Source organism: Hemiscyllium ocellatum, chromosome 10, assembly GCF_020745735.1.
Source record: "Hemiscyllium ocellatum isolate sHemOce1 chromosome 10, sHemOce1.pat.X.cur, whole genome shotgun sequence".
NCBI classification, from domain to species: domain Eukaryota; kingdom Metazoa; phylum Chordata; class Chondrichthyes; order Orectolobiformes; family Hemiscylliidae; genus Hemiscyllium; species Hemiscyllium ocellatum.
Window position 1 is genome coordinate 2,822,560 of NC_083410.1, and position 288,358 is coordinate 3,110,917.

At 46.7% G+C, this 288,358-nt stretch overlaps 3 protein-coding genes and 1 long non-coding RNA gene across 7 annotated transcripts; 2 read left to right on the forward strand and 2 right to left on the reverse strand.

Moving 5' to 3' along the window:
- Nucleotides 1-4,632: 4,632 nt before the first annotated feature.
- LOC132819301 (uncharacterized) lies at nucleotides 4,633-6,819 on the reverse strand. Its single transcript, XR_009645065.1, has 3 exons — nucleotides 6,777-6,819; nucleotides 6,636-6,678; nucleotides 4,633-4,681 (listed from the first exon to the last, which is right to left on the reverse strand). It is a non-coding gene; the product is annotated as an uncharacterized LOC132819301 (long non-coding RNA).
- A 20,933-nt stretch (nucleotides 6,820-27,752) lies between these two features.
- Nucleotides 27,753-184,306, reverse strand: ptk2ba (protein tyrosine kinase 2 beta, a). Of its 2 annotated transcripts, XM_060831189.1 has the most exons (31): nucleotides 184,117-184,305; nucleotides 121,760-121,989; nucleotides 118,718-118,896; nucleotides 115,333-115,420; nucleotides 105,528-105,607; nucleotides 104,009-104,071; nucleotides 103,582-103,636; nucleotides 101,144-101,284; nucleotides 93,280-93,351; nucleotides 90,675-90,779; nucleotides 85,326-85,443; nucleotides 84,025-84,052; nucleotides 82,164-82,225; nucleotides 77,758-77,802; nucleotides 76,509-76,606; nucleotides 75,179-75,263; nucleotides 70,301-70,401; nucleotides 68,608-68,723; nucleotides 65,477-65,577; nucleotides 64,239-64,328; nucleotides 60,720-60,924; nucleotides 59,657-59,771; nucleotides 54,566-54,637; nucleotides 51,613-51,729; nucleotides 48,811-48,960; nucleotides 48,271-48,297; nucleotides 41,529-41,553; nucleotides 40,492-40,538; nucleotides 39,071-39,214; nucleotides 32,871-32,951; nucleotides 27,753-31,281 (listed from the first exon to the last, which is right to left on the reverse strand). In XM_060831189.1, the coding sequence occupies exons 2-31, from the start codon at nucleotides 121,946-121,948 to the stop codon at nucleotides 31,066-31,068; spliced, it is 3,015 nt and encodes a 1,004-aa protein (XP_060687172.1). In that variant the 5' UTR covers nucleotides 121,949-121,989; nucleotides 184,117-184,305; the 3' UTR covers nucleotides 27,753-31,065. The 2 variants fall into 2 exon arrangements, with proteins under 2 accessions (XP_060687172.1, XP_060687173.1); XM_060831190.1 differs by lacking the exon at nucleotides 51,613-51,729 and having other exon boundaries at nucleotides 40,492-40,540; nucleotides 41,528-41,553; nucleotides 184,117-184,306.
- Nucleotides 184,307-224,563: 40,257 nt separating this feature from the next.
- On the forward strand, nucleotides 224,564-240,913 carry LOC132819613 (zinc-binding protein A33-like). The gene is made up of 6 exons (XM_060831191.1): nucleotides 224,564-224,995; nucleotides 230,280-230,375; nucleotides 234,308-234,541; nucleotides 235,973-235,995; nucleotides 237,499-237,614; nucleotides 239,805-240,913. Exons 1-6 carry the CDS (start codon nucleotides 224,582-224,584, stop codon nucleotides 240,350-240,352), a joined length of 1,431 nt encoding a protein of 476 aa, XP_060687174.1. The 5' UTR covers nucleotides 224,564-224,581; the 3' UTR covers nucleotides 240,353-240,913.
- Nucleotides 240,914-259,280: 18,367 nt separating this feature from the next.
- LOC132819302 (stathmin-4-like) lies at nucleotides 259,281-277,087 on the forward strand. 3 transcript variants are annotated; one of them, XM_060830745.1, is made up of 6 exons: nucleotides 259,281-259,341; nucleotides 269,206-269,289; nucleotides 270,881-270,976; nucleotides 273,012-273,217; nucleotides 273,831-274,022; nucleotides 276,640-277,087. In XM_060830745.1, the coding sequence occupies exons 2-6, from the start codon at nucleotides 269,277-269,279 to the stop codon at nucleotides 276,742-276,744; spliced, it is 612 nt and encodes a 203-aa protein (XP_060686728.1). In that variant the 5' UTR covers nucleotides 259,281-259,341; nucleotides 269,206-269,276; the 3' UTR covers nucleotides 276,745-277,087. The 3 variants fall into 3 exon arrangements, with proteins under 3 accessions (XP_060686728.1, XP_060686729.1, XP_060686727.1); XM_060830746.1 differs by lacking the exon at nucleotides 259,281-259,341 and adding an exon at nucleotides 259,357-259,429 and having other exon boundaries at nucleotides 276,635-277,087; XM_060830744.1 differs by lacking the exon at nucleotides 259,281-259,341 and adding an exon at nucleotides 259,357-259,429.
- Nucleotides 277,088-288,358: the final 11,271 nt, after the last annotated feature.

Genomic DNA, 288,358 nt, shown 5'->3' on the forward strand with positions numbered 1-288,358 from the left:
ACTCACCCAAATCACCCACTCACCCAAATCACCCACTCACCCACTCACCCCAAATCACCCACTCACCCCAAATCACCCACTCTCCCAAATCACCCACTCACCCAAATCACCAACTCACCCCAAATTACCCGCACACCCCACATCACCCGCACACCCCAAATCACCCACTCACCCACTCACCCCAAATCACCCACTCACCCAAATCACCCACTCACCCACTCACCCCAAATCACCCACTCACCCAAATCACCCACTCACCCAAATCACCCACTCACCAACTCACCCAAATCACCCACTCACCCCAAATCACCCACTCCCCCAAATCACCCCAAATCACCCACTCACCCAAATCACCCACTTACCCCAAATCACCCACTCCCCCAAATCACCCCAAATCACCCACTCACCCCAAATCACCCACTCACCCCAAATTACCCGCACACCCCACATCACCCGCACACCCCAAATCACCCACTCACCCACTCACCCCAAATCACCCACTCACCCAAATCACCCACTCACCCACTCACCCCAAATCACCCACTCACCCAAATCACCCACTCACCCCAAATCACCCACTCACCCCAAATTACCCGCACACCCCACGTCACCCGCACACCCCAAATCACCCACTCACCCCAAATCACCCACTCACCCAAATCACCCACTCACCCACTCACCCCAAATCACCCACTCATCCAAATCACCCACTCACCAACTCACCCAAATCACCCACTCACCCCAAATCACCCACTCCCCCAAATCACCCACTCCCCCAAATCACCCCAAATCACCCACTCACCCAAATCACCCACTTACCCCAAATCACCCACTCCCCCAAATCACCCCAAATCACCCACTCACCCCAAATCACCCACTCACCCAAATCACCCACTCACCAACTCACCCAAATCACACACTCCCCCAAACCACCCACTCCCCCAAATCACTCCAAACCACCCACTCCCCCAAATCACTCCAAATCACCCACTCACCCAAATCACCTACTCACCCCAAATCACCCACTTACCCCAAATCACCCACTCCCCCAATTCATCCCAAATCACCCACTCACCCCAAATCACCCACTCACCCAAATCACCCACTCACCAACTCACCCAAATCACCCACTCCCCCAAACCACCCACTCCCCCAAATCACTCCAAACCACCCACTCCCCCAAATCACTCCAAATCACCCACTCACCCAAATCACCCACTCACCCCAAATCACCCACTCACCCAAATCACCCACTCACCCCAAATCACCCACTCACCAACTCACCCAAATCACCAACTCACCCAAATCACCCACGCACCAACTCACCCAAATCACCCACTCACCCCAAATCACCCACTCACCCCAAATTACCCACTCACCCAAATCACCCACGCACCAACTCACCCAAATCACCCACTCACCCCAAATCACCCACTCAACTCAAATCACCCACTCACCCAAATCACCAACTCACCCAAATCACCCACTCACCCAAATCACCCACTCACCCAAATCACCCACGCACCAACTCACCCAAATCATCCACTCACCCCAAATCACCCACGCACCAACTCACCCAAATCACCCACTCACCCCAAATCACCCACTAACCCAAATCACCCACGCACCAACTCACCAAATCACCCACTCACCCCAAATCACCCACTCACCCACTCCCCCAACTCACCCAAATCACCCACTCACCCCAAATCACCCACTCACCAACTCACCCACTCACCCATTCCCCCAAATCACCCAAATCACCCACACACCCCAAATCACCCACTCACCCCAATCACCCATTCACCCCAAATCACCCACTCAACCCAAATCACCCACTCACCCAAATCACCCCAAATCACCCACTCACCCAAATCACCCACTCACCCCAAATCACTCACTCACCCCAAATCACCCACTCACCCAAATCACCCACTCACCCACTCACCCCAAATCACCCACTCACCCAAATCACTCACTCACCCCAAATCACCCACTCACCCAAATCACCCGCTCACCCAAATCACCCACTCACCCACTCACCCCAAATCACCCACTCACCCAAATCACCCACTCACCCAGATCACCCACTCACCCCAAATCACCCACTCACCAACTCACCCACTCACCCATTCCCCCAAATCACCTAAATCACCCACTCACCCAAATCACCCACTCACCCCAAATCACCCACTCACCCAAATCACCCACACACCCCAAATCACCCATTCACCCCAATCACCCATTCACCCCAAATCACCCACTCAACCCAAATCACCCACTCACCCAAATCACCCCAAATCACCCACTCACCCAAATCACCCACTCACCCCAAATCACCCACTCACCCAAATCACCCACTCACCCACTCACCCCAAATCACCCACTCACCCCAAATCACCCACTCACCCAAATCACCCACTCACCCCAAATCACCCACTCACCCAAATCACCCACTCACCCAAATCACCCGCTCACCAAATCACCCACTCACCCCAAATCACCCACTCACCCCAATCACCCGCACAACTCAAATCACCCACTCACCCACTCACCCAAATCACCCACTCACCCAAATCACCCACTCACCCAAAATCACCCACTGCCCCAAATCACCCACTCACTCAAATCACCCACGCACCAACTCACCCAAATCACCCACTCACCCCAAATCACCCACGCACCAACTCACCCCAAATCACCCACTCACCCAAATCACCCACTCACCCCAAATCACCCACTAACCCAAATCACCCACGCACCAACTCACCCAAATCACCCACTCACCCCAAATCACCCACTCAACAACTCACCCACTCCCCCACTCCCCCAAATTACCTAAATCACCCACTCACCCAAATCACCCACTCACCCCAAATCACCCACTCACCCCAATCACCCACTCACCCAAATCACCCACTCACCCCAAATCACCCACTCACCCAAATCACCCCAAATCACCCACTCACCCAAATCACCCACTCACCCCAAATCACCAACTCACCCAAATCACCCACTCACCCCAAATCACCCACGCACCAACTCACCCCAAATCACCCACTCACCCAAATCACCCACTCACCCCAAATCACCCACTAACCCAAATCACCCACGCACCAACTCACCCAAATCACCCACTCACCCCAAATCACCCACTCAACAACTCACCCACTCCCCCACTCCCCCAAATTACCTAAATCACCCACTCACCCAAATCACCCACTCACCCCAAATCACCCACTCACCCCAATCACCCACTCACCCAAATCACCCACTCACCCCAAATCACCCACTCACCCAAATCACCCCAAATCACCCACTCACCCAAATCACCCACTCACCCCAAATCACCCACTCACCCCAATCACCCGCACACCCCAAATCACCCGCACACCCCAAATCACCCACTCACCCCAAATCACCCACTCAACTCCAATCACCCACTCACCCAAATCACCCACTCACCCAAATCACCCACTCACCCCAAATCACCCACTCACCCAAATCACCCACTCACCCACTCATCCAAATCACCCACTCACCCACTCATCCAAATCACCCACTCACCCAAATCACCTACTCACCCGAAATCATCCACTCTCCCAATCACCCACTCCCCCAAATCACCCACTCACCCCTAATCACCCACTCACCCACTCACCCAAATCACCCACTCACCCAAATCACCCACTCACCCCAAATCACCCACTCTCCCAATCACCCACTCCCCCAAATCAACCACTTCCCCAAATTACCCACTCACCCCAAATCACCCACTCACCCCAATCACCCACTCCCCCAAATCATCCACTCACCCCAAATCACCCACTCACCCAAATCACCCCAAATCACCCACTCACCCAAATCACTCAACTCCAATCACCCACTCACCCAAACCACCCACTCACCCAAATCACCCAATCACCCACTCACCCCAAATCATCCACTCACCCCAAATCACCCACTTCCCCAATCACCCACTCTCCCAATCACCCACTCCCCCAAATCACTCACTCCCCCAAATCACCCACTCTCCCAATCACCCACTCACCCCAAATCACCCACTCACCAAATCACCCACTCAACTCCAATCACCCACTCAACTCCAATCACCCACTCATCCCAAATCACCCACTCACCCAAATCACCCACTCACCCCAAATCATCCACTCACCCCAAATCACCCACTCACCCCAAATCACCCACTCAACTCCAATCACCCACTCACCCCAAATCACCCACTCAACCATTTCAACACATGGGAATACAGATCCGATTTACAGAACCTATCCTCATAATTTAACCCTTGTCATGCTGTTGTTACTCTGGTGAATCTTCAGACCCACCCCACACCCACTCCAGGGCACTTCTAGAGGGTATAATGCCCAGAAATGATTGTGACTCTCACTGGGCTCTCAGCATTGATCTGTATGTTTGAAGGATTTGTTCCTCAGTCTGGAGAAGTCCTTTAGGATCATCACAGACATCAGGTTAGGGTTAGATTCACAGAAATGTGGGAAGGGAGTGTTTGATCCAATCTGTCCACCAATTACAGATAAACCTTAGTCCTGGTGAGGTACAGGCTGCTGCTGAGGAGCAGGGCAATGACCAAGGAGATCCGTCTCTTGGTTGGAGAATTGCTGTTCAGGCTTGGTGCAGTATTGAAGCTCATGGTCATTGTCTGTTCAACACAAACAGGAACAGGTTAAGGGCCGGTGACCTGCATGGATATTCATTTCAAAAACAAGTTAACTTCCATTTATATAGCCCCCTTTAACATGGCAAAACATTCACCGGGACAGGTGTAAAAAGGTGAAGAGAGAGGGCGACGAGGTAACGGAGAGATAGAAATGTGGAAGCATAGAAACGAGGAGGAGGAGTAGGCCATTCGGCCCATCGAGCTTGTCCCACCAATCAATCTGGTCATGGCCAATTCTCTCGCTCAAGGCTGTATTTCTGCTTTCTCCCCTTGTGACCTTTACAATCTCAAAGTGTGGCCTTTCTTGTGTAAGGAGACCAACACTGCATGCAAACTGAAGAGCTGGAGACATGGAGAGGTAAAGGAGGGGGGGGGGGGCAAAGCAGAGGTGGAGAGGTACGGATGGGGGAAGATGGAGGGAAGAGGGGGAGGGGGTGGGGGAGAGAGTAGGAGTTATGGTGAGAGGTGTGAGTGAGAGAGGAGGGAGAAATGGAGAGGTGCAGAGGGGAGGGGGTGAAGAGCGGTTTCTAGGAATAGTTGAGAACAAAGCGTGGAGCAGGAATCAGTAACCGCGGTTGACCTCAGGTTCCTCTGTTCCTTCTCCCCCCACCCATGCCTCCCCCACTTTAAAGTTCTGCTATTTATCCACATCTCCACTTCACACCACAACCCCCTGTCTTAAATTCTATCTGCTATGTGCCTCCCCAGGTCACCAGTAAACCTACACCCTGCTCAGCCGCGTTACCATCTCCCCACTGTTTACCATGTTGCTGAAACACTGGGTCATCTGTAAATCCGGGATAAGGTGCATTTACTCTCTTTCAGTGCCCCATCCCCATCAACATCACCCCAGCTCTGGTTCCAACATCACCCCCACACCATTCCCTGTCATGTTTCTCACCAATGTAGCCCAGGAATGAAATGGCTCTCCTTCAATAACAAGTGAGTAGCTACTGAGTCAGTGTACAGTGCTGCGGTACAGACTGTGCCTTTTGGGTCTAACACAAGCAATCAGCAAGGGTAGCCTGTTCTTTCCCCTCAGTGTTAAGATGCATTCCCAGTGAGTCACCATGTTATTGTGGCATTAACCATTCTGGTGCTGTACAGAAATTACGCCCAGCCAGTTCCAACTAACCTGGATCAGTTTATCTTTCACATCAGCTGTTTTCAAAACCCACCAACTTTCCTTTATTCCATATCCCCCCTCCCCCCTCTATTTCCTGTTTTACCATGGTGTTGATGTCAGACTGTTCACATCTCATCATCACCAGTAGTTTACACACTACATCAGCACTCATGTATCACAGAGATTTTCCTTCACTGTACAGACACATCCCCAGGGTTTCAAACATTGTAAAACCCGCAGATTATTAGTACTCTGGTCTCCAGACTTGGCGTGACAAATAGCAACAGGAATCACCACCATCAAAATGCAGCACCATAGGAGCAGGAGTAGGCCATTCAGCTCCTTGAGCCTGTCCCACCATTCAGTGTCCCACCGATCTGTGGCCTAACTCCATTTACCTGTCTTTGGTCCATAGCTCTTAATTTTAAATCTGAGACAGATAAATTAACAACTGATCCAGCATCCACTGCTGTTTGTGGAAGAGAATTCCAAACCTCTCCCGCCCTTTATGTGTGGGAATGCTTCCTGACATCTCTCCTGAACGGTCTGGCCCTAATCCACCTAATTCCAGAATCCCCAACTAGTGGAAACATTTTATCTTTATCTACCCTGTCCTTTCCTGTTACTATCTGGAAGACTTTGATCAGATCATCCTTCAACCTTGTAAATTCTGAAGAAAACAGGCCTCATTTGTATGATCTCTCTTCATAATCTAACCCCTGCAGCCCAGGTATCATTGTTATAAATTGAATGTCAAAGATATTCCCTTAGCACACACATGAATGCAGCCCGGAATTAACAGGAACTTACCTGGTCAGCCATCAGGAAGGAGTTTAACAATGTGAGGCATGTTCTTATTAACAGAAAGGAGAGAAAACAAGAATATAAATTAATTTTTTGACAGAGCTGTTGCTTGGAATGATGGAACTGAATAGTGTTTTGGTTCCTTACCACGTAGATCTGGTTGGGCTCAACCTGGAGATCATCCGATTTCTGTGACCAAATGGAATGAAATAGTATGATATAAATTACTGAAGGATGGAAACTCCAAAGGGGCAGTAAGATTGTAAAACGAGAAAACACAACAGCTGGTCATGACCCTGCAGCTTACACACTGCCACGTGTACAGCCCCCTTCACTGATATGCCGTGATCGTTAACATCTTGTTAGTCTTTCACAGGAACTACAACCTTGTCTGATTTTTCACCTAGTTGAAGATTTGGAGGATTGTGACTAAGTCTTTCAAGAAAAGGGTATTGAAGGACTTGACACAAAAAATGTTAACCAGATATAAATATTACCACTAATAGATCCAACGAAGATAAAAACAAAATACTGAGGATGCTCCAAATCTAAAATAACAAAGAAATTACTGGAGAAACTCAGCAAGTCTGGTAGCTCCTGTGGAGAGAGAAACAGTTAACAGTTTGAGTCCAGTCTGATTCCTGTTTGGAGCTGGAATATAGTTATGTATCCCCAGTGGTGAAAGTACAAACAACATATTCGTTCATTTCATTTCATTTGTGATTTGGAGGAGCCAGTGTTGGACTGGGATGGACAAAGTTAAAAATCACACAACACCAGGTTATAGCCCACCAGGTTTATTTGGAAGTATAATCCTTTGGAGCACTGCTCCTTTGTCAGGTAGCTAGTGGGGCAGAATCATAGGACACAGAACTTATCATGAAAGGTCCAAATCAGATGGTCTCCAGGTTGATACCAAACAGATCTATATTCATACGACTGATGCGATGTATTGAACAAACTTGGGTGGCTGTTATGTCTTTACTCACTTGGAACGGGGATGCAGGTTTTGATTCATTAATATGTAAATCCCAGAATTCCTTTCAAGTCACAGTCCGGAGACAACTTAAGGTTTTAAAAAAAAAGTGATGTCTTCTCAGACAGTCCATTAAAGGAGTGAGGTTAGAGTCTGTCTGTATCCCATCCTGGAGCCAGACTGGTTCTATTTCCAAAGTAGGAATTTATAAAATATCACATGGACTCACAGCCGACAGATTGTGCTTTTTGAACAAAATAGAATGTATCTGCAAATACAAATCTGCAAATGTAAATTCACCTTTTCTATGCTATTGACCTTTTATTATAAATTCTGTGTTCTATGATCCTGCCCCACAAACCACCTGATGAAGGAGCAGCGCTCTGAAAGCTAGTGCTTCCAAATAAACCTGTTGGACTATAACCTGGTGTTGTGTGAGTTTTAACTTTACCCATTTCATTTGCCATATCGTGACCTACTATTGACCAACATTCTCATTCTGTCTCAAAGACTAACATCCATTTTGTTTACACTTTTTATGTTTGTACCTCCATTTTTACATTTCCAGCTAGCTTTCTCCCATGGTCTAATTTCTTCCTTCTCATTAACCTTTTAGTCATTCTCTGACATTATATTCTGGTTAATTGTCTAACCTGTCACTCACCTGAGTATAGTTAGATGCTTTGTCCTTCAGTTTGAAGTTTTCCTTAACTTGTGTAGTTAACTTGTATGTTGGCCCTTTATGGTAGGAATATAATTATTCTGGGTACACTAAAATAGCCCCTTAAGCATCTGCCACGTTGTGTTTATTGATCTATCACCTAACCAGGTGGTGGAGGGAGTGGATGGTTGAGGATGTGATGCCAATCAAGCAGGTTGCTTCTTGTGTTGTTGGAGCTGCCCCCATCCAGGCAAGAGGGGGATATTCCAGCACACTCCTGACTTGTATCTTGTAAAGAAAAAGGGTAGGACCATTAAATCCTGTGAAGTTGGACATCGAGGGATATGCAGCACTGGGTTAACAGAAAAAGGGTGGATTATGGCAGACGCTGAGAGCTCAAAACAGCTGAATCCCTAGAGGGAACTTGAAAAAGAGATTAACAGAGCTAAGAGGGATATGGAAAGAGTAGGAGAGAGTGAGGACTGCAGATGTTGGAGATCAGAGTCAAAAGTGTGGTGCTGGAAAAGCACAGCCGGTCAGGCAGCATCCGAGGAGCAGGAGAGTCACCTTTTCGAGGGTAAGACCTTCATCAGGAATGTAAGAGGGAGCCCGGGGGGGGGGGGGGGGGGGCTGAGTGATAAATGGGAGGGGTGGGGCTGGAGGGAAGGTAGCTGGGAATGCAATAGGTAGATGAAGGTGGGGGTGATAGGTCAGGGAGGAGGTCAAACGGATAGGTCGGAAAGAAGATGGACAGGTCAAGAGGGCGGTGCTGAGTTGGAAGGTTGGATCTGGGATAAGGTGGGGGGGAGGGGAAATGAGTAAACTGGTGAAATCCACATTGATACCGTGTGGTTGGAGGGTCCAAGGAGGAAGATGAGGGAAAGAGTAGGGGCCATTAAGTGCCACATGGTAATTTGTGCATGGAGCCGGATTAGATTTGATTAGATTACTTACAGTGTAGAAACAGGCCCTTTGGCCCAACAAGTCCACACCGACCCGCCAAAGCGCAACCCACCCATACCCCTACATTTACCCCTTACCTAACACTACGGGCAATTTAGCATGGCCAATTCACCTGACCCGCACATCTTTGGACTGTGGGAGGAAACCGGAGCACCCGGAGGAAACCCACGCAGACACGGGGAGAACGTGCAAACTCCACACAGTCAGTCGCCTGAGTCGGGAACTGAACCCGGGTCTCAGGCGCTGTGAGGCAGCAGTGCTAACCACTGTGCCACCGTGCCGCCCACTGTACGGTGTAGATGATGTAGGTCAGGTTTGAACTGAATATTGTGTGTAACTAGTGAGAGGAACAGTGGGGTACAGTAATCAGGGAGAAGGACAGTGGCACTATTAAAGAAATTAACGCAGACCGAGAGGAGGTTCTGAGTGGTCTGGCAGATTTAAAAGTCAATAAATCTCCGAGCTGGAAGAAATGGGTCCCAGGCTGTTGAGTGAGACAATGGGGGACAATAGTCAGGACCCTGGCAATTCCTGCCTGGCTACAGGAGAAGTGCCAGAGGACTGAAGGAGAGCTAATGTGGTTCCAATATTCAAGGAAGGAGAAAGGGATAAATCAGGAAACTACAGGCTTGTCAATCTAGCCTCAGAGATGGGGAACCGATTGGGAGCAATTCTGAGAGATCGAATGAGCCTGTACTTGGTGAGGCAGGGATCAATCAAGCACAGACATCATGGTTTTATTAAGGGGAGGCTGTGCCTGATCAGCGAGATTGAAGAAGGGACCAGGTATGGGGATGGGACAGTGCTTTTGATGTAGTCTGCTTGGACTCCAGCAAGACCTTTGATCAGGTCCCAGATGGAGACTATTGTGAAGGTTAGTGCCCATGGGGATCCAAGGATATTTGGCAGATTCGATCCATAACTGATGGAGTGGCAGGAAGCAGAGGGTGATTGTTGAGGGGTAACTTTGGAACTGGAACCCTGGAGTCACACAGGGAATAGGGTTGGGGCCCTTGCTGTTTGTGGTTTATAGAAATGACTGAGACTTAAATGTAGGAGGGTTGGTCAGTAAGATGCAGTAGGAGGGATGTGATAGCACTGGAGAGGGTGCAGAGAGAGATTTACCAGGATGTTGCCTGGGTTGGAGAGTTTCAGTTTTGAAGAGAGGTTGGAGAGACTGGGTTTGTTTTCCTTTGAGCAGGGCAGCCTGACTGAGATGTATAACATTATGACAGGGGTAGATAGGGTAGACAGGAAGGAGCTTTTCCTGTTGATGGAGTAATTAATGACCGGGTTATAGATTTAAAGTAAGGGACAGGAGGTTTTGAGGAGATTTTGTTTCTTTATTCATTTGTGGGACTTGGGCATTGCTGGCTGGAGCAGCATTGATAGGCCGTCCCTAGTTGCCCCTTGAGAAGGTGGGGGTGAGCTGCCTTCTTGAATTGCTGCAGTCCATGTGCTGTGGGTTGACCCACAATGGCCTTAGGGAGAGAATTCCAGGATTTTGGCCCAATGACTGTGAAGGAACAGGGATATATTTCCAAGCAATTGATACAACTGAGCACCTTGCTAGGCCATTCCAGAGGACAGGTGAGAGTCCACCACAATACTGGTCTGGAGTCACATGTAGGCCTGACCAGATAAGGATGGCAGTTTCCTTTTCTAAAGGACATTAGCGAGCCAGATGGATTTTTCCAACAATTGACAATGGTTTCATGGTCATCATGAGACTCTTAATTCCAGATTTCAAATTCCACCATCTGCCATGGCTGGGTTTGAACTGAGGCCCCCAGAACATTATTCACAGTTTCCGGTTGAAGAGTCGAGTGATAATACCAGTAGGCCATCACCTCCCCAGATGTGAGAAAACCTTTTTCACGCGAGAGATTGGTAGGGATCAGGAACTTGCTGTCTGTGGGGATGGGGATGGCAGAAACCCCCATCACATTGGAGAGGTATTTAGAAGTGCACTTGTGATACAGAGACACACCAGGCTACAGGCCAAGAGCTGGACAATGGGATTAGAATGGTGAGGTGGTTGTTTTTGGCTAGTGTGGAAATGATGGATTGAATGGCCTGCCTTTGTGCTGTCAATGTATATGACTTTATATGGACAGGCGTTGGGGAGATGGGAGGGGAGTTACTCACAGGAGTATTCCAAGCCTCTGACCTGCTCTTGTAGCCAGAGTATTGAGACAGTGTGTCCTATTGAGTCTTTGGCCAGTGGTAAATGGCAGGATGTTGACAGGGGTTTGAAACCCCAGCACAGCCCTGACATTACTGAGGGAAGACTGGACACACTGATGCAGAGACTCACAGCTGACATTCACACCCCAGGAGCGAGGTATCACCCAGGTGATGCCAAAGGTCAATAAAATGTTCATCTTACATCTTTAACACTGAAGCAGCAGCAATAAAAAAGCTGGAAACTGACACCTGCTTTCACTTACCCTTGTGTTTCTAAAAGCAGAAATGTTTTCATATTCCAGCATCAGGCTGTGTTCTCCAGCACCATGGGAGGAAGCTACAAAAGACAGCATTGAGGGCAGTGTTAATGAAATGATTCTGAATTATTTTCCAATGATGCACAGACAGACTGGAGGACAGCAATAAACATTTTAAATTGTATCTGATTCTGTGTTTACTATCATTTAACTTCAATACATTGTTCCATTCATTCAAACCGGAGTATTCCTTGTTAATATTGTTTCAGCGAAAGACTGATTTCCACCTACAGGCTGACAGTTTCCGAGTGTGTCTGATACAGAAGCAAATAGCAGCTCCAGCGATGGGAATCATTCCCAGAGCAGCTCCCACAGTGATCCAGACAATCCACAGCTCTCTGTTCATTCTCACTGCAGGAATTGCAAACAGAGAGAGAGAGTGATGTGAGCCAGTACAGCTTCACAATAACTTAGTTCAAATATTGGATATTTTCCAACTGTCTCTGACAATGTGAGGCCTAATGCAGATTGTGTAAACAGGCCTTACCTGTTACAGTCAGCTGGGTTCCACTCCCACTGATGTCTCCCCACACTTTACAGTAATAGACCCCAGTGTCACTGGACAGCACATTCGTGATGGTCAGAATGAAGCTGTTATTGGAGGGGTCTCTGGAAGACTGGAATCGCTCAGTAAATCCTGGACTCCATTGCGTGTTGTTCTTCAAGTCATGTGTTAAAACCCACTCTGTGTTATTCCCTGGTTGTTCCCGGTACCAGTGAACATCAGTGTGTGTCACAGTAGCATTCCTCATGGTGCACTGTAACTGAGCAGTGTGACCCTCAGTGACACGTTCCAGGCTCGGAGACTGGAGAAGGACTGGGGCGTTTGCACCTTTTAGGAGGGAAAAAAGCCATCACTGAAGTTAGAATCTGGTCTGAAGGTCAGTATTGTCAGTTTTCAAAGGGTCAGTGTCAACAAGGCCAGCTGCTGAACATTGAGGGCCGAAGGGCCTGTACTGCGCTGTATTTTTCTATGTTCTATGTTCTATTGAGAGAAGTCTGATCTAGCTGTGTTGGTTTGTTACTGAGTCAGATCAACAACAACTTCTTTGTGTATAGCACCATTTATAATACCAAATGTCCAAAGGAACACCACTGGAACTTTATAAAACAAGGTTTGGACCAGCTGCCAATGGAAAGAAGTGACAATTGGGGATGCTTAAGGATCCAGAGTTAAGAGAATGTGGATATTAATTTATCCATATGGATAGTGGAGATCAGAGATGGGGAGGAGTGAAGTCAGGATGGGATTGAAAACAGTAATGAGTTTTGAAATTAAGGTTTATCTTTCAATGGATTCCAGGAATTAGGGTGTCTCTGGCTGAGCCCAGTATTTATTGCCTGTCCCTAGTTGCCCCTTGAGAAGGTGGGGGTGAGCTGCCTTCTTGAACCGCTGCAGTCCATGTGCTGTGGGTTGACCCACAATGTCCTTAGGGAGAGAATTCCCAGATTCTGACCCAGCGATACTGAAGGAACAGTAATATATTTCCAAGGCAGGTTGGGGAGTGGTCCAGAGGGGAATTTGCAGAGGGTGGTATTCCAATGTATCAGCTGTCCTTGACCTTCTAGATGGAAGTGATTTATGGGTTTGGAAGGTGCTGTCTGAGGATCTTTGGTGAATCTCTGCAGTGCATCTTGTAGATAGTACCCACTGCAGCTACTGAGCATCTGTGGTGGAGGGAGTGGATGTTTGTGGATGAGGTGCCAATCAAGCGGCTGCTTTGTCCTGGATGGTATGGGTGAGTGTTGTTGGAACTGCCCCCATCCAGGCAAGTGGGGAGTAATCATTCCTGATGAAGGGCTTAATGCCCAAAACTCAGAGTCTATTCTCCTGCTTCTCGGAAGCTGGCTGACCTGCTGCGCTTTTCCAGTACCACACTCTCGACTCTGATCTCCAGCATCTGCAGTCCTCACTTTCTCCAAGTGGGGAGTATTCCATCACACTCCTGACTTGTGCTTTGTAGGTGGTGGACAGGCTTTGGGGAGTCAGGAGGGGAGTTACTCAATACAATATTCCCAACTTCTGCCACTGTTAATGTGGTGAGTCCAGTTGAGTTTCTGGTCAATCTTGACCCCCAGGATGTTGATAGTGGGGGATTCAATGACAGTAACACCATTGAATATCAAGGGGTGGTGGTTAGATTGTCTGTTATTGATGATAGTCACAACCTGGCATTTATGTGTCACGAATGTTACTTGCAACTTGTCAGCCCAAGCCTGGATATTGTCCAGGGATTGTTGGATTGGGACATTGAATGATGTATTCTTGTCACCTGCACTGAAATACAGTGAAAAGTATTATTGTGTGTGCTCCACAGATAGATCATATCTTACTAAGTACCTCAGGGTAGTAGAACAGAGTGCAGAATACAGTGTTACACCTGCAGAGAAGTTGCAGAGACAGACATCACATTAACACTTGAAAGGTTTGTTCATAAATTTGATAACAAGGGGGAAGAAACTGTTCTTCAATCTCTCATGACCACAGACACGGACTGCTTCAGTATCTGAGGGGTTGCGAATGGTGCTGAACATTGTGCAAACATCCCCACTTCTGACCTTCTGATGGAGGGAAGGTCTTTGATGAAGCAGCTGAAGATGGACCTAGAACACTCCCTGAGGAACTCCTGCAGAGATGTCCTGGAGCAGAAATGACTGACCCTCCACAACCACAACCCTCTTCCTATGTGCCAGGTATGACTCTAACCAGCAGAGAGTTTGCCCTCCTGTTCCCCGGTTTGTACTGAAATCTATACCATTCTGTAATTTACTGCTCAGATTTCCAAAAGCCAGGCGCCTGTGAGCCACCATTGCAAAGAATTAATTATGTGATGACATTATTTGAGAGAAAATTTACATAATGTTATAAGTACTTACTGGTCACATTCAGCCGGGTCCCTTTCCCAAAGACTTTCCCCCAAATCCCACAGATGTAGGTATTGGTGTCATTGAGCTGCAGCTCTCTGATGGTCAGAATGTAGCTGTTACTGGACACATTTCTGGAAAGCTGAAACCGTTCAGAGAATCCTCTCGATCGGTAAGTAACTCCATTAACATAATGAGTCAATAAGGTACGTGTCTTGTTTCCAGGGTGGTACCAGTGGACAGTGTAATTTTCCACTGTGTTATTTCTGAAGCTTCTCTCCAAACGGCACTGAATCTGCACAGTTCCACCCTCTGGTATCTTCACATCTTTCGGGAACTGAGCGAGAATGGGACGTGCCTCAGGACCTGCGCACAGGAAATAAACATTAGACCAGAAAAGCTGAGAAGTCCCAGGAGGATAATCGTACCATTGCTGGGACCCCACACAGTGAACCTGGATGCAGCTGCCCAGCACACTCTGGATTCAGGAGATTGACATCCCACCAGCTCTGACAGACAAAGCTTGGGTTCGTTTCTGGTGGGTTCCTCCAGGTCTCTGAGCTCAAATCAGGGCAAGCCCACTCTACTCTGAGTGAGACAAACACAAGCCACATCCCCAGACTCTGACCCCAAGATGGACAACATCATAAAGTAATTTCACCTGGAGCTCGGCAAGGTTGTTCAGAGGATCAAAGATTCCAATCATTTCTGTGTCAGTTACATTTTAAATTGTGAAATTAATTTGTTCACCACCTCCTTCCCAACCCCCACCCAACCTTACACCTCGTGTGTTTGTCAGAATGAATCCATTGATCCCTGTAGCTGTGACATTCTGGGATTGTCATTGAAAGGACTTTGAAGATCAAATGATCTTGAATTCTGAAGAAAGTGTCAAACCAGCCTGGAACCATTAACTCTTTCTTTCCCCCGTCCCAGAAGCTGCCAGACCTGGTGAGTTTCTCCAGCTCTTACTGCTCTGTTTGAAGAGTTCATCCTGCCCTGGTTCCCAGTGAATGCCATTCTCTGTCCAGCTCATTGCTGAGTACCGACTCCACTCTGACAGGACAGTAACAGGACCTGAATGTGCAGGATCTCAGCTACATTTTCCCATGCAGGGTGTCGGCATCATGGACAAAGCCAATACTTAATGCCCCTCTGGGCCATGTGAGAGGGCAGTTAGAGTCAAACACATAGCTGTGGGTCTGGAGTCACATGTAGGCCAGACCAGGTAAGGATGGCAGATTCCTTCCCTAAACGACATGAGTGACCAAGGATTCAGGAGGGTTTCTACAGCATTGTCACGTTCACCATCATTGAATCTTTTACAGATTTTTAAATTGCCCCAGCCGCCACAGTGAGATTTTATCCCTGATTTTGGGAGGACTAGCTCAGGGCTCCAGATTAATAGTTTTACCCAATCCGTGTTGGATTGGAGGAGGAGACAAGGATGTTTAACATCTCTGACAATCAGTGATGGCCAGTTTATAGCTTCCAGAATACCCCATCATTCATCCATTCCCCAACCAGCTAACGCCATCACTGATCCAATCACCAACAGCATACCCCATCATTCATCCATTCCCCAACCAGCTAACCTCATCAGTCTTCCAATCAGTGTACCTTATCATTCATTGATACCCCAACAAGAGTACCCCATCACTCATCCAATCACCAACAGCATACCCCATCATTCATCCATTCCCCAACCAGCTAACCCCATCACTCATCCAATCACCAACAGCATACCCCATCATTCATCCATTCCCCAACCAGATAACCTCATCAGTCATCCAATCACCAACAGCATACTCCATCATTCATCCATTCCCCAACCAGCTAACCTCATCAGTCTTCCAATCAGTGTACCTCATCATTCATTGATTCCCCAACAAGAGTACCCCATCACTCATCCAATCACCAACCAGCAGATGCCATCATTCATTCATTCTCCAACCAGCTAACGTCATCACTAGTCTAATCACCAATCAGCAAACCCCATCATTCATCCATTCCCCAACCGGCATACCCGCCCTCCCGCTCACATCCCCTGCTCACACCCTGTGTTCACACTGACAGCTCACACCCTGTGTTCACACCTCCTTCTCACACTGATATGAGTGTGTGTGTTTTGGAGGAGAGCGTTTGGGTGATGGTGCCATACAGCTGCGTGTAACTTGTCGTTGAGTAGATACCTACTGCACACCAGGGCTGGCCTCACTGACTCTCCTGGCTCAGTGTGATACCTGATGCTGCGTTCTTCCTTGAGGTCAAAGCAATCTTAATCCTTTAAACACAATGATCAGACACCTCGATAAGTGGGGATGTAATACGTAGAAAAGTGGGGCGCTGGACATTGCTTATGCCTGAAATGCTGACTCACCCACTCCTCGGATGCTGCCTGGCCTGCTGTGCTTTTCCAGCAATACACTTTTTGACTCTGACTCTCCAGCATCTGCAATCCTCACTTTCTGCTTGTGAGTTGAAATAAGCAAAGCTGAGCCCAGTTTGAGGATTGTGTAGTGAAGGTGTACTTACCCATTGAAGAATAGAGGACCAGAACTAGACCTGCAAGCCATGGGTGAAACATTCCAAACATGTTTACTTTACTTTTCCAAAATTCACTTTGTGCTCTTCCGCACAATGTGTGCTGTCTCTCGCTGTCCTTTTCCAACACACAGGAAGAAGATTAGAAAAATGGGCAGTCCACTTATGAAAAGATTAGCTAAAAATAGAGATTCACACATTGTAGATAAACGGCCAAGTCTTTGGCTCTCTGCATTTCTTTATATCCTACAAAGGAATGGGGGATCAGTTTTACCCACCCCTCACTGGGCCTCCACGCGACATTTTGCTTAGCTGTGTTCCAAGGGCAGTTCAGGGTCAACCACATCGCTGTGGGTCAGGAGTCACTGGTAGGCCATACTGGGTAAGGATGGCAGATTTTGGGAGGGTTTAAATTAGTTTGGCAGGGGGATAGAACCAGAGCCGTGGATCAGATGATGGAATAGGAAGTGAACAGGTAGATACAGTCTGTGAGGAAGGATAGACAGTTGATGGGGCAAAGGTGCAGTCAGTGTGATAGGTTGTAGTGTGTCTATTTTAATGCAAGAAGTAACAGGAATAAGGGAAATGAACTTAAAGCATGGGTCAGTACTTGGAACGATGATGATGTGGCCATGACAGACACTTGGATATCACAGGGGCAGGAATGGTTGTTGGATGTTTCAGGGTTTAGATGTTTCAAAAAGAATGACGAGAGAGGAATAAAAAAGATGGGAGTGGCATTGCTAATCAGGGATAGTATCCCAGCTGCAGAAAGGGAGGTCGTCGAGGAAGGTTTGTCTACAGAGTCGGTGTGGGTGGAAGGCAGAAACAGGAAAGGAGCAGGCACTTTATCGGGAGGTTTCTACAGCTCCCCACCCCCGCCCAACAACAACAGAGACACGGAGGAGCAGATTGGGAGGCCGATTTTGGAAAGGTGCAGGAGTAACAGGGTTGTTGTCATGGGTGACTTCAACTTCTCTAATATTGATCGGAACCTGCTTAGTTCAAATAGTTTGGATGGAGCAGACTTTGTCAGGTGTGTCCAGGAAGGATTCCTGACTCAACCTGTAGATAGGCCGACTAGAGGGAAGGTCAGATTGGATTTGGTGGTTGGCAATGAACGAGGCCAGGTGTCAGATCTCTCGGTGAGAGCATTTCAGTTTTAGTGATCACAACTCCCTGACCTTTACAATCAGCATGGAGAGAGATAGGAGCAGGCAGTATGGGAAAGTATTTAATTCTTTTGTTGGCGGGGGGAGTGGGGAGTGGTGGAATTACAATACTATTAGGCAGGAACTGTGCAGTGTAAATTGGGAGCAGATATTCTCGGGGAAGTGCAGGACAGAAATGTGGAGGCTGTTTATGGAGCACTTATTGATAGTGCTGGGTTTGTCCCACTGAGGCAAGGAAGGGATGGTAGGGTGAAGGAACCTTGGGTAACAAGGGATGTGGAACATCTCGTCAAGAAGAAGAAGGATGTTTACTTAAGGTTGAGGAGGCAAGGATCAGACAGGGCGAGAGGGTTACAAGGTAGCCAGGAAGGAACTGAAGAATGGTCTGCAGACAGCTAGGTGGGACAGGAAAAGCCTTAGAACATAGAACAATACAGCGCAGAACAGGCCCTTCGGCCCGCAATGTTATGCTGACCTGTGAACAATTCTCAGCTTATCCCCCTACACTATCCCATCATCATCCATGTGCTTATCTAAGGATTGTTTAAATCTCCCTAATGTGGCTGAGTTGACTACATTAGCAGGTAGGGCATTCCATGCCCTTCCCACTCTCTGAGTAAAGAACCTGCTTCTGACATCGTCTTAAATCTATCACCCCTCAATTTGTAGTTATGCCCCCCTCGTACACACTGACATCATCATCCTAGGAAAAAGTCTTTCACTGTTTACCCTATCTAATCCTCTGATCATCTTGTATGTCTCTATCAAATCCCCTCTTAGCCGCCTTCTTTCCAATGAGAACAGACTCAAGTCTCTCAGCCTTTCCTCATAAGACCTTCCCTCCAGACCAGGCAATATCCTGGTAAATCTCCTCTGCACCTTTTACAATGCTTCCACATCCTTCCCGAAATATAGCGACCAGAACTGTACACAATACTCCAAGTGTAGCCGCATTAGCGTTTTATTTAGTTGCAGCATGATGTTGTGGTTCCGGAACTCAATCCCTTTACAAATGAAACTTAACACACTGTATGCCTTCTTAACAGCACTATCCACCTGGGTGGCAACTTTCAGGGATCTATGCACATGGACTCCAAGATCCCTCTGCACATTAGATTACTTACAGTGTGGAAACAGGCCCTTCAGCCCAACAAGTCCACACCGACCCGCCGAAGCGCAACCCATCCATACCCCTACATATACCCCTTACCTAACACTACGGGCAATTTAGCATGGCCAATTCACCTGACCTGCACATCTTTGGACTGTGGGAGGAAACCGGAGCACCCGGAGGAAACCCACGCAGACACGGGGAGAACGTGCAAACTCCACACAGTCAGTCGCCTGAGGCGGGAATCGAACCCAGGTCCCTGGCGCTGTGAGGCAGCAGTGCTAACCACTGTGCCACCGTGCCGCATCTACACTATCAGGAATCTTTCCATTGACCCAGTACTCTGCCTTCCTGTTATTCTTCCCAAAGTGCATCTCCTCACATTTAGCTGCATTGAACTCCATTTGCCACCTCTCAGCTCAATTCTGCAGTTTATCCAAGTCGCCCTGTAACCTGTAACATCCTTCCAAAACTGTCCACTACTCCACTGACTTTAGTGTCGTCTGCAAATTTACTAATCCATCCACCTATGCCTGAGTCTAAATCATTTATAAAAATGACAAACAGCAGTGGTCCCAAAACAGATCCTTGTGGCACACCACTGGACTCCAGGCTGAATATTTTCCATCAACCACCACTCGCTGCCTTCTTACAGAAAGCCAGTTTCTAATCCACACTGCTAAATCACCCTCAATTCCATGCCTCTGTATTTTCTCCAACAGCCTACCATGTTGAACCTTATCAAAGGCTTTACTGATGTCCAAGTATACCACATCAACTGCCCTACCCTCGTCCACATGCTTGGTCACCTTCTCAAAAAACTCAATGAGATTTGTGAGACACGACCTGCCCTTGACGAAACCATGTTGACTATCTGAAATCAAATTGTTGCTTGCTAGATGAGGGAGTAGATTGAGGGGGGGGGACCTGATTGAGGTTTACAAAATCATGAAGGGTATAGACAGGGTGGATAGAGACAAGCTTTTTCCCAGAGTGAAGGATTCAATAACGAGAGGTCATGCTTTCAAGGTGAGAGGTGGAAAGTTTAAGGGGGATACACGTGGCATGTACTTCACACAGAGGGTGGTGGGTGTTTGGAACGCGTTGCCAGCAGAGGTGGTAGAGGCAGGCACGGTAGATTCATTTAAGATGTGTCTGGACAGATGCATAAGTAGGTGGGGAGCAGAGGGATACAGATACTTAGGAATTGACCGACAGATTTAGATAGTAGATTTGGATTGGCTCAGGCTTGGAGGGCTGAAGGGCCTGTTCCTGGGCTGTAAATTTTCTTTGTTCTATAAATCTTATCTCTTATAATTCTTTCCAAAACCTTTCCTACAACAGAACCTTGGTGGGTGGGATTAAGGAAAACCCTAAGGTATTCTACACTTACATGAGGAACAAGAGGGCAGCCAGAGTGAGGGTGGGACTGATCAGGGAGAGTGGAAGGAACTTATATCTGGAGTCGGAGGAGGTAGGGGAGGTCCTTCATGCATACTTTGTTTCAGTATTCACTACTGAGAGGAACCTTGTCATTTCTGAGGACGATGTGAAACAGACTGATAAACTTGAACAGCTTGATGTTAAGAAGGAGAATGTGCTGAAAATTTTGAAAAACATGAGGATAGATAAGTCCCCTGGGCCAGACGGGATATACCCGAGGTTACTACAGGAAGCGAGGGAAGAGATTGCTGCACCTTTGGCGATGGACTTTGCATCCTCACAATTACAGACCAGAAAGTCTTACATCGGTGAGGGGCAAACAATTAGGGAGGATTCTGACAGACAGGATTTATGATTAGAGATAGTCTGCATAGCTTTGTGAAGGGCAGATCATGCCTCACAAACCTTATTGAATTCTTTGAGGATATGACAAAACACATTGATGAAGGTAGAGCAGTGGCTACGGTGTACATGGATTTTAGCAAGGTGTTTGGTAAGGTTCCCCACGGTAGGCTCATTCAGAACGTAAGAAGGCATGGGATACAGGGTACAGAACTGGCTGGCCTATGGAAGACAGAGGGTGGTCATAGATGGAAAGAATTCAGCCTGGAGCTCGGTAACCAGTGGTGTTCCACAGGGATCGGTTCTGGGAGCTCTGCTGTTTGTGTTTTTACGACTGACTTGGATGAGGAAGTGGAAGGGTGAGTTAGTAAGTTTGCCAATGACACGATGGTTGGTGGAGTTGTGGATAGTGTGGAGGGCTGTTGTAGGTTGCAATGGGACATTGACAGGATGCAGAGCTGGACTGAGAAGTGGCAGATGGAGTTCAACCTGAAAAAGTGTGGAGTGATTTATTTTGAAAGGTTAAATTTGAATGCAGAATACAGGGTTAAAGGCAGGATTCTTGGCATTATGGAGGAACAGAGGGATCTTGGAATCCATGTCCATAGATCCCTCAAAGTTGACACCCAAGTTGATAGAGTTGTTAAGAAGGCGGACGGTGTGTTGGCTTTCATTATCGGGGGATTGAGTTTAAGTGCTGCGAGGTTATGCTGCAGCTCTATGGAGTGCTGGTTAGACCACACTTGGAATATTGTGTTCCGTTCTGGTTGTCTCATTGTAGGAAGGATGTGGAAGTTTTAGAGAGGGTGCAGAGGAGGTTTACCAGGATGCTGCCTGGACTGGAGGGCACGTCTTATGAAGAGGAGTTGAGGGAGCTAGGGCTTTTCTCATTGGAGTGAAGGAGGATGAGAGGTGACTTGATAGAGGTGTACAAGATGTTGAGAGGCAGAGATAGAGTGGATAGCCAGAGACTTTTTCCCAGGGCAGAAATGGCTATCACAAAGGGGTGTCATTTTAATGTGTTTGTTGGAAAGTTTAAGGGAGATGTCAGAGGGAGGTTCTTTACACAGAGAGTGGTGGGTGTGTGGAATGCACTGCCAGCAGTGGTAGTAGAGTCAGAGACATTAGGGACATTTAAGTGACTCTTGGATAGGCACATGGATGATAGTACAATGAAGGCCATGTAGGTTAGTTTGATCTTAGAGCAGGATGAAAGGTCAGCACAGCATCAAGGGCCGAAGTTGTTGAAATACGGCAGTGAGTGAACAGAGTTCCAACTGCAGGCCACACACGCAAAGCAACCAGGCAGAACCGTTTTAAATCTCATTGACCTGACCACTGCTCTGCAACAGGATTTTCTGAGTGAGATCTAGCAGCATCTGGAGAGCAAGGAAAATTAATGTTTCAGAACTGAAACTGAAATTAACATTTTGTTCAGAACCTAGGATATCCGAAACGTTAACTCTGATTTCTCTCCACAGATGCTGCCAGACCTGCTGAGCTTTTCCGGCAGCTTTTCCTTTTATGTTTCTAATTTACAGCATCTGTTGTTCCTTCAGTTTTTTTCTCTGGACGAATAGTCTTGTGATAATACCACTGGCCATCACTGGCCGAAACTGAGTGAGATTGAGATTTCCTGAATCGAAGGCAAACATTGCCACTCAGCCTGGAGTCAATGTCCCCTGAAATAGCCTGGCTTCCACTGCATTGGTTAGGGCTCCACTGGTTTTTCTAAAGTAGTAAATGCTACCTTGTACTTCCTCCCCTGTGTGAGGGTAGTTAGGAGACATGGGTTGGTCAGACCAGGTAAGGACAGTGATTTCCTTCCCCAAAGGGCATTAAAGAAACAAATTAGTTTTTAAAAGCAATTAGTTTTTAAAAGCATATACCATCGGAGGAAATTTCCATTCCAGATCTCATTCAATTCAAATTTCACCATCCAGCACGGAAACAGACCCTTCGGTCCAACCAGCCGATGCTGTACATAATCCCAAACTAAACTGTTCCCAGCTGCCTGCTCCTGGCCCATAGCCCTCCAAACGTTTCCTGTTCATGGACTCATCCAAATGTCCATGAATTGTAACTGTCCCCACATCCATCACTTCGTCAGGAAGGTCATTCCACACACAAACCACTGTCTGTGCATAAAAAAATTACCCCTAGTGTTCTTTAAAAATCTTTCTCTTCTCATCTTGAAACTACTCCCCCCCCGCCCCATAACTGCCCCCACCCCCCCCGAGACTTGAAATTCCCCACCCTAGGGAAAAGATACTGAACTTACCTATACCCCTCATGGTTTTATAAACCTCTACAAGGTCAGCTCTCAGCCTCCCACGCTAAGGTGCGAGGATTCCCAGCCTATCCAGCTAACGCATTGGCACGGGGTTTCTGGATTACCCATCAAGTGACATTACCAGCCGAGTGAGGGGCACAGGGAGAGGCAGGTTCTGTCATGATACTGCAGCACCTCCTGGCTGCACCCTCAGGTTACTGAAGATGACCAAAGTCAGTGGATGGTGCTGATTAAGAGGGAGTGAATGATGAAACAGGAAATTCTGGTTCCTTTTCGAGCTCATTGAAATGAGTTTGCAAGAAGGATAAGTATGAGAGAGCCACCTGCCTCACCCCATGGTCTGAACAGAGCGACTTGGCGATAACAAGCTCTGCAGATGCTGGAGAGTCAGAGTCGATAAAGTGTGGGGCTGGAAAAGCACAGCAGGTCAGGCAGCATCCAAGGAGCAGGAGACCCAATGTCTCAGGCAGGACCCTTCATCAGGACTCCAGTTTCCTGCTCCTCTGATGCTGCCTGACCTGCTGTGCTTTTCCAGCCCCACACTTTATCGACTCTGAGCAAATAGACAGCAAAGTGGGGCTGAAGCACGTGTGGGATCATTCTCTGTAAATGTATCTGTTCCGAGAGGCACTAAGACCAGGGGGCAATTCAACAAACAGCACCAGCAATCCTTCCCCAACTCAACTCTGATGGTGGGGGAATCAGTGATACAGGGATGAAATGGAGGGACAGGGAGTGTAAAGGGGAATTGTGCACAGGATGGGGAAGGGGATAGGAGGGGACAAGGAGTTGGAAGGAGAAAGGGGTCAGAGCAGTGACCACAAAAGCAGCTATTTCAGTTTCAGTGATCGGAACCCTGCCCATTTGCTCTCCTATTACTGACATTCTTTGTTTAAAACTGAAAATTTCTGCAATTTTCTTTCCAACGTTCGAAATCTCTATTTTCCGTCTCTCCTGCTAATGCCAAGCTGGAGGGGAAATGTCACTCTGGGGCAGCGCTGGAGTTACACAAGTTAAAGGCTTTAAATGAAGGGAAAAAAAACTGCAAAAGTTTTCAGTTTTACGCAAAGTGCATGTTAATTTTGGGAGGAAATGGGCAGGGTTCCTGTCACTGCAACTGAAATAGCTGCTTCTGTGGTCACTTCTCTGCTACTGTTCCCCAGAACAAACTGCTGAGTTTACACTCACTCAGGGTTGAACTGTGAACAAAAGTGCACAGTTCCACCCAACGCTGAATAATGTTAACACTGCTCAGGGAGGGGGTCATCACGGTCTGACCTCACACCACAAACACACACCAAGGAACCTGACTCCCACGCACTGGCTCCAACTTTACCACCATCGACTGTCAAGGACAACAGCGACATCTTAATGTGGCAGTGACCCCTCCTCTCACCCACCTCCTAACTGCAACACTATGAGAAAGGAGGCCAATTCAATTGCTGCCCTGCTCAGTTAAGACAATCCCATGGCCATCATAAAACACTCGATTGGAGATACACAGAACCCTGAAGGCGCTCACGCTTTATGGGCGTCCAACATCAGATCACGTTCCATTCACAGAGCAATGGGCAATGCAGCATGAAAGGAGGGCTTCACTGTCAGAGGGTCAGTGCTGAGGGTGTGCTGCACTGTCGGAGGGTCAGTGCTGAGGGAGTGCAGCACTGAGGGAGTGCTGTACTGTCGGAGGGTCAGTGCTGAGGGAGTGCAGCACTGTTAGAGGGTCAGTGCTGAGGGAGTGCCGTACTGTCGGAGGGTCAGTGCTGAGGGAGTGCAGCACTGTCGGAGGGTCAGTGCTGAGGGAGTGCAGAATTGTCGGAGGGTCAGTGCTGAAGGAGTGCCACAATGTCAGAGGGTCAGTGTTGACAAACAGCTGCACTGTCAGAGGTTTCGGGCTGAGGGAGCGGCGCATTGTCAGAGGGTCAGTGCTGAGGGAGTGCCGCACTGTCGAAGGGTCAGTACTGATGGTGCCCCACACTGTCAGAGAGTCAGTGCTAAGGGAGTGCTCCCCTGTCAAAGGGTCGGCACTAAGGGAGTGCTGCACTATCAGAGGGTCAGTACTAAGGGTATGCCGCACAGTCGGAGGGTCAGTGCTGAGGGAGTGTCGTACTGTCGGAGGGTCAGTGCTGAAGGAGTGCCACAATGTCAGAGGGTCAGTGTTGACGAACAGCCGCACTGTCAGAGGTTTCGGGCTGAGGGAGCAGCGCATTGTCAGACGGTCAGTACTGAGGGAGTGCCGCAATGTCGGATTAGATTAGATTAGATTACTTACAGTGTGGAAACAGGCCCTTCGGCCCAACAAGTCCACACTGACCCGCCGAAGCGCAACCACCCATACCTCTACATTTACCCCTTACCTAACACTACGGGCAATTTAGCATGGCCAATTCACCTGACCCGCACATCTTTGGATTGTGGGAGGAAACCGGAGCACCCGGAGGAAACCCACACAGACACGGGGAGAATGTGCAAACTCCACACAGTCAGTCGCCTGAGTCAGGAATTGAACCCGGTTCTCAGGCGCTGTGAGACAGCAGTGCTAACCACTGTGCCACCGTGCCGCCCATTGTCGGAGGGTCAGTACTGAGGGAGTGCCATACCATCAGAGGGTCAGTGCTGAAGTAGGGCCGCACTGTCGGAGGGTCAGTGCTGAGGGAGTGCCACATTATCAGAGGGTCAGTGCTGAGAGAGTGCCGTACTGTCAGAGGGTCAGTGCTGAGGAAGTGCTTCACTGTCGGAGGGTCAGTGCTGAGGGTGGGCCGCACTGTCGGAGAGTCAGTGCTGAGGGAGTGCCGCAATGTCGGAGGGTCAGTGCTGAGGGAGTGCTTCACTGTCGGAGGGTCAGTACAGAAGGAGTGCCACGCTGTCAGAGGTTCAGTGCTGAGGGAACACCGCGCTGTCGGAGGGTCACTGCTGAGGGAGTGCCGCACTGTCATAGGGTCAGTGCTGAGGGAGTGCCGCACTGTCGGAGGATCAGTACTGATGGTGCCCCACACTGTCAGAGAGTCAGTTCCGAAGGAGTGCTACATTGTCGAAGGGTCAGTGCTGCACTATCAGAGGGTCAGTGCTGAGGTAGGGCCGCACTGTCAGAGGGTCAGTACTGAGGGAGTGCCGCACTGTCGGAGGGTTGGTGCTGAAGGAGTACCGCAATGTTGGAGGGTCAGTGCTGAGGGAGTGCTTCACTGTTGGAGAGTCAGTGCTGAGGGTGGGCTGCACAGTACTGAGGGAGCGCTGCACTGTCAGAGGGTCAGTGCTGAGGGAACACCTCGCTGTCGGAGGGTCACTGCTGAGTGAGCGCCGCACTGTCATAGGGTCAGTGCTGAGGGAGTGGGCACTGTTGGAGGGTCAGTACTGAGGGAGTGCCGCACTGTCGGAGGGTCAGTGTTGAGTGAGTGCCGCACTGTCGGAGGGTCAGTACTGAGGGAGTGGGCACTGTCGGAGGGTCAGTGCTGAGTGAGCGCCGCACTGTCGGAGGGTCAGTACTGAGGGAGTGGGCACTGTCGGAGGGTCAGTGCTGAGTGAGCGCCGCACTGTCATAAGGTCAGTGCTGAGGGAGTGGGCACTGTCGAAGGGTCAGTACTGAGGGAGCGCTGCACTGTCATAGGGTCAGTGCTGAGGGAACACCGTGCTGTCGGAGGGTCACTGCTGAGTGAGCGCCGCACTGTCATAGGTTCACTGCTGAGGGAGTGGGCACTGTCAGAGGGTTAGTGCTGAGGGAGTGCCGCACTGTTGGAGGGTCAGTACTGAGGGAGTGCTGCACTGTCAGAGGGTCAGTGCTGAGGGAGTGCTGCACTGTCGGAGAGTCAGTGCTGAGGGAGTGCTGCACTGTTGGATGGTCAGTGCTGAGGGAGTGCTGCACTGTCGGAGGGTCAGTACTGAGGGAGTGCTGCACTGTCGGAGGGTCAGTACTGAGGGAGTGCTGCACTGTCGGAGGGTCAGTACTGAGGGAGTGCTGCACTGTTGGATGGTCAGTGCTAATGGAGTGCTGGCACTCCAAGTTAGCATATTATTCAAGTTGATGCACCAAAGTCTGGTGAGGTTTAGTTGAAACGATGATTGGCGGGGGATGGTGGAGCAGGCTGAGGGAACCGTTCCTTACCCAATTACAGCTCAGCTGGGCAAGGCTGGCAGCAGGACGTTGCCTGGAGGCCACTCAGTTTATTCCATGTGCTCCCTCTCCCACAACTTTCAAATCCAAAGGGGGTAAAACCTCTCACCCAACATCATCAATAACAAATAAATGAGACGCTTTTAGAAAAAAAACATATTTATTTTAGTGAGAATCCAAACAGCATCGCCACATCTCAAATCAGGCGAATGTTCAATTAGCTTCCAGTTCTGACATGTACATTCATTCAGGTGACAGCGATAACATGTGGAAAACCCGGGGGTGCTGAGTGAGAGTCGAGCAGACACACACATTACTGCCTGGGAGCCTGACATCTTTGGCTGGTTTATGGTTTCTGGTGCGGAAATCCTCTGACAGAATAAACTGCTCAGCTCATTCTCCTGTTCCTGGAATTCCTTTACTGCGAGATCAGAGTGAAGCCAGACAGATCTTTGGAAAGCCTGGCTGGAAGGGCTTCCCCATCTTGTGTTCTTCAGAACTCGACTGGTCATTTCTTTGGGGTCTATGCAGCTTCAGCGTTTTACTGACTGATGGCATCAGACAGTCCTTACCTCTTTTGCCCCAACCCCCTCCCATTCCCAATCCTAGCTAGCTGGGCTCATATCTCAAAGCTTATTGGTACATAGTGAGTGCTGTGTCCTTGGGTTCTGGTTGGACTAATGGAATTCGGAATCCAACAAAGTAACCACCCTGTCCTTCCCTCAGCCAGGCTGCTGCAGCTCCCTCAGGTGTGGTCAGCTCCTCTTTCTAACTCCCACAAACCAGTCGGGTCCCACTTGGCCCTGACACATAGCACTCCACCGGCACTTTGAGAGATCCAGGAACTCACTGACACAAAGCATCGAGTGCGCAGCTGCATTTCAAGAAGCGCACACACTGCCAAAAACAGCAGGCAGCATGCAGGCTTTAGTGATCCTCAGGAGTTACCCCAGGTCACTGTAGGAGGCTAAATCTCAGCTTTCCTACACTCTCTTACCTTTACAACACAACGGGACTTTCAAAACACAAGTTATTGTGCTTAAGATAAAAAGAGACAACTGTTAAAGAATGCGTGAAAGGGAGGTTTTCACGATAAAACATACCATAGACTGAGAGCACCTCCCAAACACACAGCCACTTCCATTTAGAAAGACAAGGGAAGCAGATACATGGGAACACCACCCCCTGCAAGTTCCCCTCCAAGCCGCTCACCACCCTGACTTGGGAATACATCACCGTTCCTTCAGTGTCACTGGGTCAGAATCCTGGCATTCCCTCCCTCAGGGCATTGTGGGTCAACTCTTAGCAGGTGGACTGCAGCAGTTCAAGAAGGTAGATCACCCCCACCTTCTCAAGGATTAACTAGGGACGGGCAATAAATGCTGGGCCCAGCCAGTGAAGCCCAGGTCCCACAAATGAATTAAAAGTCAATACTATATTGGAACATGAATTCCCTCTGCACTCTGTCCAATAGGGACCTATGGGATGTTGCAATGGTCTGAGTTAATTGTGTCTCAGATGTTAACCTGATAATTGCACCAGTTCCCCATAAAGTCCCCCTCTATTCCTGGGAGCTATTAACTGGGACGAGTTGACGTTTTCATTCTCTGCATTAGCCAGTGTGACAGCATGTTCCCAGAAACAGTGTTCCAATTCCAGACCCTTCAGCAGCTCCTGCAGTGACACAACAAGGACATTCTGTTCCAGGTAAGAAGACAAAAACAATTATGGTGATTGGAATTTCACATTGGATTGGACAGCAGGAGTTAGGACTGTTCCTAGGCCCTACTCGCTTCCCCCAGCCCAGGTGGGAGGGGGAAACAGTCGAGCATTGGGATTTTACTTGGTCTCTCCTCCTCCCCTGCTTGGGACTGATATTGGCAGTGTACAGGCCATTGTAGGGGTTGGACTAACCCAAGGGCTTTCAGTTTAGGAAGAGCAGCACAGGGCAGGTCACTGACAGGCAGCTTTGGTGGGTACATGGGTGAAAATGTGTTGCTGGTTAAAGCACAGCAGGTTAGGCAGCATCCAAGGAACAGGAAATTCGACGTTTCGGGCATAAGCCCTTCATCAGGAAATTGATGAGTACATGCCCAACCACATACTTGCCCAGAAATGTCATTGAAAAATACCCTCGGTCTTCACCCTCACCTGAGGCCCAACAATTGTGCTCCCACGTCCCAGACAGGACGGGAATGTGAGACCAAACTGAAGGATCTGCAACCACACAAGTGCAGTGTGAGGACAGCTGAGCTGAGAGGCTGGACAACGCTGTCAATGCACAGTCTGACTGCTGTCAGAGGGGCTGGTCAGAGGGCATCACCCAACACAACTGCAATGGGGCGAGAGAGGGGTGAATGAGGGGGTCGATCCCCATTCACCTGGATGGTTTGTGAGCTACAGTTGGAGATGGTGTAAAAATCAGACTGAGCATTGTTCCAGAAGAGGAACATACCCAGTTATTGCTGCAGAGTCAGACAGCGGAGTGGACTCGATGGACTGAATGGCCTTACTTCCGCTCCTATGTCTTATAGTGGAGTTACACAATGGCCTGCTTCCACCAGATGGATATATCACAGTGAACAAGGTGAAAAGACACAACTTTCTACATTTTCTCAAGTTGGAATAATCCAATCTGAAGCTCAGAAACATAGGGTAGAAAGCCTCATACTTTGATCCAGGATTTTCCATTCCAAAATCGCTAACCTTCCTCAAGCCCACATCACCATCACTTATTTTCTCAGTTATTCAGAGTCACTCATTTACAAGCCTGGGTCCAATCACAGCTGCCTCTGTTTTCCTTGTATCTTAGAAACAGGTTCTCCTGGAGAATGTGGTGTGTAAGGATTCCTCATAAACCACCAATCACCTGACCATTGGCAAGAGAAGCACAAGCTGCTGATCATTCTCTGATCGCAACAGGAGCAGACAGCAGCAACATTCAGTCATGCTTCCTGGTGCTATCAGCTAGCTATCAATCTCAGTATTTACAGAGAAGAATACTTGGCAATGAGCTAAACTACACAGGAAGACAAACTTTCACCAAATCTTACCATCTCCAGATCTCTTTAGTCACTCCCAAATTAAGCATTTCAAACACGACGTGCATTCTTGGGTTGAGTTTGGTTAAAACTCCAGCACCACCACTAACTACCATCTGCCACAGATTATTGTGATTATTAACAACTTGGGCATCACTGTTCCCATATGTACACGGAATCGCTTGGATTAAAGTCATCGGTAGCCCCTCCACCCCTCCACAAAAGCACCTTTCTCCCCTGGAAAATGGTTACCAGCTTTACTTAATTAATGCCCTCATCAGTGCCCCAGCCTCCCCCAGCCTCAATAACTTGCTGTCCCGTGTTGGATTTTAATGAATCAGTTTCTTGCTTGTTTTAGTGGTGGACTTTGTTCCTGTCTGGTGCATCTGCTGTCTGAATCAATGGAGTTGTCATCAGTTTGGGACTGGTTTGGCTTGTCCTGTCCGAACCCTGGCCTGGTCCACAGCATCTAGAAGGTTCTTGGAGTCTACGGCCAGAGTGTGGGCAGCTGTTAACATCTGCTTCTTACACTCCTCACTCAGCGAGGTCACCACATTCTGCTGGGCCAGTTTCATCTTGTTTATCAGCTCAGCTAGGTCTTTGTTCAGGAGCCTCTGTGTCCCCTCGATCTGAACAGAAACAAAATGAAGAAACCCTGGTTACAGCCCACCTGCAGCACTGTCAGCAGATCTGGGAGGGAGCACATCAGCTGACAGGAACAATGCCTGGACTCCGGGGGTTAGATTACGAGCAGCGATCAGATACGTCAGGCCTGCTTTAGGTCTCTCATTCAAGAGGACATTGGAGAGTTAGCTGGATGGAAATGATGTGTGAGGGGTTGGGGGAAAGGCCGGAGATTGGCTGGGGAATGATGCTTAATGGAAGAGTTGCAGCAAGTTCAATGGGCTGAATGGCCTCCTTCTGAGTTACAAGGGATTCAGAGCTCTGAGCAGCCAGCGATTACATGGACTTCAGTGTCAGTACATAGGAATGGTGAAGTGTATTATAATCGTTATTCCATTTTAATTCAGCATTTCTACTAACATCCCATCCACCACTTCCCTGTTCTTGCTGAATTGCTTGCTTCTGTTATTTTATGTGGTTTTTGTATTTCTTACCCTGATTGATTCATTCATTTATGATTTTCTCTGTAAAGTACACTGTAACTCAACCTTCAGACAGGGAGAGTCTTCAACCAAATAACATGGTGATTTCAATTCGTGTGTTATTTTAGCAACACGTGATTACATTCAGTAATGTAGGAGGAAAGGCTTCTGATCATTCATAGGAAATGATCCAATCTTGCTGAGGGTGCAGATGGGATTTACTGGACTGGTCATGGAGCCAGAATCAGACCCTTCGGTCCAACCAGTCCATGCCGAACATAATCCCAAACTAAATTAGCCCCACCTGCCCATATCCCTCCAACTCTTTCCTACCCATATACTTATCCAAATCTCTTTTAAATGTTGTAACTGTGCCCTCATCTACCACGTCCTCAGGGAGTTCATTCCACATGTGAACCACCTTTTGTGTAAAACAAAATTGCCCCTCACGTCCTTTTAAAATCTTTCTCCTCTCACCTTAAAAATATACCCCCAGTTTTGAAATCCCCCACGCTGGGGAAATGATACCTGCCATTCAATTTATCTATGCCCCTCATGATTTTATAAACCTCCATAAAGTCACCCCCCTAGTCCCCTACATTCCAGTGAGAGTCCTCCCAACCTATCCAGCCTTGCCTCATAACTCTAACCCTCCAGTTTCAACAACATCCCGGTGAATGTTTTCTGAACCTCAGTCTAAAGGAGCAGGGATTTGGAGAAGTGGGAGGCTGGGAGGGCTCTCCTTCCAGCTGAGGGGCAATCTGATTGAGGGGGATTAAAAAAAACTTCTCAACTTTTCCACTCTCTCACCTGGACGCTGTCACCAGGAATCTTTCTCAACTCCTTATCAAAATCTTCACCAGAAAAGCTGTTAAAAACCTCAACTAAGTTTCCTTTCAGTTGAGTGTGAACTATTCCACACTGACCTCTGTTGGAAATGCAGAATTTTAAGAAAACCTCCCTCAGAAATTAAGCTGATGACAGCTAAACCACATGTCTTTCGAAATAGCGAGGTCTGCTGACTAAGGAATGCACTTTGAAGAGAATCCTGCTCCTAAAAAGTAGCGGGTCGGTGACTGGGGCAGATGGTAATAAAATGAGCTGGGACTCACCTCTGTGCGGGATGTTGCAGGTAGCGATGGCAACAGCTCATCTACACTGCCAGTCAATTTTCGAAGGTTGACTCCCACCGTCTAGAATGTAGAGAATGGTTATGGTGTTACAAGCACTATTGGAAATCATCAGAATGAATGTGTGGTGTAAACAATTGATGCAGTAGCTGCAGCCGTAACAGTTCATTGGTTTGATTTCCCAGTCACAGGACACTGGAATCATAGAGGCCAGGTTAAAGTACGTATTGTTTCCCCGAGCCTATCATTTGTCTACATGATTTCAGATTCTTAAGATCAGACAGTAAAGGCAGACCTCGAACACACTGCCAGTGCCACTCTGATTTTCAACTGCCCTGTACATTCCAATGGAAATTCTAGAGTCAGAAAACAGGAGAAGGCCATTCAGCCCCACCTGTCTGTGCATCCTCAGAATAAGACATGTACCCTGTACTACACCCTGCTCTGTTACCCTGCATATTCTTCCTTTCCAGATAAATATCCACATCCCTCTGTAATGCCTCCACACTGACAGGCCAATGAATTCCTGAGCCCAACCACTCGCTGCAATTTTTACTTGTTTTGCCAATTGCCTTAAAGCTGTGCCCTGTGGTTCACAATTCTCCCACCAATGGGAACAGTCTGTGCAGGCCGTGTGGGAGTTTGAACAGCTTGGTCAGTCTCCCTCTCGGTCCTTCTTGGAGACGACTATCCCAACCTCTCCAATCTATCCATGTGATGGGACTTTCTCATTCCTGGAACCCCCTCTGCAGTCCCCCCCACCCTCAGTGCAGTCGCTGCTGTCAGAAGGTGTGGCGCCCACAGGTATAAACACTCCAGCTGGGGCCTAACCAGGGTCTTATATGAGTTTCACATCCAGTGAAGGAGGGTCACTGGACTTGAAGGGTAACCTCTGCTTTCTTGGACACTCTCTGGGTGGTCAGAAACCTGTTGATCTTCCAGCTGAATGAGTTGACCCCGACTGAGTGTTGCAGGCCGGCATGTTCCAAGGTCCAGGACTACGTGTTGAGGGACGTGCTGAAGCTTGGGGCAGCAGCCATCAAGGCGCGGTGGGGAAAGACCACCGTGTAACGTCCCCCTGCCTAAACACAGGGGGCCCACCCCAGCTAAATATATAGAACATACATAGAACATAGAACAGTACAGCACAGAACAGGCCCTTCAGCCCACGATGTTGTGCCGACCACTGATCCTCATGGATGCACCCTCAAATGTCTGTGACCATATGCATGTCCAGGAGTCTCTTAAATGTCCCCAGTGACCTTGCTTCCACAACTGCTGCTGGCAACGCATTCCATGCTCTCACAACTCTCTGTGTAAAGAACCCGCCTCTCACATCCCCTCTATACTTTCCTCCAACCAGCTTAAAACTATGACCCCTCGTGTTTGTCATTTCTGCCCTGGGAAATAGTCTCTGGCTATCGACTCTATCTATGCCTCTTGTATACCTCAATTAGGTCCCCTCTCCTCCTCCTTTTCTCCAATGAAAAAAGTCCAAGCTCAGTCAACCTCTCTTCATAAGATAAACCCTCCAGTCCAGGCAGCATCCTGGTAAACCTCCTCTGAACCCTCTCCAAAGCATCCACATCTTTCCTATAATAGGACGACCAGAACTGGACGCAGTATTCCAAGTGCGGTCTAACCAAAGTTTTATAGAGCTGCAACAAGATCACACGACTCTTAAACTCAATCCCCCTGTTAATGAAAGCCAAAACACCATATGCTTTCTTAACAACCCTGTCCACTTGGGTGGCCATTTTAAGGGATCTATGTACCTGCACACCAAGATCCCTCTGTTCCTCCACACTGCCAAGAATCCTATCCTGAATCCTGTACTCAGCTTCCAAAATGCATCACCTCCCATTTATCCAGGTTGAACTCCATGGATATGGATAGTATATGGATCCATATGGTCGTAATCGTACAGACCTGTACATATGAATGATTACTCTGTCTCTGTATACCAAGGAATGGAATGTTTACAGATGTATGGCATGATCATCAAAATATTTTATGAATAAAGTATATTTTTGAAATAAAACAACCTCTGCTTTCTCTCCACAGGTCCTGCTGAACTGATAGAATTCCTCTCGTGTGGAAGCAGGCCCTTCAACCCTTCGAGTCCACATCAAGGCTCCAAAGGCCATCCCACACTATCCGTGTAACCCTGCATTTCCCCATGGCCAATCCACCAAACCTGCACATCTTTGTGACTGTGGGAGGAAACCAGAGCACACCCATGGGGAGAACAAGTAAATTCCACACAGAGTGTCGCCCGAGGCAGGAATCGAACCTGGGTCCCTGGCGCTGGGGGGGCAGCAGTGCTAACCACTGGGCCACCGTGCTGCCTGTGTTTTTCCAGCAATTTCTGTTTCGGTCTCTGCTCTTATACTCTGTGCCTCTGTTAATAAAACCCAAGATACTGTCTGCTTTAGACATGACTCTTGCCTCCACCCACCTTTAATGGTCTGTGCACAGACACAGCCAGGTCACTGAGCTCCTGCACCCCTTTAGAACTGTACCCTTTGTTTTACATTCTCTCTGTTCTTCCTGCCAAAGTATATCCCTTTGCACTGACGTTTATATTCCTCTGCGATTTATCATTTGTTCACCCGCTGCCCTAAGTGAGTGTGAAACTGCACACTGACAGGGGGATTCCTGAATCTAAATAGCAACAAAATTGGTTTCAACAGTGCTGGGAGAAATCACAGACAGAAATTAGACGCAAATGGAGGAAATAAAATCTCCCCCCAATGGAAATGGTTCCTGTCACCTACACTGAGCAATGGGTGAAATCCCCCATTCTCTTAGCAGCGGATGGAATTCCAGTCTTGCTCAGAAAGGAACTTGTTAAAGATGACTGCAAATAATCTGGAATGCATTTGTTCATGTGGAAGTGAAACTGACAACTCTACATGATGTGATCAGCAAGTATTGTTGGGTGTTTGGTGAAACTTTAAGGTGATTCAGGGAAACAAGGCAGATGGGTTCAGAGAAACAGCAGGCTGCCTTACTGGCAAAGACATAGCAGGCCCTGTGCTCAGCAGCAGAGAACCGAAAGGAGGTGGAGGTCAGTGTCACATAGATTAAAGGAAGGCAGACAGGTGGAGTGAGATTATGTGGGGTTTATAAACCATCATAAATCAGATACTAGATTGTAACCGTGAGAAACTAAGCTCACACACTTCTATAATTTCAGTCTGAGACAAAATCTGAATCAGTAGTGTCCTTTATTTTACTCTTGCACGAGGGTGTGATGTCCACTGTCTACAAGGCAAGAGACACACACACTGAATTCAACGAATACTCGATATTTATATAATTTGTTTTTTTTAATTTCATTGCTCCCCCCCGTTTCCATCCCCCACTTCCCTAAGCCCGGCACCCATTACTCCTGTTTATCTCTTGTCTTATCCGGCCTTGTCTGTAACAAAATGCTTATTTCTGGCCTCACAAGGCCGTTTGACCTCACCCTGCTGTGGGTTATTGTTAGGCATATCCTTTCCTTACCATTATCTACTCCCTCCATCTGTGCCTTCCCTACCATACTGATCCTTAAGACCCTTTTAATTGGGGTTTGTTCCTGTGTTTCTGTAAAAGTGGTAAACAGATGTTTATACCTTCTGTTTGTACAGGCGTATCAAGCTTAACTGTCTCCCCTCACAGCATCTTATCTAGTCGCCTGTAATATCTACCATTGTTTTGCAGTCCCGTTTCTTTCTTGCATACAATTTTAGCTAATACAAAAACAATTATGTATTTCCTCCACATAGTTTCCATTCTTGTTGACTCAGCTCTTGGCTGAAACAATTACACACTGGTGCGAGTTCATTTACTTTGTATAAGTCATTATAATTGCAGAAGTAACACTACTTTCCCTATATCCCACATAACCACCTCATAATTATCAAATGAAAGCCAAAAGCATTGCAGATGCTGCAATTCAGAGACAAAAACAGAAATTGCTGGAAAGCTCAGCAGGTCTGGCAGCATCTGTGGAGAGAAATCAGAGTTAATGCTTTAGTTCCAGTGACCCTTTCTGAGAATGTTCTGCCAAACCTGCTGAGTTTTCCCAGCAATTTCTGTTATTGTTTCTGTTGTTAATAATTATTGATGATGAAGTAGTCACCAAGTTGTCAGGAGGTTAATGCTTTTTAAGTGAAATCTGACACACGTCTTTCTGCAACTTGAGGGAAACAACAAGTCAAAGTGCTATTTGTTGACAGAAGCTGATGTTGGTATTTCTTCATTGTCCGGGATTTGACAACTGGGAAAGAGGTTGAAACGATAGGAGGTGGGCCATACCCTCAGAATATCTCTGGTGAATTATTACAGTAAATTCACACCAGATTTGTTACTCCCACCACATCTCCTGAACAAACTCTTGTGACATTCTATGGTTCTGGCCAATACAGTGTGAGAAAGTATCAGGTTATATGAAAGGAAATTGGATAATGGTACACAGTGTCCAGAAACAATCCAGTTAAAAAAAATCACACAATACCAAGTTATAGCCCAGCAGGTTTATTTGGAAGCACTAGCTTTCAGAGCGCCATTCCTTCATTAGGTAGCTAGTCACTGAGGAGCAGCACTCTGAAAGCTAGTTGACCTGTTGGACTTTAACCTGGTGTTGTGGCATTTTAAACTTTGTCCACCCCAGTCCAATACCAGCACCTTCACATCACAGAGACGATCCAGTCAGCATGTGATGCCCTTCCACACGGACTGGCTACGGACCAGGTCTTCCTTGGGAGAATGAGTTGTCAGGCAACTGAAGTTCTTGAAAAGGTGCAGTTACTCTGATCAAATTCCATACAATTGATACACACCTCTTATTGCCGAGACAGTTACAAATCAAACTGACCTCTAATAGATTTCCCAATCCTAAGGGGATTCAAACAAGTTGAGAGGAATTTGGATCACTGAGTGACGCAGGGGGTTAGGTAAATAAATGTTGGCTCCTAGCCAGCGATATCCTCATCCCATGATTGAGTAGTAAAACAAGTCATTCAGGAGAAGGAAGTCTGATAGCACACTCTTGTGGCCATTTGTGTATTTATGCTGTCTTTCAGTGATCCCGGGAATAAGCCACTTTTTGAGTTGGCGTTTGATTTTCCACATGCTAGTCCCTGTCTTGCATTTGTCCTGCAATGACGTCACACAGGCAGGTGACATTTCAGAAACAAGGTAAGAGTTTCAGGGTCAGTTTTATTGTTATCTGATTTTAATTTTGATGAAAGCATCATTTCCAAATTGAATTTTTACAGCTGAAAACAAAACATGCTGGAAATCACAGCACCCATGGAGAGAGAGCAAGCTAAGTGGGCAGCATGGTGGTACTGCTGTCTCACAGCGCCAGGGACCCGGGTTCAATTCCCACCTCAGGCGACTGACTGTGTGGAGTTTGCACGTTCTCCCCGTGTCTGCGTGGGTTTCCTCTGGGTGCTCCGGTTTCCTCCCACAGTCCAAAAAAAATGTGCAAGGTTAGGTGAATTGGCCATGCTAAATTACCCGTAGTGTTAGGTGAAGGGGTAAATGTAGGGGAATGGATCTGGGTGGGTTGCTCTTCGGCGGGTCGCTGTGGACTTGTTGGGCCGAAGGGCCTGTTTCCATACTGTAAGTAATCGAAATCTAATGTTTCCAGTCTGGATGAATCTTTATTATTAATCTAGACTTGAAATGTTAGCTTGCTCTCTTTCCTCGGATGCTGCCTGACCCGCTGTGATCTACAGCATTTGTTGTTTTAGGACAGAATTTGCTTCTATCCTGAATTTTTACAACTGTCTTTGGTGGGATTTGAGCTGATGTCCTCTGGATGATGATTCCAGAATTACAACCATGACACGACTCGATTTGACTAAAACCCTGAGGGTCAGAGCCTGAAGTAGCACGATATTTATTAACATAATCCCCGACGTGAGACACAACCCAACACATTAATAACCACGAAGCTTCTTTCACTCAATGATTGATGTTGACCTCTGACCAGGATGATTGACAGTTTCAGACCCACACACTGGCAGAGTCTTGCAGATGGGATCAAATTAAACTCCGTCTGCCTGCTGCACTGGATGGAAAACGTGCCCTGGCACTACTATAGGATCTTGCTGTGCTTTTTCTTTGTTTTACGATGGCTTCAAGACGGGGCCCATCGCCCCCTGCCCAAGGTTAACCAAGCTTACCTTCACTAGGTTGATGTACTCTTCACAGGGGAGCTGATAGACCTGGTTCTTCAGGTGGAGCACCGATTTAACCAGCTCCATGACCTGAGGGTAGATGGTGTCATTCGAGCGGTCCAGGTTGGCCGTGGGAGCTGCTTGTATTGGCTGGATGTGTGGAAAAGGAGCATCATCAGGTGCTGAAGCTGACACAGAAAGGTTTCATTCACTGTTTAGGAACGGCATCCTCTGAAATGGGAGCACGCTGATGGTGAATTTAGATACCTTTCAGCATGCTCATGGGAACAGGAGCAGGAGTAGGCCATTCAGCCCCTCAGGCCCGCTCTGCCATTCAATACGCTCACAGCCGATCTGCTGTAACAATTCTATTTCTCCCTCCGCACTATCCCCAGATTGCTTCAGTATCGGGAAAAGATCAACTTGTTTTCGAGGGAGTATTGCAGAGATTCACTCAGAGTCAAACAGCCCAGAAACAGACCCTTCGGTCCAACCAGTCCATGCTGACCACAATCCCAAACTGAACGGTTCCCACCTGCCTGTGCGTGGCCATATCCTTCCCTCCCTTTCCTATTCATGTGCCTATCCAGATCATTTAAATGTTGTAACTGTATCTGCATCCACCAGTTCCTCTAGCAGTACACTCCAAACACAAACAAACACCTCTCTGTGTAAAGAGTTGTTCTTCATAACCTTTTTAAAACTTTCCCCTCTCGCCTTAGAAATATGCCCCCTGGTTTTGAACTCCCCCACCCCAGGGAAAAAGACCCTTGGCTATTCACCTTATCTGTTTCCCGTATGATTTTATAAACCCCCTATAAGGTCACTTCTCAACCTCCTACACTGCAGTGAAGGAAGTCCCAGCCTATCCAGTCTCTCCTCACATCTCAAACTCACCATTCCTGGCAACATCCTGGTCAATCTCTTTTGAACCCTCTCCAGTTTAATCATATCCTTCCCACGGCAGGGTGACCAGAACTGGACCCAGTCTGGGTGGGTGCTGGAACAGGCTCAGGCGACTGAGTGCCTAACTTGCTCTGTGGTTTCAGAAGAGGCTTGGTCTCAGTGCAGCTGAATGCTCAACAAATTGGGCAAGACTTTCAGAATTGGCATCAATTCATGGAGAACACTCTCAAATAATTTCACAAGGCAAGCTGGACAAGGGGAAGTGTATAATGCCACAAAGTTGGAGTGCCATCTGTTCAGAGAGCCCATAGGATTCCCCTCAGCGTTGTATACTCGGATATGCAGTGCTAGAGACTGGCTGGTATATTGAAGATTTGGTGGTGAGGAGTGTTACAGAACGCACACGGTAACCCATTGCTGATATCAGCTCTCTAACCAAATCAGCTCCCCCCCAACATCAGGCTGACACAACATTCCCAGATTATTCCCCTGAACAGCAGGACACTTGGTCAGGTACTCACCGGGAGGTTTTTCCGCGGAGGTTTTTCGGGTGGCACTGTGAACTCAGCTCCAAAATAAGGGACAGAAAGAACACGGTGATTAGAATGTCTGCACCAAGTAGCATTTAGACAGCACACAGTCTAACCTTCTGGCTGGTTTGATTCACTCGTGGGATGTGGGTATCACTGTCTGGGGCCAGTCCCTAGTTGCCCCTGGAGAAGGTGGTGGTGAGGAGCTGCCTTCTTGAACCACCTACAGCAGTCCATGGGATGCAGGCTCACGATGCTGAGAGATGGTGTTGTGGCGGTTACTCTTCCTGAGAGGTACCCAGCACATTCCGAGTGCTGGCCTCCTCACAGCACTCAGCTTCATGCTCTTGGTTCCCTCCCTGCCAACACTTGCTTCACCAACTTCACTTAAGTCCCCACAATGCTCCCCACCCCCCGGGTCACTCTCCAGGGACTGGAGCAGGATTCAGACAGAGTTCTGTGTTGCTGGGTGACCCAATGTGAACAGTATGATTGTTCAAAAACTACATTCACTACAAACCTTACGATAGGTGATTAGAATCAACAGCTCGTATGGACGTGTCATCACTGACAGAGCTGCAGAGAGTGTGTGGTCAGTCAGTGCCTGTGTATAACTGCAGTCTCAACATACACACTGCAATCCTGGAGAGCTACAGACTGCCCAGGTTCTCAGGAGGCAGAGGTGGGTACGGCAGATGATAGTCAAGATCAGAGAGGTGCTCGAAATGCACAGCAGGGCAGGCAGCATCTGAGGAGCAGGAAAATCGACAGGAATTCCTGATGAAGGGCTTTTGCCCAAAATGTCGATTTTCCTGCTCCGTGGATGCTGCCTGACCTGCTGTGATCTTCCAGCACCATGCTTATCTTGACTCCTTCAGGTTCTCAATCAATCTTTGTCCACATAGTAACACCTGGGCAACGCTCAGGCTAGGCTTGAAGGAGAGATTTGAGCTGTGTCCAATTCAATGCCGTACCATTGCTGGATCCCTCCCAACCACCACCAACCCCACTGTAAACCTGGCACTTACTGTAGCAAGGCTCCTGGTCACTGTCCTGAAAAATAAGAGATGAGAGACAAGGTGATGTTTCCTCAGTTTGTTACTTTCTGCCCCAAAGCCGAGTCAGTTAATCACAGTCCCCCACACCATCGAGTGTGTTCCTCTCAATGACTCCTCACCCCCAGGGCACTGACACAAGATCCTGTGACACCAACCCCACATTTCTGACCCACCAACAAACCACATCATTAGCTATCCCGCTGGAGAGTAAAACAATACTGGGCAGATCTCCTGGTCAGTCTCCGGGAAGGCGGATCTTAAGACAAGCAGCAACATCATTGACCAATGCATGTGATTAGTTATCAACTACATTTCAGTTACAGACAAAAAAACTGCAGATGCTGGAATCCAAAGTAGACAGGCAGCAGGCTGGAAGAACACAGCAAGGCAGGCAGCATCAGGAGGGAGAGGGAACACAGCAAGGCAGGCAGCATCAGGAGGGAGAGGGAACACAGCAAGGCAGGCAGTATCAGGAGGGAGAGGGACACAGCAAGGCAGGCAGCATCAGGAGGGAGAGGGACACAGCAAGGCAGGCAGCATCAGGAGGGAGGGGGACACAGCAAGGCAGGCAGTATCAGGAGGGAGAGGGACACAGCAAGGCAGGCAGCATCAGGAGGGAGAGGGACATAGCAAGGCAGGCAGCATCAGGAGGGATAGGGAACACAGCAAGGCAGGCAGCATCAGGAGGGAGAGGGAACACAGCAAGGCAGGCAGCATCAGGAGGGAGAGGGACACAGCAAGGCAGGCAGCATCAGGAGGGAGAGGGACACAGCAAGGCAGGCAGCATCAGGAGGGAGGGGGAACACAGCAAGACAGGCAGCATCCGGAGGGAGAGGGAACACAGCAAGGCAGGCAGCATCAGGAGGGAGAGGGAGCACAGCAAGGCAGGCAGCATCAGGAGGGAGAGGAACACAGCAAGGCAGGCAGCATCCGGAGGGAGAGGGAACACAGCAAGGCAGGCAGCATCAGGAGGGAGAGGGAGCACAGCAAGGCAGGCAGCATCAGGAGGGAGAGGGAACACAGCAAGGCAGGCAGCATCAGGAGGGAGAGGGAACACAGCAAGGCAGGCAGCATCCGGAGGGAGAGGGAACACAGCAAGGCAGGTAGTATCAGGAGGGAGAGGGAACACAGCAAGGCAGGCAGCATCAGGAGGGAGAGGGAGCACAGCAAGGCAGGTAGTATCAGGATTAGATTAGACTTAGATTAGACTTACAGTGTGGAAACAGGCCCTTCGGCCCAACAAGTCCACACCGACCCGCCGAAGCGAAACCCCACCCATACCCCTACATTACCCCTTACCTAACACTACGGGCAATTTAGCATGGCCAATTCACCTGACCCGCACATCTTTGGACTGTGGGAGGAAACCGGAGCACCCGGAGGAAACCCACGCAGACACGGGGAGAACGTGCAAACTCCACACAGTCAGTCGCCTGAGTCGGGAATTGAACCCGGGTCTTCAGGCGCTGTGAGGCAGCAGTGCTAACCACTGTGCCACCGTGCCGCATCAGGAGGGAGAGGGAACACAGCAAGGCAGGCAGTATCAGGAGGGAGAGGGAACACAGCAAGGCAGGCAGTATCAGGAGGGAGAGGGAACACAGCAAGGCAGGCAGCATCAGGAGGGAGAGGGACACAGCAAGGCAGGCAGTATCAGGAGGTGGAGAAATCAATGTTTCAAATATAACCCTTCTTCAGTCCTGAAAATTGGTTATACCCAAAACACCAATCTCTCCACCTCCTGCTGCTGCCTGCCTTGCTGTGTTCTTTCAGCCTCCTGCCTGTCTAACTACATTTCGGCGACTGTAAAAAATAAGACCAATTAAACAACTGCAGTTTTAAGTTTTTTTGCAGGAATTTAAATAAAACACTGTGAATGTTGACAATCTGAAACAAACCCAGGGATAGTCAGCAGTATCTCTGTGAGAGTGAAGCACTGTTCATGTTTCAATCTGAATGCAAACTTTTTAAAAAATTCATTGATGGAATGTTACTGGCTGGGCCCTGCATTTATTACCCCATCCCTAGTTGCCTCTTTAAAAGGTAAGGGTGAGCTGCCTTCTTGAACTGCTGCAGTCCATGTGCTGTGGTTTGACCCACAGGGAGGGAATGCCGTGAGGGAGGGAATTCCAGGATTTTGGCCCAGTGACAGTGGAGGAACGGTGATACATTTCCAAGTTGGAATGGGGAGTGGCCCGGAGGGGAACATGCAGGGAGTGGTGTTCCCATGGACCTGCTGCCCTTGTCCCTCTAGATGGAAGTGGTCATGGGTTTGGCAGATGCTGTCTGAGGATCTTTGATGAATTTCTTCAGTGCATCTTGTAGATAGTACACACCGCAGCTACTGAGTGTTGGTGGGCGGGGGGGCAGGGGTCTGCGGTTGGACAGAGCGGATATTTGTGGATGCGGTGCCAATCAAATGGGCTGCTTTATCCTGGATGGTGTCAAGCTTCTTGAGCCTTGTTGGAGCCACACTCCAACCATTTCTTGATATCACGTGGAGTGAACTCAATTATCTGGAGCCTGGTGTCTGTGAGGCTGGGGACCACTGGAGGAGGCTGAGATCGATCAACCATTTGACATTTCTGGTTGAAGATTGCTGTGAAAGCTGCAGCCTTATCTGTTGCTGGGCTCCTCCATCATTGAGGATGGAGATATTTGTAGAGCCTTCTCCTCCAGTGAGTGATTAATTGTCCACCACTACTCATGACTGGATGTAACAGGACTGCAGAGTTTAGATCTGATCCGTTGGCTACGGGATCGCTTAGCTCTGTCCATCACTTGCTGTTTGGAATGCGAATAGTCCTGTTTGGTCGCTTCGCCAGGTTGGCATCTCATCTTCAGGTCTGCCTGGTGCTGCTCCTGGCATGCCCTCCTGCCTTGTCCCTTGAACCCGGGTTGACCCTGGTTTGAGGGTAATGGGTGAGTGGGGGATATCCCGGGCCATGAGGTTACAGATTGTACTGGAGTACAGTTCTGCTGCTGTTGATGACCCACAGCACCTCATGGACGCCCAGCCTTGAGTTGCTAGATCTGATCGAAGTCTGTCCCATTTAGCACGGTGATAGTGCCACACAGCGCTTTCTCAACGTGAAGGTGGGACATTGTCTCCACAAGGACTGTGCTGTAGTCACTCTTCCCCATACTGTCATGGAGCACGGCATTCAGAATTCAGACCTATCACTGGCAGTTATTGTGTTTAATTTTAACAAAAACTGAATCACCAAAATAATCACTTCTACATATAACATAGAACAGTACAGCACAGAACAGGCCCTTCAGCCCACGATGTTGTGCCGACCACTGATCCTCATGTCTGCATCCTCAAATTTCTGTGACCATATGCATGTCCAGGAGTCTCTTAAATGTCCCCAGTGACCTTGCTTCCACAACTGCTGCTGGCAACGCATTCCATGCTCTCACAACTCTCTGTGTAAAGAACCCGCCTCTCACATCCCCTCTACACTTTCCGCCAACCAGCTTAAAACAATGACCCCTCGTGTTGGCTATTTCTGCCCTGGGAAATAGTCTCTGGCTATCAACTCTATCTATGCCTCTCATTATCTTGTAAATCTTAATACGGTCCCCTCTCCTCCTCCCTTTCTCCAATGAAAAAAGTCCGAGCTCAGTCAACCTCTCTTCATAAGATAAGCCCTCCAGTCCAGGCAGCATCCTGGTAAACCTCCTCTGAACCCTTTCCAAAGCATCCACATCTTTCCTATAATAGGGCGACCAGAACTGGACGCAGTATTCCAAGTGCGGTCTAACCAAAGTTTTATAGAGCTGCAACAAGATCTCATGGCTCTTAAACTTAATCCCCCTGTTAATGAAAGCCAAAACACCATATGCTTTCTCAACAACTCTGTCTACTTGGGTGGCCATTTTAAGGGATCGATGTACCTGCACACCAAGATCCGTCTGTTCCTCCACAATGCCAAGAATCCTGTACTCAACTTTCAAGTTTGACCATCCAAAATGCATCACTTCGCATTTATCCAGGTCGAAGTCAATCTGCCACCTTTCAGCCCATCTCTGCATCCTGTCAAAGTCCTGCTGCAGCCTACAACAGCCCTCTATACTGTCAACGACACCTCCAACCTTTGTGTAATCTGCAAACTTGCCAACCCATCCTTCAATTCCCCTCATCCAAGTCATTAATAAAAATTACAAAGAGTTGAGGTCCAAGGACAGAGCCCTGTGGAACACCACTCACCGCTGACTTCCAGGCAGAATACTTTCCTTCCACTACCACTCGCTGTCTTCTGTCGACCAGCCAATTCTGTATCCAGACAGCTTAATTTCCCTGTATCCCATTCCTCCTGACCTTCTGAACGAGCCTATCATGGGGAACCTTATCAAGTGCCTTGTTGAAGTCCAGATACACCACATCCACCGCTCTACCCTCATCAACTTGTCTAGTAACATCCTCAAAGAGGAGAAAGTGAGGACTGCAGATGCTGGAGATCAGAGCTGAAAATGTGTTGCTGGAAAAGCGCAGCAGGTCAGGCAGCATCCAAACAGCAGGAGAATCGACGTTTTGGGCATGAGCTTGAAGGGCTCATGCCCAAAATGTCGATTCTCCTGCTCTTTGGATGCTTCCTGACCTGCTGCTCAACATCCTCAAAGAACTCAAATAGATTTGTGAGGCATGACCTGCCCTTCACAAAACCGTGTTGACTGCATTTAATCAAGCCATGCTCTTCCAGATGGTCATAAATCCTATCCCTCAGAATCCTTTCTTACACCTTGCAGATGACAGACGTGAGACTGACTGGCCTGTAATTGCCGGGGATTTCCCTATTTCCTTTCTTGAAGAGAGGAATTACATTTGCCTCCCTCCAGTCCTCAGGTATGACTCCAGTGGAGAGCGAGGATGCAAAGATCATTGCAAGTGGTGAAGCAATCCCGCTTCCCAAAGCAGCCGAGGACAAATCTGGTCTGGCCCTGGCGACTTGTCAATCTTAATGTTTGCCAAAATTTTCAGCACATCAGCTTCCTCTGTCTCTATCCGTTCCAGCATGCACACCTGCTCTTCAAAGGTTTCATTCACTACAAGGTCCTTTTCTTTCTTAAAAACAGAAGCAAATAACTCATTTAGAGCTTCCCCTACCTCCTCAGACTCTATACATAAGTTCCCTATGCTATCCCTGATCGGCCCTACTCTTTCTTTGATCATTCTCTTATTCCTCGCATACGTGTAAAATGCCTTTGGATTCTTCCTAATTCTTCCTGCCAAGCTTTCTCGTGTCCCCTCCTGGCTCTCCTCAGACCATTTTTGAGCTCCCTCCTCCCCTGTCTGTAATCCTCTAGAGCTGAGCAAGACCCTAGCTTCCTCCACCTTACATAAGCTGCCTTCTTTCTTTTGACGAGAAGCTCCTCCGCTCTCATCATCCAAGGTTCCTTTATCTTACCCCTTCTTGCCTGTCTCGGAGGAACACATTTGTGATTCATACGCAACAACTGTTCCTTAAACAGTCTCCACATGTCTATAGTACCCTTTCCATGGAACAATTGTTCCCAGTCCATGCTTCCCAACACACGTCTGATAGTATAGTTTCCTTTTCCCCCAATTAAATATCCTCCCATTGTGCCTGCTTCTCTCCTTCTCCATAGCTATGTGGAATGTGAGGCAGTTGTGGTCACTATCACCAAAATGCTCTCCCACCACAAGATCTAACACCTGCGCCAGCTCATTGCCGAGCACCAAATCCAAAATGATGTCTCCCCTCGTCGGCCTGTCAACGTACTGAGTTAGGAAACCCTCCTGAACACACCTTACAAAAACAGCTCCTTCCAAACCATCTGCTCGAAGGAGGTTCCAGTCAACATTGGGAAAGTTAAAGTCACCCATTACAACAACCCTACTACATTCACACTTTTCCAAAATCTGCCGACCATGCTTTCTTCCATTTCCCTGCTGCTATTAGGGGGCCTGTAGTAAACCCCTAACGAGGTGACTGCTCCCTTGCTGTTCCTAATTTCCACCCATGCTGACTCGGTAGGCAGACCCGCCTCGACAATGGAAGCTTCTGTAGCTGTGATACAGACCCTCTCTGATTAGCAGTGCTACACCCCCTCCTCTTTCCCCCCTCCCTATTCTTTTTAAATGTTCTAAATCCACTTGAGAGTAACATCAGGAAAAACGTGAATAAAATCTGCTGAGTCATCATAAAATCTTAACAGCTGTTTCAATAGTGACCTGCCAGTAACGATTCCATCGCCTTCCTGTTCAGGCCTCTCTGTCACTCTTGACTCAGATCACTTAGATCACTCCCAATGCACAGGAGCTCACTAGAAAAGGATAAGTGGTCAGTATTCAACAGTCATCGAGGCACACAGCATGGAAACAGAGTCCTCGATTCACAGCACTGACCAGTCAAGACTTCACAGTGTCTAACACTGCTTCATCAGTGCTGTCCCCAACTCACAACCTGTTAAACATTAAATGTTACTCCTGATGCCAAGTGGGTTTGTAAAGGTACTTGTGTTCTTTACTTTTAATTCCACTAAGTAAAACAAGAGGAGCTTGACTGGTTGGCCTGTAGATTAAGGGTTTACTTGCCCTGGTGATCTGCACAGCAACATGATCTATCCAGTCAATGTCATCACTCAGAGTTACCACCTCTAATCACATCAAAACATAAATAAAGAACGAAGAACACAGAAGAAAAATATGGCATGGATTTTGCAAATCAACTATTCATTACTAACTTACATTTTGTGACTTGTTATCATTTGGAGCCTTGGGGAGAAAGGAAAAAATGAAAATGACCATAAATTATCTGAATCAATCATAAATATATTCACAAAATCATCAGTCTGAACTATAAAGGCTAACAGTGAAATTGCCATGTCCCAGAGGGCCATAGGGCTCCCCTCTCATAAGAGAGACAGACAACTGGTGGGGTTTAACCTGAGGGTCACCATGCCTCAGACGAGGAGAATCCTTCATGGTAATCTCAGCTGGTGTGGGATTTGAACCCACGCTGATGGCATCACTCTGCATTACAAACCAGCCACTCAGAACACCCAGCTAACCCAGAACTACATTTACAAAACCCGGTTTTACTGAAACATTCCGGTAGAAATATTCAATTCACCACCTCCTCATAAGGTGATAGCTTTCAACGTAATGAAATCTGCTTCAAGAGAAATCCTATCGCGACATTCCCCTCGTCGCGACGTCCCCCTCGTCGCGACATCCCCCTCGTCGCGACGTCCCCCTCATCGCGACATTAAAAAGAATGTGACTTACCAGAAGCTTCTCCTCTTTCTCCAGCCATTTTTTATCCTCTAGCATCTCTCGTTGCTGTTGTCTGATCCTCTCCTGAAGTTTGGCTTGTTCAATTTCCCGCAGTTTTTGAGCCTCCTCTTTAATGTTGATCTCACCAATAAGATCAGATTCCTGTAAGACACAGGAACCTGCTCAGGGTCATGCAACAAACAGCCAACAGCCAAACATTTTTAGTTGAGTTTGTTGTGTCTCATTAAGGTCCCCCCCCCACCCCCCCACAACAGAGTTACATGTTCTCCATGTGAGTAGGAGCGAGACGGATTCAGAATGGATTCATGGACAGGATGGTGCACTGCTGATCAGAGACCAGCAATAAAACCTTCCCACATGTTACAGCTTCAGCCCCTCAACACAGAGACTAAGAGTAAAGTACCCTCAGCTCTCCCCTGCCAATTACCCCCTGCCAGTTTCACATACCCCCACTGCCATTGAATACCATCGAATTTGATTGTCCGTCATACCCCCACAATTACCCCATGACCTTCAATGGTTTTAGCCTTTATGTCCAAAAATATATCCCTTTCTGAAACATAGTCAACGATGTGGTGTGCCCACAGCCTTTTATGGGAGAAAGTTCCAGAGGTTTAAGTTTGTCTGAGTGAAGACATTGCTCCTCAACTCAATCCAAAATATCCCTATCCAGTGTCCGGAAATTTTGACCCTTTATTCTAGACAGCCGCTCCATCCCAGTACATCAGCATTTACACCTAATACCTCTCCTGACTCAGTGACCTGTTAGACCATAAAACATAGGAGCAATAGAAGGCCATTCAGCCCCTTGAGTCTTCTCCATGATCAGCCTTGAAGGTAGTTACTGGGCCTGAATGAGGGTCCGTCTGGATGTTTGCTGGGTGGGCGATGCTGGATTAACCACCCAGTGTGAACCCACCTCATCCTTGTCCATTTGATGTAAATCGGGAGACAGTGACAGGTCACATTGGCTTAGTCTTAGCCCCACATTGTCTGGATCACCAGATGACCTGACCCCCCAAATCAAAGCCAACAGCATCTGGACCCTCAGTCTGAATCCCCAGTGTGGAAATCAATCAGCATTTGCCTTCGTTTTGACCCAGCCAGCCAGTAGGTGGCCGGGAAAGGCAGATACCGAGCCTGACGTTAAAACCTCATTAAAGGACATCTCTGTTCCTGCCTCAGATGTGTCAACATCACAAACTAATATCCAGACACTGTCAACGTTTCCATGGAGGATGTTTACCAAGCTGGATGTGAGCTGGTGAGATGTTAATCCTGAAAACGTGCAAACAGGAATAAGTTGAAGATAGGGGTCTTGAATATTTTAGGTATTGGTCTGAGCAGCTTGTTCCTCGGGAAGGAAGCTTGTTTTCAACATTCCTCTGGAAAGCAGCGGTGTTTGTAGTTTATGTGAATATTACCCCGTGGTCTCTCAGTGTCAAGTCCTCCTGTCCAGCCCACATTGTATGGAGCATGCTCAGTCCATTGTATTCCCTCCTTTGTTGCAGTCATTCCCATTCCAAATCTCCAATCATGGGGGATGGGATCCTGGTCTACCTCCCAGTCTGGTCGCTGCAGGATCCCAAAGCTCATCTTTCAGACAGTTCCATCTTATTGACATCCCTCACTGTGTAAGGATCCCTGACACAACCCACAAACCCCAGCACCGGACACACAGGTGCCTGGTATATTACACAATTTACATCTAACAAATATGAATATGAATTATACTGACGTGGGTTATGTTTGGAAAGCTGTAATTCCGATATTTTTGTTACAAATCAAAGATTCCTCCTTTGGAAATCCAGGGAGCCAGTTGTGGAATGGTTTCTGCTGAGTTCGGAATCTCTAGTGAGGATTCAGTCAGAAGACTATTCCCAGGTCCGGCTTGCGTGTTGACCTGTCAGGGAACTGGATTGCAGGATGTTCAGCTCTTGGTGGTGGACAGTGTCGTCGTTGATACGAGTGACAAAGCAGATTTTGGCTGAAATCCCATCTCCCGTTGGCCCTGATACTGTTACGAATCCTGCATCATCTTGAGGTGAATGTGAAATGAGCTTGAGATTTCTCTGAAGTGTAAGTCTGTGCCTGGGACTCAAATCTAGAACATCCGGAGTCAGAACTAGGTGTTCCTCACTGAGGGACATCTGCAGCCTGCGATAGGTTTGATTAGAATGTAGGAAAAAGGGGGAGGCCACTCAGCTCCTTTGATCCTGCTCCACATCAGTCAGATCATGATCGATATGATTCTGGTCTGAGAGCACTTTGATGCTTAAAGTGATTAGTCTTTGTATGTTTGAAGTTCTCTTTGAATGAAATCTGACTGCTAATGTTAATGTTTAGCCCTTTCCTCCTCCTGATGTTCAGAAACCATCCACTCCTGGCCCCCAGGCTGACACTGAAGGGATGCTACACTGTCAGAGGTACATCCAGCTCAGAGCAGGCATGACACCGAGACTATCTGCTGTCCCAGCACAATCAGTAAGATCCCGTGACAATGCGAGAGGGGCCAACAATCATCTCTAATGAACACCCTCAGCACAGACTGTGATCATGCTTGTGATTGTGGGATCTTGCTGTGCAGATGATAGCCACTGTATTTCCTACATTGCTTTTAAAGTGACTGCATTTCATTGACTTTGGGATGCTACAGGACGTGCCCTGGTTATAATTGCAAGCCAGTTCACATAGCAACATTGACACTCTCTCCCCACTGAGTCTGAACAAGACTCAGCTTTGGACAGAGGAAAATGAACAAAGCATTGTTAACCACAAGCAGGTTGCTCTTACCCGGACACTGAGACGCCGGTACTGCTTCTGAGGGGAGGTTTTGGTGGAATCACCAGGGGCTTCTTCACTTGGAGAGCAGGGGATATGTGGTGAGCTGGCACACAGAGACTCAGGAACCTGGGCATGTCAGACAGACATACAGAAAATACAGCGGTCAGCAAGACATCAGACAGGCAAAGCACATGGCACAGGGCAAGCCAGCAGTGACCAGCTTCTGAAACTGGGAAGTATCAGAGCTCTCAGCATCAATGGGACATCATGTAGCTGCTGCATCATCGAACAGAGCACCTGAAAGCAAAGACTAAACAAGCACACACATTAAAACATGACCAACAGTGCAGGCCGCCTCTGGATAAACTCATGGAGCATTGGACAGACGGTAAGGACAAAGAGCTGTCCAGCTGATCTCCAAAGAGACTTTCACCAGGAGAGGAGGTGGCTGCTCCAATCACACCATGATCAGGAAATCTCCAACACTACCTCTTTCAGCCATGTGAAGCTGATCCCTGCCTCCTGCGATAATCTCTCTCCCATGGTTCAAATCCTGGCATAGCCCTCCTCCTTGTAAATCCTGAACAAGCTCGGGACTGTCATTATATAATCAACTACTCACTCACCTGTCTACGTTCCTTCACCCAAGTTCCTTCACTGTCACTGGGTCAAAAATCCTGGAATTCCCTCCCCCAGGCCACTGTGGGTGTTGCTACAGCACATGGACTGCAGCGGTTCAAGAAGGCAGCTCACCCCCACCTTCTCAACGGGCAACTAGGGATGGGTAGTAAATACTGGCCCAGACAGCAATGCCTATATCCCAAGAGTGATTAATGGAAAGATCTTTCTCTAATAGTTCCCCAAAATTGAGCTTCTTACTTTGGAGACCCTCCCTTTAGTATTGGAACCAGTGCCTGACATTCCCTTGTGCTTTTATGTTTCTTGCTATTTTATATTCAGATTCTACACTTGCTTTCTTTATCCATTTCTTGGTCTTCTTTGAAACTTAAAGCTCTCCCAGTCCTCAGGTTTACAACATTTTTGGCAACTTTATGAGCCTCCTTCTTTAACTTATTGCTATCTTTAATTTTCTTTGTTACAAATGGCTTTCTCACTGTTCTTGTTGGACATCTTTGTCCTGAAGAAATGTATGCTTTTACATTCAATTAGTAATCATTTAAATATTAACCACTGTATATTCACCATAAAGCTGTTTAATGTACATTTTCAATTCACCATAACAAACCACCTCCTCATACTTTCACTATTACCCTGGTTTACACTGAAGACCTCAACTCTGATTTAACCAAACTTTTAGGAACATTCTCCCATTCTATGGTCACTGCTCCTGAAAGATTTCTTCACAGCAAGATTATTAATTAGTTCTTTGTCATTGCACAAGACTAGATTTAAAATACCCAGATTCTGGATTAGAGTTGTGCTGGAAAAGCACAGCAGTCCAGGCAGCAGCCGAGGAGCAGGAAAATCGACGTTTCGGGCAAAAGCCCTTTATCAGGTTCCAGCATCTGCAGTCATTATTTTTACCCAGTTAAAATACGCAGTGCCTTAGTTCCTCAACATATTGAATCAGAAAACAATCGACAGTCAGGAATTCTTCCTCCACAAGAGGGGTACTCATCAGATATAGATTGATTACAACATAGCCCTTGGTGCATGTATCTCTAAGCTCTTGAGTTTTGAGTTATACCATACCTTACATTATCTCTATGTTTTGTGATGTATAAACCAACCCCAACATTGCCCTTTGATAATGATCCCATCTCATCATCAGGACCACCTCACCATTTCCCTCCTAAAAAGCCTTTCATAGTCCGTTTCCAGCCAGCAGCCTGAAATCACAGGCCCTTCCCCTTCTCCCACTGCTATCATTCTCCTGTTGTGACTCCTTCACATAGACTGCTCTAAACTCAGCCTTTTACACACAATTCTGCCACGCTGTTCTGGGTGATTCTGGGATTTGTTTTTGCTAGATCTGGACTTGGATCATATTACTCACAAACCCATTCTCTCACACACACACACACACACACACACACACACACACACACACACACACACACACACACACACACACACACACACGTTTACACAGTTTCAAACTCACCAGCTCTCACACACTTATGTCATTCACACACTCCCACACACACTTGTGTCCACTTCCTTACACATCTCTCTATCTCACTAATTCATGCACTGACTCACGCACTCACTCAGCCTCACGTTTATACACACACTCACTCACACACTTTCACACACCCACTCACACTCACTGACTGACTGCCAGCCACACATGCTCTTTCATACATACACTTACTGTCAAACTCTCACACTCGTATTCACACACAGACACACGCACTTTCAATCTTAATTCACAGTCACATGGGGAGATGATGCACCAGTGGTATTATTACCACTGAACTATTAGCCCAGCGACACAGCTAATGTTCTGGGGACCTGAGTTGTATTTCTTGCCATGGGTAAATGGTGGATTTTAAACTCAATAACAATTTGGAATTAAGAGTCTAATACTGACCATGAAACCATTGTCAGGCAAAAACCCATCTGGTTCACTAATGTCCTTTAGGGAAGGAAATCTGCCATCCTAACTCAGTCTGGCCTATACCTGACTTCAGACCCACAGCAATGTGGGTGACTCTTACCTCCCCTCTAGGTAATTAGGGATGGGCAATTAATGCTGGCCCAGACAGTGATGCTCATATTCTGTGATCAAATTGAAAGAACGTTTTCTGGGTTAAAGGTGTGGGACCATCAGCTGAAGACATGCTAATGCACGACCAAATGGCTGTCCGCTGAGACCAGTATAAAATACACCCTCCCCAGCCTTACCTCCCTGCAATACAGAACACAATAATCTCACTGAGCTATAGCTGGTGCTGTTCCACATCATGTTTCACACTAACTGTGACACGTTGGTACCTACTTGTACATGGAGCCCCGGATTCAGAAAGGGAAAAGGAGGCGACTTCCCAGTAACTGCCCTTGATCTTGCTGGCTGGAACAGAGAGTGATAAGATCTGGATTAATGTCAGATATGCAAACCGACAGCTCAGAGACTGTCCCTCTCAACTAAAATCCAGCCCGGACAAGAACAGCAACAATCTCCTTACTCAAACTAAAGTGACCATTAAGGCCAGGGATTCACCTTCAGGTCATATGTCAACGTGGTCAGCGTTGTAAAAGAAACCTTCATCGTCATGGAAATATATTGGACCTCAACCCAACACAGTCAGGCAGCCTCAGGTTCAGCGTGAAGAGGGAGAGTGTGCAGGATACAGGGCTCTGAGAGGATTGTGGGACTGGGATACAGGGATCTGTGGGGATTGTGGGACTGGGATACAGGGCTCTGTGGGGATTGTGTGACTGGGATACAGGGCTCTGTGGGGATTGTGTGACTGGGATACAGGGATCTGTGGGAATTGTGTGACTGGGATACAGGGCTCTGTGGGGATTGTGGAACTGGGATACAGGGCTCTGTGGGGATTGTGGAACTGGGATACAGGGCTCTGTGGGGATTGTGGGACTGGGATACAGGGCTCTGTGGGGATTGTGTGACTGGGATACAGGGCTCTGTGGGGATTGTGTGATTGGAATACAGGGTTCTGTGGGGATTGTGTGATTGGGATACAGGGCTCTGTGGGGATTGTGTGATTGGGATATAGGGCTATGTGGGGATTGTGTGATTGGGATACAGGGTTCTGTGAGGATCGGATGTTACTGGCTACACATCACAACAGTAATTAATCCAAATCCAACCAACAGTAAGGAGGTTATAATCCCTGCTTTGTTGTCTCACATTTTACAATCTAAATTGAGCTCATGCCCATTGGGTGAATCAAGAGGTCGATATGGGGATGAGGGACAATTTTCTGTCTGTACACAGTGTCTGGGTGAATAAAAGACAGGGATGTAATTTATCAGCTGGTGTTATCTTTTAATGCTTGTTCTTGTATTATAAATGGCATATGAATTTAATTTTGTGGATTTAGGAATGTGGGCTAAATTGGGAGAGCACACAGCTGTGAACCAAGGAGACTGTGGAAGGGGTTGCTCTGTTTTTAAAACAAAATTACTGCAACCCATTGTGAGTTAAGTGTAATCTTTAGATCATTTATGGGCAGCATGGTGGCTCAGTGGTTAGCATTGCTGCCTCACAGCACCAGGGTCCCAGGTTCGATTCCACCCTTGGATGACTGTCTGTGTGGAGTTTGCACATTCTCCCCGTGTCTGCGTGGGTTTGCTCCGGTTTCCTCCCATGGCCCAAAGATGTGCAGGTTAGGTGAATGGGCCATGCTAAGTTGCCCGTAGTGTTAGGAACATTAGTCAGAGGGGAATGGGTCTGGGTGGGTTACTCTTTCAGAAGACAGCAGGCAGAGAGGAGACAGGTGCAAGAGACCCCGAGGGAAGTACCTGTCAGGAACAAGTTGAACCTTTTGGAAACCGTAGAGACAGATGACACTGCCAGTCCGCAAGGCGGCCAGGTTTGTCAATCAAAAGTTGGCGTGGAGGCAGAGCGGAAGAGTCGGACATCGCACAGAGCCGTGGGAATAGGGGACTCCATAGTGAGAGGGACTGACCGGGGTTTCTGTGGCAGCAGGCGGGACTTAAGGATGGTGTGTTGCCTTCCTGGTGCCAGGGTTAAAGACATCACAGACAGAGAGCAGGAAATCCTCAAGGATGAAGGTGAAGAGCCAGAGGTGGTGGTACATGTTGGCACAAATGATGTCGGGAAAAAGAGGAGGCACATACTACAGCGGGACTTAGGAGAACTAGGAAGAAGGCTGAAAAGCAGGACGTCCGGTGTGGTTATCTCCGGTTTGCTTCCAGTTCCTCGGGCTGGTGTGGCCAGAAACAGGGAGATAATGGACGTGAACGTGTGGCTGGGGAACTGGTGCAGGAAGCAAGGAGTTAAATTCTTGGATCACTGGGGTTTGTATGTGGTAAGCATAAATTCTACAAGAGAGACGGTTTGCACCTTAATGGGTTGGGGACCAAGATTCTGGCAGGCAGGTTTGCTACTGCAACACAGCTGCGTTTAAACTAGCTGTTGAGGGGGGGGCGGAGAACAAACTGGATGTTTAAGAGGAAAATTGAAGGGAAAGTTCGAACAAGGGAAGTCAAGAAAGACAACTGTATCAATGAGGCAGAAAACTCAGAAAGGGACCATGCTGTAAGGTTGAGTGAAATAGGAGTTGATGGGAAGGGTGAGGGCAGTAACAAATTAAAAATACTATACCTAAATGCACGAAGCATTAGAAATAAGATGGATGAGCTTGAGGCTCTTTTGGAAATTGGCAGATACGATATTGTGGGGAAAACTGAGATGTGGCTTCAAGTGGACAGGGCCTGGGAAATGAATATTCAAGGCTATACGTGCTATCGTAAGGACAGACTGACGGGCAGATAGGGTGGGGTGGCCCTGTTGGTAAGGAATGATATTCAGTCCCTTGCGCAGGGGGGCCTAGAATCAGGGGATGTAGAGTCAGTGTGGATAGAGCTAAGAAATTTTAAGGGTAGAAATACCCTCTTGGGAGTTATCTACAGGCCCCCAAACAATAGTCTGGATGTCAGATGTAAGTTAAATCAGGAACTGAAATTGGCTTGTCCCAAAGATGTTACTACAGTTGTTATGGGGGATTTCAACATGCAGGTAGACTGGGAGAATCAGGATGGTATTGGACCTCAAGAAAGAGACTTTGTGGAGTGCCTCCGAGATAGATTCTTAGAACAGCTGGTGCTGGAGCCGACCAGGGAGAAGGCAATTCTGGATCTGGTATTGTGCAACGAACCAGAATTGATCAGGGACCTCGAAGTGAAGGAGCCATTGGGAAGTAGTGACCATAATACAATAAGCTTCAATCTGCAATTTGAGAGGGAGAGGGTACAATCGGAAGTGACAATATTTGAGTTGAATAAAGGGAACTATGGAGCTGTGAGGGAGGAGCTGGCCAAAGTTCAATGGTGCAATACCTTAGCAGGGATGACTGTGGAGGAACAATGGCGGTTATTTCTGGGTATAATGCAGAAGTTGCAGGATCAGTTCATTTTAAAAAGGAAGAAAGATCCCAGGAGGAGGCAGGGGTGGTCGTGGCTGATGAGGGAAGTTAAGAAACATATAAAGTTAAAAGAGAAAAGGTATAACATAGCAAAGATAAGTGGGAAAACGGAGGACTGGGAAGCTTTTAAATAACAACAGAGGATTACTAAGAAGGAAATATGCAGAGAAAAAATGAGGTACGAAGGTAAACTGGCCAATAATATAAAGGAGGATAGTAAAAGCTTTTTTAGGTATGTGAAAGACAAAAAAAGGTTAAGACTAAAATTGGGCCCTAGAAGACAGAAACAGGGGAATATATTACTGGGAACAGGGAAATAGCAGAAGAATTGAATGGGTACTTCAGATCTGTGTTCACTGGGGAAGACACAAGCAATCTCCCTGAAGTAACTGTGGCTGAAGGACCTGAACTGAAGGGAATTTATATTTGCCAGGAATTGGTGTTGGAGAAACTGTTATGTCTGAAGGTTGGTAAGTCCCCGGGTCCTGATGGTCTACATCCCAGGGTACTGAAGGAGGTGGCTCGAGTAATCGTGGATGTGTTGGTGATTATTTTCCAGAGTTCGATAGATTCGGGATCGGTATGTGAGGATTGGAGAGTGGCTAATGTTGTACCACTTTTTAAGAAAGGTGGGAGAGAGAAAGCAGGAAATTATAGACCAGTTAGTCTGACCTCAGTGGTGGGAAAGATGCTGGAGTCTATTATAAAGGATGAAATTACAACACATCTGGATAGTAGTAACAGGATAGGACAGAATCAACATGGATTTATGAAGAGGAAATCATACTTGACTAATCTTCTGGAAAATATTTGGGGGATGTAACTCTGAAGATGGATGAGGGAGATCCAGCAGATGTAGTGTACCTGGACTTTCAGAAAGCTTTTGATAAAGTCCCACATTGGAGGTTAGTGAGCAAAGTTAGGGCACATGGTATTGGGGGCAAAGTACTAACTTGGATTGAAAGTTGGTTGGCTGACAGGAAACAAAGAGTAGTGATAAACAGCTCCATTTCAGAATGGCAGGCAGTGACTAGTGGGGTACCACAGGGAACAGTGCTGGGACCGCAGCTTTTTACAATATTTGTTAATGATATAGAAGATGGTATTAGTAATAACATTAGAAAATTTGCTGATGATACTAAGCTGGGTGGCAGGGTGAAATGTGAGGAAGATGTTAGTAGATTACAGGGTGACCTGGACAGGTTGGGTGAGTGGTCAGATGTATGGCAGATGCAGTTTAATGTGGATAAATGTATGGTTATCCACTTTGATGGCAAGAACAGGAAGGCAGATTACTACCTAAATGCCGAATCAGAGGAGCTGAAAATGTGTGCTGGAAAAGCGCAGCAGGTCAGGCAGCATCCAAGGAACAGGAAATTCGACGTTTCGGGCATAAGTCCTGATGAAGGCCTTATGCCCAAAACGTCGAATTTCCTGTTCCTTGGATGCTGCCTGACCTGCTGCGCTTTTCCAGCAACACATTTTCAGCTCTGATACTCCAGCATCTGCAGACCTCACTTTTTCGCCGAACCAGAGGACACAGCTTAAAAATACGGGGTAGACCATTTAGGACAGAGATGAGGAGAAACTTCTTCACCCAGAGAGAGGTGGCTGTGTGGAATGCTCTGCCCCAGAGGGCAGTGGAGGCCTAGTCTCTGGATTCATTTAAGAAAGAGTTGGATAGAGCTCTCAAGGATAGTGGAATCAAGGGTTATGGAGATAAGGCAGGAACAGGATACTGATTAAGGATGATCAGCCATGATCATATTGAATGGTGGTGCAGGCTCGAAGGGCAGAATGGCCTACTCCTGCACCTATTGTCCATTGTCTATTGTCTCTTCGGAGGGTCGGTGTGGACTTGTTGGGCTGAAGAGACTGTTTCCACGCCGCAGGGAATCCAGTCTAAAAAAAATTCTCCCTCCAGTGCTCTGCTGGATGTAATGGTCTCAATCTGATACCTTTGGCGGGGCCTCGTTCACGGTGTTCTGGCCATCGGGCATCCTGAGAGTGGCACGGCGCTGGGTCCAATACCTCCGCTCCCTCTGCTGTTCCACTTCCACTTGGTGAATGTCACTGTAACAGGAAGGAGTGTGAGCAGGAACAGGAACAGCAGTCAACAATCCTCTCATAGACACAATGCCCACTGGGCACAGCTACTGAGGATATCACAGGCAGCAGCTGGCCATTCTGCCCCAACAGCCTACTGACCCATTGGGCTGGATCATGGCTCAACTTCCAGGGAATCATCTTCTTGTGCCTGCACTATGCGTATCTCCCTGATAACAACAAACAGCAGCATTGACCAAGGTACCACCCCCCCCAGTGCCCTGTGTTACTGACTGTATCCCTACTGATGTTACTCCAGCTCCCTCACACTGTCACTCAGTAACCCCTGTCCCCCCCAGTGCCCTGTGTTTTAGATTAGACTTACAGTGTGGAAACAGGCCCTTCGGCCCAACAAGTCCACACCGACCCGCCGAAGCGCAACCCACCCATACCCCTACATTTACCCCTTACCTAACACTACGGGCAATTTAGCTTGGCCAATTCACCTGACCCGCACATCTTTATGACTGTAGGAGGAAACCGGAGCACCCGGAGGAAACCCACGCAGACATGGGGAGAACGTGCAAACTCCACACAGTCAGTCGCCTGAGTCGGGAATTGAACCCGGGTCTACAGGTGCTGTGAGGCAGCAGTGCTAATCACTGTGCCACCGTGCCGCCCACCAAAGTATGAGCAAGGAAAATCCGTTCAATTGATGCAACCCTTGTATTGTAACCCTTCAACCTAAGCTGCAGAATTCTAACCTAAGCTGCAGGATTCATCAACCTAAGCTGCAGAATTCTCAACCTAAGCTGCAGAATTCTCAACCTAAGCTGCAGAATTCAATCTGTTACTGACTGGATCTGTTACTGATGTTAATCCAGCTCCTTCAGGTACTGGTCTGATAGCTGGATGGTGAGTGTTGTTGGTTAGTTGTTGTTGTTGTTGGTTGTATTTTCGGGACCATCTTCGTACCTTAACTGACAGACTATCTCTGAGAACCTCGGCCTTTCCCGCGGTTCATACGTCCAGCAGCGGGTCATCAGGGTGTACAGGGTTGGCGGACACAGCTCTGGTTTCGGAAGCCTGTCTCCTCGCTCTAAAATTCCGATCACATCCCGGTTCTCCAGCCAGAAGAAGGGCTGCTTCCCAAAGCTGAGAATTTCCCACATGCAGACACCTGGAGGGAAAGGGGAGTGAAGAATGTGAGGATCAGGCACACGCTCCCTGGACAGTAACAGACACCAAGTTGCAGTGAAGTATCGCAGAGAAACAGGAGCCAACCGCACAATGGGCAGGGTCCAGGCACCAGCTGGTGGGTTGTTGGATCCATTGGTGTTGTTACAAGTGGTGGGTGATGTTGGTGTTGAGTTGGAGTCAGGTCTGGTGTTCAGCCTACAGTGGGGAGACACTAGGTGAGGAGCGGGGGGGGATTTGGTGGGTTGGGGGTGTGGGGCAATGACAGGGGGAGTAGAAGAATGGAAGGTGAAAGATGTGACACACTGATTCAAGAAAACCACTGAGCTCAGCCCTTGTAGTGACCGGCCGTTCATTAGCAGGTGGGGGTCAGAACTGGGGGTGGGTGGGTGAGGATCGGGAGGTGTGTGTGGGGGTCAGAACTGGGGGTGGGTGGGTGAGGATCGAGTGGTGTGTGTGCGAGGATCCAGGGTGGGTGGGGATTGGAGAAGTGTGAGGGGAGGATCAGGGAGGGATGTGGTGGGGATCCAGGGGCTGGGGGTGATGGTGGGGATCGGGGAGATGGGGGGTCTGGGTTAAATGTTTGAATTTCACGAGTGACCATCATCGCCCAGCATCCCTTTTCCCATGATTCACTCTTTAAGGAGCATGGGGGTGGCTGGCAAGGCCAATATTCATTGTCCCTCCCCCAATTCCACCCCACCCCGCCCCCTCCCATCTCTGATTGGCCTGGATCTGAGTAACCAAGTCAGCCATTTTGGTGGGGGGGAATACAAGTCAGACAGCCGTGGGTGTGGAGTCACGTGTAGAGCAGACTGAGTAAGGATGGTAGGTTTCCTTCCCTAAAGGACATTAATGAACCAGACGGTGTGTTGTGACAATGATGATCATTATTAAGGTGATTATTACTGAAAATACCTTTCCATTCCAGACTTATTCACCAACTTTATATTCTCCAAGCTGCTGTCATGGGAATTGAACCCCTGCCTTTTGAGCATTAGGCTAGGCCCCTTGGTTACTAACATGAGCACACTATGCCAAAATCTACCTCCGTGCAGAGGCAGGGACTTGGACATGCCCGGCTGTGCTAACATTTATTCCCTGTCCCTAGTTGCCCCTTGAGAGGGTGGGGGTGAGCTGCCTTCTTGACCCGCTGCAGTCCATGTGCTGTGGATTGACCCACAATGCCGTTAGGGAGGGAATTCCAGGATTCTGACCCAGCGACACTGAAGGAATGGCGATATATTTCAGTGGGGGAGGTAGGGAAGGGTGTGTTCACTAAGGGGTGAACGAAACACTCAGGACCTGCGGGGAGTTTTCACAAGGCTGAAGATGGAGTGGATGTTTCTGTTTGTGGGGTGACTGTTTAAAACCCACTGAAAACCACAAGGGGGTGAAACCTCTTCTCTCGGAGGGCTGGGATTCCTTGAAGGTGTTGATAAAGGAAGTGGAGGAAGGGGGTGGAATATCTTCAGGCCAGAGGAGGATGGATTGTTGGGAAGCAAGGTGCTTGTGGGGAGAGGGGGCTGTGGGGTGGGGATGGTGAAAGGTTATCGAGGGAGACAGGAATGTGGATTGGAAATTCCAATTAAAGCAGCCATGACCTTATTGAATGGTGGAGTGGGCCCAAGGGGCTGAATGGCCTCCTGCTGTTCCCTGTTGAGAGGTAAGGCATGCTGGGAATGTGGATTTATTCTAGTTGGAGGCTGAGAGGAGATCTGACTGGAGGTGGATAAGAGCAGGTAGGCAGAGCAAAGCCTCTCTTACACAGACAGGGGGAGTGAGAAACAGAATTCACTTCCTGGGCCAAGGGGGCTGGGTGAAGTGAGGGTGATGTTTATGCAGTGAGGGCCAATGTGCTGGAACTCAGTGGTCTCCTGGGCAAGAAAAACAGAACCATCCTTTCAAGAGAGAGATCCCAAAGGAAAAAGCTGACTGGGAGACAGGGGTGATAAAACGGGGAACAGGACTGACTGAATCACTCTGTGGGGAGACCGCATCCAGTAGATGGGTCGAATGGCCTCTTTATGTGCCATCACGGAACCATACAAAGCTGATCAGGTCTGCGCTGCTAGAATTACAACAAATCAATATTTGCCCCACTTTCCGGAACACTTGGCCTAGTCTTGAATATTGTGATGTTCCAGTTGCTCATCCAAGTACTTTCGACAGATGGAGAGGTTTCCACCTCAACCACCCTCCCAGGCAGTGCATTACAGACTGACATCTTGGGGGTGAAAGGATTTTGCCTTAACCCTACTCTACAACCTCTGCCCTTCACCTGACGATTAAGCCCCTTGTTATTGACCCTTCAAATAAGGGAACTGCTGCTTTCCATCCACCGTGTCCATGCCCCTCATAATCTTCTACCCCTCTGAAGGTCCACTCTCAGCGTTCTCTGTTCTAAATAAAACAGCCTTAACTTATCCAGCCTCTCTTCATCGCTGAAATGCTCCATCCCGGGGACCATCCTGGTGAAGTTCCTCTGCACCCCCTCCAGTACAATCCCATCCTTCCTGTACCGTGGGGACCCCAGAACTGCACACAGTCCTCCATCTGGGGCCTGACCAAGGTCCTGTCCAGCCCCAACATCACCTCCCTGCTCTTACAGTCTGTGCCTCAACAGGTAAAGGCAAGGGTCCCATCTGCCTTCATTACAACCCTAACACCCTGTGCTGCCCCCTTCAGGGATCCGAGACAAATATCCCAAGATCCCTCTGAGCTTGTTAGTGTAATGACAAACATATTCAGGCGGTGAGTTGTTTGGGTCTGGAATGGACGGCCTGGGAGTGTAGGTAAGGCGGGTTTAATCGAGACATTCAGAGAGTCATCTGGAAAGGAAGGAGATGAAGAAGAAAGTGGGAGAGTAACATTGAGTGAGCTGCTCCTCTGGAGAGCAGGCACACACGCAGTGGGCCGAATGGCCTCTATCTGGAGCAATCCTGGGATTCTCAGACTCTTGTCCTGACTCTTCACCGTTGGGATTTGGGAGATACTGGGAAGATAAGAATATGTCCACCAGCCTGCACCCTGAGATTACAGTGGAGGGGGTGGGGGGGCGGGGGGGGGAGTGGGGGGGGGGTTCCCTTGAGGTAGAGCTCCATCTCTCAGTGGCTGCCTCAGCAAATAGACGGGGCACTTTATCATTTGCCATGTCCGACACTCCATATGGTTTTGGACAAGGCAAAGGGCAGAGGTCACAATGCCACAGCTGGCCCCACCCCCGAGCCAGACAGACAGACAGACAGACAGACAGACAGACAGACAGGACTCGGCAGAACTCTCTGTGTCACTTACCGAACATCCACACGTCACTCGAGGAGGTAAACCTCCGGAAGTTAATGGATTCTGGGGCCATCCACTTAATTGGCATCCTCGTCACTGATGCTGTGGGATTAACAAGACAACATGAAGGAAGGACGATGGACTGCTGTCCCCAGACACTCCCATAGCAAGGAACAGGAGCCCAGGCTCTTCGCCACACACTCTCCGGGAACAGTTCTCATCATTAGGACAACATACATCAGTGCGGGGGTAGGATTTATTCCAATAATTCAATCTCTTAATGTCAAACACCCCCAGGACAGGGGCAGCATGGGGTTAGATGCAGACTAAAGCTCCCTCTACACTGTCCCCATCAAACACTCTCAGGGCAGGGACGGCATGGGGTTAGATACAGAGTAATGCTCCCTCTACACGCTCCCCCATCTCGCACCCCCAGGACAGGGACAGCACGGGGTTAGATACAGAGTAAAGCTCCCTCTACACGCTCCCCCATCTCATACCTCCAGGACAGGGACAGCACAGAGTTAGATACAGAGTAATGCTCCCTCTACACGCTCCCCATCTCACACCCCCAGGACATGGACTTCACAGGGTTAGATACAGAGTAATGCTCCCTCTACATGCTCCCCATCTCACACCCCCAGGACAGGGACAGCGCAAAGTTAGATACAGAGTAAAGCTCCCTCTACACACTCCACCATCTCACACTCCCAGGACAGGGACAGCACAGGGTTAGATACAGAGTAAAGCTCCCTCTACACGCTCCCCCATCTCACACCCCCAGGACAGGGACTTCACAGGGTTAGATACAGAGTAACGCTCTCTCTACGCTGTCTCCCTGGCAAGTTAGTGAGCACCCTGACTGGTGACTGGGATCTCCCACTGGGATCACCTGTTTGTGTGTCACTGGATTGTGAAATAACCCATACACATCCGCATGGGTATCACCAGGAACGTGTCAAATATTTCTTTCACCAGATCTCAAGCCCAGTGAAATACACTCGCCGTGAAGTCATGTTGATGTAAACGTTAATCAGACAGCCATTTATGTGTCGCAAAATTCCAACATCTATCCACCAATCCCACAGAGGGAGGGGTCTGTCTGCCTTATGCCTCACATCTCAGATGGGGCTCCGAGCCTAGAGCTCAGACATTACCATTTTCCCAGATACTCAGTGTGTTTCAGCTTCCCTGTGTCTGGAACACCAGGAGGCTGAGAGTGCTGAAAGACTGGAATGAAGCGTCCCTACCTTTGTAATAATTATCTTCTTCGATATAACGTGAGAGACCAAAATCTCCCAACTTCACACAGTCATGAGCAGCGACCAGAACATTCCTCACCGCTATATCCCTGAGGGAGGGAAAGACAAGGGAGAGATGGTCAGAAAGAGAAAGAGAGGTGGGGAGAGAGACGGAGAAAGAGAGGGAGACATGGGGGGAGAGGGGGCGAGAGAGAGAGAGAGGAAAAGGAAGAGAGGGGAAAAGGCAGAGAGAGGGAGAGAGGGGAAGAGAGAGACAGACTTGGAGACATGGAGAGAGAGAGAGAGAGAGAGAGAGAGATCCAGACAGGCAGACAATAATCACTTCATTCATCTTGAAGAACATACAAAACAGGAACAAGCAGAGTCCATTCTGCCCCATCCAGCTCCATTGAATACGGTAACATTCAGCAGCTGATGGAAACTCAAATCCCTTTGATGTTCAGGCACTCTCCAGCCTCTTACTGTTGAAGAAATTCTCTGTATCTCTGTTTCTCTGTCTAACTGGATAACCACATCCTTGTCTACCATGTAGTTTATCTGCCAAATCTTTCCCCCACGCACTTAGTCCCTTCGAATCCCTCTCAAGCAGGTCTGTATTTTCCTCGCGACCCTTACCCTTTGGGCCCAACGTGGAAACTGCATCCTTTATTGTAGATCTGGCACGTTCCCTGCAGCTGACACTGGGCTAATGAGGCTGTGCTGGGCAATCCTGTCTCAGCATCCTCTCTCCATGGTGAGGGTGAGGCGGGAGGTATTCATCAGCTTCCAACCCTCCCACAGTCTGTACTATTTTAAATTGTACCACTAACACACCCACGATATCTACAGCAACTCTTCCAACACACCGACGTGTGAATCTTCAACTCCATGGGATTTATCCACTTTAAGACATATTAAATTGTCTGGTAATTTTTATTTTCCTAATGTTGATATCTTAGCTGTTCACTCAAGCCCCTAGCTTCTCCAATAATTCTAGGTGATTTATAAACATTTCATTGAACATTCCAACACAGTACAGGCCCTTCAGCCCTCGCTGTTGTGCTGACCTGTGGAACCAATCTGAAGCCCATCTAACCTGCACTATTCCATTCTCATCCATATGTTTAAATGCCCTTCCAGTTAGCAAGTCTACCGCAGTGCCAGGCAGGGAATTCCATGCCCCTACTACTCTCTGAGTAAGGAAACTATCTCTGACATCTGTATTACATCTATCATGCTTCAATTTAAAGGTACGTCCTCTCGTGCTAGCCATCACCATCTGAGGAAAAAGGCTGTCACTGTCCACCCTATCTAATCCTCTGATTATCTTATATGTCTCAATTAAGTCACCTCTCAACTTCTTCTTTCCAATGAGAACAGACCCGAGTCTCTCAGCCTCTCCTCATAAGACCTTCCCTCCAGACCAGGCAACATCCGGGTAAATCTCCTCTGCACCCTTTCTAAAGCTTCCAATAATGCGGTGACCAGAACTGCACGCAACATTTCCTGCCATTTCCTCATTCCTCTTGACCTTGCTTGTACAGTATACTTTGCGAATCTTTTCCTTTCCATTCACACGTAGAAGCTTTTACAGTACACCTTTGTGTTTCTCGCTGGTTTACTGTCATCGTGGAAAGCCGGTTCCCTTCCCCCTCAGTCCAATCAGGGGAACCAGAGTCTGACGGAGGAGTTGGCAGGAAACTGATGGATAGTTTGGAAACTCGGCTGGTTCCCTCTGATCTGCCCAACTGTCCATCCTGTGGAGCTCTTCCTCAGAATAAAACCCCTCAGAAAGTCCTCACAGAGTACAGTGACAGCCCTCCACTCCTCAGACCTTCGCTGTTTTTCAACATTTGCACAGAATGTGAGAGGTTGGCATTTATTCCCCAGCCCTAATGTCAAAGGACAGTTAAATCAACCCCATTGCCGAAGGTCTGGAGTCACGTGTAGGCCAGACCAGGTAAGGATGGCATGAGTGATCCAAGTGGGGTTTTAGGGCAATTGATGATGGTTGCCATGAGACTAGCTTCCGATTTCAGATTTATTACTGTATATACTCATGTAAAGATCACATTTTTTAGACTATTTTTTAAGGTTAAATTTACTGGATCGACTATTACATGGATACGGTTTTTGAGGGGCTGAAATTCATGTTACAGTCCAAAATACCACATCTTAGCTGAAGCCCAATGGATGTCTAAATGAATAACGAAAACACACACTGAATCGCGGGAATATTACTGTTCCAGGAGTACTACAGGGGAACGGAGCTCAGTGCAGCTGCACACAAAGGGAGGTTGTCATCTGACTCTGACAAGATGCGTCTTTAAAAAACCGGTGTGAATTGTACAGAAAAACACATAATAACACAAAAGAAAAGTTTCATTTCCTCATTGTAACATTTACCTACAGAATAGTACCTAGACTCTCAAATGTTGATCTGTCACTGGTGAAGAACTAAAATCAACTTTTCCATGAGATTTACAGAAAATTCCAGATGTTTTGGTCAAAAGTAGGAGATGACTTTTACTCACGTATCCACGGTAACTGAATTTAAATCCTACCAGTCACCGTGAGCACTAGCCTGAGCCTCTGGATTGTTAGAGAGCAGTGATATTAACAGGACAGCACCAGCTCCCCACATCCCCTTCTTCCCCCTAACCTCCCTCCCCCTTCATTGGTCCATTCAGCAGTGGGTTCCTCAATACTCCCCTGGAGCAGGGATCTGTCTGTCTGAGTATTCAGGGAGAGCCCCACAGCTTTCTGGGGTAAGGCAATGCGAGAGTTTCAGAGCCAGACATCAATCACCTTTCCCCCAGAATGCTCGCTCAGTGACTTGCTCGGCTCCCACTGCTCCCATAACTTCTCCTGCTCCCTCATCTCCTTCACACACACAAACAGCACAGCTCATGATTTGGAATGTGTATCAGGAGGACATTACTCATGGCTGAACAACTGTCAGAGATTGGCTATTACACAGGAGGAGGCCCTTCAGCCCACTGAGCTCATACCAGACCCGTCCAGGAGCAAATTAGTCCCATCGACAAATCCAGGATGAGCCAGTCCCAGTATCGATCCTGTCTCCACACCTGGCCAGACAGCAGTGATCAGGTGACCACTGGACCAAGTGATTGACTTACCGATGAACAACTTTCACTCCCTCGAGGTACGCGAGAGCTTTGGAGATCTGCAAGGAGTAGTCAATCAGGGTCAGCACGTCCAAGTTGTTCTTATTTGTAGCCAGGTAGCTTTCCAACTGAATAGACACAAAACACAGAGACCGGGATCAGAAACTAGGATCGGAGACCGGGATCAGACCAGCGATTGGTCAGAGAGGGCGAGACTGGAGATCGGGATTAGTCTGGGAGCAGTGTTGGAGATCAGTCAGCTCAGCTCCAGGACATCTCTGCAGGAGTTTTCAGTTGCTCCATCACAAGGTCAGAAATGGGAATGTTTGCTGATGATTGCACAATGTTTAGCATCATTCGTGACTCCTCAGATACTGAAGCAGTCCGTACTCGAATACAACAAGATCTGGATAATATCCAGGCTGGGGTTGACAAGTTGCAAGTAACATTTACGTCACACAAATTCCAGACAATGCCCATCACCAATAAGAGACATGATAACCACCGCCCCTTGACATCCAATGGTACTACCATCACTGAATCCCCCACTGTTAACATCCTGGGGTTTACCATTCACCAGAAACTTAACTAGACTCCCCACGTAAACACAGTGGCTAGAAGAGCAGTTCAAAGACTAGGGATACGGTGAATAGCTCCCCTTGTGACTCCCCAGAGCCTGCCCCCCCATCTACAAGGTACAACTCAGGAGGGTGATGGAATAATCCCCACTTGTCAGGATGGGGGCAGCTCCAACAACACTCAAGAAGCTTGACACCATCCAGGACAAAGCAGCTGCTAGATTGGCACCATATTCTCAAACATCCACTCCCTTCACCACAGATGCTCAGTAGCAGCAATATCCGCAAATTGCAATGCAGAAATTCACCAAAGATCCTCAGACAGCACCTTCCAAACCCACGGCCACTTCCATCTGGAAGGACAAGGACAGCAGATACATGGGAACACCACCCCTTGCAAGATCCCCACATCACTCCCAATCCTGACTCGGAAATATATCGTCATTCCTCCAGAATTCCTGGGTCAAAATCCTGGAATTCCTTCTCTAAGGGCATTGTGGGTCAACCCACAGCACATGGACTGCAGTGGTTCAAGAAGGCAGCTCACCCCCACCTTCTCAAGGGGCAACTAGGGACGGGCAATAAAGACTCATCCAGCCAACGACATCTACATCCCACCAAATCAATTTTGCCTCTCCCTCAGCACTGACCCTCTGACAGTGCGGCACTCCCTCAGCACTGACCCTCTGACAGTGCGGCACTCCCTCAGCACTGACCCTCTGACAGTGCAGCACTGTCTCAGCACTGACCCTCCGACAGTGCAGCACTGTCTCAGCACTGACCCTCCGACAGTGCAGCACTGTCTCAGCACTGACTCTCCGACAGTGCAGCACTCCCTCAGCACTGACCGTCTGACAGTGCCCACTCCCTCAGCACTGACCCTCCGACAGTGCGGCGCTCCCTCAGCACTGACCCTCCGACAGTGCGGCGCTCCCTCAGCACTGACCCTCCGACAGTGCCCACTCCCTGTCAAACGGTGTATTTGTATCTGTGAAATGGGGGGTAGAGTTGAGGTCTGAATGAAATGATATCCTGGGAGGTTAAGCTGTTGAGCTGTTCTCCCTCCTCCTGGTAGGACCTCGGGCCCCCACCTCCCCCTAAAACCCCCACTCCAGCCCCTCACCTACCTCCCCGTAGGAGTACAGCTCCATGATTAGCCAGGCCGGCTCCTCCTCAATGATTCCGATCAGTTTGACAACGTGTGGATGGTCGAGAGGTTTCATGATTGCTGCAATATCCAGGTAAAGCAGTTAGTGTGGGCACCAAGGGGTGAGTGAGACAAACTAAAACAACTCAGACCAACTGCGGATCCCGTAAATCAGAAACTCAGATTGCTGGGAAAATTCAGCAGGTCTGGCAGCATCTGGGAACACAGATCAGAGTTAACGGTTCAGGAAAAGTGACCCTTCCTGACAACAGTTTTTGTTCTGTTCTTGTTTCTGATTCACAGCATCCACAGTTCTTTCAGTTGTGATGTGATAACAAGGCCTGGTGTGTGGGGTAGGGGGCTGGGACATGGGGGAGACCATGCCCTAAAGTTACTGACCTGGATATTGAGTGGGGAGGGGGACAGGGTCCCTGAGTGGAAGGGGAGGGGCTGTTCTTCCAGCTTGTGCTGAGCTTCACTGGAGCACTGCAGCAGGTCTGAGACAGAGATGTTGGTCAGGGACCAGGGTGGGGGGGTTACGGTGACAGGGAACAGGGTGGGGGGGTTACAGTGACAGGGAACAGGGTGGGGGGGTTACAGTGACAGGGACCAGTGTGGGAGGGGTTACAGTGACAGGGACCAGGGTGGGGGGGTTACAGTGACGGGGAACAGGGTGGGGGGGGTTACAGTGACAGGGAACAGGGGTGGGGGGGTTACAGTGATGGGGAACAGGGTGGGGGGGTTACAGTGACGGGGAACAGGGTGGGGGGGGTTACAGTGACGGGGAACTGGAAGCTCAGGGGCTGTTTTAGAGTCAGAGAGTCATAGAGATGTACAGCATGGAAACATACCCTTCGGTCCAACCTGTCCATGCTGACCAGATATCCCAACCCAATCTAGTCCCATCTGCCAGCACCCGGCCCATATCCCTCCAAACCCTTCCTATTCATATACCCATCCAAATGCCTCTTAAATATTGTAATTGTACCAGCCTCCACCACATCCTCTGGCAGCTCATTCCATACACATACCACCCTCTGTGTGAAAAAGTAGCCCCTTAGGTCTCTTTTATATCGTTCAGCCTCTCCCTGTAGCTCAGATCCTCCAACCCTGGCAACATCCTTGTAAATATTTTCTGAACCCTTTCAATTTTCACAACATCTTTCCGATAGGAAGGAGACCAGAATTGCACACAATATTCCAACAGTGGCCTAACCAATGTCCTGTACAGCCACAACATGACCTCCCAACTCCTGTACTCAATATTCTGACCAATAAAGGAAAGCATACCAAACACCTTCTTCACTATCCTATCTACCTGAGACACCACTTTCAAGGAGCTATGAACCTGCACTCCAAGGTCTCTTTGTTCAGCAACACTCCCTAGGACCTGACCATTAAGTGTATAAATCCTGCTAAGATTTGTTTTCCCAAAATGCAGCACCTCACATTTATCTGAATTAAACTCCATCTGCCACTTCTCAGCCCATTGGCCCAACTCGTCCAGATCCTGTTGTAATCTGAGGTAACGCTCTTCACTGTCCACTACACCTCCAATTTTGGTGTCATCTACAAACTTTCTAACTGTACTTCTTATGCTCACATCTAAATCATTTATACAAACAATGAAAAGTAGAGGGCCCAGCACCGATCCTTGTGGCACTCCACTGGTCACAGGCCTCCAGTCTGAAAAACAACCCACCACCACCACCCTCTGTCTTCTACCTTTGAGCCAGTTCTGTATCCAAATGGCTAGTTCTCCCTGTATCCCGTGAGATCTAACCTTGCTAACCAGTCTCCCATGGGGAACCTTGTCAAACGCCTTACTGAAGTCTATATATAGATCACATTTACCACTCTGCCATCATCAATCCTCTTTGTTACTTCTTCAAAAAACTCAATCAAGTTTGTGAGACGTGATTTCCCACTCACAAAGCCATGTTGACTATCCTGAATCAGTCCTTGCCTTTCCAAATAAATGTACACCCTGTCCCTCAGGATTCCCTCCAACAACTTGCCCACCAGCAACATCAGGCTCACTGGTCTATAGTTCCCTGGCGTGTCCTTACCACTTTTCTTAAACATTGGCACCACGTTTGCCAACCTCCAGTCTTCCTGCACCTCACCTGTGACTATCAATGATATAAATATGTCAGCAAGAGGCCCAGCAATCACTTCCCTAGCTTCCCACAGAGTTCTGTTTTGCTGACAGAATGTAGATGTTCTGTGAAGGGGTCACCCAGTCTATGTTTGGTTTCCCCCAGTGTAGAGGAGAGCACATTGTGAGCAGCGAGGGCAGTAGACATAACCACTTTGGTCCCAAATGGGAACCCAATCCTCTTCTCCCTAATACACCCACCTGGGTTTTCCCATGTTCCCTCTTCGCTCTCCTCATTTATTTTTTAAAATAACTCTCTGCAGTTTTCATTCTTCTCTCAAACATCTGCTGTTTGGAGCCTTCACCATCCACCAGGACCTTCCTTTGTTCACCCTCACCAATCCTGGACGCCATTTGGCCTTCAGCGTTCTCGGGATTTGTGGGTCCCACCTTCCACCATTCCAGGAAAACATTGGCCCTGCAATTCCTACACACCCTCCCTCCCCTGGTCTGCTCTCTCTACTCCCCTGCAACCTTCCCTCACTCTCTCTCTATTGCTCTCCACCCACTCTCTGACCCCCCCTTCCCCTGCTCTCTCCATTCCCCCCAACACCCCCACTGCAGTCTCTCTCTATTCTCCCCTCCCCCCACGCTCTCTGTCTCCCTCTTTCCCCCTCCCCCCGCCACACTACTGTCTCTCTCTATCGCCCCCCACCCCCGTCTCCCAAAGCTCTGATGTGGAATTTTCTGTAGAATCTGGCCAAAGGGCAGCTTCTTGTCATATTTTATTAAAATCAACCTCTGCCCAGTTCAGAACCTTTGTGCCCGCCCCATCTGTACCCTTGCCCTTTAATTCTCATTGAGTTGTAGTGACCAACCTGGAAGTGCTGCCCCCTGCTGTTCCCTAACACCCAGCCCAGCGCCGGGCCACACTGCCTTCCCCAATTCCTGGCATAAAAGGTTCTGATCAACGCATCGCCAGAATTGTGCCTTCACAGAACCTTCAGCACTTTGTGTATCCCAGTTCGTATTGGGGAAGCTGAAATTATTTAATTAATTTTGCATTTCTCGGCGATTCACCAACATATCTATCTTTCCATCTCTCCCTGAGAGGAGGGCAGGGTTTGAGGGTCTCCAGTACAGTCCCAACAAAGTAACTAACACCTTTGGGTTTTTAAGTTCTACCCATATTGCCTCACTGGAGGAACATTCCAAGATATCTTCCCTCCTCACTGTAATAATGGATTCCTTGATCAATATTGTCACACCGCTTCCTTTTTTAACCTCACAAATCCCCCCCCCCCCGTTCCCCCCAACACCCCTATAGACGTGATTCCTTGAATATTGAGCTGTCAGTCCTGCCCCTCCCTCGGCCATGTCTCTGTGAGCGCGATGATATCACATCCCCAGGTGTTAACCAACACTCTCAGTTCATCCACCTCACTCACGAGACACCCTCCATTAAAATAAACACCATCCAGTCTTGCTCTGCTCCCTTGCATCATAACTCTGTGCACTGTTAGTAGACTGGCTTGTTTCATTCACTCTACACTTGTCAATGCATCATCTCTGACTGACACCTCTTCCACTTGGAACATTTTACTGTGTGAACAATGAAAGAGAAATGCATAACCATCTGTAACTCATCCAGTTGGGCCGATGCACAATACCTTCCAATCTCTGTCGAGAACTTGAACATTGCTGAATAAAGACACATTTTGCCAAATCTTTCCATCCTGCATTTATCAGGACACTTTGCAAGAACACCAACTCAAGGGGAATACTAAGAGGAGAAATGCTGACATGCTCCTGAAACTGGTATTTCTTGTGAATTAGCTCGTGTCACAAAGCTCATCCCTTTTTTTCCTTAAAGCTGTTTTTTGGCTCAAGGAGTCTCTGACCTTGATTTTTTTTCAGAGGGGTAATAAACCGGGCCGGACTCTGATCAGTCTGGCTTGGTACAGAGATGATAAGGATGTTGAGAGGCCTTTTGTTGATATGTAAACAGATGAAACTTCAGGCCAAAGTGGTCATGTTTGAGAAGTGACCTGTATAATGAAAGGGGAGTGATCAGCTCTCCAACTGAGCAGTTTTAGTTCAGTCTTGAACTGGTTGGAAGTTCAACAGGGAGCTGTGTGGAAACTCTCTCTCTCTCCCTGCCCTTGAACTTCAACCTATAAGGACCTGACCCTTTTTGTACTGTGTTTTAAAAGGGGTTTGCTCATTGGAAACATTGTGTATACTCAGAACAGCACAAGTAAGTGTGGTTTGGATAGACTGAGCTCTGTAGGGGTTCTTTATGTTTCGTTGTGTAATTTTGTGAATAAAGTTTTGTTTGTTTTAAAATCTAGTAGTCAATCGCGCTAACTTACTCTGGGTAATTTTCATTGTACATTTACAGAAACAAATTGTAAAGTTCTGGTCTGGGACTGCCTGCTGCAGAACGTTTTGAGTGGTCTGGCCCAGTCCATAACAACTTGATGAAAAGCTTTGGCAAAGAGACGCGAGACTTTGTACTGGCTGTAGTATTTGTAGCCTGTGCTAGTGAAGACATTATTGTGGGTCTGAGGGGGGATTCCCTGGACTATCCCTGACGGTTACATTGGCTGGCGTTTGGACAACTCCAGTGGATAATCAGCGCAGTTACTCGGATGTAGACCAACAGATACAGCGGCAAAGTGAATTGTAGCAAGGTCTCGCTGGTAACCAGGATTACAGCCAGCTCTGAGCAGGAACAAATCACAGGGAAACAAATCTTACTTCCTTCAACCAAGAACTTCTCCTTGACTTCAGGTGAGCAGTCGGTTTTGCAGGTTTTCACTGCGACAGAGAGTTGTTCACCTCGCTGTAAAAGACAAGAGCAGAAGTGGATTGTGAAAAGTCATGTGACTGTTGAAGTCTCACAAATTAAAAAAAAAGAAAACTCAAACTTTCTTTAGGAAAACAAACATCTTCCGAAATTAGCAGCGTTTCCAGGGAAGGCAAACCCTGACCTGGGGTTCGCACTAAAATCAAAATACTGTCGATGCTGGAAATCTGAAATAAACACATGCAATGCTGGAAAAACTCAGCAGATCTGGCAGCATCCATGCAGAGTGAGACAGAGTTAATGTTCCAGTCTGATAGCACTGCTTTACAGACCAATCCCAAAGGGGAATCTGATCCTGTCTTGGGGGAGAGGAACTGGATAAGGCAGCTGATCGCCATGGAGTGGGTTATCAATTATGGCAGATGAGTCTGTCACTGAGAGGAACACCAGACTGGGTTCAGGGGGTTCAGAGAGAGAGAGAGAGAGAGTGAGAGTGAGAGTCAGAGAGAGAGAGAGAGAGAGAGGCTTATCAGATGGTGGAGGGTGTCAGATGGGGGATGAGCTCAGGCAGATGGGTGACCACAGCTGCCATTTTCCCTCAAATTTCCCACTCGGATTTGGTCAAGGCAACAGGGAGTTTACATCAGCCAATCAGGCAACTGTTGGAGATCCAGCAGCATTTCCTGCTAACTCTGTGTCGAATTCCTGGCTCAGTCAGTGATCCTGGGCGTTGGTAATCACCATCATGTAACACAGACCCACTGTAACCAATAGGCAACTCTCACACTGGACACAGAGTCAAGGCCAGGAGACAAGGGGAGAAACTGAGAGAACCCATGAAGGAAAGGAGTGGAGGGCAGGAGGGAAAGGAGGAGTTGAGGGAGATGAGGGGAGGGTTTGAGGGAACATGTTACTCAAAGTGAGACCCAACTCCTCCCGTACAATAGCGGGGAGAGACTGGAGGCTGCCCTGTATCTTTGCTTCATTTCCACAGATCGGGGCAGGAGGGTGGGACATGTTTCGTTTGGGACTATGTTCAGCATGAACTGCTGTATGACTCGATGATTGTCAGGAGCCGCCCCATACTGGGACGAATCCAGAATCCCACTTTGTCAATCCCCTCATCGCTCAGTAGCGCAGGGAAAGTGAAGATTCAGAGCTGCACTCCGGAGCACATTGCAGTGAGTCTATAACAACCAACTTCATTCACAGGAAAAGGTTCCAGGAAAATTCTCCCATACAAAGGGCAAACCGTGAAAAATTAATCCTGGGAATGCTCACTGCTGTTTTGTAAACTCCTTCAAAAACCTGGCCGAAGAATCCTTCGCCCAGAATCCGGCCCAGTACAATACTGTCTCGTGATATCGAGTTCTGAGGCACTGCAAGAGAGAGAGAGAGAGAGGAGGGTAAAGGTGACACTGAATAAACACAAGCAGCAACACTAGACCCTTAATCGGAATTACATAGAGATACTAGAACTCAAAACATGGAAAGCCGAAACACTGTGCTCTGATCCCAATTTGTGACAATATAGAACAAGTCAGATCCCACAACAAAACCTAGCTTGATAGACTCACATCATTTTTGGCATTTAACGTGGTGATCCATTGCTGAGAGATCACCACTCCAGGCTGGGATTTAGTTTTAGCAATAAATCAGACGTTTATTAGACAAAAAAGTGTCCAAAATATAACAGTGTGAAAGATTTCAGACACCCTGTACTCAAAGGTCAGGTTGATTCTTCAGTTCACAAATTCCAGCGACGATTTCCTTCCGTGTCCAATCAGAGGGTGTGAATTAACCTTTCGGATTTCTACTCCTCTGACAGCTTCTCCTTCAATCCTCACACAATTAAACGCTGAGACTTTCACAATTGTAAATGTCCAAATCAGATTTCTGATTAAACACATCCGGCTGGACATTAAACACCTGCATTCTTCCAGGGAGCCGATATTTCCAGGAGACAAGTTTTCCTTCTGACCCCAGCCAGCTCCCCTTCACATCACTGTACAACCCACAGTGCTGAGGGAGCGCCGCACTGTCGGAGGGTCAGTGCTGAGGGAGCGCCGCACTGTCGGAGGGTCAGTGCTGAGGGAGCGCCGCACTGTCAGAAGGTCAGGACTGAGGGAGCGCCGCACTGTCGGAGGGTCAGTGCTGAGGGAGCGCCGCACTGTCAGAGGGTCAGTGCTGAGGGAGTGGGCACTGTCAGAGGGTCAGTGCTGAGGGAGTGCCGCACTGTCAGAGGGTCAGTGCTGAGGGAGTGGGCACTGTCAGAGGGTCAGTACTGAGAGAGTGCTGACATTTAAATGAGGTGATATAATGCAGGCTGCTTTACTCTCTCTGAGTCAGTGCCAGAACATGAAGGAAACAGGAAGTTACCCTGAATCCAGGTCAGTATTAACCCCTCAACTAAAGGAGGGTGACAGATTGGTCTTTGATGGGAAGGTAATATATGGGATTCTGCTGTGCAGTAATGAGCTGCTGAGTTTCCCTGTATTAAACTGTGTCATTAACTCTCTCGTTGCCGTACCTGCAGATTTGGGAGTGTCTGGAATTTCAGCGTAGATCTCAGAGCCTGGAAAAGAGTTACAAACATTACACCCAGCCGAAGGAAAGCAGCAAGAATTCCCCAGTAAAATCCCAGCCGTGGGGAGTCAGCAGGAATTCTCCCAGAGTCAGGCCAGCTCATCCCATAAACAACCCTGTGTCCATCTCCACCGTCTCATGGACAGGGAATAGGCAGAGAGTCCGAGGGACTGACAGCACGGGAAGAGGCCCTTCGGCCCATTGTGGGCATGAAGAACCACCTCGCTATTCTCATCTGGTCCGCCAGCACTTGGCCCTTGGCCTTGTATATCATGGCATTGCAAGTGAACATTGGAATACTTCTTACACGGGCACAGAAAAGATAGGAGCAGGAGGCCATTCGGCCCCTCAACCCATTTCCCCACGCCCCCATTCATACGACCATGGCTGATCATCGTGCTCAATACCCGAACCCCACCCTCCCCCCAATATCCCTCCATTCCTTTAGCCATTAGACCTATACCTACCTCCCTCTTATAAACACATCATGTTTTACCTTCAGCCACTCTCTGTGGCAGTAGATACCACAGGCTCCCCACTCTCTGGGTGAAGACATTCCTCCTCATCTCAGTGCTAAAAGCTTTCCCCACTATCCTTAGACCATCACCCCTGGTTCTGGATTCCCACACCATTAGGATATTCCTTCCTGCATCGAACCTGTCTATTCCGAATAGAGTTTTACAGGTTTCTCTGAGATCCCGCCCTCATTCTTCCAAACTCCAGTGAATACAATCCTAACTGACTCAATCCCTCCCCACACGTCAGTCCCTGCCATCCCAGCGATCAGTCTGTAAACCTGCACTACTCTCCCTCAGGAGCAAGAACCCCTTTCCTCAGATATAGAGACCAAAGCTGCCCACAGTATTCCAGATGGGGCCTCACCAATGCTCTGTATAATTGCAGCAAGACATCCTTGTTCCTGTACTCGAATCCTCTCACTATCAAGGCCAACTTACAGTTTGAGCTGAAAATGTGTTGCTGGTTAAAGCACAGCAGGTTAGGCAGCATCCAAGGAACAGGAAATTCGACGTTTCAGGCCACAGCCTTCATCAGAGCCCTTCAACTTACAGTTTACCTTCTTCACTACCTGCTGCACCTGCACGCTTACTCTCAGCGACTGGTGCACGAGGACACCCAGGCCTTATCGAACATCCCCCTCTCTCACATTACAGCCGGTCAGATAATAATGTCTTGTTGTTTGTTGTTGGGACCCCACAGTGTGACCTGACCCTGCGCTGAGTGTATCACTCACACAGACAGCCCCCACCTGCCTGGACACTCTGTTCTGGATACCCATCTCTGACCCACGTTCCCCCTTGGCTGGTATCACCAATAAATGCCAACCTTGCGGTGACGCCCACATCTCCTGAGCTTTCCAGTCACCCTCAAACCCCACCCTCCATCAGTCTTTACAAACCCAGCCTCAGCTGCCTGTGTCACTCACGGTCACTCAGATCGTTTTGATTTTCCATTCATCAGCCCCGCAAACAAACCTCAGTCAATGTATCAGTGCTCACTGACAGAAGGGTCTCTTCTGCACAACAACTGGATATTTTGAGAAGGGGTTAGATACCATTCTTGGGGATAAAGACATCAAAGAGTATGGAGAGAATTTGGGACCAGGGTATCGTGTTGGCCATGATCATGGTGAATGGTGGGGCAGGCTCAATGGAGCGAATGGCCTACTGTTCCTCCTGTGTTTCCGTGTAATCAATCGGCGATCTCAGTTCCAGGAGGACGTTGGTATTAAACACCAGGACGGTCTTTTTAACAGTAACCGGGAAGCAGGGAAGGTGAAGCAGAATCCCTGGGATCCCCAGAGATACAGGGGCAGGCCAGAGGGACTGGACAGGTCTGTTTGAGAAATAACAGACCAGCAAGGCTACAAAGTGACGAGTGTGAACACACCAGCCCTACACTGAGTCACAAATTATTCTTCAACCAAGATTTCTGGATATTTTGCTGCTAACATTGCTGTCCTGTCAATAGCAGCAGCCGGTCAATTCTGCCAAATGTTTGCAAATCGAGAATTCTCTCAGTCACTGTCATTGTGTCTGAGGGCCACCAGAGGGCAGTGCTGTATCAGTGAAGGTGTGGAAAGGGCCAACTCGGTTCGACCTGGTGTGGGACAGTGTACACACGGGGAGACAGTGTACACACAGGGAGAGATCGTACACACAGGGAGACAGTGTACACACGGGGAGAGATCGTACACACAGGGAGACAGTGTACACACGGGGAGAGATCGTACACATGGGGGGAGAGATTGTACACATGGGGAGAGAGCGTACACACGGGGGGAGACAGCGTACACACGGGGAGAGATCGTACACACGGGGAGAGATCGTACACACGGGGAGACAGTGTACACACGGGGAGACAGTGTACACACGGGGAGAGATCGTACACATGGGGAGAGAGCGTACACACGGGGGGGAGACAGTGTACACACGGGGAGACAGTGTACACACGGGGAGACAGTGTACACACGGGGAGACAGCGTACACACGGGGAGAGACAGCGTACACACGGGGAGAGACAGCGTACACACGGGGGAGACAGCGTACACACGGGGGGAGACAGCGTACACACGGGGGGAGCGAAAGTACACATGGGAAGAGAGAAGGTAGATGCAGGGGGAGAGATGCAGGGGGAGCGAAGGTACATACGGGGAGAGAGATCGTATACACAGGGAGACAGCGTACACACGGGGAGAGAGAAGGTACAGGCGGGGGGAGATCATACATACAGGGAGACAGTGTACACACAGGGGGAGAGAAGGTACACACGGGGAGAGAGAAGGTACACGCGGGGAGAGAGAAGGTACACGCGGGGAGACAGCGTACACGCGGAAGACTGATCATATATGCGGGGAGATAGCGTACATGCGGGGGGAGAGAAGGTACATGTGGGGAGACAGATTGTACACGCATGGACACAGCGTACACACGGGGAGACAGATTGTACACGTGTGGCGACAGCGTAAACACGGGGGGAGAGAAGGTACATGCGGGGAGACAGATCATACATGCAAGGGGAGAGAAGATACACGTGGGGAGACAGATCGTACACATGGGGAGACAGCGTACACGGGGAGACAGCGTACACGTGAGGAGACAGCGTACATGCGGGGGGGGGGGAAGAGAAGGTACATGCGGGGAGACAGATCATACACACGGGGAGACAGCGTACATGCGGGGGGAGAGAAGGTACACGCGGGGAGACAGAGCGGAAACTTGGGGAGACAGAGCGTACTCGCGGGGAGACTGCATACACGGGGATACAGCGCGTACACACAGGGAGACAGAGCGTACACATGGGGAGACAGAGCGTACACATGGGGAGACAGAGCGTACAAACAGAACCGTGACCTGTTCACGCGACTGATCCCAGTTATAGCGGACTGTCTGATGAGGAGATGATAAGTAGATGGGCGGGTTCTGGATGATGGCAGAATGAGAGGTGACCTTACTGAAACACACACGGTTCTGAGGGGATTTGACAGGGTCGATGCAGAAATGACAATCCTTTTGTGGGCGAGTCCAGGATCAGAGGGTAACATTTCACCCTGAGGCTCGCCGACTGAAGGCAGGGATGAGGAGGAGTTGCTTCTTGAAGACCTGAGTGAATCTGTGGAATTGTTTATTGCAGAGTGTTTTTGTGGTGAGGCCCTTGTGTCGATTCAACAGACAGATTTGTAATCAGTGAGGGAATGCAGGGTTACGGGGGAAAGGCAAGACAGTGGGGGTCAGGATGATCAGATCAACAATGATCACACTGAATTCCAGACAAAAAACACTGCCAAACCCAAGGTAGACAGGCTACGGGCTGGAGGACCACAGCAAGGCAGGGAGTATCAGGAGGGAGGGGGAACACAGCAAGGCAGGCAGCATCAGGAGGGAGAGGGAACACAGCAAGGCAGGCAGCATCAGGAGGAAGAGGGAACACAGCAAGGCAGGCAGCATCAGGAGGGAGGGGAACACAGCAAGGCAGGCAGCATCAGGAGGGAGGGGGAACACAGCAAGGCAGGCAGCATCAGGAGGGAGAGGGACACAGCAAGGCAGGCAGCATCAGGAGGGAGAGGGAACACAGCAAGGCAGGCAGTATCAGGAGGGAGAGGGAACACAGCAAGGCAGGCAGCATCAGGAGGTGGAGAAGTCATCTTTTGGGTGTAATCCTTCCTAATGAACCTCCAGCTCCTGATGCTGCTTTGGCTTGCTGTCTTCTTCCAGCCTCCTGACTGGAGCAAACTCAATGGGCCGAATGGCCTCATTCTGCGTGTGTGTGTTTCGTGAACAGTCACCCATTCACCCACTGTGAACCAGGACCATCACAGGGAGAGATACATACCAAAACTACTGGTTGATAACACTGCTCGTGGCTGCTCTGTTATCCTCACTTCACTCTTGGGTCTGAGCAAAGAGGGAGACAAAGTTGTTTAGATTGAGTCTGTCAACACCATGAAAGGGCGACTGAAAAATAGAATATTACAGCTGCAGAGAATCTGGGATGTCCGTTACATTCCCACAGTTACCTCGACTACACCCCCTTCCGTCCTGCATGGTCTGCACTCCATCCTCCCAGCTTCTCTGTCTCCATTGTATCTGTCCCAATGATGCCACTTCCCACCAGACTGCCCCTGATATAACCTCCTTTCCCCTCAACCCAGGATTTCCCTTCATTAGACCCTCAGCCATGACCAACCCATCTCCCACCCTTCGACCCTATCCCACCCTCCCAGAAAAGCCTTCGGGTTCCCCTTGCCCTGATGTTGCACGTCACTCATCGGCACATTCAAAGGATCATCTTCCCCCATTTTCACCACCTCCAGGAGGGTGTCCCCAAAAAACACCACGTCCCCTCCTCTCCCGGCAGTATTCGGCATGGACTGTTCCCTGTGCGACCCCCGGTCCACCCCTCCGTCACTCCCAATGCTTCCTCACCTTCACACATCACCTTCCCATGAAATGGCAGAAGGTCTAACAAGCTCATCCCTCTTCACTCTCCAAGGCACAATCGAAGCTGGAATTGACCTGAACTTTCTAAACTCTGTTCACTCGGAGGTCTCTGTTAGACCAGCACAGCTGTTTGGTGGAAGCTCAGGGGAACCTTTCAGTTCTGCTGCTGCTGTTGCTGTTACTGCAATGTTCCAACGAGCCCCAAGACAGCACCTCACCTTCCATTTCAGCACTTTCTAGCCTCAAGGTCTCAGTATCGAATTCCCATCACTTCAGGATGTAAACACTGCCCCCTGTCTTGTTTCTCCAGCATTCTCACCACCCTCTCCCTCATCTAGATTTCTCAGTTTGACATTCAGCAGAGCTGAACTATATTCTGCCATTAACACTAATTTTCAATCTCTCTCTCTCTCTCCTCCACGCACCTTACTATCTCCTTTGCCATCTGCTCTGTAAGACCCAGGATCTCTAATCCTACTCACCCTCGAACCCTCCCATAACCTTCCCCTTGTCCTATTGTTTTCCCCCACCCTTCCCCAGTGTCAAACCCCTTGGAGAGGGAGCATGCTCACTGTGAAAGTAACAGCCGAATGAGTACATTTGGAAATTTGGTGCATCGGGGATTGGGGTCAAGGGGGGGTGGGAGTAATGTTGAGTGGGACACCTCTCCAGGCTCACTCCCTCCTATCTCTGAGACACTACCAGCTGAGAGATTGGCCCAACTTGCGGCTGCTCCCAGTATAGCTTTTCACACAGTACTGTCCCCATGTGTACCACTGTCTGTGTACACATCGCCAACTGACCCCAACCTCAGGAATTCTCTAAATAAAAACGAAAGGAATTGTGAATGCTATAAATCAGAAACAAGAATAGAAATTGCTGCAAAAGCTCAGCAGGTCTGGAAGCATCTGTAGAGAGAAACCACAGTTAATGTTTCAGATCGGGTGAGCCTTCCTCGCAGCTCCACAATTGTTGCCAGACCTGCTGAGCTTTTCCAGCAATTTCTGCTTTTGGCGGGAATTTTCTCCAGAAACCTCTCCCCTTCTTTCAAGTGCTCTGTCTAACCTCCCATCTTCAATCAAACCTTTTACGTTCATCCCTCCTGCAAACTTATGCCTCGGCTTTGTTGCTCCAACAATCGCCCACCGAGGGCATTGGGTGTTTATCTATGCCAACAGGCGCTATGTAAATGCAACTTTTTGCCGTTGTTGTTTGTCACCAGACTGTTGAGAGGAAAAACATTTGATACGTACTGTGTTGGCAACTCCGGAAGATCGTGAGCTGGTGGGGGGAAAGGTCACAGCAGAATTAATATCAAAACAAAAAGAGTTTGCTCCAATCACCTGTAGAATTGATCCACGGAAACTGCAAAGTGGGGAAACCAAAACACTGACTCAATTCCAATCAGGTCCAATAGGAACAAGCAACTCTTAATGACAGGCTTGGTTAAGGAACATTTTAGAGAGTGAATTAGACAATTATAGCAGGAGAGTGACCACTCCATCGGACTGTGCAAAGTCTCTTAAAGAACAAACACAGAACGGTGATGGTAGAGACCTTTGTCCTTTTGGACAGAAGTGGCTGTGGGTTTGGAAGGTGCTGTCTGAGGATCTTTGGTGAATTTCTGCAGTGCATCTTGTAGATAGTACACACTGCTGTTACTGAGCGTTGGCGGGAGAGGGCGTGGATGTGGTGCCAATCAAGCGGCTGCTTTGTCCTGGATGGTGTCAAGCTTCTTGGTTGTTGTTGGAGCCACACTCCAACCATTTCTTGATGTCACGTGGAGTAAGTCGAATTGTCTGGAGCCTGGTATCTGTGAGGCTGGGGATCTCTGGAGGAGGATCATCCACCCAGCACTTCTGGCTGAAGATTGCTTCGGAAGATTCAGGCGTATCTGTTGCCCTGATGTGCTGGGCTCCTCCATCGTTGAGGATGGGGATATTTGTGGAACCTCCTCCTCCAGTGAAGTGTTTACTTGTCCACTACCATTCACCACTGGGTGTGGGAGGACGAGAGAGCTCAGATCTGATCCATTTGCTGTGGGATCACTTCGCTCTATCACTTGCTGTTTATGCTGTTTGGGACACAGGTAGTCCTATTTGGTCACTTCACCAAGTTGACACCTCATCTTCAGGTGTGCCTGGTGCTGCTCCTGGCATGCCCTCCTGCAGTCTCCATTGAATCCAGAGTTGATCCCCTGGTTTGATGGTAATGGGTGAGTGGGGGATATGTGGGGCCATGAGGTGACAGATTGTGCTGGAGCACAGTTCGCTGCTGATGACCCACAGCGTCTCATGGATGCCCATAATGGAGTTAATAGATCCGATTGAAGTCTGTCCCATCCCATTTAACACAGTGATAGTGCTACACAACACGATGTAAGTAACTCTCAATGTGAAGGTGGGACTATGCCTCCCTAAGGACTGTACCGTGGTCACCCGACTTGAATTGTGCTGTTGTTCAGTCTATTAAACAAGCAATGTTCTGGGAATCAGTTAATGAAAGGGTAATACAGACAGGCAGGGAAATGGAGGCTGTTGCTGCTGGCCTTTACCTCTCTTGGGCCTCAATATAAAGGAGGATGTGGTTTCATTCTCCAGACGACAATAACCATCGATTAAATCCGCCATACTCTCAGCCATCACCAGTGAGGGTGTCGTGATTGTTAATGGCTGCAGGATTAACAGAAAGACGACAGCTCACTTTACTGGGTAAATATTACTGCTCACTTTGGTAGCAAAAATAAAACAAAAAACTACCTGAAACTTGTAAACCGTAATGTAGCCTCTCTAAAAATGTGAAGTCGATAATTTTGAAATGGAGAACAAAAGAGCAGAGTCTTGTCTAAAAAGAGAGGAACTGCAGAAAGATTCAATACAAAGGGTTCTGGGGGGACCTTGTGCATAAAGCTCAGAACACAGGGACAGCAGGTAATCATGAAGGATCATGGAATGTTGGCCCTTATTACAAAGGGGGTTAGAGTGTAAGAGTAGGGAACTTTTACTGCAACTGTACAAGGGGCTGGGGAGACCACATCTGGAGCACTGTCAGCAGCTTTAGTCCGTTATTAAACAAAGTTATCATTTCATTGCAGGTAGTTCAAAGAATGTTCCATCAATTCATCCCTGGAATGGAGAGATTGTCTAATGCACAAAGGCCAAACAGGTGGGGACTCTGCTGGGGTTTACAAGAATGAGAGATGATCTCTTTGAAGCATGCAGGATTCTGAAGGGGCTTAACAGGGTCAATGCTGAGAGGATGGTTCCCCCTCACGGGAGGGTCGAGTGTCAGAGGGCACAGTGTCAAAATTAAGGGGCACCCAATTGCAGACTGAGATGAGGAGGGATCTCCTTTCCCAGAGGGTTGAGTGTCTCTAGAACTCCTTACCACAGAGAGCTGTGGGGGCATAGTCTGTACATTTAAGGCTGAGACAGATAGACTCTAGACCACTTGGGGAATCGATGCTTATGGAGGATATATGGCAAAGTACAGGCTCAAGGGGCTGAATGGCCCACTCCTGTTCCAGTTTCTTATTGTCTTGTGATCTCATACAAGGAACACCAGGTCAGGGTGCAGGGGCAGTCAGGGTTAGGGAGGGGAATGGAACATTGTCCTTCATTGCAAAAAGGCCAAATCCAAGACCGACAAATGTTGTGTTCCAATTGGTTCGGGCTTCGGTGGGACCACTTCAGGAATCCGGTGTATGGTTTCGGTCTCCTTATCTGAGTAAACGTAGACTCAGAAATGGTACAGTCAAGGGTAATTTGCCTAGAATGAGGAATTGTTCTCAGGCCGGAGTGAATTGGATCAATATTCTCTCAAGATTTGCTCACCTGGAGAGAGATCTTGTTGAACCATGCCACAGTTGTGTTGGGAGTTTGAAGGGGTAGACTCAGAGGGGCTGTTTCCCCTCAGTTCAGTTACATGGCGTATGGTCTCAGCTAAAGGGTTGATTATTGGGCGGGAGAAATGTCTTTACTCAGAGGGCTGTGTGGAATTCTCTCGAGTTGTAACAGTTCCATCACTGGATAAATTTATGACTGGGATCAAAAGAATCCTGCGATACGGGCAGTGGACCGGAAGGTGGAGTTAAAGCCTCAGATTAACCGTGAATGTGGAGCTAACTTGATGGCCCAATGGTCTTTATTTCTTTTGCTCATCAATGCAATCATTTACAGAAACTAGAGCGATCATTTACAATAAACATGGGAGAGGACAGTGCCAGAGAAAATCATTGTCAGTCACCTGGCATTAGTCCATCATCTCAAAAACCTGTTCACATTCACCCTCATTCCCTTGAATCCCAACAGCCTCAACCCTTTCCCATTCACTTCCATTGGAAAGATCAAACTTTTTCCCATTTAAAATCTGATTGAAGATTTGTAGCTCGGGTATCCGTTGTTGTGGTTCTGCTCGATGAGCTGGAAGTTTTTGCTACAAACGTTTCGTTCCCTGGCTAGGGAACATCATCAGTGCTGTTGGAGCCTCGTGTGAAGCGCTGCTTTGATGTTTCTTCCGGTATTTATATTGGTTTGTTCTTGCCGCTTCCGGGTGTCAGTTTCAGCTGCAGTGATTTGTATGTGTGGTCCAGGTCGATGTGTCTGTTGATGGATGTTCTTGCCGTTTCCGGGTGTCAGTTTCAGCTGTAGTGGTTTGTATATGGTGTCCAGGTCAATGTGTCTGTTGATGGAGTTTGGGGATGAATGCCATGCTTCTAGGAATTCTCTGGCTGTTCTCTGTCTGGCTTGTCCTATGATAGTGGTGTTTTCCCAGTCAAATTCATGTTGCTGGTTGTCTGAGTGTATGGCTACTAGAGATAGCTGGTCGTGTCGTTTTGTGGCTAGCTGATGTTCATGGATGCGGATTGTTAGCTGTCTTCCTGTTTGTCCTATATAGTGTTTTGTGCAGTCCTTGCATGGTATTTTGTAAACTACGTTAGTTTGGCTCATGCTGGGTATTGGGTCCTTTGTTCTAGTGAGTTGTTGTCTGAGCGTGGATGTTGGCTTGTGTGCTGTTATGAGTCCTAAGGGTCGCAGTAGTCTGGCTGTCAGTTCTGAGACGCTCCTGATGTATGGTAGAGTGGCTAGTCCTTTTGGTTGTGGCATGTCCTCGTTCCTCGGTCTATCTCTTAGGCATCTGGTGATAAAGTTGCGTGGGTATCCGTTTTTGGCGAATACCTTGTATAGATGTTCCTCTTCCTCTTTTTGCAGTTCTGGTGTACTGCAGTGTGTTGTGGCCCTTTTGAATAGTGTCCTGATGCAGCTTCGTTTGTGTGTGTTGGGGTGGTTACTTTCATAGTTTAGGACTTGGTCTGTGTGTGTTGGTTTCCTGTATACCCTTGTGGTGAATTCTCCGTTGGGTGTTCTCTCTACTAACACGTCTAGGAATGGGAGTTGGCTATCCTTTTCTTCTTCTCGTGTGAATCGGATTCCTGTGAGTGTGGCGTTGATGATTCGATGTGTTTTTTCTATATCTATGTTTTTGATGATTACAAAGGTGTCATCAACATATCTGATCCAGAGTTTGGGTTGGATTTGTGGTAGGGCTGTATGTTCTAACCTTTGCATAACTGCCTCTGCTATGAGTCCCGAGATTGGTGATCCCATGGGTGTTCCGTTGATTTGTTCGTATATCTGATTGTTGAATGTAAAGTGTGTGGTGAGGCACAGGTCCAGTAGTTTAAGTATGCCGTCCTTGTTGATAGGTTCGGCCTCCTGTGTTCTGTTATGTATGTCCAGTAGGTTGGCTATTGTTTCTCTGGCTAGGGTTTTGTCAATTGAAGTGAACAGTGCCGTCACGTCGAATGATACCATGGTTTCTTCTTTGTCTATGTGTGTATTCCTGATGACGTCCAAGAATTCCTGTGTTGATTGTATGGAGTGATTGGATCCGCTGACTAGGTGTTTCAGTTTTTGTTGTAGTTCTACACAGGAATTCTTGGACGTCATCAGGAATACACACACAGACAAAGAAGAAACCATGGTATCATTCGACGTGACGGCACTGTTCACTTCAATTGACAAAACCCTAGCCAGAGAAACAATAGCCAACCTACTGGACATACATAACAGAACACAGGAGGCCGAACCTATCAACAAGGACGGCATACTTAAACTACTGGACCTGTGCCTCACCACACACTTTACATTCAACAATCAGATATACGGACAAATCAACGGAACACCCATGGGATCACCAATCTCGGGACTCATAGCAGAGGCAGTTATGCAAAGGTTAGAACATACAGCCATACCACAAATCCAACCCAAACTCTGGATCAGATACGTCGATGACACCTTTGTAATCATCAAAAACACAGAAATAGAAAAAACACACCGAATCATCAACGCCACACTCACAGGAATACGATTCACGAGAGAAGAAGAAAAGGATAGCCAACTCCCATTCCTAGACGTGTTAGTAGAGAGAACACCCAACGGAGAATTCACCACAAGGGTATACAGGAAACCAACACACACAGACCAAGTCTTAAACTATGAAAGTAACCACCCCAACACACACAAACGAAGCTGCATCGGGACACTATTCAAAAGGGCCACAACACACTGCAGTACACCAGAACTGCGAAAAGAGGAAGAGGAACATCTATACAAGGTATTCGCCAAAAACGGATACCCACGCAACTTTATCACCAGATGCCTAAGAGATAGACCGAGGAACGAGGACATGCCACAACCAAAAGGACTAGCCACTCTACCATACATCAGGAGTGTCTCAGAACTGACAGCCAGACTACTGCGACCCTTAGGACTCATAACAGCACACAAGCCAACATCCACGCTCAGACAACAACTCACTAGAACAAAGGACCCAATACCCAGCATGAGCCAAACTAACGTAGTTTACAAAATACCATGCAAGGACTGCACAAAACACTATATAGGACAAACAGGAAGACAGCTAACAATCCGCATCCATGAACATCAGCTAGCCACAAAATGACACGACCAGCTATCTCTAGTAGCCATACACTCAGACAACCATCAACATGAATTTGACTGGGAAAACACCACTATCATAGGACAAGCCAGACAGAGAACAGCCAGAGAATTCCTAGAAGCATGGCATTCATCCCCAAACTCCATCAACAGACACATCGACCTGGACCCCACATACAAATCACTGCAGCTGAAACTGACACCCGGAAGCGGCAAGAACAAACCAATATAAATACCGGAAGAAACATCAAAGCAGCGCTTCACACGAGGCTCCAACAGCACTGATGATGTCCCCTAGCCAGGGAACGAAACGTTTGCAGCAAAAACTTTTTCCCATTTTAATAAATTCCAATAATCAAACAGTTTTACTATATCCAAGTGTGTCCAGTGTACAGAATCACAACCCCTTTCCCATTCACTAGCACTGTACTGATATACAACAAACACAACCCCTTCCCCGACACCCAAAATATGTTCCATACTAACACCGTGAACCCTCTCCCCATCCTGGTTGAGGTGCCAACATTGGGCAATCCAAAGGGGATGGGCGTAGCTCTCCCAGATAATAACAGGCACAATCTCCCGTTACAGTTGGGAAGCCGGTGTGCTGCCTCACCCAGTTTAATAGCACGATCAGAGAGCAGAACACTAGGGACAGCTTTCACAACAACTGGACAAAGCCAATCTATCAGAAACTCTGACCTTTGGACAAAGAGGTTAACAGAATCATTGGATTTACATCAAACAACCAAAATCAGAGTGTGCTGGAGGAACTCAGCACATCTGGCCGCATCTGTGGAGAGAGAAACAGAGTTAACCGTTTGAGTCCAGTGACCCGTCTACAGAGAGTTCTGGACTTCACTGGAATAATAGAATAGCAGTTAATAATTGCTATTCGAAGCAGGTTGGAGATCACCTCTTGGGCAATGTAAGAGTGTAGATACCTGGGGGGCTCCTTTAATTTCGAGCTGAAGGGAAGCCTTCTTTTCATTCTCTGGTTGGAGAAGGCTAATCGACTTGATTTGGCCGAATTCTGCCAAGGTGATGGGCTATTCAGAATCAAGAAACAGAACAATATTTAATTTACTTCAATCTGGTGAACAACGTGTCCTTGTCATGAAAAGCATCTTAACCATATGATGGGGTTATATTCTGCTGTGTGTGATGAGTGAAGCTCTGACCCCTGCTGTACCCTGCTGGCCTTGGGTAATCGCAGGTCTGCTGTGGGAGAACACGGTCTGTAAGGGGCAAACAGCGCGGAGGTAACAAACATCAGGGTGACATTAACCCTGCAGCCGTGTCAACGGAAGGAGACAAAACCACTCTAGCCATAACCAAAACTGGGACAGTGGGCTTAGGCCACAGCACCTCGGTAGATTTTGTGAACTATTTGCCAGTCAACAACATCCTGAGGTAAATTTTAAAGGTGCTTTGCAGCCTGTTATCTGCCATTATCCAAGTGAGTCAGCCAGACACGGGAGACTAGATAAGGGTGGTTCAGTGGTTAGCACTGCTGCCTCACAGCACCAGGGACCCAGGTTCAATTCCACCCTCGGGCAACTGGCTGTGTGGAGTTTGCACACATTCCCTGGCTGTGCTCTGGTTTCCTCCCACAGTCCGAGATGTGCAGGTTAGCGTGGAATGGCTGTGGGAAATCGCCCCATAGTGCTCAGGAATATGCAGGCTGGGAGAATTAACCATGGGAAATGCAGAGTTACAAGGATAGGGTAAGGGGATGGGATTGGGTGGCATGCTGTTTTGAGGGTTGGTCTGGATTTGACTGGCCAAATGGCCCATTCCCACAATGTAGGGATTCTGTGACTCCCTGAAAAAAAAATGGATTTAAATTGGCTGCACAGGAACACCACCCTGTGCAAGTTCGACTTATATAGCACTCGGAGGAGGCCATTCAGCCCCTCAGTGCTGTCCCACCTCTCAATGAGATCATGGCTGATCTGTGGCCTGACTCCATATCCCTGCTTTTGACCCATATCCCTAATAACTTTGTTTAACAAAAACAATTACCTCCCACAGATTTAAAGTTAACAAATCCAGCATCCCCTGCTGTTTGTGGAAGAGAGTTCCAAACCTCTCCCGCCCTGTGTGTGTGGGAATGCTTCCTGACGTCTCCTCTGAACGGTCTGGTCCTAATTCACAGACAATGCCCCTAGTTCAAGAATCCCCAACTAGTGGAAATAATTGATCTTTATCTACCCTGTCTTTTCTTGCAATAATTTGAAGACTTCAGTCAAATCACCCCTTAACCTCCTCAATTCAGGAGAAAACAGGCCTCATTTGTATAATCTCCTTCTCATAACTTAACCCCTCAAATCCGGGTATCTTTCTTGTAAACCTGCTCCCTGCAATAAATCTACCTTACCATCCTGACTTGGAAATAGATCGCCATTCCTTCAGTGTTACATAGAACATAGAACATAGAAAAATACAGCGCAGTACAGGCCCTTCAGCCCTCGATGTTGTGCCGACCGAATCCTACCTAACCTACACTAGCCCAATAACCTCCATATGCTTATCCAATGCCCGCTTAAATGACCATAAAGAGGGAGAATCCACCACTGCTACTGGCAGGGCATTCCATGAACTCACAAGCAGCTGAGTAAAGAATCTACCCCTAACATCTGTCCTATACCTACCACCCCTTAATTTAAAGCTGTGTCCCCTAGTAACAGCTGACTCCATTAGCGGAAAAAGGTTCTCACTGTCAACCCTATCTAAACCCCTAATCATCTTGTACACCTCTATCAAATCTCCCCTAAACCTTCTCTTCTCCAATGAAAACAGCCCCAAGTGCCTCAGCCTTTCCTCATACGATCTTCCTACCATGCCAGGCAACATCCTGGTAAACCTCCTCTGCACTCGTTCCAATGCCTCCACATCCTTCCTATAGTATGGTGACCAAAACTGCACACAATACTCCAGATGCGGCCGCACCAGAGTCTTATACAACTGCAACATGACCTCAGGACTCCGGAACTCAATTCCTCTACCAATAAACCCCAGTACACCATATGCCTTCTTCACAGCACTATTTATCTGGGTGGCAACTTTCAGAGATCTGTGTACATGGACACCAAGATCCCTCTGCTCATCCACACTACCAAGTAGCCTACCATTAGCCCAGTAATCCATCTTCTTGTTACTCCTACCAAAGTGAATCACTTCACACTTAGCTACATTGAACTCCATTTGCCACCTTTCTGCCCAGCTCTGCAACTTACCTATATCCCGCTAAAACTTATCTATATCCTGTTATTGGGTCAAAATCCTGGAATTCCCTCCCTAAGGGCATTGTGGGTCAACCCACAGCACATGGACTGCACTGATTCAAGAAGACAGCTCACCCCCACCTTCTCAAGGGGCAACTAGGGACGGGCAATAAGTACTGACCAGTCAGTGACACCCGTACCCCAGTCAGTCAGAGTGTGCCTCACTCCTTGACTTTGCTGGTGTTTCTCATTCGTTGTCTGTGCTCCCAGCCTGAACACAGCTCTCTGCTGGGAACCTGAAAGATTCAGTCTGTGCACTCACCCCATCCTTATTGATCACTTGGCCGATTCCATGACGTCCAATGACCAGCTCCACCGTGATGGTCCATCCTTGCTGAAGGACAGAAAGCAGAAATAATCAAAGTGTGGCAAGAGGAAACAGCAACTGCACTGCGAAGATATTTAAAATACTTTAATAAACTTTACAGGGTGATCATTTCATTGGGAACTTGGATGAACTGAGGGTGGCAATGAGGAGAGCACACAATACAAAGTGAAACCCTATCATGGCGGAAGACTCCGAGTGGTGAAACATTGCTGAGAATCTCTCTGTAAGCTGCAGGACCTTAAGGCAGTGCAGCCTCCCTCAGCACTGCACATCACAACCAACCAGGAGGATCGCGGGAGGGAGCTCGATAGGGGCTTGATATAATGGCATCGTGACATAGCATCAAGAGAGCGACACACCGTAGAGAAACAGATCACACAATCACAATATGAATACATTATCACCTATGGACACAGGGCGGAGCTGCGTTGGTGCGTGGGCACAGGACGGAGCTGTGTTTGTGCATGGCCACAGGGTGGAGCTGCGTTAGTGTGTGGGCACAGGACAGAGCTGTGTTAGTGTGTGGGCACAGGTCAGAACTGTGTTAGTGTGTAAGCACAGGGTGGAGCTGTGTTAGTGCGTGGCCACAGGATGGAGCTGTGTTAGTGCATGGCCACAGGATGGAGCTGCATTAATGTGTGGGCACAGGATAGAGCTGTGTTGGTGCGTGGGCACAGGGTGGAGCTGTGTTAGTGCATGGCCACAGGATGGAACTGTGTTAGTGCGTGGGCACAGGACAGAGCTGTGTTAGTGTGTGGGCACAGGGCGGAGCTGTGTTAGTGTGTGGGCACAGGTCAGAGCTGTGTTAGTGTGTGAGCACAGGGCAGAGCTGTGTTAGTGTGTAGGCACAGGACAGAGCTGCAGAGCTGTATTAGTGCGTGGCCAGAGGACGGAGCTGTGTTGGTGCGTGGGCACAGGACAGAGCTGCATTGGTGTGTGGGCACAGGACAGAGCTGTGTTGGTTCGTGGCCACAGGACGGAGCATTGGGCACAGGATGGAGTTGTGTTGGTTCATGGCCACAGGACGGGGCTGTGATAGTGTGTGTGCACAGGACAGAGCTGTGTTGGAGCATGGGCACAGGACGGAGCAACGTTAGTGTGTGGACACAGGACAGAGCTGCGTTGGAATGAGGCCAGAGGATGCAGCTGCGTTGGAGCATGGGCACAGGATGGAGCTATGTTGGAGTGTGGGCATAGGACAGAGCTACGTTGGAATGTGGGCACAGGATGGAGCTGCGTTGGATATGGGCACAGGACAGAGCTGTGTTGATGTTTGGGCACAGGATGGAGCTGTGTTGGAGCGTGGGCACAGGGCAGAGCTGTGTTGGAGCGTGGGTACAGGTTGGAGCTGTGTTAGTGTATGGGCACAGCTTGGAGCTGTGTTAGTGTGTGGGCACAGGACAGAGCTATGTTAGTGTGTGGGCACAGCTTGGAGCTGTGTTAGTGTGTGGGCACAGGACAGAGCTATGTTAGTGTGTGGGCACAGCTTGGAGCTGTGTTAGTGTGTGGGCACAGGATGGAGCTCCGTTGGAACGTGGCACAGGATGGAGCTATGTTGGAGCTTGGGCACAGCATGGAGCTGCATTGGAGCATGGCACAGGAAGGAGCTTTGTTGGAGCGTGGGCACAGGACAGAGCTGTGTTGGAGTGTGGGCACAGGATGGAATTGTGTTGGTTTGTGGCCACAGGACGGAGCTGTGTTGGCGTTTGGGCAGCGGTTGGAGCTGCATTAGTGCGTGGCTACAGGAGGGAGCTGTGTTAGTGTGTGGGCACAGGACAGAGCTGGGTTAGTGTGTGGGCACAGCTTGGAGCTGTGTTAGCGTGTGCGCACAGGACGGAGCTGTGTTGGTGCATGGGCACAGGACGGAGCTCCGTTGGTGCGTGGCACAGGATGGAGCTATGTTGGAGCTTGGGCACAGCACGGAGCTGCATTGGAGCATGGCACAGGAAGGAGCTATGTTGGAGCGTGGACACAGGACAGAGCTGCGTTGGAGCTGTGGGCACAGGATGGAGCTGCGTTGGAGCTGTGGGCACAGGATGGAGCTGCGTTGGAGCTGTGGGCACAGGATGGAATTGTGTTGGTTTGTGGCCACAGGACGGAGCTGTGTTGGCGCTTGGACACAGGATGGAGCTGCATTAGTGCGTGGCTACAGGAGGGAGCTGTGTTAGTGTGTGGGCACAGGACGGAGCTGGGTTAGTGTGTGGGCACAGGACGGAACTGGGATAGTGTGTGAGCACATGACGGAGCTGGGATAGTATGTGGGCAAAGGACAGAGCTGGGATAGTGTGTGGGCACAGGATGGAGCTGTGTTAGCGTGTGGGCACAGGATGGAGCTGTGTTAGTGTGTGGGCACAGGATGGAGCTGTGTTAGTGTGTGGGCACAGGACGGAGCTGTGTTGGAGCGTGGGCACAGGATGGAGCTGTGTTGATGTTTGGGCACAGGGCAGAGCTTTGTTGGTGTTTGGGCACAGGATGGAGCTATGTTAGTGGGTGGGCACAGCTTGGAGCTGTGTTGAAGTGTGGGCACAGGAGGGAGCTTTGTTAGTGTGTGGGCACAGGATGGAGCTGAGTTGGAGCTTGGCACATAGCAGAGCTGTGTTGGAGTGTGGGCACAGGACGGAGCTGTGTTATTGTGTGAGCTCAGGATGGAGCTGAGTTAGTGCGTGGGCACAGGATGGAGCTGAGTTGGAGCCTGGCACATGGCAGAGCTGTGTTAGTGTGTTGGCACAGGACGGAGCTGCGTTAGTGTGTAAGCACAGGATGGAGCTGTGTTAGTGCGTGGCCACAGGATGGAGCTGTGTTAGTGCATGGCCACAGGATGGAGCTGCGTTAGTGCGTGGGCACAGGACAGAGCTGTGTTAGTGTGTAGGCACAGTATGGAGCTGTGTTAGTGCATGGCCACAGGATGGAGCTGTGTTAGTGCATGGCCACAGGATGGAGCTGTGTTAGTGCGTGGGCACAGGACAGAGCTGTGTTAGTGTGTGGGCACAGGACAGAGCTGTGTTAGTGTGTAGGCACAGGACAGAGCTGCGGAGCTGTATTAGTGCGTGGCCACAGGACGGAGCTGTGTTGGTGCGTGGGCACAGGACAGAGCTGTATTGGTGTGTGGGCACAGGACGGAGCTGTGTTGGTTCGTGGCCACAGGACGGAGCAGTGTTGGTGTATGGGCACATGACAGAGCTGTGTTGGAGCATGGGCACAGGACGGAGCAACGTTAGTGTGTGGACACAGGACAGAGCTGCGTTGGAATGTGGGCAGAGGATGCAGCTGCGTTGGAGCATGGGCACAGGACGGAGCTATGTTGGAGTGTGGGCATAGGACAGAGCTACGTTGGAATGTGGGCACAGGATGGAGCTGTGTTGGAGCGTGGGCACAGGGCAGAGCTGTGTTGGAGCGTGGGTAAGGACGGAGCTGTGTTAGTGTATGGGCACAGGATGGAGCTGTGTTGGAGCGTGGGCACTGTGCAGAGCTGTGTTGATGTTTGGGCACAGGGCAGAGCTATGTTAGTGTGTGGGCACAGCTTGGAGCTGTGTTACTGTGTGGGCACAGGACAGAGCTGTGTTAGTGTGTGGGCACAGGGCAGAGCTATGTTAGTGTGTGGGCACAGCTTGGAGCTGTGTTAGTGTGTGGGCACAGGACGGAGCTGTGTTAGTGTGTGGGCACAGGATGGAGCTCCGTTGGAGCATGGCACAGGATGGAGCTATGTTGGAGCTTGGGCACAGCACGGAGCTGAATTGGAGCATGGCACAGGAAGGAGCTTTGTTGGAGCGTGGGCACAGGACAGAGCTGTGTTGGAGTGTGGGCACAGGATGGAGCTGCGTTGGCGCTGTGGGCACAGGATGGAGCTGCGTTGGAGCTGTGGGCACAGGATGGAATTGTGTTGGTTTGTGGCCACAGGACGGAGCTATGTTGGCGCTTGGACACAGGATGGAGCTGCATTAGTGCGCGGCTACAGGAGGGAGCTGTGTTAGTGTGTGGGCACAGGACAGAGCTGTGTTAGTATGTGGGCACAGGACGGAACTGGGATAGTGTGTGAGCACAGGACGGAGCTGGGATAGTATGCGGGCAAAGGATGGAGCTGGGATAGTGTGTGGGCACAGGATGGAGCTGTGTTAGTGTGTGGGCACAGGACGGAGCTGTGTTGGTGTGTAGGCACAGGATGGAGCTTCGGAGCTGCATTAGTGCGTGGGCACAGGACGGAGCTCCGTTGGAGCGTGGCACAGGATGGAGCTATGTTGGAGCTTGGGCACAGTACGGAGCTGCATTGGAGCATGGCACAGGAAGGAGCTATGTTGGAGCGTGGGCACAGGACAGAGCTGCGTTAGAGTGTGGGCACAGGATGGAGCTGCGTTGGAGCTGTGGGCACAGGATGGAGCTGCGTTGGAGCTGTGGGCACAGGATGGAATTGTGTTGGTTTGTGGCCACAGGACGGAGCTGTGTTGGCGCTTGGACACAGGATGGAGCTGCGTGGCTACAGGAGGGAGCTGTGTTAGTGTGTGGGCACAGGACGGAGCTGGGTTAGTATGTGGGCACAGGACGGAACTGGGATAGTGTGTGAGCACAGGACGGAGCTGGGATAGTATGTGGGCAAAGGACGGAGCTGGGATAGTGTGTGAGCACACGATGGAGCTGTGTTAGTGTGTGGGCACAGGATGGAGCTGTGTTAGTGTGCGGGCACAGGACGGAGCTGTGTTAGTGTGTGGGCACAGGACGGAGCTGTGTTGGTGTGTAGGCACAGGACGGAGCTGTGTTGGTGTGTAGGCATAGGACGGAGCTTCGGAGCTGCATTAGTGCGTGGCCACAGCCGGACCTGTATTGGTGCGTGGGCACAGGACGGAGCTGTGTTGGTGCATGGGCACAGGACGGAGCTGCGTTAGTGTGTGGGCACAGGATGGAGTTGTGTTGGTTCGTGGGCACAGGACGGAGCTGCGTTAGTGTGTGGGCACAGGACGGAGCTGTGTTGGTGTAGGGGCACAGGATGGAGCTGTGTTGGTGCATGGGCACAGGACAGAGCAGTGTTTGTGCGTGGCCACAGGATGGAGCAATGTTGGTGCATGGGCACAGGATGGAGCTGCGTTGGATCGTGGGCACAGGATGGAGCTGCGTTGGAGCGTGGGCACAGGACGGAGTGGCGTTGGAGTATGGGCAGAGGATGTAGCTGCGTTGGAGCATGGGCACAGGACGGAGCTATGTTGGTGCGTGGACACAGGACGGAGCTATGTTGGTGCATGGGCACAGGATGGAGCTGCGTTGGAGTGTGGGCACAGGATGGAGCTGCGTTGGAGCGTGGGCACAGGACGGAGCGGCGTTGGAGCGTGGGCACAGGACGGAGCGGCGTTGGAGTGTGGGCAGAGGATGCAGCTGCGTTGGAGCATGGGCACAGGACAGAGCTATGTTGGAGCGTGGGCACAGGACAGAGCTACGTTGGAGTGTGGGCACAGGACAGAGCTGCGTTGGAGTATTGGCACAGGGCAGAGCTGTGTTGATGTTTGGGCACAGGGTGGAGCTGTGTTGGTGTGTGGGCACAGGATGGAGCTGTGTTGGAGCATGGGCACAGGGCGGAGCTGTGTTGTGTGGGCACAAGGCGGAGCTGTGTTGGTGTGTGGGCACAGGATGGAGCTATGTTAGTGTGTGGGCACAGCTAGGAGCTGTGTTAGTGGTTGGACACAGCTTGGAGCTGTGTTGGTGCATGGGCACAGGATGGAGCTGTGTTGAAGCGTGGGCACAGGATGGAGCTGTGTTGGAGCATGGGCACAGGGCAGAACTGTGTTGATGTTTGGGCACAAGGCGGAGCTGTGTTGGTGTGTGGGCACAGGGCAGAGCTGTGTTGGTGTGTGGGCACAGGATGGAGCTATGTTAGTGTGTGGGCACAAGTAGGAGCTGTGTTAGTGGGTGGGCACAGCTTGGAGCTGTGTTAGTGCATGGGCACAGGACGGAGCTCCGTTGGAGCGTGGCACAGTAAAGAGCTATGTTGGAGCATGGGCACAGGATGGAGCTGCATTGCAGCGTGGGCACAGGATGGAGCTGTGTTAGTGTGCGGGTACAAGATGGAGCTATGTTGGTGTGTTGGCAGAGGATGGAGCTGTGTTGGAGTGTGGGCACAGGACGGAGCTTTGTTAGTGTGTGAGCTCAGGATAGAGCTGTGTTAGTGTGTGGGCACAGGTCGGAGCTGGGTTAGCATGTGGGCACAGGATGGAGCTGTGTTAGTGTGTGGGCACAGGACGGAGCTGGGTTAGCATGTGGGCACAGGATGGAGCTGTGTTAGTGTGTGGGCACAGGACGGAGCTGGGTTAGCATGTGGGCACAGGATGGAGCTGTGTTAGCGTGTGGGCACAGGACGGAGCTGGGTTAGCATGTGGGCACAGGACGGAGCTGTGTTAGTGTGTGGGCACAGGACGGAGCTGCGTTGGAGCGTGGGCAGAGAGGGTGTTTGATGTCCACAGGTTTCAGTGAGAACAGAGACCAGGTGATACACCCAGCACAGCTCCAACCAAACAACGCCAATAACTGGGTGCAAGTGACTGCAATTCATAGCACAGTATCTGAACCAGAACCTGAACTAAATGAAAATTGTGGAACAGCAGAGAGCGAGAGCGAGAGCGAGAGCGAGAGAGAGAGACAGCGATGGAGAGAGAGAGAGAGAGAGTGAAATAGAAGGAGAAATGGAAGAAATTGGGAGAAGGAGACAGCAGGAAATGAGCAGAAAGTGAAAAGAGATCTCTCCGAAAGAAGAAGAGGGTGAGAGGGCAGAGGCAGATAGAGAGAATGTGAAGAAAGGACAGAAACAGTAGAACTCACATTAAGAAAGCATTTTACAGATTAAAAGTCTTCTCATATTCCAAACATCTCCCAGGAAACATAGTGTGAGAGGGTGTGTGGGAGAGAAGAACAGGGGGGAAGGGGGAAAAGGAGTGAGAGAGAGAGACAGACAGAGGAGGTCAGAGAGAGAGAGAGAGAGAGAGAGAGAGAGAGGGATAAGAGAGAGAAAAGGCAGACACAGTATGGGGAGAGGGGGAGAAAGGGAAAGAATTAGAGAGATGGAGATAGAGAGAGAGAGAGAGAGAGAGAGAGAGAGAGAGAGAGACGAGGAAAGTACTCCTGAACTGGAGTTAGTCAGTTGCTTAGATGGGTTTGATTTTCACTCAGATCCATTAGATTGGATCTCACCATGCTGCCCTACCATGGATTGGTTAAATGTCTTTGTGAGGAGTTTAACAAACCTAATGGAATGATGATATTTTTTCAAAGCCTTACAGATCATTGTCTCGGTGTCTATTGTCAGAGGAAGGGAGGCTGTCAAGTCAATGAGGGTGAAATCAGTTTGAGGGTGTGTGGGGGTGGAAGATCCTCAGCCCCACCCCACTCCCATTTATCTCACCACCCCCTTGGGTCACAGTCTCAGTCCTGATGAAGGGCTTATGCCTAGAACATCAACTCTCCTGCTCCTCGGATGCTGCCTGACCAGATGTGTTTTTCCAGTGCCACACTCTGACCTCTGATCTCCAGCATCTGCAGCGCTCACTTTCTCCTGCTCAGAGAAACTCTGTTCTCTAATGGAGCATCACCAACTGAGATAGAAGGCTCGGTGAATGCTGAGGGAACACTGTGATGGCAGAGGGGTGGAGGGAAACCAGGTTCAGAGGTATGATTTGTTTAAAAAGGTGAATGCAGTCACATTTATCAAAATAATAACAATTGAAAATTCCTTGCGTTTCCACAATGCAGCATCACAAAGGGAGGTTTGGTTTTGAGAAACATAGTCACAGAGTAGTAATTAACAACTTCTGAATGGACTTACACCCAGTTCACATTTATAATGCTCTTCCTCAAAATTGGCGACAGTGCGAAGGATTTCAAAAAACTTGGAGATACATTCATCTTCCTTGAGCTGGCTAAACTGCAGGAAGTTCTGCTGGATTAGCTTACGCAGATGCTTGGCCTGTGGGTAGGAACAAACAGGCAGCATGAGATGGTTCCTGCTTTCAGCAGCTCATTCATCAAGCTGCTGTCTGGCAGCGTTCCAATCAGACATTAAAACTCAACAGAGCTTGCCCGAACTGTCACTATAACAACTGAAAGGAATGGGGATTTTCCCCGTGTTTTGCTGTGCCAGTTTTTGCTCAGTGTACACCGCTCCTCGCCGCACTCGGGGAGTGCCTCAGTTTCGAGGCTTCCCTCTCAGGGAGAAGATGGAAAGCAAAGACGTCACATCATCCCTCGCAGGTTCATAACCTCAGTTTGTAATAGAGCAGCTAGTACTACTGGGACACAATTTATTGCACAGGACCACAGCGTGCTGCACGGGACCACAGTGTGCTGCATTGGACCGCACCGGACCACAATGTGCTGCTTGGGTCTGCACCAGACCAGAGTGTACTGCATGGGACTACACAGGACCACAGCGTGCAGCACAGGATGGCACCAGACCACAGCGTGCTGCATGGGACTGCACCGGACCACAGTGTACTGCATTGGACGGCACCAGACCACAGCGTGCTGCATGAGACTGCACCGGGCCACAGTGTACTGCATTGGACGGCACCAGACCACAGCGTGCTGCATGAGACTGCACCGGGCCACAGTGTGCTGCATGGAACTGCACCAGACCACAATGTGCTGCATGGATCTGCACCAGACCAGAACGTGCTGCATGGGACCACAGTGTGCTGCACGGGACTGCACCGGACCACAGTGTGCTGCATGGGACCACAGTGTGCTGCACTGGACTGCACCGGACCACAGTGTGCTGCATGGGACCACAGTGTGCTGCACGGGACTGCACCAGACCACAATGTGCTGCATGGGACCACAGTGTGCTGCATGGGACTGCACCGGGCCACAGCGTGCTGCATGGGACTGCACGGGACCACAACGTGCTGCATGGGACCGCACCGGACCAGAATATGCTGCATGGGACCGCACCAGACCACAACGTGCTGCATGGGACCAGAACGTGCTGCATGGGACTTCACCGGACCACAATGTGCTGCATGGGACCACAGTGTGCTGCATGGGACTACATGGCATTGCAGAGAACAGTGAGAACTCCTACAGTATGGAAACAGGCCATTCAGCTCAACACGTCCGCACCAACCTTGCCAACAGCATCCCAGCCAGACCCATCCCCCTACCCGGTCCCTGTAACCCTGCATTTCCCATGGCTAACCTACCTAACCTACACATCCCTGAACACTATAAGAAATTTCCCATGACCAATTCCTAACTGGGAGCATGTAGCTGATTGGTCTGTGAACCTGTGATCAGATTTGATAACACTGTCCTTCTGCCTCGTAATAATGAGGTGAGTATTCAGAGGGAGCTAAATAACTGTGGGAGTGTGATCAAGAATCAGAATTCCACCAGCTCAAGATCAGTCTCTCTGTTCTCTGCAGTCAAACAACACTTTAAACCTGAAGAAAGTCAGCTGATTTCTCCTTCAGCTGTTACTGTAAGCTGCAACTTTTAATGAATCAGTCAGGGAGCTGGTGTTAGTGTGAATCAGTCAGGGAGTTGGTGTCAGTGTGAATCAGTCAGGGAGCTGGTGTCAGTGTGAATCAGTCAGGGAGCTGGTGTCAGTGTGAATCAGTCAGGGAGTTGGTGTCAGTGTGAATCAGTCAGGGAGCTGGTGTCAGTGTGAATCAGTTCCCCCTGTGCCTCCTGTAAATAAGTGAAAGCATCTGGAGAAGGAAGATTGAGAAACAGCGTCTGAGCAGCACAAGCATCAAATCAGAAACCCTGTGGACAGGGAACTCTGACCTGTCTTCCCAGTCTTTCCCGCTGTCCACAACACCAATGTTTTAACTGTCTCTGTTTATGTGTGAAAAGGAGAGTTTATAAGACAGTATGAGTTTTAACTGGGAGTATTATATGTTAACAGCTCATCTTTGTTTCCCTGGAACTGGATTCTATTTCTTGGTAATAAACAGGACCTCTTGTTTGGGAGAGAAACCTGGTCTGTGCTCTCTGACAATCTGGGTCTTAGAATTAGGCAACTGTGGAATTGTTAAAACCTTTAACTTTAGATGGTAACTGCTGAATCATGGGACTTCATTTCCAGCATGCTGTCCCAGTGAGGTCTAAGACATGTTTCCTGTCTCTACTCTCTCTTAATGCTCTAACCATTTTCTGTCAAGTTACCCAGTGTGTTCCCGTTAACTTCGGGAAAAACCCTCCCTTTGACAAACAGTGAGACAAGATTGTGGAATGAATAGGTTCCTGGAAAAAGTGGTTATCTACCTTCATACTGTCCTGCAGCTGTTTCGGGAAGAACAAATCGAGACCAACCTCCTTCCTGCAACAGAAAAGAAACCTTTGGACAGTGTGGGCTTATATTATGGCTGCATCGTCCAGGAAACATCAGGTTACACACTCAAAGGAACAGACAGAGCATTCACAGGAGACCCTGTCACATCTGGGTGAGGACCCAGACTTGGATGGAGTCCCTGTTATACACGAGGGAGTTACACTCTGCTGAATGGAACAACAAGAAACCATTGTACTAGTTCAATGGAATCAGGATCTGGACAGGACTTCCAAATCACCTTTTCTCCAAGACCAGCTCTCGAGATCAGAAACGCGGGCAGATCCCCAGGGAGCCCTTCCTCAATCCCCTGGTTGTCTGAACAGAATGTACAAACCAAAATCCCAACAGACCCACACTTACTCCAACAACTCAAAATTGGATTTCTTCTCCAGCGCCTTCGGGGGCATGTCCTTATAAAACCTCCTGAGAACAGACAGTAAAAACAGAAAAAAATTATTCAAACCTTCAACACTACAAGGTTAGAAATTCACATGAAATTGTGGATCGATTCCAACAGTGTGAAGGAGAGGGGTTACTGAGAGACAGCGTGAAGGAGCTGGGATAACATCAGTAGAGACACAGTAACAAAGGGCACTGGGGAGTGGGGGTGGTGGGTGGGGGAAGGTAGGAATGTAGTTCCTGTTTGAATAATTTATTGATGGCGTTAATTTGACCTGATGCACTGTGATTGTTGCTGAATTAAAGCTTGGTTGCTGTGTGAAGCCGACACCTCCTAGTAATGAGCTGGAGATTGCTGCCAAAAATGCAGTAACATTTTAGCGTGAGCGTGACGATGTTTTCAGCGTGAACGCGACGGTGTTTTCAGCGCGAACGCGACGGTGTTTTCAGCGCGAACGCGACGGTGTTTTCAGCGCGAACGCGACGGTGTTTTCAGCGCGAACGCGACGGTGTTTTCAGCGCGAACGCGACGGTGTTTTCAGCGCGAACGTGACGGTGTTTTCAGCGTGAACGTGACGGTGTTTTCAGCGTGAACATGACGGTGTTTTCAGCGTGAACGTGACGGTGTTTTCAGTGTGAACGTGAAGATGTTTTCAGTGTGAACGTGACGGTGTTTTCAGCGCGAACGTGATGGTGTTTTCAGCGTGAACGTGACGGTGTTTTCAGCGTGAACGCGACGGTGTTTTCAGCGTGAACGTGACGGTGTTTTCAGTGTGAACGTGAAGATGTTTTCAGCGTGAACGTGACGGTGTTTTCAGTGTGAACGTGAAGATGTTTTCAGTGTGAACGTGACGGTGTTTTCAGCGTGAACGTGACGGTGTTTTCAGTGTGAACGTGAAGATGTTTTCAGTGTGAACGTGACGGTGTTTTCAGCGTGAACGCGATGGTGTTTTCAGTGTGAACGTGATGGTGTTTTCAGCGTGAACGCGACGGTGTTTTCACCGTGAACGCGACGGTGTTTTCAGCGTGAACGTGACGGTGTTTTCAGTGTGAACGTGACGGTGTTTTTAGTGTGAACGTGACGATGTTTTCAGTGTGAACGTGACGAGGTTTAACACAGGCCAGTTTCCAGCTGATTGAGACAATAAGACCTAGATCCCAAAGGTTCAGTTCCCATCAGCTTCTGGCCTTATTTCTCCAAATGTGGAGATGGTGGAAAGCTGAGTGAACCCACAGAAGAAGAGAAAGAGAATGATCTCAAATCTCGAGCCAACACGTTGAGGATTAAAATGTGGCTTGGAGATAGCTATTGTTCTCTGTCCAATTCCCTTATCAGGTTGGGAACCCCCAAGTGCACCAGGTGTGGGATACAGACAAAGGAGCTCTCCCTGATGCCTGAGCTTCCCATTGGCTTCAGGTGGATACGGAGGATGAGCTGGTGGCCAGCACATTGCTCCATGTCAGACAGAGGGAGCCTTACCTGATCTCTAGGCAGCCCAACTTCATGGCTATGTCCTGATCGACTTGAGCAGCAACTTCCTGCATGTAGTCACTGCGTACCTGTTGAGACAGTGTCAGCAAATGAGACTCTCTGTGATCCGATCAACAGCAATGCACACTGGAGGGCTCTAGAACCCTGAAAGCACCAGGTCAACCAAAATGGGAGAGTAAAGCTCGGAAGACTGCTCCACTAAAATGTTGGATGTTTTCAGTGGGAATGTCAAGATGTTTTCAGTGTGAGAATTATTGGGCTGTCTTTGCTGAGGGCTGATTTGTGGGCTTTAAGTAAGTGCTGTTACCCAGCAGGTTATGAACTGAAGTGATGGTATGGGTGGGATGCTCCTCAGAGGGTAGATGCAGACTTGTTGGGCTGAATGGCTTCTCTCTGTGCTCATTCTATCAGGTTCAAATGTACCAAGATCTGGACAATATCCAGGCTTGGGCTGAATCCCCCGCCATTGACATCCTAGGGGTTACCATTGACCAGAAACTGGTCATAAATCAAGTGGGTACGAGAGCAGGCCAGAGGCTAGAAATACTGCAGCAAGTAACTCCCCTCCTGATTCCCCAAAGCCTGTCCACTACCTACAAGGCACAAGTCAGGAGTGTGATGGAATACTCCCACTTGCCCTGGATGGGTGCAGCTCCAACACTCAAGAAGCTTGACACTATCTAGGACAAAGCATCCCGATGATTGGAACCACATCCACAAACACCCACTCCCTCCACCACCAATACTCAGGAGCAGCAGTGTGCACTATCTACAAGATGCACTGCAGAAATTCACCAAAGATCCTCAGACAGCACCTTCCAAACCCATGCCCACTTCCAAATTAGAAGGACAAGGGCAGCAGATACATGGGAACACCACCCCCTGCAAGTTCCCCTCCAAGTCACTCCCCATCCTGACTTGGAAATATATCATCTTTCCTTTAGGGCCCTGAGTCAGAATCGTGGAATCCCCTCCCTAGAGGCTTCTTGACTGTGCCTTGTAGGTGGTGGACAGGCTTTGGGAAGTCTCACTCACTCCAGGATTCCCAGCCTCTCATCTGCTCTTGTGGTCTCTGTAGTTATGTGGAGAGACCAATTCAACATCTGATGACCTCTCTTCCTGATTATCAAGGCAGCTGAGGGGTGACTTATAGAGGTTTACAAAATCATGAGGAGCATGGATAGGAAAAGTAGAACAAGGTCTTTGGTCCAGGGTGGCAAAGTCCAGAACTTGAGTCCATAGGTTTAGGGTGAGAGGGGAAAGATTTAAAAAGGTCCGAAGGGGCAACATTTTCACGCAGAGGGTGGTGTGTGTATGGAATGAGCTGCCAGAAGTAGTGTTGGAGGCTGATACAATTACATTTAAAAGGTATTTGGATGGGTATATGAATAGGAAGGGTTTAGAGAGATTAAGGCCAAGGACTGGCAAATGGGATAGATTATGTTAGGATATCTGGTTGGCATGGAGGAGTTGGATCGAAGGGTCTGTTTCCATGCTGTACATCTCTATGACTGTGGTTCACGAAGGCAACTCACCACATCCTTCTCAAGGGCAACTATGGATGGGCAATAAATACTGGCCCAGCCACTGATACTCCCATCCCATGGAGGAAGTGTTAAAATGTGTTTGCTGTAACAAGCCTGATAGCAGCCACTTAGCTGTGTAATGTAGGCCAGTGCTGTATGTGTCACTGAGGATGTGGTCACTAACGTGTGAATGAAAGACAAGAACAGAAACTGCTAACGTGACAGAAAAAGCAGAAAGGATACAATGCAGAGCTCTATCCAAGTGTGAACCAACCTTCACACCTCACAGTTCCACACGAGCCGAGGTTTCTGAGAACAGGAAAGCCAGCTCTGTGCTTCCATCAGAGAAACGCAGGGGAACAGTTAGTGAATGTGCTGCCTGACAAACCAACAGGAAACAATCTCACTCTCAACCGTCTTTCTGACAAAACAATCTCGTCAACGAGAACCTGTTTTACACTCAGGGTGATGGAATGTTTTCATGAAGGAGCTAGGTATTATTCCCAGAACCAAGGGATCAAAGGGCTCGGGGAGAAAGCAGGAACAGGGAATACAGATTGTCAGCCATGGTTAAGGTGAATGGTGGAGCAGGCTCGAAGGGCCGAATGGCCTACTCCCACTCCTATTTTTGATGTTCCTGCCCATCTGGCACACTAGTACTTACAGATTGCCATCCTGAAAACATCACCTTTATATCAACTCTCTGTCTACTAGTTAGCTGATCCTTTATGTATGCTAATATGCTACCCTCTAACATCGATGGGGTCTTGGCTCATTAAGGAGTCTAATGTGCAGTAGCTTATCAAATACAGTCTGTAAACACAAAGTTATTCCACCTTCTGCTTTCTTGTAACCCCCTCAAATAATACCAGTAAAGTCATCAGGCATGACGCAACACTGCTCAATCATATTATGCATTTCAAAATATTCCGTGATTACATCCATCACAACAGACTTAATATTTTCCCAATTACAGACAGAAAGCTAACTGGCCCAGAGTTACTTGCTTTTTGTCTCGTTCCCTTTTTCAAATGCATTGGCAGTGTTCCAATACTCTGGGCTTTTTCTGGAATCTAAGGACTCCAGGAAGATTGCTGCCCGTGCATCCAGATCGCTGCAGCTATGCCCTTTAATATTCTACGATGCATCCCATCAGGCCCAGGGGATTTAGTGGTCTTTAATCCCATTAGTTTCCCAAGCTTCTTTTCTCTAGTGATAGTTACTGAATGTATCCCCTTCCTGCCTTTCACCCTTGAATATCCAGTAATTTTGGAATGTTAATAACATCCTTTGTTGCAAAATATTTATTCATCTCCTCTGCCATTTCCTGCTTCCCCATTATTATTTCTCTCTCAAAATTTCTGTTCACTTTTGCCACTCTCTTCCTTTTTATATATTTAAAAATACATTTGCTGTCTATCATGATATTACTGTCCAAATTGAATTTGGACAGAATTAGCTTTCCTGTTACATGCAGTGGAATGGGTACCATAACTGTAATGTCGTCAATTTGATGCAATGTTAGGTATTGGCTACTGAGAGACAGATACTTCAATATGGGGTACAGATTTGAAAGACTTATAAGGAAATGTTCTGCACAGAATAAAGACGTTTTGTTTATAAAGTACTTGAATTTTAGTCTTTCCACCAAGTCTGTTCCAGCACTGAGCCTCCAGACTGCACAGGGCCAACTCCTTACATCATACTGGCCTCACTGCCAGTCCACAGGCTCCTCCACTCCAGAACCCCATTCCCTGTTCCGGCCTCCACTCTGGGACCCCATTCCCCACTCCAGCCTCTGCTCTGGGACTCCATTAGTATTAGAAATAAGATGGATGAGCTTGAGGCTCTTTTGGAAATTGGCAGATACAATATTGTGGGGATAACTGAGACGTGGCTTCAAGTGGACAGGGCCTAGGAAATGAATATTCAAGGCTACACGTGCTATCGTAAGGACAGACTGACGGTCAGAGGGGGTGGGGTGGCCATGTTGGTAAGGAATGATATTCAGTTCCTTGCGCGAGGGGACGTGGAATCAGGGGATGTAGAGTCAGTATGGATAGAGCTGAGAAATACTAAGGGTAAAAAGACCCTCTTGGGAGTTATCTACAGGCCCCAAACAGTAGTCTGGATGTCGGATGTAAGTTAAATCAGGAGCTGAAATTGGCTTGTCCCAAAGACGTTACTACAGTTGTTATGGGGTATTTCAACATGCAGGTAGACTGGGAGAATCAGGATGGTATTGGACCTCAAGAAAGAGACTTTGAGGAGTGCCTCCGAGATGGATTCTTAGAACAGCTGGTGCTGGAGCCGACCAGGGAGAAGGCAATTCTGGATCTGGTATTGTGCAACGAACCAGAATTGGTCAGGGACCTCGAAGTGAAGGAGCCATTGGGAAGTAGTGACCATAATACAATAAGCTTCAATCTACAATTTGAAAGGGAGAGAGTACAATCTGAAGAGACAATTTTTCAGTTGAATAAAGGGAACTATGGAGCTATGAGGGAGGAGCTGGCCAAAGTTCAATGGTGCAATACCTTAGCAGGGATGACTGTGGAGGAACAATGGCGGATATTTCTGTGTATAATGCAGAAGTTGCAGGATCAGTTCATTCCAAAAAGGAAGAAAGATCCCAGGAGGAGGCATGGGTGGCTGGGGCTGATGAGGGAAGTTAAGAAATATATAACGTTAAAAGAGAAAAAGTATAACATAGCAAAGATAAGTGGGAAAACGGAGGACTGGGAAGCTTTTAAAGAACAACAGAGGATTACTAAGAAGGAAATACGCAGAGAAAAAATGAGGTATGAAGGTAAACTGGCCGAAAATATAAAGGAGGATAGTAAAAGTTTTTTTTAGGTATATGAAAGGCAAAAAAATGGTTAAGACTAAAATTGGGCCCTTGAAGACAGAAACAGGGGAATATATTACGGGGAGCAAAGAAATGGCAGAATAATTGAATTGGTACTTCAGATCTGTGTTTAGTGGGGAAGACACAAGCAATCTCCCTGAGGTAACAGTGGCTGAAGGACCTGAACTGAAGGGAATTTATATTTGCCAGGAATTGGTGTTGGAGAGACTGTTAGGTCTGAAGGTTGATAAGTCCCCGGGGCCTGATGGTCTACATCCCAGAATACTGAACGAGGTGGCTCGAGAAATCGTGGATGCGTTGGCGATTATTTTCCAGAGTTTGATAAATTCGGGATCTGTTCCTACAGATTGGAGGGTGGCTAATGTTATACCATTTTTTAAGAAAGGTGGGAGAGAGAAAGCAGGAAATTATAGACCAGTTAGTCTGACCTCAGTGGTGGGGAAGATGCTGGAGTCTATTATAAAAGATGAAATCACGACACATCTGGATAGTAGTAACAGGATAGGTCAGAATCAGCATGGATTTATGAAGGGGAAATCATGCTTGACTAATCTTCTGGAATTCTTTGAGGATGCAACTCTGAAGTTGGATGAGGGAGATCCAGTAGATGTAGTGTACCTGGACTTTCAGAAAGCTTTTGATAAAGTCCCACATAGGAGGTTAGTGAGCAAAATTAGGACGCATGGTATTGGGGGCAAAGTACTAACTTGGATTGAAAGTTGGTTGGCTGATAGGAAACAAAGAGTAGTGATAAACGGCTCCATTTCGGAATGGCAGGCAGTGACCAGTGGGGTAACGCAGGAATCAGTACTGGGACCGCAGCTTTTTACAATATATGTTAATGATATAGAAGATGGTATTAGTAATAACATTAGCAAATTTGCTGATGATACTCAGCTGGGTGGCAGGGAGAAATGTGATGAGGATGTTAGGTGATTACAGGGTGACCTGGACAGGTTAGGTGAGTGGGCAGATGCATGGCAGATGCAGTTTAATGTGGATAAATGTATGGTTATCCACTTTGGTGGTAAGATTAGGAAGGCAGATTACTACCTCAATGGAATTAATTTAGGTAAAGGGGCAGTACAGAGCGATCTGGGTGTTCTTGTACACCAGTCAATGAAGGTAAGCATGCAGGTATAGCAGATAGTGAAGAAGGCTAATAGCATGCTGGCCTTCATAACAAGAGGGATTGAGTATAGAAGCAAAGATGCTCTTCTGCAGCTGTACAGGGCCCTGGTGAGACCACACCTGGAGTACTGTGTGCAGTTCTGGTCTCCAAATTTGAGGAAAGACATTCTGGCTATTGAGAGAGTGCAGAGTAGGTTCACGAGGTCAATTCCTGGAATGGCGGGATTACCTTAACACTGAAAGACTGGAGCGACTGGGCTTGTATACCCTTGAGTTTAGAAGACTGAGAGGGGATCTGATTGAGACATAGAAGATTATTAAAGGATTGGACACTCTGGAGGCAGGAAACATGTTTCTGCTGATGGGTGAGTGCCGAACCAGAGGACACAGCTTAAAAATACGGGGTAGACCATTTAGGACAGAGATGAGGAGAAACTTCTTCACCCAGAGAGTGGTGGCTGTGTGGAATGCTCTGCCCCAGAGGGCAGTGGAGACCCAGTCTCTGGATTCATTTAAGAAAGAGTTGGATAGAGCTCTCAAGGATAGTGGAATTAAGGGTTATGGAGATAAGGCAGGAACAGGATACTGATTAAGGATGATCAGCCATGATCATATTGAATGGTGGTGCAGGATTGAAGGGCAGAATGGCCTACTCCTGCACCTATTGTCTAATGTCCATTCCCCGCTCCAGCCTCTGCTCTGAGACCCCATTCCTGCGCTTCGGCCTCTGCTCCGGGACCCCATTCCTGCGCTCCGGCCTCTGCTCCGTGACCCCATTCCTGCGCTCCAGCCTCTGCTCTGGGATCCCATTCCTGCGCTCCAGCCTCTGCTCTGGGACTCCACTCCCCCCGCACTGGGCTGGCCTGGGACTCACCAACAATGCCCTTTGTTCCTGTACACCCCTCCAGATAAATTTAAGTTAAAGTTTGAAAAAATAATACTGCAGAAAGACAAAGAGAAAAACAGAAAAAGGAAACGAACAGGTGAAGCAGAGGAGGCTGCTGCAGAACCTTACTGTGGCATCATCTTAAAAGCAAGCTGGAGATGTATTTGAAAGGTATAGAGTTAGAGGGTGACAGAACTAGGGCTGGAGAGTGGGACTAGCTGGGTAGCCTTTCAGGAGCTGGTACAGATATGATGGATCAAATGGCCTCCTTCTGCAACATAACATTCTATCATTTTATGTGCAAGTTTACTATCAAACTTTATTTCTTCCTCTTTATTTATCTTTGGTTGTCTTGCTGGTTTTTTGAAAAATTCCCAATCCTCTGGCCTATCACTAATCTTTGCTGCATTGTATGTTTCTCTTTCCCTTCCAATTTGATGGCATCCTTAATTTCCATGGTTAACCATGGTTGGCCTATCCCCTTCCTAGAATTCCTTTGTAATTACCCTTAGTTCAGTTTAATCCAGTCTTTTCTGAGCCATGTTCCTCCCTCTCCAACTGAATGTTACATTATGCTGACTGCTTCCTAGGAGATCATTGACTTTGAAAGTATTCATCAAACCTGCCGCATTACACATCACCTGATCCAAATGACTCTGATACCACAACATGTTGTGCCAGGAAACTGGGTGCACTCTATGATGCCTTCCTTGTGGCTTCCTCAACCAATCTGATGATCCCAACATTTACAAAGATTAAAGTTACCCACAAAGAATGTACTGCCTTTGCTACATCCCCTTGTCATCTCTTGATTTATGGATTAGTGGTGCTGGAAGAGCACAGCAGTTCAGGCAGCATCCAAGGAGCAGTTAAATCGACGTTTCGGGCAAAAGCCCTTCATCAGGAATAAAGGCAGTGAGCCTGAAGCGTGGAGAGATAAGCTAGAGGAGGGTGGGGGTGGGGAGAAAGTAGCATAAAGTACAATAGGTGAGTGGGGGAGGGGATGAAGGTGATAGGTCAGGGAGGAGGGTGGAGTGGATAGGTGGAAAGCAAGATAGGCAGGTAGGACAAGTCCAGATAAGTCATAGGGAGAATGCTGAGCTGGAAGTTTGGAACTAGGGTGAGGTAGGGGAAGGGGAAATGAGGAAACTGTTGAAGTCCACATTGATGCCCTGGGGTTGAAGGGTCCCGAGGTGGAAGATGAGGTGTTCTTCCTCCAGGCGTCTGGTGGTGAGGGAGTGGCGGTGAAGGAGGCCCAGGACCTCCATGTCCTCGGCAAAGAGGGAGGGGGAGTTGAAATGTTGGGCCACAGGGCGGTGTGATTGATTGGTGTGGGTGTCCCGGAGATGTTCCCTAAAGCGCTCTGCTAGGAGGTGCCCAGTCTCCCCAATGTAGAGGAGACTGCATCGGGAGCAACGGATACAATAAATGATATTGGTGGATGTGCAGGGAAAACTCTGATGGATGTGGAAGGCTCCTTTAGGGCCTTGGATAGAGGTGAGGGAGGAGGTGTGGGCGCAGGTTTTGCAACTCCTGCTGTGGGAGGGGAAGGTGCCATGATGGGAGGGCGGGTTGTAGGGGGGCGTGGACCTGACCAGGTAGTCACGGAGGGAACGGTCTTTGCGGAAGGCGGAAAGGGTTGGGGAGAGAAATATATCCCTGGTGGTGGGGTCTGTTTGGAGGTGGCAGAAATGTCGGCAGATGATTTGGTTTATGCGAGGGTTGGTAGGGTGGAAGATGAGCACCAGGGGCGTTCTCTCCTTGTTACAGTTGGTGGGGTGGGGTCTGAGGGCGGAGGTGCGGAATGTGGAAGAGATGCGTTAGAGGGCATCTTTAACCACATGGGAAGGGAAATTGCCGTCTCTAAAGAAGGAGGCCATCTGGTATGTTCTGTGGTGGAACTGGTCCTCCTGGGAGCAGATACGGCAGAGGCAGAGGAATTGGGAATACGGGATGGCATTTTTGCAAAAGGTAGTGTGGGAAGAGGCGTAATCCAGGTAGCTGTGGGAGTTGGTGGGTTTGTAAAAAATGTCAGTGTCAAGTCGGTCGTCATTAATGGAGATGGAGAGGTTCAGGAAGGGGAGGAAGGTGTCAGAGATGGTCCAGGTAAATTTAAGGTCAGGGTGGAATGTGTTGATGAAATTGATAAATTGCTCAACCTCCTCGCGGGAGCACGAGGTGGCGCCAATGCAGTCATCAAGGTAACGGAGGAAGAGATGGGGAGTGGTGTCGGTGTAATTACGGAAGATCAACTGTTCTACGTAGCCAACAAAGAGACAGGCATAGCTGGGGCCCAACTCTGTGCCCATGGCTACCCCTTTGGTCTGGATGAAGTGGGAGGATTCAAAGGAGAAATTGTTAAGGGTGAGGACCAGTTCGGCCAAACGAATGAGAGTGTCGGTGGAAGGGCACTATTGGGGACGTCTGGAGAGGAAAAAACGGAGGGCATGGAGGCGCTGGTCATGGCGGATGGAGGTGTAGAGGGATTGGATATCCATGGTGAAGATGAGGTGTTGGGGGCCGGGGAAACCGAAGTCTTGGAAGAGGTGGAGGGCGTGGGTGGTGTCTCGAACGTATGTGGGGAGCTCCTGGACTAGGGAGGATAGGACAGTGTTGAGGTAGGTAAAAATGAGTTCAGTGGGACAGGAGCAGGTTGAGACAATGGGTCGGCCAGGGTGGTCAGGCTTGTGGATCTTGGGAAGGAGGTAGAACCGGGCAGTGCGGGGTTCCCGGACTATGAAGTTGGAAGCTGTGGGTGGGAGATCTCCTGAGGTGATGAGATTCTGTATGTTCTGGGAGATGATGGTTTGGTGATGGGGAGTAGGGTCATCTCTTGATTTATCCTCAGTTTTGTTTAATTTATTCATTTGTAGGGTGTGGGCATTGTTGCTTAGGTCAGTATTTATTGCCTGTCCCTTGTGAAGGTGGGGGGAGCTGCCTTCTTGAACTGCTGCAGTCTATGTGCTGTAGATTGACAGATAATGCCATTAGTTGCAGGATTTGTACCCAGTGACACTGAAGGAACAGCAATATATTTCCAAGTCCGGATGCTGAGTGGCTTGGAGGGGAACTTGCAGGGGGTCGTGTTCCCATGTATCTGCTTCTGTTGTCCTTCTAGACTCCACTACACCAATCCTGTTGGGGGCCTTCAGATTATTCCCACCAGTGTCTTCCTTCCCATTTTATTTTCTGCCTTTACTCACGTTTCAATCCAAGATAATTTCTTGCGATTGTACTTCTATCCCGTACCAACAATCCAACCCACCATTCCTTCTGTCCTGCCTGTCCTTTTCACATCCTCTGGAAATATTTAGGTTGCAGTATGGTGTACCCATTTATCTGTGATGCAGGTGAGGGGCACACAGAGAGACACTCACTTACCTGTTGGTAGTAACATAACAGAGTCGTTCGGTCTTGTTTAAAACTCTCCATTACATCTTTAGGAAGGAAACGAATCCTCAGATCATACCTGGAGGAAATTCCAAAAAGCGTTTTCCTTTAAATTCAATTTAGAACAGATTTATTGTTAAGCACTTGACTATAAGACAAAGCACACAAGGAGGCCCTTCAGCCCATCGAGTCTGTTCTGCCACTCAATAAGATCATGTTTGATATGATAACCCTCAACTCCACTTCCCTGCCTTTTCCATGTATCCAAACCCAGAGTACTGCAGACACTGTCAACCTGAAACAAAAACACAAATTGCTGCAAAAGCTCAGCAGATCTGGCAGTGTCTGTGGAGAGAAATCAGAGTTAATGTTTCAGGCCCAGACTGAGAGTTCTGAGGAAGGATCACTACACCCGAGACTCTAACTCTAATTTCAGTCCACAGATGCTGCCAGATCTTGCAGTATTTTCTGTTTTTGTTTTGCACATTGGTTTACCATTCGGCCCATCAGGTCCACTCTGCTATTTGATCTTGGCTGATGTGTTTCTTAACCCCCTACTTTCCCGCCTTCTCCCTGTAACCCTTGATCCCCTATCTCTCTCTGTCTTAAATACACTCAATGACGTGGTCTCCACAGCCCTCTGCGACAATGAGTTCCTCAGATTCTCCACCCTCTGGATGAAGAAAGTTCTCCTCATCTCTGTTCCAAAGGGTCATCTCTTCCCTCTGAGACTGTGCCCTCGGGTCCTACTCTCTCCTTCTTATGGAAACCTTTTTCCCACATCCACTGTATCCAGGCCTCTCAGTATTCTCTAAGTTTCAATAAGATTCCCCTTCATCCTTCTCAACTCCGAGTATAGACCCATTCAGCTCTATCACTCCAGGTGGTAGCAAATTCCTCATTCTCCTCAGACTCTGGGATGGAGTTCAGGACCTTATTGTTACAATGATGAGGTTCAGGCATTGTTGGAATCAAGGGTTCAGCACCTTCCTGTCAAAGCTTTCTGGAAAACTAGATACATCCCATCCACTAGCTCTCCATTGTCTAACCCACTCGTTACCTCCTCAAAGAATTTGATCATATTATGATCACTGGCCCCTAGGGGTTCCCTTCACCTTAAGCTCCATAATCATGTCTGCCTCATTACACAGCACCAAATCCAGACCTGGCTCCTCCCAAATGGGATCTCCCACAAGCTGCTCCAAAAACCATCTCGTAGACATTCCATAAATTCCTTTTCTTAAGATCAGCTTCCAAATTGACTTTCCCAGTCCACCTGCGTATTGGAGTTCCCCATGATTACTGTAGTGGAGTCTTTCCTATCTGCTATGCTCAGAGACCTCCCTTCATCACTCCTTGTTATTGGTTTCATTTGATTTCTTACTAAAGAGGCAATCCCACTCCCTCTGCCTGTCCTTTCGATTGGATGTGTATCTTTGGATATTTAGTTCCCAGGCCTGATCCCCTTGCAGCCATGTCTCTGTGATACCCACATTGTATCTGCCAATTTCAGTCAGTGCCCCAGCTTTGTGTGCTGTGGGTACCACACTCTCAGTCCTGCATTGACTGCTCCCCCTTCTCAGAGTTATCCTCTTACCTGCTGTGCTTGTAGTTAAGATTCCTGACTCTTTCCACAGTTTTTCCTATGACTTGTTCTGTAAACATTAATGATCTCTGCTGAGTCCTCCTCCCCTTTAACCTTGTCCACAATTTTCCATCCAACTGAACCCATTTCCCCCCCGCCCCCCCCCCCAACTATTCATTTAAAGCCCCATCCACAGCCCTTTAAACAAAATCATCAGTTCAGGAGATAGGAATCCCTTGCCATGCATCACCACATGCACTCTCAACCTCTCTCTCCATCAGTATCGCCTCACGCTGGCTCAGGGCTGCACTGCCCTCCACTTCCACTTCATCCTCTGGCTGTTTTCCTATCAGACATTAAGGAGCACAAGATGCAACAAACTCAGAGATACCCAGGGTCCTCTGGAACCTCCCTCCCCATCTATTCCCTCTGCCTCCATCCCCTGCCCTAACCCCACCTCCTATCAGGTATTCCCTTCTGACGGTCTACTCTGTGATGATGACCATTCTGTATTCAGCAAAGGTCTCAGCTTTATCCCTCTGTGTCTCCATCTTTAATGAATTTTGGGCATAGCATGACATTGAAGTCTACTTCCATTAGCTTCACCTCTATGCTCATTTCTTTGGATCAGAGTCCTTTTTCTGTCCCACAGACCCCCTCACACCAACCTCCAACACTCTCCCTCTGGCCTTTTCCCTTCATTGGTCTATTTGTCAGGTCAGACAGGAGGCCATGGGTAGCCACATTGGCCCCAGTTTTTCTTGTCTCTTTGTGGGGTATGTGGAACATTCCTTGTTCCAGTTCTATTTCGGCGCCCATCCACAACCCTTTCTCTGATATATCAATTATACCATTAGTACTGCTTCTCTCTCTCTCGACCGGACTGGAAAATGTTTATTGACTTTGCTTTCAATTTTTACCTGGTTCTCACTTTCATCTGGTCCATTTCTGACTCGTCCCTTCCCTTCCTCAATATCTTGGTTTCCATTTCTGGGGATAGATTGGCCACCAACATCACCTAAACAGAACCCACCGACTCCCACAGCTACCTGGACTATACATCCTCGCCCTCTCCTTCCTATAAAGCCTCGATTCCATTCTCCCAGTTTCTCCGTACTTGTTCCAACGTGGCCAATTTTGACAAGGGGGCATCTGAAATGTCCACCTTCTCCCTCAACCAAGGATTCCCTAGCACCGAAATTGACAGGGCCCCTCAGCTGGTCTGATCCATCTCCCGCATTTTGGCCCTCACCACCCTTCTCTCCCCCACAACAGTGATAGTGTGCCCTTGTCCTCAGCTACCATCCTACCAGCATCCACATCAGAGCAGGAGGGGGTGGTGTTGGTCTACATATAGAATAACAGATACCAGGGAGCGAGTTACTGAAATCTAGTTAAGAATTTCAAGGTGGTTTATATATGGAATAACAGACCTCTCAGGAATGAGTAACAGACTGGAATCTAATCGAGGGGTTTAGAGTGTAAGAAGTTTTATATTTAGAATATCAGATATCGGAAGTGCAGGCCAGACTGGAATATGCTCCAGGAGTCAAGGGAGATGGTTTTATTAACGAACGTGACCAAAGCTGAGCAGGGGGGTGGGGGGGGGGAGGTGGGGGTGGTTAGGAGAGAAATCCTTTCACCTTGTTCACAGGGCAAGGCAGTGGAAACATTCATGACATTCCCGGAGCAGTTAGTTCAGTCACAGTTCGCCAAACGTGGGGTAAGTTAAATATACTCTGTTTTTCTCCGCGCTGCACCAACAGACCAGACTGTAATAAATGTTAATACCTCCATTCAGCTTCATGGTGTAGACTCTCATATTTCATCAGAACCTCATGGACAGTAAGGTCAGGGTGTAGCCAATATATTTCATCTGACTTCAGATGCTTCAGTCTGAGTCCATAGCAGCTCTTAAAAATGATACTGGGTCCCACTCTCCCACTGTCCAGTATCGTGTTAATAATCTCCTGTGTGCAAAGAGGACAATTAGAACCATCACACACAATACTGACTGATAATAAAGCATCATATGGCTGAGAATAAACAGTAATCCATCCAGTATCAGAGGAACCAGTTTCCATCACCACACAATGGCCTACCCTATTCCCCACATTGACAGCAAAACATCGAACATGTCCTTACCGTCATCTCCTGCTCCACCGTTCCTATTCCCTGTGGCTACTGAACAAATACCTGCCCCAACCACTCCACTGTGTGTTGCACAGGCTGGTCCATGGGCTGTACGACAACAGAGACACACTCAGAGTGTGATGAGGGAGGGGTTGGTGAGTGAGGAGGATGTTAGTGAGTGGGGGAGGGGAGGGTTGGTGGGTGAGAAGGGCTGGTGAGTGAGGGAGGGGCTTGGTGAGTAAGGAAGGCATTAGTGAGTGAGGGGGGGTTGGTGAGCGGGGGTATTGGTAAGGGGGTTAGTGATTGATGAGTGGGGGGGTGTTGTTGAGTGAAGGTGGAGCTAGTGAGTGAGGATAGTTTGGTGAATGGTGGAAGTTGGGGTTTGGTGAGCGAGGGGGGGTTTGGGTGAGTGAGTGGGGACTTGTTGAGAGAGTGAGGGTTTGTTGAGAGAGTGGGGGTTTGTTGAGTGAGTGGGGGTTTGGTGAGTGAGTGGGGGTTTGGTGAGTGAGTGGGGGTTTGGGTGAGTGAGGGGGCTGGGGTTTGGTGAGTGAGGGGGGTTTGGTGAGTGAGGGAGGGCTGGGTTTTGGTGAGTGAGGGGGGGTTTGGTGAGTGAGGGGGGGTTTGGTGAGTGAGGAGGGGCTGGGGTTTGATGAGTGAGGGGGGTTTGGTGAGTGAGGGGGGGGTGTTTTAGTGAGGGCAGGGTTTGCTGATTACCAGTCAGGTAGTGACTGCCAAGGCAATCCTATTTGGGAATGACTTTTCTGTGTCGGATATCGATGAAGGTGATGGCTCCTCGGTGGAATGCAGCAAAATCTACATCATCCCTGACATCATGAGTGGCTCAATCACATGTGTGTGGAGCAGGAAAAGGGCGAGAGCAGCCCCCATTAGGGGTTTCTCTGATTGGGGAACAGCCAGGCCCCAGGGTGATGTTGGCCTCCCTGGTACTAGGTTTGGGAATGTGACACAACCCTCATCCTTGTCTCTTTCTGATGGGTCAATGGAAGAATTTTACAAATTTTGTCCATCTTCGTCACAAACAACTGAAACCAGGTCTCTCCACAGAGACAACACTGGACTTGGCTCTGTCAACTGCAGACTCTGTTAGGACTGTGTCTCCAAGGGGCAAGCCAATGGCTACAGCCTCCAACAAGTGAATGTTTGACAAATGACACTGCTGCAGCAGTAACTTCCTAAAACAACCAGCTTAAAGTTTGTGTTCGAATCTACCATTTACTAAATTGCAATTGTGGATCAGAAACATTGCTGCAGAATCTCACATTTTTGTTCTCAAAGTGCTTCTCCTTCTCACCCACAAAGATTTCAAGTGACACCCTTCTTAAAACTCACACTTTGAGCACAAACTGGTCAGTGGAGCTTTTGAAAGCTTCACCCTCCCCTTTCACTGAAAGCCTCTAGTTTTATCCTTGAAACTATATAAGGAATGTAGACGTGTCAAAAATAGGGCACAGACAGATTGTTAACTTCCTTACAGAGTGCTGTGATATCCATCTGTAATCAGCAATGCACCAAAATATTCTGTTGGATTTAGTGTGTTGGATCATTGCTGTTTCAGAATAAATCCAGGTCTACCACTGTCCCAGTCATGTTGGGATAATTTTACAAGATTATGGCCAGAAACAATTCAATCAAATTTTACTGTAGCCCATTTAATAAATCAACGTCAACTGGTAAACTGTTAATCAGTAACTTGGAGAAAGTGAGGACTGCAGAGACTGAGGATCAGAGTCAGAAAGTGTGGTGCTGGAAAAGCACAGCTGGTCAAGCAGCTCTTCGCTAGGGATGTCATTCTGACTCTCCTGCTCCTCAGATGCTGCCTGACCTGCTGTGTGGACATCATGGCACTCTGTAAGGAAGTTAACAGTCACCATGAAGCTGTCAGCCATCATGAAATCCAACTTGGGTGGTGAATATCAATGAGGGAACAATATCTGTCATTTATACCCAATCTGTTACCATGGGGGGCAGGGAGAAAGTCTGAGAGTAATGGCTAATGGAAAGCCTATCACAAAGGGCACGGGAAAACGATTCTGAGGCTGCAGATGTGATACCAGGTTGGTATGTTGACTCCTGAGTGCCAGGGTCAGGGACGTCACTGTAGAGCTGTAGGAGATTCTGAAGGGGCAGAGAGGGAACAGCCAGGCTGTTTTGGTCCACGTTGGTATCACTGACATGGGTCAAAAGGAGGATGGGGCTCTGCAAGCAGAATATAGGGGGCCAGGGAATATGTTAAAGCTGGGACCTCAAAGGGAACAATTTCAGGATGACTCCCAGTGCCACATGCTCACAAGATCGGAAATAGGAGCGCAGACTGAATGAGCATGTGGCTGGAGCGACGGTGTAGGAGGGAGGCACGCTTGAGGATTTGGGACCATTTGTGGACGTTCCAGAAGTAAAGGTCCCGGAGAGATTTCTTGATCCAGAGAGTATTGAATCTGTGCAATTCTCGACTACAGAAGGCTGTGGATGGCAATTGCTCAATACACAATCAGGAAAGGAATCAAGTTGAGAAGCTGAAGCTGTCACAGGGGGGATAGGGAGAGAGTGGGATTGTGGCCAAAATGTCATCCCACTGCAGAGATCAGAGTTGCTGCCTGCTCAGTCTCTGAGAGTCACATGGTCTCTATTACAGCACTGTGCTTGTCAGTCTCTCTCAGAGAATCGGTTGCTATGACTCACCCGGATTTCTGTCGTGTGGTTGCATTTGACTAACTTGAAGTTTTTGCCCAGGTTGATGCTGGTGTTGCTGCAGAAGCAGACTTTAAGGATCTTTGAAACCCCTCCCTCCTTGGAGGTGTCAGACTGAATGCACAGAGCCTGGGTCGTGGCATCTCTCCACACATCCAAAGGGTTTTGGTCACCTGTCATTTTCCAACCTTCAGGTTTCCTGGGAGAGCACCATCACTGACCTGGGGGGGGAAGCATTGACATCGATTATAACAAAGCTCATTTTGAAATATTTCAGTGTACAATCACAGAAACCACCTTCTTCAAGCTGGAACCTTCAGTATCTTGTATTGACCGAGTCTGTCAGGAACATTCTTCAACACAGAGACAGGAGAAAGCCATTCAGCTCCTTGACCTGTCCCGTTGTTCAGTTAGATCCTAACCGATTGACCCCAGCTCCATTTTCCCATTCCCTCCAAATCTCTCAGTATCTCGCCTACCAATGACCAGCACCAACAGTGAAGTGAAATCGGCCATGACCCCAGAGGACCATAGAGCTGCTCTCTCATTCCAAATAATATGGATGAATTGATCAGGTGACCAGGGGTGGGAAGTGAACATACAGGGGTATTCCGTATTTGGGAAAGACAAACAAAAAGGAAAAGGCAGTGGAATTGACATTACTGGTTAAAAAGGATATAAACACAAGATATTAGCTCAGACAGTGGCAAATCTGTATGAGGGAAATGAGAAATATCACAGGGTAAAAACTATCAGTGAGGGTGGTATATAGATCACCAAACTGTCATGGTGAACTTCAGAATGGCATTAAACAGGAAATCAGAGATGTGTCCAGTAAAGGAACATCTGTATTTACAGATGACATTAATCTACATATAGATTAAGTGAATCAAGTTATTCACAATACTGTAGAGGAGGAATCCCTGGAGTGTATATGGGATTGCTTTCTGGACCAAAACGTTGAGGGAACAATCAGAGAACAGGCCATGTTAGATTGGGTATATTGCAAAGAGAAAGGACTAGTTGATAACATCGTTGTGAGACACCCCTTTGAGGTGAGTGACCATTATATGATAGAATTCTTCATCTAAGAGAGTAAGGGAGTTGGTTCTGAGGCTAGGATCCTGAATCTGAATAAGGGAACCTATAATAATATAAGACATGAACTGGCTCTGATGGATTGGCAAATGTGACTGAAAGGAATCACAGTGGATAGACAATGCCAAACATTCAAAGGACAAATGGGTGAATAACACAAATTGTTTATTCATGTCTGGGACAAGGGTGTACAGAGAACAATATCCAAACCACGGCTTAGGAAGGAGACAGTACTAGATGCAAAAAAAGACATACAAATTGGCAAGAAAAAAAACGACAGTTTAGAAGTCACCAAAGGTGGACCAAGGGATTGATTAAGGAGGGGAAATTAAGGATGACTGTTATAGAACATAGGAGAAAGTGAGGACTGCAGATGCTGGAGATCAGAGTCGAGAGTGTGGTACTGGAAAATCACAGCAGGTCAGGCAGCATCCAAGGAGCAGGAGAATCGACGTTTTGAACATAAGCCCTTCATCAGGAATGAGGCTTATGGGCTGAGGGGTTGGAAAGATAAATGGGAGGGTGGTTGGGCTAGAGGGAAGGTAGCTGAGAGTGCAATGGGTGGATGGAGATGGTAAGCTCGAAGAGGAGGGTGGAGTGGATAGGTGGGAAGAGAGATGGACAGTAGATAGGTCATGAGGGTGATGCTGAGCTGGCAGGTTGGATCTGGGATAAAGTGGGGGGAGGGAAAATGAGGAAACCGGTGAAGTCCACATTGATGCCCTAGGGTTAGAGGGTCCCAAGATGGAAGTTGAGGTGTTCTTCCTCCAGGCATCGGGTGGTGAGGGAGTGGAGATGGAGGAGGCTGAGCATCTGCAAGTCCGGGGTGGAGTGGGAGGGGGAATTAAAGTGTTCGGCCACGGGGCGGTGGTGTGGTTGGTGCGGGTGTTCCGGAGATGTTCTCTGAAGCACTCTGTGAGTAGGTGTCCCATCTCCCCAGTGCAGAGGAGACCACATCAGGAGCAACGGATGCAGTAAATGATATTGGTGACACTTTGATGGATGTGGAAGGTTCCTTTGGAAACCTTGGAAGTAGGTGAGAGGGGAGGTGTGGGCACAGGGTTTGCACATCTTGTGGTGGCAGGGGAAGATGTTGGAAGGGAGGGTGGGTTGGTGGGGGGCGTGAACCTGACGAGGGGGTTGTACAGGGAATAGTCTTTACAGAAATCGGATGGGGAGGGGAGAGAAGGGAAATATATCTCTGGTGGTGGGGTCTGTTTGTAGGAAATGTCGGCGGATGATGTGGTTTATGCGGAGGTTGGTAGTGGGGAAGGTGAGAACCAGGGGAGTTCTGTCCTTGTTATGGTTGGAGGGGTGGGATTTGAAGTTGGGGATGCGGGATGTGGATGAGATACATTGGAGAGCATCTTCAACCACGTGGGAAGGGAAATTTTGGTATTGAAAAAAAGAGGCCATCTGGTGTGTTCTGTGGTGGAACTGGTCCTCCTGGGAGTAGATGTGGCGGAGGCGGAGGAATTGGGAATACGGGATGGCATTTTTACAGGAGGTAAAGTGGAAGGAGGTGTAGTCCAGGTAGCTGTGGGAGAAGGTGGGTTTGTAGAAAATATCAGTGTTGAGTTGGTCAAAGTGTATGGAGATGGAGAGGTCCAGGAAAGGGAGGGAGGTGTCTGAAATGGTCCAGGTGGACTTAAGGTCAGGGTGGAATGTGTTGGTGAAGTTGATGAACTGTTCAACCTCCTCATGGGAGCACGAGGTGGTGCCGATACAGTCATCAATGCAGTGGAGGAATATGTTAGAGAACATAGATCAGCATCACACAGTCCAGGCCCTTTACCCCTTGATGCTGTGCTGACCTTTTATCCTACTCTAAGACTAACTAACATACATACCCTTCATTTTACTGTCATCCATGTGCCTATCCAAGTGTCCCTAATGTTTCTGACTCTACTACCAATGCTGGCAGTGCATTCCACACACCCACCACTCTCTGTGTAAAGAATCTCCCTCTGACATCTCCCCTAAACCTTCCTCCAATCACCTTAAAATTATTACCCCTCATGATAGCCATTTCCACTTTGGGAAATAGTCTCTGGCTATCCACTCTATCTATGCCTCATCATCTTGTGCACCTCTATCAAGTCACCTTGCATCCTTTTTCGCTCCAATCAGAAAAGCCCTAGCTCCCTCAACCTTCCTTCATAAGACATGCCCTCCAATCCAGGCAGCATCCTGGGAAATCTCCTCTTCACCCTCTCTAAAGCTTCCACAACTTTTCTATAATGAGGCGACCAGAACTGAACACAATATTCCACGTGTGGTCTAACCAGGGCTCTAAAGAGCTGCAGCATAACCACACAGCTCAAACTCAATCCCTCTGTTAATGAAAGCCAATACACCATATGCCTTCTTAACAATTCTTTCAACTTGATGGCTCATTTGAGGGATCTATGCACGTGGACCCCAAAATCCTGCTGTTCTTCCACACTGCCAAGAATCCTGCCCTTAATCCTGTATTCTGCATTCAAATTCAACCTTCCAAAAATGAATCACTTCACACTTTTCCAGGTTGAACTCCATTCGCTACTTCTCAGCCCAGTTCTGCATCCTGTCAATGTCTTGTTGCAACCTATAACAGCCCTCCATACTATCCACAACTCCACCGACCTTCACATTATCTTGCTGGGGACTTAAGAACTGACAGTAAAAGTTTCTACAGCTATGAAAAAAGAAATAGGTTGGTTAAAAACTAGAGTGAGTCCCTTACCAGCAGAAACGAGGGAATTTACAACGGGGAACAAAGAAATGACTAATGAATTAAATTCATACTTCATTTGTGACTACACAAAGCAAGGACAGAAATAGTGTCCCAGAAATGATGGAGAATGCAGGGTTTAGTGAGAGGGAGGAACTGAACTGAATCTGTACCCGTCCTGAAATAGTGTTGGAGAAATTGATAAATCCCCAGGGTTTGATAATCTACATCCCAGAGCACTTAAGGAAATGGCCTGGGAAATAATGGATACATGGGTGTTCAACTTCCAAGATTCTTTAGAATCTGGAAAAGCTCCTATGGATTGAAGGGTAGCTAATGCGACTTTTAGATTAGATTAGATTAGATTAGATTACTTACAGTGTGGAAACAGGCCCTTCGGCACAACAAGTCTACACCGACCTGCTGAAGCGCAAACCACCCATACCCCTACATTTACCCCTTACCTAACACTACGGGCAATTTAGCATGGCCAATTCACCTGACCCGCACATCTTTGGACTGTGGGAGGAAACCGGAGCACCCGGAGGAAACCCACGCAGAACGGGGAGAACGTGCAAACTCCACACAGTCAATCGCCTGAGGCGGGAATTGAACCCAGGTCTCTGGCGCTGTGAGGCAACAGCGCTAACCACTGTGCCACCGTGCCACCTGTGCCACTCTTTAAAAAGAGGGGTAAAGTGAAAACAGAATTGTAGATCAGTCAGCCTGATATTGGGAATGGGAAAATGCCCAAGTCATCTTGAGTATCAAGGATTTTATTGCAGAGCACTTAGAAAACAGGGATGGAATCAGACACAGTCAGCATGGATTTACAAAAGGAAAGCCGCGCTTGACAAATCAACAGTAATTCTTTGAGGAGGTTATTAGTAGTGTAGATCAGGGGAGTCAGTGGATGTGGTTTATTTGGACTTTCAGAAAACTTTTGAGAAAGTCCAATATGGGAGATTAATGCGTAAAATTAAAGCACATGGAATTGGGGGCGATTATTGAGATTTATAGAGAACTGATTAGCAACCAGGAAACAAAAATATAAATGGGTCTTTTTCTGACTGACAGACAGTGAGGTACTGTAAGGATCACTGCTAACACTCAAGCTATTCACAATATCCATTACTGATTTAGATGAGGGAACTGAATGTAATATCTCCAATTTTGCAGATGACACAAAGCTGGATGGGAGCGTGAGCACTGGGAAGGATGCAGAGATGCTGCACTGTGAGTTGGACAGGCAGAATGAGTGGGCATATGCTTGGCAGAGACAGGATAATGTGGATAAATGTGAGGTTATACACTTTGGTACAAAAGCGGGAAGGCAGATTATCATCTGAATGGTGATAGATTGGGAAACGGAGAGGTGCAATGAGACCTGGGTGTCCTTGTACATCAGTCACTGGAAGGAAGTGTTGCAGGAGCAGCAGGTGGTGAAGAAGGTAAATGGGAAGTTTGCTTTTACGGTGACAGAGTTGGAGTACAGGAGCAGTGGTGTCTTGCTGCAATTATACAGAGCCTTGGACAGATCACACCTGGGATACTGTGAGCAGATTTGGTCCCTTATCTGAGGAAGGGTGTTCATGCTCTCAAGGGAAGGCAGCAAGGGTTTCCCAGATGGATTCTTTGGCTGTTGCGACTGAAGTTTGAAGAGAGGTTGAATCAGTTCGGATTGTATTCCCTGGACTTCAGAACAATGAGAGGGATGGAATCTTATTTTAAAAATCCTGTAAAATTGTAACAGGACTAAACAGGTAAGATGCAGGAAGGAATATCCCAATGGTGTGGGGTCATAGTTTAAGAATAAGGGGTCAACGATTTAGGACTGAGATGAGGAATAATGTCATCACCCAGAGAGTGAGGATCCTGTGAAATTCACTAAAACAAAATTGCTTGAGGGCAAAACGTTGTGTTTTCAAGAAGGAGGTAGTCTTGTGGCTAAAGAGATGAAGGGAAGGAGAGGTGGCACATGGGGTGGGGGTGTGTGGGGAGGTGGGGGAGTAAGATTAGGGTATTGAGCTGGATGGTCAGCCATGAGGGGCTGAATGGCCACCTCCTGCTCCTATATGGTGTGTTTAACCTGAGGGACACCAGAGTTTGTGAGAAGATTTGTAACTCGGGTGCTCGTTGTTGTGGTTCTGTTCGCCGAGCTGGGAATTTGTGTTGCAGACGTTTCGTCCCCTGTCTAGGTGACATCCTCAGTGGTTGGGAGTCTCCTGTGAAGTGCTTCTGTGATGTTTCCTCCGGCATTTATAGTGGCACTAACCAGCTAAACATCCTCCTGCCTCCCCCAGACCCATTTGATGGTGGGTGTTGCGGGCTCCCACTGACCATGTATAAAGATGCACTTCCAGAATATCAGCCGTGTAGGCTCTGGCTGTCTCAGTAAGATCCACTTACAACACACGAAGGGTGGACAGCGTAAACAATTCACACTCGGACTCAAACTCGGAAAAACACCTTGAAAGGTTTTAAAAACCAGAAACAACTGAGCTGGCAGAGCCAATGACATATTTCCGACATTAGAACAGAGTACATTAATTGACTGAAGAGCACTTTGAGATATCCAGTGGTCAGGAAAGACGCTACGTGAATGTAGGTTTTTGAATTTGAGGATTGTTTCAATCCAAATGCCGAGGGGCCTCGATTATCTGAAAATCAATTATCTGAATATTAATTATCTGAAGGAGAGCTCAAGGTCCTGATGGAAACGTTACATCAAAGACATGTTTCCAACACTGATCGCATCTTTTGTTTACAGTGATTAAAAGTGAACTCCGTTTCCTGAAATGCTGCCGAGAGCAGTCCTGGACATTGATGAGAGCCCAGGCACCATCTCCAAATGACTGATCTCCCGCCCTCCCTCTCTCCCCCCAGACTTTCCCTGGAGTTTTATACAGGGGTGTACCCTGAACACCGCCTTCTCCAGATAATCTCTCCAACTCAGGACAAAGGTGGAACGTGTCAAAACGGTGTGTGTGTGTGTGTGTGTGTGTGTGTGTGTGTGTGTGTGTGTGTGTGTGTGTGTGTGTGTGTGTGTGTGTGTGTGTGTGTGAGAGAGTGTGAGAGAGAGAGTGAGAGAGAGAGAGATCATGGGGGGCTAGGGTGGTGTGGACACTGGGCAGAGTTGGATGGGGTTGGGGGGACGCGGATGGGGGTGTGATTGGGGTGGTGGGTGGGGGTGTGGTCGGGCAAGGGCATGGTGTTAGACAGAGGTGTACAGGTGCCGAGGTTGGGGGTGGAGAGGGTTGGGGGGGCTGATGGGGGCTGGGGTTGGGTTGTCGGACAGGGTGGTGAGCGTAGGGGAGGGCAGGGGGGCTGTTTTGGAAGGGTAGGGGAATGCACGGGGGCGGGGGGTGGGGGTGGACGGATTGGTGTGGGGGTGGGGTGCAGACAGGGTTGGGGGTGGGGGTGGGTGTGGACAGGGTTATGGGTGGTGTGGGATGGAGGTGGGGTGCAGACAGGGTTGGGGGTGGGGGTGGACAGGGTTGAGGAATGATGGGGGGGCAGTGGACGGGGGTGGGTGGGGGTTCACACACAGTGCGCTGCTGCCTTGTCTCCTGAACATGGTGCGGACCTGACCGAAAACTCAGAGCCCCAGAGGAGGGGCATTGAATCAATTAACCGAATAATCAATTATCCGAACGAAATAGTGCCCGCCCATCTCGTTCGCATAATCGAGGTTCCCCTGTAACCATGTTCCCTCATAACCATCTTCTTAGTGTGGGCTTGACTAGTCTAACGGCCTGCTTCCACATTATCGGGAGTCTGCTCTAGAAACACTATCAATCTCACTCACTAAAACCCTTCAGTGAAGAAACTCTGCCATCCTTACCTGGCATGATCTACATGTGACTCCAAACCTACAGCAACATGGCTCCGTCTTAACTGCCTTCTGGGCAATTAGGGATGGGCAATAAATGGTGGTCTAGCCAGGGATCATAGCCCGTCAATGAATTATAAAAAATAGCAAGGTGTCACCAAAATATATAATCTTCTGATTAAGCGTATAGACTTGGATTTAAAACTACAAAGAAATAAAGTGAATATTTATAGTAAGCAAAGAAATTAAATGACAAGCAGGGCTCTCAGTACTATGCAAAAGGAGATCAAATAAAAAGGAACAAAGATCAGCCTAGACAGGCTGTAAATAAGAATGACAGAACAAACATCGACAGAACTGACAGACACAAGGAGGTTGAATAATTTCTAATCATTGGCAGAAAGCCAAGTTGTAGGTCCACGGATAGCTGTGGAACCACAGTCACAGAAACCGAGAAATCGGTCAATGTCTCTCGCATCTCACTCCAAGACCACGCCTCCTGGTAATGCACACAATGACAGGATTGCAGAATAAAGGACAGTTTTACAGGAAATACCAATGTGAATTGATGTGTGTTCGGAATGTCCCAGTCAATGCAAGTCGAAAAGCTCTCATGTTTTCCAGCAATACAAGCTCTGAGCGACCAAACAATGATGATTTGATCCTGTCATCTCTGAGCCGGGACTGACTGAGTCACTTTTCATGATGCAATCCTGACTGTAATTTTAGTGATTGTTCTTTGTGGCTATTTCCATTACAGGTCTGTCAGATTATGTAATTCAGAAGAGGGCTGTATCGCTTTAAGTGCTTCAATACTTTCAACACACCTTTGGCATGAATGTGGAAATCTTTCAATGATAAATCCCACAAGTGACTGAATCAAGTGCTCTAACTGCTTGTAGCTTTTCCCTGACACCAGCCTTGACCCTGGCCATTGAGAAGGGCTGCTCCTGATTCAGTACCTCCATTGCACATGGGCAGGATCAGGAGCTGGACGAAACACAGCAAGGAGAGACCAAGGGCATGCCAGAGATTGGATCCATATCTCACTTTACATAAAATCAAGAGGCTCCCATTCTGAGTGAGAGCTCTGTTCACCAGAATCACACTTCATCCGTGAACACACTACTGTGTTCCAATGGCATCCCATTTTTAAATACACAGAAACAGAGAAACTAGAGTTATGGTTTGTGATAGTTTGCCAATCGTCTCTATTCTAGATACTGTCTTCATGGCCTTACCCCACCCAATGGGGAACAGGTTTGTGACATCATGAGGTTACTCCAGGGCCCTAAAGCCTATACACACAAAAACCAAGTGAACATCTGATTTCCCTCAGAAGAAGACTAGGAAAGGACTCAGGGTTATAATGATATAGAGTGTTTATAGAAATTGAAGTAACAATTGACATTGAGACAGAATGGCTGGACGTCACAGTAAGCGGGAATTTGCTGACAGCACTTTTTGTTATGTATGGCCAAATATACTCTGGTGAGGACTAAAGGCTTGTTTAAATCGGGTGTTCTCTAAGTAATGTCCGTCCAGCATTAACTTTGTATAGACAGTACCTCACTCTGCAAATCTTGCTGCAGCTGCATTTCAATTAGCCATTAAACTTGCCACAGGAACTTAAATATTGTATTTACCAGAGCAACCTTTTAATGATCCAATAATTGTTCATAACTATCAAGTCAATTTCTTACCCAGAAGATGAATCACTTGGTATGAAACTTCTTTTACTGCCATTGTAGATTTTAAAATGTCAACTTTGTTTTTAAATTGTGCTGTTCCTTTCTGAGCTCTGCAGTTCTCTCTTCTATTCACTGTATGTTCCTCTCACTTTATTTCTCTTCCTGCATCTCACTCGACACTGAATTCCCTCAAATCAAACTCCCCTGCCTTCTCAAATCTTTCATCTCACTGGTTCAGGACGTGCTGCAGTTCATAACGATTCGCAATCCCATTGGAGTCACTGAGTGAGTGTGAGCTGAAGTGCACAAGGGAAAGTCTAACTAATGCTAGCTTTCTACACCCAGTTTTTTAAAAACTAAAACAGGTGTATTGACATCTAGACTCAAGAGACATTATCTAACTCTCAATGGATGCTAGGAGAAAAGGAGGACTCCAGATGCTGGAGATCAGAGTTGAGAATGTAATGCTGGAAAAGCACAGCAGGTCAGGCAGTATCTGAGGAACAGAGTAGCGACATTTCAAGCATAAACTCAGATTCCTGATGAAGCGCTTATGCTCAAAACGTCGACTCTCCTGCTCCTCAGATGCTGCCTGACTGGCTGCGCTTTTCCAGCACCACACATTTTGATTCCATGGATGCTGCCTGACCTGCTGTGATTTCCAGCATTTGTTGTTTTCAGTACAGATTACAGCTTCTGCAGTAATGTGGTACACATTGACAATGAATACAGTCTTGGCTCAACCTCCAGTCAATGTATTTGCCCGAAGCTAGCTCCTTCTAGGAACTATTTTGAGTCCTGTTTACAAAGATTGAGGAAGTTTAGATGTATCAAGCTCCTCTTGTAATAAGCAAAGTGTCAGTCTGAATGCAATGCAAAAGGACCTCACCTACCTTCACAGGTTCCTGAACTGAACTACCCAGCTCAGTATATTAGCAGGGGCCCACAGAAAATTCCTTATCCTGTTTTCCAACCTAAGGGACTTTGAGTTGGATTGGAGAGGGAGAGACAGTCAAATGGACACAGCAGGAACTGGGAGAGGGTGGCTGGGTGGAAAGTATCCCATGTGAGGGAAAAACACTATTTGAGAATGATGAGTCATCCGTGGCTAAGAAAGAAATTTAAAAGATTGCATTTAATCGAATGAAGGACAAGGTATGCATATCTGTAAAGATTAACAGTAGGTCAGATGATTGGACAGACTTTAAGAACCAATGAAACATGACTAACAAGGTATTAGAAATAATACTTTAATAATTTTTAAATATGAGTTTGTATTGTAGTACAAAAACAGCAAGAGATTGGACAAATATTAAAATAGATAAAGAGGAACTGAAATTGGTGTTGGTTCAGAGTGACAGAGAAAGAGAGAGAGAGACAGAAAGATAGAGAGAGAGAGAGCGAGGGATTGATATCAGAAAACAGGTAATGAAGAGAGGATTGAAACAGCTGTTTAGCATCTGTCTTCACAGTCAAATACTTGGGAAATGTCCCAAAATTAAGGGAAAATGAAGAGGTGACAACAAGGGATAAACTTAAAGCAATTGCCATCATTAAAGAGAAGAACTTAGGAAAATGATTGGACCCAAAGGCTGATCAGTCCCGGGAGCTGATGGTCTGAGGCTTCATGTCTTCACTGTGATATCAGCACTGATAATTCATCCACTGGTTAGAGGAATCCGAAATTCCAGAGCTTTGGGAAGGGTCTCAGTGGGTTGGGAAATAACAAAATCAACAAAGCAGGGACAAACAAACCAGTAACACGTCTATCGGAGGAAGAAGAGAAAAGACTATTCTGAGGGAAATTATAGAAGAATAATTAGCGAAGCGCAATGTGAACAGACAAAACCACCATGTTTTTGTGAAAGAGAAACTGTGCTTAGCTATTGGGTTAAACTCTTTTGCCAATACAGTGTGAATGGAGGTTACAGGCGAACTGATAGATGTGCTAAACTTAGATTTCCAAAAGGCCTTCAGTAAGATGCCACATTACAGTTTGCTAACAGCACATGTCGTCGGGGGCAACATGTTAACATGGGTAAAGGGACTGCTTCATCTGTAGGAAAAGAAAGTAGGGATAACTGGGTCACTTCCAGATTAGTGGACTCAACCAAGTGCAGTGCCACAGGGATCATGTTGTGGTTTAACTATTTACAACCACAACTCGGATGGGAGCAGTTCAGAGCTACATTTGCTGATGCCTCCAAACCAATTAGGAAAGTAAGTTGTCAAGAGATGGTAAGGAGTCTGCAACTAATGTTGACAGGTTAAACAAGAGGGTATATACCACGGGTAAGTATTCGCCTGTTCTCTTTGGCAACAACAAAAAAAAGTAAAAAACAATTCTGAAGAAGACATTCATATTGGACCTGAAATATTAACTCTGTTTCCTCTCTCCACCAACACTGTCAGACCTGATGAGTAATTTCTACCATTATTACAAATTTCCAGCATCTCAGTATTCTGATTTTATCTGAAAAGCTAACAATTATTTAAATGGAGAGAGAATGTAGGACTCAGTGATACAGAGACAATAGACAATAGGTGCAGGAATAGGCCATTCTGCCTTTCGAGCCTGCACCACCATTCAATATGATCATGGCTGATCATTCCTAATCAGTATCCTCTTCCTGCCTTATCTCCATAACCCTTGATTCCACTATCCTTGAGAGCTCTATCCAACTCTTTCTTAAATGAATCCAGGGACTGGGCCTCCACTGCCCTCTGGGGCAGAGCATTCCACACAGCCACCACTCTCTGGGTGAAGAAGTTTCTCCTCATCTCTGTCCTAAATGGTCTACCCTGTATTTTTAAGCTGTGTCCTCTGGTTCGGCACTCACCCATCAGCGGAAACATGTTTCCTGCTTTCAGACTGTCCAATCCTTTCATAATCTTATATGTCTTAATCAGATCCCCTCTCAGTCTTCTAAACTCAAGGGTATATAAGCCCAGTCACTCCAGTCTTTCAGTGTAAGATAGTCCCACCATTCCAGGAATTGACCTCGTGAACCTACGCTGCACTCCCTCAATAGCCAGAATGTCTTTCCTCAAATTTGGAGACCAGAACTGCACACAGTACTCCAGGTGTGGTCTCACCAGGGCCTTGTACAGCTGCAGAAGAACCTCTTTGCTTCTATACTCAATCCCTTTTGTTATGAAGGCCAGCATGCTATTAGGTTAAAAACTCAGATTTCTCCAGTTTCCTCATTTCCCCTCCCCCCACCTTGTCTCAGTCGATTCCCTTGAACTCAGCACCGCCCTCCTAACCTGCAATCCTCTTCCTGACCTCTCCGCCCCCACCCCACTCCGGCCTATCACCCTCACCTTGACATCCTTCCACCAATAACATCTCCATCGCCCCTCCCCCAAGTCCCTCCTCCCTACCTTTTATCTTAGCCTGCCTGGCACACTCTCCTCATTCCTGATGAAGGGCTCCGGCTCGAAACGTCGAATTTCCTGTTCCTTGGATGCTGCCTGACCTGCTGTGCTTTAACCAGCAACACATTTTCAGAAGCATGCTATTAGCCTTCTTCACTACCTGCTGTACCTGCATGCTTACCTTCATTGACAGGGGTCACACCACCCTGGGGTGTGAATGACAGAACGTTAGCATGCAACAAGTCAGATGAGAGAGGAGTGAAATGCATTGTAACATAAAAGTCAGGAAGATTAATCTCATTACAGCATTGGCGAGACCACATCCAGAGTACAGTGTACACTATGTCCACTTCTAGTCTCCTTATTTGAAAAATAATAAAATTACTTTAGAAACAGGTCAGAGCAGGTTCGCTCAATACATTTGTGGGACAAAGGACTTATTTAATGGGGAAAAGGTTGAACATTTCATTATCCACTGGAGTACTGAATAATGAGAAATGATCTTATTACAACACGTAAGATCTTGAAGGGGCTGGATTGGTTGGATCCCAGGAGGATATATCATCTTGTGTAGGAAATAAAACTAGAGAATTCAGTTTAAGTGTAAGAGGTCTCACTTTCAAGACAGAGATAAACAGAAATGCTTTCTCTCGAAGGATTGTTACCGTGTGAAATGCTCTTCGTCAGAAAGTGGGTCATTGAATTTACTCAAAGCTGAGTTTGATCGAGCTTTGATCAACGGGTGAGCCATGGGCTCTGGGGAAAAAGACAGGAGAGTGGAGCTGTTATAATCCCAGCCGAACAGGTCAGATGCCACACAGAAACACCATCTGATAGGGCATATTTCAATTTTAACAGAATGGTCTCTTTCTGAAACATAAGCTGATTTTTCTTTAGCAATAAAGCAGAATGTTTGTGCAAAACAAAAAGTAAGATAACATAAAAATAAACCTGAAATAGAAACTCACATTCACACAGTAACTGTATTATATGAGTAATCTCAAAACATTCCTTTATAAAAATGCAAAAGAAATAAAAATTTGTAAAATACCTAGAAGAAAGTGAAGACTGCAGATGCTGGAGATCAGAGCTGAAACATGTGTTGCTGGAAAAGCGCAGCAAGTCAGGCAGCATCCAAGGAGCAGGAGAATTGACGTTTCGGGCATAAGCCTTTCTTCAAGAAAGGCTCCTTGGATGCTGCCCGACCTGCTGCACTTTTCCAGCAATACATTTGTAAAATACTGTAACATCGGCATGTTTTGAGTATTTAAAACACCATTGGTACAATACTTATACTCAAGTCATTATATCTAATACCTGGACAGGTTTAAATGTGGATTAAAGATTTAGACTGAAACTGCAAATAACTTCTTTCTGGGGCTATCACACACCTGCTTGAATATGCTCAGCTGTGGTCTGAACTGCGGTGTTGAATTAATCTGAGGAAGGGTCACTGGACCTGAAACATTAACTCACTCTCTCCAATGATGCTGCCAGACCCGAAGTTCTCCAGCAATTTTGCATTTTGTTACTAACAATGGGAACCCAGTTCAGGAGAATTGCTGTTATACAGCCAACCTATTCCAAGTGGGATTACCCCACTCAGTCAAACCTAAGAGTAAAAGGCTCTCTCTCTAAACCATGAGCATTTCCATAAATCAAACCACCTTTCAGAACTCAGTAACAAACGTGAAGCCCCATTATTTCTTGTGATGGGTTAAAAACAAGCTATTTAAATAATCAAAAACTGGCTCCAAAGCCAGACTTCAAAACCATGTTTAAAATAAAATCAACATGACAACAGGAAGGTGTACTCGACATGTTAATTATTAACTTCTGTCACACTGAAAACCAGATACCCAAACTCACAACAAATAACTTTAAAAATTATGTCAGTCTTTCAGTTGACATCCCAGGAGCTGGGACCACAACCATGAGTTGACTGAATGAACAGCAGCTCAAAGGGTCAAATGGTCTATTTCTGCTCCTTTTTCAATGTTTCTCAAAGTCCCTTCAACTCTCTCAGTCAAGGGAGTTTTCAGAAAATGGACAGTGTGGGTACGAATGCTAATTCTAGGTAGGATGTGGAAGCATTGGATAGGGTGCAGAGGAGATTTACCAGGATGTTGCCTGGTCTGGAGGGAAGGTCTAATGAAGAAAGGCTGAGAGACTTAAGACTGTTTTTGACAGAGAAAAGAATGTTGAGAGGTGGCTTAATTGACAGAGGGTTAGATAGGCTGGACAGTGAGAGTCGTTTTCCTCAGATGGGGATGGCTAGCATGAGGGGACATAGCTTTGAACTGAGGGATGATAGATATACGACAGATGTCAGAGGTAGGTCGTTTAGTCAGAGAGTAGCAGGGGTGTGGAATGCCCTACCTGCAATAGTAGTAGACTCACCAACTTTAAGGGCATTTAAATAGTCATTGGATAGGTATATGGATGAAAATGGAATAGTGTAGGTTAGATTGGCTTAAGATTGGATTCACAGTTTGGTGCAACATTGAGGGCTGAAGGGTCTATACTGCTGTAATGTTCTAACTGGTCTGACAGCATAGAAGCAGAATCCTTGCAAGCAACTCATTTAGATGTAAACTCTGAGACACCATCGTTCTCCATTGAGAATGGCGAACTGATTCAGCTGGGTGGTCACTCCATCGACTCAGGAGCTTCAGAATTGCTCGGTGCTCTCTCCCTGTCACTCAATCACACACAGCACTCAATCCTCAGCTAAATGAGTGGCCAATCATGGACCGGGTCTAATGCTTCTGAATCAGATAGAGCGCAGCTCTGTGTTTCCAGATTATGAAGAGATACATCACAGCATCTTGCACCATCAACAGGCCATTCGCTCAGAAAACCACCTCTTCACTTCAACTTGAAAACCCTCACGGTACAGTCTGTCTATTCGTAGCCATTGGTTAGATCCTGGCTTGTTGATTGGTTTCCCAGAATAGCGTAATGGAGGCTCAGCCTGGCCATGAACATAGAGCAGCTTAGTCAACCTCAGGATGTTGTGGCGGACCCATTGACAGAAATATATAGACAAAGGCCAAGGAGGTGACAATCTATTCAAACTAAGAATGAGCGGTGTGTTTCACGCAATTCTCAGAAGATTCTTTATTTTGAACAATACACCTAATTGCATTCTGCTTACTGCTGATGACACACTACTCCAACACAGATGTGATGGGCAGAATGTTGTGTTTCTGAGCTATAATAATTCTGTTGCTCTTTCTTATGAAAGAGTGACATTACAGAGTTTATGAAGAGTTGTCACTGGATTGGAAACACAGATGCTACTGCGTTTCTCCAGCAATTTCTGCTTTTATTTCTGATCTTCAGCATCTCAGTATTTTGATTTCATTTTAATTTGGGGACTGAGTGTTTTATAAAGATCTGACAGCAATTCAAAAAAAGATCCGCTCAAACTCGCACACCAATTTGACAAACACTAAAGAAACAATTCTTTCTCAAGAAATATTGAAGGTTACTTTTAAAGCTTTATAGTTCATGTGTTGGATTGCTAGTCTAGCCATCCCAAGTAACTGAGAAGCATAAATCTCTTTTATTCTAATCTATCGGTCACATTTTGGAGAAAGAAACCAAACTAAACAAGACCAGCAGACTTACAGTTTGCTTTAAGGAGGGAAACACTTGACACACTGCACCAATGGTCAAGAAACCAATGATATTTGTCTCAACAGTGTGGATTATAAAGCACTTTTCATATAGTCAATGTGAACAGGACCATCCACAGGAATGCCATCAAATAAAACACAGGGAGGAGTCACATAAGGTGACATAAAGTCACATTGGTGTAATGTTTAGCCAAATAGAGTGTTTTTCCACAGTGTCTTAAAGAAAGAGAGGGGCTGAGGGAGGAAATTCCAGAGCTCCAAGCCCAGAGAGGTGATGGCACAGCTGCCAATGGTGACCTGATGGAAATAGAGGATGCCTCAGGAGGCTAGAGTTAGGAATGCAGAGATTTCAGAGGCTAGAGGAGGTTAGAGACAGGAAGAGGGAGGTGGCTGTGGAGGGGTTTGTAAATAAGGATGAGAGTATTAACAGTGAAAGATGAGGAGCCAGTGTAGGTCAGAGGGTGATGTGTTAACAAGTGTCCACATTCACAATGCAATGTTCAGGGGCCTACTCTCATCCCACACAGTGTTGGGGTCAACTTTACTCAATATTGCACACTTTCCCAGTGTTACAGGGAGTCCAGATGGTTTCTCTGCCAAAGGTGGATGTACTATATTATTACAGGCCATGAGGGTATACTCGGTTCTGATGGACTTCCGAATCCAAAATCACACCAAGGCCAACATAATGAAGCTGACCTTCAGGGAGCCATCCTCCCTATTGTCAAGCACCCCAACGTGAATCACGATCAAGGTTTCTCATCACAAATGTCACCAACAAGCAAACCCCAAGGACCAGGAAACACCTGCTGAGACCTGAGTAGAAGATCCTCCCATTCCTGGGAATATCAGCACCCATAATCTGGAATTGGGAAACTGACTGCCAGCTGGTGAATGTTAATGATGAGAGCTCAGGCCCCAGCTCCAGATAAACATAAAGGCACTGCAAAACCTGATCACTTAGGTGGTGAGACAGCTGATCATCGGAATTTTATCTCAAAAGATATAAAGTTCAAAATGCAATGAGGAAACAGGTATCCTACAATATTTGGAAATGGACTCTCCTCCTGACCATTCCACTGAACAGTGCAACACCATGAATTGTTGAAGAATTGGATTAACTTCAGAGAACTCCAGGGCATTGTGTTTGATTCCTGTTCTCGGTCACTGAGGGTGGACCCTGGGTTTCTTGGAGTGTTGTCATCTTGTCTCATTCATTTCAATGACATGAAGATGTGAAGACCTTGTGTAACTTGTTTCCAAAACCCATAACCTTGGATGATTTTCTTTTGTGAAGTCAACGTCAGATAGCAACTACTTTGACTTTGTGTGCAGTTCTGGAATCCACGTTATAGGAGGGACGTGATAGCACTGGAGATGGTGCTGAGGACATTCACCACGATGTTGCCTGGGCTGGAGAGTTTGCAGTCTGAAGTGAGATGGGATAGACTGGGATCGTTTTCCTTAGAGCAGACATGAATGAGATGGATAACATTATGAGGGGGCATTGACAGGGTGGATAGGAAGAGCCTGTTCCCCTTGTTGGAAGGATCAATGACTGGAAGCAGAGATTTAAGGGAAGGGGCAAAAGGTTTGGAGGAGATGTGAGAAAAAACCTTTCTCATCCAGAGATTGGTGAGAATCTGGAACTTACTGCCAATTAGGGCTTTTTTCTGTGATGTAGATCTCTGCAATTCTATGATTCAAATCATCCTGAAATTCCTCTGGTTATATTTTTATTCAGTCATGGGATGTGAGTATCACTGGCTGGGCCATCGTTTTATTGTCCCTCTGTGGATGCCCTGGAGGTGGTGGTGATGAGCGGAGATAGAGTCATAGAGATGGACAGCACAGAGGCAGACCCTTCGGTTCAACTCATCCATGCCAACCAGATATCCCAACCCAATCTAGTCCCACCTGCCAGTACCCGGCCCATATCGCTCTAACCCTTCCTATTCATATACCCATCCAAATGCCTTTTAAATGCTGTAACTCTAGTAGCCTCTACCACATCCTCTGGCAGCTCATTCCATACACGTATCACCCTCTGTGTAAAAACATTGCTCCTTAGGTCCCTTTTAAATCTTTCTCTTCTCACCTTAACCCTATGCCCTCTAGTTCTGGACTCCCCCATTTATCCTATCCATGCACCTCATGATTTTGTAAACCTCTACAAGGTCACCCCTCAGCCTCTGATGCTCCAGGGAAAACAACCCCAGCCTGTTCAACCTCTCCCTGTAGCTCAAATCCTCCAACCCTGGCAACATCCTTGTAACCCTTTTCGGCATCCTTTCAAGTTTCACATCATCCTTTCGGGTGAAAGGGGAACCCGAAGCTGGTAGTGTTCCCATGTATCTGCTGCCTTTGTCCTTCTAAATGGAAGTGGTCATGGGTTTGGACTGCACTAGCTGAGGATCTTTGGTGAATTTCTGTAGTGCATCTTGTAGATAGTACACACTGCTGCTACTGAGCGTCAGTGATGGAGGGAGTGGATGTGGTGCCAATCTAGCAGGCTGCTGTGTCCTGGATGGTGTCAAGCTTCTTGAGTGTTGGAGCTGCCCCCATCCAGACAAGTGGGGAGTATTCTGACTTGTGCCTTGTAGATGGTGGGCAGGCTTTGGGGAGTCACAAGGGGAGTTACTGCAGAATTGCTCGTCTCTGATCTGCTCTTGTAGCCAGTGTTTATGTGGGGTGTCCAGTTGAGTTTCTGGTCCAGGTTGTTGATAGTGGGGGATTCAGTGATGGTAACATCATTGAACGTCAAGGGGCAGTGCTTAGATTGTCTCTAATTGGAGATGGTCATTGCCTGGCCTTTGTGTGGAGTGAATGCTACTTTCCATGTATCAGTTCAAACCTGGATATTGTCCAGATCTTGCAGTTTTTAATACAGATAACATCCCCTAAAATGTAACAAGCGACAACGATGAAAGTTGCTTCTAATGTTTGAGGTGTTTATTTTTCAATTCACTGTGAGAAAGCTGCTGGAGTTACAGTGTTGCATCATTCCTCCTCCTGTCCATCGTCCATGTTCGGGAGCAGAGAGGTGTGTGGACCCGAGCTGCTGGGGAAGGATCACTCCCAGAATGGTTCCCAGGGTTAGGCAATGCAGGCAGGTCCACACTGATGGGAAGGTGTACACCTCATTCCTCTGCAATGTGTGGGAAGATTCATAACTCGTTGAGGCAAGCACACTTCACATTCCTGAGAGCGCGAGTGCACACAAACACCTTCGGGAATCTCAGCTGGAACCTCACAGCCTCACCATTCCACTGAGGCAGCAGCTTGTCGGAAGAGAGGATGAAATGTTCAGGAGGCTTGTTTTCAGACCAGGTGTGATGATTCACCTGCTTATTCTCAAACACAGAGAACAGCCGTCCGCCATGTTCTCACTGAGGAGGAAGCCAGGCTCAGCGCCAAAACACAGGGATCAATCAGATCTTCCACTCATCAGACTTTCCCAAATCACTGCAATTTCAAATCCTGCAATTATCAACCAACTGAAGTTCCTGCACTGGGAAGCTTCTGAACAGTGGCGTCCACGTCATGACCAGCACCAAAACATTCAGGGACTTTGTCTAAAATGTGTCGTAGGCACAAGCTGACAGGAAACAATTCACTCTGTTTAGCACAACAGCCACAACTGTGTGTGTGTATACACACACATACACACACACACACACACACACACACACACACACACACCTGGAAGGTGGTGGGTGCTGCCTTCTCAACTGATACAGTCCCTGGAGCATAGGTACGTACAAGGTGCCAATCGAGTGAGCTGCTTTCTCCTGGATGGTGCCAAGCTTCTTGTTGGAGCTGCCCCCATCCAGGGCAAGTGGGAAATATTCCATCACAATCCTGACTTGTGCCTTGTAGATGGTGGGCAGGCTTTGGGGGGTCAGGAGGGGAGTTACTCCCCGCAGTATTCCCAGCCTTTAACCTGCTCTTGTTGCCACCGTGTTCATGTGGAGAGTCCAGTTGATGTTTTGGTCAATGTAACTCCCCCCCCCCCCCCCCCCCCAGGATGTTGATCATGGAGGATTCAGTGATGGTAACACCGTCGAATGCCAAGGGGTGATGGTTTGATTCTCTCCTGTTGGAGATGGTCATTGCCTGGATGTCACACAAGGCCCATCAGAAAATGCCTGGATATTGTCTCGATCTTGCTGCATTTGGGCATGAACTATTCCAGTTCCAATCCCTTTGGTCTCATTGTTATTAGGCACAGACTGTCCCAGCAAAGTACAGTACGGTTTTGACTGACAGTAAAACTCACTCTGTGATGCAGGTCAGCAACATTTCATCTGAGGTCATTCATTATCCATCCAGACACAGGAAACAGCTGATACCAACCTGCGAGGCACAGAACTAGGCACGCAAACAGGTTGTACCATTCCTAGGAGGTGTTTCTGTGACTATCAGGAACACATGAAAACTTTCAGAATGTCTTCTAATAGAGAAACATCAGGACTGAGGAGATTACAGACTCCTCTGATCTTTCCCTCATCTGAGGTCCAACTCCTCCAATTTTATCACCGAGGATGGGATTTTCCCTGCCTTGGGAAGTTGGGGACCTGGGATTTGCCAGCCTGCTTTAGTCTAAACAGTGCTGCCAGACTCCATGCCCACTCTGTGCAGCAATGGGAGGGGTTGTCTCCAACTCATTGGTTCCAGAAGCAGCCCCTGGGCAGCCAGGTTAGGGAAGAAAGCCCTGGGTGGTCAGCCAGTTGTTATAGAAGTTCTCTTAGTCCCTCTAGCTTCACTCACTGACCCCACAGCCACTGTCTGTGCCCCTTTCACTGTGACTCACACAGTGTCAGCAATGGGCACGCCTTCAGGGACCAATAGGCTCATACAGCTCTCATTCATGAAAAGAAAATCCAGAATCAAAGCCCAAGCTTTAAATGTCTGCAAGTGTCCAATCTACTGTAGGAACCAGGAGCAGGAGTAGGCCATCTGGCCCATCAAACCGACCTGCCATTTAGTAAGATCATGGCTGATCATTTCATGGCCTCAGCTCCACTTACCCACCCTCTCACCATAACCTTTAATCTCTTTACTGTTCAAAAACATATCTTTGCCTTAAAGACATTTACTGAGGAAGCCTCACCTACTTCACGGGGCAGGGAATTCCACAGATTCCCAAACCCTCTGGCTGAAGAAGTTCCTTCTCAGCTCAGTCCTAAATCTGTTCCCTCTAATCTTGAGGCTGTGCCCTCTCGTTCTAGTTTCACCCGCCAGTGGAAACATCCTCTCGACTTCTATCTTATCTATTTCCTTCAGAATTTTATGTTTCTGTAAGATTCTCCCTTCATTCTTCTGAATTCCAATGAATATAATCCCAGTTTACTCAGTCTCTCCTCATAAGCCAACCCCTTCGACTCTGGAACCAACCGAGTGAACCGTCCCTGCACCCCCTCCAGTGCCAGAACATCCTTTCTCAAGTAAGGAGACCAAAACTGCACACAGTACTCCAGGTGTGGCCTCACCAACACCCTGTACAGGTGCAACATAACCTCCCTGCTTTTAAACTCAATCCTTTCAGCAATGAAGGACCAAATTCCTTCCTAATTACCTGCTGTACCTGCAGACCAACAATCTGTGATTCATGTAGAAGGACACCCAGGTCCCTCTGCACAGCAGTGTGCTGCAGTTTATAACCATTTAAATAGTAGTCCATTTTGCTGTGATTCTTGCCAAACTGAATGAATTCACATTTACCAAAATTGTACTCCATCTGGCAAACCCTTGCCCGTTCACTTAACCGATCTATATCCATCTAAATTCGACATTGTAAAAGCAAATGCACTTCTGTTTAGGTTCAACATCAATCAATTAGGTCATCAGGCCATTGGGTCCAATATGGTCACTGACCTCATTTCATATGGTGATCTCCCCCCCTCCACCCCCACTGCCACCAGGCTGGTAGTCCCCCTGTCCCACACAGCTCACATCAACCTCCTTCCAAAATTCCACACACCAGACAGCCCGGGAAGATCCATTGTTTCTACCTGCTCCTGCCCCGCAGAATGCAGCTCTTCCTACCTTCATCCTAAGACCATAAGACATAGGAGTGGAAGTAAGGCCATTTGGCCCATCGAGTCCACTCCGCCATTCAATCAGAGCTGATGGGCATTTCAACTCCACTTACCCGCATTCTCCCCGTAGCCCTTAATTCCTCGTGACATCAAGAATCTATCAATCTCTGCCTTGAAGACATTTAGCGTCCCGGCCTCCACTGCACTCTGCGGCAATGAATTCCATAGGCTCACCACTCTCTGGCTGAAGAAACGTCTCCACATTTCTGTTCTGAATTGACCCCCTCTAATTCTAAGGCTGTGTCCACGGATCCTGGAGGCTCCCTGCCTCTATTCTTGAGAAACGTTGATTTTCCTGCTCCACGGATGCTGCCTGACCTGCTGTGCTTTTCCAGCACCACTCTGATCTAAACTCTTCCTACCTTGACTCAGTCCTTTCACCCCGGTCCAGTCCCTGCCCACCTACATCCAGGATTCCTCTGATGCTTTACTCCAGCATTGGAATGTCCAGTTTGTGGGCTCCTACACCCTCCCCGTTACCAAGCCTGTGCAATCCCTTTACACATCCATCCCCCACCCCAGGATGGTCTCAGGACTCTCCATATCTCCCTGGAACAACAGCCTGAACCGTCTCCGCCTGGCTGGGCCCAACCTCACCCTGAAACCTCCTCAACCCCGCCCCCACTCTCCTCCACCCGGCTGAGCCCATCCTCACCCTGAAACCTCCCCATTGCCCCCACCCTCCTCCACCCGGCCTAGCCCATCCTCACCCTGAAACCTCCCCATCCCCCCCACCCTCCTCCACCCGGCTGGGCCCATCCTCACCCTGAAACCTCCCCATTCCCCCCACTCTCCTTCACCCAGCCAGGCCCAACCTCATCCTGAAACCTTCCCAACCACCCCCACCCTCCTCCACCCGGCTGGGCCCATCCTCACCCTGAAACCTCCCCATCCCCCAAAACCCTCCACTCGGCCAGGCCCATCCTCACCCTGAAACCTCCCCATTCCCCCCACTCTCCTTCACCCAGCCAGGCCCAACCTCATCCTGAAACCTCCCCAACCCCACCCCCACCCTCCTCCACTCGGCCAGGCCCATCCTCACCTTTAACAACTTCTCTTTTACCCCCTCTGCATTGTTTCAGGTCAGAGGGGTGGCCGTGGGTACTCACACTGGCCCCAGTGATGCCTGTCTCTCCATGGGGTAGACGGAACATTCTTTGTTCCAGTCCTACTCTGGCCCCCACCCACAACTCTAACCCATACATATAGATGGTCCCATTCATGCTGTTTCTCTGTCTCGTCTAGAATTGAAAAAGTTCATCAATTTTGCTTCCAATTTCCACCCTGCCCTCACCTTCAACTGGTCCGTCTCGGACTTCCCCTTTCCTTCCTCAACATCTGTTTTTATTTCTGGGGATAGACTGATAAAACACCGACTCTCCCAGCTCCCTGGACTATACATCCTATCATCCTGTTTACTGTAAAGACTTCATTCCGTTCTCCCAGTTTCTCCCTCTCCAATGCATATGTTCCAATGAGGCCAACTTTGACAAGGGAGCCTCTGAAATGAGCACCTACTTCCTCATCCGAGGATGCCCCAGCAATGTTGTTGACAGGGGCCTCAACTACATCTGGTCTATCTCCTGCGCTTACACTCTTACTCCCTCTCCTCCCTCCTACGACAGTGATAGGGTTCCTCCTGTCCTTCCCTCCCATCCCTGCAGCATCCACATCCAGAGCATCGTCAGTTACCATTTCCACCACCTCCAGTGAGATGCCACCATCAGACACATATCCCCCTCCCCACCCTTGTCATCCTTCCACAGGGACTGTTCCTTCTGGGACACCTTGGTCCACTCCCAACAACCCCCACATCCCCAGGCACCTTCCCCTGCCCCCACTGAAGGTGTCCCACCTGCCCATTTCCCCCTCCCCCCTCGGGACCCAAGGGCCCAATCACACCTTCCAGGTGAAGCAGCACTTTCCCTACCCTTCCCACAATCTGGTCGACTGCCCTCACTGCTCACAATGTGCTCTCCCCTACACTGGGGGGGGGCAAAGTGTAGACTGGGTGACCTCTTCACAGAACATCTACGTCCTGCCCACGAAACAGACCCCGAGCTTCCAGTTCCCTGTCACTGTAACCCCCCCACCCTGTTCCCCGTCACTGTAACCCCCCCACCCTGTTCCCTGCCACTGTAACCCCCCCACCCTGTTCCCTCTCACTGTAACGCCCCCACCCTGTTCCCCGTCACTGTAACCCTCCCCACCCTGTTCCCCGTCACTGTAACCCCCCCACCCTGTTCCCCGTCACTGTAACTCCCCCAACCTGGTCCCTGTCACTGTAACCCCCCCCACCCTGTTCCCTGTCACTGTAACCCCCCCACCCTGGTCCCTGACCAACATCTCTGTCCCAGACTTGCTGTAGTGCTCCAGTGAAGCTCAGCACAAGCTGGAAGAACAGCCCCTCCCCTTTCACTCGGGGACCCTGTCCCCCTCCCCACTCAATATCCAGGTCAGTAACTTTCGGGCCTGATCTCCCCCATGTCCCAGCCCCCTACCCCACACACCAGGCCTTGTTATCACATAGTCTGCCATTACACACGACCCACTGTTAGCCACTAACAGTCTCCATTAACAGTGATTCACCCCCCCAGCCTGATCGGTATTCACTCCTTTGTCTGTCCAACCGCTCTTTACTCCCTTAGGGCTCTATCCCCACCTATTGTTTACTTCTAACCCCTCGCCCCATCCAATCTTCTGCATATAAACTAACTTTTTCCCAGCCACTATTAGTTCTGAGGAAAGGGTCACTCACCCTGAAACATTAACACTGATTTCTCTCCACAGATGCTGCCTGACCGGTTGAGCTTTTCCAGCAGTGGTGTTTTTGTCTGAGAGTAAATAGAGTCATAGAGATGTACAGCATGGAAACAGGCCCTTTGATCCAACCCATCCATGCCAACCAGATATCCCAACCCAATCTAGTCCCATCTGCCAGCACCCGGCCCATATCCCTCCAAACCCTTCCTATTCATATACCCATCCAAATGCCTCTTAAATGTTGCAATTGTACCAGCCTCCACCACATCCTCTGCCAGCTCATTCCATACACATACCACCCTCTGCGTGAAAAAGTTGCACCTTAGGTCTCTTTTATCATGTTTCCTCTCTCACCCTAAACCCATGCACGCTATTTCTGGACTCCCCCATCCCAGGGAAAAGACTTTGTCTATTTACCCTATCCATGCCCCTCATGATTTTATAAACCTCTAGAAAGTCACCCCTCAGCCTCCGATGCTACAGAGAAAACAGCCCCAGCCTGTTCAGCCTCTCCCTGTAGCTCAAATCCTCCAACCCTGGCAACATCCTTGTAAACCTTTTCTGAACCTTTCAGGTTTCACAACATCTTTCTCTTTGATTAGCTTCTTTACATTTCTGTGAAACTGAACTCAGATTCTCTGTATAGATTAGTCTTAGATTCAAACATTAGCCAAGTCATTGAGTCACAGAGGCTAACAGCAAGGTATTCAAAAAGACACAAGATCTTCAGAAATGCCGACTCGCATTGAGAGGGTGATTCTGCCTGCTTCTATTCAACACCGGCCCCATCCAAACAACCCAGGACATGAACAGCACGGGGTTAGATACAGAGTAAGCCTCCATCTACATTGTCCCCCATCAAACACTCCCAGGACAGGGACAGCATGGGGTTAGATACAGAGTAAACCTTCCTCTACACTGTCCCCCAACAAACACTCCCAGGACAGGGACAGCATGGGGTTAGATACAGAGTAAAGCTTCCTCTATAAACCAAAAGTAACACTCCGTTTATATATTTATCAAAACGTGCGGTGCTGGAAAAGCACAGCTGGTCAGGCAGCACCTGAGCAGGAGAGTCGACATTTCAAGCATAAGCTCTTCATCAGGAATGAGGGGAAGGGGAAGGGGGCAGGGGGCTGAGAGATAGATGGGAGGGGGTGGGGCTGGGAGCAGGAAGGTAGCTGGGAATGCGATAGCTAGATGAAGGTGGGGGTGAAGGTGATCGGTTGGAGTGGATAGGTGGTAAGGAAGATGGACAGGTAAGACAGTTCAAGAGGATGGTGCCGAGTTGGGGGGTTGGATCTGGGATGAAGTGGGGGGAGGGGAGATGAGGAAATCAGTGATGTTGATGTTGGCGCTGTGTGGTCGGAGGGTCCAAAGGCAGAAGATGAGGTGTTCTTCCTCCAGTCGTCAGGTGGCTAGCATTTGGAGATGGAGGAGGCCCAGGACCTGCATTGCCCTTGATGGAGTAGGAGGGGGAGGTTGAAGTGTTCGGCTACAGAGCGGTGGGGTTGATTGGTGCGTGTGTCCCAGAGATGTTCCCTGAAATGTTCCGTGAGCTGGCATCCTGTCTCCCCAATGTAGAGGAGACCACATCAAGAGCAATGTACACAGTAGATGAGGTGTTTGGATATACAGGAAAATCTCTACCGGATGTGGAAGGATCCTTTGGAGCCTTGGATGGTGAGGTGAGGTGAGGTGAGAGGGGTGGGTGAGGGTTGTGACAAGGTCTTGTTGTGACAAGGGAAGGTGCTGGGTGTGGAGGGTGGGTTGGTGTGGGGGTGTGGACCTCACAAGGGAGTCATAGCGTGAATGGTCTTTGTGGAACAATGGTAGGAGTAGGGTGGGAAATATACCTGTGGTGATAGGATCTTAATGGCGGAGTGTGATGCAATGTATAGGGAGGTTGGTGGGGTGGAAGGTAGGACCAGGGGTGTTCGGTCCTTGCTGCAGTTGGAGGGGTAGGGCTCAAGTGCAGAAGTGAGGGAAATGGAGGAGATGCACCGGGGAGGAAATCGCTGACCACATGGGAAGGGAAATTGCAGTCCTTGAAGTTGGTCGATGATGCCCTCCAATGCATCTATATTTCCCTCCCACCCCCATCAGTGTTCTGCAGAGACTATTTCCTCTGTGCCTCCCTCATTAGATCCACACCACCCCCACCAACGCATCCTCTACAACTGGCACCTGCCCTTGCCACTCCAGGAGGTGTAAACCCTGCACCCACACCTCCCCCCCTCAACTCCATCCAAAGCTCCAAAGGATCCTTCCACATCTGGCAGGGATTTTCCTGCACATCCAAACACCTCATCTACTGTGTCCATTGCTCTCGATGTGGATTTGACAGGATGCCAACTCACGGAACGCTTCATGGAACATCTCTGGGACACACGCACTAAACAACCCCAAGGCCCTGTGGCTGACCACTTCAACCTCAGATCCAACCCTCCAACTTGGCACTGCCCTCTTGAACTCTCCCACCTATCCCATCTATCTGCTCCATCCCCCTCTCTGACCTATCACCATCACCCCCCAGCTCCACCTACCTGTCACATTCCCAGCCTCCTTCTCCCCAGCCCCACCTCCACCCCCTCAACCCCCTCCCATTTATCTCTCAGCACCCTTGGGCACCTCCCACATTTCTGATGAAGGGTTTATGCTCAAAATGTCAACTCTCCTGCTCGTCAGATGCTGCCTGACCTGCTGTGCTTTTCCAGCACCACACTTTTTGACTCTGATCTCCAGCATCTGCAGTCTTCACTTTCTCTGTCTGTAATGGTAAGATTCTTGGTAATGTAGATGAGCAGAGAGATCTCGGTGTCCAGGTACGTAAGATCCCTGAAAGTTGCCACCCAGGTTGGTAGGGTTGTGAAGCAGGCATATGGTGTGTTAGCTTCTATTGGGAGAGGGATTGGGTTTCAGAGCCACGAGGTCATGCTGCAGCTGTACAAAACTCTGGTGCGGAGGCACTTGGAATATTGTGTACAGTTCTGGTCACCACATTAGGGGAAGGATGTGGAAGTTTTGGAAAGGGTTCAGAGGAGATTTATTAGGATGTTGTCTGGTATGGAGGGAAGGTCTTATGAGGAAAGGTTGAGGGAACTGACATTGAGAGGTGACTTGATAGAAACATGTAAGATGATCCGAGGATTAGATAGGGTAGACAGTGAGAGCCTTTTTCCTCAGATGGTGATGGCTAGCATAAGGGGACATAGCTTTAAACTGAGGGTTGATAGTTATAGGACAGATATCAGAAATAGTTTCTTTACTCAGAGTGTAGGGGAGGGAACACACTGCCTGCAACAGTAATAGATTTGCTGACTTTAAAGGGCATTTAAATGGTCATTGGATAGGCATGTGGATGAAAATGGAATAGTGTAAGTTAGATGGGCTTCAGATTGGATTCGCAGGTCGGCGCAACATCGAGGGCTGAAGGGCCTGGACTGCGCTATAATGTTCTATGTTCAATGTTGGCTGTCCAGCCAACTCATGCACACGGATGTCCTTCTACTCCTCCCCTTCCTTCTGTATCCCATATCTCATTATACTCCCTGACCTTCCCCTCTCTGGCATTGACCAACTCCCCGACTCAGCAAATGGCTGTATTTTATCTGTTATCCCCAACCTCAGAAATAGTGGGGAAACACTACAGTCCACGAACACTCCAGATCCCCTCTCCGTGAATTCTCACTTCTTGAGAGGGAGTGTGTGTGTGTGTCTGTCTGTGTGTGTGTGAGAGAGACAAAGAAAAAGAGAGAGAGAGAATGTGTGACTGTGCGTGAGTATGAGAATGTTTTTTAATTCAATTACAGGATGTGGGTGGCACTGGCTCAACCGGAATTTATTGCTCATTCCTCATTCCCCAGAGGGCAGTAGAGTCACCCACATTGCTGTGGGTTTGGAGTCACATGTAGGCCACACCAGGTAAGGATGGCAGCTTCCTTCCTCAAAGGCCACTCAGCAATGGTTTCATGGTGATAATTAGGCTGCCATGGTGGAACGGGAACCTCGATCCACAGAACATTATCAGGGTCTCAGGATTAATAGTCTAACCATAATATCACTCGGCTTCATCTCAATGGCCTGTGCACGTCTGTCTGAGTGTAAATGCATGTGTCTGTGTGTGTCTCTGTACTCACCTTTGTGTCTGTATGTGTATGTGTGTATGTGTCTGTATGTGTGCGAGTGTGTCTGTATGTGTGTGTGTGTCAGTGAGTGAGTGAATGTCAGTGAGTGAGTGTGTGTGTGTGTCTGTACGTGTGTGTGTGTGTCAGTCATTGAGCGAATGTGTGTGTGTGTGTGTGTGTCTGTATATGTGTGTGTGTGTCAGTGATTGAGTGAGTGTCAGTGAGTGAGTGCGTGTCTGTATGTGTGTGTGGGTCTCACTGGCAGTGCATGTGCATTTCTGAGTGTATGAGTGTGCGTACCTGATTACGAGTGTTGGTTTGTGTTCATAGCACACGGCACTGCATGGTTTTTAACCACTGTTTACTGTAGACATTTTATCCTTTCGTGTTTACAGATTTCTCCAAAAAGGATTTTTGGGAAGGACTCTATCATGTTATTGAGCCCGGGTTTTGCAAGATAACATCATCTTTAATTCAGATTCAACTGGATTGGGCTTTTAGTGGAAAGACATTAGGAAGAGCTGGATTGTAGGTTTGAGAATACAGAGAGGGGTCAGGGCCGGGGGAAGGCAGGGGAGCAGTGGGGAGCCTTGTGAACATGAACAGACAAACCTCAATCTAACCAACCCCAAACAAGACTTGAGATCTAGAACAACCATCAGAATGAAAATGAAAAAGTGATTCAATTGAGTGGATTCAACAGAGCGCAGAATAAAGAGACTTTGGAAACAGGAGCAAATTCAGGCCGTTCAGCCCCTTCTAGCCTACCCCTCCATCCAATACAATCAAGGCTGATCTACTGATGTTTCAATCCTCCATTGCTATCTGCTAAGAATTAATCCCCACCACCATAAAAATATTTAAAATCCACAACACCGCCCCCCCACCCCCACCCCCACAGTGTTATGAGGCAGAGAGTCCCAAAGTTACACAACCCCCAGAGAGAAAATCATTCCCCTCCTCTCTGTCGTGAAAGAGTGATCACAATTTTACATCAGAGCCCTCTGCTTCTCATCTGACCCACAAGGGGGAACACCCTTTCCACATCCATCTTGTCAAGCCCATTCAGGATCTGATTCACTTCAATCAAGTCACCCCTCACACCAATGGGAACAGGTCCATCCAACCTTTCCTCAAAAGACAAACCATTCCTTCCAGGGATTGATCCAATGAACCTTCTCTCAACCACTTCCTTCCTTCTTTCAATAAAGGAGACCAACACTGCAATGCCCTGTCCTAACTGAGGCAGAACGTAAGAAGATCACAAGACATAGGAGCAGAAATTAGCCCATTCAGCCCATCGGGTCTGCTCTGCCATTCAATCATGGCTGATAAATTTCCTAGCCTCATTCTTCTACAACACAGGTGAGGTGCCGGAGGACTGAAGGGTTGCTCATGTTGTTCCCCTGTACAAGAAGGATAGTAGGGATATTCCGTGTAACTACAGACCAGTGAACCTGACGTCAGTGGTGGGAAAGTTGCTGGAGAAGATAAGGAGGGATAAAATTTATTTATATTTGGAAAAGAATGGGCTTATCAGTGATAGGCAACATGGTTTTGTGCGGGGGAGATTGTGCCTTACCAACTTAATAAAGTTCTTTGAGGAAGTGACCAAGTTGATAGCTAAAGGAAGGGCTGTTGATGTCATATAAATGCTCTTTAATAAGGCATTGATAAGGTTCCGCGGGTAAACGAATAGAGAAAGTGAAGTCACATGGTGTGCAGGGTGTTCTAGCTAGGTGGATAAAGAACTGGTTAAGCAACAGGAGACAGAGAGTAGTAGTTGAAGGGAGTTTCTCGAAATGGAGAAAGGTGCCCAGTGGTGTCCCACAGGGGTCAGTGTTGGGGGCACTGTTGTTTGTGATATACATAAATGATCTGGAAAAGGGCACTGTTGGTATGATCAGTAAGTTTGCAGATGACATGAAGATTGGTAGAGTAGCAGAAAGAATAAGGGACTGTCAAAGAACAGAGGAGGATATACATAGACTGGAGAGTTGGGTGGAGAAGTGGCAGATGGAGTTCAATCAGGGCAAATGTGAGGTGATGCATTTTGGGAAGTCTAGTTCTAGAACGAACTATGCTGTAAACAGAACCTTGGGAAAAGTTGATGAGTGGAAGGTTCTGGGAGTTCAGGTCCATTGTACCCTGAAGATTGCTGCACAGGTGGATAGAGTGTTCAAGAAGACATATAGTATGCTTGCCTTCATTGGACGGGGTATTGAGTATAAGAGCTGGCAAGTCATGTTAACATTATACAAGACATTGGTTCAGCTGCATTTAGAATATTGTGTACAGTTCTGGATGCCACATTACCAAAAGGATGTGGACGCTTTGGAGAGGGTGCAGAGAAGGTTTACGAGGATGTTGCCTGGTATGGAAGGTGTTAGCTATGGAGAGAGGTTGTGTAGGTTAGGATTGTTTTCATTAGAAAAAGGGAGATTGAGGGGGGACCTGATTGTAGTTTACAAAATCATGAAGGATATAGACAGGCTGGATAGAGATAAGCTTTTCCCCAGGGTGAAGGATTCAATAACGAGAGGTCATGCATTCAAGGTGAGAGGCAAAACATTTAAGGGAGATATCCGTGGAAAGTACTTCACACAGAGGGTGGTAGGTGCCTGGAATGCGATGCCAGCAGAGGTGGTAGAGGCAGGCACGGTAGATTCATTTAAGATGTGTCTGCACAGATGCATGAGTAGGTGGGGAGCAGAGGGATACAGATGTTTAAGAATTGGGCGACAGGTTTAGACAGTGGATTTAGATCAGCTCAGGCTTGGAGGGCCGAAGGGCCTGTTCCTGGGCTGTAACTTTTCTTTGTTCTTTAAATAAACAGCTAGAAATGTTTTAGGTTGAGTGGCCTGTTCCTTAGCTGTTACTTCTTCGCATCTCTCCACAAGATGGGAGAAATGATTTCCAGCGGTGGGAAACAAGGGGGTGGAGGTGGTTAGGTGGGAAATCGGGAAACATTTCTTCAACATGGGGAAATCTGGACGCTATCTTCTTGAAAACTGTCAGTAGTCAGTGAGAATTAGTGAGCGGGATATGTAGGGATGTGAACTCAAGGGAATCAAAGAGGGAATTTGGATTTGGAAAGAGCTGTCTGGGAGAATAGTGGAGGCTGATCCCATTGGAGGTTGCAAACAACTGAAGATATATGTGAAAATGAATGTAAAGGACTATAGAGATAGGGCTGGAGAATGAGACGAGCTGGATAGTTCTTTCAGGAATTGGTACAGACCATGATGGGTTGAATGGCCTCTTTATTGTACTGAACCTGATGAAGGGCTTTTGCCCGAAACATCGATTTCGCTGCACTTTGGATGCTGCCTGAACTGCTGTGCTCTTCCAGCACCACTAATCCAGAATCTGGTTTCCAGCATCTGCAGTCATTGTTTTTACCTCGTTGATTCTATCCCTACTGCGAATCCTCTTGCAAGGACGCCTGCCTTGAAGAAGTTTTCCTCCTCTCTCGACAAGAATCTCAAGGAGTCCCTCTCCCACTGCAACTCCCAGGTCCCCCACTCACCTATTGTACTCTATACTACTTTCTCCCCACCCTCCTCTAGCTTATCTCTCCACGTTTCAGGCTCACTGCCTTTATTCCTGATGAAGAGCTTTTGCCTGAAACGTCAATTTCGCTGCTCCTCGGATGCTGCCTGAACTGCTGTGCTCTTCCAGCACCACTAATCCAGAATCTGGTTTCCAGCACCTGCAGTCATTGTTTTTACCTTTTTAACTCTATGACTTAATGCATTCCCTACTCACACAGCACGGACAATAGATTCTAGGTTCAGACTGACCTTGATCTAAATACAGAGAGTGTGGAGGTGGGGGGGGGGGGGGGGGGGGGAAGTGAAGGGAGAGGGGTGAGCAGAGAGGAAGTGAAGGGCAGGTGATGGAGTGAAGTCTGACATCATGGGGGGGTGTTAATTATGGACAGGGCTTATGCAGGCACACACAGAAAAAGCAGCATGGCAGTTATTTAAATATTGATAGCCAGAGTGTGACAGGAAACGCTGAGTACACAAACATTCAACAGAAACTGGAATGATTTTTAAAAAAAGCAAAATTAACAGCTCTTCAAAGCTAATGGTATTCCAAAAATAAATGAACTAACAGCATAAATGGCAGCTAATGGAATTGACCTAATAGCCATGATGGAGGCGTGACCATGATGGAGGCGTGACCATGATGGAGGCGTGGTTATATGGAGATCAAAGCTGGAAGCTAAAGTAATATAAGATGGAATAAGCAGGAAATCATCATGAATCAGATGCTATGGACTCCATATGGGTACATAAGATGCACATAGGCAAGGCTCAATGGTTAGCACTGCTGCCTCCCCGGGGCCTGGGTTCAAATCCAGCCTCGGGTGTCTGTCTGTGTGGAGTTTGCACATTCTCCTTGTGTCTGCGTGGGTTTCCTCTAGGTGCTCCGGTTTCCTCCCACAATCCAAAGATGCGCACATTAGATGGAATGGCATTCAGAGTTTAATTTGGATAAATGCAAGCTGTTACATTTGGTAAAACAAACAACAGCAGGGTTATATAATTAAACATAAGGACCTGGGTAGTGTTATACAGCAGAGAGACCTCAGGGATCAGGTACATCACTCCTTGAAGTTTGTATCACATATAGACAGGACGGTTAAGAAGGTTACAAGCATGGTTGCCTTTGTTGCTCAGACCTTTGAGTATCGGAGTTGGGACGTCACGGTGAGGTTGTACAGGACATTGGTAAGGCCCCTTCAGGAGTACTGTGTGTCCCTCTGGTCTCCGTGATATACAGAAGGACATTATTAATCTGGAGAGATCCAGCATAGATTTACTAGAATGTTGCCGGGAATGAAGGGCTTGAGTTAGAAGGATAGGCTGGGTCATTTTTCACTGGAGCATAGGAGGTTAAGGGGTGACCTTATACAGGTTTATAAAGTCATGAGAAGTGAATGGCAGGATGTCTTTTCCCTAGGGTGAGGGATTTCAAGATTAGGGGGTATATTTTTAAGGTGAGAGCAGAATGATTTTAAAAAGACAGGAGGTGCAATGTTTTTACACAGAGGGTGTTTTGTGTGTGGAGTGAACTTCCTGAGGAAATGGTGGATGCAGGTACAGTTACAACATTTAAAATACATTTGGATAGCTACCTGAATGGAAAAGGTTTGGAGGGATATGAGCAAGGAGCGGACAGGTGGGACTCGTTTAGTTTGGGGTTATGATTGGACCGAAGGGTCTGTCTCCATGCTATCTGACTGTATGATCCTAAAGTGAAAGGTCCTCTAATTATCCACCTCTCTTCTGTACTCTTGTTCACACCCAGATGTAAACAGGGACGGAGCATGTGATCTGCATTTTCCTGTAAAATCAGTGCCTACTGCAGTTCAGTGGGTCAGTAAACTCTGGCTAATTATGGCAGAGATTCCGGTACAACTTTATTTTAGTAAAACAAAGAAGTGCAGATACTGGAGGTCTGAAACAGGCAAAAATTGCTGGAGAAGCTCAGCAGGTCTGGCAGCATCCGTGGAGAGAAAGCAGAGTTAACATTTCAGATCAAGTGAGGTCCACAATTGCTCCGAAGAAGGGTCACTAAGATGTTCAGTCTGTTTCTCTTTCCAAAGACGTTGCCAGACCTGCTAAGCATCCCCAGCAACTTCAGCTTTATCTTAAACTGCTTTGAATTCATTAGCCATTGTATAAATCTGCTTCAGACACGGTGCCCATCCCAATTTGAAGGGTTACCTGTGATGCCCATCTATGTCCTGGCGATAGTGTTGGTGCCCAATGCTACATCTGTTTTTCCAAGCACAATTAACATTGAACTGCCAAATGAACACACCCTGAGGAAGGGGATTACAATGTCGCTGGGAGTGAGAAACAGGCGGATCTTTTGTGATCTAGCCATGGTACTCTGCACAACCAATCATCTCCCAGTTGGGCTGGGGGATTCAGGTGCAGTGAATGGAAGGGTTTCACAAACGGTCCCTCAAATCACTCACAGACAAAATGAGATCCCTCTGACTCTTTATGCTGTAATAGGTGAACACAGAAATAATTCAGGAAGGCTACACATCCCTCAGATGAAGTCACAGATTCCCATTTTTGTAAAAACCAGCAGTTTGCCTTGTGAGCTTCCTGATGAGTCAGGTACTAAAACTGAAGTGGTGAAGTGATGATGAGTCATGTGACATATTGCCTGATTAAAGTGGAAGCCTTACAATCTCTTAATTATTTTTTAAAAACTCTTAAAACTTTCTTACATTCTTCCTTAGAAAATAAAACTTGGTTTGGTGTTTAGACAAAGACTTCCTAATTTGATCTGTTTGTGCTCAGACCTTAGAGGAACTGGTAACAACGTTGAATAGCATCTTCCAAACTGACAACCACCACCATCTCAACAATGAGGTCACCCTAGCCCCAGAGGACATTCGGATGATGCTCTCATTATATAGAGAGATGCAACTTGTTTTGGAGGGGGGGGGGGGGGGGAGAGAAGTTAACCTGAGGGTCACTTCAGGTGAGGGGAGAGCTTGAAAAAGTAGGATCCTTGTGGTAACGTTATCTCAAAATGGTTTTCACTGCATTGAAACTGTTTCAGAGGGACAAGGGCAGCAAGTACATGGGAACACCACCCCCTGCAAGCTGCCCTCAGAGCCATACATCATCCTGACTTGAAATATATCGCCATTCCTTCACTGTCGCTGGGTCAAAATCCTGGAATTCCCTCCTTTAGAGCACTGGGGGCTAATCCATTTTTATTCACTCATGGGGTGTGGGCATCACCAGCTGGGCCAGTGTTTCTTACCAATTTCTCGTTTCCTTGGAGCAGGTACATTCAGTGATGGTCATGGGTTTGCAGTGGTTCAAGAAGGCAGCCTCCCACCACCTGCGATAGGGTAAGTAGGGATGGGCAATAAATACTGGGCCCAGCCAGTGACACCTGCGGCCTACCCCAGGGAATAAAAAACTACTCAGTGTTGATGTCAGACTTCAGTGCACCACACTAGATTCTGTAAGATTAGTTTTGTATTGTAACTGCAATAACCATGTGGTAACAGCAGCTCTGCTGAAAGGTCAACTGATGAAATATTCACTTGGTTATTCATCCTATAGACGATGCCAAATTTCCTGAGTATTTCTGACACTTTCTGTTCTCATTTCCGATTGCCAGTATCTGCAGTATTTTCTATTAGCAGTGTCTGCAGCAGTAAGTGATTCCGGCTGTAACGGTTTTAATCTTTTAAAAGCATTTCGATATAAATATATTTCAAAATTCACCCGAGGTATTTCATGTGTCTGTTTTCCCAACTTCCCCCTTTGTGTTTCCGTTCTCAACAATTCCTGTCAGAGGTTGAGACCCAGTGCTGTGTTTACAGTACGGTCTCCTGCTCAAATGCACGTTTGCTCTTAAACTCTTACTTTATTTTTTGTCTTGGTGTGTTCAGTTATAAGAATGTAAGAACTAGGAGCCGCAATAGATTACCCTACACGTGGAAACATCCTCTTTACATGTACTTTGTAAACCCTCTTTAGCATCTTCTGTCCCTCAACTAAGTCAACTCTTCTAAACCCCAAAAAGTATTGGCCTCAACTGCTCAACCTCTCTTCATATGACAAAACCACTCATCTCTCAAACCAATCTAGTGACCCTCCTCTGAACTGCCTCCAATACAACTACATCCCTCCTTATGTAGGAATGCGGTATCACTAATGTCTTGTACAATTGCAGCAATACTTACCTACTTTTATACTTAATCCCTTTAGCAATAAATTTGCCATCCATATTCCCTGTTGTCTCTGCGTACTAATCTTCTGTGATTCATACACAAGGATATCCAGATCCCTCTGTAGCAAACCACTCTGCAGTTTCTCTCCATTTCAATAAGAAGAGAACTGAATATGTGTTGCTGGAAAAGTGCAGCAGGTCAGGCAGCATCCAAGGAGCAGGAGAATCGACATTTCGGGCATGAGCCCTTCTTCAGGAGCCATTCCTAAAGAGGGGGTCATGCCTGAAACATCTATTCTCCTGCTCCTTGGATGCTGCCTGACCTGCTGCGCTTTTCCAGCAACACATTTTCAGCTCTGACCTCCAGCATCGGCAATCCTCACTTTCTCCATTTCAATAAGAAATCCAAGAAAAACCAGAAGAACAGAAACGTGAGGTCTTACCCTAACCATGAGGATAGATTGGAGCAGGTGGGACTATTCTCTCTGAGAGAAGAGATTAGCAAAAAATTATCAAGTTCAAGAGTGGGCTGGACAGATTAGATAGGGAGAAACCGTTCCTGTTTGTAAAAGGAACAAGATCACAAGGGTGTTGTTTTAAAGTGTGGTGTACAAGGAGCAAGGGTGATGTGAGGAAAAAAAAACTTTTCACCCAGCAAGCCATCAGGGTCTGTAATAATGAGGCAGAGGCAGGTTTCATTCAGGCATTCAAGAAGGGCTTTGGATAATGATTTGGAAAGAATTGGTGTGCCGAGATATGGGGAAAAGGCAGGAGATTGGCACTGGTTGATAGACCCAGGCTGGTAGGAGGGGCTGACCAGCCTTCTTGAGGACTGTAACAATTCTGTGATTCAGTTTTGAGGCCTCATGAGATCCCCCAGCTCAGTTTCCCTGGTCACTTTGGGCAGAGTGGGGTCCACAGTGGACACACACCTAGTGGGTTACAAGAAGCAACTGCTTTGCAGGGTGAAGGAGACTCAGAAGCTGACTGGTTGCAGAGGCCCAGGAGTGGAGCCCTTGTCTACTGACCACAAGGCCCTGAGTTCCCCAAACTGAGGGGCTGCATTTCACCAAGACCTACCCTCAGAGGTAGGGGCGGAGGCAGAAGGGTCAGTGTGGGATTGTGGGATGACTTGTGGTCGTGGACAAGTTTCCAATGAGGAAGGCAGACAATGAGATATCTCACACATCAGCTAAGGGTCATTGAGTGAGGATGCCAACATTCTGTTGATTACAGAGAGCCCACCACCCCCTCTCCTTTGGAGCTCATCAACTTGACAGACACTAACACCCCACCGCAGGCATCAGGGATCTTGTGATTCACATGGTGTGCACACCCAGAGGCATAATTCCAGGGAAGCCTTGTAACCAGCCTGTCTTGGTACCTGGTCGTTTCCACATCCGATCTCTTTCCAAGGTCAGGATCAAACTCTATCCTGCTCCCCCACCCGCCTGGTGAAAATCGGATCATACAGGGTCCTCAAAACCAAAAGTGGGAACATGCCATCACTTGAGCTCCCCAACAGGACAGTGAAAATGGAACCTAACTCCTAATGTGGGCAAGGCCAGTGAGGAGGCAATAAGAGGCCATTCGGGAAAGCTGCTGTCACTCACTTTGGTTGTAAGCATAAAAAAGGCAGGAAACCTGTTCACGTTTCTCTTCCAAGAGACTTGGGTTTAGTTATATAAGGAATGCAGAAAGTTAGCCTGAGATACAACAATAGCAAGGAAATCAAATAGGAAAAAAGGCCCTTACTGAAAAGGATTTGGGATGTAACTGAAGAGAATATTGGTGCAGTTCTCCAGGGTCTCAGTGAGTCCACATCTGAGTGGTTGGTATTGGTCAGCAGTTTTAAGGAAGGATATACCTGCTCAAGATGCATTATTGTAAAGGTTCACTAGATTAATGTCAACGGGTCATCCTGTGACGAGGGAGTAAGTAAAGCAGGCTGATATTTCTCACACTTCTAAAGGCCAGAGAATAAGAGACTCTGAAGGGAATGGATAGGATCACTGCCAAGAAAACACTCCCCCTTAGCTGGGGACTTGGGAAACAAAGGGGCGCAATCTCAGGGTCAGGGGACAGTTAGTTAGGAATGAGAGGGACAAAATTACTTAGAGTCATAGAGTCCTACAGAGACAACATGTCCATCCATGCTAACCCCATTTCCCTGCACTTGGTCCATATCCTTCTAATCCTTTCCTATCCTTGTATTTGTCCAATTGCCTTTTAAATGTTGTCAATGCACCTGCCTCGACCATTTCTACTGGCAGCTCATTCCATATGCGTACCACCCTCTGTGTAAAAGAGTTGCCCCCTCAGGTTCTCTTTTATTCTTGAACCTTAAACCCTCTAGTCCTTGATTCCCCAACCTTGGGAAAAAGTCTGAGTGCACTCACCCTATCCATGCCTCATCAAATAATACACTTCAATAAGATTCCTCCTCAGTCCCCTACACTCTAAAGATAAAAGTTCTAGCTTGTCCAATATAACTCAAACCCTTGAGTGCAGGTAACATCCTTGTAAATTTCTTCTGCACTCTTTCCAGTTTAATAACATCCTTCTTATAGGAGGGTGACCAAAACTGAACACAGTACTCCAAGTGCGGCTTCACTACCTGAACAACTGCAACATAACTTCCCAACTTTTATACTCAATGCCCTGACTGATGAAGGCCAGTGTGCCAAAAGCTTTCTTCACTGTGCTGTCTACCTGGGACTCCACTTTCAGTGCACCTGAACTCCAAGGTCCCTCCTTAAAGGCCCTACCTTTCACCATGAAACTCCTACCTTGATTTGACTTTCCAAAATATAAGATCTTACACTTATCTATATTAAACTCCATCTGCCATTTCCCAGCCCACTTTTCTCAAGAGGTTGAGTGTCTTCGGAACATGCTGCCCATAGAGATGTGAATGCTCCATCATTGATGATATTTAAGGCAGGAATTGACAGGAAACCAAGGGAATAGGGAGTGGAATTAAAACTATGGTCAGCCATGATTTATTGGATGATGGAACAGATTCAAGGGGCTGAATGTTCTACTCATGCTCTTATTTTTTATGTTCTTACATTGGTCAAACTGTTAGAATCATCTATAGCAACTCAGAACCACTACATCAGACCTGACCTCATCATTTCCTTTGAGTTCCCTAATTTGGTTACACTTTCATGTTATTCACCATAAACATTAATGATTCATGAAATACACAATAAAAACCACACTCCCTATTATTACTGAAAAAATGGGTCAATACTGTACAGCAGGAAAGAGAGAGTCCACATGAATTACAAAATAAAACTCTAAACGCTGGGTTTTTACTCCAGTGTTCGTTTTGAAAGGTATCACATGTCACATTTGAACTGCCCATCATTCTTACAAACGTGCAGAAGTTTGCAGACATTAATTGAGCAGTGAACTGACAGGGGAATATTATCATCAGCGTAAGTGACCCATCAATGTCAGGATCTTCAATGACAATCAACCTCTTTCACCCAGCATGTGAACAGTGTGAAATCTCGTTCCTTCAAGTTGTAAATTGTTTTGTTAGAGAATTAAGTCTTTTTTTAAACTTACCTCTCCTGTCTCTCTTTCTATCTGAATTTGCTCCAATGTTTCTTTACTTCTATTCCTTTTTCTGTACTTGATTTGTCATAGAACTCTGGATCAGTGGTGCTGGAAGAGCACAGCAGTTCAGGCAGCATTCAACAAGCAGCGAAATCAATGAAGGGCTTTTGCCCGAAACGTCGATTTCGCTGCTCGTTGGATGCTGCCTGAACTGCTGTGCTCTTCCAGCACCACTGATCCAAAATCTGGTTTCCAGCACCTGCAGTTATTGTTTTTACCTTGTCATAGCACTTCCCCACTCAAGTCCATCCTTTTTCACTCCTTTCTTGATTTCTTAAGCGTTTACTCTCATGGTTAAGGAAATATACTGATGGTCATTCGGTTGTTTGGTAGAACAAAACTTGATATTGGTAAAAATAGACTATTTCCATCTTGTATGAAGACAGACCAACAGCAAAGGGAACAACAGTGTGAGAAGACAGCGCTGACTAGTTAGTTATTCATTCAACAGTCAAGGTGTTGAATTGAAGACTGCACCTGTTAGGTGATGACTGACAGTTAAATGTCAACACTTACTTAAATTTAAAACAGGCAGTTTGAATGTGATTGGTCAAGGCATTGCCTCGAGGAATGAATCAGCTGTTTTGTGGAGTTGAAAAGGCACAACTGTCAGAAATAACCAAAGTCCTGTGTATTAATATCTATAACCTCCAGTCTGCCCTAGTGTACCTCTGCAAGACTAACTGAAGATCTTAAATTGGTAAAATAAATCAAAGAACTGTGGATGCTGGAAATCAGAAACAAAACCAGAAATTGCGGCAAACAGTTGAAGAAACAGGAGGAGAGTCTCAGGCTATAGTCTGATATTGATCAGCTGATAAATTGGGCAGAGCAACGGCAGATGGCATTTAATTCTGATAAGTGCAAGGTGATGCATTTTGAGGGGGCTAATAAGGGAAGGGTATCCACAATGAATGGCTGGTCCCTAGGGAGTACTGAGGAACAAAGGGACGTTGGTGTACAAGTCCACTAATCCCTGAAGGTGTCAGCACAGGTAGACAGGGTGGGCAAGGCAACGTTTGGGAAGCTGTCCTCATTAGCTGGGGAGTAGCAAGGACATCTTGTTACAATTTTATAAAACATTGGTTAGGCCACAAATTGAAAACGGTGTGCCCTTGTGCTCGCCACGCTATCGGAATGACATGACTGAGGGGGTGTAGAGGAGATCACCAGGATGTTACCTGGGTTAGAAAGTCTGAGTTATGAGGAGAGACCGGATAGGCTGGCTGGAGTTTGTTTCCTTGAAGCAGTGGGGGCCGGGGTGAGGGGGGTGGAGCCGGGGTGAGGAGGGGGAGCCGGGGTGAGGTGGGGGGGGGGGGGGTGGAATCTGATGGAGGTATGCAGCATTATGAGGGGTTTCTGGAACATTATCTGAAAGGTATGATTCCGTGAATCTGACTGTGTCAGGCTGTTACTTAGCTAATCTGTGAGACAGTTCTCCCAGTTACGGCACTAGCCCCCAGACATTAGTGAGGATGACCATGCAGGGACAACACAGCTGGTTCTGCCGTTGTCTTTTCTAGTGCCTAGGTTGAAGCCTGACCTTCTGCTCGGTTTCATTTCTTTGAGAGTCTTTTTGATGGTTGCTTGAATTGAGTGGCTCCCTCAGTGATGTCGGGGGCAATTTTGAGTCTAGCACCTTCCTGTGGGTCTGGAGTCACATGGTCAGTAAGGGAAGGACAGTGGATTTCCACCCTAATGGACATTGGTGAACTTGCTGGGTTTTTACAACAATTATACTCTCAAGTTTCCATTTATTGAATTCAAATGTCACCATCTGCTGCAGTGAGATTCAAATCCAGCTCCCCAGAACAGTATGCAGAGATCTTTCAGCATGATCTGGCTGGGGGAATGGGCAAATCAATGGCAAATGCAGTATAATTTGGATAAATTTGATGTTATTCACTTTGGAAGCAAAACCAAGAAGCAGATTACTACCTGAATGGCTGTAATTTGGGAGAAGGGAGTGCAGCGGTACCTGGATGTCCTTGTGCACTAGCCGCTGAAGGGAGGTGTGCAGATGCAGCAGGTGGTAAAGAAGGCAAATGGGATGTTGGCCTTCACTGTGAGAGGTTTCAAGTCCAGGAGCAGGGATTTGTTGTTGTAATTATACAGGGTCATGATGAGGCCACACCTAGAATATTGTGTGAAGTTTTAACCTCCCTTTCTGAGGAAGGATGCTTTCGCTCTCAAGGGAGTCCAGTGAAGGTTTCCCAGGCTGATTCCGGGGATGGCGGGACTGACATATGAGAAGAGACTGACTGGGTTAGGATTGTTTTCACTGGAGTTCAGGGGTGATCTCATGGAGACTTATAAAATTCTAACTGGACGAGGCAGGGTAGATGCAGGGAGAATGTTCCCAATGGTGGTTATGTCCAGAATTAGGGGAATCACAGTCTGAGGGTTCAGGGTGGGCCATTTAGGATGGAGGAGAGGAGTCATTTCTTTATCCAAATAGAGGGGAACCTGTGGAATTCATTACCACAGGAAGAAGTTGATGCCAAAACATTGACTGTATTCAAGAGGCAGCTAGATATAATGAGAATGGGATCAAAGGTTATGGGGAGAAAGCACGATTAGGTGTTGAGTTGAGACGATCGGCTATTGAGTTGTGATGATCAGCCATGATCGTAATGAATGGCGGACTGGTTGGAAGGCCAAATGGCCTCCTCTTGCTCGTATCTTCTATGTTTCTCTCTATCTCAGACCTGGCTGTCTGTGTACAATCCAGCGATAACTATCATACCATTGCCTCCTGGGAAAATGTGAGGTCATTAATAGAAAAGATGGAATATTAGTTAAATGCAAAATGCAGAGGTACAGGGGACCTGGGTAACCTTGTACATGCATCACACAGTGTTACTATACAGGTTACAGCAAGGAATTAGGAAAGCAGATAGGATGTGGTCTTTGTTGTGGTTCTGCTCGCCGAGCTGGAAGTTTTTGCTGCAAACGTTTCATTCCCTGGCTAGGGAACATCATCAGTGCGGTGGGAGCCTCGTGTGAAGCGCTGCTTTGATGTTTCTTCCGGTATTTATATTGGTTTGTTCTTGCCGCTTCCGGGTGTCAGTTTCAGCTGCAGTGATTTGTATCTGGGGTCCAGGTCGATGTGTCTGTTGATGGATGTTCTTGCCGTTTCCGGGTGTCAGTTTCAGCTGTAGTGGTTTGTATATGGTGTCCAGGTCAATGTGTCTATTGATGGAGTTTGGAGATGAATGCCATGCTTCTAGGAATTCTCTGGCTGTTCTCTGTCTGGCTTGTCCTATGATAGTGGTGTTTTCCCAGTCAAATTCATGTTGCTGGTTGTCTGAGTGTATGGCTACTAGAGATAGCTGGTCGTGTCGTTTTGTGGCTAGCTGATGTTCATGGATGCGGATTGTTAGCTGTCTTCCTGTTTGTCCTATATAGTGTTTTGTGCAGTCCTTGCATGGTATTTTGTAAACTACGTTAGTTTGGCTCATGCTGGGTATTGGGTCCTTTGTTCTAGTGAGTTGTTGTCTGAGCGTGGATGTTGGCTTGTGTGCTGTTATGAGTCCTAAGGGTCGCAGTAGTCTGGCTGTCAGTTCTGAGACACTCCTGATGTATGGTAGAGTGGCTAGTCCTTTTGGTTGTGGCATGTCCTCGTTCCTCGGTCTATCTCTTAGGCATCTGGTGATAAAGTTGCGTGGGTATCCGTTTTTGGCGAATACCTTGTATAGATGTTCCTCTTCCTCTTTTCGCAGTTCTGGTGTACTGCAGTGTGTTGTGGCCCTTTTGAATAGTGTCCTGATGCAGCTTCGTTTGTGTGTGTTGGGGTGGTTACTTTCATAGTTTAAGACTTGGTCTGTGTGTGTTGGTTTCCTGTGTATCCTTGTGGTGAATTCTCCGTTGGGTGTTCTCTCTACTAACACGTCTAGGAATGGGAGTTGGCTATCCTTTTCTTCTTCTCGTGTGAATCGGATTCCTGTGAGTGTGGTCTTTATTGTGAGGGAATGGAGTAAAAAAGAATTCTTGCTGCAACTGCTCAGGGTGTTGGTGAGATTGCACTTAGAATATGGTGTATAGGCTGGGTCTTCTTGTTTAAGGAGGGATTTACTAGCATTGGAAGTAGTTAACAGAACATTCATGAAGCTGGATCATGGGATGAAGGTTGCTGTGAAAGGGTTGTGAAAAGCTTAACCTTGGAGGCTGCATGAAGCTCTGTTTACTCTGATGATACCGTGGCTGGGAGAATAGAGAAGGTTCACTCTGGTTTTGGAAGTGACACATTGACATTGATGTATTCTGATAGCTTGTCTAACATTGTTGAGAGACTAAGGTAATCTGTACTGAACATACAAGAACCTGTTGATGTTAATCCCACCAAAGGTTGTTGGTCTACCACTAAAAACCAAAAAGGCCCTTCTTCCCAAAGAAATAGGGCGAGTGGCAGCCAGATACCCCTCCCCCCCAAAGGGTTACTGTCTCAGGGAAGGCTGAGCACGTTGTACCTATACCCATTGGGGCTTTGAAAAATGCGAGGTCATCCTTGTGAAACAATAAGATACTGAAGGTGGGAGGGAGGGTGTTTGACCGGGTACACGCTGAGAGGATGTGTCCCCTTGTGGGGGTATCGAGAAAAGGAGTACAGTCTCAGCAGAAAGAGATTCCTATTTAAGGCCACTAGGATAAGGAGGAACTTCTTCCCTCAGAGGGTGTTGGTGTTTGGGGAATTCTTTCCCTCAGTGAGCACAACAAGGTCATTAAGTATATTCAAGGCTGCATTGGGCAGATTTCAGATTCACAACGCAGCCTCGGTTTATAGGGCCAGACAAATAGATCTTATTGATTGGTAAATCAGAGTCAAGGGACCCAAATGCCAGCTCCAATTTCCCAAGATCCTTTGATCTACATATAAGGACAGAACACTGCTAATCATTTGAATAGAAGGTCAAGAAGCAATTGATTAATTTGTCAGCAATGTCTAAAGCCAGGATGAAAGTAAACTTCTCCCTTCACCCATCAAAGCAGGAGATACCGGATTCCAGCAGGAACTGAAGAAGCTGTTTATTATCCTGGACAGTTAATCCACTAACTGAAATACAGAATAAAAACCAAAATAACTACGGATACTGTAAATCAGAAACTGAAATTGCTGGAAAAGCTCAGCAGGTCTGGCAGCATCTGTGGAGAGAAATCAGAGTTAACGTTTCAGGTCAAGTGACCCTTCCTTCAGAAACATTAACTCTGGTTTCTCTCCACACATGCTGCCAGACCTGCTGAGCTTTTCCAGCAATTTCCGTTTGTGTGACTGAACTACAGAGGTCAGTAATTTGAGGACAATAAGAGACTGAAAATAACAGTATAACATGAGAATCAAAAGTGAAAAACAAATCATGAGCTTTTCTCCCAATCTCTGTTCTCCATTCTTTAGAAACCCTACAGTGTGGATGCTGGCCACTCAGCCCATACCAAACAGCATCCCATCCAGACCCATCCCCCAACCATATCCCTGTAACCCTATATTTCCCATGGCCAATCATTTAATCTGCACAACTTTGGACAGTGGGAGGGAACCGGAGCACCCAGGGGAAACCCACACAGACACAGGGAGAATATGCAAACTCCAGACGGACAGTCACCCGAAGCAGGAATCAAACCTGGGTCCCTGGCACTGTGAGGCAGCAATGCTAACCACCATGCCAACCTTGCTTCTCTAACAGCTTACACCAAACTCCATGGTGAAGTTAACCACTGTCCTCCCACAGCTATCCCAGTAGGTAGGGTTAAAACCCACATTGTTAACTTAAACTATCAGCTATCTTTAATAACTTGAAGAGCTCCATCAATTGACCTTGACATTTGTAAAAATAACTCAATCATCTGAAATAACACAACCATTAATCAGCCAAGGTTACTATCTGGTGAATCAATTTCATCCATTTATTATCTGTTCTGAATTGGTGTGGGGGGGGGATGGCGGGGAAGCTACAGATGTACAGACACAGCCCTAGCCATGGTCTGAATATCTGATACAAAGTCACTACTCCCTCTTTTCTTTCTGGGTTGAATTGGGATTTGCTACCACTTCATTCTCTCCACCCCCACCCCCCCACACCCCCCCACCTTTCACAACAGTGTAGTTCATCTGAAACCCGAATATCTACATTCAAACATGTGCTGTGCCCTGTTCATTCATCACCTTCTGCACCCTCTGCCCCTACACTGGCTCCCAGTACATTCAATACTCATTCATTTTAGCATTTTTATCCATTTTCAAATCTCACCATAATCTTGTTCCTATGGAACATTGCAATCTCCTCCAGTTCTGGAACCCTCTGAGATCTCTCTATTCATCTAATTCTGATTCTTATTCGTTCCTGGCATTAATCATTCCACCAATAACAGCGATAGTGTTAGGTCCTGGGCCCCCACAACATTCATTCTTAAACATCACCAGCTCTCCCTACTCCTTATAATCATGCTCTTCGAACGGCCTCTGCCTATTATAATGATCTGTGCAAGATGATATAAAAACCACACAAAGATTTTGTACGTTGAAGCTCATACAGCACCAGTGTTTTGCATTCACATAGCAACATTGCTGTAATAAACATCCCAAGATATCTCACAGGAACAAATTCAACTGAAAATGAACACAGAACATACGGCAGGTCAGAGACTCAAAACATTTATACAGCAAAGCCTTCTTCATCATCATTCCATTTCAATCTCATCACTTATAGGATTATAGGGAAAAGGTAGGGGAGTATGATTGGTGAGTTGCTCTTCCAGAGGGCTAGCATGTACAAAATGGGGTGGATGGCCTCCTTCTGTGCTGTATCCATGCTACAATTCTAGGTAATAATATTTTCTTTCCCTCAACCCCTTCCAAAAACAGATCATCTTCCTATTCCTCAACCGTGAACTCTATCAGTTCCGTTATCTCTCCAGCCTTTTGGCCCACTCACACACTCCCACTTTTTAAAAACGTTTTCATTGTGTCAGACCTGAAGAAAGGTTAAACCCAAAACGTCGACTTCTCCACCTCCTGATGCTGCCTGGCTTGCTGTGTTCTTCCAGCCTCCTGTTTGGCTACATATTCCATTTTTGCATGCGTGGGAAATCATGTCTCACAAACTTGATTGAGTTTTTTGAAGAAGTAACAAAGAGGATTGATGAGGTCAGAGCGGTAGATGTGATCTATATGGACTTCAGTAAGGCATTCAACAAGGTTCCCCATGGGAGATTGATTAGCAAGGTTAGGTCTCATGGAATACAGGGAGAACTCGCCATTTGGATACAGAACTGGCTCAAAGGTGTTGGTGGAGGGCTGTTTTTCAGACTGGAGGCCTGTGACCAGTGGAGTGCCACAAGGATCGGTGCTGGGTCCACTACTTTTCATCATTTATATAAATAATTTGGATGTGAACATAAAAGGCATAGTTATGACACCAAAATTGAAGGTGTAGTGGACAGCAAGGAAAGTTACCTTAGAGTACAACGGGATCTTGATCAGATGGGCCAATGGGCTGAGGAGTGGCAGATGGAGTTTAATTTAGATAAATGAGAGGTGCTGCGATTTTGGAAAGGCAAATCAGAGCAGGACTTATATCCTTAATGGTAAGGCCCTGGGGGGTGTTGCTGAATGAGGAGTCTTTGGAATGCAGGTTTATAGCTCCTTGAAAGTACAATAATAGGTAGATAGGATAGTGAAGAAGGCATTTGGTATGCTTTCCTTTATTAGTCAGAGTATTGAGTATGGGAGTACATGTACATGAGTACATGTTGTGGCTGTATAGGATGCTGGTTAGGCCACTTATGGAATATTGCGTGCAATTCTAGTCTCTTCTTATTAGAAGGGTGTTGTGAAACTTGAAAAGGCTCCGAAAAGATTTACAAGAATGTTGCCAGTGTTAGAGGGTTTGAGCTACAGGGAGAGGTTGAATAGGCCAGAGCTGTCTTCCCTGAAGTGTCAGGGACTGAGGGGTGACCTTATAGAGGTTAATAAAATCATGAGGGTCATGGATAGGGTAAATAGTCAAGGTCTTTTCCCTGGGGTGGGATAGTCCAGAACAAGAGAGCATGGTTTAGGGTGAGAGGGGAAAGATGTAAAAGTGTCCTAAGGGGCAACCTTTTCACGCAGAGGGTGGTACGTGTATGGAATGAGCTGCCGGAGGAAGTAGTGGTAGCTGGTACAATTACAAAATTTAAAAGACATTGGGATGAGGACATGAATAGGAAAGGTTTGGAGGGATATGTGCCAAGTGCTGGTAAATGGGGCCAGATTGGGTTGGGATATCTGGTTGACATGGACGGGTTGGACCAAAGGGTCTGTTTCCATGCTGTACATCTCTATGACTCTCTGTCTGTGTGGGCTCATGTACACTTGCCATGTATAAAGAGAAACAGTTTGTTCCATGTGTGACTGTACATCTCCTGGACAGTGCGTTGTCAGCTCCTGTATGGATGGAGGGCATAGCAATGAAAACAAGGACACTTTGGTCCATTCCTGGCTGCATGTTGGGTCTGACAGGGAGTGGGCAGAGGTTACACCTCAGGGCAATCAGGGTAAGGAGTGAAAATGAGTTGGAGCTTGAGTCATTGCTATAACTTGACCTAGACAGAGCCATTGATGATTGGATTCAGGGTCCCAGTGGGGCTGAACATCGACCCACACATACAAGATCTGTCTTCATATCAGCTCATTTGCATACTTTTGACTGAGGTACATCAGTGTAGAATTTTGTGAAAGCATCTTTAAAATGTTGACATCGCTGGGTAATACATTAGTGTCAATTCAATGGATTCTTAGCCACTTTAAAGAACAGTTTGGAGTCACTTATCTCGGTATGGGTCTGGAGTTACATGAAGGCCAGGCTGGGTAAAGTTGGCAGGCCAGGGCGGCACGGTGGCACAGTGGTTAGCACTGCTGCCTCACAGCGCCTGAAGACCCGGGTTCAATCCCCGACTCAGGCGACTGACTGTGTGGAGTTTGCACGTTCTCCCCGTGTCTGCGTGGGTTTCCTCCGGGTGCTCCGGTTTCCTCCCACAGTCCAAAGATGTGCGGGTCAGGTGAATTGGCCATGCTAAATTGCCCGTAGTGTTAGGTAAGGGGTAAATGTTGGGGTATGGGTGGGTTTCGCTTCGGTGGGTCGGTGTGGACTTGTTGGGCCGAAGGGCCTGTTTCCACACTGTAAATCTAATCTAATCTAATCTAATCTCTCTTCCTGAAGGATGTTAGTGAAGCAAACAAAATAAAAACCAAAACAACCATGAATGCCCTAAATCAGAGACAAAAATAGAAAGGGCTGGAGAAGCTCAGCAGGTCTGACAGCATCTGTGCAGAGAAATCAGAGTTAATGTTGTGGGTCCAGTGACCCTTTCCCTAGAAGTAGATGGGGCTTTCCTGACAATTGATAGTGGATTCATGGTCAACAATAGATTCGGAATTCCAGATTATTATTGTTTTCAAATTCCAAATCCATCTGCCTGAGCAGGATAAGATCCCGGGGCCCAGAACAGTAGCTGTGTTTCTGGATAATACCACTAGACCATCACTTCCCCATAAAACCCCAGATGGGTTTTGACAACAATTCAATAATTTCACAGCCACTTTTAATTCCCAAACTTTTTAAAACTGAATTCGGACTCTCAGACAGTCCCTGTTGGGATTTGAACTTATACCTCTGAGATCAGTAGCTCAAGTCTCAAGCCAGCCCATACAGTAATTGTGGAGAAAGTGAGGACTGCAGATGCTGGAGATCAGAGCTGAAAATGTGTTGCTGGAAAAGCGCAGCAGGTCAGGCAGCATCCAAGGAGCAGGATAATCAACGTTTCGGGCATAAGCCCTTCTTCAGGAATTGATATACAGTAATTGTGACTACCCCCTAGCTTGTCAGATATGGGATACTCTATTTAGAGTGGGATTGGACGTACGAAAGTTGTGTTACAGCGTTCACAACAGCTTTCACTGGATGTAAGAAGTTGTAAAAGCAGTTCAGGAAATGCCAACTGAAAGAACACAGGCTTTTTAGAGGATAGCATGCCTGTTTGTTCACAGCTCTGGTATTCAGTCATTCCCCACACTACAGCCCTGATCCATTCCCAGCTCCGAGCACTGACTGTGTATGTTCCTCCGACAGGAATAAGTCTGAGCTTGCTGCACAACTTGTCAGATGAGCTAAGAGCTGGCCTTGTGCTGGCTTGTCTGCCCATCACCCATCACTTGGGTGAGGGAGCTTTGATCTTAGATGACTCTGAATGCTGAAGATTACACTGGGATTCGAGGGAGACAAATCACTGAATAATGACAGTCAAAAGGCACCCACTGTCACAATAACCATGGCACAAATATTCAATAGAGTCAGGCTGCTACTTAAAGGGAGATCATTCAGGATTACTTCAGAGACAATTAATCTACATTTTCAGCTGCAGTCATGCAGGAAACACCAGCAGCCAATCTGTACACAGCAAGATTCCATAAACAGGTTGGAGATAAGTAACCAGGGAATCAGCTTTCAAGGGGGCTAAACATTGGTCAGCGACACAGAGGGAGAACTCCTCAGTTCCTGGGGAGGGTTTACATTGTCAGCAGCTTGCTCTTCATGCCGGAAGGTTGGGGTCTACGGGACTGGGAATGAACCTTCGGAATCAAAGGGCAGCTTACCGAGTTGTCCCAGAGATTCACATCAAGAATTTCAAAGCCGTTCTCTTCAATCTCAGTAAGGCACTGACAGGATGAATCGGGGCTCACCCAACCCCTAACAGATTCGGAGGGAACTTCCTGTATCAATGACCTGAAGAGGAAAGGCCAGGCAGGCATGTCTGTATTCACTGGAGTTTAGAACAGTCAGAGGGGCCTTCACTGGAACATATCAGATCCTGAGGGGACTTGACTGAGTGGTGGTGGAAAGGATAGTTCCTCCTCAGGGAGAATCTAGAATTAGGGGGCAGTTTAAAAATAAGGAAGTGCACATTTAAGACAGAAATGATTCCTTCCCTTCTCAATGTGAATTATCCCCGTTAACTTATCACAACCCTTTGCAGACCATCATTGAAGATGATTCCTGGGATGAGGGGGTTACCTTTTGGGGAAATTTGACCAGGTCAGGCCTGTATTGTTTGGAGCTGAGAAGAGCGAGAGGTGATCCTATTGAAACATCCTGAGGGGGGGGTTTGACAAGATGGATTCTGAGAAGATGGAGGAGAGTCTGGAACTAAGGGGCTCAGGTTAAAAATGGGGATTTTTTTTATTTAAGATAAAGGAGTCCCCTTCCTCAAAAAAGGCAGTGGATGCAGAATCTTTAAATGTTTTTAAGGCAGAGGAAGGGAGATTCTTGATGACCCAGGGGGTGAAAGGTGAACAGGGATATGTAGGAATGTAGAGTTGAGATTAAAATCAGATCATCCATCATTTAATTGAGTTGTGGAGCAGGTATGATGGGTTGAATGGCCTCTTCCTGTTCCTTGTTTGTATGTTTGCACCTCAAGGGCAATAAACACCCACTATCCCATTTCTGGCCCCACAGTGAATGGAGCTGCGATTGGGAGAGGTGAGAGATATGGTGAGCATTGCTCCTCCGTCCTGACGTTCCCTGAAATGTCGTCCTGTAACCTCAGGAGCTGAACTCTGAAACATTTAAGAGACAATTCCAACCAGATATCAGCAGTAACGGGGCCACTAGAGCAACTGCTCAATCCTGTTATAGACATGATCCTCAGACAGCGGGAACACCCTGCACTCTGTGCTGACTCTGCGCTGAGGGGGTAATTAATAACTAATTTCTCTGGCAAAAAAAAGACAAAACAAAATTTTACAAGCATCCTTGCAGTACATTATCCTTGCTCGCCCCTGGAGTGTGGGGAGATTTATGGATCACCCTACTGTGATAAAAGCAGCAGTAGGCCATTTAGCCCGTCGAGCCTGCTCCACCATTCATTAAGATCATGGGTGGCACGGTGGGACAGTGGTTAGCACTGCTGCCTCACAGCGCCAGAGACCCGGGTTCAATTCCCGCTTCAGGCAACTGTCTGTGTGGAGTTTGCACACTCTCCCTGTGTCTGTGTGGGTTTCCTCCAGGTGCTCCGGTTTCCTCCCACAGTCCAAAGATGTGCAGGTCAGGTGAATTGGCCAGGCTAAATTGCCCATAGTGTTAGGTGATGGGGTAAATGTTGGGAAATGGATCTGGGTGAGTTGCGCTTCGGAGGGTCGGTGTGGACTTGTTGGGCCGAAAGGCCTGTTTCCACACTAAGTAATTTAATCTAATCATGGCTGATCTATCCATGGCCTCAGCTCCTCCCACTCTATTATCTCCTTTACCCTTAATTCCCCGACCGTGCAAAAACCCAACCAATTGTGTCTTTGATATATTTGATGAAGCTGCCTCTATTGCTTCCTTGGGCAGAGAAGTCCATAGATTCATTACACTTTGGCAAAAGCAGTTCTCCCTCATCTCTGTCCTAAATCTACTCCCCCTAATCTTGAGACCATGTCCCCTAGTCCTAGTCTCACCGACCAGTGGAAACAACTTGCCTGCCTCTATCTTATCTATCCCTTCCCTAATTGTCTATGCTTCTGTAAGATCCCCACTCATTCTTCTAAATTCTTGTGAATACACTCCCAGGCGGCTCAACCCCTCCTCGTAGGGTAACCCCCTCATCTCCGTAATCAACCTGGTGAACCTCCTCTGCACCGCCTCCAAAGCCACTATATTCTTCCTCAGGTAAGGATGGGAATCATTGGGATACTGTCCCACATCCCGAAACCTTTTCCAAGCCTCCCTCATACAATAGGCAAGCCCTCAATTTCAAACCCAGCTTAGACAATGAAGCCTGAAATGTTTGAAAGTTATAAACACATTGAAGTTTTTAGATTAGATTGGGTCGTGTGGAAACAGGCCCTTTGGCCCAACAAGTTCACACCGACCCTCTGAAGAGCAACCCTTCAGCCAAGCAAAATGATTACTTCATAAACGACCTTCTCAGTTTATAGTCTCTCTGTATTGAGCATCAGCACAGGTCAAGTGGGAAATGGAAGGCCTGTTGTAGGGTTCTGCACACATGCAAACTAGTAGCACAAGGCAGGCCATTCAGCCCCACAGGCTCTTCCATTCAGTGAGACCTTGGCTGGTCAGACTGTGCCTTTGATTCCACTTCCCTCCTGATCCCCATGGCCCTCAGGCTCCCTCAATAATCTAACTCCATCTTAACTAAACCCAATGACCCAACCTCCACCATCCTCTGGGAAACAGAGTTCCACTGACTAATGACCCTCTGAGGGAAAACAATTTCTCCTCACCTTTATCTTAAATAAAAAAGAATTCCCCATTTTTAAACTGAGCCCCTTAGTTCCAGACTCTCCTCCATCTTCTCGGAATCCATCTTGTCAAACCCCCCCCTCCGGATGTTTCAATAAGATCACCTCTCACTCTTCTCAGCTCCAAACAATACAGGCATGACCTGGCCAAATTTCCCCAAAAGGTAACCCCCTCATCCCAGGAATCATCTTCAATGATGGTCTGCAAAGGGTTGTGACTGGTGCAAATTAAGGGGGATAATTCACATTGAGAAGGGAAGGAATCCTCGTGAACCATTTGGAATTGTCCCTTCACTCTGAGACAGTCACCCTTGAGCCCTAGCCTCTCCTACTAGTGGAAACATCTTCGCCATTCCATTGAGGCTTCTCAGTAAGTTTCAATAAGATCCTTCTAAACTCCATCGAGCACAGACTCAGAGATCTCAATCACTCCTCATATGGCAAGCCCTTCACCCCCAGTGAACCTCCTCTGGACTCTCTCCAAGGCCAGCATATCCTTCCTTAGATAGGGAGCCCAAAATTGCTCACAATATTTCAAATGTGATCACCTTATAGCCTTACACAGCCTCAGCAGTACATCCCTGCTCTTGTATTCCAACCCGAATGAAATACATGCCAACACTGTATTTGCTTTCCTAACTGCCAAATGTACCTGCATGTTAACCTTAAGAGAATCCTCAACCAGGACTCCTAAGTCCCTTTGCACTTAAAGTTCCAAAGTCCTCCCCCTGTGTAGAGCATCATCTGTAACTCTATTCTTCATTCCAAAATGCATAACCTCACACTTTCCCGCATTGTATTGCAGCTGCCATTTCTTGCCATCTCTGCTCGCTGGTCCAAGTCCTTCTGCAGCCTCCCTGGTTCCTCAACGCTACCTGTTCCTCCACTTATCACTGTGCCATCTACAGTCCTGAGCCTGTTAAGAGTTGTCAATAACATGTGGAATTCCAAGATATCAGGAAGGACCATAAATGAGTGAATACTCTGAATGTGAATCCATTCTCCGAATGGAGTTTTGGGAGATGATACTGTCAGAAACATGCATAAGTCACAAAGCAACAGGAAAAAACACTGAATCCAACTGTGTAATTTACTGAGATAATCGCAAGAACCAGAATTTGTATCTGTTGTTAGATTTGTTTTTACTAAATAATTTGTGGAAGTGGCTGTCACCATTGAGGCCCAGCATTTATTGCCCCTTGAGGGTGAGCTGCCTTCTTGAACCACTGCAGTCCATGTGCTGTGGATTGACCCAAAATGCCCTTAGGGAGGGAATTCCAGGATTTTGACTCATTGACACTGAAGGAACGGTGATATATTCCCAAGTCGGGATGGGGAGCGGCCCGGAGGGGAACTGGCAGGTGGTGGTGTTCCCATGGATCTGCTGCCCTTGTCCTTCGAGATGGAAGTGGTCATGGAGTTTAGTAGGTACTGTCTGAGAACCTTTGGTGAATGTCTGCTTGATCTTGTAGATAGTACACACTGCTGTCGCTGAGTGTCGACGGTGGACAAAGTGGATGTTAATGCTATTAGATGGAGGTCAATAAAGCTCTTTGATCATTTGCCTGTCGATCTCTTACACTTCAGTTCTGAGGAAGGAGACCACACATGAACTGTTCGATATCTGTCTTTTAGCTTTGTACATACATTTTATTCCAAATATTCAATTCTTTGAGGGAGATTCCTGTGAAAATGCTTACAGACCAACAAAGGGTAACCTAGAGCAACTCTACAGTGATTTTTCCCCTCACACCACCAGGATTGAGCATCCTATCCATAGGCACATCTCCAAATCTGACACAAGCTCACTGCTTCCCATGGATTGTTTGAAATTGGAATGTCTTTTCTGAAACCTCAAGGACAGAGTCGATATTTATTTCCTTTGCATTTTGCAATAGATTCATCAAAGCAGGAGAGTTGCATCTGCGGGAGACCCTTCCTAGTCTCTGATGCTCTTTCATTTCTGGGCTGGTTTGAGGTCGATTCACTTTTAAACCAGTTTTGTTTGTTCCATTGCGTCAATGTGCATGCTGCACAGAAAGCCACATCCTTTCAAGCTGCAGCATGCTCACAGCTGTGCTCTATTCAGGACAAACCTCTCAAACTGTTCCTCCAAATCCACTTTTGTATTCTTTACCAGAGACAACTATTGAGGATGGGTCATTAGGTACATTCAAGACTGAGACAGACAGATTTTTAATGAGGAAGACAATGAAGGGTTGTGGAGAAAGTGGAGTTGAGGGTTCAGGTCAGCCATGGTTTCATTGAGTGACAGAACAGACATGGGCTGAATGGCCCAAATCTGTTCCTACATCTTGAGGCCTTTGGCCTTTCAGACCAGTGGGAAGGCTTCCTTTAATACCTTGTTCCATGATTCCAGGCAGGTGATGCAAGTATATGTGAGCGTGTGCCTGTCTGTGTGAGTTTGCTCATGGGTGTGACCCTGTGTGTGTTTTTCTATGTGCTTATGATTGTGTGTGAGGATGTGTTTTTCTGTGTCTGTGAGCTTAAGAAATGTGTGTGCATGTTTGTGAGCTCACCTGTGTAAGTGTGTGTGTGTGTGTATATACATGTGTGTTTGAGAACAGAATACTGTGTGAGTACACATGTGCTTGTGTGAGTGTGTACAGATGAATGCTGTTAGTCAAAGGATTGCAGTTTCAATAATTGGAGATAAATTAAATTCACTCACTAAGCCATTTGTCAAGCTCACTTTAATTTCTTGTAATACACCCTTCACCTTGTGCTGTTTCTGTCTTTTGACAATCACATGTTATGTTCTAATTCTCTCCTGTTTACAGTAACCTATATTTGGACAGCATTGCTAAATGGGTCTGTTTTGGAGCTGCTGGCTGAGGTGTAGATATTGTCCAGGGTATTAGGATAGTACAGTGGGATCGTTTCATCTACTGAGAGGCCAGAACATCAACTTAACATCTTCATCTGAAAATCAGCAAGACTGAGCCATTTGGCTGTTTTGAACTGGTTTCTCATTCTGTAGATCATGGCAGATCCAGTTTTGGTCTCAGCCGCACTTACCCATCTGCACCTCCCAGACCTCGATGTCAAACAAAACGTCTGTCAATCTCAATCATGAATAGATTCACCGAGTCAATCTCCACTGTTCCCTGAGGGAGAGAATTCTATCCATGAACTATCCTTCTCACTTCCATCTGAAAACAGAGGATGCTTATTCCTAAACTGTATTCCCAGAGTTTCAGTTTCTCCCTGAAGAGAACAAACATTGTTTCAACATCAACTCTGCACAGTCCCTTCAACATATCAATGGGATCATCATCTCTCATTCCTCTGAATTCAAATCCTGGACAAGTTTAACAGCAGATAGAAACAAGAGGAGTCAGTCCAGAACTTATATTGACCTGTGTCCAAGCTGCTGTGGAGAGTAAAGGCCATGTTTGACTCAGAAGTTGTCGTTATTTGTAGATTATTCAATAAATCATTTTCATTTGTTAACCCAAAACTGCTGTTTGCCAATGTTTTATTTCAACAGCCTGAATACTCATTAAAGTAATTTGCAGAACATTACAAATTCCTGGTTTGTCAGGTTAATGACAAAATGTTGGAGCAAACCAGAGATGCTGAATGACTTACTCCTCATCCCTTTAAGTGTGTGTGTGTAACACTCTGCCAAACCTATTGCAATGCAACCACTCAGAGGGACACTCATTACTCCCTCGAGTTAGTTAAGAAAGGATACACTGGCATTGGAGCATTTCAAAGAGATTCATTAGACTGCTTTCTGGAAGACGGAGTTGTCTTAGCAAGAATGATTAAACATGTTAGGTCTTTATTCAGAAGAGCTTAGAAGGATGAGAATTGATTTCAATGAAACATACAAGACTCTGAAGGGCTTAACAGGGTGTTAACATTGAGAAGATGTTACTACAGCCTCGAGCAACTGTCTGTGTGGAGTTTGCACATTCTCCCAGAGTCTGCGTGGGTTTCCTCCAGGTGCTCCAGTTTACTCTCACAGTCCAAACATATACAGGTCAGGTGAATTGACCATGGTAAATTACTCATAGTGTTCAGGGTTGTGTGGGTTAGGTGCATTAATCAGGGGTAAATATAGGAGTGCAGGATAGGGGAATGAGTCTGGGTGGGTTGCTCTTCAGAGGGTCGGTGTGGGCTTGTTAGGATCAAGGGACAGTTTCCTCACTGTAGGGATTCTATGAAATGGGGGAATCTCAAACCAGGGGACATAATTACAGAAAGTTTAACATATGAGGAATGTTTGAGGACACTGGGCCTATACTTGACAGTATTAGAAGGATGAGGGGGGGATCTAATTGACACGTACAGAAAACTGAATGGCCTGGACAGAATGGACATTGGGAAGATCTTTCAATTGGTTGGAGAGACTAGGACCTGAGGACACAGCCTTAGAGTAAAGGGAAGACATTTTAGAACTGAAATAAGGAGAAATGTCTTCAGCAACAGAGTGGGGAATCTATGGAATTCTTTGCCACAGAAGGCCAGGTCGTTAAGTATATTCAAAGACTGAGATGGATAGGTTCTTGATTATCAAAGGGATCAAAGGTTATGGGGAGAAAGTGGCAGAATGGGATTGTGAAACGTATCAGCCATGATTGAATGGTGGAGCAGACTTGATGGGCTGAATGGCCTAATTTCTGCTCCTGTGTCTTTACGGTCTTATGGTAAAATGGTGTTCTAGTTGAATGAAAGGATACTCATTTAAAACTGAGATGGAAAAGGAATTTCTTCTCTAATGTGAGGGATTCTCTACCCCAGAGAATCCTGGGAGCTCAATGAATTAACTTATTTGGAAAGGTAGATAGATGTTTGAAATACCAGGCTATGAGGAGTTGAAGCCTGGTGGGGCAGGCCTCAGAGGCTGCACAGTCTCCTCCTGCTCCTTTTCCTCACGTTCTCTTCATAGCTGTGCGTCACTGCTCACACTTTAACTCTGTCAAAGCTTTCACTCCTTCCCATTTTGGACATTTTCTCAATGGGGCGACAAATCTTGCAGGGTCTAAATAAAATCCGGAATTCCACCTGGAATTATCTTGCCATTACCTCTCCACCTATATATCCTGTGCCTGCGAGCCTCCCTTCACTTCAGGTCCTGTAAATCAGAAACAAAAACCAATATTGCTGGAAAAGCTCAGCAGGTCTGGCAGCATCTGTAGAGAGAAGTCAGAGTTGACGTTTCGGGTCAATTGACCCTTGCAGTTTTGAGGAAGGTTCACTGGACCTGAAATGTTATCTCTGCTTTCTCTCTACAGGCGCTGCCAGACCTGCTGAGCTTTTCAAGCAATTTCTGTTTTTGTTTGAAGCTGTGTGTTCATCGGGCCAATCTGGATGAGATACTTTGTTTTTTAATTCATTCCCAGGATAGCCATGTCACTGGCTAGGCCCACATTGACTGTCCATCTCTCATTGCCCAGAGGATAGTTAAGAGCCAATCACATTGCTGTAGGTCTGGAGTCACATATATGCCAGATCACAAATGGCAGTTGCCTTCCTTAAAAGGAGATTAGTGAACCAGATGGGTTTTTCCAACAATCAATAATGGATTCATGATCATCATTAGACTCTTAATTCCAGATAGAGTCATAGAGCCATACAGCACAGAAACAGACCCTTCAGTCCAACCAGTCCATGCCAAACCTAATCCCAAACTAAACTAGTCCCACCTGCCCATATCCCTCCAAACCTTTCAGCATTTTGCTACACTTTGGATGCTGCCTGAACTGCTGTGCTCTTCCAGCACCACTAATCCAGAATCTGGTTTCCAGCATCTGCAGTCATTGTTTTTACCTAGTCAATCTGTAAAGTTGATTTGCTTGCATATCCTATGTGGGGGATATGACCTCCTCTGAACTGGAGATCCATATTAATCCACTCTATCCCATGCAACAGCAGCAGCAGCAGATGGGGGAGGAGGAAGTGGCCACTGCTCCATACAGCATTACTCCTCAGCTCATACCATTGCTGCTTCTCTCAAACATCAGGGTTCGGCTGGAGGAGCTACAGCCCCACGTTACTTTAAAGGCTGACGTTTGATTAAAATTCCCACTTTTCCAAATAAGCAGAGGAAAACAGAAATCTGGGAATACTGATATACAAATTAAAGAAGCCAATGAATTAGAGAAACCAAGACATTGATGGCAGTGGTGTGAAGAGGTCTACTCCCTGTGGGACAGAATTGATAAGCTGAGAAGTTAATGTTAAAAATTCTCCAGAATTTTGGTTAGATCATATTTGGACGACTGTGAACAGATTATAAAAAGGACATCAAGGTCTTGGAGAAGGTGCAAAAAGATCAGTTGTGATTACTGAGCTGTCAGGGAAGAAACACTGGGCTTCAATTCTTTCCTCTCAGGCTGAGGGCTTGACTGAAAATGGCAGGATTTATTTCTTGAGAAAATAGTGATGAGGTATTTAGCATTAAGAAGATTTGACAGGATTGACGTAGAGATGATGCTTTCAGTTAAGGATGCACTTCGAACTGGAGGTGTACATATAACAGTGGGTAAGAGTTCTGGCTTCCAATGTCCCTCATGTGAGGAAGTGTTTCCTCTCGGATTCAGTGCTTGCCTCCCCATGTTCCAGGTCGCTCCCAATCAATAACAAGTCCGTCTCGCTGTCAAATCCCCTCCCCATTTCAAACAACTCAATCTGACCCCACCATCTTCCAAGTCAACAGGAATACATTCCCAGTCATTCCTAACAATCCAAACAGGAGTGTGTTGCTCAATAACATTTTTTGGAGCTCTGTGGTACAGGTAGTACCACATAATGCCATAGTTCAGTTCCCATGCCATCTCACTTAATAAAAAAAATCATGCAATGCCAGCACCATTTAAACTAATGGGGCCGGAATCATGTTACGGTCAATCCAGCTAAGGGAAATTCGTGTTCTCCAAATATTGGCCTAAATTCGGCCATCGTGTGTGAAACATGTGCTGTGGGAGAAACCATCTGTACTCAGGCTGTGGGAATTCTCTACATCTATAAACAAACCAATTCCTTACCCACACCACTGCCCTCAAAATGGCCTTCAGAGACCTGACCCGCACTCAACCAAGCTCCCCAACAGAACTCAGAATCACTTACTGGCAACAACAACAACTGGCATTGGGGTGGCACCTTTAGGATAAGGTGCTTTGCCAGAACATTATAAAAAGACAATGTGATGATATTTGAACCTTATAGGGAGGTGACCAGGAGCTTATTCAAAGCGATAGATTGTAGGGGCTGTCAGAAAGACAAGAGGGGGGGGGGGGGGGGGGGGGGGAGGTGGAAGAGGTTTAAGGAGGGTATTTCAGAGGCTTGGGTCCCAGACAGCTGAAGACAAGACTAACAGGGGGGAGAAATAGAGATGTTCAAGAGGCTGAAACTGCAGCCACACAGAGATCTTATATAGCTTTTGGGGTTGGAGGGGGTTACAGAGATAGGGAGGGGTGTAGGGGCGGGAACAAGTTACAGAGATAGGGAGGGGTCAAAGGAGTAGGTGAGGTATAGAGATAGGGAAGGGTGTAGGGGCTGCAGATGGTTACAGTGCTAAAGAGAGGGGTCTAGGGACTGGAGGAGGTGACAGAGATACGGGGGGACGTATTAACGCGTGTTAAACAGATTTAATCACTTGAGTAATGTCTTCTTCATAAGTTTTCAACTTACTTCTATTTTGAACAGTCTGTCCATTTGTCAACATGAAGCTTATTCCCATTATCAATAGACATTAAGATATATTTCTGATCAGTTTCTCTGCTCACATGCCACCTTTTCTGATCTGGGGTAGCTACTGAACGGTGTAAAATTGTGACAGTTTTTGGGGGAGGTGATGCGGATAACTGGAGAGATGGTGTGACACTCAAACCACCCATTGGCACTGGCTCACCAGAAAACCCACTAAAAAAAATCCTCATTTTCTTTGCACATCTCTTTTGATGCCAGCTCTGAAAAATAGCAGCATGATTATCAGATGGTATGATCCAAAATGCACACTTTACCTACAACAAAACTACAAGCTTTCTGAAGCTAAATTTTTGTTTTCACTCCGCCTCAGGGTGCACGTACCTGCAGGGCTGGAAAATGAACCTCAGTACCTTTCTTGTTGCAATGTTTTGACTGAAAGTCAAACTGGGCGTAAGTGCTAGCTCTTGACATTCATAAATTCCTGACCCTTCAGGCAACAGAGAGAGACACCCGGCGAGAGAGAGAGAGGGAACCAGTGCAGAACATCCCACACATAGTTACTTCCTGATTCACCAGCTCAGTCCGAACTTTGCCAGCCCATTGAGTGAGTAGGCACCTTTGCTTCAGACTTTAGTATTAACACCACTCGACACAAACTGCGCGCCTCTTCGTATAACTCTCTGCTGGCAGTTTACTCACCAACATTCAAGGTGTTTCTTTCCTCGAACCCCGGTCGCAGGTGAAGATTTTCACAGAGGAACCTCTCACAGAATTGACACACACACAGAAAAAAACTATCAGCAGAAAGTCACGCCCCTTGAAAACTTTCAGCCACTTCCTGGTGTTTGTGACTCCTTTACCTTAAAGTTCAGAAAAGAGCCTCAGTTGATGAAGACATCTGCCCCAGTGAGAGAGAGAGACACACACACACACTGTACACACTGAGCAACGCCCGAGTGGCAGTGTGGGCGAACAGGTATTCGGAGTTTGTGGAATTCACTGCCCAGGGATATTGGTTTTTTTTGAAGTTCACACTGATGAGGAATGTGTGCTGGAATTTTCACCTTGAGAGGGAGTGGAGGTAACTTTTGGAAATCGTGCCAAGCTGTTTGGAATAACACAAAGTCAATGGGCGAGTTTACACCCCAGTTGGAAATACTGGACCTTGCTCCTGCTCCTGACAGCACTCCTCTGGTTCTCTCTGAGTATTGACTGTTCCTTACTGAGGTGCTAAATCCCCAGACCATCCTGCTGTCAGTATTGATGGTGGGTGGGGTCGAAGGTTAGGGCTGTTGGACCAGTGAGGTTGATCTTTGGATGGAAATGGTATCATCACAACAGCTGGAGCAAATCCAATTCACCAGGATTGGGATCAGAAAGCTTGTCTCAGTGATGGCGTCCATACAACTGACATCAAATATCATGAAAACCCATCTGGGTCACCAATGCCCTTTAGGGATGGGAAATCTGCCATCCTTACCTGGTCTGGCCAAACATGACTTCAGACCCACAGCGATGTGCATGGCTCCTAACTGCCCCCTGACATGGGCAATGAATGCTGTCCTAGCCTCAGATGCAACTGCAAATGTGTTGCTGGTCAAAGCACAGCAGGTTAGGCAGCATCTCAGGAATAGAGAATTCGACGTTTCGAGCATAAGCCCTTCATCAGGAATAAGAGAGAGAGAGCCAAGCAGGCTGAGATAAAAGGTAGGGAGGAGGGACTAGGGGGAGGGGCAATGGAGGTGGGATAGGTGGAAGGAGGTCAAGGTGAGGGTGATAGGCCGGAGTGGGGTGGGGGCGGAGAGGTCACCCACATCCCATGTGGCAGGGGTTTGAATGTTTGTTCTCATTGACAGGGAGGGTGCCAACTGGTGGGAATCCCAGAGCTTTCCCACCTCCCCCTCAGGCCAGTGTGAGAGGGTCAGAAGAAGGCCTTGTTGTGTATCAGTAACTGAGGTCCATGCCCCCACCTGTATGTTCAACCAGCAATGGGCAGTGGGGTCAGCACTTGGGCAGCAGAGGGCAATCACACTGTCCCTTTGATCAAAGGTTCCCAATTGGACCCACATTCAGATGGAGGGGTGGTGAGGGGGGGGGGGGGGTCAGTGGCAATCACTGACAGCCACCTTCCTGCACTTGCCTCCAAGCCCCTCACCCTCACAATGTCTACCCCTCGGATCCATGACCACCATCTCTCCCCTCTGCCCGCCTCTGACCCTCAGCCTCGAGTGAGGCTAATGCTAGAAACCACGTCTTCAGCCTCTGTTGGACAGCGTCCAATCAGATGTCAGGGTTGGGTGGGGCATTTCTACAGGGTATGACCCCAGGGGAAGACTTTTGCTGGCCATGTGACCGGCACTCAATACAGGAGACTATCCTTAAAGGATATAATACAGTCTTCACACCAACTGTGCAGCCAATGGGTGAGATCCCCTGGTCTGCATTTATATGTCACCTTTAGCCTCAGGTCTCTTCATTAATCTGCTGCATCCAGCATTCCTTATTGGAAAATGTGCTGAACTCCCCATCGCTGACGATGTGGGTATTAGTAGAGCCTCCTCCTCCAGTGAATTGCTGAATTGTTGCTGATAAATATTTTTACACATGCTCTTGTATACTGTAAATACAGAATTGTCGGTTGGAGCTGGGAACTGATGTTATCAGTGTATAGGTTGGAATGTGGATCCTGGATAGGTATGTGATGTGTAAAGGCACCAATAGGAACAAAATGAGTCATAGGCCTCTTCCACCTCAGGCAGCCTACAGAATTAAACAGCTAGAGGCCTCATTTCATCAAGTTAAGAGCCTGTTCATTTAAACATCAACATATCAGTCCACAATCGTTTATGCTTTGACTGTTGGTGGTGGGATTATTTAGCTCTGTCTCTCACCTGCTGTTTATGCTGTTTGGGACGCAGGTAATCCTGTTTGGTCGCTTCACCAGGTTGACCCCTCATCTTCAGGTCTGCCTAGTACGGCTCCTGGCATGCCCTCCTGCACTCTCCATTGAACCCAGGGTTGATCCCCTGGTTTGATGGTAATGGTAGGGTGGGGGATATGCGGGGCCATGAGGTGACAGATTGTACTGAAGCACAGTTCCGCTGCTGTTGATGATCCACAGTGCCTCATGGATTCCCAGTCCTGAGTTGCTAGACGTGATTGAAGGATATAATACATTTAGCACAGTGATACTGCCACACAACACAATGGAGGGGATTCTCAATGTGAAGGTGGAACTTTATCTCCATGAGGACTGTGCAGCGGTCACTCTTACTGATACTGTCATGGACAGATGCAGCTAAAGCTGGTAGATTGGTAAGGATGAAGTCAGGTATGTTTTTCCCTCTTATTGGTTCCTTCACCACCTGCTGCAGACCCAGTCCCGCAGCAATGTCCTTTAGGACCTGACCAGCTCCATCAGTAGCTCTCCGTCATTGAGGGAGCCACTCTTGCACAACGTATGATCATATCCGGGTTTTTGAGAGATGGTATACCACACCCATTTCCATGAACAACAATAATCTTTGCTAAGTACAACTTTTTACAGAGAGTGTGGGAGAGAACAACACTGAAAACTCCCGCACTTAGATCCCAGTTACATGTGTCTACCCTTAACATGATGGAGATACTGACGCTCTGTCTGCCATCTACATGATTCAGTGTTGTTGGTTAATTAACAGGAAGCAAAGAGAGGTGCTTTTCTGTGCTTTTCTTGTTGGCAATCAGTGACAAGTGGTGTCCCTCAGGGATTGGTGTTGGACCACAATTATTCACAGTTTACATAGATGACGTGGAGTTGGGGACCATGTGTAATGTGTTAAAGTTTGCAGATGACACTAAGATAGTCGGTAGAGTGAAGTGTGCAAAGGACTGTGAAACTTTGCAAAGCAACATAAATACTTTAAGTGAGTGGGCAAAGGTCTGGCAGATGGTGTACAATGTTAATAAATGTGAAGTCATCCATTTTGGTAGGAGTAACAGTAAAATTTGTTACTACTTGAATGCTAAAAAGTCTCAGCACGCTGCTGTGCAGAGGGACCTGGGTGTCCTTGTGCATGAACCATAAAAGGTTGGGCTGCAGGTACAATACGTAATTAGGAAGGCAAATGGAATTTTGTCCTTCATTGTTAAAGGGGTTGAGTTTAAAAGCAGAGAGGTTATGTTGCAGATGTACAGGGTGTTGGTGAGGCCACACCTGGAGTACTGTGTGCAGTTTTGGTCTCCTTACTTGAGAAAGGATGTACTGGCACTGGAGGGGGTGCAGGGAAGGGTCACTCGATTATTCTGGAATGGAGGGGGTTGGCTTTTGGGGAGAGACTGAGTCAACTGGGATTATATTCTTTGGAATTCAGAAGAATGAGAGGGGTTTTACAGAAACATCTAAAATTAAGAAGGAAGTAGATAAGATAGAAGTAGCTAGGATTTTTCCACTGGCAGATGAAACTAGGACAAGTGGGCACAGCCTCAACATTAGGAGGACCAGATTTAGGACTGAATTGAGAAGAAGCTTCTTCACCCAGAGGGTTGGGAATCTGTGGAATTCCCTGCCCAGGGAAGTAGGTGAGGCTTCCTCAGTAAATGCTTTTAAAGCTAAAATAGATTTTGTTTTGATCATAAAGGAACTGAGGGTAATGGTGAGAGGGCAGGTAAGTGGATCTGAGTCCATGAGAAGATCAGCCATGATCTTATTGAATGGGGGAGCAGGCTCGAGGGGTCAGACGGCCTGCTCCTGCTCCTGGTTCTTATGGTCGTATGCTGTCAGGACCCATAGCCTTTGCAAGTAGCCAATGTCTCCAACTGTTTTGTGATATCACGTGGAATGAATTGAATTGGCTGAAGACTGGGGACCACTGGAGGAAGCTGAGATGGATGTGTAATAAGCCCCTGCATTGAAACCTGACTCCGTCTGAAAGCATATGGACCACAATAGCCTGGGACTGACATCAATGCGTATTTGCATGAATTCACACACACACAAGCACACGCAGACACACACACAGACACACACTCTTACAGACACACACATGTTCACTCACTCACACCCATAGACACACATACACATACACACACGCACATATATTGACACATTCGCACTGACACACGCACTCTCACACCGCCACAGACACTCTCTCACACACACACACACAGATACACATATGCATACTCACACAAACATACAGACACACACAAACATACAGACATACACACTCATACAGACACACACACACACACACTTTGCTCATTGATATAATTACATTCTGTGAGCTCCATCCAACAATAACTGCTCTCTCTCTCAAATGTCATGTGCTCACTGGAAACAACATACAGCAATGTGCCGAGATATTTCAGAAGCTCATTATAGACATGAACCAAAGAGAGTGGGGTCTGTCAGGGACCAAGTGTTCCCTTACAAATGTGGGTTTTAATGAGCCACTTAGGGGCAAGTTTCAGAAGAAAACTCCCAGGCAGCTTGGCACACAGTCATACCAGACCATGCATGGTGCATCAATGTGTAAAGGAGGGATCTTGAAAGGATTTCAGGTTGGAGGAGATGACAGGGGGATGGAGCTCTTAGCCAAGGTCAAGAATCCCTGCCTTTATAAAGGGGGCAAAAAATGAAAGGGTTCTAACTGGGGGCAGGGGCTTTGGTGAATTAGTTACCGGGATTGGAATATTACAGACGTTTTTGAATTTATAGTTAATGTTAATGAGGTCTTTGTCTTCCTGAATGGAGCCTTTGTTTTGACAGGGACAGGAATGGGAAGATGTGCTAACAAGGAGTTTGGCAAGGAACAGAGACTTATCTTTTCCTTTTCTGTTTTAATGAGAAATAGAGTAGATAGGAGCAGGAGTAGGCCATTTGGCCCTTCGAGCCTGCTCTGTCTAGGGGCATATACAGACACAGGGGCTTCCAGAGACCATCCTGCAGCTGCCGGCAGTGAACCCAGTGAAATACAGGACAGTTCCAAAGGGGAAATATCTGGATCATTCCTTTCGCCTCCTTCGGTGAACCCCAAAAAGAGGCTTTCACTTGGCTCAGCTTTAGTAAGCAGCCCAGATAGTGAATGGACTCGTTCCCTGATGCAGGAATGCAGCCAATCAGAAGGCAGCTCAAACACCAGTCACATGTTCAACAATCCAACAACGAAACACACAATGTCCAAACTAGTCTTGCCCATGTGCCCAACTCTCTCTAACATGTTGTATTGGAACAAAAAAAGTCATCATAGTCTTACCGAGCTATAGGGCTCACTGAACAGAGAGAGAGCCAACTGGTGGGGTTTAACCTGAGGGTCACCATACCTCAGGTGAGGGGATTCCTTCACGGAAACCTCAGCTGGTGTGGGAATTGAACTCACACTGTTGGCTTCACTAACCAGCCATCCAGCCAACTGACCTACCCCTCCCCCCACACTTTGTAACAAACACCATCTCACCACTTCAGTAGCTGAAACAGAGACTTCTCTGGGTTTGCAGAGGGAGCAGAAACATTTCCTGAAGCCTCTCAGCATCATTAAAATATTTTAAACGGGGATTAATCTTGTGCTCCCTCCTGCAATCTCTTCTACAGCCACTGTGGGACTGGCTGTGTGAGTGAACACCTGCCCGGGTCTCCTAATGCATCAATAACATGTAGCTTTACAGCAATTTCTGTTTTATTTGGAAAGGGTGCTTCAAGTCTATTCATTTCAATTCCTCAAACTGCAGGCCATCGGTGGATAAACTGGGCAATGGTTAGGCTTTGGAATGTGAGACACCAAAGCAACCCTGAAATTTGAATTCCTAAATTCTAGCAGTGCAATTGTCAGCTGGATGCCTGAAAGATGACAATGTACCAGTCTGAATCTGGTGAGGCCTAATGCTCTTCCAACGTAAAACCATCTGGAGTGGGCACCCAGTAAATAATCCATCAATGAGCTGAACACGACGTGATGGTCAGGAATCCCATGGCTGTCCCCTCCATCCGTCAGCTGAAGCAGGGGGGAGGTTTAGCTGCCTCTATCAGAGGGATGGGTTCTCTCCCGTGGTGCTCCCACCCTGTCTGCACACTGGGGGTACACACTGCTGCTTGATGGTGGACAGAGTGAATGTTGAAGGAGCCATCCAATCAGGCTGCTCTGTCCTGGATGGTGCCGAGCACCAACACTGGGCGTTGTGTGAACAAGGATCTCCAGAGCAGAATGATATCACAGACACAGAGTGTCTCGTGAGAAACTACCCAACATCAGTCATAATTCTTCCTGTTTCAGTGTCATGATCAAAGTGAAAATATAGAAGTTGGTGACAGGGTGGCAGGAAATTAGCTGGCTTGGCTAAAACTGATACATAATTAAGGAAGTGAAAGCTCCATTGACTGAATACAAAAGCCAATCTTTTCAATAATTGAGCTTCCACATCCCTCCGGGGCAGAGAATTCCAAAAGGTACCCACCGCTGAATGCGTTTTTCCCTGTCATCATGGTAAATTGCTGTTCCTGAGAGCAAGCTCTCTCAGCTTGATGATGATGTGAAGCTGGGTTGGAATGCCCATTGTGAATTGCACATGGAGGCTGCAGTGAGTGGGCCCCAAGGTGAAAGCAAATTAACCTGGCAAAGAATAAAACAGCAAACAGATGGAAGGACAGGAATCATCCCTGCTTTAATTTCACAAGGTGTGACTGTCATCGCATCTCATCCCTGTCTGCAATTTTAGGTTCAATATTTGTCATTTGCTGTTTGTCATTTTCATAAATGGTCTGGATGAGGGCTTAGAAGGATGGATTAGTAAATTTGTGGATGACACTAGAGTCAGTAGAGTAGTGCATAATGCTGAAGGATATTGCAGGTTACAGAGGGACATAGATAGGCTGCAGAGGTGGTGAATAGAGTTTAATGTGGAAAAGTGTGAGGTGATTCCCTTTGGAAGGAATAACAGGAATGCAGAGTATTAGGCTAAAGGTAAGATTCTTGGTTGTGTAGATAAGCAGAGAGAGCTCAGTGTCCAGATACATAGATCCCTGAAAGTTGCCACCCAGGTTGATAATGTTGTTAAGAAGGCATACAGTGTGTTAGCTTTTATTGGTAGAGGGAGTAAGTTTCGGAGCCATGAGGTCATAATGCAGCTGTACAAAACTTTGATGCAACCGTACTTTTGGAATTGCGTACAGTTCTGGTCACTGCATTATAGGAAGGATGTGGAAGCTTTGGAAAGGATTCAGAGGAGATTAACTAGAATGTTGCCTGGTATGGAGGGAAGGTCTCACGAGAAAAGTCTGAGGGACTTGAGGCTGTTTTTGTTAGAGAGAAGAAGGTTGAGAGGTGACTTAATTGAGACATATCAGAAAATCAGAGGGTTAGATAGGGTGGACAGTGAGAGCCTTTTTTCTAGGATGGTGATGTCTAGCATGAGGGGACATAGTTTTAAATTGAGGGGTGATAGATATAGAACAGATTCTGAGGTAGTTTCTTTACTCAGAGAGTAGTAGGGGTGTGAAATGCACTGCCTGCAACAGTGGTAGACTCACCAACTTGAAGGGCATTTAAATGGGGTCATTGGATAAACATATGGACGAGAACAGTGTAGATTAGATGGGTTTCAGATTGGTATCACAGGTCGGTGCAACATCGAGGGCCGAAGGGCCTGTACTGTGCTGTAACGTCCTATGTTCTATGTTCTATTTTAGCTTTGATTTCTGAAGATAGTGCAGTGAAGGTTCATGAGATAGGCCCCTGGGAACTAGTTGCACAGGAAAAGGAGGAGTTTGAACTTGGTTCATTATAAATAGGAAAGTGTGTTATACTGGAGTCAGATTTATCAGGACTGGTAAGGTTTATTGATAGCTGTAGGGTTTATTAAGTTGGGACCAAGTTGAATAATGTTAATATACAGAAACTAAAGTAAAATAAAGTTAATGAAAGTGGGTCTACTTAAGGCATGGCAGGGCAGCTCGATCCTGTGGAATGTGTAGTATGTGTGAGGTCATGGACTCAGTCTGCGAGCTAGGTAACCAAATGTGCAAAGCCTGAGCTTGAGTTGGGTCTGAAGTTAGGGTGGCATTGTTCACGAGGCTGAGGGCTCTATGACGAACATGCTCTGCCAGGTGGTCACACTACAGCCCTGAGATACAGAGCCAGACATGGAATGGATAGCCATCAGGCAGTCCAAGGGACACAGGCAGGAATTCTGGTCAGGGCAATGTCCCTCAGAGAAATGCAGTTGGAGCTAAGTTTGAGGAGCTCAGGTGTATGGCAGTGGGGGGTGAGGAGGAGAAGAGGGGAAGACCAGCACTGATAGAGGATTCTTCAGTAAAAAGGAGCAGACATGCCTTTCTGAGGCTGGGAATGTGACTCCATGATGGTATATTGCCCCTTTGGTACCAGGATCAGGGGCTGTCATTGTAGGAAATAGCTGTGGAGAAGAGTGACCAGCCTGAGCACATGGTCCATGTGCCTGTCAGTCAATTAGGTTCTGAAGTTCCTGGAAACAGGCAGACAGGCAGGAAATTGAAAGGCAGGACCTCAAGAGCTGTTAGCTCAGGAAGACACCCAGTGCCATTTGCTAGTAAACAGAGAAGCACAAGGGTGAGAGGCTGGAAAATTGATGTAGACGGGAGGACTTCAGATTTCAGAGGCTGGTCCAGGGGCAGCTAGGATTCATGCAGGATGGACAGAGCGAACTGAAAATGTGTTGCTGGTCAAAGCACAGCAGGCCAGGCAGCATCTCAGGAATAGGGAATTCGACGTTTCGAGCATAAGCCCTTCATCAGGACAGAGCGAGGCCAAGAGCAACATCCTTGTAGGGGGATTTGCTCATGTTATAGAGAGAGGGATTGAGAGGGGACTCGATTCAAGACAAACTGGGAACAGCACGGAGAAAAGTAGCAAGCAAAAAGAGAAGACAGACAAAGCAATTGGCAAGAATCAAATAACATCCCAATGGGAAATAATATCAAAGAAGCTGAATTAAAGGCACGATATCTGAATGCAGACCGTGTTTGATGAGTTGAATGTGTAAACTGGGTAAATGCAGAAGATGGGGCAGATGAGTTGAAACTGAGATGAGGAGGAATTTCTTCACTTAGAGGGTGATGAGTCTTTGGTATTCCCTAGCTCCCTGGGCACTGCTGAAGATCGGTTACTGAGGAAGGTCAAAACTGAGAGGGATGGATTTCTTCAGGAAGCTGATACCATCAGGGATATCAAGGTACTGTGGGAAAATAGTATTGAGGAGAATTAATTGAATGGCGGAGCAGGTTTGATGGGCTGAATGGCCTATTCCTGTGCTGATGTTCACAAAGACAATTGTCCTCCTGTAGTTCCAGTTTTTTCCTTGTTATCCTGAGAGGGTGAATCTCTAAGCTAGAGGAAATGAACCCTTAATATCTAACCTCTTCCAGCAAGAGCAGTAAATACTGCACTGGCCGGCAACGCCTTTAGCTCAAAACATTAAGCAAAACCTTTTAATAACCTTTCAATGACATCACTGCTCAGTCTTCAAGCCAGAGATCCAGTCAGCTCCATCTCTTCTCATTGGAAAAGCCTGTCATCACAGGAATCAACCTCATCAATTATTGCTTCATGCTCCATAGGGAAGGATGCCTTTTCTTTGGGGTAAGGACTTTAAGCGGATACACTATTCCAGCTGTGGCCTCACTGTGGATTCACATGCGATCCAAGGAAAGTGATGGGACCAGACGGAGTACTAGGCCATGCACTCAGAGCATGTGCAGATCAACTGACAGAGGTCTTCTCTGACATCTTCAACCTCTCCCTGCAGCAGGCCACTGTCCCTGCCTGTTTCAGGAGGGTCAACATCATCCCTGGGCCGAAGAAGGCTCATGTAGCATGTCTCAATGACTACCGCCCAGTGGCTCGAACCTCAGTGGTCATGAAGTGCTTCGAAAAACCGGTCATGGCATGAATCATTAATCAACAATGATGAAGGCTTCCTGCCCGAAACGTCGATTTTCCTGCTCATTGGATGCTGCCTGACCTGCTGTGTATTTCCAGCACCACTCTAATCTTGATATTAATGAACTCCAGCCTCCCCACTACTCTTGACCCACTCCAATTTGCCTATCAGACCAACAGATCCACATCAGATGCCATATCCCTTGCCCTTCACTTCTTCCTAGAGCATCTTGACACCAAGAACAGCTACGTAACAATCCTATTCATTGACTACAGCTCAGCCTTCAACACTATCCCCTCGAGACTGATTACTAAACTTAGTGATCTCAGACTAAGCCCCACTCTCTGCAACTGGATCCTCAGTTTCCTGACCCACAGGCCACAATCAGTGAAGATTAGGGACAATATTTCATCCTCAACGCTCAACACTGGAGTCCCCCAGGGATGCGTACTCTGCCCCCTACTGTACTCACTGTATACCCATGACTGCGTCGCCAAATACCAGACTAATGCCATTTACAAGTTCGCTGATGACACCACCATAGTCGGTCGAATCTCAGATGGTGATGAAACAGACGACAGAAGGGAGGTGGAAGACCTGGAAAAATGGTGCACTGAGAACAACGTAGCTCTCAGTGCTGGCAAAGTCAAGGAAAGTATTATTGACTGTCAGCAGGATGTTACTCATGCCCCCTACACATTAACAACACAGAGGTGCAATGATGAAGAGTGTCCAGCTCCTGGGAATGCTCATCCACAACAAGCTTTCTTGAACTCTTCATGTAGATGCACTGGTTCGAATATAAAAGCACTGTTGTGCTACTGAGACTTTATAAAGCTCTGGTTAGGCCCCATTTGGAGTACTGTGTCCAGTTTTGGTCCCCACACCTCAGGAAGGACATACTGGCACTTCAGCGTGTCCAGCGGAGATTCACACGGATCATCCCTGGAATTGTAGGTCTAACACATGAGCAACGGCTGAGGATCCTGGGATTGTATTTATTGGAGTTTAGAAGATTAAGGGGAGATCTAATAGAAAATTACAAGATGATACATGGCTTGGAAAGGGTGGACGCTAGGAAATTGTTTCCATTAGGTGAGGAGACTAGGACCCGTGGACACAGCCTTAGAATTAGAGGGGGTCAATTCAGAACAGAAATGCAGAGACGTTTCTTCAGCCAGAGAGTGGTGAGCCTGTGGAATTAATTGCCGCAGAGTGCAGTGGAGGCCGGGACGCTAAATGCCTTCAAGGCAGAAATTGATAAATTCTTGATGTCACAAGGAATTAAGGGCTAAGGGGAGAATGCGGGTAAGTGGAGTTGAAATGCCCATCAGCCATGATTGAATGGCGGAGTGGACTCGATGGGCCGAATGGCCTTACTTCCACTCCTATGTCTTATGGTCTTATTAAAGGCCCAACAACATCTCTTCTTCCTCAGGCAGCTAAGGAAATTTGCCATGACGGTGAATACCCTTGCCAACTTTTATAGGTGCATCATAGAGAGCATTCTGTCTGGATGTATCACTACCTGGGATGGTAACTGTACCATTCAAGATCGGAGACGGTTGCAGAGAGTGGTGAACTCAGCCTGGACAATCACAAAGGCCATCCTCCCATCTATAGAATCCATCTACCAGGCCCCGCTGTCAAGGAAAGGCCACCAGCATTCTCAAAGATCCATCCCACCCTGGCAATGTTTTTCTACAACCTCTACCATCGGGGAGAAGGGACAGAAGCCCGAACACACGCACCAGCCGGTTGGAAAGAGTTTATACCCTACTGTTGCAAGAACACAGAATGGACTCACAAATTCTTAACAGTCACCTGTACTTGTGTTTCTGTTTATGCTGCTGTTTACCTATTATTTACTATCTATGGTACTTAACTCTGTGATCTGCCTGTATTTCTCGCAAGACAAAGCTTTTCACTGTGACTCGGTACACGTGACAATAAATTCAATTCTATTCAAATCAACTAAGTGCCTTCCCAACAGCAGCAAGATTCACAGCTGCAATTCCAGCATACTGACACCAGAGGGTGTGCTTTCACAAATACTATTACAGGATCTGACATCATGTGACAATCTCAAGGTCTCACTCACTGACCTCGGTCTCAGTCCCAGGGTCACTCTCACTGACCTCAGGGTCAGGGTCACTCTCACTGACCTCAGTTTCAGTCTCAGGGTCACTCTCACCGACCTCGGTCTCAGTCCCAGAGTCACTCTCACTGACCTTAGGATTAGGGTCACTCCCACCGACCTCGGTCTCAGTCTCAGGGTCACTCTCACTGACCTTATGGTCAGTCTCAATGTTAGTGTGAGTTGTGTTACAGACATGAGAGGATTAAGATTGCTATTTTGGGGATATGCCTTTCATTTCAGGGAGAAATGAAAAGACTCTCTGTGACATGTTGTGGAGTTGGCTTGGCTGCAGATCCTCGAGGTCTGATTGTTGGAGATGATGGAAGACTCAGACTGTTACATCAGGGAAAAGAAGCAAGGTGTTATCAGGAAACAGACTGTGAGTCTCCAAAGTCCCAGGGAAATATGGGAGAATATCGAGTTGTAAATGTTTATGTTCTAAACTCTCTGTTTATTTCAAAGAAATGGGCCATCAGCATCTCTTCTTGGATATATGGTCCATGGGATTCATATTGCCAGGGCTTTGAGAGAGAAAGAGTCTTTAGTATCCCTGAAATTAACAGAGAGGTTACCTGTTAAAATACAGGAAAGTGAGAGCAGCCGTAAGCAGCAGATGATGTGGCTCAGTGTGTGGGAAGGCAGGTCTGAGCTCACACTCAGTCTGAAAAGATCACATGCACAAGAAGTTTATCAAAGGCTGGAAAATCTGCCCTAGTGAGTACTAGAGGGGAAAGCTCTGGGGAAAACAACACTGCAAAAGACAGGGGAATTGGCAATGTCCTAGTATTGTTACTGGAACTAATACTTGAGAGTGTGGATTCAAAACTGAGGGAATCCATCTCAGCCTTAAATATACACAAGGACTGTGCCCCCACAGCTCTCTCTGAGCAAGGAGTTCCAAAGACTCATAACCCTCTGAGAGAGGAAATCCCTCCTCCTCTGAAATCGGTGCCTCGTTATTCTGAGACTGTGCCCTCTGGTCCTAGACTCACCCCATGAGGGGACCATAAAACCATTGGTCATTTATTGTGCTGTTTATTAACATTCCATCTGGTTCAGGAATGCCCTTTGAAGAAGGAAATCTGCCATTCTGACCCGATCTGGCCAACACGTCACTTCAGCAGTAATGTGGCTGACTCTTAACTACCTTTTGAATTGCTGAAGCAGTCCACTCTGTTCAAAGACAATTAGGGCAGGCACATTCTGATCCTGCAAATGATGCCCTCATTCTGTCATAGGAGTCATAAAGACATGCTCTGTGCCTTTTCTATCTCCTTTTTTTGAGGGTGCTATTCTTTTCCTTCAGCAGCGCGAGTTGTGATACCTGCTGGCAGGTTCCTACCTCTTACCACCAGACGCCTGGAGGAAGAACGCCTCATCTTCCGCCTCGGAACACTTCAACCCCAGGGCATCAATGCGGACTTCAACAGTTTCCTTATTTCCCCTTCCCCCACCTCACCCTAGTTCCAAACTTCCAGCTCGGCACTGTCCCCATGACTTGTCCGGACTTGTCCTACCTGCCTATCTCCTTTTCCACCTATCCACTCCACCCTCTCCTCCCTGACCTATCACCTTCATCCCCTCCCCCACTTACCTATTGTACTCTATGCTACTTTCTCCCCACCCCCACCTCCCTCTAGTTTATCTCTCCACGCTTCAGGCTCACTGCCTTTATTCCTGATGAAGGGCATTTGCCTAAAACATCGATTTCGCTGCTCCTTGGATGCTGCCTGAACTGCTGTGCTCTTCCAGCACCACTGATCCAGAATCTGGTTTCCAGCATCTGCAGTCATTGTTTTTACCTCATTGATTTTAACCCTACTGCGAATCCTCTTGCAAGGATGCCTGCCTTGAAGAAGTTTTCCTCCTCTCTCTACAAGAATCTCAGGGAGTCCCTCTCCCACTGCAACCCCCAGGTCATTTCCTCTGCCCTGATGCTCTTCAACCATGTCGGGAAACAAACTCGCTACCACAGCCACATTTGCTTCCTCAGTGCCTGCCTCCGTAACCAACTCATCCCACACAGAATATCCGTTGCTCCCGATGCGGTCTCCTCTACATTGGGGAGACTGGGCGCCTCCTAGCAGAGCACTTTAGGGGACATCTCTGGGACACCCGCACCAATCAACCACACCGCCCCGTGGCCCAACATTTCAACTCCCCCTCCCACTCTGCCAAGGACATGGAGGTCCTGGGCCTCCTTCACCGCCGTTCCCTCACCACCAGACGCCTGGAGGAAGAACGCCTCATCTTCCGCCTCGGAACACTTCAACCCCAGGGCATCAATATGGACTTCAACAGTTTCCTCATTTCCCCTTCCCTCACCTCACCCTAGTTCCAAACTTCCAGCTCAGCACTGTCCCCATGATTTGTCCGGACTTGTCCTACCTGCCTATTTTCTTTTCCACCTATCCACTCCACCCTCTCCTCCCTGACCTATCACCTTCATCTCCTCCCCCAATCGCCCATTGTACTCTATGCTACTTTCTCCCCACCCCCACCCTCCTCTAGCTTATCTCTCCACGCTTCAGGCTCATTGCCTTTATTCCTGATGAAGGGCTTTTGCCCGAAACGTCGATTTCGCTGCTCGTTGGATGCTGCCTGAACTGCTGTGCACCACTAATCCAGAATCCTACTTCTTACAAACAATGCATTGTTCTGTCAGCGAAGCCTATCCTATCCAGGCACAAGGTCTGCAAATTCAATCATTGTGAATGGTCGACTGAGGATCAACTCCTTTCAATCCTCTCTTTTTCTTTCACCTTCTAGAGCATGTCCAAGGAATCCTGTGATCCACATGGAAGCATCCAGAACTTCATCAAACAATTCCTAACATTCGGTGTCTAATGTTAGAAATCACACCCTGACTGTTCGTAATGGTGGTCACTATTTGCGGATGCTGGGTATTGTGTGATGGAAATGGTGAGCAGAGAGAGTTCAGTTGGGAAGTGTGTCAGACTGCTGGACTGATGCTGTTTGGAGCCCTTTAGAAGAATGCTATAATTGATTAATAATAAAAAGCAAAGCCAAGAACAGATATCCTCTTGGGATAAGTCTCAACAGGTCCTCGAGGTTACACAGTGAGGTGGATTATGCCTGGGGTCCAAGCTGCCTTCCTCTTCAGATCTCCTCTGTGTAAGGAAGGGTTACCATGAATGATTTTATAAAGAGCCCCTTATCTGAACCTCTTCTAAGGGGACTCGTCATTATCTGGAACATGCCCTTCTTGCATGTTTTGTTGCAATACCTCAGATGCCATTTAGTTTAAAATGGTGTTGAGGTTGTATTGCAGACTGACCTGTGTAAAAGTGCAGTTAATGTTCATAGATTCACCTGTTACTCAAAGTTGAGTGTCTCAAAATGTTTGTGTTTTTTTATATATTGTGGGCTGAAATGAAAATTAACTGTTTGAAGGTGAGTATTTTAAGGAATTGCTGCATGTCCTAAACAGCAGGTCACCTGACACTTGTGGGAAACATTATTTAATCAGCGACTTGGCCAAGCAGGAAGTGAAGTGGTCACAGACAAACTATAGTCAAGGGGTTCTGCGTAAAGATGCAGCTGGGTGGCAACAAGGTGTTGATTGTACTAAAGACTGGGGACCAGTTATTGATGACAAATCCTTTTGCTTGTCAACACAGCAGTGAACCCTTCTGGAAATTAAACCAAACACCCAGAAAAGCTCACCTCACCTTGTAATCTGTTAAAGTAGGAGTGACAGAGAACTCCCAACTTTCACTATTTAAAGAAAGAAAAAACAATTTATTCATTAACTCTAAAATTGAACATTAACAACAACTATTTACAACTCCAAACCTCCTTTCTCTTAAAGGTTTGTTACCTAACTCCAACTCTATCACAATGTACTGATCCAATAAAAGCCCCTATTAAAATTACATCAACTTAATTTTCGAAACCACCCAGCAGCTGTTGTCATCGGTGTCAGTGTTTTATCAGCTACAGATCTCCCTGGGTCGTCTTTGGTCTTTTGCTGTAAAGATGTTTCATATGAAAAAGGTACCTTTAATAAAGAGTATTTTGATTGGCAGTTTACTCTCTCACTGGCTAACTCTCAAAATGCTGGCTACTTTACATGCCAAACATTGGATCGTCTCATTGGTTTAATGCTGTCAAAACAGTAAAATTTAAATTCATTTGGGTTTTAGTATCCTGGGCATAATTTAAACTGATTGGTTAAATTCAAATGGTGGTCAAAACAACTGAGGTGTCTAGTTTACAGCCAAATGTTACATATTTTCCAGTACACTCTGAGAATGCTAGTCAGTCACATGACAGTTGTCTACAAACCCTCACTGACAAAGCAACCCTTCACTCTCTCTTAAAGGTACAGTACACACCTTCAATTTCATAACACTGGATAAAAGCTTTGACAAAGGGTCAGGTTGACTCGAAACATCAGCTCTTTTCTCTCCTTACAGATGCTGCCAGACCTGCTGAGATTTTCCAGCATTTTCTCTTTAAGTTTCATAACATTGGATCTTTGGGGCTCAGGATAGAAGTGTTTATGTCTCCATCAGCTCAGCAGCTATCTCTCTGTTCTCTGCAGCTGAAAACTAACTGAAAGCTGATGAAAATGAGTTCATCTTTCCTTTATTAACTGCTGCACACTGTGAGTTGTAATTGATATGTCAGAGACCAGTGAACCAGCCACCTTGTGTCTATTACAAACCTATTGAGTCATCCAGAGAAAGACAATTGGAAGGCCACATTCTGACCAACATAACAACCAAAAGGATCATCTCAGCAATCCATGAGTGGGATCCACTGAATTGGTTTCCCAGCTCTTCTCTGTCCATAGTTTATTCTTTCCAGTTGGTTAGCTGTGTGCGTGTGTCTGTGTCTGTGTGAGAGAGAGAGAGTATGTATGAAGGTGTATGTAAGTGTGTGTAAGCACATGCGCATGTGCGTGTGTGTATTTGAGCATGTGCATGTTTTTGTGAGTGTGTGTATGTATGCATGACTAACGGGGAGTTTATAAGAGGGCTAGAGTTTAATTAGTAATGTTATACACTGTCAAGTTATAGCTGCTCACCTGTAGCCTTAGTCTAATTACTTGAAATAGTCATTCTTGCTGAGTACAGAATCTTGATCTGTGCTTTCAATCAATCTGGATCCAAAAATCAGGTAAATTGGGGAATTTTGTGCACTTATTTTAAACTCTATAATGGTGGGGCTTCTGGTGCACTCCCCCAGTGAGGTGCGGCAAGCGACGTGTGTTCAGCAATGAAAAGTAAAAGGCTAGTTTACAATCTAGGCTGAAGTCACCTTTTGTGGGTCAATCAACAAAGTCTCAATTTGCAAAACCGATTGCACATATTAGGAATGATGTCAGAGCCAGAGAGAGGGGTGAAGACATTGGTACACATTCTTTCTGAAGGCCCTTGACTCTCTTCCCTTCAAAAGTCAAAAATGTTTGATGGCAGATTTCTCCATTTGGATCAGTCAGAGGTTGGCTTGCCCATGTATTGACATTAAATTTGCAGACTCTGAGGTTTGCTTTCAGAATGTCCTCTCACTAAAGTTTTGTGTAAAGGAGTTAGGACCCTGGAGCAATGTCATAGTGAGGGCACAGCTTTACACATCACTGGGTATAAATATCACAGAGTGGGTAGGGTTAGAACTGACAAGAACTCACATTGGAATGTATGACTCTCTGGAAAACACATTAAGTGCACCTGCAAATGGATAATGAAAAAAGATAAATTAGTAATTTCTTATCATAAATCTAAGTCAAAACCTGAGATATTTTACTGTGTGTAATAATAGTTAGTATGAACATATAATAAAGAACATGACTGAAATTTAAGACTTCTCCACAGTTAGTCTATCACAAACCCAAACTCATGGTTTGGTATCAGACACACAGCAAACATTGCTGGCAGAACTCAGCAGGTCTGGCAGTATCTGGCGAGAGAGAAGCAGAGTTAATGTTTCACATCTGTTCCCACTCTTCTTCAGAACTGATTAAGAGTCATAACGGTGACAATGCTGCTCCTTTAACAAGGTGATGTTGTCCTTGGGGTTTTTTTTTTCCGAGAGGTTGTGAAAGACACAGACTCTGAAAAGTCTAAGTTTGAAGAGGTTTAGGGGCAATTTGATTACAGGAACAGATAGTGCCTCAAACAACAGGCTTTCTAGTTTTAAAAGACTTGTACGATGAAAGGGGAGTGGCCAGTTCTCCCAGCTCAGCTTCTCTCTGGTTTGGTTTGGTTTTGGCAGTCTGGCTATTCACTGAAAGCAGTCAGGCAGTTATAAAACCTGCTGGACCCAAAGAAGCAGGTCCATGCTGATCCTCTCTCTGACTTCTCTGCAGTCAGACACTGTGTTTGATTTTACCTTTTGTGCCAAGAGGTGTTTATGGGGATTGTTGGAAGTTTTTGGAATGGCATCCTTAATTTGGGATTATCTGATAGGTTTTCGGATCAGTTAAGTCATTCAGTATTCTATTTACTTTCGTTTGTGTTTCATTCGGTAATCTTGTAAATAAATTCTGTTTTGTTTAAAACTATGTGATTTGACCAACTCCATCTCTCCTGGAATATCCGCATTACACCTGATTAAAACAATGAGCAAAGTCAGGGTCAAGGCAACCTCCTTGACATGTTTTGAGAGGGTCTGGCATGGTACATAACAAACTGGACTCAAAATATTAATCTGCTTTCTCCCCACTGATGCTGCCAGATCTGCTGAGTTTCTCCAGTCATTTCTGTTTTGGTTTCAGATCACCAGCATCTTTTAAAAGTTTGCTTTTACACAATAAAAGGTAGCATACACAACCGATAAAAGATGGTGGCAGTACACGATTCACCCTGAAGAAAACTGTGGCCCTTGTACAGATCAAGAAACCAACTTGAGATGGTCTGGAGAAGAGAAGAATTCAAGAAAAAACAATCTTTCTAAATATCATCAGAAAAGTTAGAAGCAACAGCGAGCAACTGAGAAAGACACAGACTGCAGCTTAGCCTCCGAATAAAAAACAGCTGGGACATGAAAAGAAACCTCTAAACAAAAAAACTTTAACAGAAGTAATCTCCAGGAAAACACTGTAAGACAAAACAGAAGCTTTTTGCAGCCTGTAATGAGGGAAACAAGTTTTTAAGAGAATTTCAGAGCAGTAAAAAAAACCCGATAGCAGCAAAGAGCATTGATCCAAAGTATGTAGTGAAGAAAGAACCAATTATCAGACACAAAGCAGATTTGTTCACTGAGGAAAAGAGGGTGAAAAACCATTAGGTTCATCTAAAAATGTTGGCAATAGAAAGCCTGGGTGGCTCAGTGTTAGCACTGCTACCTCCTCTCACTGGCCTGGGGTTCAATTCCACCCTCAGGTGACTGTCCGTGTGGGGTTTACACATTCTCCCTGTGTCTGTGTGCAAGTTAAGTGGATTGGCCTTGGTTCTAGACTTATACAGCATGGAAGCGGATCATTTGATCCAACTAGTCCACACTGACCAGGTACATAAACTACACTAGTCCCACCTGCTTGGATTTGGCTCATATTTCTCCAACCTTTCCTATTCATGTACTTACCCAAATGTCTTTTAAATGTTGTAACTATTTCTGTATCAATCACTTCCTCTGGCAGATCATTCCACACATGAACCACTCTCTGCAAGAAAGCTTACCACTCATGTCTTTTTAAAATCTTTCTCCTCACTTTGAAAATTTGTCCTCTCGTTTCATCTTGAGAAAAGGACTTTGCTATTCACCTTATCTGTACCCCTTATGGTTTTATAAACCTCTGTAAGGTCACTGTCAGAGAAATTTGCCCAATAGGTTAGAGATCACAAAACACCGCGGTAGTGTCCGATTTCTTAATCAGTGTCATTGTGCAGCATTACTATAAAACTGGTCTCATCCTCAGCTCTGGGAAGAGAAATTCTGATCTCCCTGTAACACACTGTCAGTTCTGTGTCAGCCTGGTCAGTTTCTCTTCCAGCGATATCACTTGCAAAAAAACTGTTTTGTCAATTTCACTTCGAGCAGTGTTTTGTGATCTCTAACCTATTGGGCCAGTTTCTCACAGTCACCCATCAACCTGTGTTCCAGTGAGAAGGTTCCAGCCTGTCCAGCCTACTTTTATAACTCAAACTCTCCACAACTGCCAACAGCACAGGAAATCTTTTCTGAATACTCTTCAGCTTAATAACCTCCTTCTTCTAACACAGCGACCAGAACTGGACTTACTTATCTAGAGGAGGCCTCACCAACATCTTGTCCAACCTTTCCATGATGTCCTAGCTCCTATACTCAAAGGTCTGAGCAATGAAGACAAGCGTGCTAAATTCCTTCTTAATCAACCTGTCTACCTCTGACACAAAATTCAAAGAATGATGTATCTGAACCCCTAGGTCTCTCTGTTGTCCCACACTCCCCAGGGCCCTTTCATTAATTTATAAACCCTGATCTTGGTTGTTTTACCAAAATGCAATAGTTTGCATTTATTCAAATTAAAATTCAGCTGCCACTTCCCAGCCTGTTGACCCAATTGAACAATATCTATTAGTAATCTTGAATACCCTTCTTCCCTATACCACCACCAATTTTGGTTACAGGGATAGGGTGAGGCTCTGGCTGGGATGCTCAACGGAGGATTGGTGAAGACTTGGATGAACAAAATGGCCTGTTTCTGCACTGTAGTGATTCTGTGTTTAAGTCGGTAAGCATTGATTTGAACAGGTTGTAAATAACTCATTTTAAAATAAGATTAAGGAGATGCAATATGAGAAAAATCTTCGAAAGTAGTTTTAAGTAGATTGGTTGTTGGAATTCAAAGTTGATCTTTCAATATGTTTGCTGAAAATGTGTTGCTGCTTAAAGCACAGCAGGTCAGGCAGCATCCAAGGAACAGGAACAGCCCTTCAGAAGGGCTCTGGCCCGAAACGTCGAATTTCCTGTTCCTTGGATGCTGCCTGACCTACTGCGCTTTAACCAGCAACACATTTTCAGCTCTGATCTCCAGCATCTGCAGACCTCACTTTTTATTCTTTCAATATGTTTGACCATTAAAAAAAAAACAAATGTGGGGGGGATCCAAGATGGCAGCAGTCTGAGTGGTCTGCTGTGCTGGGCTCTCTGCCAGACCCCTGGGCAATGTGGACCTTCCTCCCCACTCCCCCCCCCCCCCACCTTTTTAACCACCCCAAGGAGAAAAAAGTATTAATTTAAACTTACTGAATATTTGCAGCTGCTGAAATCGCCTGAGGCACCTTCAGGCCAGGATGAAGACCAGCAAAGAAAAGGGGCCTAAAGGAGAACAGCAGAGAGGGCACTCCCCTGATGTATAGGGGGTGACTTCAGCCAGTACTCAGTCTCCCGAGACGGTCCCTTCAGGTCCAGCAGGACAGCAGCACTTACTCTCGGAGTTTGCTAAACTCCGAGAGTGGATTCAAGCAACAGCGGAGCCACTGTCTGCCATGCTAAAAAAGCATTAGCAGGAAATCCACCTCCTGGAACGAAGACTGGAGGCAGTGGAGGAAAGGTCCATGGCATCAGAGACCGTGGCTGAGGTATGGGGGAAGGGGGGAAGGACCGAACACTGGAAGACCAGGTTCGGGTCCTTCAGGGTCAAGTAGATAATCTAGAAAATAAAAATATAAGAAAAACATTATGGATTGTGGGCCTCCCAGAACGTGAAGACGGCAAGGATCTCACTGGCTTCTTGCAGGGACGGCTCCTGAAGTTTCTCCAGTTAGAGTTGGAGTCAGGCCTGGTAAGTGTGGAGCAGGCCTATGGGATCACAACACGCAGGCCCGGGCTGGACCAGCACCCCCGTGTGGCCCAAGTGCAGCTCCTGTATTCAAGAAAAACAGTTAATAGTGGAAGCAGCAAAGGGATTGGGAAAGAATTCACAAATCTTAATGTATAACGGTTCAAAGGTAATGTTTTTTTCAAGATTTTTCAGGAGCCCTGGTCAAGAGGAGAAGAACATTTGATGATGTTAAAAAAGAATTAGGGAACTTAAACATCCAATACTCCATGAGGTACCTGGCCGTGTTGTGTCTCACCCATGGGAGGGAAACGACATATAACTTTGACTCCGCTGAAAAGACAAAGGACTTTGTGGAGTCTCTGAAATTGCGAACATGGGTTTGTGGTTTATTTAATTACCTCCCTTTCTATTTCTCTTTCCCCCTTTCCCTCTTCCCTTTTTTTAGTGATTATTGGTTGTACATGTATGATTTTGTTGTAAATTTGTTAAATTTGAACTATTTTATACATCGGTCAGTCAGGTAGTATCTAGGATTGTTTTTTAATGCTCTCTCTTTAATTTTGCATTTAGGGTGACTATATTTGTGACTAAGATGTCTGGGGGAGGTGGGGGTTGGTGGGAATGGGTATTCACTGTTTCACAATGTAAATAACAATTCTTTTTTGTTTGTGAATTGCCTGGGGCTAGGGCACGGCAATAGGAATTGGGAAGGGTGCCCCCCTACGGGCAGGGGGAAAGATCCCAAGTGAATAGGGGGTTATTTGTTGAAGGGCTTTTGCCCGAAACATCGATTTCGCTGCTCCTTGGATGCTGCCTGAACTGCTGTGCTCTTCCAGCACCACTAATCCAGTATCTGGTTTCCAGCATCTGCAGTCATTGTTTTTACCTCGGTTAATTGTTTCAGTTAAATGTTGTGTTTTTTTAGATATAGTTGTTTCTCTAGAAATAGTTTTTAGATTTCATAGAGTTAGTATCTTTGTAACTCGTCACACCTCAGATAAGTTCCTTCCTCCTGGGAAACCACAGGCTGTCCTAGATGACCATGGCTAATGATTTGTTCAGATGGTGCACCTGGAAAATAAAAGGGAGTAATTCTGTTAAGCGAAAGAAGATCTTGTCGCGACTCAGGAAGAGAAGGGTGGATATTGCCCTGCTGCAAGAGACGCGCTTAATTGACAAGGAACATTTGAAATTAAAGCAGGGGGAGTTATGCCAAGGTGTTTTTTCTCGTCCTTCAGCTCAAAGAGTAGAGATGTAGCTATACTGTTAAGAAGGCACCTTCGCTTCCAAGTAATGGAGCAGATTAGGGATGATCATGGAAGGTTTATTATTTTGAAAGCCCTAATATATGGAGAAGAACATGGTGTTCTGAATGTATATTGTCCCCCGGCGCACTCTCTTAAATTTCTAATTGATGCAGTGGCTAAATTAATGAATCTTGGGGTTCATCGTGTGATTATAGGAGGGGATTTTAATCACCTGATAGATCCGAGATTGGCAGGGTGCCAAAGGCGTGGCAGGTGCACCTGCGTAGTCTAAACAGTTGGTGGACATGTGTGATGAGTTGGGATTAGTGGATGTGTGGAGGTATTTCCACTCTAACAGAAGAGATTACATCTTCTATTCCAACCCATACAAATGTCATATGCAAATTGATTTTTTTTAAGCCATCTGATGGTCTGGACAGAATATTTGCGTGTAAAATAGGGAATCTAGCTGTTTTGGATCATGCGCAAGTATACTTAGATATTAAAGCCAAGGGCAGTGGAGCAAATGCATGTCACTGGTACACGGATTCATTTTTGTTAGGGGATAGTAAATTTATTCAATATATTACAAGGGAATTCAGGACCTTTTGGGATATTAATTCAGGTACAGCTAGCAATCTGGCAATACCTTTGGAGACCACTGAGGCATATTTACGAGGTCTGATTATTTCACATTCGGTGACATGAGAAAGGCAGAGGGAGGAGCAGCAGGGATTGCTGGCTGAAGGTAGCTGAGAAAACAGATTATAATAAACCGTCATTGGTTAAACTTCAGCGGGTCACAGCTCTCCAGGCTGACGTCGACTCAATACACACTCAAGTGGCTAAAAAAGAGGTCTCCTTTGCCAAACAAAGATAGTTTGAATTCGGAGATAAGCCTGGTAAATATTTGGCTTATTTAGCTAGGAGGGAAAAAGCGTCCCAATCTGTTACCTGTGTTAGTGATAAGACTGGTACGATTACCCGTGAATCAAAAAAGATCAATGCTAGGTTTGGGGAATATTTTGAAGAGCTATATTTTGAGGAGGGAAGTGAACACAGTACAATGGGAATGCAGTCCTTCTTTGAAAGTCTGGACCTCCCCAATGTAAGTAAGGAGCAGGCTTCCCTTCTGAATGTGCCTCTAACTGTACAGGAAGTGCAGGAAGCAATAAAGCATCTCCAAGGTGGCAAAGCACCAGGGCCAGATTGAGTCCCAACTAAATTCTATAATGAATTCATAAACATATCAGTGGAACCACTCCTGGGGATGTACAAATATTCTTATACACAGGATTGTTTGCCGTCCACTCTTCGGGAGGCTAATATTTCCCTTATTTTAAAGAAAGGGAAGGACCCCAAAGAATGTACTTCATATAGACCGATCTCGCTACTGAATATAGATTTCAAAATTTTATCGAAGATGTTGGCTCTGTGATTGGGGAAAGTTTTGCCCTATATTATAAAAGACGACCAAACAGGTTTTATTAAGGCTGCAGTTCCTCTCACAATATTAGGAGAGTACTGAATACAGTACAGTATATCAGCAAAGATTGATTCCGGGGTTGGTGGTCTCCTTAGAGAAAAGGAGAACCCTTTAGAAAAAGCCTTTGATCAGATAGAATGGCCGTATCTATTTGAGGTTCGAGAGTGTTTTAGTTTGGGGGGACTCTTTGCCTGATGGGTAGCAGTTCTGTACAATGACTCAAAGGCAGCAGTTCTTACAAACGGTGTGAAGTCAAATAACTTTAATATGAGAAGAGGTAGTCGACATGGGTGTCCTTTATCCCCGCTGCTATTTACCTTGTCGTTAGCTGAAACCATCAGAAAGGACTCTGAAACAGTAGAACCAAAAGTGGGAATGGGGCAACATAAGATTACCCTATACACTGACGATGTCCTTTTATTCTTGGCCGAACCGGTGAGGTCTATTCCCCGGCTGATCCTAACAATTAATTCATATGGTAGTTTTTCAGGTTACAGGATCAATTTCACAAAATCGGAAACCATGATAGTAGGGGGGGACTTAGAGGAGATGCCTAACGTGAAGGATAAAATGCAATTCCCATTTAGGTGGTCACCAAAAGGTTTTCTGTATTTGGGAATTGTTATTACCCCTTCCTTTCACCTGCTGTATAAGGCTAACTTTGTACAATTACTACAGAAGATAAGATAGGATTTGCAGTGATTACCATTATCATGGCTGGCCCGAATAGCTCTGATCAAGATGAATGTCCTTCCCCGAGTGCCATGAGAATGCTCCCATTACTGTTACTATGTGCCCACTTCCAGATATTTGTCTACCCACCATCCCCTCACCTGAGCCTGGCATCAGGATACTGGAGACCATCAAGAACCCATCAGCCTTTGGCCCCGACATAACAGGGCTCTTCCACTATCTGATTGGCTGCTCCTCTCACAGGTCGCAGGCCATGACCCTGTAACAAAGGTGATTTCTGGATCCTGTTCACCTCTGTACCCGATACCCTGGGAGAGGGGGGGGGGGGGAACCAGAAACCATATCTCCACGTCAACTGGAAAGGCAGTCAAGGGGTTGTCCAGGGATTGGAATGGAATTCAGAAAGTGAGGATTTGCAGTTGAGACTGAGTGTGGATTCCCCCAGTGTGACTGGTTTCCTCTTCAGCATTGGTACTTTCAGTCTCATTGATTGAATATCATTTATTTATCTAGTTCACTAACGTTCTTTAGGAAAGGAAACTGCCTGGTCTGGTCTGCATGTGACTCCAGACCCACTGCAATGTGGTTGACTTTTAATTGCCCTCTGGGCAATAAGGGATGGGTAGGACATGCTGGTCTTGTCAGCGACACCCACGTCTGTACAGGGGTAAAGACTCTTTAACCTTGGTTCGAAATGCATTGATGTCGGTCAATCTTCATTCGGAGTGGACTAGACTCAATGTCCATCAGTCCCATATCTGGGGGAGCCTGGCCAGCCCAACAATCAACCAGACAGCTTTGTCACTGACTCGGCAATCCAGAGCTACATTGTGTGTTCCATACAGGCACTTTTATCAACCAATTCCATCAAATCAATGATGGAATTCAAGTGTAGAACAGGTTACAGTAGCTAAGGGAATAACTCGAGTAAGTCAGATAATAAGCTGCCAGGTTGGAAGCCAGTCGAGGTAATGACATCAGAAAGATTGGGGAAAATGAAGAGGTGTTTTTTTAAACAGCCAAGTGATGGATTCTGTGAATCTGTGATTATTGCTCACAGTGAGGGGAGCACATGACAACACTTCAGCAGATTTCATCCAGAAATGATCACTGAAAGAGTTTGAGCTAACGTAGTTCAGATTCCCCAAAGTACTGATCCATGCCAGAATACTGTGCCTTAAAATCTCTCTCTTTCTCTCTGATGTTTATCAACATAATGTACTTCTGCAAACCTTACAATGGAGACTGCTATTGTTAAAATTCCAATGGGCTGTCAGTGGGGAACCTTGTCAGTCAGGAATCATTGCTGCTAACTGCATTAAAAGTATCCCCACCCGCCCCAGTCTCTGCCTCTCCACACACTGCCCTCGCTGGGGGAAATGGCCATCTTCCACCTGCATTCTGGAATGTCTCGTTGTAAAGATGACCTGGCCAGGAACGTGGTGGTATTTGTCGGGGGGTTGACCCTGAACAGCTCCATGACACAAGGGCTGTGTACTGTTCCCATGCGCTGACAAACACTGACCGCACCCAGAACCTCAGCATTTCAGAGGAAGCTGCTCTCCACTCAGCCTGAAACCTGCCGGTTTTCGAAGAACTTCCTGAAAGTCCAGGGCCAGCAAGAGAAATGTCTCTGCCCACAGAGTGGGGAGCCTGTGGCATTCACTGCCCCACTGAGTGGCTGAGGCCAAAACATTACATGTTTCCAAGAGGGTGGTAGATATAGCTCTTGTGGCTAAGAGATGAAGGGATGTGTGGGGAGGACAGGATTAGGGCATTGAGCTCAATGATCAGCCAAGGTCATATTGAAGGTGGAACAGGCTTGAGGGTCCGAATGGCCTACTGTTGTTCTGACCTTCTCTGTTTCCATGTTTTAATGTAAAGGATTGTCAACAAACGAGTGTTGCAGATTGGATCTTGACAGAGCCCAGGACCATGTGCTGGGTATGCACTGAAGGTCTGGGCAATTATTACAGAGACATGATGGAGAGAGGCTATGAGTCTGAAACATTCCAATCATTCTTCAGGGAATGGTTGGAAATATAAATACTTTGAAGAATGTAAGACATAATCTATAAATGTGATTCTTCATTCACTCCCAGGACGTGGGTGTCACTGGCTGGGCCCAGCATTTAGTGGTCATCCCTAGTTGCCCCTTGATAAGGTTGGGGTGAGCTGCCTTCTTGAACCGCTGTGGTTCATGTACTGTAGGTTGACCCACAATGTCCTTAGGGAGGAAATTCCAGGATTTTGATCCAGCGACAGTGAAGGAACGGCGATATATTCCAGATCGGGACTGTGAGTGGCTTGGAGGGGATCTTGCAGGGGGGTGGTGTTCCCATGTATCTGCTGCTCTTGTCCTTCTCGCAGGAAGCGGTCATGGGTTTGGATAGTCCCGTCTGAATAAAGAACAATACAGAATAGGAACAGGCCCTTCGGCCCTCCAAGCTTGTGCATGCATATTTTTCCCTTCCATACTAAAACAGTTTTCATCTTCAGGATCCATATCCCTATATTCCCTTCCTATTAGTGTATCCGTCCAGGTACTTCATGAATGCTGCTACTGTGTCTGCTTCCACCCCCTCCTCTGGCAGCGTGTTCCATGCACTCACCACCCTCTGTGTGAAAAACCTACCTCGCCCATCTCTTTTAAACATCCCTCTTTGCATCTTGAACCAAGTAATTGAACCAAGTACTTTCCACTCTATCCATGCCAGTCACAATCTTATAAACATTTATCAACCTCCTGAGTTCCAGTGAAGACAAACTCAGTTTATCCAACCTTTCTTCCTTGCTAAAATCCCCCATCCGGGCAGCATCCTGGTAAACTACTTCTCTACCCTCTCCAGATCCTTCTTGTACAAAAACTGAAGTTGCTGGAAAAGCTCGGCAGATCTGGAGCATACGTGGAGAGAAGACAGAGTCAACATTTCAGGTCCGGTGAACCTTTCTCAGAACTGGAACATCCTGATGACCAAAACTGTGCACAATGTCCCAACTGTGGCTTAACTGAAGTTCTATAAAGCTGCAGCATAACCTTATACTCAGAGCCCCTTCCAATGAAGGCAAACATGCCACCGGCCTTTTTTACTCCCTTATCTACCTACACTGTTACCTTTGGTGATCTGTGGATCTGCACACACAGACCCCTCGACATATCAATACTCCTAAGAGTTCTGCCATTCACTGTATCATTTCCACCTGTACTTGACCTTCCAACATTCTTCACCTCACATTTGTTCGGATTAAACTCCATCTGCCATTTTTCTCCCCATGCCTCCAACTGATCTATATCCTGCTGTATCTTCTGATAATTCTCCTCACTATCCACAACTCCACCCATCTTTGTATCATCTGCAAACTCACTAATTAAGCCAGCTGTGTTTTTCTCCAAATCATTTATGTTGACCACGAACAGCAGAGGTCCCAGCACGAACCCCTAGTCACAGTCCTCCATTCCGAAAAGCACCCTTCCTCTGTTAGCCTCAGTCTCCTGTGACTAAGCCAGTTCTGTATCCATCTTGCCAGCTCAGCCCTAATACCATGTGATTTCATCTTTTCTACCAGTCTGCTATGAGGGACCTTGTCAAAGGCATTACTGAAGTCCAAGTAGACAACATCAACCACTTTTCCCTCATCAATCATCTTCATCACATCCTCAAAAAACTTAATCAGGTTCGTGAGGCACAACCTCTCCTGCATAAAACTATGCTATCTGAGAATCTTTGGTGAATTTCTGCAGTGCATCTTGTAGTTAGTACGCACTGCAGCTACTGAGTGTCCGTGGTAGAGGCAGTGGATATTTGTGGATGTGGTGAATTAGGAGTTGAGTTACTGCAGTATTCCCAGCTTCTGACCTGCTCTTGTAGCCATTGTGTTTATGTGGTGAGTCCAGTTGAGTTTATGGTCAATGTTAAACCCCAGGATGGTTATTGTGGAGGATTCAGTGATGGTAACACTATTGAATGTCAAGGGGTGGAGGTGGTTAGATTGTCTCTTGTTGGAGACTGTAATTTTAATTTTAAATGCGGAAAGGCATCTGACAATGCCTCATAATAAATTATCAGAAGTTGCACATTGTTATTTTTTATTTGAACCATTATGCAAAGGACTTTCACAGATTATGAAGGCATAGTCTGGATATTTTTTAAAAATCAAGAATTACATCAGCTCATGGCGTCAGAAAATGTCCAGGTTTTTTTGATCTGGTTTGACTGCAGGGCCCTCAAGCTGTTAAAATGAGAAATTGCTGTGTGTGATGAGCTGAATTGTTAATAGCAAGCCCTCAGTGGCTGAGATCATTTCGATAAGCTGATAGCTGCTGGTTTACTGGAAGTGCAGGGAGAGGGAGGAGGAGGGAACAGGCTGCTGCCTATCAGCATGACACTCCCAGTCAGCTTCCCATTCAGTCCGGGAACAGGAGGATCAGGAAAAGCTGAGGCAGCTCTCTAACCAACCCGAGCTGCCTTTTAAGGAGGTGCTTTCTGAAGTGTTTGTAATTAGGTCTGAATTGGGCGGTTTCCCACAAGGCTTTCACACAGATTGTTCTTGCATTTCAGATGAATACAAGGGCAGGTTCTGAGTGAGCTTGGAGTGCAGTGAATTAATCCAGGATACAGTGCTGAGTGTGAGAACCTCCTGCATTCGACAGCAGGACTGTGTTATTGTTTCTCACACTGAGGTTCAGAGGGCAGCTGACTTTAACAGTGAATCAGCACAGCCAGCTTTAGAGCTAGACTAGCGTTAAATGTGATTCCTTTGGAAGAAGGAACAGGTACAGGGAATGGCAGCACACTGGGAAGCTCAGAGGGACAAAGGGATCTTCTTCACAAATCCCTGAAGGTGATTGGACAGGGTAATAGGGTCGTTACAGAGGGCAAATGTCTTCATAAGTCGAGATTGTGGTGCTGGAAAAGCACAACAGGTCAGGCAGCGTCTGAGGAGCAGGAGAGTCGACGTTGTGGGCAAAAGCCCTTCATCAGTCCTCCCTTTTACCTACATGTCTTTATAAACCATGGTATAGATTATAAGCAGAGGAGAAAGTGAGGACTGCAAATGCTGGAGATCAGAATCGGGAGTGTGGTGCTGGAAAAGCACAGCAGGTCAGGCAGCATCCAAGGAGCAGGAGAATGCTGCGTGACTTACAATACTTTTCCAGCACCACACTCTCGACATGGATTATAAGTGCCCTGACAGTGAGAGAAGAGCCCACAGCTTAAGCCCCATAATCCTGAGTCTTTGGGACTCTTCCTGACCAAGTGGTAGAGGCCGAGTCCTTGAATATCTGAAGGTGGAGGTGGGGGCCAGGGTAGGAGGGAGGTGGGAGGGCGGGGAATGTGAAAGGTCATCATGGATAGGCAGCTGTTTGGATAATCAGATCCATCTTGAACTTATTTGAATGGTAGAATAGGGTCAAGGGGCCGAGTGGCCAACTCCTGCTCCGAATGTGTATGTTCCCCTGTGATAAAGTGGCCATGCTGTAGTTCAGCCCACAGGTTGGGATTGAGCAGCAATGGCCCTTGCAGCTCTGGGTGGACACATTGCTATCCCTCCTCCGAGAGAAACAGAGACACAGCCAGGCAGGGTACTCAGGCCAGCACCACCCTCTCCCACAAAGCACTCAACAGTCAGTCCAGGGGGAGGGAGAGGAAGAAATCAAAATGGAAATAGTGAGGGAGGGGAGTGAATACAAATATAAATAGTGTTATGATCACTCCCTTAGTGAACTTTCCCAATTTCTTCAGAAGAGACACCTCAAATTGCTCAAGTCCCAGGTGAGCTGGGATGAATTGGCTCCATTTCTTCATTCACTTAATCCTCGTTAGGAGGAATGGGACACAGGAAAATTTAGCTGTCTGGATACAGAATTGGCTGGCCAACAGAAGACAGCTAGTGGTAGTAGAAGGAAAGTATTCTACCTGGAAGTCAGCAGTGAGTGGTGTTCCACAGGGCTCTGTTCTTGGGCCCCTACACTTTGTAATTTTTATTAATGACTTGGATGAGGAGATTGAAGGATGGGTTAGCAAGTTTGCAGACGACACAAAGGTTGGAGGTGTCATTGACAATATAGTGGGCTGTTGTAGGCTGCAGCGTGACATTGACAGGATGCAGAGATGGGCTGAGAGGTGGCAGATGGAGTTCAACCTGGATAAATGCGAGTTGATGCATTTTGGAAGGTTGAATTTGAAAGTTGAGTACAGGATTAAAGACAGGATTCTTGGCATTGTGGAGGAACAGAGGGATCTTGGTGTGCAGGTACATAGATCCCTTAAAATTGCCACCCAAGTGGGCAGGGTTGTTAAGAAAGCATATGGTGCTTTGGCTTTCATTAACAGGGGGATTGAGTTTAAGGGTCGTGAGATCTTGTTGCAGCTCTATAAAACTTTGGTTAGACCGCATTTGGAATACTGCATCCAGTTCTGGTCACCCTATTATAGGAAAGATGTGGATGCTTTGGAGAGGGTTCAGAGGAGGTTTACCAGGATGCTGCCTGGACTGGAGGGCTTATCTTATGAAGAGAGGTTGAATGAGCTCGGACTTTTCTCATTGGGAAAAAAAAGGAAGAGAGGGGACCGAATTAAGGTGTACAAGATAATGAGAGGCATAAATAGAGTTGATAGCCAGAGACTTTTTCCCAGGGCAGAAATAGTTAACACGAGGGGTTATGGTTTTAAGCTGTTTGACGGAAAGTATAGAGGGGATGTCAGAGGCGGGTTCTTTACACAGAGAGTTGTGAGAGCATGGAATGCATTGCCAGCAGCAGTTGTGGAAGCGAGGTCATTGGGAATACTTAAGAGACTGCTGGACATGCATATGGTCACAGAAATGTGAGGGTTCATACATTAGGTTTACCTCACATGAGGATCAATGGACGGCACAACTTCGTGGGCTGAAGGGCCTGTTCTGTGCTGTACTGTTCTATGTTCTATGAAAACAGACGGGAGTACACTGAGGAGCATTTATCACCAATCAGCACAACTTTGATAGGAGGGCCGTGCTGGAATCTCACTGGGCCACAAGTCAGAACAAAAGTGGAAGTGTTTTATCTAATCATTGAAAATGGCCAATTTGTTTTCCTATATTCCTGTTAACTAGAAATAAAACAAGACATTTACCAACTTACAACAATAAACTCAAATATAGTACATTTATTAAATGGAAAATATAATTTCACAATAAGTGGCAAATCAGTTATCACTTTGTAGAATTAAAGTATACCACTGCCCCCATTTGCGCCCCCCACCCCACCCCACCCATTATAAGAAGCACACACAAACAGGAACTTACAGAACCAGACGAAAATGGGTAATAAAGGAAAATGTTTCAGTAGGTCAACGGTTCAAGTGCAGAATACAGAATGGGATGACCTCTCACAGTTCCTTTGATGTCCTATCATTAATTTCCAATTGTTGTCAGACAGACCAGTTTAGGTGGAAGATCAGTTTGACCCAGGTCCTTGGATTGAGTTAACATGTCAGTTTTCACAGTCCATGAGAAGAACAGAGATTCTGATTTCGAGAAATTTCTCTGATTCCCAGAAATATTCCCCAGATATCTCTTCAGCTAGGTTTCCTTAAGGGTTCTCTTTTACTCACTGAGAACAAAAGAGAGAAGGAGACAGCTACTTTCCTTGCAAACCTCTTCAGCAACTGACAGCTTTCTTTAAACTCCCATTTTTCAGAACAGGCAGAGTTTTCGTGTTTTAGCTTGGTGATCATTCTCTGTTGTTTAAGTCTCTGGGAAAATTGAAATCAAAAGTACAGAGGCTGTTGCTAGGCAACAAACAGCACTAGCTCTGTACTGAAACTCTGTTTGTCTAGCAATAAATATCATGAAGATGATCTCATCTTCTTTTAAAGCATCAACTTATGTTCTCCACAGCTGACTTTTACAAACAGCAGACAATCCCCAGTTCTTTTTGACCTTTTGATTTTGGAATTCCAAGATGTCATAAAATCAATCCTTTGCAACCCAAGAATTGTCTACATTGTATGTTTTGCAATTCTAATAATCTAGAAATATATCTGTTTCCAAAGTTATTTGCACGACATGCAGAGACTGATTTCAGCAGAACTCAATCTGAACTTTTTCCCTCAGCTCCCAGTCGCAGGTAATTGAAAACAAACACAAAGAATGCTGGAGAAACTCAACAAGTCCAGCAGCATCTATGAACAGTGGAGGAGACAGAGAGAGAAAGAGAAAGTTAATGTTTTGTGTCCAATATAACACTTGCTCAAAAATGAACAGGAACAGTGGTTAACCGTGACTTTTCTCTCTGGTCTGTGTGTATTAGTAACCTGACTTCCTCAGATGAGTGCTCAAGTGTGTTTGAGGGTCACACTTCTGGGAACAGCTATTTAAACACCCCTGCACTGCATGTAAAATAAAGAAAAAGGGCATCTCCCATTCTGAGTGATTAGATTAGATTAGACTTACAGTGTGGAAACAGGCCCTTCGGCCCAACAAGTCCACACCGACCCGCCGAAGCGCAACCCACCCATACCCCTTACCTAACACTACGGGGAATTTAGCATGGCCAATTCACCTGACCCGCACATCTTTGGACTGTGGGAGGAAACCGGAGCACCCGGAGGAAACCCACGCAGACACGGGGAGAACGTGCAAACTCCACACAGTCAGTCGCCTGAGGCGGGAATTGAACCCAGGTCCCTGGCGCTGTGAGGCAGCAGTGCTAACCACTGTGCCACCGTGCTGCCCTTAGTCAGCTACTGATGAAAAGAATTGGGACAGAAGAATTTCAATCAACCAATAGGGCCAAACCTCTGCAACTCAATGTCAATGCAATTGGTAACTTCCACTATAATGTTCAAATGTCCACTCATCCTGAGCAATTCTGAAACTGATTCGTAGCTTGCTTTCTTTACATTTATGTTTCTGGACCTGCCTGTTACTTCAAATCTATGTTGAATTTCTAATTCTTCTCACCTTCAGTAATGATGACACTTACTCTTGTTGTTAATTCAAGAAACCTCGATTAAGTGTAAAATGCCTTTGGATTCTCCCTAATTCTTCCTGCCAAGCTTTTACGTGTCCCCTCCTAGCTCTCCTCAGACAATTTTTGAGCTCCCTCCTCCCCTGTCTGTAATCCTCTAGATCTGAGTAAGATCCTAGCTTCCTCCACCTTACGTAAGCTGCCTTCTTTCTTTTGACGAGAAGCTCCTCCGCTCTCGTCATCCAAGGTTCCTTTATCTTACCCCTTCTTGCCTGTCTCAGAGGGACACATTTATGCATCAATTGCAACAACTGTTCCTTAAACAGTCTCCACATGTCTATAGTGCCCTTTCCTTGGAACAATTGCTCCCAGTCCATGCTTCCCAACTCATGTCTGATAGCATCATAGTTTCCTTTTCCCCAATTAAATATCCTCCCATTGTGTCTGCTTCTCTCCTTCTCCATAGCTATGTGAAATGTGAGGCAGTTGTGGCCACTATCATCAAAATGCTCTCCCACCGCAAGATCTGACATCTGCCCTGGCTCATTGCCGAGCACCAAATCCAAAATGACGTCTCCCCTCGTCGGCCTGTCAATGTACTGAGTTAGGAAACCCTCCTGAACACACCTTACAAAAACAGCTCCTTCCAAACCATCTGCTCGAAGGAGGTTCCAATCAATATTGGGAAAGTTAAAGTCACCCATTACAACAACCCTACTACATTCACACTTTTCCAAAATCTGCCGACCTATGCTTTCTTCAATCTCCCTGCTGCTATTGGAGGGCCTGCAGTAAACCCCTAATGAGGTGACTGCTCCCTTGCTGTTCCTAATTTCCACCCATACTGACTCGGTAGGCAGACCCTCCTTGACAATGGAAGCTTCTGTAGCTGTGATACAGAACCTCTCTGATTAGCAATGCTACACCCCCTCCTCTTTTTCCCCCCTCCCTATTCTTTTAAAATGCTCTAAACCCTGGAACATCCAGCAACATTCCTGCCCCTGAGAAACCCATGTCTCTGTTATGGCCACAACATCATAGCCCCAGGTACTGATCCATGCTCTAAGCTCATCACTTTTATTCCTGATACTCCTTGCGTTAAAGCAAACACACTTTAACTGATCCCTTGGTTCCTTCCCAGGAAATTCCTTCCCACTGGCTGTGCTACCTTTTGCTATGGCCTCATCTCCATCAACTCTCACCTCCGGTATACAGCTCAGGTTCCCACCCCCCTGCCATACTAGTTTAAACCCTCTCGAACTACTCGAGCAAACCTTCCACCCAGGGCATTGGTCCCCGTCCAGTTCAGGTGCAACCCGTTCTTCATGTACAGGTCCCACCTTCCCCAGAAGGCATCCCAATTATCTACATATCTGAAGCCCTCCCTCCTACACCAGCTGCGCAGCCACGTATTAAGCTGCGCCTGCTCCCTGTTCCTCGCCTTGCTATCTTGTGGCACTGGTAGTAAACCCGAGAACACTGCTCTGTTTGTCCTGCTCTGCAGCTTCCACCCTAACTCCCTGAAATCACTTTTTATATCCTCAATCCTTTTCCTGGCTGTATCATTGGTGCCAATGTGTAACACGATTTCTGGCTGTTCGCCCTCCCTTTTTAGAACCTTATACGCCCGATCGGAGACGTCCCGGACCTTGGCACCAGGGAGGCAACAAACCTTCCGGGAATTCTGATCCTGACCAAACAATCTCCTGTCAATTCTCCTCACAATCGAGTCTCCTACCACTAGCACTTTTCTATTCTGCCCCTTCCCTTCTGGGTCACAGTGCCAGGCTCAGTGCCAGAGAACTGACCGCTATGGCTTTCCTCTGGTAGGTCATTCCCCCCAGCAGTATCCAAAACGATATACTTATTGCTGAGGGGATCTCTGCACTGTTTGTCTGTCCCCTTTTCCTCCCCTTAACTGTAACTCATCTCTCCTTATCCTCAGCCTCAGGAGTGACCAACTGCCAGTATCTCCTCTCAATTACCCCCTCAGCCACCTGAATGATCCGCAGTTCATCCAGCTCCAGCTCCAATTCCCTAACACGGTTTTCAAGGAGCTGGAGTTGGCTGCACTTCCCGCAGATGTAGCCAGCGGAGATGTGTGCCATGTCTCTCACCTGCCACATTCTGCAGGTGGAGCAAACAACTGCCTTAGCATCCTTACCCCACTTATCTGAACGCCCACACAATACTAAACAAGAAAGCTTAATTCAATTGCTATAAAATCAAACTCATCTGTCAAAACAGGCTGAATCCAGGTGTGATATTAATACAAATTTATTGATATATTCTTGATACATCATGTAGGTTAGGTGCTTTAGGCAGGGATAAATATAGGGTAGGGGAAATGGGTCTGGGTGAGTTACTCTTTGGAAGGTTGGTGTGGACTTGTTGGGCCGAAGGGCCTGTTTCCACACTGTCAAGATTCTATGATTCATATTTCAGACCTGGTAAATCATTAGTGCCTTTGTTCTGTTGCTGATCCATTTGGACTTTGCAGAGATTGGTCGTTTCCATGAATTCAATGGAGGCGTTGTAAGAAGTGAAAGAGACCATTGCTTGCTGAAGCGTTGAACACAGCTTAAACCCGTGGCAGTGATGGATTTGAGTAAGTACAGACTTTGTTAGAATCAGACACCGTTTCCTCCCATTGTCATGATCATTTGATCTTGTATTTCCTACATCACAGCAGTGACCTACACATTCAAACTATTAGCTGTTGAACAGCCTGGAGAGGACATCCTGAGATTATGAAAGGTGATTATAAAACAAAAAGCAATTCATTTCTTCACAAAACCATTGAAGTTAAAAAGGGAAACTGATCAATAGCAGTCGTCTTAAGCACGGAAGTCAAACAGAACTTTGATTAATGATAATGAGCAAAATGTTCTAAAGGACACAAGGAAAACCACTATTAACTTACCAACTAAATCTCAGCCCGAGAGTTGGTGCTTCAGGCTTTGATCTGATTTCATCTATTCCTGGTAAAGGCAAAAAGCTCAGGTGGGTTCCTACCTGGGGAGAGGCCAGGCATGTTAATCAGCTGGGGAGAAAGTTAATGAACATTTCTTACAGGGAGAGAAATCATCAAGGAAATCTTTCCAGACCATTTCAGGAAATTCACCACAATACACTGATTGTCTCCCTGGGAGAGGTGGATCAGAGCTTGTACCAGAGCCCAAGATTCAATGAGCTTGCTGCTTCCCAAATATTTTCCCACTGAGGGCACAGTTCAAAATGAGGAAGCTGTTTTGAAATCCCAGTGATCATTGGAGGTCAGTCATCTCAGCTCCAGGACATCTCTGCAGGAGTTCCTCAGGGGGTTGTCCTAGGCCCAACCATCTTCAGCTGCTCCATCAATGACCTTCCCTGCATCATAAGGTCAGAGGTTGGGATGTTTGCCGATGATTGCACATGCTCAGCACCATTCATGACCCTTCAGATACTGAGCAGGCCATGTTCAATTGCAACAAGGAGAAAGTGTGGACTGCAGATACTGGCGATCAGAGCTGAAAATGTGTTGCTGGAAAAGCGCAGCAGGTCAGGCAGCATCCAAGGAGCAGGAGAGTCGACGTTTCGGGCATGAGCCCTTCTTCAGGAATGAGGAAAGTGTGTCCAACAGGCTAAGATAAAAGGTAGGGAGGAGGGACTTGGGGGAGGGACGTTGGAAATGAGATAGGTGGAAGGAGGTCAAGGTGAGGGTGATAGGCCAGAGAGGGGGTAGGGGCGGAGAGGTCAGGAGGAAGATTGCTGGTTAGGAAGGCGGTGCTGAGTTTGTGGGATTTGACTGAGACAAGGTGGGGGAGGGGAAATGAGGAAACGGGAGAAATCTATGTTCATCCCTTGTGGTTGGAGGGATCCTAGGCGGAAGATGAGGCACTCTTCCTCCAGCCGTCGTGTTGCTACGGTCTAGCGATGGAGAAGTCCAAGGACCTGCATGTCTTTGGTGGAGTGGGAGGGGGAGTTGAAGTGTTGAGCCACGGGGTGGTTGGGTTAGTTGGTCCGGGTGTCCCAGAGGTGTTCCCTGAAACGTTCCGCAAGTAGGCGGCCTGTCTCCCCAATATAGAGGAGGCCACATCAGGTGCAGCGGATGCAGTAAATATTAGGGCCATTCAAGGACATTAGTGGGAAGTTGTACGTGGAGCCCAAAGAAATAGCAGAGACGCTAAATGAATATTTTTCATCATATTCACACAGGAAAAAGACAGTGTTATCGAGGAGAATACTGAGATACAGGCTATTGACTAGATGGGATTGAGGTTCATAAGAAGGATGTATTAGCAATTCTGGAGAGTGTGAAAAGTCCCCTGGACCGGATGGGATTTATCATTGGATTCTCTGGGAAGCTGGGGAGGAGATTGCTGAGCCTCTGCCTTTGATCTTTATGTCATCATTTTCCACAGGAATAGTGCCAGAAGACTGGAGGATATCAAATGTTGTCCCCTTGTTCAAGAAGCGGGGTAGAGACAACCCTGATAATTATGGACCAGTGAGGCTTACTTCGGTTGTGGGTAAAGTGTTGGAAAAGGTTACAAGCATTAGGATTTACACTAATCTAGTAAGTTATAATTTGATTAGGGATAATCAACATGGTTTTGTGAAGGGTAGGTCATGCCTCACAAACCTTATTGAGGTCTTTGTGAAGATGACCAAACAGGTGGATGAGGGTAAAGTGGTTGATGTGGTGTATATGGATTTCAGTAAGGTGTTTGATAAGGTTCCCCACGGTAAGCTATTGCAGAAAATACGGAGACATGGGATTGTAGGTGATTTAGTGTTTGGATCAGAAATTGGCGAGCTGAAAGAAGACAGAGGGTGGTGGTGGATGGGAAATGTTCATCCTGGAGTTTAGTTACTAGTGGTATGCTGCAAGGATCTGTTTTGGATCCACTGCTGCTTGTCATTTTTAATAAATGATCTGGATGAGAGTGTAGAAGGATGGGTTCGTAAATTTGTGGATGACATTAAGGTCGGTGGAGTTGTGGACAGTGTGGAAGGATGTTGCAAATTACAGAGGGACATAGATAAGCTGCAGAGCTGGGCTGAGAGGTGGCAAATGGAGTTTAATGAGAAAAAATGAGGTGATTCACTTTGGAAAAGTAACAGGAATACAGAGATATCTCTGTGTCAATGTGCAAAGATTCCTGAAATTTGCCACCCAGGTTGATAGGGTTGTTAAGAAGGCGTGCAGTGTGTTACCATTTGTTGGTAGAGGGATTGCATTTCAGAGCCATGAGGTCATACTGCAGCTGAACAAAATGCTGGATGGCCGCACTTGGGGTATTCCATACAGGTCTGGTCACTGCATTATAGGAAGGATGTGGAAGCTTTGGAAAGGGTTCAGAGGAGATTTACCTGGATGTTGCCTGGTATGAAAGGAAGGTCTTACGGCGAAAGGCTGAGGGACTTGAGGCAGTTTTTGTCAGAGGGAAGAAGGTTAAGAAGTCTCTTAATAGAGACATATAAGATAATCAGAAGGTTAGGTAGGGTGGACAGATATGGTTGATATGGTGAGAGCTTTTTTCCTCAGATGGTGATGGCTAGCATGAGGGGACATAGCTTTAAATTGAGGGGTGATAGATATAGGACAAGTGCCGGGGTAGATTCTTTACTCGGACAGTGGTAAGGGTGTGGAACGCACTGCATGTAACAGTAGTAGACTCGCCAATTTTAAGTGCATTTAAATGGTCATTGGTAAACATATGGATGAGAATGGAATAGTGTGGGTTAGATGGGTTTCACAGGTCGGTACAGCATCAAGGGCTGAAGGGCCTGTACTGCGCTGTAATGTTGTGTGCTCTATGTGCTATTTTCTTATAAAACCACCATCCTGCTCAGCGTTTTTGTTCTGAAGTGATTCACATTTGTTCGTTTCTGTGAAAGAATAACCTTGCTAATACTGTCAGTGGAACAGTGCCCCTTTAATTAAAAACAGGAACAGAAACAGTTACGTTGCAATGACTTTCTGCTGGCTGCACTATCAACAGGAAGCCAGTTGGTTTGAATAACATCTTTTTGAGAAATGGAAGCAGGAGGGAAGATATCCTGGCTGGAAGATGAGCTCTCATGCCCAATTTGTCAGGATATCTTCAAGAACCCTGTCTCTCCCCCGTGCCAACACAATTTCTGCTGGGCTTGTCTGACAAGCTACTGGAAGAAGAAAGGGAACTCTGAGTGTCCTGTTTGCAGGGAAATGTATTCCATCAAAGATTTAAAATGGAATCGCACACTGGCCAACATTGTGGAATCTTTTCTCAAGGAGTTTACAAAAGAGCAGGAGGTCAGTCAGCCAGACCCAGTGTGTAGCTTGCACAAAGAGCTTGTGAAGCTGTACTGTCAGGAGGACCAGGAGGTGATGTGTGTCGTTTGCCTGCATTCAAAAAAGCACGAAAACCATAGATGTCGTCCCTTGGAGGAAGCAACTAAAGAGTCTAAGGTATGGTGAGAGTAAGGAGAGGGTAGTCTGCTGCCCAAATACTTGGGAGCAATAATTATAAACACAGCACTTGAGTCACACCGACATATTTATACCGTATACTGCCTGAGTGGCAGAGGAGGAGAGGGTCAGCATTAACTGCACAGAATGGAATGTTCAAGAATCTCTTGGCAGAGCACTGCCCTGGAAGGTCTGCTCAAAATCTATTTTTCCTCTTTTGTTTTTGTCTTGAGATTGAAAATCTGCCAACTGCCAACTGAACCAGAATCCATTGTATCATTGTGTAACAATGCATGATTTTCCAGAGGAGTATTATATGGCTATTACAGACAGCAGAAAAATGCAGCACACTGCTCAAACTCCAGCTGAGCTGCTCCATCCTTCTCCCTACAGTGTATGGCCCTGACTGGACATGATCTGAATATAGTGCCCCTGGAACCCATCAGCACCTTTAAGTTTTTAAAGTTTGGATCTGGCCCCTTTAACTTTTCATGTGGGCTTTTAGCCAAGGGTTTTAATAGGAACACAAGTTCATCCCTTTCAGACGCAGGAATAGACCATTCAGCCCCTTAAACCCAATCTGCCATTCTGTACTATTGTGGCTGATCAGGCTTTGGTCAAAGTTACATTTTCCTGTCAGTTCTGTCTCTTTGTCTAGCTCAACCCTGAATATTTTTAATGACCCAATCTCCAATGTTCTCTGAAGCAAGAGAATTCCACAAACCTGCAAACTACTGAAAGTAGAAATTCCTCCTCGTGAGTAAACGAGACGCTCCTGATTTTGAAATAGTGCCCCCTTGATGTAAATCCAGTGTGAGGTCAATGGTTTCAGTTGGCTGCTGACCAGCCTGTCATAGCATGAGGGCTTGATGTTCAGAATGACCCTTCACCATTCTCCAAGTGTCACTGGCTACTGACCAGTGTACAGCAATGTGTAGGAATTCCTCAGTAATGTGGACAGAACACCTCTGGGACACCAGCACCAACCAACTCAACTGCCCTGAGGCTGAACACTTTAACTCCCCCTCCCACTCCGCCAAGGACATGCAGGTCCTTGGCCTCCTCCATCGCTAGACCACGGCAACACGATGCCTGGAGGAAGAGCACCTCATCTTCTGCCTAGGAACCTTCCAACCACAAGGGATGAATGCAGATTTCTCCAGCTTCTTCATTTCTCCTCCCCCCCCCCCGCCCCCCCCCACCTTATCTCAGTCCCAACCCTTGGACTCAGCACTGCTTGCTTGACCAGCAATCTTCTTCCTGACCTGTCCGCCCCCCTCCCCCTCTCCGGCCTATCACCCTCACTTTAACCTCCTTCCACCTATTGCATTCCCAACGCCCCTCCCCCAAGTCCCTCCTCCCTACCTTTTATCTTAGCCTGCTTGGCACACCTTCCTCATTCCTGAAGAAGGGCTTATACCCGAAACGTCGGCTCTCCTGCTTCTTGGCTGTTGCCTGCCCTGCTGCGCTTTTCCAGCAACACATTTCTCATCACTGACTGGAACAACATTTATTTGTTGCCCGTCCCTCATTCCCAAAGGGCAGTTAAAAATTAATGAACTACATTGCTTTGGGCTTGAAATCACCTCTAGATCAGCAGGTTTCCTTTCATTGAAGATATTGGTAAACCTGATGGATGCTGATCACAATGACTGCGATTTTACTTTCTGCTCGCTCCCCAGCCCCTCATTGAATTTGCATTTCACTGATTTGAATGGGAACGTTAGCCTGGTGTTCTGGAATTATTAATCTGGTGAGATTGCCACTCTGTCAACAGCTGCTCTTGTCAAGGGTGGTCTAAACTCCTCTTCTTCCTTGTATTGTGAGAGTAAGGTAAAACATTTCAGCTTCCCTTGACCTTCATTAATCACTGCCTTACCCTGTCCTGCCATCCTCCATGATTTCAGCGCACATATACCCAGGTCCCTCTGCTCCTGCAGTCCCTTTCCCATTGGATCCTGTAATTTAAATCTGTCTCTCCATGTTCTACCTCAGTGAATCACTGCACATTTCTCTGCATTAAACATAATTTGCCTTCCCAGCCTGTCTCTGTCCTCTTGAACTTCTACCCTATCCTCCTAATCACAAAAAAGCTTCCAGGTTTTGTATCACCTGCAAATTTTGAAACTGTGTTAGAAGTTGTCAAGTTTTACCCTGTTCCTTACCCCTTTTTGTTGTCTGTGCTACATTAAATTCTCCCATCCTCTCTGTCTCTCCCACTAACAGATTTGCCCAGTTTATTGTGGACAGTGTCTTGTCACAATTAGGTTAGTCTCACCCAAAACTAGAATCGTAGCAGCTGTTTCACATCTTTCTCTCTCTTTCTTTCAAATATTATGTTGAATTTGTTCATGTAATGATCACTCTTTGATAAATGTTTATGCAGCATTAGGCTGTAACTAACTCATTATTGTTGTTCATTACACTAACTCTCACATTTTCTGTTCACTTATTCTCGGAGAAAATTATTCCAGACACACTCAGGACATCCCAGACATACACCAATCTACCTGAAAGTTACAGTTCCCCATTAAAACGTCTTACTACCCATATACCTAATCCCAGCATCCGTGTAAAGGAGCACTTCAGCACTGACACCAAGTCACTCTGTAGCCAACTCTTACTGCAGCCCTAATCCCTTCCTTGTTCTGAATGCTTCCTGTAAATCCACAATTTTCCTCTCACTATATTGTTGCAACTGAGTTAGCAGGGAGTGAGTCAACTGATTCCTTATCCCTCAACTGGTCATTGCAAATTATAAAGGCCAATAATATTACCAATGATCTATGTATCAGGTTTATTCTGTATAGTTTTAGAAATGATGCAACCACATTTCATTTGTTAACAAACTAACTTATTACAAAGAAAATTTACTCAAGCAATGACATAAAGATTAATAACAAAATGTTCAAACCGTGCAATTACATATCTGCCCTTTTCTCTCTCTTTCTCTCACTTACACACACACACACTAACTCTCACACACACTCACATGCACACACACACACACACACAGACACATACACTCTCTCTCACACACACACACACACTCTCTCACACACACATACTCTCTCACACACATACACACACACGTACTACACACAGAGACACAAGTGTGAAAAAGTAAAAGGTCTCGTCTTTAAACAACTTTCATCAGGTGACAGTTGAAGTCAGGAGAAAGGGGTCATTAATGGATCGTCCCAAATGTTGACCTGTAGCTGAAGTTACTTGTACATCCAAGCTGTCGGAACAAGGGTGTCTTCCTGGATCAGTTGTGGCTGGTCAAAGTCTTTGTTTGGGAGACATTTAGGTAACGGCATGTCTTCTTTAGCAGCCTGCATGAGTGGTGAAGAACTGTTGTCAGTTCACACACTTTGATGATAAGAGTTTCAACAATTGCGAGAGGTCAAAGGGCCTCTCAGCCACATTATCTCCGACTCTGTCTATCTGCGTTCAAAATTCAGTGGCTTCATTCCCCCCACAGAATGGGCCGCTGTGATATCTCTGTGAAAGTCTTGTGGATGGGTTGTCTCTATTCAACCCCTGTTCCTTGCTACTGTAGCCGCATTTATTGCTGTTGAAGTGACCTTTCTTGGCGTTGAAGAGTATTCTTTTTAAAAAGTTCAAGATTTAAGCCTGTGTTTTGTCAATTATATTTCAAAAAGCACACCTTCATCGCAATATCCTCTCTTTTCATTGCAGAGATTTCATCCTGCTTCACAAACTTTACTTGGGCCCCTGTATCGATAGATTTGCTCTGTTAGTCCATGTCCTGATTGCCTTGAGCCCTGTCTCAGCAATAGCAACTCCACTATCCCCCCCAACTCTGAGTTTGTGGCTGCAAAGCATTCTATTGTTATATCATTCATTCATGGGATGTGGGTATCACTGGCTGGAACAGTATTTACTGCCTGTCCCTAGTTGCCCCTTGAGAAGGTGAGGGTGAGCTGCCTTCTTGAACTGCTGCAGTCCATGTGCTGTAGGTTGACCCACAATGTCATTAGGGAGGGAATTCCAGGATTTGGATCCAGTGACATTGAAGGAACAGGGATATATTTTCAAGTCAGGATAGTGAGGGGCTTAAAGGGGAACTTGCAGGGCCTGGTGTTCCCATTATCTGTTGCCTTTGTCCTTCTAGATGAAAATAGTTGTGCATTTGGAAGGTGTCATGTAAGGAATTGACCCTCATTTGTTCCTCATGTTCTGATGATGTTATCAAAAATATTTTACAACATGAATTAGCACTTCAACAGGTTTGGGTTCAGTTGCCTGACCTAAAACATCTGTTAATATCAGAAAAGGTTGGATATGGCTCTCCGCAGGGTGTAATTAATCTCAGGTTAAATTGGCCATCTGTCCACTTCCATCCGACTTGTAGGATCGAAATCATTCCGACATATTTATCTGCCTGTTTAAGTTGAATCGATGTTAAATATATCTTCAATGTATCTTGCAGGTGATTGAGAACATAAATTTTCATATCACTCACTTAGAATACATTTCTGAATTACTAGCCCATTGAATAGAAGCCTAAAATTAGCCAGAATTTCTGAAACTTCTGTCCTTGAAGTTGAGGAGAAACTACTTGTCCCAAAGGGTTATGAATCTGTGGAACTTGTTACCCCAAAGTGCAGTGGATGCTGATACGGGGAGTAAATTTAAGGAGGAGTTAGACAGAAGTTTAATTGGTAATAGATTGAAGGGATATGGAGAGAGGGCAGAAAATGGGGGTGTGGAGCATATCAGCCATGATCGAATAGTGGAGCAGACTTGATGGGTTGAATGGTCTAATTCTACTCCTATATCTTATAAAGGTATGGTGTGTCCATTGGGCTTGGGAAGTCTGTAGTAAGGTGGTTGCACAGACTTGATGGACCAATGGGTCTTTTATGCTTTCGCGCTCTACGGCACTAACCCTGTGGTTCTGTTCACTCTGTTATTCAAAATACACCTTTCCACTTGCGGAGAAATGGTCAGTAGCAATGTGTGAGCCTTCTTGCTAGCATCACAATGGTAAATTATAATCATTTATTTATTTAAAGCATCAATGTGAGAAACTCACAAAGTGTCAGACCTCGGTATAATTTGCAGCTGTTTCCTGTGGCCATGAAAAAATAGAATCTCTGTGAGTCGACATCAGTAATCTCTGTTGAACACACTGGTCCCTGATGTCTTGCCTATAGTCCCCAAGCCTGAGCTGTTGTTATCACACTCATACTCTCTTCCTCTTGCTTCAGGCAATGAGTCATTATAAAACTGAATTTTTCAACAATTATTCTTTCAGGAAGAGTTGAAGATGCTGATGAAGTCTCTACAATCCAAGATGGCAAAATTCAGTGCAATCAGAAATGAGTATGAGCTCACCTTAAAGCACATCAAAGTAAGTTCCCAGTGATCATGCTCAATGCAGAACTAACCTCGAAGATTAGGTCTATCAAGCCTTGTTCTGAAATAAAGTAAAACTTTTTGTCCCTCTTCAGAATTAGAATTCTAAATCCGTGGCCTGTAAGTGAATAAGGATAAGATTGTCATGAATGTTTGTGAATATGCAGTTTTGTTGTTTTAGATGGCCCAATCTTCATTCACTCACTCACATAGTGCTCCCCACATGGACTGATAGTTCAAAAGTTACATGTAAACCCCAAAATCTGCAAAGCAGATCTGGATACGTTAAATACTAATTCCACTGAAATTTGAGTAAGGTTAACATGTCCAAATTATCACGGATGCACATAAATATTCATTGATGGCAATAACAAAAATAAAATGATCACCTTAACTACAGAAGCCAACCATAGAGCAAGTAATGCCAGATCTGGTATTGTGCAATGAGTCAGGTTTAATTAATGATCTCACAGTGAAGGTCCGGAATTTAGATTAGAGTGGTGCTGGAAAAACACATCAGGCAGCTCCTGATGAAGGGCTTTTGCCCGAAACGTCGATTTTCCTGCTCCTCGGATGCTGCCTGACCTGCTGTGCTTTTCCAGCACCACTCTAATCTAAACTCTGGTTTCCAGCATCTGCAGTCCTCACTTTTGCCTCATAGTGAAGGTCCCACTAGGCAGCAACAAACACAATTTGATTGAATTTTACATTCATTTCAAGGGAGAGAAAAGGGGGCCCGAGACTTTTTTTGAAATTAAATAAGGGCATGAAAGCAAGGCTGACTAATTGAGATTTCAAGATAGGTCGATAGGGATACAAAGGCCAGGATGTAAGGAAATATTTTGAATGCATGGAATAGTTACATTCCAATGTGTAACAAATATTTCTCGGGACAGATCTAATATCTGTGGTTAACCAGAAATGTTAAAGTTAGTATGAGAGTTAGTCACAGGTCAGAAGTGGACAAAGTATAAAAAGTAACAACTATCTGCCAAACCCACGACCACTTCCATCGAGAAGGACAAAGGCAGCGGATACATGGGAACACGACCCCTTGCAAGTTCCCCTCCAAGCCACTCACCACCCTGACTTGGAAATATGTCACTGTTCATTCCCTGTCACTGGGTCAAAATCCTGGAATTCCCCTCCCTAAGGGCATTGTGGGTCAACCCACAGCACATGGACTGCAGTGATTTGAGAAGGCAGCTCCCCACCCCCTAACTTCACAAGGGACAATTAGGGACGGGCAGTAAATACTGTCCCAGACAGCAATGCCCGTATCTTGTGATTAAATAACATTATAAAGCATGGTCATGTTTCAATTAAATAAAGCAAAGAACTAAAGATGCTGGAATTCTAAACCTTAAACCGAAACTTCTGGACAAACTCAGCAGATTTGTCAGCAACTATTAGATTAGGTTACTTACAGTGTGGAAACAGGCCCTTCGGCCCAACAAGTCCACACCGACCCACCGAAGCGTAACCCACCCAGACCCATTCTCCTACATTTACTCCTTCACCTAACACTATGGGCAATTTAGCATGGCCAATTCACTTAACCTGCACATTTTTGGATTGTGGGAGGAAACCGGAGCACCCGGAGGAAACCCAACTGTGGAGAAAGAAAACAGAGTTACTATTTCAGGTCCAATGACCCTTCTTCAGAGCTGATAGCAGTTGGGAAAGATGGTATTTATGCTGAAGATGGGGGTGTGGGAGCATTGAGGAAGGAGTGAGTTGAATAGATGGTTCCTGTGCTGAAAAATGTGTTGCTGGAAAAGCACAGCAGGTCAGGCAGCATCCAAGGAGCAGGAGAATCGATGTTTCGGGCATAAGCCCTTCTTCAGGAAGATCAATGCCCGAAACATTGATTCTCCTGCTCCTTGGATGCTGCCTGACCTGCTGTGCTTTTCCAGCAACACATTTTTCAACTCTGATCTCCAGCATCTGCAGTCCTCACTTTCTCCTAGATGATTCCTGTGCCCAGATAGAGAGGGAAAAAAAATACAGGGAAGCAGGATTTGTCTTAACTCCTCAGAAGCTGAATAATTACCCCGTGAGTGGAGTTGGCATTTTCAGCTCGTTTTGAAAAAGCTTTATCAATGAACTGCAGATGGTGAAGTGAGATAGTCTCTCTCATCTCAAAGCCAGAATCCTTAGCCCATCTGATACAGAAACAATTCAAACAGAAACTCAGCAGGTTGTAGATAGTTGTAGAGTCCTACAGCACCGAGACAGGCCCTTTGGCCCAAACTGATCGATGCTGACCGAAATGTCCATCCACACTAACCCCATTTCCCTGCACTTGACCCATATCTTTCTAATCCTTTCCTATCCATGTATTTGTCCAAATGCCTTTTAAATGTTGTTAACGTACCCACCTAACCACTTCCACTGGCAGTTTATTACATATGCGCCCCACCCTCTGTGTAAAAAAAGTTGCCCCTCAGGTTCCCTTTTATTCTTTCCCCTCTAACCTTAAACTGATGCCCTCTAGTCCTGATTCCCCAACTCTGGGAAAAAAAGACTGAGTGCATTCACCCTTCCATGCCTCTCATGACCTTATGCACCTCTATAATGTCTCCCCTCAATCTCCTATGCTCTGAAGAGAAAGAGCTGAAAATGTGTTGCTGGTTAAAGCACAGCAGGTCAAACAGCATCCAAGGAACAGGAAATTCGACGTTTCGGGCCAGAGCCCTTCATCAGGAATGAGGAAGGGCTCTGGCCCGAAACGTCGAATTTCCTGTTCCTTGGATGCTGCCTGACCTACTGTGCTTTAACCAGCAACACATTTTCAGCTCTGATCTCCAGCATCTGCAGACCTCACTTTTTACTGTGAAGAGAAAGATCCTAGTTTGTCCAACCTCTCCCATTGACTCCAGGTAACAACCTTGTAAATTTCTTCTGCACTCTTTCCAGTTTAATAACATTCTTTAAGAGTATCAAATAGATCTGGCAGCATCTGTGGAGAGAGAAACAGAGTTGGCAATTTGATTCTGGCCTAACTGTTTGCCAGAACTGCTTGTTTATATTTTCATTGCATTGTCTCTTGCATTGTCAGAATTTTACTTTCATTTTCATGTTGATAGACTATGGATCAGGACCTTGACTCCAAACATGCAACGTAACATTTCTCATTCCACTGAACTGCAGTTCGATTTCTCCTCAGTCAATGTGCATAGCTTCCCAGATCTGGATGACAATGTTAAGGAGAGTGGGCTAATGCCAGCACAATATATCCTTTCTCAGCAACAATGTAGTGTTTGTGTGCACCCCTTGTTCCCCTGCTGTTCGCCCTCACAGCATCTCCTCATCACCCACTGATCTCAGGCTGAGTTTGTTTTGATCTGAGAAATGTGAAACTAGTTATTGTTCAGTGTTTTCCTTGGCTGTGTGTTGCTGCCTGACTCACACACCCAGCTGTGACTGATCCAGACCCTGGCAAAAACAGCCTGTAATTTACCAGGGATAACTCTCCCACAAATATAATCCTCCAGCAAATGGAACATATCCTCTTTGCAATAATCCACCAAAGCTAAAGCTCATTTCAACAGCCCCCAACTCCTAAAAAACATCACACGCTGCAGTTTCCACCCAGTCAAGAAGGATCCGCCAAGTGCAAATCCTTTAGACTCAAAAAAAAGAGAAAGTGTTGGAGAAACTCAGCAGGTCTGATAGTGTCTGTGGAGAGAGAAACAGAGTTAACGTTAAAAGTCTGATATGACTGCTTCAGATGAGTTCTGATGAAGAGTTGTACCAGACCTGAAGGAAGGGTCACTCAAACCGAAATATTAACTCTGACTTCTTTCTATATATTCTGCCAGACCCGCTGAGTTTCTTCAGCATTTTCTGTTACATTTCAGATCCCTAGCATCTGTAGTATTTTGTGTTTATTTGTCAGACTCAAACTGTTTTGGTTTCTAACAGAGCCAGGCTTCGGGAACTGAGAAACAGATCAAACAGGAATTTCAGAAGCTTCACTGTTTCCTTCACCAGGAAGAGAGGATTCTCATGAGCAGTCTCCAGAAAGAAGAAGAACATCATGTTCAGTTAATGAAACAAAAGATCAAGGAGGTCTCTGAGGATATTTCCTCATTAGAAGCTACCATTCAGTCAATCGAGAGTGAGCTCAGTCAAAGGGACTCAGCCCTTTTCTTACTGGTAAGTAACAGTAGCTCAGGGAGCATGAGGTTATAGGCAGAGGGTTGGGTTAGTGGGAAACTAACCATCAGAGATATGGAAGGAAGGATTGATTTAATGTCCTTTTATTAAATATCCTCTCTGTTCGGTTCCATCTGTAACACACCATATTTGATTTATTTATTTTTACACCATACAGTGAAAAGTGTTGTATAATGTTGCCACACTCTGGGGCCATCTTAAAACGGAGAAAAGTAAACCAAAACATAGAACATAAAGGCAGAAAAATAAAGAAATAAAGAAAAAGTGTCAAACTTTACACTCCTCCTTAAGTGCTCCACCATGGCCAGACATGAGTCCCCTCCACCACATCACCGCTGCAGAAACTAAAGACACCAGCCTTCAGTGCCATCTCACCTCCACCAGTGCCCTCACCACTGAGTCCTCACTGGACCTCGCCAATACAGACCCTACCAATGTCACCGGGTACCACGCCAGCTCAAACCCGGCTCCACCGCCATAGCCATATCAATGCCTGCCGGTGATATTTATGTCAGTGTGATTTGCAATCACAGCGAGATCCCAAACAACTTTGAGCTGAGGAGCTGTCTGGTCAGATTCGGGTAGGGATGCTTTAGGGAGAACTGTTAACACAGACACTAAAGAACCTGGTGCTCGACACCACCATGTGATGTTCTCGGTGAGGCATTCAACCTCAGATTGTCAGCTGCATTACATTTACCCCATGTCAACCCTGAATATTCAAGCATACATTTTATTACACAATATATACACATACATTGTATATTATATGTATATACATTGTATATGCAGTGGATTGTTTTACTTTCCTTTGTTTGGTAAATTTTATTTTGGTTTGTTCAAAACCACCATATCTTTATCCTCTTACTACCTGCCTTAGTCAAACATTGTCTATTTTACGTGCAGTGTCATGTTTGGGAGACATTAGCCTAATGGTATTATCACTGGACTGTAATGTAATGAGCTGAGGACCCAAGTTTGAATCCTGCCATGGCAGATGGTGGGAATTGAATTAAATAGAAATCTGGAATTAAGGATCTAATGGTCATAACCCATGAATCCATTGTTGATTGTCAGGAAAAACCCATCTGAGCCACTAATGTCCTTTAGGGAAGGAAGCTGCCATCCGTACCTGGTCTGGCCTACATGTGACTCCAGACCCACAGTAACGTGGGTGACTCTTAAGTGCCCTCTGGGCAATTAGGGATGGGTAATAAATGCTGGGCTGGCCAGAGACACCCCCACATCCCATGAATGAAAGCATAGATAAATAAACCTTGTCCCTTGTCAGTCCATTACATAGGTTTGTCAGTCAATTCTCATTAAGGATCATCAGAAGAATTTTTGGGAATGGATGAACAAGTTTGTCTGTGTTACTCAGCATTTCACCCTTTCTGTTTTCTCTTTCAGAATCTTCCAGCAACAAGGAAAAGGTATGAACAGCTCCTGGCTGCCCCTCGTTTTCTGAATTTATCCAGACTCCATACTTAGAAGTGGTATGGTGACTTAGTGGTTAGCACTGCTGCCTCACAGCACCAGGGTCCCAGGTTCAGTTCCAGCAACTGACTGTGTGGAGTTTGCACATTCTCCCTGTGTCTGTGTGGGTTTCCTCCGGGTGCTCCGGTTTCCTCCCACAGTCCAAAGATGTGCAGGTCAGGTGAATTGGCCATGCTAAATTGTCCATAGTGTTAGGTGCATTAATCAGAGGGAAATGGGTCTGGCTGGGTTACTCTTTGGAGGGTCGGTGTGGACTTGTTGGGCCGAAGGGCCTGTTTCCACACTGTAGGGAATCTAATCTAATCTTAGCTCCTTCCCTGAGTGAGTTCATGGGGGTGAACCATCAGACTCCTGACCCTGTGATGATGGGCAGAGGTTTGATGAGGCCAGCTAACCTCTTTCTCAGGAGTGCTGAGAAACCCCGATACTGAAATGATCGGAGATGAGCCTGGTCTGAGCTGCTCTGCAGCAGGAGCCGGAACATTTGAGCTAAAAGGTTGTGGGAGGAAATCTCAGGCACAAACACGACTGAGTGTCTCCTGCAGCACTGAGGAATGTAGCATGGCATGGCCTGATCAGGCCATTCAGCCCTGCTATCACTGCCAGCTGTGATGATTAACCGAGGCCCTGTTAGATAGAGAAGGAATATCTTCCAGCCACTGGGAGCAGAGGGTGCCTCCCAATGCCCTGACTAATATTTAACCTTCACTAACTATCATTTAGCAAGGTGATCTGACCATTGTTGTTTGCAGATGCTTGAATTTATATTGCATCTGTTATCACCACAGAGCACCTCCAAGTGCTTTAAGCTAATGAGCTGCGTTAGCTATGCACTCACTGTCGTGATGTGGAATCTGTAAAAACTGCTTGCTTCACCCCCTGCATTACAACCTGTGGCTGTGTTACAGAAACACCTCATTGGCTGTGAGAGTTCAGAGACTTCGGGTTGAGTCTTGTCAGGACATTTAAACCACGTAATTGTGTTGATTTGAGCCTGGTCTCCATGTGCACTGATCACGAAAAGAGCTGGGGAAAGTTAGGGTGATGTTTAAGGATAAAGAGGTACTTGAGTTTATTATTGGAAGGACAGAAAATGAAAGCAAAGCAATGACGGTGAGCTTCAGTCTCGCTGCTCAGCAGGATCACAGAGGACACCCTCATCAGTGAAAGCTGTTAGCCAACTCTCAGCTCCAGGCTCCAGGTGGAATCAAAGATGCTGCATTTGTCCTGTGCTTCAAAATGTACATAAACTCCTTAAGAAGAGTTCAAGTGATAGCTGAACCTTTTTCCTTTGTTTTGGTTCTTAAATTACTTGCTCCCATCTCAGGGAGAGGCAAAGTTTAAATCAGCAGTTCCTCATTTTTAATGTACAAGAGTGACTTCAGAATGCATGTGAAGGAGAACAGCATTAATGCCTCCAACACGTTGTCTGCTTACAGAGCAAACTGCACTCCCCAGTGTCCAGAGACAGTCTCTGCCATGATTAATGTCGGTCGCTATGTTGGATCATTGCAATACAAAGTCTGGAAGAAGATGCTGAACATTATCAATCCAGGTGTGTAACATATTGGCAATGCATCATTATCCAGCTGTAAAATTATTCCACTCTGTTATAATAGAATGAAAGGATAAACTCTATTAAGTCTTGTTGAAGTTGTACAAGTTGCTGGTGAGACCACGTTTGGATTATTTATTTTAGGGGAGGTATTATTTCATTGGAAGCAGCTCAGAGAAAATTCACTGGGATGATCCCTGGGATGGAGGGATTGTCTTATGAGCAAAGGTTAAATAGGTTGGGACTCTTACTGGGGTTTACAAGTGTGAGAGGCAATCTCATTGAAACCTACAGGATTCTTAAGGGGCTTGACAGGGTCAGAGAGTGTTCCCCCTCATGGGAGAGTCTAGGGTCAGAGGGAACAGTGTCAGAATAAAGGGGCACCAATTTCAGACTGAGATGAGGAGGAATTCCTTCTCTCACAGGACTGTTAGTCTATGAAACTCCTTACCACAGAGAAGTGTGGGGGCCTGTGTGTGTTTAAGATTGAGATAGAGAGTTTCTCGATCAGTTAGGGAAACATGGGTTACGGGGCAGCAGAATGGACCGGGAGCAATCTCGGATCAGCTGTGAACCTGTTGAATGGTAGAGAAGGTTTGAGGGGCTGAATGGCCTCCTCCTGTATCTTTTATTGTAATCTTAATGAACTTTTCTATGGAAGATATGCATGCACGTTTTACCATTAAATACTAACTTCAATTTCAGCATGTCAATTTTCTAACAAATACATTGAGTTGAGAATGGATTATTGGATATATGGAAATCTGTGACAGTAACTCTCATTTTTAATCAAACCAGGAGAATCAAATCTCTCGCCAGCTAAGAACAGTGCCTGCTATTTGCCTGAATGTAGTATTAAGCTGACCCGATGCTCTACAAACCTCCGTTGCCATGACCACCAAGTTCCATCTTTGTAACATTGTCCCAGTCCTGCCCAAATTCCATCCATGAAACTCTCATCAGCATGTGTGTTACCTCCAAACGTGACCATTCTAACTCTCTCTCTGTTTGGCTGCCTTTACCCCATCTTCCAAAATCCCACTGCCTGAAATTCTGCTGCCTCTGTATGAGCTCCCACCAAATCCCGCTCACCATTCCCCCTGTGCTCACTCACCCACGCTGACTCTGGTCAAGTAATGCAGCAATTGTAACAGAGTGAGTTGCCATCAAACTGAAATATCAACCGACTCTCTGCAGATAGAGCCAGTGACAGGAACTGGCTTCCATCCTCATGTTGACTTGCTGCATCACCAGATGGTTGCCATTTCCAAATCCTTCCATTCCTCAGCTCCCCCTACCTCCCTCCAGCCCCCATCACCCTCCAGCCCCCATCACTCCCAGCCCCAGAGCCCTCCAAGGTGTCTACACACCAGCAATTCTGGCCTCCTGAGCATTCCCCCTCCAATTCCCATTGCTCTGTCTTTGTCAGCCGTGCATTGAGCTGATGAGGACCTAACTTGGGAATTTCCTGCCAGAAACTCCTTGTCCTCCTTCAATCTTATCTCTTTGAACAAGTTTTGGGCCAAATATGCTCCTTGTTCAGCTCAATGTCAAGTGTAAACTTATTACACTCCTGTGATGGTACCAAGCTTAGATAAACTCAATTGTTATTGGAATAAATAGGAACAGAAATGAGAAAAGTTATATGTTCACAAGTGATTGGTTCCTCTGGATTATTGTCCAGACAGGAGGAACACTTTCTATTATTCTGAGTGTCGCTGCTTGAAGCAGCACTTATTGATCATACCTAATTACCCAGAGGGGAGGTAAGTCAACCACGTTCCTCTGGATCTGGAGTCCCACATAGGTCAGACAAGGTAAGGAAGGTGGATTGCCTTCCCTGAAGGATATTTGTGTTATTTTGTTTGGGACAGTTAACAATGATTACTTGGTTACTGTATGGCCACCTCTTATTCCAGATTTATTTATCAATTGAATTCAAATGTCACTGTCTGCCATGATGGGATTCAAACCTATGTCCTTCAGAACATGACCTGCAATTGTGGATTCTAGCCCAGTGACAGCCCCAGTACCTCCTCATGAACTCCTCCAGGACATGATCTGCTTTCCACATCCCTACAGCCTGTTATTAGACATATACATGTGTGTGTGTGACCAACAGTACTCTCATTTGACATGTAACACTTTGTGAAGAGCTCAGCCTTAACTTCTCGTTCTCTATCCCTTCAGCCTCTGTGATCCTGGACCCAAACACAGCAGCCCCTTGGCTCTCTCTGTCGCAGGATTTGACCATGATGGGATACAGCCACAACAAACAACTGCTACCAGACAATCCAGAGCGGTTTGACTCCTGTGTTTCGGTGCTGGGATTGGAGGGGTACAGTTCAGGTCAGCACCACTGGGACGTGGACGTGAGGGGGCAGAGCAGTTGGTGTTTAGGAGTGGCCCAAGAATCCATCCAGAGGAAAGGAATCATCAAGGTGGATCCAGAGAATGGTTTCTGGGCCATTGGGCTAATGGATGGGAATGAATACTATGCCTGCACCTCACCTTGGCGCACAGAGCTCAGCATTAATCCCAAGATCATCCGTGTTTGTCTGGATTACAAAGCTGGACAGGTGTCTTTTTATAACCTTGAAGACATGAGCCTACTCTACACCTTCACAGACACCTTTACAGAGAAGCTGTACCCTTATTTTTGTCCGTACCTCCTCCAAGACACTAATAACATTTCACTCATGAAGATCTATCCTCGGAAGGTGATTTTACAGGATTAATGCCATTAGATTGGACACAGTCAAACGGTTTCTCAAGCACTCGTTCGCCGATGAAATTCCCAGTGTTATTGCACTTTGGGCGAAGAGAGAGCAGTACTTAATTTCCCTTCAAATACAGAGTGCCATCTGAGGCTAAAGGACGTGTGTGTGTGTGTGTGTGTGTGTGTGTGTGTGTGTGTGTGTGTGTGTGTGTGTGTGTGTGTGTGTGTGTGTGTGTGTCACCCATCCTGCTCTCTGTCCCTCAACAGAATCCCATCAGAATGTAATGGCAATGGATCCCATAAAGAAACCTTTAGAAATAGCTTAAATAGAATTGGAAAGAGGCCATTAGACCCACTATACCTGTGCCAGCCCTGTAAATAATTGTAGTCCATTTACCTGTCCTTTGCTAAAGAGCCTTTTCCTTTGTATACGTTCACTCTCTTCATTTCAAAGGGATTCAAATTGCATTGCTGAGTATTCTCTGACCTGATCTCATGCAGAATGTTATATTCTCTTAACCTTACCTTTGATCTGTACCCAATGGCATGAAATTTCTGATTTTTCATCCTAGACGACCAAATCTTGGGCCAGTTTAAATAATTTCTCTAAGCTTATCTGGTCAGAACATTTCAAAATGTGAACTTCTCCATTTAGATTTGTTTTAATAAAAAAAATCTAGCTTCCCTCCGTCCTCGCCATTTGAACCTTTGACCTGGAATCATCTTTCTCCAATATGTTTTTCCTGAAGTTCGGAAGCCAGACCTGGGCAGAATATCCAATCTCTGGGCCCCTATTTATAAAACCTGTGTGAGAAAGGTCTGGAACTCAATGTTAGATGATCAAACCACTTCCACAGGTCAATTGGCACAAATTAATATTTTCCCATATGAGACATCTACTGGCAGAACATGGTAATATCAGAGGAGCAGGCAGAGACCATTCAGCCCCTCCTGTCAGCTGAAGACAAAAAAATCTGCAAATGCTGGAATCCAAGGTAGACAAGCCGGAGGTTGGAAGAACACAGCAAGCCAGGCAGCATCAGGAGGTGGAGAAGTCAACGTTTTGGGTTTTGAAGATGAGTCCTGACTTCTCCCCACCAGTGATCATTTATTGATAACCAATGATTTGGACTCAAAATTCAACTGAGTACAGGCCCAACAACTCAAACTCTCCTCATAACACAGCTCTCCATACCTTATATTGACCAAGCTGGTCATATCCAGACAGGGTCCTGAAGGGATACTTGCTCTCATCTGCACCATTCCAGGGAAGCTGTCTCCCCTAGCTCCTCACCCCTGATTCCCCACCCTCCCTATGAGGAGAGGTTGACTAGGTTGGGCTTGAACTCATTGTAGTTTGGCAGAGTGAAAGACCATGACACATATAAGACTCTTAGGGTTTTGACAGGCTTGATATGGAGAGAGTTGTTTTGAGAGAGTTTATACCAGAGGGTGTAACCTCTGAGTAAAGAGTCACACATTTATGAAGAGATGAGGAGAAATCTCCCCTATCAGAGGGAAGTGAATAGATGGGAATTCCTTACCACAGTGGGCTGTTGAGACTGGGTCATTAATTATATCTAAGGCTGAGACTGACAGATTTTTAATCAGGAAGGGAATCAAGGGTTACCAGGAAAAGGGAGGAAAGTGGAGCTGATGATCAGCCATGATCTTATTGAATGATGGAGCAGATTTGATGGGCTGAATGGCCTGGAAAAGTGCAGATCGGAGCAAGTATCCCTTCAAGAGGCCTTCTGGACATGATCAGCTTGGTTGACACAGGGTATGGAGAGGCTGTCTTATGAGGAGAGTTTGAGTAGGTTGGGCCTGTACTCATTTGAATTTCAAGTCCAAGTCTGTGGTTAACAATATCTCATCATCTGCTCCAATGTTTCATGGCGCCCCAGGGTCAGTGCTGAAAATATCACAATTTTGAGATGGTCACCAACATCAGGAGCAGGGGACTGTGAGGATTTGTGCACAGCCTGAAGTCAGAGCCATCCCCTGAAACACAGGCAGATCACACACAAGAACAGCACAGACCACATCAAACAGTACACTCACTGACAGGCTGCTCGCAAAGTGATCAAGGGGCTTTAGTCACTTCAGGATAAAATGAATCCAGCAATGTACCATAATTGTAGCCAAGTGAAATGAGGCCTCATTTTGTGGTAATCTGAGAGAGAGCTGTTTGTCCTGCTAATTGCTCTATCCCTGCCAATGCCACGGTGCTAAGAGTGTTCCCTGTGGGGCTGGCTGGTCAAATGATGATGACTGTTAGTTTGATGGAACGGGAATAGGATCTAATTGAGTCACGCTGGATGCTGGCTTCACTTTGAAAAGACTTCTGTTTCAACATTGATTCAGAGTGACTGGAAAACTGGATATTCACCACAGTGACTCCTCATCTCATGGAGCACATTCAATGTTCCAAACGTGCAAAAGAGCTTCACAGAGACAAGGAGTGACCAAAAGAAAAGGAGCTTTGTATTTGTGTGTTAACAGGATGTGGGCGTGGCTGGTTGGCCCAGCATTTATTGCCCGTCCCTAGTTGCCCCTTGAGAAGGTGACGGTGAGCTGCCTTCTTGAACCACTGCAGTCCATTTGCTGTACGTAGTCCTAATGCCCTTAGGGAGGGGATTTCAGGATTATGACCCGGCGACAGTGAAGGAATAGTGATATATCTCCAAGTCCGGATGGTGAGTGGAGAGGAACTTGCAGAGGGTGGTGTTCCCATGTATCTACTGCCCTTGCCCTTCTAGATGGAAGTGATTGTGGGTTTGGAAGGTGCTGTCTGAGGATCTTTGGTGAATTTCTGCAGTTCATCTTGTAGATCGTACACAGTGCTGCTACTGAGCAGTGTGTGCTATCTACAAGATGCACTGCAGAAATTCACCAAATTCACCAATTCACCATCGGCAGGGGAGGGAGTGGATGCTTGAGGATGTGGTGCCAATCAATCAGCTGCTTTGTCCTGGACGGTATCAAGCTTCTTGAGTGTTGTAGGAGCTGCACCCATCCAGGACAAGTGGGGAGTAGAGGGCAATCTCAATTATCCAAAGGACACAGGGAGAGCATATTTTGTTTGGGTAATCAAATGTTCAGATAACACAATTTACCCAAGCATCAAGACCTTGAGATCTTATTCAGATAATCTGAAATTTGGATAAATTGATGTTCGGATAACCGAGGTTGTAAGGAATTCCATCACACTCCCGACTTGCCTCAGAGAATGGTGAAACTTTGCAATTCATTGTCTCAGATGACTGTGGAGTCTTAGTCACTGAGGACAAAGATCAATACATTTCTGGTTTCTAATGTCACCGAGAGATATGGAGATGGTTTGGGATTATGACATTGAGGTGAATGATCATCCTGATCCAGAATGACCCAGCAGGATCGAGGGGCTGAATGGACAACTCCTGCTTGTATTTCCAGTGTGGCTATCCCACTGCTGATTGGGTGGTGGAATTAGAAAGCAAAGTGTGGATATGTCAGGCAGGTAACCAATCACTGGGTGCTATACTTTAAGAAGTTTTTCAGTGCCGAAGGGCTGAGAGGAGTGAAGTGATTCGGAGAGGTGGCCCCCTGATATCAGAATAGGGAATGACTCTTATCTATCTCAGGAAACGAGGAACGCTTCAACCGGCAGGGTCAGGGAGCAGGGCCGTGGATGGGGGCAGGGTGAGTACCGTCAGGCAGGGTGGGCTCAACCATGCAGAGCTTTGAAACTGAAGGTGAGAATATTGAAAGGAGTGTTATTAAATCAACACAAAGAGCCAATATCTAGGGGCTTTCCTTTTCTGGTGCCACTGTGGCTGTATCCCAATTTTTATTTACAACAATTTCACAGGAGTAGACACTTTGGCCCGTCAATCCCACCTACATTTATCCATCTAATCCTGTTTCAATTCTATGGCTCCATCTCACACTTTCCCAACTTGTGAGAATTTTTATTGTGAATACCAGGTTTCAGTAGATCCCCACATACTTTCTGTTTGAATGTCACTCTAATGACCAGTTTGTTCCCATTAGGTGGAATTGCAATGCGTTTCATCTCGATCCAATGTCCTGAGGAGTGAGGCAGTGAACACAGAGAGATGACCAGGCCACAATCTCCGTGATCCACCTCAGCCTTGTTTTAAAACAAAAAATACTGGAGAAACTCAGCAGATCAGGCAGCAGCTGTGGAGAGAGAAACACAGTTAACGTTTCAAGTCCTGTGACCCTCCAGCAGCATTTGTCAGATGCTGTGAGAGCTGTTGAGTTTCTCCAGTATTTTCTGATTTAGTTGCAGAGCTGCAGCATCTGCAGTATATTATATTTCTCTCCCTTGTTTCTGTGATGCTGGGTTTACACAGCCTTGATATTCATACCATTGGTATACTTTACGTGTTTGAATCTTCACTTGTTCTTCGGGCTCAGGAATTTCTTCTTCTTTGGGATTGGACTGAAAGTGTGGCCGTGTTTTTGGGAATTGCACTATCTTGGTGAGTTGCTGTTCCATCTGGAAGCCAGAAGGTGGCAGGTTCAAATCATGCTCCAGGCCATCTCTGCCTGGACGTACGAGTATAACTACCGGGGCTCGTGTGGCCTGTGGGTGGGTGTCTGGGCCCAGCAAGGGTCATGGTGGAGGTCAAGTAACAGGAAAGTTGTCTGGCTGTAAAACATTATCCACAAGCAAGGAGTTGATCCATGGAGCAATCAGATATGGTTGGAACATAAAGCCACCAGAAGGGAATCACATTCTGTGATCTAAACACGTCCTCATTTGGATGTGGGAAGGATGTAACAGGGTGTGTTTAGGAGCAGAAAGCAAATGGATCCTGGTATAGTCTGCAGGATGCCCCTGAAAGTAAGTTCCCATTCATCGTTGTACTCTGTGGGACCTGTTCAATCTCAGCCAGTTTCTCAAGAATTCTGAAACATATTCTTTCTGAGCGTGTCCTTGGTTTAGTTAGAAAGGGTAATGTTCCCGTGATTGTTGCAGGTCAGTAATACCTCAGGCACAGCCTTCTCACTATGATGTTTGTTCTCCTTTATTGAAGCTCCATGACACCGTGACAGGGTTACAACAAAGTGGGAAAGCAACTGCTCCCACAATGAGGCTCTGGAACAAGCAAAGTCCCCAAAGTGGACAAAGTTTGTGAATTATATAAATTAAAATAAAGATTGATTTTATTTCAGTGTTGTCTGGCTGTTTACAGAATCTATTCTACCTTTATCCTCACTCTTTCCACACACGCAGTCTACAGCACAGCCCATCCAGTCCATCCATCAGTAAACATTATCAGCACATTGGAATACATGTGTGTGTGTGTGTGTGTGTGTGTGTACTTATGACTGTGAAAATCTGTCTCTTTGTGTCTGTTTGAATGATTATGTCTGGGTGTCTGTATGTGTATCTATCTGAGTGTGTGGTTATGTGTGTATCTGTGTGAGAGTGTGTGTGCTTGTGTCTGTATGTGTAAATCTGTCTTTGTGCATGTGTGAGTGTGTGTATCTGCCTGTATGTTTGTATGTGTGTGTGTGTTTCTTGTGTATGTGTATTTCTTTGCTCCCGTGTACAACAATTTATATTAGCCCTTTCTCCAATTTCAGTCTTAGCTTTCTTTATTAGCAATCTCCTCTGTAGTCCCTTCTCCTCCTCTAGCTCTTTCTCCTTCCCCGCGCCCCCCCCCCACATCTGTCCCTCTGCTAGTTTGCTACTAACTCTCTCCTTTCCCTTCGGTCTTCCTCCACTGTCACCCTCCCCTCTAGTCTCCTTATTCGCCAGCATCCCTCTGTTGCAATTTCTCTGTTTGTCCTTCGCTCTTTCTCTCTGTCCACACTCTCAGTTGCCCCTTGTGCCATTTACACTTCACTCTCTCAGAGGATGTGGCTGTTGTCGATTGGGCCACCATTTCTTGCTCTAGTTGTTGTCTCTAATTGCCCCTGAATGGAGTGTCTCACTCGGCCTTGTCAGAGGGCCATTAGGAGTCAGCCCCGATGCTGTGGGTCTCGAGGCACATCAAGGCCAGACTGGGTAAGAACAGCAAATATTCCTTCTTGAAGGAACCAGAGAATTTTTTTCAGCAACTGATGGTGGTTGCCATGGCAACCATTGAGAATAATGAGAACCAAAACAAATGGGACCTTCCAATCAGTCGTTCCTCTGCCATTTCTGTCTCTTTCCCCTCCCCCGTCGAGACATAACGGTTCCCTCCTGCCCTTGTGTCAAGCTGACATCATGCTCTCATTGTATTAATTATACAACTTCAAATAAATACAGATTTTATTTCAATGTTGTCTGGGTGTTTACAGAATCTATTCTATCTTTGTCCTCACTGTGTCCACAGACAGAATCTATACCACAGCCCATCCAATGTCAGCGGGTGTGCCCCATTAAAGACCCTAATCTTGGCATCTCCCTCCCTTCCTCCTTTCAGAACCTGCTTAAAGCCTTCCTATTCAACCACGGTATGAATCATCTGTCCTAATGCCGTCATCTTAAATTCAATGTCAAATTTTGCCTGGTTTGCGCTTCCTTCTATACAGTGTCAAAGCTACTTTATAAACACAAGCTTTTATTGTTAATCAGAACATAACTTGTTCAGATTTAGATGGTTTTGGCTGCAGAGTGTATAGAATTTATGATAAAATATTCCTGGTACCCTTACTTCCTTCATTTCCCAGGAGTGAGTCTGCAGCTGTCCAAGGCATTGGCCTGTTCTCATCAGCTACGTCTGATGCTGCAATTTGCTGCAAAGCCCTTATCTGTATTCAGCCGCTGAGCTCAGACAGATCACTCCCAGTACCAGCCGCAGTCAGGCACTCAGCAGCATCATAGTCACTCATTAACAGCAGCCAGAAGCAATGGGCAAATCAAGAATACACACACACAAACCACACACACGCGCGCGCACACACACACACACACACACACACACATTAACAAACAATCCTGCACACTGCTACACAGGCAAACATATCATTTACATGCACAAACACACACACTGACACACAGACATACATACACAGGCATACACACTGAAACATACACATGCAGCATTTACATGGGAACACCCCTCCCACCCCTGCCCCCGCAAGTTCCCCTCCAAGCCATTCACCAGCCTGACTTGGAAATATATCACCATTCCTTCAGTGTCGCTGGGTGAAAATCCTCGAATTCCCTTCCTATGGGCATTGTGGGTCTACCTACAGCATGTGGACTGCAGCGGTTCAAAAAGGCAGCTCATCCCCATTTTCTCAAGGGGCAACTAGGGACAGGTAATAAATGCTGGGCTCAGCCAGTGTTACTCAGATCTGTGAATGAAAAAACATATAAAATAGAACCTTAAACACAGAGGAATATACAAACAATCCCACAAAGGAATGCATAAACAATTTCACACACTATAGTAGACAACACATACAATGGAATATGAAATCACACACAGAAATGTGCAGACAAGTCCCACTGCAATGATTTGAGCATCAAATTTAAATCTGACCCTCCAATCCAGTGTTGAGGGGATGCTGCATTGCCAAAGGTCTAGTGTTAATGGTTTCTGATCCAAAACAATTACACTTGATGACATTTGCCAATGACTAGTCACAGCTTCATGAAGAGACAGAAACATTATGGATCCTAGATAGTCGATACATCAGACAGAAACTGCTGGAGAAACTTGGCAGGTCTGGCAGCATCTGTGGAGAGAAACAGAGTTAATGTTTTGAGTGCCCAATGACTTCAGAACTGAAAGAAGCTAGAAACGTATATTTTGTGATGCTATTAACAGAAGGAGGAGGAGGAGCAAGTGGAACAGATAATGAAGGTGCACAAAGTAAAAGACAAAGATAATAATGATGCTGGTAAAGGAGGAATAGAGATCTAAAATAGACGTAAATGATCAGTGTGAAAATAGGTCCATTCTGTGAGGGCAAAGCGAACACGATAGAAACAAGACCCAGCCAGGGATGATGTAGGATGTAAGTAAATTAGATGACAGAGGTTATCCATTTGTGGGTCTCAATACTGAGACCTAAATTCCATAACGTTTTGAGGGAATATTGTATAAATTAGTTGCTTTCACTATAACTGAAAAGGTTAAGTCTTGATATTAACAAAATTGTCAAGATATCAGCAGGAAAAGACAGGGTAGATAGAGACAAATTATTTCCACTGGTCAAGGATTCCTGAACTAGAGGCATAGTCTGAGAATTAGGGCCAGACCATTCAGGAGAGATGTCAGGAAGCATTTCCACACACAACGGATGGGAGAGGTTTGGAATTCTCTTCCACAAAGGGCAGTGGTTGCTGGGTCAATAGTTAATTTTAAATCTGAGTGAGATAATTTTTTGTTGAACAAAGTTATTAGGGATATAGACTTGGGCCACAGATCAGCCATGATCTCATTGAAAAGTGGAACAGGTCTAAGGGGCTGAATGGCTTCCTCCTTTTCCTATTGCCCAAGTGCAAAATGAGGTATTGTGTTCCCCCAGCCACCCCCCTCCCCCAGCTTGCATTGCAGCAAAAGGATCACTATTTTCCAGCGGCTTTTGAGGAAGGGTCACTGGCTCAAAATGTGAATTCTGTTTTTCTCTCCACAGATGCTGCCAGACCTGCTGAGTCTCACCAGCATTCTCTTTTTTTCATTTCAGATTATGTATTTGGTTTTCATTGTCCAATACACATGCTGGATAAAGTTTAACATTACTCTTTAACAGAAATGTTTGTTTATCCAGTCTGTCCCATTTCCACCTCCCCTGCATTTGTATAGCCTACATAATCTCTACCATTAGGTCTTTTACTGGTTTGTCCGTGAGTTGTTGTTGGCTGTTTGTCTGGTTTCTACACATTCCTGAAGTGACGAACGTTCTCCCAGGAACACGATTTAGTTTGTGTCAACACTCTGGATGCAATCATCCTGTTATCCTTGCGGCAGGAAAATAGCTCCATGTCCTCCCTCGCTGGCATCTCATTGTCTGATGAGTTCATCACTGCAGTACATCACAGAGGGCCATCAGTCTGTAAAATTCTCTACAGTGGAGGGCTGACAAGACCGGGTCATTAAATATATTCAAGGCTGAGAGAGACAGATTTTTAATCAACAGGGGAATCAGGAGTTATGGGGAATAACTCCCAGAAATACTGGAGAACAAAGGATCTTATGAAAATTAGGAACCGAAATAAATTAGGATTCATAAAATTGAGATAAAAAGTGTGGCGCTGGAAAAGCATAGCTGGTCAGGCAGTATCCGAGGAGCAGGAGAGTTGACATTTCAAGCATAAGCTCTTCATCACATTCCTCATGAAGAGCTTATCTCCTGCTCCTCGGACGCTGCCTGACCTGCTGTGCTTTTCCAGCACCACACGTTTTGACTCTGATCTCCAGCATCTGCAGTCCTCACTTCCTCCTTCATAAAATTAATATCAACAAATATGGCGATGGTACTCAAAACATTAACTAGATTGAAGGTTGTTACATTCCACAAGGACTAGATGCCACGGATATCAAAGTGTTGAAGGTGGGGAATTTGGAGATGGTGGATACATTGGCGATCATATTTCAAAATTCAAAATCTTGGAGTAGTCTCTGCAGATCGGAAAGTAATGTGCAACTGCACTATTTAAAAAGTGAGGGTGAGAGAGAATGGAATAGTACAGACCTGTTAGCTTGATGTCTTCAGCAGGAAAATAGTAGAGTTTATGATAAAAGATGTGATAACTGGGTATTTAAAACAATTGATCAGTCAATGTAGATTTACAAAAAGAAAATTATGATTAACAAATTTGCTGGAGTGTTATTAAGGATGTTACTTGTATCATAGAGAAAGCAGAACTAGTGAATGTGGGACATTTGGATTTTCAGATGGCTTTTGATAAGGTCTCAAGCTAAGAGGTTAGTAAATAAAATGAAAGCACATGGGACCGGGATTCATGTACCAGTTAGCGTTGCGAATTAGTTAACAGAGAGTAGGATTATTCGCAGGATGTGAGGGAGTGAGCAAGCAGGAGGTCACAGCACTTCACAATCTGAATCAATGATTTGGATGCCGTAGTGTTTCTAAATTTACTGAAGACAATAAACTGGGAGAGGATTGAAGTTGTGAGGAGATGAAGAGGAGCTTCAGTAGAACTTGGAACGGGTTAAGTGTATGTGCTAAATGGAATACCATGTTAAGAACTGTGAGGTTATTCACTTCTGACATAAATCACAGAAAGGCAGAATATTGAGCGGTATGACTGTTCAAAGGGATGAGTAGGCAGAGAGCAGATGATGAACACAAAGGGACCGGTGGTCTGAGGTGCACTTGTTTTAATGTGAGAAGTGTAGAAGGTAAGACAGCTAAATTAGGGCTTGGATTAGTACCTGGGAGTATGATGTTATTGCTATTACTGACACTTGGTTGAGGGAAGGGCATGACTGGTGACTAAATATCCCAGGATATCAATGCTTCAGGAGGAGTAGAGAGGGAGGTAAAAGGGGTGGAGGAGTTGCATTACTGGTCATAGAGGATATCACAGCTGTGCTGAAGGAGGACACTATGGCGGACACGAACAGTGAGGCATTGTGGGTAGAGGTCAGGAATAGGAAGGGTGCAGTAACAATGTTGGGGTGTACTGCAGGTGAGTGTGAGGTAGGGATACAAATACGTAAACAGGTTGTGGAAAGATGTAGGAGCAACAGGGCGGTGGTGATAGGAGATTTTAATTTTCCCAACATTAATGGGGATTTACTTAGTTTTAGAGGTTTAGATGGAGCAGAATTTGTAAAGAGCATCAAGGAGGGTTTTCTGGAGCAGTGTGTAAATAGTCCAACTCGAGAAGGGACCATACTGGACCTGGTGTTGGGGAATGAGCCCGGCCAGGTGGTTGAAGTTTCAGTAGGGGATTACTTTGGGAATAGTGATCACAATTCGTAAGTTTTAGAATACTCATGGGCAAAGATGTGAGTGGTCTGAAAGAAAGTGTGCTAAATTGGGGGTAGACCAACAATCAAAAAATTGGGCAGGAGATGGGGAATTTACATTGGGAACAGCTGTTTGAAGGTAAATCCACATTTGATATGTGAGAGGCTTTTAATGAGAGGTTGATTAGAGTGCAGGATAGACTTGTTTCTGTGAAAATTAGGGATAGTAATGGCAAAATTAGGGAACCTTGGATGTCAGGTGAAATTGTGAGATGAGCTAAGAGGGAAAAGGAAGCATGCATACAGTCTAGGCGACTGAAAACAGACCTGAAAAATGTGTTGCTGGAAAAGCACAGCAGGTCAGGCAGCATTCAAGAAGCAGGAGAATCGACGTTTCAGGCATAAGCCCTTCTTCAGGACGAAGCTTTGTAAGAATATTGGGAATGTAGGACCAATCAACCAATCAATAAGAAACAAGGAATTAAGAGAGCTAAAAGGGGTCATGAAATATCTTTAGCAAGCAGGGTTAAGGAAAATCCCAAAGCCTTTTATTCATATATAAGGAGCAAGAGAGCAACTAGAGAAAGGGTTGACCCACTCAAGGACAAAGGAGGAAAGTTATGTGTGGAATCAGAGAAAATGGGTGAGATTCTTAATGAGCACTTTGCATTGGTATTCACCAAGGAGAGGGACATGAGCTTGATGTTAGGGATAGATGTTTGATTACTCTAGGTCAAGATGGCATAAAGGGGGAGAAGTGTAGGGTATTCCAAAAGGCAATAAGGTGGAGGTCTCCAGGTCTAGATGGGATCTATCCCAGGTTACTGAGAGAAGTGGGAGAGGAAATAGCTGGGGCTTTAAAAGGCTGGGATAATCCAGGTGATTACAGACAGGTGAGCCTGATGTCAATGGTAGGGAAGCTGCTGGAAAAGATACAGAGGGGTAGGATCTATTCCCATTTGGAAAACAATGGATTATCAGTTATAGGCAGCATGATCTTGTGCAGGAATGTAATGTCTCATCAACTTAATAGAATTCTTTGAGGAAGTGACAAAGTTGATTGATGAGGGAAGGGCTGGAGATGTCATATACATGGACTTCAGTAAGATGTTTGATAGGCTGACAGCGAAGGTGAAGCTGGTGGGGTCCAGGGTGTTCTAGCTAGATGGATGGAGAATGGGCTGGGCAACAGGAGACAGAGAGTAGTAGTGGAAGGGAGTTTCTCAAAATGGAGACCTGTGATCAGTGGTGTTCCACAGAGATCCGTGCTGGGACCACTGTTATTTGTAATATATATATATATATAAATGATCTGGAGGAAGGTATAGGCAGTCTGATTAGCAAGTTTGCAGATGACATTAAGATTGGTGAAGTAGCAGATAGTGAAGAGGTCTGTCAGAGAATGCAGCAGAATATCGATAATTTGGAGAGTTGGGCAGTGAAATGGCAGATGGAGTTCAATCTGGGCAAATGCGAGGTGATGCATTTTTGAACATTCAATTCTAGAGCGAACTATTCAGAAAACGGAAAAGACCTGGGGCAAACTGATATACAGAGAAACCTGGGCACTCAGGTCAATTGTACCCTGAAGGTGGCAACACAGGTTGATAGAGTGGTCAAGAAGGCATACAGCGTGCTTTCCTTCATCGGACAGGGTATTGAGTACAAGAGTTGGCAGGTCATGTTACAGATGTATATGACTTTGGTTCGGCCACATTTGGAAGAATGTGTACAGTTCTGATCGCCACATGACCAACAGGATGTGGATGTTTGGAGGGGGTGCAAAGGAGGTTCACCAGGATGCTGCCTGGTATGGAGGGCGCTGGCTATGAAGAGATGTTGAGTAGATTAGGATTATTTTCATTAGAAAGACAGCGGTTGAGGGGGGACCTGATTGAGGCCTACAAAGTCATGAGAGGTATAGACAGGATGGATAACAAGAAGCTATTTCCCAGAGTGGGGGACTCAATTACTAGGAGCCAGAAGTTCAAAATGAGAGGGGAAAGGTTTAGAGGAAATATGCATGGAAAGATCTTTACACAGAGGGTGGTGGGAGCCTGGAACGTGTTGGCAGTGGAGGTGGCAGGTGTGGGCAGTATAGCATGATTTAAGATGTATCCAGACAGATATATAAATGGACAGGGAGCAGAGGGACACAGATCCTTAGAAAATAGGTAACAGGTTTAGATAGAGGATCTGGATTAGTGCAGGCTTGGAGGGCCGAAGGGCCTGTTCCTGTGCTGTAATGTTCTCTGTTCTTTGAAATCTATACATTTCAGGAGACTAATGGTATAGGATTTTAGATTTCTGAGCAACGTTAGGCCATTTGGCCTATCGAGTATGCTCCACTATTCAACTGTAGCCGACATGTTCCTCAACCCTGTTCTCTTGCCTTCCTGCCGTAACCCTTGACCCCTTTATGAATGAAGAACCTATCATCATGGGAATACAGAGACAGCATGGGCTCGTGGAATCAGGGCAGATGATCAGACACCCTCCCGTTCAATAGCAGGACAGGGCTCCTCCCCCTCCTGGTGATTCTCTGAAATGATGATGTCGCTGTTGTCACTGGTCCATTTCCTGGAAGACTGAGATCAAGCTGTACTCAGTCACCAGAGTGAACATCCCAGCTCAGGCCCGAAGATATAAATGTTGCAACAGGAAGCAGCCTGGACCACATCCAGTTTGCTGCATGTGTTAGAGATTAAATCAATTACTCTCGAAACAACATGGAACGTGATCAATCTAAATGACATCAGCCCCTTGTATTCAGGCTCAGTATTAACCTGTAAGAATCATAGAACCCCCTCCAGTGCATTCAGCCCACCATGCCTGTACTGACCCTCTGAACTGCATCCCACCCAGCCCCCTCCCCTTTCCCAAGGCTAATTCACCTGACCTGCACATTTTGGACTGGGTATAGCAACCAGAGCAAACACACACAGACTCGGGAAGAAGGTGCAAACTCCACACAGACAACTCCCTCGAGGATGGAATCAAACCCAGGAGCCTGGTGCTGTGAGGCAGTACTGCTAACCACTGAGCCACTGTGCCATCCTAAAGAGGGTGAGGTATGTTTCCCCAAACAACAGGGGCGAGATGGCATCATACTTCCAACCAAACTGATTCAGCTGTCACGGGAACATAGCAACAGGGGTAGGCCATTCAGCCCCACAAACCTGCTCTACTGGCAGCACGGTGGATCTGTGATTAGCATTGCTACCTCACAGCACCAGGGACCCAGGTTCAATTCTAGCCTCAGGTGACTGTCTATGTGGGGTTTACACATTCTCCCCGTGCCTGTGTGGATTTCCTCCAGGTGCTCCAGTTTCCTCCCACAGTCCAAAGATGTGCAGGTCAGGTGAATTGGCCATGCTAAATTGTCTGTAGTGTTCAGGGATATGTAGGTTAGGTGTATTAGCCAGGGGTTAAATGGAGGGAAATGGGTCTGAGTGGGTTACCCTTTGGTGGGTTAGTATGGACTTGTTGGGCCAAAGAGCCTGTTTCCACACTGTAGGGATTCTGTTCAATGAGATCATGGCTAATTTGTGGCCTAACTCCATATCCCTGCCTTTGTTCCACATCCCTTAATACCTTAATTATCAAAAAATGATCTCTCTCAGATTTCAAAATTAGCAACTGATCCAGCATCCCTTGCCTTCTGTGGAAGAGAGTTTCAAACCTCTCCCACCCTTTCTATGTAAAAGTACTTCCTGACATCTTTCCTGAACATTCCGGCCCTAATTCTCAGACTATGCTCTTAGGTCTAGAATCGGTAACCAGTGGAAATGGTTTATCTTTATGTACCCTGGCTTTTCCTGCTAATATCTTGACAACTTTTATAGGTGTGCCATCGAGGGCATTCTGTCTGGGTGTATCACTACCTGGTATGGCAACTGTACCATTCAAGATCGGAGACGGTTACAGAGAGTGGTGAACTCAGCCCAGACAATCACAAAGACCAACCTCCCATCTATAGAATCCATCACCCAGGCCCACTGTCAAGGAAAGGCCGCCAGCATTCTCAAAGATCCATCCCACCCTGGCAATGTTTCTCTACAACTTCCACCATCAGGGAGAAGGTACAGAAGCCTGAACACATGCACCAGCCGGTTTCAAAACAGTTTCCACCCTCCTGTTGTTAGAATACTGAATGGACTCACAAATTCTTAAAATTCGTCTGTACCTGTGTGTTTGTTTTTGCCGCTGTTTACCTATTATTTACTATCTATGGTACTTCACTCTGTGATCGGCCTATGTTGCTTGCAAGACAAAGCTTTTCACTGTTCTCGGGACATGTGACAATAACTTCAGTTCAATATCAGCCCTTGCCTTCCAAATTCTAGTGAAAATAGGTCTAATTTGTCCAATTTCTCCTCATAACCCCTAAAGTGCAGGTCTCATTCTTGTAAACTTACAGTGTACTCCCACCAAGGCCAATCTTTCCTTCCAAAGGTGTGGAGCACATATTTGCTCCTGGTGCTCCAAGTGGGGTCTACCCAGGGTTTTGCATAGCTACAGTGAAGCTTCTGTATCCTTGTACTCCAGACCTTGAGATATAAAGACCTGCATTCCATTAGCCTTCTGGATTAGTTTCTGCATCTGATTGTGACATTTTAAAGATCTACACACCTGAATCCCCAAGTCTATTTGGAAACACATTCTATAGAACTTTATGCCATCTAGGAAGTCCCCTGATCTCTCCTTTATCACTCCAAAATGGATAACCTCTCACTTACTGACATTGAACTCCATCTGTCACAGTTATGCCCATTCCCTGAGTCTATCAATATCCATTTGTCGTTTTATGGTATCATTTATGCTGCTGCCTAATTTTGTGTCATCAGCGAATTTGGGTAATTGACTTTCTATGCCAGCATCCAAGTCATTAGTAAACAATGTGAAGACATTGCTGAGGCCACATTTGGAGTACTGCGTGCAATTCTGGCCACCCTGTTTTATGAAGGATGTTATTAAATTGGAAAGAGTGCAAAAAAGATTTCTGAAGATGTTGCTGGGAATGCAGGGTTTGAGCTACAGGGAGGAGCTGAATAAGCTGCGACTATTTTCTCCGGAGCGTTGGAGATTGAGAGGTGACCTTGTAGAGGTTTTTAAAAACATAAAAGGCGTAGATAAGGTGAGTAGCCAAGGTCTTTTCCCCAGGGGATGGGAGTCCAGAACTAGAGGGCATAGGTTTAGGGTGAGAGGGGAATGATATAAAAGGAACCTAAGGGGCAACATTTACACACAGAGGGTGGTACGGGTATGGAATGAGGCTGCCAGAGGAAGTGGTAGAGATGGGTACAATTACATTTAATAGACACATTGGACAGGTACATAAATCGGAAAGATTTAGAGGGATATGGTCAAGCACAGACAAATGGGAATGGCTTGGTTTAGGAAACAAGGTTGGCATGGACAAGATGGGCTGAAAGGCCTGTTTCCATCCTGTATGACTCAATTAGGGAGAAACAATTGGTGTCTGAGATTAATGTCGAGGGAATTACTGGGCCAAGGAGCAGTGATTGTCACAGAGACAATACTGAATCCAAGCAGAGCAATATTTGTATTCATTCACAGCATGTGGGTGTCACTGGCTGGGCCCAGCATTTATTGCCCCGTCCCTAGTTGCCCCTTGAGAAGGTGGGGGTGAGCTGCCTTCTTGAACAACTACAGTCCATGTGCTGTGAGTTAACCCACAATGCCCTTAGGGAGGGAATTCCAGGATTTTGACCCAGCAGCATGTGAAGGAACGGCGACATATTTCCAGGTCAGGATGGTGAGTGGCTTGGTGGGAACTCGCAGGGGAACGTGTTCCCATGTATCTGCTGCCCTTGTCCTCTGGAACTGTCTCAGGATCTTTGGTGAATTTCTGCAGTGCAGCTTGTAGGTAGTACACACTGCAGCTACTGAGCATCGGTGGGGGTGGGGAGGGGGGGAGTGGGGGGGGTTGGAGGCAGTAGATATTCGTGACTGTTGTGCTAATCAATTATAGGAAGGATGTGTAAGCTTTGGAAAGGGCTCAGAGGAGATTTATCAGAATGTTGCCTGGTATGAAGGGAAGATCTTACGAGGAAAGGCTGAGGGACTTATGGCTGTTTTCATTGGAGAGAAGAAGGTTGAGAGGTGACTTAATTGAGACATATAAGATAATCAGAGGGTTAGGTAGGATGGACAGTGACAGTCCTTTTCCTCAGATGGTGATGGCTAGCACAAGGGGCATAGCTTTCAATTGAAACCACTGCCGATTGTCATAAAACCCATCTGGTTCAGTAATGCCCAATAGGGATGGAAACTGGGCTGGCCTACATGTGACTCCAGTCCTGCAGCTTTCTGGTTGACTCTGAAGCATCATCTGGGCAACTGGGATAAGCAATAAATGCTGGCCCCGCCTCACCCTCATCCTCGGAGTGAATTTTTTAAAAACCCCTCTAGTCCTAGACTCTCCCCTGAGGGGAAACATCCTCTCAGTATTGACCCTGTCACGCTCCTTAGGAATCCTATGGGTTTCAATGAGATCACCTCTCATTCTCCTAAACTCCAGTGAATGGAGTCCCAACCTGTTTAATCTTTGCTCATAAGACAATCTCTCCATCCTAGAGATCATCCCAGTGAAAGTTCTCTGACCTGCCTCCAATGAAATGACATCATTCACTTAAATTTGGCACCAAAACTGCTCACAGTACTCCACATGTGGTCTCCCCAGCACCTTGTTGCATGCTTTTGAAAGTTAAGGAGCAATGATTAGATTCTCTCTTGTGATCATTGTTGGGAATGTATGTGGTACAGAGGTTATTGGCTGCTTTTCATCCCAAATCTAGACATTGAACAAATCTTACTGCACTTGGATTTGGGCTGGCTTTTTAAATTAATTCCCAGGATAAGGGCAACATTCGCTTGGCCATTACTAATTGCCTGTCACACAGTTTAGAGTCTATTACATTGCTGTGGGTCTGGAGTTACATGTCCTTTGGCAGTTTCCCCAAAGGACATCAATGAACCAGGTGGAGTTCATTCTGAAAATTGACAATGGTTTTGTGATCATCATTAGACTCCTAACTCCAAATTTTTATTGACTCCAAATTCCACCATCTGCCATGGTGGGATTTGAATCCCTGTCCCCAGAACATTGCCTGGGTCTCTGGATAATATCACTAGGTCCGTCATCTCTCCACTTCAGTATCTGAGGAATTATGGATGGTGCTGAACATTGAGAAACACAGGAGAAAATCACACAACACCAGGTTAGAGTCCAACAGGTTTATTTGGAAGCACTAGCTTTCAAAGCGCTGCTCCTTCATCAGGTGGTTGTGGAGTATATTATTGTGGAGTATATATAAGTTCTTATTATCCACAATCATCTGATAAAGGAGCCACCCAAAAGCTAGAGCTTCCAATTAAACCTGTTGGACTATAACCAGGTGTTGTGTGATTTTTAACTTTGTCCACCCCAGTCCAACGCCGGCTCCACCACATCAGGAAGAAAGGAGCGTGCATAGGCCATTCAGCCCCTCAGACCTGGTCTACTTCAGTGTAAAGTCTACACTGTCTCAAATGGCCATGGGGGCTGCTTTCTCATTAGACAGGTACGGTTCGGTGCTGGTTTAACGTGAGGGTCACCATGCCTCCAATCAACTGCACTAACTGACCCCCGCCAATCTGTCTACCATTTAACTAGATCATGGTTAGTTTGATAAACCTCAATGTCATCATTCAACATTATAAGCCCACCACTTAATTCCCTTGGACCCAAGAATCTGAAAAGTTCTGGAGCAAGAGGTTAATTTGAGTTTCTTTTCCTGAGGGGGTAGTGATGTGCAAGGAATGGTTGATTTGTCACTCTCACATCCTTCCCACTGACCAGGTTGTGGTTCTGACTGAGTTGGCTAAGGGGGTGGTGAGTGGAGAGCAGGAAGGGGAAGGGGCAAGGCTTGGGACTGCTGAGGGTTAATGCCCCAAAACCCAACCTTCCATCCAGTGGCCAATCAGTGTATAGCTTGCTTGTGATCCAATGAGGTGGTGGAGAAGTGATGTAATGAGAGAGGCTGGAGTTGAGCAGTTGATTCCGACATGACAGAATCCTCTTCTGCTCTTTGACAGGTTCAGGGCTGTGGTAAGTACAGACAGAACAAAGCAAGCAGCAAGGGCTTGGAACACATCACTCGATCTTCAGTCAAGTGTGACCAGCCTCTGCCACTGCAGTAATGACGATTATCTGAAATCTGAATATGTATTTATATTTGATAATAACTGGATGATTTTCTTTTATTTAAAATTAATTTAATACGGGTTTCTCTGTTTTGGGCAGTGAAAATTGATTTTTGCATTGTTGAATATTTATGGTTGAGATTTTTTTAGTCAGTAATTCGGCAGAGGCATTGATCAAGTGAAATGCTTTTAAAAGAAAATCAGAGACATAATCCATTGAGATTTTGTGTTCAATATGTAGGATTGGAATGAATTCTGGAAGGTTAATTATATTGTGTGTTGGGAATACGCCGGGGCGGAAGACAAGGTTGTGGCATATTTCAATAATTAATGTTTGCTCTCAGAGGAGATTCCTAGCTTAACATTTCTTGTAAAAAAGGAGATTTAGTTTAATTTTTGTTGAAGGATAAAGAGTCAGTGAATTAGGCAAATAAGAACAGTCTAGGTATCTGTGTGTCTATGTCTAGCTGTGTACGTGTCTGTCTGTATGTGTCTGTGTCTCTGTGTGTGTGTGTCTATATGCCTGTGTACATTGTGTGTATGTATTCACCTTTGTTTGTGTGTGTGTCTGTCTGCTGTCTAAGCTGTCTGTGTGTGTCTAGTATGTGTGTGTGTCTAGTGTGTATGTGTGTGTGTGTCTAGTGCATGTATTGTCTATTTGTGACCTACAATGAGGACAATTTCTAAAATGTAATCTTAATCTCCTGCTCTGACTTCTGCAAATCCTCATGCTGCCTGAGCCCGCCATCCTGTGACATCTCGTTTAACTGTGCGCTGGTGCTTGAGCTCTGAGACAGTCAGGCTCCAGTGTGTGAGTATCCCGATGGGATATTGTCACACTCAGTGACTCCTCACCGTGCTGAATTGGGCTGGTGTGCTTCACTGGGACTGAAGCACAAGGTTTGGTTCTGATATTACACCTCTTTGGTTATGGTCACAGGAACAGTGTCTGAAAGGTGACCTATGGACAGCACTGCAGACAACGTAACATCAGAGACAGGGTGTTGTCAATTGACACAAATCGATTAACTGAAAGCTTCTTCCAAGCTCCAGCCTCTCCTTTGTGAACCAAGCTAATTATCAATTTTTAATTCCTTAAACTCATCATTTTCCAATTTTCTCTCAGATTATATCTCCTTTCACTGTAATTGTTAACCGTCTGCTCAGGAGCGTTACTGTCATTGACTGCAGGATTATTCATGACTTAATAATGTGTCCCCCATCAAACACTCCAGGACAGGGGCAGCTCAGGGTTAGGTACATAGTAAAGCTTCCTCTACACTGTTCCCCACCAAACATTTCCAGAACAGGGACAGCGCGGGGTTAGATACAGAGTAAAGCTTCCTCTATACTGACCCCCCCCATCAAACACTCCCAGGACAGGGACAGCACTGGGTTAGATACAGAATAAAGCTCCCTCTGCACTGTCCCCCATCAAACTCTCCAGGACAGTGACAGCACAAGGTTAGGTACATAGTAAAGCTCCCTCTACACTGTTCCCCATCAAACACTTCCAGAAAAGGGACAGCCCGGGGTTAGATACAGAGTAAAGCTCCCTCTACACTGACCCCCCCATCAAACACTCCCAGAACAGGGACACCACTGGGTTAGATACAGAGTAAAGCTCCCTCTGCACTGTCCCCCATTAAACACTCCAGGACAGTGACAGCACAGGGTTAGATATAGAGTAAAGCTCTCTCTGCACTATCCCCCCATCAAACTTTCCCAAGACAGGGACAGCACGGGGTCAGATACAGAGTAAATCTCCCTCTACACTGTCCCCATCAAACACTCCCAGGACAGGGGACATGGACAGCACGGGGTTAGATACAGAGTGAAGCTCCCTCTACACTGTACCCCCCCCCCCCCCCATCAAACACTCTCCTGGACAGGGACAGCACGGGGTTAGATACAGAATAAAGTTCCCTCTACACTGACCCTCATCAAACACTGCCAGGACAGGGTCAGCACAGGGTTAGATACAGAGTAAAACTGCACTGTGACCATCAAACACGCCCAGGGCAACAAGGGGCTAGGCACAGAGTAATGCTTCCTCTCTGCTGTGCCTTTAAATATTACCATATCTGCTGAATCAAATATAGCATTGATTGCAATGCACTTGCTCCATCTCTGAATTTGCCCATTCCCATCAGTCTGACTGTAACTTTAACACCATTTCACCATCTGTAAACCCTGATGGTGGACCGGTGCTTTCAGAAATTTTCTCGTACTTATTGGTCATGATATTTTGTTCAGTTTAAAACCAGGGCTGGGTTTTCGGTATTTATCCTTGGGTTCTCTTTCCAGTGGTGAGCAGTTTAGTGATTTCAGTCAGAAACATCTACACCGGAGGTGAAAGGTAGGAACTGATGTCACCCTCACTGTCATAGTCCAGCTGCCTCCTTTAACATGGCTGTGTGCTCATTCCCAAACAGTGCCAGGGAGCACAGAAATGATCCAGTCAGTTTGAATATATTTGGGGCGATGGGGTTTAGATGAAATGTATCCTGTGGAGATTGTTAGTGCAGAGGATACTGAGGAGCTGACCAACCTGTAACTGAATGGAAGTGTTCTTGCAGTAGATTTGCTATTTTGTGAAGGATTTTCAATATTTCCCAACTTTGTGTCAAGGGATTTTATTCCAAGGTTATATCATTGCTGGATCTTTTATCACTTTATCTCTGCAGGGGAATACTGAGAGAGGACAGAACGTAATGACATTAGAAAGCTGGAGAGGTGGTGGAAAGGAGTGATCCACTGCCTGAGCCCAGTCAGTGCGGACTCAGGGACAACTTCCTGACTGCGTTTCAGTTTGGGGATGTGGGCATTGATGGTTGGCCACTTACGATACTGCCTGCCCTAATCACCCTTGATGATGATCTGCCCTCTTGAACCTCTGTCGTACATTGAAGCAGTTTATTACAACTCAGGGCCTTTCTGCACCATTTCAGAGCCAGTCACATGGCTGTAGGTGTGGAGTCACGTGTAGGCCAGACCAAGTACAGATGACCCCCATCATCCACCTCAGATGGTGGACCAGATGGGTTTCTAAATGACAATCTGGTGTTGTCATGGTCACCATAACTGCGGCTAGGTTTGACAATCTGCGTTTTAAATATAAAGTCCCAATTGCCCTCCATACCATGGCTGGATACCATCTCCAGGGTGTTACCATTCACATATTGCTCCTGTGGTTTTATGTCACAGCTACACATCACAGTTCTCTAATCTGGGAATTTGGAGGTTCCTAAGCTGAAGGAAGGTGGTAGATCCCTCCTCCATATAGGTGACCCCCCTTCCCAATTTTGGTAATTTGTCAATCCTGGTGAGTGACTTGGAGTGACTTACAGGGACTGGTGTTCCCATGTATCTGCTGCCCTTGTCCTTCAGGATGGGAGTGGTCATGGGGTTTGGAAAGTGCCGTGTACAATTACAGTCAGTTAGTGGGTAAAGGAGGTCAAATCCTGGTGCCATCTTTCCCTGAATATTCCTGTCTTTGCCTTCATTGGATATTCTGGCAATTCGAACACGGCTGCTTCTAGTGTGCTTGAACTGGTTGTAGCTGTTCAACTTGGTAAGACTGCACACTGAGCGCAGGGTGCACCTTGTCTTACTCGGGGTGGGAGAGGGGGGTAGGTTGTAGTGGTATCTGTTGGTGTCAGGGAGCTGACAGTCCCCTCTGAAGCTCACTGACAGCAGTGTGTAGATCAGGGAGCGATAGGGGGTGGGGAGCGGACACTCAACATCAGCAAGATCAATGATAAAGGTCGGGGCATCGAGACTTGAGACCTTCCACCAACATCAACAACCCCAATCCAGAGCTCCTCAACAGCTTCACCTCCTTAGCTCCACAATCACCAGCAGCACGTTCACTGAAGCCAAGATCAGGATTTCCCATTGTCCCGGGCTCACAGCAAAACTGAAGCGAAAGTACCAAGCTCTGCCTGCCCCAGGGCTGGGTCCTCACCACCTTCCTAACAGCAGTGACATAGCTGAACAGATTGCCCCTACACCACCTCAGATAAAGATCAGGCTCAGAGGGCAGGAAGCTGAGGATGGAAGGACATTGGGAGCAGGGGGTTCCCCAGCACCTTCCCCCAGTGGGTCAGTGTTGGAGCCATGTGACTGAATCCCCATAGTCAGGCCCCATGTTGAGTTCACTGCAACAGTACGCCCAGGGTGTGTCATTCAACGTGGTCTTAGAAGGAGACCTCAAGCTGACTAGCATTGGAGTCAATGTGTTCTGGCAGCTGCCTGAGTGATGGCAGAAGAGGAGTCAGCATGGAAGCAGCAAAGAGAGCCCACACAAAATCACAGCAATCAGCCTCAGGTCTGCTGAGGAAGGGCCTGTCTCTCATCAGTCAGTGATTAGCTCTGCTGCCTCGCAGTGTCAGGGAACTGGGTTTGATTCCACCCTCACTCGACTGCCTGTATGGAGTTTGCACATTTTCAGCGTGTCTACTTGGGTTTCCTCCGGGTGCTCCGGTTTCCTCCCACAATCCAAAGCTGTGCAGGTGAAGTGGATTCGCAATGGGAAATGTAGGGTATGGGGATTGGGTAGGTCTGAGTGGGAAGCTCTTCAGAGGGTCAGTGCTGACTTGATGGGCCAAATGGCCTCCTTCTGCCTTGTAGGGATTCAGTGATGGACTACATTGTCACCAGGTTTGTTGATGAGACAGGGATTGTGGGAATGTCAGCTGTGGGGAGGATACAGGAGTCTGAGAGATACAAATGGGTCAGCGGAGTGGGCAAAAAAGTGGCAGGTGGAATATAATGGGCCAAAATGTGAGGCTGTCCACTTTGGCAGGAAAAATAGAAAACTGGAACATTATTTAAAAGGAGAGAGACTGTAAAACTCTGAGGTATAGAGGGATCTGTGTATAGTGGAACATAGATTACAAGATGTGACAATGCAGGTAGTCTGGTGATTAGGAAAACCATGGGAACATTAGCCTGTGGTGTGAGAGAGCTGGAATATAGCGGTAGGGAGTGACTGCGATAACTACACAGGGAGTCATTGAGGCCACACCCAGAGTATTGTCAGTTAGTTTGGTCTCCTCCCATCGAGCTGTGTAAGGTGGCACTGGGGTCAGTTCAGGGAAGATTCCCTCAGCGGACTCCTGAGCTGTAGTTCAGGTTTGTTTATGGGGAAAGGTTGAGCAGATTGGGCCTGAGTACAGAAGTTTAGAAAAATGAAAGCTAATCTTCCTGAAACCTCCAGGCTTTAGCCCAAATGCTTCCTGCTGAATGTGGGAGCAGTGATTGAGCATATTGATCGCAGAGGGAATGACACATTAATCACTGCCAGACTCTGTTGAGCTCAGTCTCCATACTCTGTAGCAGCAATATCTCTCTGCATGGCTATCAGGAAATTCGATACACACTTCCGTGACCCAGTGAAGCCAATTCTGACTCAACAATTCTGTCAATTGCAGATGAAATCCAAAGGATTCAGGGAAAGCCAAGGCTGCCCAACCCACTCAGAAATCTATCTCCTTCAGGTTAATGGTACTTTCAAAATATTACAATCACTGTTTCCTACCCTACCTCCTCGCTTCAATCAACACCCCAACGCATCATCTGGCTGCACACAAACCCCAATCTCCTCCTCACCAATTCATCCGCTGCAAAGGAAGCTGTCCAGAAAGCTATCGGTCAGAGAGCTCCAGTCCCTTCGAGATATAAACCTATCTTTACTTTGAGATATCTTGTGTTATGTGACACTATTACCAGACAGACTTCAGGCAAACCCAACCGCTGAAGACTGGGCATCCATGGCACACTGTGGGCCTTCAGGAACAGCAGCAGAATCAGCAAGCTCTTTTTGTTTTGATTCACTAGTGGGATGTGAGTGCTGCTGGCTGGCCCTTGAGAAAGTGATTGTGATCTATGTGTTACTGTTCCAACACAACAGGACCAGGGTAGTATCCAGCCTCGGGCTGAAAAGTGGCAACGAACATTCATGCCACACTAACTCCAGGCAATGACTATTTTCAATAACAGACAATCTAATTGCCCCTTGACATTCAATAGTGTTACCATCACTGAATCCTTTACTATCAACATACAGAGGGTTACCATTGACCAGAAGCCCAACTGGATTAGCCACATAAACACAGTAGCGATAAGAGCAAGTCAGGGTGGTTAACACTGCAGTGAATTACTCCCCTCCTGACTCCCCAAAGCCTACCCACCATCCACAAGGCACAAGTCTGGAGTGTAATAGAATACTCTCCACTTGTCTGGAGAGGGGCAACTCAACAACATTTAAGAAGTTTGATACCATCCAGGGCAAAGCAGCCACTTGATTGGCACCACATCCACAAACATCCACACCCTCCACCACTGATGCTCAGTAACAGCAGTGTGCACTATCTACAAGATGCACTGCAGAAATTCACCAAAGATCCTCAGACTGCACCTTCCAAACCCATGAACACTTCCATCTAGAAGGACAAGGGCGGCTGATACATGGGAACCCCGACCCCTGCAAGTTCCCTCCAAGCCACTCCCCATCCTGACCTGGATATACATCACTGTTCCTTCAGTGTTGCTGGGTCAAAATCCTGGAATTCCCTCCTTAAGGGCATTGTGAGTCCACCCACAGCACATGGACTGTAGCGGTTCAAGAAGGCAGCTCACCCCCCCTTCTCAAGGGGTAACTAGGGACAGGCAATAAATGCTGGGCCCAGCCAGTGATGCCCATGTCCTATGAATGAACAGAAACACTCCACAATAAACCCCAAGACCCACAGCACTCTCCCCAACCTGCTACAGGTGGTCATATCAAGCACTGGTCTCTCTGCCCACTAACATGGCAAAAGGATATTGTCTGGGAGCAGCCCCTATGCCATACTTGCGATAACAGATTATTAGCAGACCATTGTGTGTGTGGAGGCAGTCACAAACCACAGGACAGCTTTGAAAAAAAAAGAGAAGCTAGATGTCATGAAATATTTACGCTGGTTCTGCCTCAGGTTCAGCACTTTCCTGAGAGATGAGAATGGCCACCTGGTGGCAGCACAGAGTCAAGGAACCCAGCATCAGCCAATACTGAAACAAGACAGTGTGATAGCAGACTGCAGGAACAATGAATAGAACTCCTACTGCCGCAAACACTGACATTTCACAGGACGTGGGTGTTACTGGCTGGGCCCAGCATTTATTGCCTGTCCATTGTTGCCCTTGAGAAGGTGAGGGTGAGCCTCTATCTTGAACTGCTACAGTCCATGTGCTGTGGGTTAATCTTCAATGCCCTTAGGGATTGCAGGATTTTGACCCAGTGACACTGAAGTAACGGCGATATATTTCCAAGTCAGGATGGGGAGGGGCTTGGTGGGTAACTTGGTGTTTCCCCTGTGTCTCCTGTCCTTGTTCTTCTAGATGGAATTGGCTGTGGGTTTGGAAGGTGCTGTCTGAGGATCTTTGGTGAATTTCTGCAGAGCATCGTGTAGATAGTACAAACTGCTGCTACTGAGCATCGGTGATGGAGGGAGGGGATGTTTCTGGATGTGGTGCCAATCAAGCGGCTGGGTGGTGTTAAGCTTTTTGAGTGTTGTTGGAGCTGCACCCAACTAGGCAAGTGGGGAAAATGCCATCACACTCCTGACGTGTGCCTGAGGAATGGTGGACAGGATTTGAGCAGGCAGGAGGGGAGTTGGTCACCACAGTATTTCTATGGGGGAATCCAGTTGAGTTTCTACTCACACTGAATCCCCAGGACATTGCTATCAGGGGATTCAGTGATGGTAGCACCATTGACTATCAAAGGGAACTGATTAAATTGCCTCTTATTAGAGATGGTCATTGCCTCGCATTTGTGTATTGCAAAAAGTTACTTGTTACTTTTCAGCCCAAGCCTGGATATTGTACAGATTTTGTTAGATTTAGACATGGACTGCTTCAGTATCTGTGGAGTTGCAACTAGTGCTGAACATTATGCAATCAACAATGACCATCCCCACTTCGGACCTTATGGTGGAAGGAAGACCATTGATGAAGCAGCTGAAGATGGTTAGGCCTAGGACACTCCCCTGAGGAACTCCCATGACCCCAGGTTATAGTCCAACAGGTTTATTTGAAATCACAAGCTTTCAGAGCGCTGCTCCTTCACATGATGAAGCTTGTGAAGCAGTTTTGTGAAGCATAGCTTCACAAGCTTTCATCATGTGAAGGAGCAGCGCTCTGAAAGCTTGTGATTTCAAATAAACCTGTGGGGACCATAACCTGGGGTCATGTGATTTTGGGCTTTGTCCACCCCAGTCCAACACCGACCCCTACACATCTGAGGAACTCCTGCAGTGATGTCCTAGAGCTGGGATACTGACCTCTAGCAACCTCCGATGTGACAGGTATGACTCCAACCAGCTGAGGGTTCGCCCCCCTCCGATTCCCATTGATTCCAGTTTTGTTAAGGCCACACTTGGTTGAGTTCAGCTCTTGTGTCCATACAGTGTGAATGTAGGCCATTCGGCCAATCGAGGCCATGCCATCCCACCCACACCCGCCACCCTACGCTATACCCTACGTAAACAGGAGCACCCGGAGGAAATCCACACAGACACGGGGAGAGTGTGCAAACTCCGCACAATCACTCACCCAAGGCTGGAATCGAACCCGGGTCCTTGGTGCTGTGAGGCAGCAGCACTAACCACTGAACCACAGTGCTGCCTTGTTTGACCCAAGGCTGTAATGAGGTCAGGAGCTGAGTGACCCTGGCGGAACCCAAACTGGGCGTCACTGAGCAGGTTATTGCTGAGCAGGTGCTGCTTGATAGCCCTGTTACTGATACCCTCCAACACTTTACTGAGAATCGAGAGGAGACTGATGGGACGGTAACTGACTGGGTTGAATTTTAAGTACAGGACATACCTGGTCAATTTTCCACATTGTCGGGTAGATGTCAGTGGTGTAACTGTACTGGAACAGCTTGTCTCGGGGAGCTGCAAGTTCTGGAGCACAAGCCTTCAGAACTATTGCCAGAATATTGCCAGGGCCCGTAGCCTTTGCATTATTCAGTGTCTCCGACTGTTTCATGATATCACAAGGAGTGAATCGACGTGGCTGGAGACTGGTGTCTGTAATGCTGGGGACCACTGGAGGAGGCTTTTGGTAATAATGATTGTTACATCCCATAATCATAAATACTGGCTGTAATAGCAGGGTCTGGACCATGGCCTTGTTCCAAACAAAAACTGCAATATCCCATAACTGGGAACATTATAAGGACAGCATCTGGAATACCCATGATTCCACATTCTAGTAACTGGCTCGGTACTATCCCATTGGGCCAAACACTGACTGCAGTAGCCCCTGTATTATACACAGCAGCTAAACTCTCTGTACATTACCACATCATCAGTCAGAGGTAACATACAGAGAATACTGGAGAAACTCAGCAGGTCTGGCAACCACTGTGGAGAAAAATCAGAATTAAGACTCCCAGTCCACTGTGATTCAAATTTGATTCGATCCTCTCGGGATGACCGGGGATGGACAATATAACAGAGTGTCTTCCTCCCTCTGCACAGATGCTGCAAGACCTGCTGAGTTCTTTCAGCACTTGCTGTTTCATTTCAGATTTCCAGCATCTGCTGTATTTTGCTTTCTAGACTGTCAATCCAATTCTGTAGGAAACTGCCAGGATTTCTCTGATTCCTTTGCTGCGTTTCCTGCTCTAGCCTCCAGGTGAAATGTTGAGGTTTGCGTGTCGGCTGCTCCTGTTTCAGAATATTGAAGCTCTACTCATTTTTTGCTTTTCTTTTTGCAGGTGGTTATTCTGAACCTCGGTCTTCCATTCTGTATTTCTGGGTCAGCGCGGCAGCAATTCATCCAGTTACCATGTCACTGTCTGGTATGTTTCACCCTGTCTCCCGCAATGCCATTTCAACACACCAGACTGCCACAGATTACCCCAGATAGTGAGAACGAGACCGAGACAGTGCAGGCGAGCTTATTAACATGAGACAGCAGATACGCACACAGCCATTTCACCCTTACAGTGACACAAGCCAGTCCCGAAAAGAAAAGAATACCCCTTAATCCTCAAAAACATAATCATGAAATGTAACGTGGGTAGAGTCCAGTCCCATCTCTCCATGTGCACAAACAGGGTTTCTGATCACAACAGATATTTACCAATCAGCCTGTCCAGAGATGTTATTACACACTACTGGAGTAGATCAAACAGAACTCCGTCCTCCTGTTTCAGAGATTGGGACACTACCACTACAACACCACAGCCCCCTTTTAATAACAGTATTGGTCACAGTTGTAATAATTGTTTCAGTAACTGCCAAGTTCCGGTACATTGCTCTAACTCCAGATTTAAAAATAATTATTTTTCTTGAGACTCTGGTGTCCCTAACTGCCATAATCTGAGTGTCTCACTTGGCCCTTTCAGAGTCACCCCATTGTAATGGGTCTGGAGTCACGTGTAGGCCAGTGTAGGTAAGGGTGGAAGATTTCCTTTCCTAAAGGGCATTATTGAACCAGATCGTTTGTTATGACAATAGACTATTATTTATAATCGTGCAGGGCAATTAGGGGATTGACAATAAAAACGGGTCTAGCTAGCAATGTTCACATCCCACAGGTGAATTTTAAAAATATTATACTCCGCTACTGTCTCCCTATAAATGTCGATATGATTCTTTGGGGGTTTTGAGAAGATTTGTAGCTCAGGTTGAGGTTCTGGATGTAGGTTTGCTCGCTGAGCTGGAAGGTTCGTTTTTAAACGTTTTGTCACCAACTAGGTAACATCTTCAGTGGGTCTCAGGTGAAGCAGTGTACATGATTCCTATTTTCTATTTATATATTTGGATTTCTTTGGGTTGGTGATGTCATTTTCTGTGGTGATGTCACTTCCTGTTCTATTCTTGCAAAATACCATGCAAGAACTGTGATAAACACTACATTGGGCAAACAGGCAGAAAACTAGCCACCAGGATACATGAACACCAACTCGCCACAAAACGACATGACCTTCTGTCACTAGTATCCTTACATATTGATAAGGAAGGGCACCACTTCGACTGGGACAACACATCCATCTTAGATCAAGCCAAACAGAGACACGCATGAGAATTCCTAGAAGCATTCCAACTGGAACTCTATTAACAAACACATCGAGTTAGACTCCATCTACCACCCCCTGAGAAAAAGAACAGGAAATGACATCACCAATCCAAAGAAACCCAAATATATAAATAGAAAGCAGGAATCATGTACACTGCTTTGCCTGAGGACCACTGAAGATGTTACCTAGTAGGGTGACAAGATGTCTGGAAATGAACCACCCAGCTCTGCGAGCAAACCTACATCCATGATTCTTTGGGACAGCATCCAAAAGATTACGCTGAGATTGATGTGTTTCAGTGAGTGAGGGCTGAGGACATCGCTATCACACAATGTATTCTCATTGTTCTGTCTCTGTTCACTTCCAGCGTACAAACAGAAGATGAAAGAACTTCCTCTTTTTAACCTTCTCTGTTCCTGCTTCAACCCAGAGCCTCGTAATAAAACTCTCTATAAGTTTGAAGGTGAGTGATAGTGGATGGTCTCCGTGTTGTGAGGACAGGGCTTAGACAGCGATATCTGCAGTGACAGCTGAGCCACTATTTTTAGACAGCGCCACCACTGGTGGGAGGGTGCCATGTCAGTGTGACATGTTTACATTGGAAAAGAACTGATTACATTTTTTATTTATAGTTTCTCGTTATGTGAGCATCACCAACTGGGTCAGCATTTGTTGCTCATCTCTAATTCCTCTTGAACTGTGTGGCTTGCTAGGGCCATTTCAGAGGGCAGTGAAGGGTCAAACCACATTGCTGTAGATATGGAGTCACGTGTAGGCCTGACCAAGGAAGCAACTGAAAATGTGTTGCTGGTTAAAGCACAGCAGGTTAGGCAGCATTAGGAATTCCTGATGAAGGGCTTATGCCCGAAACGTCGAATTTCCTGTTCCTAGGATGCTGCCTAATGTTGGGATGTATATCTATACGCCTAGGGAGGGTAGACCTGTAGTTGCTGCTTGGGAAATCGGGGGGCGCTGCGGAGCTGCTGTTTGGACTGTTTACCGAAACTGCCTGTGCAGCTGGACTACCAAGGTCAGACCAATACAATGGCAGCCTTTACTCGGAGACCTTGTTTACAAGACAGACCATCTCGTGGATACCTGCCAAGGCCGAGGCCTGTTCACAGGAAGCCTTTGTCTGTGAGAGATCACGTGTGTGAGTGACTACGTAGCGTTAGCTTAGCGAACAATATATCAAGCAGGGGTTTTTGGAAAGATTTCAGAAGGCGCTTTCTCCAGTGAGCAGTAAATATCTCACTGTATTGCGTACGTCTCTCTCTCAGTAAAAGCTTATATTTTGAATCAGATCCAGTGTCTCTCTCCTTCAAACGAACACCGGGGACGGTAGCTCCATCCTAACACTAACCTGCTGTGCTTTAACCAGCAACACATTTTCAGCTGTGATCTCCAGCATCTGCAGACCTCATTTTTTGACCAAGGAAGCAAAGCAGGTTCTCTTCCCTAAGAGAGGACCAGATGTGTTTTTATGACAATTGATGATAATTACCAATGTCACAATCACCAAGACTTCAAATCCAGATTTATTGATTGAATTGGAAATTCTGGCTGTGGTGAGATTTGATACCATGGCCCCTAATCAGAAGGCAGACCTCTAGATGTACTGTGGCCCAGTTGCCTCAATTTCCTGTTCGTCATCATGACAGAGACTTGGGCCAACACCTTCCAGCACATTGATCAAGGCCAGCTGGAGGGACAAAGACCTACTAACGTACTCCTGACACTGAGTGACAGGGCACAGTAACTACTATGGGTTACAGCAGGATACTGCAGAGGGGAACAGACAGCTGAAGGCAGTGATACAACTGTAGGAGGTTGGTGTGGAGTGCAGCAGCATATGGACTTCAGCTCTCTGGATCTGAGGAGGAAATCTAGGGTTACTGTTGGGATGGCGAGGGACCAGGTAACTGGGGTCACCAGGTTACAAAAAGGTTGCAGATGGGAACAACATATAATGAGGAAGATAAATGAATGTTAGCCTTTATCCTGATTTCCGGGATTCACAAAGAAAGAATTCATCTTGAAGTTGATGTTTGTCAGATCTGAGTATTCCACATCATGAAGGAGAGATTGGTTTTTGGAGATTCTCCAGGATTACAGCAAGACAGGTACTCACATCATGGTTAAGGTAGGGGAATGTTGAAAGAGAAATGGTTCCTTTTGCTGAGACCATCTGGAACTGAACTTATTCCTAAACTTAGAGACAGGTTATTCTGGAGTAATGTCACATTGAAGTGCCCATTTCTAGGCTGAGGTGCTAAGATTTTTTTTTGGATAAAGAGATCAAGAGAAATGGAAGATATCCAACGTGATCTCGTTGAATGGTGGAACAGACTCGATGGGCTGAATAGCCTCCTCTTGTTCCAGTGTAACAGACTCAAGGAGGGGGCTGAATGGCCTCCTGCTGTTCCTGTGTAACATACCCGAGGGGCTGAATGGCCTCCTGCTGAACCACGTAACTAGCTGATTTGCTTTCCTTTCAGACCCCGTTGACCTGAACTGGTGCTTCATATCTGACATGGAGGTGAAGGAGCTGAACAAGAGAGCGTCAGGCCTGTCCTTCGAAGTCATCCTGAAACCACCGTCATTTGAGGGAGTCCCAGAATTCCACACTGCCTTGCCAAAGAAACGGGATCCTTCCCTCGAGGAGATCCAGAAAAAACTTGAGGCTGCTGAAGAGAGACGGAAGGTACAGTCCATAGAAATCCCAGATCACCGAGGGGAATATCCGCACTCCGAGCGGAGTCTCTCAGGGAATATCCGCACTCCGAGCGGAGTCTCTCAGGGAATATCCGCACTCCGAGGGGAGATTGTCAGGGAATATCCGCACACTGAGGGGAATCTCTCGGGACATTGTAGGTGGTAGTATGGTGGCTCAGTGGTTAGCACTGCTGCCTCACAGCACCAGGGTCCCAGGTTCGATTCCAGCCTCGGGTGACTGTCTTTGTGGAGTTTGCACATTCTCCCTGTGTCTGTGTGGGTTTCCTCCCACAGTCAAATGATGTGCAGGTCAGGTGGATTGGCCATGCTAAATTTCCCCATAGTGTTAGATCAGTTAGTCAGAAGGAAATGGGTCTGGGTAGGTTACTCGTCGGAGGGTCAGTGTGGACTGGTTGGGCCAAAGGGCCTGTTTCCACACTGTAGGGAATCTAAACAAAAAAATTGGACTCTGGGGGAGTCTCTCAAGGAATATCTAGACACCGATTCTCAGGGAAAAGCCGGACTCTGGGGGGAGTCTCTTAGGAGGATGTATGGACTCTGTTGTTCCAACGTTTTTTTGACGGTAGTTTTTCTTGGTTTAGTGTCAGGAAGCAGAGTTACTGAAGCACCTGGCAGAAAAGAGGGAACACGAGCGAGATGTGATCCAGAAAGCTATCGAGGAGAACAACAATTTCATCAAGATGGCGAAGGAGAAACTGGAGCTGCGGAACGAGATCCAGAAGGAAAACCGTGAAGCTCACCTGGCGGCCATGCTGGATCGACTGCAGGAGAAGGTGAGACGTTCCCGTCCCATCGACTGGACTGAGCCCAGGGGAAGGGATGGGTTCAACCGAATACACCTGAGGCCCGCGGGGGCAGAATGGCCTGGGGCCATGAGGGGAGTGTGTAGACTATTATGTAGACTATTAATCAGAAGGTTTCAGTGCAGTAGGCCATTCAGCCCCATTGATCCTGCTCTGCCAGGCAATGAGATCATGGCTAATCTGATGACCCTCTAACAAACAGTAAACTGCAGATGTTGAAAGTCAGAAACAAAAACAGATGTTATTCGGAAAACTCAGCAGGTCTGGCAGCATCTGTGGTAAGAAAGCAGAACATCTGGGGCCCTCAGAACTTCACTGCATTTTTTCAGCGATTTCTGCTAAGTTTCAATTCTACTTTCCTGCTTTATCCCCGAACTTCAATTCCCTTTCTGATTAAAAATCCATCTTCCTCAGTCTTGAGTATACTTTCTCACCCAGCCATGACAGTCCTCTGTGGTAATGAATTCCACAGACTCAAAGCCCTCTCTGAGAGAAGGCGTTCCTCCTCACCTGTCTTGAATATGTGAGCCCTTAGGCTGAGACTATGTTCTCTGGGCCTAGTCCCTCCCATAATGGGAAACTATCTCTCTGCTTTGACCCTGTCAAGTCCCCTCAAAATCTTGTGTGTTTCAATAAGGTCGCCTCTCATTTTTCTATATTCTAATGAGTACAGGCCTAATCAATGTAATTTGACCTCACAAGATAGTCCCTCTATACCGAATATCAGCCCAGTGATCCTGCTCCAGACAGCGTCCAATGCCAGGACACCTTTCTTCAGATAAAGAACCAAAACTCTTCCCAGTATTCCAGTTGTGGTCAGACCAGTGCTATTTCTATTTCTTATTTTCTATTTCCTTTGAAATTTGCCTTCCCTCTTACCCACGGAATTTTGCTTTTTGTAGTTCATGGACAAAGACTCCCAAATCCCTCTGTTCGGAAGCTTTCTGCAGTCTTCCAATAATATTAGGGCGGCACGGTGGCACAGTGGTTAGCACTGCTGCCTCATAGCACCAGCGACCTGGGTTCAATTCCCGCCTCAGGCGACTGACTGTGTGGAGTTTGCACGTTCTCCCCCGTGTCTGCGTGGGTTTCCTCCGGGTGCTCCGGTTTCCTCCCACAGTCCAAAGATGTGCAGGTCAGGGTGAATTGGCCATGCTAAATTGCCCGTAGTGTTAGGTAAGGGGTATATGTAGGGGTATGGGTGGGTTGCGCTTCGGCGGGTCGGTGTGGACTTGTTGGGCCGAAGGGCCTGTTTCCACACTGTAAGTAATCTAATCTAAAGAATCTTAAGGGCGGCACGGTGGCACAGTGGTTAGCACTGCTGCCTCACAGCGCCTGTAGACCTGGGTTCAATTCCCGACTCAGGCGACTGACTGTGTGGAGTTTGCACGTTCTCCCCGTGTCTGCGTGGGTTTCCTCCGGGTGCTCCGGTTTCCTCCCACAGTCCAAAGATGTGCGGGTCAGGTGAATTGGCCAAGCTAAATTGCCCGTAGTGATAGGTAAGGGGTAAATGTAGGGGTATGGGTGGGTTGCGCTTCGGCGGGTCGGTGTGGACTTGTTGGGCCGAAGGGCCTGTTTCCACACTGTAAGTCTAAGTCTAAGTCTAAGTCTAAGTCTAATATTCAGCTCCTCTGTTCTTTCTGCCAAAGGGAATGGCCTCACACTTCTTTAAGTTATATTCCTTCTGCCAAGTTTTTGTCCACTCACTTCCTGTGTCAATATCCTGGGGCAAACTCTTCCTCATTACTTAGCTTCCCACCCTATTGTTGTGTTATTCACAAACTTGACAACAGTACATTCACTTTTCTCATCCAGGTCATTATTATATATTGTAAATAATTCTGGCCCCGCAATGATTCCTGTGACACTCCAACAGCTGCAGGTTTCCATCCTCAAAATGCCCTCTTTATCCTCACTATTAGCCTTCTATTAGTTAGCCAATCCCCTGTCCATACTGTGTGGGACCTTTACTGTGGAATGTGAGGGTTCTGCTGGGATGTGTGAACTCTGGGTCATGTTGAATACTGAAGGTTATCACTGGTTAGTGAATGAGGATCTCACATTGGCATTGTTGATATAGACTACCAGAGAGAAATGGAGGAAAGTCCCGCAAAAGAAAACATCAGTTAGTGAAGAATTGAGAAAGACACTGGACAGCAGTAAAGGGCAGGTACTGGGTATCTAACCCTGTGTGGTCCCCTTCCTGGGACTGTTTGATGGGAACAGTTTCGAGGGAGCTTTATTCTGTATCTAACCCCGTGCTGTCCCTGCCCTGGGGAGTGTTTGATGTGGACAGTGTAGAGGGAGCTTTACTCTATATCTAAGCCTGTGCTATCCCTGTCTTGGGATTGTTTAATGGGGACAGTATAGTGGGAGATTTACTCTGAATTGAACCTCGTGCTGTCCCTGTCCTGGGAGTGTTTGATGGGGGGACAATGTAGAGGGAGCTTTACTCTGTATCTAACCCCATGCTGTCCATGTCCTGGGAGTGTTTGATGGGGAGACAGTGTAGAGGGAGCTTTACTCTGTATCTAACTCCGTGCTGTCCCTCTAACTTTCTAATAGCTGTTTTTTTATTCTAGGACAGGCGTGCAGAGGTGGTCCGAGAAAACAAAAGACTCCGAGCCAGTGCAGCGCAGTTGAGGATCCTGAATTAGGATCGGCTCTGGGCCCCTCTGGGTTTTTACTGTAAATAGTCGATTGAAATAAAGAGCGCAGCTGGCTTTATAGGGAGAGGAAACACCATCGGCAGCGAGCGTGAACTGAAATGTTAACTCCATTCTTTAATCCAGAGCAGTCTGGGTCTGGTCGTGTCTCACTATCCGTCTTCACTCTGTTACTGTGAGTCTCACTGACAGAGCCAGCTCTGATTGCTGAAAGTTCGATTCTCAGCTCACAGGCAGTCAGGGATGTTGGCATTGCTCGTGATACTCCCACTCTGAGAATGAATCAAACCAATGTATGATCAGCTTTGGTCACTGTCTGTCATCTCGTCTGTCTGATTCCTGAATAATATTTCACACAATGATTGGAAAGTGATTTCTTCATTCATTGCAGAAACTAACTTACATTGTTTTCTTAAAAAAAGTCATACAAGCTTCAGAAAAGCACAAACTACATTAGACTTGTCAAAAATAACTTAATTGTTTCATTTCCAGTGAGAATCTATCAACACAAACTCAGCTTAATAGGCCCCACTCCCCAATTTTACCAACCAATTTCAATCAGCACCCTTACTTTATACATATGTATATTTTCAAATGATTTTTCATGTTATCCCTTTCAACCAAGTTTGTTTTGATTTAAAAGATATAACCTCTGCAAACACTGATGTACACACACATCCTCTGATACAAACACATCAACATGCAAACTCCCTTTCTCTCTCTGTCTCTCTCACACACACAGACACACACACACACACACACACACACACCCTCTGATACAAACACATCAACATGCAAACTCCCTTTCTCTCATACACACACATTCACACTCACACACACTCTCTCTCTCTCTCTCACACACACATACACTCACTCACACATTCACACACACACATACTCACACACACACACTCTCACTCACACACACGCACACACAAACACTCTCACACACACACTCCCTCTGATACACTCCAGCGCACTGTAATATGCACCCACCCTGTAACCCACATCCTCCAACATACTGACATCTTCCAAAGCACATGCACGCACACTCTAACATAGACACACTTGTGTACACACACCACGTTCTTGCTCACACACTCATGAACAAACTCTCATGCTCACACACACTCATACACTCTCTAACTCATTAGGCACACTCTGTTACTATCACCCATACACCACACTCTCTAGCGCATGCGCACGCACACACACACAGACACACAAACATGAAAGAACTGAAGGATTTTAGAAGTGCAGAAGCAGTAATGAGGGGTAACATGACAGCAATCTGTACAAAGCAGCCACCCACAAACAATAAACCTGTCAACATGTTGAATGAGGGATAAATATGACCAGGTTCCTGTAAACCGGTCTGAGAAGGGAAATGGAATTGCAGTTTAACATGCTGTGCAAAATAGTGCATCTCAGTGCGGCACTCCCTCAGTACCGATCCTCCGACAGTGCAGCACTCCCTCAGTACCGATCCTCCGACAGCGTGGCATTCCCTCAGTACTGGCCCTCCAACAGTGCGGTGCACTCGCAGTACTGACCCTCTGACAGTGCAGTACTCCCTCAGCACTGAGCCTCTGACAATGCGGCACTCCCTCAGTACTGGCCCTCTGATAGTGTGATACTCCCTCAGTATTGACCCTCTGACATTGCGGCACTCCCTCAATACTGATAGTTACCATTGGGAAAAGTGACATCTTGCGATTGCAAGCATCACATAAATGGAACTGCTCACTCTCTATCTCAATACTGAGCCATTACTTCAACTCAATAAAGCATTGTCTGCTGTCCTGGACTCTGGCTCAGGATTGTCTCTCCACCTTGTAGTCCCCCTTCTACTGGTTAAAGCTGGAACAGTGAATACAGCCGAGCACCAGAGGGCCTGTCTGCCAGCTCTCCAAAGTAAGTGAGCAATAACTGTACTTAAAATTAAGAGAGGGAGGGAGAGAGAGTGACATTGTAACCTCAGTGGAGGGAGAGTAACAGTGTGAATGGAGAGAGGAGGGCCAGTGAAATTTTAAGCAGGTTGTGGAAGGGACAATGACTGTGTTAACAAAATGTATGGTGGCGGAACCAATAAGAGGGAAAAATATACCTGACCTCACATTTACCAACCTGACAGTGGCAGAAGCATCTGTCCATGACAGTATCAGTAAGGGTGATCACCGCACTGTCCTTGTGGAGACAAAGTCCCGCCTTTACATTGACAATATCCTTCATCGTGTTGTGTGACACGATCACTGTGCTAAATGGGCATCCATGAGATGCTGTGGGTCATCAACAGCAGCACAACTGTGCTCCAGCACAATCTGTAACCTCATGGCCCGGCATATCTCCCACTCAACCATTACCATCAAACCAGGGGGTCAACCCTGGTTCAATGGAGAGTGCAGAGGGCATGCCAGGAGCAGCACCAGACAGACCTGAAGATGAGGTGTCAACCTGGTGAAGCGACCAAACAGGATTACCTGCGTCCCAAACAGCATAAACAACGGGTGATATAAGCAATCCTACAATCAACAAATCTGATCTAAGCTCTGCAGTCCAGTCACATCCAGACACGAATGGGGGTGGACAATTAAACATTCACTGAAGGACAAGGCTCCACAAATATCCTCATCCTCAATGATGGAGGAGCCCAGCACATCAGATAAAGATATGCTTGAAGCTTTCACAGCAATCTTCAGCCAGAAGTGCTGAGTGGATGATCCATCTCAATCTCCTCCAGCCTCACAGATACCAGTCTTCAGCCAATTCGACTAACTCCACGTGATATTAAGAAATGGTTGGAGGCACTGGATGCTGCAAAGGCAATGGGATCTGATAACAATCCGACAATAATGCTGAAGATGTGTGTTCCAGAACTTACCACTCCCTTCGCCAAGCTGTTCCAGTACAGTTACAACACTGGCATCTACCCGACAATGCGGAAAATTGCCCAGGTATGTCCTATACATGAAAAGCAGGACAAATCCAAACTGGCAATTCCTGCCCCATCAGTCTATTCTCGATCATCAGTAAAGTGATGGAAGGTGTCATCTACAGTGCTATCAAGCAGCACCTGCTCAGCAATAACCTGCTCAGTAACACCCAGTTTGGGTTCCCCCAGGGTCACTGAGCTCCAGACCTCATTCCAGCCTTGGGTCAAACATGGACAAAAGGAGCTGAATTCCAGAGGGGAGGGGAGAGGGACAGCCCTTGCCATCAAGGCTGCATTTGACCAAGTGTGGTATCAAGGAGCCCTGGCAAAATCAATGGGTATAAGGGGCAAACCCCCTGGTGGTTGGAGTGATACCTGGCACATAGGAGGATGGTTGTGGTTGTTGGAGGTCAGTCATCTCAGCTCCAGGACATCTCTGCAGGAGTTCCTCAGGGAGAGTTCTAGGCCCAACCATCTTCAGCTGCTTCATCAATGACCTTCCCTTTGTCATAGTTCAAAGTGGGGATGTTCACCAATGATTGCACAATGTTCAGCACCATTCGCAACTCCTCGGATACTGAAGCAGTCCATATCCAAATGCAATATAACTTGGACATTCCCTCAGAGTCGCAGGGTCAAAATCCTGGAATTGCCACTCTATGGAAATCCTAGGTCTACCCACAGCACACGGACAGGCAGCTCACCACCACCTTCTCAAGGGGCAACTCGAGACAGGCGATAAATGCTGGCCCAACCAGCAATGCCCACATCCTGTGAACAAATAAAGAAGGCAGAGAGAGGTGAGAGATTGTTATTTGGCAGTGAGGGGGAGTACCTGTGGTAACGTTGATCAGGAATTCTAACATGAACTACGTCGCGCTGAGTTTGGGGTTGAAAGTGTGGGAGAAAGCGGCAGTATGATGTGCAGTTTCAGTGTCTGGCCCAGCATCTGACAGAGGAACTCCGCAATGAGCTATCCAAGTCTGGCAGCTCTCAGGGCCGTGTGAGTCTCAGCACACTCTGTATCCAGTGTGAATGGAGTGTCAGCATTGACGACGTGTCGACAGTCACATCCCGCCTGGTCAATGCTGGAACAATATACAATGCTGATGTCACAGAATCTCCAAGAACCTGACCCCGATCCAATCTCTGTGATATTAACAGGTTAGTGTGTTTACTCAGCATCTGACAGAGGTGGAAAAATACTCATTCTTTCGCTGAGTGGGCGCAATGATGTCAGGCATGATATGAAGCTCATGACTATACAACTAGGTCACCTCGATCCCCACTCTTCCATCAATTTCCCTTTTCAGTTCATAGAAATCGTCGCAGCTTACAGCACAAGCAGAGACCAGCCCACCGTCTCCATGCAGTCTGACAAGGAGGTCATGGCCATTCACATTACTGTCCAGGCATTTTTAAATGGGTTAAGGTTTACGCCTGTTCCACCCTTTCAGGCAGTGACTTTCAGACTCTTAAGAGTTCTGAGGAAGGGTCACTGGATCCGAAACATTATATAGAACATAGAACATAGATAATTCCAGCGCAGTACAGTCCCTTCAGCCCTCAATGTTGCATTAACCTGTGAAATTAATCTGATGCCCATCTAACCTACACCGTTTCATTATTATCCATATGTAGGGCAATTCTATTTAAACGCTCTTAATGTTGGTGACTCTACTATATTGTAGGCAGGCTGTTCCACACCCCTACTACTCTCTGAGTAAAGAAACTACCCCTGATATCTGTCCCAAATCTATCACCCCTCAATTTAAAGCTATGACCCCTCATGTTAGCCATCACCATCCAAGGAAAAAGGCTCTCACTGTCCACCCTATCTAACCCGGTGATTATCTTATACGTCTCAATTAAGTCATTTCTCAAGCTTCTTCTCTTTAACAAAACCAGCCACAGTTCCCTCAGCCTTTCCTCATAAGATCTTCCCTCCATACCAGGCAACATCGTACTAAATCTCCTCTGAACTCTTCCAAAGCTTCCACACCCTTCCTATAATGCGGTGACCAGAACTGTACGCAATACTCCAGGTGCGGCCTTACCAGTGCCTTGTTCAGCTGAAGCATAACCTCATGGCTCTGAAACTCAATCCCTCTACCAATAAATGCCAACACTCCATATGTCTTCTTAACAACCCTATCAACCTGTGTGGCAACTTTCAGGGATTTATGCACCTGGACACTAAGATCTCTCTGTTCATCTACACTGCCAAGAATTTTACCATTAGCCCAGTATCCTGCATTCCTGTTACTTCTTCTGAAGTGAACTACCTCACCCTTTTCCGCATTAAACTCCATTTACCACTTCTCAGCCCAGCTCTGTCTCTTATCTATGTCCTTCTGTAACCCACAATATCCTTCAGCACTATCCACAATTCTGCCCACCTTAGTGTCATCTGCAAATTTACTAACCCATCCTTAACGTCCATATCCAGATCATTTATAAAAATGACAAACAGCAGTGGCCCCAAAACAAATCCTTGCGTCACATCACGGGAACTGAGCTCCAGGATGAACATTTCCCATCAATCACCACCCTCTGTCTTCTTTCAGCTCGCCAATTTCTGATCCACTCCACTAAATCACCTTCAATCCCAAAACTCCATATTTCGTGCAATAACCTACCGTGGGGGAACCTTATCAAATGCCTTGCTGAAGTCCATACACACCACGTCAACCACTTTACCCTCATCCACCTGTTTGGTCACCTTCTCAAAGAACTCTATAAGGTTAGTTAGGCATGACCTACCCTTCACAAAACCGTGTTGACTATCCCTAATCAAATTATTCCTTTCTAGATGATTATAAATCCTATCTCTTATAAGCTTTTCCAACCCACAACCGAAGTAAGGCTCACTGGCCTATAATTACCAGCACTGTCCTGATTTCCCTTCTTATACAAGGGAACAACATTTGCTATCCTCCAGTCTTCTGGCACTACTCCTGTCTACAATGATGACATATAGATTAATTCTGCTTTCTCTCCACAGATGCTGCCAGACCTGCAGAGCTTTTCCAATAATTTCTGATTTTGTTTCCAGCATTGCTTCCCTGTTCTTATATTCTTTATAAAATTAATAAAGGAAAGTATTTCATATTTCCTCTTAACTTCCTCATTGGCTTGGTTTGCTGCCTGTAGCCATGTTCACATTGGTCCCGCTGTTTCCCTACCGTCTCAGTATCCGTCATTTATTGTGTCTTCCTTTACCTTGCTTGTCTTCTCCAAACAGAGCAGCTCCCTCTTCTCCATATTGAACCCCATTATTCCGTCCACAACATCAGACTCCATTACTTCGGCAGCCTCCAGCTTCCTCCTTTATTGTCAATCCCAGGGCCAATTTCCACATTATCTGCAAACACCTTAACCATCCCTCATCATTGACAGAAACATAGGAGCAAGAGGGGGCCATTCAGCCCCTTGATCCTGCACCCCCCATTCATATGACCATGGCTGATCATTGTGCTCAATACCCGAACCCCACCCTCCCCCCAATATCCCTCCATTCCTTTAGCCATTAGACCTATACCACCTCCCTCTTATAAACACATCATGTTTTACCTTCAGCCACTCTCTGTGGCAGTAGATACCACAGGCTCCCCACTCTCTGGGTGAAGACATTCCTCCTCATCTCAGTCCTAAAAGCTTTCCCCACTATCCTTAGACCATCACCCCTGGTTCTGGATTCCCACACCATTAGGATATTCCTTCCTGCATCGAACCTGTCTATTCCGAATAGAGTTTTACAGGTTTCTCTGAGATCCCGCCCTCATTCTTCCAAACTCCAGTGAATACAATCCTAACTGACTCAATCCCTCCCCACACGTCAGTCCCTGCCATCCCAGCGATCAGTCTGTAAACCTGCACTACTCTCCCTCAGGAGCAAGAACCCCTTTCCTCAGATATAGAGACCAAAGCTGTACACAGTATTCCAGATGGGGCCTCACCAATGCTCTGTATAATTGCAGCAAGACATCCTTGTTCCTGTACTCGAATCCTCTCACTATCAAGGCCAACTTACAGTTTACCTTCTTCACCACCTGCTGCACCTGCACGCTTACTCTCAGCGACTGGTGCACGAGGACACCCAGGCCTTATCGAACATCCCCCTCTCTCACATTACAGCCGGTCAGATAATAATCTGTCTTATTGTTTTTGTTACCAGTGAGGATGAATTAACCTTTCTCCACATTATTCTGCATCTGCGATGCATTAGCCCACTCCCCCGCCTGTCCAAATCACACTGCAACATCTCCGCATCCTCCACACAGCTCACCCTCTCACCCAGCTTTAAGTCATCTGCAAACTTGGAGATATTACATTCAGTTCCCTCATCTAAATCAGTAATGGATATTGTGAATAGCTGGGATCCTAGCACTGATCCCTGCAGTATCCCACTGGTCACCAGCTCACTACCCCCAATCCCATGTACCTTAATTTTACACATTAATCTCTTACGTGGGACTTTATCAAAAGTCTTCTAAAATTCCAAATAAACCACATCCACCGGCTCACCCGATCTACACCACTATTTACTTCCTCAAAACATTATTGTAGATTTGTCAAGCACAATGTTTTCTTGGTAAATCCATGCTAACTATGTTGGATTCAATCATTATTTTCTAAGTGCTCTGCTATAAATCCTTGATACTCAAGATGACTCAAGCATTTTCATACTCCCAATATCAGAGTGACTGGCCTATAATATCTTGGAAGTTGTACCACAGTACATCCATTATTTCCATAGCCATCTCCTTAAGTGCTCTAAGATGTAGATTATCAAACCCTGGGGATTTATCAGCCTTCAGTCCCATCAATTTCTCCAACACTATTTCAGTACGAGTACAGATTTGGTTCAGTTCCTCCCTCTCACTAAACCCCACATTCTCCATCATTTCTGGGACATTATTTATGCCCTTTCTTTGTGAAGTCACAAAGAACAAAGAACAAAGAAAAAATTCACAGCCCAGGGACAGGCCCTTCGGCCCTCCAAGCCTGAGCCATTCCAAAACTACTGTCTAAACCTATCGCCAAATTCCTGAGCATCTGTATTCCTCTGCTCCCCACCTACTCATGCATCTGTCCAGATGCATCTTAAATGAATCTACCGTACCTGTCTCTACCACCTCTGTTGGCAACGCGTTCCAAACACCCCCCACCCTCCGTGTAAAGTACTTGCCACATGTATCCCCCTTAAACTTTTCGCCTCTCACCTTGAAAGCGTGACCCCTCGTTATTGAATCATTCACCCTGGGAAAAAGCTTGTCTCTATCCACCCTGTCTATACCCTTCATGATTTTGTAAACCTCAATCAGGTCCCCCCTCAACCTCCTTTTTCTGAATGAAAACAAACCTAACCTACTCAACCTCTCTTCAAAGCTAGCACCTTCCATACCAGGCAACATCCTCTTAAACCTTCTCTGCACCCTCTCCAAAGCGTCCACATCCTTTTGGTAATGTGGCAACCAGAACTGTACACAATATTCTAAATGTGGCCGAACCAATGTCTTGTATAATGTTAACATGACTTGCCAGCTCTTATACTCAATACCCTGTCCGATAAAGGCAAGCGTACTATATGTCTTCTTGACCACTCTGTCCACCTGTGCAGCAACCTTCAGGGTACAATGGACCTGCACTCCCAGATCTCTCTGTTCATCAACTTTTCCCAAGGCTCTTCCATTCATTATATAATTCGCTCTAGAATGTGACTTGCCCAAATGCATCACCTCACATTTGCCCTGATTGAACTCCATCTGCCACTTTTCCACCCAACTCTCCAGTCTATCTATATCCTTCTGTATTCTTTGACAGTCCCTTATGCTTTCTGCTACCCCACCAACCTTTGTGTCATCTGCAAACTTGCTGATCATACCAACAGTGCTCTCTTCCAGATCATTTATGTATATTACAAACAACAGTGGCCCCAACACTGACCCCTGTGGAACACCACTGGTCATCTTTCTCCATTTCGAGAAACTCCCTTCAACTACTACTCCCTGTCTCCTGTTGCTCACCCAGTTCTTTATCCACCTAGCTAGAACACCCTGCACACCATGTGACTTCACGTTCTCCATTAGTCTACCATGGGGAACCTTATCAAACACCTTACTAAAGTCCATGTATATGACATCAAAAGCCTTTCCATCATCTATCAACTTGGTCACTTCCTCAAAGAACTCTATTAATTTGGTAAGGCACGATCTCCCCTGCACAAAACAATGTTTCCTATCACTGATAAGCCCAGTCTTTTCCAAATATAAATAAATTTTATCCATCAGTACCTTCTCCAGCAACTTTCCCACCACTGATGTCAGGCTCATTGGTCTGCAGTTACCAAGATTATCCCTACTACCCTTCTTGTACAGGGGAACAACATGAGCAACCCTCCAGTCCTCCGGCACCTCACCTGTGTTTAAGAATGCCACAAAGATATCTGTCAGTGCCCCAGCTATTTCCTCTCTCGCTTCCCTCAGCACTCTGGGATAGATCCCATCCAGTCCTGGGAATCTGTCCACCTTAATAACCTCCAGCCTACCTAACACATCTTCCCTAGTTATGTCAATGTGATCTAGACTAATCAAACTTCTATCTCTAATCTCAACATTTATCATGTTCCTCTCCTCAGCGAACACTTGTAAAATAATCATTCAGAATCTCACCCTTTCTCTCAGGTTCGAAGTATGAATTTAATTCACTAGCCATTTCTTTGTTCCCCATTATAAATTCCCTCATTTCTGACCGTAACGGTCCCCTTCAAGTTTTTAACCAATATATTTCTTTTTTCATAGCTATAGAAATTTTTACTGTAAGTTCTTAAGTTCCCAGCAAGAAAACTCTCATCCTCAACTTTCCCCTTCTTACTCAATCCCTTGGTCCTCCTTTGGTGACTTCTAAACTGTTGTCTTTTTCTTGCCAATTTGTATGTCTCTTTTTGCATCTAGAACTATCTCCAATTTCCTTCCTAAGCCATGGTTTGGTCATTGTTCTCTCTAAACTCTTGTCCCAGACAAGAGTTGTGGGCGGCACGGTGGCACAGTGGTTAGCACTGCTGCCTCACAGCGCCTGAAGACCCGGGTTCAATTCCCGACTCAGGCGACTGACTGTGTGGAGTTTGCACGTTCTCCCCGTGTCTGCGTGGGTTTCCTCCGGGTGCTCCGGTTTCCTCCCACAGTCCAAAGATGTGCGGGTCAGGTGAATTGGCCATGCTAAATTGCCCGTAGTGTTAGGTAAGGGGTAATGTAGGGGTATGGGTGGGTTTCGCTTCGGCAGGTCGGTGTGGACTTGTTGGGCCGAAGGGCCTGTTTCCACACTGTAAGTCTAGTCTAATCTAATCTAAGAATAAACAACTTTTGTCATTTGCCCATTCGTTCTTTGAATGTTTGGCATTGTCTATCCACTGTGATACCTTTCAGTCACATTTCCCAAACCATCAGAGCCAGTTCATGTCTTATATTATCATAGTTTCCCTTATTCAGATTCAGGACTCTAATCACATTCAATTCCAAATCATATCAAACAAGGAACTGAAGGTGCTGAAAATCTGAACCAGAGACTGGAACTGATGGAGAGACTGAATAGAAACCTCCGATGCTGCTAGCTTTGCTGAGTTTCACCAGCAATTTCTGTTTTGATTCAATCCCAAATATTTTAACGTGCTTCAAAAGGTGAGAGCCCAGCTCTGGAAACAGCCCACCTGTCACAAAAACACCCATTGACCAATACCTTCTCCTTCCTGCCTCGTAACCAACGCTGGATCCAACATTAGCTGCTCGAGACTGTCATGCCATTCAATGAGATCACAAATGACCTACTACCTAGCTCCACAAGTAACTGGGAAAACAGCTCCAAAAGTACAGGTAATACCTGGTCATCACCCTCACCAGGATCTGCCTTGGAATGAGAACATTACTGCTCAGATAGACACAGCAATGAAAGGCCAAATTAATGTGCAAAATTCCCTGAAAGGGAATAACACTTGAGTAGAGGTGATGTGGATAGGGTTAACTCTGAGGGAGGTCATGTTGAGGGGGATAACTCTGAAGGAGGTGGTGTTGTGGGAGTTAATCTGAGGGAGGTGGTATTGATGCGGTTAACTCTGAAGGAGGTGATATTGAGTGGGTTAACTCTGAGGAAGGTGGTGCTGAGGGAGTTAACTCTGAAGGAGGTGGTATTGAAGGAGTTCATTCTGAGGGAGGTGGTGTAGAGGGGGTTAACTCTGAGGGAGGTGGTGTTGAGGGGGTTAACTCGGAAGGAGGTGGCATAGAGGGGGTTAATTCTGAGAGAGGTGGTGTTTTGGGGGTTAACTCTGAGGGAGGTGGCAAAGAGGGGGTTAACTCTGAGGGAGGTGGTGTTGAGGGGGTTAACTCTGAGAGAGGTGGTGTTGAGTGGCTTGAATGAGTGTTGACCGAAAATAATCAGTTTCTAAACGATCAGCGATTTCCACTCACATGAACCGACTGGAAAGTTCCACTGAGCACCCTGCCAAAAACAGGCCACTATCCTGAGCACCCTGACAAAAACAGGCCACTATCCTGAGCACCCTTGTGACCGGTCATGACCTTGCACATCATCCATTCCTGTAAGTGACTCTCAGACCTTGTATGAACAGAAGTGCTCTTTCACCTGATTACAATGGTAATGACTGTACAGGGAACTGCTGTCGCAAAATCTGACTGACTGTGCACTGTAACCAT

Bases quoted from the DNA above. Each gene is read 5' to 3' on its own strand.
- ptk2ba (XM_060831189.1), bottom strand. From the start codon at position 121,948: ATGACAGGTGACCAAAACCCTTTGGATGTGTGGAGAGATGCCACGACC. The intron at 65,578-68,607 runs GTAAGTCAATCA...TCCCTCCCTCAG, and splicing joins GGAGTGAAAGTTGTTCATCG to GGATATAGCGGTGAGGAATG. The intron at 51,730-54,565 runs GTAGGTACCAAC...TGACATGCCCAG, and splicing joins ATCCGGGGCTCCATGTACAA to GTTCCTGAGTCTCTGTGTGC.
- LOC132819613 (XM_060831191.1), top strand. From the start codon at position 224,582: ATGGAAGCAGGAGGGAAGATATCCTGGCTGGAAGATGAGCTCTCATGC. The intron at 224,996-230,279 runs GTATGGTGAGAG...TTATTCTTTCAG, and splicing joins AAGCAACTAAAGAGTCTAAG to GAAGAGTTGAAGATGCTGAT. The intron at 235,996-237,498 runs GTATGAACAGCT...GTCTGCTTACAG, and splicing joins CTTCCAGCAACAAGGAAAAG to AGCAAACTGCACTCCCCAGT.
- LOC132819302 (XM_060830745.1), top strand. The intron at 270,977-273,011 runs GTGAGTGATAGT...CTTTCCTTTCAG, and splicing joins AACTCTCTATAAGTTTGAAG to ACCCCGTTGACCTGAACTGG. The intron at 274,023-276,639 runs GTGAGACGTTCC...ATTCTAGGACAG, and splicing joins TGGATCGACTGCAGGAGAAG to GCGTGCAGAGGTGGTCCGAG.